The 271,651-nt window shown below is 42.2% G+C and overlaps 9 protein-coding genes, 1 long non-coding RNA gene and 2 pseudogenes across 26 annotated transcripts; 8 read left to right on the plus strand and 4 right to left on the minus strand.

The window, feature by feature from the left end:
* The first annotated feature begins 16,401 nt into the window (after nt 1-16,401).
* HVCN1 (hydrogen voltage gated channel 1) lies at nt 16,402-46,540 on the plus strand. 5 transcript variants are annotated; one of them, XM_032602539.1, is made up of 8 exons: nt 16,402-16,498; nt 17,052-17,133; nt 21,378-21,417; nt 35,257-35,529; nt 40,265-40,369; nt 41,926-42,157; nt 44,154-44,266; nt 44,630-44,955. In XM_032602539.1, exons 3-8 carry the CDS (start codon nt 21,397-21,399, stop codon nt 44,693-44,695), a joined length of 810 nt encoding a protein of 269 aa, XP_032458430.1. In that variant the 5' UTR covers nt 16,402-16,498; nt 17,052-17,133; nt 21,378-21,396; the 3' UTR covers nt 44,696-44,955. The 5 variants fall into 5 exon arrangements, with proteins under 5 accessions (XP_032458430.1, XP_032458425.1, XP_032458428.1 ...); XM_032602534.1 differs by having other exon boundaries at nt 16,407-16,424; nt 44,630-46,540; XM_032602537.1 differs by lacking the exon at nt 16,402-16,498 and adding an exon at nt 16,644-16,684 and having other exon boundaries at nt 44,630-45,012.
* Nucleotides 44,014-74,333, minus strand: TCTN1 (tectonic family member 1). 7 transcript variants are annotated; one of them, XM_032602528.1, is made up of 15 exons: nt 74,012-74,333; nt 71,078-71,198; nt 65,080-65,210; nt 63,560-63,711; nt 61,962-62,049; nt 59,714-59,823; nt 58,263-58,283; nt 53,372-53,515; nt 52,125-52,250; nt 51,425-51,510; nt 50,771-50,911; nt 49,015-49,177; nt 46,610-46,735; nt 46,009-46,153; nt 44,014-45,091 (listed from the first exon to the last, which is right to left on the minus strand). In XM_032602528.1, the coding sequence occupies exons 1-14, from the start codon at nt 74,307-74,309 to the stop codon at nt 46,010-46,012; spliced, it is 1,851 nt and encodes a 616-aa protein (XP_032458419.1). In that variant the 5' UTR covers nt 74,310-74,333; the 3' UTR covers nt 44,014-45,091; nt 46,009. The 7 variants fall into 7 exon arrangements, with proteins under 7 accessions (XP_032458419.1, XP_032458422.1, XP_032458418.1 ...); XM_032602531.1 differs by adding an exon at nt 66,313-66,743 and having other exon boundaries at nt 44,014-46,153; nt 74,012-74,322; XM_032602527.1 differs by having other exon boundaries at nt 44,014-46,153.
* Nucleotides 74,334-78,179: 3,846 nt separating this feature from the next.
* LOC116738793 lies at nt 78,180-78,521 on the minus strand (annotated as a pseudogene).
* A 9,317-nt stretch (nt 78,522-87,838) lies between these two features.
* LOC116738794 lies at nt 87,839-89,486 on the plus strand. Its single transcript, XR_004345356.1, has 2 exons — nt 87,839-87,987; nt 89,132-89,486. It is a non-coding gene; the product is annotated as an uncharacterized LOC116738794 (long non-coding RNA).
* Nucleotides 89,487-97,016: 7,530 nt separating this feature from the next.
* Nucleotides 97,017-137,143, plus strand: PPTC7 (protein phosphatase targeting COQ7). The gene is made up of 6 exons (XM_032602540.1): nt 97,017-98,895; nt 121,682-121,861; nt 126,908-127,106; nt 130,426-130,549; nt 132,086-132,215; nt 133,311-137,143. The coding sequence occupies exons 1-6, from the start codon at nt 98,673-98,675 to the stop codon at nt 133,367-133,369; spliced, it is 915 nt and encodes a 304-aa protein (XP_032458431.1). The 5' UTR covers nt 97,017-98,672; the 3' UTR covers nt 133,370-137,143.
* Nucleotides 137,144-138,333: 1,190 nt separating this feature from the next.
* RAD9B (RAD9 checkpoint clamp component B) lies at nt 138,334-170,768 on the minus strand. Of its 3 annotated transcripts, none has more exons than XM_032603657.1 (11): nt 170,729-170,765; nt 168,168-168,238; nt 167,131-167,280; nt 166,802-166,916; nt 155,872-155,971; nt 152,354-152,460; nt 148,902-149,008; nt 148,752-148,816; nt 148,078-148,200; nt 146,672-146,909; nt 138,334-138,354 (listed from the first exon to the last, which is right to left on the minus strand). In XM_032603657.1, exons 1-11 carry the CDS (start codon nt 170,763-170,765, stop codon nt 138,334-138,336), a joined length of 1,134 nt encoding a protein of 377 aa, XP_032459548.1. The 3 variants fall into 3 exon arrangements, with proteins under 3 accessions (XP_032459548.1, XP_032459549.1, XP_032459550.1); XM_032603659.1 differs by lacking the exon at nt 138,334-138,354 and adding an exon at nt 138,855-139,347 and having other exon boundaries at nt 170,729-170,768; XM_032603658.1 differs by lacking the exons at nt 152,354-152,460; nt 155,872-155,971.
* Nucleotides 170,769-170,970: 202 nt separating this feature from the next.
* On the plus strand, nt 170,971-178,285 carry VPS29 (VPS29 retromer complex component). 2 transcript variants are annotated; one of them, XM_032602589.1, is made up of 5 exons: nt 170,972-171,061; nt 173,059-173,070; nt 175,315-175,506; nt 177,295-177,530; nt 177,783-178,285. In XM_032602589.1, exons 1-5 carry the CDS (start codon nt 171,059-171,061, stop codon nt 177,898-177,900), a joined length of 561 nt encoding a protein of 186 aa, XP_032458480.1. In that variant the 5' UTR covers nt 170,972-171,058; the 3' UTR covers nt 177,901-178,285. The 2 variants fall into 2 exon arrangements, with proteins under 2 accessions (XP_032458481.1, XP_032458480.1); XM_032602590.1 differs by lacking the exon at nt 173,059-173,070 and having other exon boundaries at nt 170,971-171,061.
* GPN3 (GPN-loop GTPase 3) lies at nt 176,550-200,796 on the plus strand. Of its 3 annotated transcripts, XM_032602583.1 has the most exons (9): nt 176,550-176,788; nt 187,835-187,945; nt 191,032-191,140; nt 196,136-196,303; nt 197,999-198,123; nt 198,713-198,828; nt 198,978-199,074; nt 199,601-199,729; nt 200,178-200,796. In XM_032602583.1, exons 1-9 carry the CDS (start codon nt 176,783-176,785, stop codon nt 200,238-200,240), a joined length of 924 nt encoding a protein of 307 aa, XP_032458474.1. In that variant the 5' UTR covers nt 176,550-176,782; the 3' UTR covers nt 200,241-200,796. The 3 variants fall into 3 exon arrangements, with proteins under 3 accessions (XP_032458474.1, XP_032458475.1, XP_032458476.1); XM_032602584.1 differs by lacking the exon at nt 176,550-176,788 and having other exon boundaries at nt 186,886-187,945; XM_032602585.1 differs by lacking the exons at nt 176,550-176,788; nt 187,835-187,945 and adding an exon at nt 187,233-187,784 and having other exon boundaries at nt 200,178-200,473.
* Nucleotides 179,532-187,350, minus strand: FAM216A (family with sequence similarity 216 member A). Of its 2 annotated transcripts, none has more exons than XM_032602587.1 (7): nt 187,058-187,350; nt 185,647-185,687; nt 183,514-183,635; nt 182,157-182,286; nt 181,892-182,075; nt 181,253-181,335; nt 179,532-179,898 (listed from the first exon to the last, which is right to left on the minus strand). In XM_032602587.1, exons 1-7 carry the CDS (start codon nt 187,147-187,149, stop codon nt 179,780-179,782), a joined length of 771 nt encoding a protein of 256 aa, XP_032458478.1. In that variant the 5' UTR covers nt 187,150-187,350; the 3' UTR covers nt 179,532-179,779. The 2 variants fall into 2 exon arrangements, with proteins under 2 accessions (XP_032458478.1, XP_032458479.1); XM_032602588.1 differs by having other exon boundaries at nt 185,653-185,687; nt 187,058-187,242.
* Nucleotides 200,797-202,900: 2,104 nt separating the features above from the next.
* ARPC3 (actin related protein 2/3 complex subunit 3) lies at nt 202,901-213,320 on the plus strand. The gene is made up of 7 exons (XM_032603274.1): nt 202,901-203,052; nt 205,246-205,345; nt 208,634-208,710; nt 210,721-210,789; nt 211,944-212,070; nt 212,428-212,522; nt 213,004-213,320. Exons 1-7 carry the CDS (start codon nt 203,047-203,049, stop codon nt 213,064-213,066), a joined length of 537 nt encoding a protein of 178 aa, XP_032459165.1. The 5' UTR covers nt 202,901-203,046; the 3' UTR covers nt 213,067-213,320.
* A 14,783-nt stretch (nt 213,321-228,103) lies between these two features.
* Nucleotides 228,104-251,173, plus strand: ANAPC7 (anaphase promoting complex subunit 7). Its single transcript, XM_032602833.1, is given in 12 exon segments — nt 228,104-228,185; nt 228,188-228,311; nt 232,524-232,710; nt 235,856-235,975; nt 240,499-240,610; nt 240,919-241,072; nt 241,801-241,943; nt 244,022-244,139; nt 244,995-245,191; nt 247,623-247,847; nt 248,479-248,629; nt 250,315-251,173. Coding segments are annotated over 12 exon segments (1,788 nt in total). The 5' UTR covers nt 228,104-228,118; the 3' UTR covers nt 250,505-251,173.
* LOC116739013 lies at nt 237,714-240,490 on the plus strand (annotated as a pseudogene).
* Nucleotides 251,174-271,651: the final 20,478 nt, after the last annotated feature.

Raw genomic sequence — 271,651 nt, forward strand, 5'->3', positions numbered from 1 at the left:
TTTCAGTTTGTACCTCTAAAAGATGATTTTTTTAAAACATAACTATGATACCATTATCACACCTAATACCCAGTCAGCATTCAAATACACTGAAAGACATAATGATACTAAAACATTAGGGATTGGAAACTGTCCATACTCTGACATTCTTTCTTCATTTGTTACCAAGAATATGTCTCTACAGAGAAACTTTCCTTCCTCTGCTCTATGATTACCCTGAGTTATAACGTGTACAGGAAAGTCAGGATAAACGCTTGACTCTTTCCCTTTATTTACCAATTAAAAAAAATTTTTTTTGGCCATGCCACGTGGCATGTGGAATCTTAGTTCCCCAACTAGGGATGAAATCCACACCCCCTGCAGTGGAAGCATGGAGTCTTAACTAGTGGACTGCCAAGGAAGTCCCTTATTTACCAGTTTTCAAAATAAATGTGTCACCATCCTTTCAGAGGTGACCAGAGAGTCAGGATTTGTTTTGTTTTGCTCTGTTTTAGTATCATTATGAACTCGTGGGCTTCAATCTGTGCAATTCATATTCTCAAAGTTTACCTTTTACCATCTTTAGCCAGTCAGAGCCTCTTTGAGTTTCCCTACATGTTTTTTTTTTTTGGCTATGTCCTTTTGACGTGACTCTACTATGGATTTCCGTGCCTTCTGCTCTGACAGGGTGCTAAGTGCATTTTGAACTTTCCTCCATTTCTCCAGAGCCACAGTTCCCTTCAGTGGGAAATGGCTTTTGGTCATTTAGTGTTGGGGTTGGGGCTCGTTGCTACTGAGTTTGTTTCTAGGCCTTTTCAGTGAACAAAGCTAGGAAGTACGTATTTTTAAGAGAAACTAGATCATTAATTAATTCATGCTGATATTTCCAATCCACATTTAGGATTACATGGTTTTTACTTCTTTGATTTTACATTTGTGTCTTATTCTCTTATAATGGAAATATTAGTTCCCAGCAATGGTAACAATTATTTATTTGCTTCATCCTATATTACCTATAATAGTTGCAGAAAATATGAATATTATTAATAATATGAGTACTGAATTTTTTAATAGTTCTTTTTGTCCTTAGAGTCCTTTTAAATCCTACTGGATGCACAAATTACCATGTTTTACAGTCACCTGAGACAATTCCTCTCCGTGGGATTATGCCAGAATAAAACAAAATTGTTCATTTGTTTCATCTTGCTTCTCCTTTTTTTTTTGGCTGTACCACACAGCTTGTAGGTAGGATCTTAGTTCCCTGACCAGGGATCAGGGATCAAACCCAGGCCCTCAGCAGTGAAAGCACAGAGTCCTAACCACTGGACCGCCAGGGAGTTTTCTCATCTTGCTTCTTTAAATTTATTTTTATTTAAATTTTGCTTTTGTACCTAAGGATAAACTATTTACATGGTCCCAAAGTCAAATATACAAAGCAAGTTATATTCAGAGAAGTCTAACTTCTCTCCCTGCCCTCTCCACCCTGTCCTTACCTCACCCTGTTTGTTAATACTCCTAAGTGTGTGAGTTTAATATAAGTAAATACATCTGTATATTCCCAGACCCCCTCTTTCTTGGAGAATGGAAGTATATCAGGCACACTTGCTCATACCGTACATTTTTCTGTAACAGTTTCTCTTGGAGGCCATTTTATAGCAGTATTTGAGTTCCTCTTGCACTTTTCCAGCTTCATGGTCCTCCAGGGTGGGAATGGAACGGTTTCTTCAACCAGTTCTCTATCAGTGACGCTGGGGCGGTTCCCAGCCCGTGCTCTCTCAGTAGCACTGTGGTGAGTAACTTGCACATACATCTTTCCATGTCACTGGCCCAGTGCCTTTGGGATAAGTTCATAAGAAGAGTCAAGGGGTAAAGGTATATGCATTTTTTAAAATAATTTGATATATTAACTTGCCTTTCAAAGAGAGCACTGCCTGCCTTCCACCAACATCCTTTGAAATGCTTGTTTGCATGGCACTGACATCCAACTCAGTGTTCCTGTGTGTTACAGGTGTCCTTGCTTCACCCTTTGAGCCCTGATGAGTCACCATGTCACAGGAGGTAGACTCAGGGCCACATAGACCAGGCACAGACAAGGAAGGGTGGCTGTGCTGTGCTGTGTTAAAACCAAAAACCAGGGCCATTTAGATGCCAAATTTTCCATGGTCTTTCATTGCCCTTGTGTTCTTCTAGATCATTTATTTTTATTTATGAGCACATGTGTACTTGTGCGTGGGTGCATGTCTGCATGCGTCAGACACCAAGTTTCAATGATTTGACAGTAAGTGCCTTCTGATTACAGGTCAACACATCCTTAGTTCTTTCCTTTAAAAAATATACTAATTGAATGGCTGGCATGTCCTCAGCATACATTAGAGGTCCCAGAACAGATTCTTCATCCTTCCTGGGGTTCAGGGTTATTTCTGTGATGGTAAAATTGGACATGATTGGAAAACAACAGGGCCTTCCCCACGGTGTTCTGGATGGGAATTTCAGGCTGAGGTAGTAGTGTTTGATGCATCCCTGGGCTCAAGTATCCCTTCTCAGGTTTACTTTGGGAAACTCTGTTGCTCATCCTTAAAAATTTCCCCAACTTTTGGACAGTACAGTTGCCTCCCAACTTGCACCTCCCCCTCTCCTGTATATAGAGCCCAAAGTGGGACACAATCCCACTACCCATTGGCAGAAAAATTGGTCTAGTCATGGTCAGCCCAACCCAAGCCACCTAACACATGGTATTTCCCTGGCCAGAGTATGTTGTTCAGGAGTAGAAAGACAATCCAGATTGGTCTAATCAGAACAGAAGGAAGCCCAGGACCATTCTGTGATGGGGGTATGGGGCAAGAAGGCCTCTAAGTTGTGGTATGCCAGTGTGAAGTCTAGAACTGCTACATTTTGCAACAAGGAGGGAAGCTAGTCTGAGGACAAAAACCAACCCAAGGAGAATAGAAAGGCCAAGGAACAGCAGAGAAACAGAGCCAGAGCCTTGATCAGACCATACCTGAAGCCTGTACAACCACTGGACTAGTTCAGTTAAGTGACACATTTCCTGTTTGAATTGAGTTTTCTGTTATTTGCAGCCAAAATGGGCTTCTGGATTTTCCATCAACTTATTTCGTGCAATGATAGGAAACAAAGCAGCTTCTCAACAGAATGGTTTTAAAATGCTACCAGATATCAACAGCTGTATCATTCAAATACTTACGTATTTGGGTTTCCCAAAAGAAACCTTCATAAATTTTTGTGCTCCGACCCAGTCCATACATTCCAGTGGCAGACTGGATGGAATTGTATGAGAAGATTGTTTTAATGTGTTTGTTTCCCCCTCTACTTCCTTCTCCAACAGCTAGAATTAACAACCAGTGGAGTGAATTCCCCCACATTGATAGAAAGACAGCACCTTCCAGAGAAGTTGCTTTTGTAATCCTGCCAGATGAATAGCCAAGCCTAAAGTTGAGGAGCACAGAGAAGAAGTAGTGTTGCCAGCACAAACTGGTGCAGCTTAGGAAACTGAATATTCTATCCATGACCCAGGAAAAATCCAGCAAGTGTTGGGCGATCCCCATGTTTTGTTTGGTATAAAACCCAGTGCCAGGCTTCCCTGGTGGCGCAGTGGCTGAGAGTCTGCCTGCCGATGAGGGGACGCGGGTTCGTGCCCCAGTCCGGGAAGATCCCACAATGCCGCAGAGCGGCTGGGCCCGTGAGCCATGGCCGCTGAGCCTGCGTGTCTGGAGCCTGTGCTCCGCAATGGGAGAGGCCACAACAGTGAGAGGCCCGCATACAAAAAAAAAAAAACAGTGCCTGTCCCGATATTGGCCCTCATAGCCCCCGCTGCTGTGTGTGCCAGGCACCACGTTGAGCCCTGTCCCTGCATTAGCTCATTCTGTCTTTCCGTGCCCAAGGTAGGTATTCAGATCCCCATATTATTAATGAATAAGGAAACTGAAGCACAGATTGTTACTAAGGCAAATGATGTGGGGGCTTTTTTAATATTTATTTTATTTATTTATTTTCCCTTTTTTATTTTGGCTGCGTCAGGTCTTAGTTGAGACGTGCGGGATCTTTTCGTTACAGCGCGTGGTCTGCTTGGGTTTCTCTCTAGTTGTGGCGCGCGGGCTTCTCTCCAGTTGTGGCGTGTGGGTTTTCTCTCTCTAGTTGTAGCATGCGAGCTCCAGGGCTTGTGGGCTCTAGTTGTGACATGCGAGCTCAGTAGTTGTGGCGCACAGGCTTAGTTTCCCCACAGCACGTGGGATCTTAGTTCCCCGACCAGGGACCGAACCCGCGTACCCTGCATTGGAAGGCGGATTCTTTACCACTGGACCACCAGGGAAGTCCCTGTTTGTTTGTTTTTTAATGAAATAAAGATCAGCCAAATACATAGTAGGCCCTCAGTAAATGTTTGTCAGGTGAATACGTGTTACATATTTTACTGGGGTTGCAAAAGGCTGACACTTCATTAATACCTTTCTTCATCCAGGTACTATAGCAGTTACTCTGCAATAGGCCCTGGGAAGGCAGGAGTCCTGCCCTCATGGAACTCAGTCTGGTACAAGAGACAGGCATTAAGCCAAGAGCTAAATAGTATGGATCAGTGTGAGCGGGGGGATGACCAGGGACGGCCTGCTTTGGGGGGTTGGGGGTGCGTTCCTGAGGAAGTGCCATTGCAACAGACTTGAGCATGAGAAGGCACTGCCAGCTGCACCCACGTGGCAGGCCGGCGTTTCTACAGGAGGAATAACAGGCATGCCAGCTCTGAGTGAGGAGCCTGGTGCAGGAGAGGAAATCAAGGGAGGGCAGCAGGAGCAGAGTAGAGGGGTGCGGACGAAGCTCAGTGGAGCAGGGCCCAGGCCAGGCAGGGAAGGCCTCCTTGGCCACAGGATTTTAATCTCAAGAGCAAGGGAAAACCAGTGAAGGTTTCTGAGCTTTGTGACTCAAGAAAAATACTTTATTCCTTAACCTGGTGGTGAGGACATGGCTGTTTTTATAGTATTCTGTATAATTTTTGAATGTCCGTGATATTTTTTAAGAGATACGATTTTGTGAAAATCACTCTCAGTACTGGGTGGGGAGCGCAGGTCTGAGGAAGACAAGAGTGAAAGTAGAAAGACTGCTGGAAGCAGCAGGTGGTGGTGACATGGCCCAGGATGGATTACAGTGAGGACAGAAAGAAGACAGACACCAGCGGGGCGGAAATGGGCTTCAGGGGAGTTATCAGGTTGGGGCAGGGGGGTGGGGGTGTGGAGCAAGGAGGAATCAAGACCCCTTTTCTAACATGAGTAAAAAGGCCATGTGCCCAGCATGTAAAAAGTTCTATTTTCATTCTAAAGATAGAGCAGGTAGTATTGGCAAGGTGCTTACTAGTGGGGATTTTGGGACAGACAGAAACTGTTTTTTTTTACATCTTTACTGGAGTATAATTGCTTTACAATGGCGTGTTAGTTTCTGCTTTATAACAAAGTGAATCAGTTATACATATACATATGTTCCCATATCTCTTCCCACTTGCGTCTCCCTCCCTCCCACCCTCCCTATCCCACCCCTCTAGGTGGTCACAAAGCACCGAGCTGATCTCCCTGTGCTATGCGGCTGCTTCCCACTAGCTATCTATTTTACGTTTGGTAGTGTATATATGTCCATGCCACTCTCTCCCTTTGTCCCAGCTTACCCTTCTCCCTCCCCATATCCTCAAGTCCATTCTCTAGTAGGTCTGTGTCTTTATTCCTGTTTTACCCCTAGGTTCTTCATGACATTTTTTTTTCTTAAATTCCATATATATGTGTTAGCATACGGTATTTGTCTTTCTCTTTCTGACTTACTTCACTCTGTATGACAGACTCTAGGTCCATCCACCTTATTACAAATAGCTCAATTTCGTTCCTTGTTATGGCTGAGTAATATTCCATTGTATATATGGACGTTCCTTAAAAAACTACAAATAGAACTACCATATGACCCAGCAATCCCACTACTGGGCATATACCCTGAGAAAACCATAATTCAAAAAGAGTCATGTACCCCAATGTTCATTGCAGCTCTATTTACAATAGCCCGGAGATGGAAACAACCTAAGTGTCCATCATCGGATGAACGGATACAGAAACTAGTTTTAAATTCACCAACAGAGTGACATTAGGCAAGTCAATAAACCTCTCTGAACCTCCATTCCTTTCCTTAAAATAAATATTTTCAGTGGTTGTGAGGATTACATGGGGGGTGCACACATAAAGCATTTCCACAGCACTCTGCTGGGCACCCGGGAAACAACGAGTCAAGGGAAGGGCTCTGTTTGGCTGTTACTGGAAATCTAAAGAGATTTGTAACGTCTAAGTTGGTGGCAGGATCTTTGTTGGATCCCAGGTCACCTGTTTCAGCCGTTGCTTCTCAGATTGGGTGACACGAGAACCTCCTGGAGTGCTTGACAAAATGCAGAGTCCTGGGCCTCACCTCCAGAGATTCTGATTAGGAAATTGGGACCCAGGAAAGTGCATTCATCAAGTTCAGTATCAGAGTGATGCAGATACTGGGGGTTCATGGACCACACTTGCAGAAACTCTGCTGTAAGTCCTACTACTTTCATAAAATACACAGATACTCCCCACCTCCTACTAGGTGGTGATAAAAAGAGGGCTGACATTTCTACCTCTGTTAGTTGGCAGTGACAGGAATACCAGTCAGACTGGCTGTAGCAAAAAGGGAATTTGTTGACTTGTACAACTGACATGACCAGGGCTCTGAGCACAGCTGGATGCAGGGCCTCAAATGAGGTCAGCAGGATGCAGCCTCCATTTTTCCATCAGATACCTCTGCTCTCCTCTTTGTTGGCCTAACTCCCAGGCAGGCCTTCTCCGCATGATGGCCCACAGATCCAGGCTTACCCATCCTTGCAAATAGCAGTCCCATCAGAGGACTTCTCAGTGAAGAGTTCCAGCCAGAGTCCTCTATGGAACCCCACTGGCATGGTTGGGTCAGCCTCTCTCAAACCACCTGGATTGAAATTAGGGGATGGCTGACATTACCAGAAGGAGGGGGACAGTGCCGAGCAGGGAAACACTAAAGGTAGCCACCACGCTTTCTAAGGGAGAAGTCTGACTAGAAATACGCCCAAATACAATGAGCTGTCTCACAGGTAATGAGCTCCCCATTGCTGGAGATGGTCCACCTGTGACCAGGGTGCACTTTATAAGATGCTACCCCGAGAAATGATTTTCTTTCCTCTAGACCTCGGTTCTTAACAATGTCCTTCTTTCCCCTTTTCCCAACTGAGAAGACCCAGCTTAAATACCACTTCCCCTGAGAGGCCTCCTCCCTGCAGCTGCCCTGTGACTCTGCTTTCCTCTGACTAACCACAGCTCCCATGGACAGTGAGTTCACGTCCTGCCTTGCCACCCATGGCTGGGTGACCTTGGACAAGTGACTTCACATGTCTGAGCCTTGTTTTTCTCATCTGTAGAATTACTGGCCGTTTCCCAAAGATCTCTCTCCACTTCTTCAACAACCATAGACTTTTTAGCTGGGCACAAGGTGCCCTGAATAAAGACTGCAGTTCCCATGTTCCCTTGCAGCTGGGTGTCCTGGGACCAAGGGCTCCCCATGGGGTGGGAGCAGTGCTGTGAAGCCGCTCTGAAGAGATGGCTGGCATACACCCATCTAGTGTCCTTTTCTTGTTTATCCCCCGTCCTCCTGCCTGAAGCGCAGGTGCTGCCATCTTTGACCATGACGATGAAGGCCCTAGGAATGTGGAGCAGCGAGCTGGAAGGTGCTTTGTGGAGCGGAGGCACCTCCAGCCTTTGGCACAAGAAATAACTTCTGACTTGTTTAAGCCACTGATACTTCGGACTTTCTCTGACAGCAGGACCTAATCCTAACTCATCAGAGTTCCTGCCTCACAGGGTTGTTGCAAAGATTAAACGAGATGTGTTGAATGTGCCCACACAGTGCCTGACATGCAGTAGGCATGCACTCAATGCAGGTGGCTGTTATTTTCTCCCAGTTACCATGCTCCCTGCCCTTGTTCTGCCACACATTCCAGGGGGATGTTTACAGCTCCACCTCCCACACTGAGGACACTGTACCTTAACAGCAGGAACTTCTCCTATCTCTCTCTCCCTCAGCTCCTGGCCTGGGTTCCTTGGATGCAAATGAGAGAGACCAGCTCAGGCAGACAGAAACAAACAGGGAGTTTATCGGAAGGCAGTGAGACACCCACATGGAGGAAGGGAAGGCTGGAGACCCAGGCTTGGCACAGACAGGCACCAACAACCCCAGAACTTCTCCACTGCAGACCCCGCCCTGATGTGAGCTGTCTGTCTCTTTCCCATTGGCTCCATTTGGGTCACGTACCCACCTCTCAGTTACAAGAGGGGGACACCTTGAACAGTTCCATCAGACTGGACCCAACAGGTGAGTCAGTTCCCTTAACAGGAATGGGTGCTAAGCGGCAGCCAAAACCCAACAAGTGTCCAAGTGCAGACAAGCGCCGGATGTTCTTGGCAATAAGTAACAGAAATCCTCACCCAAACAATAGTGAAACGTGTCATCTCTCAAAAGCAGAATTATGCAGGTGGCTGTGGGCTGAGTAGATTGGTGACTCGGCAGCATCATCGGGGGCCTGGGTGCTTTCCACCCCTCACTCTGCCCTCCTCAAGTGGGGAGCAGGAGTGCAGTCCAGGCATTAGGTCCAGACCTGGACCAGAGGAAGGAGAAAGGCAGCAGGCTCCTGCGATGCTCCTGGAAAGAGCAAGCTTCCCCTCAGGTCTCACTGGCCAGAGCATTGGGTCATATGCCCTTTCCTGAAACAGATACTGGCAAGGAGGGATGGCATCACCCAGATTGGTCTAGACTGATCTCCTGGGTGGAGAGAAGTTGGGGAGTCAGTCTACCTTTGGACTAACGTGGGACCCATCCATCTGGTTGGACCTTCTCCAGCTGGCCAGGAGGGCCGAACCACATGGGCAAGAGTAGTTTCCATGAGTAACCAGCAGGTGGAACAAAGCGATGCTGCTAAATCTTTTAGTTTGAGGTTCTGCTCACCACAGTGAGAGTCAGAAAGTATTTATAGTGCCTTCTGTCCTCTTCTTCCCAGTGTAAAAGTCTCACCCACTTCGACAGGAAAGGTTCCAGAGAACTGGAGAACCTGACCCCTGAACACTGGCACCCACTGCTCCTGGCACAGGTCGGGGAGAAGTCCACTGAGAATCCTATGTTTGGGGCACTGTTCGTGCTCCACCTCTGCCTCTTACTAGCTGTGTGGCCTTGTAACTCACAGTCTTCTCTGTGAAGATGCTTAGCACATCTTCTCCTGACATACAGTAAGAGCTGAATAAACGCAGCTTCCTACATTCCAGGTTCCGTGCTAGGCCAGGGGGACTCCGGCGTGGGCTCTACCAGCCCTCCCACTTCTGCCCTGTTTCTCTGCTCCTTTTCATGAGCGCTCATTCTTCCTTGAGTGGTTTCTCAAGTGCCTTCCCTCCACTTCCCTCCCTCTCTGCACTCTTCAGCCCACTCCTATAAGCATCTGACACCATTCACTCCTCCATCCTCCACACACTCTCCTTTTGGTCCCCAGGATCCTACACGCTCTGGGTTTTTCCTTCTACCTCCCAGTTACTCTGTCTCCCTTGCAGCCTCTTCCTCACCTGATCCATCTCTAGCTCAGTCCTGGGCCACTTTGTCTCCACTCGGGAGGGGGAAATCTCAACCTCGTCCGTGGTTTTCAACACCAGCTGTGTGCCCATGACCCCCTAAAAGGAAAACTCCATGTTTTGCTCTCTACTCAGTACTTTCATTTCAACAAGTGTGTGGGGTTTGCACACCAAGCAATTCTGACACTAACTGCCTGGAGTTAGCACAGACCCCACAGGTTAAGGGCCCAGCCCCTGCCTGGAGTTAGCACAGACCCCACAGGTTAAGGGCCCAGCCCCATACACCTTCCCCTCTCTCGCCCTCCACCCTTCAGACAACAGTTGCAAGTCCAGGTTGTCACCTGTGCTTCTTACCACCTATAAATCAGAGGTTCCTCTGATCCCCTCCTCAATCAATAATTTGCTAGAATGGCTCATAGGACTCTAGAAAATGGTTTACTCCAAATTAGGGTTTACCATAAATGGATACAACTCAGGAACAGCCAGATGGAAGAGGTGCATAGGGCAAGGTATTGGATGATGGAACACACAGCTTCCATGCCCTCTCCAGGCACACCACTGTCCCAGCACCTCCACAGGTTCACCAACCTTAGAGCTCTTCGAACCCTTTCAGTTAGGATTTTTAATTGAGGCTTCATTATGTCGGGTGTAATTGACAATCATTGGTCTCCTTGCCAGTATGTAGACCAATCTGGATGATGCCATCCTTCCTTGCCAGTGATTAAGTCAGCCTCCAGCCCCTCTCCCCTCCCCAAGAGAGGTGGGGGACTAAAAGTTCCAACCATCTAACCCCTTAGCTGGTTCCCCTGGCAACCAGCCCCCCATCCTTGGGGGCTTTCCAAAGTCACTTCATTAATGTAAACTCAGGTGTGGTTCAAAAGGGCTCATTTTGAATAGCAAGAGATGCTCCTTTAACCTTAATTACTAGAGCATCTCAGGAGCTGGGGGCAAAACCAAATAAAAGACGCTCCTGGGACTTCCCTGGTGGTCCAGTGGTTGATTCCGCACTTCCACTGCAGGGGGCACAGGTTGGATCCCAGGTCGGGGAAGTTCCATGTGCCACGCGGTGTGGCCAAGAAGAAAAAAAAAATTTTTTTTTAAAGAAAGGAAAGATGCTCCTATTACTCTTATCACTTAGGAAATTACAAGAGTTTTAGGAGCTCTGGCCAGGAGCCCAGGGACAAAAACCGGAATGTATAGTTCTTCTATCACAAAATCACACCCTAAATCTCTGACTCAAATCCTACTGGCCTCATGACACTGCCACTTAAACAATTCAAACCAAACATTATCAAAACCAACTAGGACGTCCCTCTACCTGTTCCCCTCCCAGCCTTCTCCATCTCAGTGATGGCACCACTGTGCACTCAGGGGCTCCAGCCTCTTCCTCACCCTCCATGTCCAATCCCTCAGTTTCTCATCTGTTCAATATATCCCAAATGGATCCTGAACCCATGCCCTTTTTCCTTCCCTCTTCTCAACATTCTAGTTCAAGCCATCATTATCTCTCACCTCTACTTCCTTTTTTTGCCTTCTCTATAATCCAGTCCCCACCCAGCAAGCAGAGTTACCTTTGTAAAATCAAACTATGTCAGTGGATGAAAGGGTAAACAAAATGTGGTCTGTCCATACAGTGGAATAGTCAGCCATAAAAAGGAAGGAAGTAGTGACATGTGCTACAACATGGATGAACCTCAAAAACATGCTGAGTGAAATAAGCCAGACACAAAAGACCACATATTATATGATTCCGTTTATATGAAATGTCTGAAATAGGCAAATCCATGGAGACAGGAAGCAGATCAGTGGGTACTTTAGGGCTGGAGGTAGGCAGGAATGGGGAGTAACTGCTTAATGGGTACAGGGTTTCTTTTTGAGATGATGAAAAAGTTCTTAAATTGAATAGTGGTGAAGCTTGCACAACATTATAAATATACTAAATGCTACTGATTGTACACTTTCTAATGGTTAAAATATTACGTATATTTAACTACAATAAAAAAAATACATATATCAAACTGTGACTCTCCCCCTGCTTAGAACTGGCATGGCTTCTTGTACTTTGAACTGCAGCCTTCCCTTTGGCCCCTGCCTTCCTCTCTGACCTTACTTCTCACCACTGTCTTTCCCTCCTACCATGTTTCAGTAATTCTGGCCACCTTTGGTTTCTCAGGAGGCCAAGCTCATGCTCACCTCAGGCCCTTTGCACAAACTGTTCCCTCCACTTAGAAGGTTTTCCCCTCTCTTTATGGTCAGCTCTATATGAGCTTTCAGTATTAATTTAAACGTCACAGAGAGGACTTTCCCAACTGTCCTACCTTGGTGGGGCCTCATCTCTATCCCCACCACTATTATTCTTTGTGTCTTCCTCTAAGGAGTAAGTTTGATGAGAGGAGGTGGAACCTGTCTCATTCACCTCTGTATTCTGTGTCTAGCACATAGCTGACACTCAGAAATTATTTACTAAATTAATGAAAGATCACCCAGCTAGCAAGGGAAGGGATGGAGGCAGGATTTAAACCCAAGTCTCTTGGATGCTAACTCCTATATTCTTACTACCCTTTCATATGATTCTGAACTATGAAGCAGAAGTTCAAGCCAAGTATCAGAGAAGGGGGTCAAAGATAGTCATGACCTTTTAATGTAGCTACATTATCTTATGTAGGTACCCACACCTATCATACATAGGTATCCTTGTGTGGCTGTCACTGGTATAGATGAATCATACCTGCTGGAAAAGGAATCTCTTGACCCAGGCAGTAGATGTAACTCTGAGAAATCCAAATATCCCTTGCCCCCGGCCCTGGCTGAGATCGCATCGACTTCTCTCTCCTCCTTTCCATTTTCGTACATTCTCCTAGAGCCTGGCTTTTCCTCGAGGAAGGGAAGTGGTCAACTGTGAAGGAACCAAAACCAGCAGAGATAGCCCTCTCTCTTCCTCCTGGGTAAAACCAGAACTGTCACTGTTTTGGCTCTTCAGGGGCGCAAGCAGCCTAGACCCAAAGCTTAGAGCTTCCCAAAATGCTCCATGAACATCAAAAGGCAGGACACCCAGAAAGCTGCTGGGACAATGACTGACACATACTTGAGCAAGCTGGGCTTACTGCTTGATAAGAAATGTGAAGGATGGGGGGTGCGGCAGGGACTCCCTTGTGAAAGAGAACTGTGTCAGCATCGCCCAAACCAGAAAACACGACCTTCATTTAAAGCAGGAGTTTTGGGCTTCCCTGGTGGCGCAGTGGTTGAGAGTCCGCCTGCCGACGCAGGGGACACGGGTTCGTGCCCCGGTCCAGGAGGATCCCATTATGCTGCGGAGCGGCTAGGCCCGTGAGCCACGGCCGCTGAGCCTGCGCGTCCGGAGCCTGTGCTCCACAACGGGAGAGGCCACAACAGTGAGAGGCCCGGGTACAGCAAAAAAAAAAAAAAAAAAAAAAAGCAGGAGTTTCTAATCTCTTTTGTAACATGGGTCCTCCTCTCCAGTGCATAAAAGAAAACGCATCATTTTACAAAGGACCCCAGTTATCTTGAAATGCAGTTATTTTTCTAATTGTGATAAAGTAATATATGAAATTCTTTGTTAACACATTAAACTATAAGAACTAGTTTAATAACTACTGTAATTTTGAGTGAGTGTAAGTTATATTTTGAGATATCTATAAATACTATATTGTAACGTGGAAACATCTGTGATTTTGACTGACTACAAAATCATGGGTGCTGCTAAAACAACTGTGGTTTGTTACCTACATTCATAACTGAAGGAAGTACTAAATTTAAGTTAGAGGTTAATGCAAATTAAGATGTAATTTTTTTCCCATCCAAGTTTATGGACCTCTTGGATTCTTTCTGTGGACCGCAGGTGACTCTGCCATAAGGACTGTTCACCTCACCTCAACTACTTAAATAGGAGCTCTCTGAGAACAGAGGTGCTCCTTCATCTCATATTAAGTATCTAGAAAAGGCCTGCCACACAGTTGGTATCCAGTGCCAGTCTGTTGAGTCCATTGGATTTTCTAGGTAGACAATCACATTGATTGCAAATATTAGCTTTTCTCTCTTCAATCTTTGTACCTCATGTTTCTTGTCCTATTGCATTAGCTGGGATCTTCAGTACAATGCTGAAGAGAAACAGTGATGGTGGGCACCCTTACTGTATTTTGCTCAGTACTCATTTGTTAATTTATGCTGTTGCATAATTACATAATGGAATGTAAAGCACCTGCTGTGCCAGACTCTCTGCTAAAGATGTTAACACAACTGAGACGTTTTCCTGTCCACTGAGAAGACTAAGTAGTACAGGGGTTCCAGTGAAGACAGCAGTATTGAGAACATTACCAAATTCTCCAGACTTGCTGACCAGCTCCCTCAGGATCCTGATTCGTAAAATTGTATGGAAATAGGTCCCTGCTGGTGGCCCCAGCCTCCAGGGCATAAGTAAGGTTGGCAGCTGCAGGCTTTCCCGGGAACACTGCAGTGTAGGTCAGCGATGAAGCGCATGGGAAGAATAATGAGTGGTGCCTCCAGCAGGGGTCAGCCAGAAGGTCAGGCCAGGGGCAGTGTTTGAGCCTTTCCTTGGTAGGGCCTGTTGAGATCACCGGCTGTCTGTACTAAGCTTAAAACTACAGGCAGGACTAGTTGTTAAAACGAACAGAAAGGGCTTCCCTGGTGGCACAGTGGTTGAGAGTCCGCCTGCCGATACAGGGGACACGGGTTCGTGCCCCGGTCTGGGAAGATCCCACATGCCACGGAGTGGCTGGGCCCGTGAGCCATGGCCGCTGAGCCTGTGCGTCCGGAGCCTGTGCTCCACAACAGGAGAGGCCACAACAGTGAGAGGCCCGCGCACTGAAAAAAAAAAAAAAAAAACCAACAGAAAGAGGATTGCAGTGGGAGTTAGGTGAAGGAATACCTGAACCTGTTCCCTCACTCTCTTCCCTACCCCAGCCCTCAGGGAGTGAACGCAGGGGAGGGCTGGGAAGAACAGTCCACACTCCTCTACTCTGTTGAGCTGGCCCTGGGGGCGGGAAGGGAGTTTCTAATAAAATATAAAGTGGAAGTTTAGAATGGACCAGACTACGCCTTAGGGACCAGAATGGGACTGTTGTAATAACAAAATGTGACTGGGGAGTCAGACCAGACATGTTTTAAGAAAGCCCCCTACCCAGCAGGAGGCAGGAGGCAGGACTGGGAGGAGCGGACTCAATAGAAGCTAATGGAGACAGTATCTCTGTGACAGGCAGAATGCTGGGCCCCTGGAGATATTCAAGTCTGAATCCTCAGAACCTATGAATATGCTACCTTACATGGCAAAAGGACATTGTACTTGTGATTAGGTCAAGGATCTTGAGATGGGGAGATTAGCCTGGATTGTTCAGGTGGGCCCAATATAATCACAAGGGTCCTTTTAAAAGAGGGAGAGAGGGGCTTCCCTTGTGGTGCAGTGGTTAAGAATCCACCTGCCAATTCAGGGGACACGGGTTCAAGCCCTGGTCCAGGAAGTTCCCACGTGCCGCAGAGCAACTAAGCCCGTGCGCCACAACTACTGAGCCTGCACTCTAGAGTCCACGAGCTACAGCTGCTGAGCCCGTGTGCCACACTACTGAAGCCCATGCACCTAGAGCCCATGATCCACAAGAGAAGCCACCGCAATGAGAGGCCCACACATCACAATGCAGAGTGACCCCCGCTCACCGCAACTAGAGAAAGCCCACGCACACCAACAAAGACCCAGTGCAACCACATGTAAATAATAAATAAATTTTTTAAAAATCATATAAAAGAGGGAGGGAAAAGGGTCAGATCTAGAGAAGGAGACTTAACGATGAAAGCAGAGGTCAGAATGATTAGCCAGGAGCCAAGGGATGCAAACAACCTCTCGAAGCTGGAAAAGGCAAGGAATGGATTCCCCCCTCGGGTCTCCAGAAGGGACACAGCCAAGCCAACACCTTGATTTTAGCTCTTTGAGACCTCCCCCCTGGACTTCTGACCTCCAGTGCTTTGTTGTTTTAAGTGTTATTTTTGTGCTGTGTTAGGCGACTAGGTTTGTGGTAACTTGGTACAGCAGCCACAGAAAACTAGTATGGCTCCCCCTCCGCCCCGCCCACGCCCCCGCCCCCGCCCCCGCCCGCCAGCCTAACCAGAAGAAGCAGGGAGGTGTATAGAAGATGGATGGCTTCTGCCCTTGGAAGTTTGGGACAAGTGGTATTTTGGGGAAGATGGAAGCTAACGGAAGAACTGAGACCAGAGCGAACAGTAACAGAAATAAGGTATGGACAGAGCGCTGGAGAAGCCTGGGTGAGGGAGGGCCTGCAGGGGAGGGATGGTAAAGCTGGGGAAGGGGAGCCCTAGTCGGCCTGAGCAAGGGTGTGCTCTGCCTCGAGGCTGGAAGGCTCCTCCCTCGTGCCAATACCAGCCCAGCTGCAGGGCACCTCCTCTTCACCTCCAGCCTCACCTCCCCCCCCCCAACCCAGGGGCGTCCTGACAGCTTCGAGGTTGGCCACCCCCTTAGGGCATTCTGCCCACCCTCCAACCCCTGCCTGCAGATACTGTGCAGGGGACACTCAGGGCCCCCCTTAAGTAACCAGGAGTTGGCAGGGGGTAGGGGGGGCGAACAGGAGCCAGCCCTGCTTCCCTGAGTGTGTGTGGTGGGGAGGCTGGTGGACCCGCTGCCAATACATCCCGTTGGAGGAAGGAAGTGGTTCCCTCCTCCCACCCCTTCCCTTAGGGTCGCCTGGGCCAGGATTCTCATGATTCGTGATTGGCTCCCACGGGCGGGACCTTTGTCCATCTGCGGGATTGCAGGAGGCCCAGGTCAGGCTCGGGCCTGCGGAGCGAGGGGGCCTGGTGGGGGGAAGCCAGAGAACAACCGGGAGACCGACAGACAGGCAAGAACGAAGGCAACGGGACAGACGCGGGCCAGAGCCCGAGACCAGCAGCTGACTGAGTTTAGAGGGCGGGGGGGGGGGGGGGGCGGGGCGGGGGGGGAGGGGGGTCGGGGCGTGGGGGAGGGGCGGCTGGGCAGGCGCCGAGCTCGCAGTTGCTGCGGTGGCCGCCGGCGGGCCGGGCGCAGGGTAAGTGCTCCAGGGCCGGCCCGGGGCGCGCTGCCCTTCTCCGAGCTCTCCCAGCCCGAGTCTGCCAGGGACCCCCGCGGGATCCCAGGAGGCCCGGGTTTGCCGTGAGTTCTAGCGTTTCCCAGCTTGGGGGAACGCGGGCAGGCAGTGATAACTCAGGGATCCCTGCCTGGCCCACGGATTCTAGAATCCAGTGGAGAGGAGGACAGGAGACAGCACGCACATCTCCCCTTGAAAACGGAAGTGTTGAAGAACTACCCTTTTGTATGGAGTGCTTACATGGGCCAGGTGCCTTCACTTCATCTCGTGCCTCGTAGCAGCAGCAGCAACAGGTGAGGTAGGTACCATCCTTGTCTCCCTCTTCCAGGTGAAGACACCAAGACTCAAAGAGGCCAAGCCACTCGCCAGGGGTCACACAGCCAAAAGAGGCAGAGCCAGAACTCACCCAGGTCGGTGTGAACCCCTAAGTCCTCTTACTCATCATGCCTGCCCCACCCTGTCCTGCACCCCTAGGGAGACGGCAGGGAGAAACCAGTGCTGGGAACGGGAGGAGGCCGAGATGAGCCAGCCTGCTCATCCCTGCAGGAAGAACCTCCACAGCAACAAATCCTTCGCCTGGGTAGGGGATGCCAAGGAGTAAGAACAGTGGGTTGGGGCCAGGTTAAACTCCAGGACAAAGAGGAGAGGGCGGTGCAGCCCCTGTCCAGGAACTCCTGGGCCTGTACCAGCACTCCCGCTGGGCACAGGGGGGCTCTTGCAGGCTTAGCCATGGGACTTCAGTTCTCCGTGCCTCAATTTCCTTGTCTGTTTCCTTTGCTTATCCGTAACCTCGGGGTTAAGCATGCTTTGTGCCTCAGAGGATTGCCGAGAAGATTAAATGAGATGGTTGGTGTGAAGGCCTAGCCTAGTGCGTGACTCAAGCCGTGCCCCCTCCACCATCCCCACTCATCTGAAAGCACTTCTCTGTCCTTCACCCTCAAGTCAGAGCTATCTGAGATCTGCAGTATTTCCTACAGCCCCGCCAGCAGCTGGAAGTTTCTTGAGTAAGACCAAGGCTGGGGGCTGCAACTCCTCCCTCTCTGACTCCGAAGGAAAGGCTGGTAGGGGCGGGTTTTGAAAATCTTTGGGGTGAGGCTTGCACAATTCCAGGACTGCCCTCCCCTACCACCAGTTTTGCAAGAAGGAGGAAGCCTAGCATATTCTTGCTCCAAAACCTGCTCCTCTCTTTGTCCCCGACATCTAGGCCAGCAGCAAGTGCTACTTCTCAGCATATTCTGAATCTGGTCACTCCTCTGCATCCCCACCGTGACCCCCAGATCCTCAACACTGTCTACTGAACTCTCTGCACAGTCAGGCCCTGATTGATTCCTGACTCTTCTCATGCCCCCATCCTCACTCCACTGCCTGCTCACTGCAGCCATACTGGCCTCCTCCTCCTTTCTTGGACATACTAAATTCTCTGCTCTCTCAGGGTCTGTGCACATGCCCTTCCTTCTCCCAGGAATTCTCTTTCTTGCCGTCTTCTTGTGATGCACCTCCTTGCAATTCAGAGACGACCGTAAAAGTCACCTACTCAGAAGCCTTACCTCACCACCCCAAGCTGCAGGAGCCACTCTTGCCTGCCCTTTATTGCATTACCGTTTTTCTTTCCGGAGCTTAGCCCTGGGTGATGTTACCTTGCTTATGTGTTTCCTGGCTAAAATGTCAGCCTACCAGGGCCCAGACCTTTTTCTTGTCTCTTCACTTTGGATTCCCCAGAACCCAGTGCCATGCCCTTGCACAGAGTAAAAGTTCTGAAAACTGATAAAAGTTCTGCAGGCAGTGTGTGCAACCATCAGAGTTCTACTTCTCATTGCTTAATAGCCTTCTTTCTACATTTCTACATAGACCTCAGAATTGTCATTCCTCCCACTGCCTTCCTCAGCTTTTCCCTACAGTGGGGCTTATAGGCTGTTTCCAGGTTCTAACCCTAATATCCAACTTTGCTTTAAACACTGTGGTACAAATTGCACTTTTTTTTTTTTTTTGCTTTCAAATGATTTTTGAGTTACAGTTTCCAAACTGATGTGTTCAAGTCAAGGGTATGATCATCCTGAAGGCATATACCACTTATTACCAGGTGACTATTTAGAAAAATTATCCCCAGCAACGTGTGCAAGTTTTCCTACAGCCCCGCAAGCATTGGGTTTTTTCATTTTTTGTTTTGTCTAGTTTAATGGGGAGGTTAGGGCAGGTTTAAATTTTCCATTGCTTGGATTAGTGAATCTGGGTGTTTCTCTCTGCATGCGCTAGTTCCGTTTCCTGTCCTATGGAGGAAGGAAATCTCCAGGGCACCTTAATTTTTCCCTTCACCTTCACTTTTGGTGGTGGTTCCACTTGAGCCCACCTCGTGAGAGCAGGGTGAGGGCCCCCAGGGGCTGGAACAGGAACACAGCCAGGTGAACTCTGCTGGTTGCAGAAGCTGCTCTACCAGTCAACCAGCAAGAAACTGAGTCCCTTGTGCCCTAAGCATGGTACCGTGGGGAGAAAAAGAACTCTTTTTTTCTTTAGGTCTTCGTGATTTTTTTTCAAAATGGTAGTATTTTTTAAATTACAAAAATAACACATGATACATAAGGTCATTCACTGGAACTTTGGGAAGCTAACGTTGGTCACTAATGGGAACTACACACACCCCCTCAGGGGAATCCTGTGTGGTCATCCAAAGAGTGCACTTGCTCTAGAGCACACGGCGTAGAACGATCTCTGGGACACTGTGTTAGTCTCCTGTGGCCGCTGTAACAAATGACCACACATCTGATGGCTTAAAACAACATAAATTTATTATCTAACAGTTCTAGGGGTCACACGCCCCAATTCAGTCTTGGTACGCCAAGATCAAGGTGTTGGCAGGGCTGTATTGCTTCTGGAGGCTTTAGGGGAGAATCTGTTTTCTTGCCTTCACCAGCTTCTAGAGGCTTCCCTTATTTTTTGGATCATGACCCCATCCCTCCATCTTCAAGACAGCATAACATCTTCAGATCTCACTCTGACTCCAATCCCTGCTTCTGTAGTCATGTCTCCTATTCTTCTGATTCTCTTGCTGTACTTGTAAAGACCCTTCTGATTACACTGGGCCCACCTGGATAATCCCCGCATCTTGGAGTCCTTAATTTCATCACACCTGGGAAGTCCCTTTTGCCGTGTACATTGACCTATTCACAGGTTCTGGGGATTAGGAATTCACAGGTTCTGGGGATTAGGACTGATGGGGCTATCTTTCAGCCTCCCACACCCTAAAGGGAAATAAGCAAGGTTCAGAGCAGTGTGAAGGCTCACATTTGTTTAAGGGGAAAAAAAAGAATAAGTATGGCTGTGCTTGGAAAGACATAGAATACCTCCAAAGACTATGTGGGAAACTGGTAGGAGAGGCGTTCTGGGAAGAACAGGAGTAGAAAGAAGACTTATTTGTCGTAGTATCTTTTTGTATTTAAATTTTTTACTACATATGTCACCTATGTTAAAAATAAGTTTTAAGAAGTAACACATAATCATTGTAAAAGTTCAGACCTTCCAGAAGCCAAGAGAAAGAAAATACCCACCCCACCCTCAAATCACTCCCATTTTCTCCAGCAATAACCACTGTAAAGAGTCTGGCTGTATCCTTACAGACTTTTAAAAAAATGCATATATCATTTTTTTCACATAGATGGGATCATACTGTACACACTATGCTATAATGTGATGGGGGGGCACCTGTTATATTACATCTTTCCTCATCCACATATGGAAATGTAACAGCACTGGAGTCTCCCACTCCCAGATGTACTGTAACTGACTCAACCAGACCCTCCCTTGTTGGTGGACGTTTAGATTCTTTGCTGCTTTCCAGAGCAATCTCAACACTAACATATGTCTGTCTGGTTCTTAATTGGAGTGAAATTCACATAACATAAAATTAAATTTTTTTAAATTAACTTTTAAAGTGAGCAATTCATTATCATATAATACATTCCCGATGTGGTGCAACTACCACCTCTATCTAGTTCCAGAACACTTTCGTCACCTCAAAAGGCAACTCTGTCCCCATTAGGCAGTCACTCCTCATTCCCCTCTCCCCGTAGCTCCTGGCCACCACCAGTCTGCTTTCTGTCTGTACAGATTTGCATATTCTGGATATTACACATCAGTGGAACCAAGTACTATGTGACATTTTGTGTCTGGCTTCTTTCACTTAGCATAATGTTTTAGAGGTTCATTCATGTTGTAGCATGTGTCAGCACTTCATATCTCTTTTATTTTTTATTGAGGTATAATTGACCTACAATAGTTTCAGGTGTACAACATAGTGATCCGATATTTGTAGATATTGCAAAAGTACTTCATTTCTTTTTATGGCTGGATAACATTCCATTGTATGGATATAACATCTTTTATTTATCCATTCATATGTTAATGGACATGGATTGTTTCCATCTTTGGCTATGAATATTCGTGTACATGTATTTGTTTGAGTGCCTGTTTTCAGTTCTTTTGGGTATATACTCAGGATGTACATCCTTCTCCACATGCTTTGAGCTTTATTATTTACTATTTTCAGACACTGTTAACCTAAGCAAGTTAAAAATAATTTGTAAGAAAGTGTTGGAAAACACATACTATGGCGAATGATAGTAGGGTGATAGATCTAGACAAATGTTTTCTTATTTTCCAGATCTGGAGACGACAGGAAAATGGCCACCTGGGATGAAAAGGTAAATTAATTCTGGAAGACTAGCAGTTAAGGGACCTCCCAGCTTGAGAAGATAATTCTGTTTGGTGTTTCTAACAAGATAGAGGAAAAACACATGTTCAGGGTGCTTCCACCATACCAAAGTGTTAAAAGTCACCGAGGTGAAAGCTATAGAAGGAACCTCAAGATAGCCTGATAATCGGAAACATTCAAAACCCAGCTCTGCATTTTAATAGCCCTATATCATCTGGTCACGCCCTTCACCTCCCCGAGCCTCAGTTTCCTTATCTGGAAAATGGGGAAAAGTTACTTAACCACCCCCGTTCCTGAAGGCTCACAGGGAAGAGTTGAGGAGACAATGGTCTCAGAATGCTAGGCCAATACTCAGCCCATAAGGGCTTCTCCCAACTGCTTATTTTACAGGTAGAGACACTTGGGCACAGAGAAGTAAAGCTACTTGCTCAAGATCACACAGGTAGGAAGTGGCAGAAATGAGATTTCAACCTAGCCTGACTCCAAAGCAAATGCTGTGCCTCCTGTGCTGTGTGGCCAACCTGAGTAGGTCTAATAAATTCTGTCCTTGATATCTGGGGTGCAGGCTTGTTGGATCTGGGGAGACATTAGTTGTGAAGGGTGGGGCAAGGTGAAGAGGAAGTGTTGGCTTCCATTTCAGCTGTTCACTTGGAGCTTCTGGGGGCCTGGCCAGGTAGAGCTATCAGGGCAGTGCCAGAAGCTCAGGGTAGCAGCAGAGTGATGGGGCAGAGTTGGAGAAGCAAGTGTGAGGGCCAGAGGACCATGGGATGATGATGATGATGATGATGGTGGGGATCTTGCATTTCGTCAAACTGATGGCCCCTTTAACTGTAAGAGTATTTCTGATTTAAAGCTGTTTACAATGTGGGAGGAGGAAGTGACCAATGGCACTTACAACATGCCACCAATTCTGATTTCAGAAATGTGGGAAAATGTTCAACTTTGCATTAATGAAATATGGTGGCATTTCCAGCAGAGGGATGACAATCGCCCTCTGTAGAGTTGTGTCAATTCCTGATAAGATATGGGAAGCTTAGTGCCTGCCACCCAATAACAGGAGCTCCGTGAGTTCCAGTTATCATTAATACTCACAGAAAGGCAAATGGAACAGTTTCCTTCATTTATAGCACCCTACTAGGCAAACCAAAAAAACAAGCGGAAATGCACGCTCGATGGTGGTTATGCTGTGGTGTAACCGGCTCACTCCTGCATCTCATGAGTGGATCAACCCACACGACTGCTGGAAAATAACGTGACAGGGTGTATCAAGAGTCATGAAAATAGTCATAATCAAACCTGGTCATCTTACTTGCGGGAAAGGAAACAACCCATAAAAAGGAAAAAGTATAATTTACAGCACAATTTAGAAACACAAATTTGTGTGTTTCTTAGCATGTAAGATGCCATTGATTGTAGATGCAACATTATATTATGTGCTACGAAGAAGAAGAAGTGCCGCCATTTACTGTGATCTAATGTAACACAACACTGACACTGGTCAATTGTAAGACAGACTTCAGAAATGTTAATATGTGAGAAAATGTGGCCTTAGAATTGGTGATAGAGGTGCTAAAAATGAACAGAAAATGCAATAATGAGCACTGACTTCTTGGTAAATTTCTTGGCCATTAAAAAGGCATAAGTCTGATACATATAGGTAGTGGGGAGAAAATAAGATACAAAGTTGTCTGCAGTCTTCGATTATAATTGTAAAAGACATAGATTAGAGTGAGATGGGTGGATAAGTAGATGATAAATTTGGTGTGTTGGGGTTATTATTTCTTTTTGCTCATGTTTTGACAATAGTAATACTGAAAGAAATAGATCTGGAGTAAAGATCTGCTCATTGGGGTGAATGACAGCAGGTAAAGCTGGGGATTCCGGGTACGTCAGGGGGTCTGGCTGCAGGGACAAGTCGCAAGGGTGGGGGTGAGGACACAAAAACATCAGGGCAAGCAGAGTGTTGGAATGCAGAGCCAAGGACACACCTCGGGGGACTCCTGGGGGCGGGAGCCTGTCTGTCATCGAACAGAGGCCAAAAGAAGGGGTGGCCCCAGCGGCATTGCTGGGGAGCTGGGGAAATTGGACCAGGGCCACGTGTAGAAAATAAGCCTCTTACTGATTCAAAGAACAAGTTCCTTTTAATAATTTACCTTGTGAAGTTAATTATGTTTTTAAAAAACTATTTTAATAGGATTGCTTTTAGGAGATTTTTAATTGTCCAGCTCTAATTTTGGAGAGGAAAACAGCTCTGTCGTAGAAGAAACTGGTGGGGTTTTTAGCCATGGCTCAGACCTGATTTGCTGTAGCCAGCTCTGCCCAGAGGGGCCCCCAGCAGGGCCCTCCCTGCCCCTTCCCACCTCTCTGAGCCTCCGTTTTCCTCTTTTGTAAAATGAGAACAGTGAGGATTAAACAAGATAGTGACTGGAAAGCATTTAGCAGGGTGCCGGGCTATGACAAACGCTTGAAACACAGGAGCTATTGACGCCATCATGAGGATAAAGTGAAACGATTTTCAGCCCATCAGCTGACCTAGTCCTCAGCTCAGATGATTGCATGTCACCAGCCACATCTGGAGAACCTGGTTGCCAGGTGTGCTTAGAAATCCTTGTGGCCCTTTGGCACACTTCTCACAAGGTGTTTGGAGGCACCAGGTTCATTTACGATGCTGGTTCTTGACCTTGGCTGTACATTGGAGATCCCAACACCCAGGCCACCCCCAGACCAACTGAATCACAATCTTGGGGCCTGTGACCCAGGCACTGGGTTTTTTTTTAAAGCATCCAGGTGGTTCCAGTGTGCAGCCAGAGCTGAGAGCCATTGGTTAAACTGCAGCTGCACTGGCCTCCTTCCAAGGACCGAGCCACAGTGGGGCAGGAAGGAGGGGAGCCCTGAATTCTTGTTTATCCCATCTTTTCCATGGCTGAAGCATCACTAAGATGTTGGGGGATGGGGTGGCCCAGATGACTCAGTTGTACTGGTGATAGGTCCTAATTTCTAGCTGGGTAACTATATTTTTCTTTCTATGCTTTCATTTCTTTCTATGCTTTTGTTAACACAAATAGCAGCCTGACTTATGCTTCCCAGTTAACATGGCTGATATACAGACTTTGGGCAAGACTGCCACCTCTCTGACAATCATCCTCTCCCTCCCCCAGGGAAATAGAGTACATCCCACCATACCCGTGTTTTTCAAACTCAACCCATTAGTGATTCCTGAAATCCATTAATGGGCTGCCATCAGCCTTTTAAGAAATAGAATAAAGTGGAAAACATAAGTCTCTCACATGTTAACTTTAGTGTTGGTTATAGAACGTATATATGTCAATGTGTACTAAGTGGCAGGATATAAAATGTGTTTCTTACTGAGTAACACTGGGCTGAACTCCCCGCCCAGCATTGGCCTTCACCAGCTGTGAGCTGGGTCCAGGGCAGCATTCAGAGAGGTCATGCAGGAGGGAGAGGGCTCTGGGCCAGGCAGCCTGGGTCGGAGTCTGAGCTCTGCTTCTCACTGGCTGTGTGAGCTGGGGCAAGTTGCTTGGCCTCTCTGTTCTCAGTTTCCTCACCTGTAAATGAAGAGGATTCAGTCCCCACCTTGTCGAGTTGTTGCTGTATGTTACAAAGGGCTTTTTGCACAGAGCTCAGAAAATGGCAGGTGCTCTGGGGATAGTTACAGTCGCTACAGTTTCCACTACCTTAAATATTATTTCCCACATCGTCTCCACCCAGCCTCCTGATCAACTTGCCAGGTCAACAGACTCTTCCATCAAGTCAGGAGGGATTCTGACCCTACAGGAAATGGAGAGAAAAGTTGGAGAATACGTCTCTGGGGCACCTGGGCCACCAGTCAGGCTTCTCAGTCTACCAGCAGCACCACCCCCCGCCCAAACTAGTCAGCCGTCACGGTGGTTATTTTCGTGAAACCTCAAACTTCCTCCCCACCCTAGAGAAGGAAAAGCTGCTATGCTTATTTAAAGACTTCCCTGATTTTAAAAATAGGCATTCCTCAGAACATAAATCCCTGGGGACAGGGTAGGGGGAGGTGGCGGTAGAGTACGTGAGCCTCTGGGGTACATGAGTCCCCCAAGAGGAGATATTTGCTCGAGGGATTAATTCCACCCTCCAGGTATGTTTAGTGGGAGGGAACCTGTGGTCTTCCAGGCATGAAGAATACGGAAGATATGGCATGAGCAGAAACCCACCTACCCAGTCCCCTAATGGGGAGTGGGGGAGGAAACAGACTCTGTTACACAAACAGGTGGATCCATCTCCATTGGGGAGGCATGTGGGCCATGCATGAATGCAACAGGGGAGGTACATGGTCAGCTTCCTGGAGCTGGGATGCTTGAGGGAGACCTGAAGGAGGAAAAGAAAAATGACAAGGTGGAAGAGGAGTGGGCGTTCTAGGCAGAGGAAATCATGTGTGCAAAGGCCTTGTGGTCGAAGGAACCTATTGAGTACAAAGGACTGAATGGAGACCATCTGGCCAGAGCAGAGAGACTGGTGACAGGTGTGGTTAGATAGGCAGGCAGAGGTCACAGAGTGCAGAATGGCTATAGGTCTCTGGAAGGCACTTGGGTCTTTTTTTTTTTCCCAGCCGCACCACACCGCTTGTGAGATCTTAGTTCCTTGAACGGGGATTGAGCCCAGGCCCTTGGCAGTGAAAGCGTGGAGTCCTAACCACTAGACCACCAGGGAATTCCCTGGGTCTTTATTTTTAAGATCAGTGGGAAGCCAAAGAAGAGTTTCAAATAAGGGAGTGCATTAGGATCCCCAGGATCACCCCAAGTTCAGTGATTCGCTAGGAAGGCTCATAGGACTCAGCATACAGTTCCACTCATGGCTAAGATTTTTACAAAGAAGAATCAGCAAAGGGAAAAGATAAATGAAGTGAAATCCAGGGGAAACCAGACACAAGCTTCCAGATTCCTCTCCCAGGAAGTCACATGGGACTTGCTTAATTCCTCCAGCAGCAAATTGTGACAACACATGCTAGGAGAGCTTGTTAGAGACTCAGCACCCAAGGTTTTCATCTGGGGGCTGGTCACATGGGTGCCTTCCAAACTCCAAAAATTCCAGACTACCCAGAGGAAAGCAGATGTTCTACATAAACCACTTGTCTTTACAAAGAATCCGGTCACAGTGAGCTGTCCTTACCAGGTGGGAACCCTCCCAAAATCCAAGTTCCCAGATGTCAGCCAAGGGCCAAGCAGGCCTTTCTAAGGGCAGCAGCCCCAGGCCTTTTCTGCACAGGGAGTGACGTGATTATGTTTCAAGAAGTGCTCTCAGGCTGCTGACGAGAATCTAAGAGTGATGGGGAGAACAGTGAGGAGCTGGTACATCCTCCAAGTAAAAGGTGGAGGCTGGGGCAGGGAGGTGGGCAGAAAATGGGAGAAGTAGATGATGAATTCAAGGGTCATTTAGATGCTAAAATGCACAGGGCTTAGTGATAGGTGGGCTTTGGGGGAGGGAGATGGAAGGCAGGGGTTGGGGACAACTTCTCTGACCCTGGCTGGGTGTGTCTGAAGATTCCTGGACCCAGAAGACAAGGTGCAGGTGCAAGTTCATGGACTGTCCACTGGGTGGTGGCAATTGCCATGTTGCAAGTCTCAGTTTCCCCTGCTAAGGGAGAGAGGATTGCATCTCAGAACCTTGATTCAGCCTCTTTCAATATCATCGTTCTTGTTGCTTTAAAAAATATCAGCTTTTCTGGCATGTTTTCTGAGCGTCTCAGAAAGAACAAAGCTAGTAGACCTGAGTTCATATGCCAGCTTTACCACTTCTGTTTCTTTGTTTTTAAAAACTGTACACAAACAAGTTCTCAGTGTAAGAAATTAAAACAACAAACAGTATATATTAGGTTGAACCACATGAAATTGTCAGTTTCTACCAATTTTGACCTACAAAAATGGTCATCAAAAAAATAATTTTTTTTAATATTTATTTATTTTGGCTGCACCTGGTCTTAGTTACGGCATGCGGACTTCTCAGTTGCTTCACATGGGCTTCTTAGTTGCAGCATGCATGTGGGATCTAGTTTCTTGAACAGGGATCGAACCCAGGCCCCTGCATTGGGAGTGTGGAGTCGTACCCACTGAGCCACCAGGGAAGTCTCTGAAAATGGTCATTTTTTTTAAAGTCTTATTTCAGGAAAGTTTTCTTGAATTATATCTTGAACCATTCTGTTCCATTGTTTTGGTTTTCTTATTCAGGGATTCCAGTTGTATACATTAGATATGTGTGTGTGTCTGTATGTGTGTGTATATATATATTTTTTTTCATTCTCCTTCCCTCCTCACTGCCCCCAAATACTTCATTCTCTGCAGGTTAGATCTTATTACATAAATGACTATTTCTTATGGTTAAACCTAATAGGAAAAAAAAAGAAAGTTCCTCTTCACCCTCCAACCCAATCCCAATCCCTATCCCTTCATAGAGGTAACCCCTTGGTTTGGGTTGTTGATTTTGTTTTTAACAAAAATGGCATTATACATTTTGATCTGTAATATGCTGGTTTTTACTTGATCATAGATGAAAGACACCTTTCTATGTCAGTACGTACAGCCACACTGGTGTACTGCATTCTTAACAGCTGTGTGGTATTCCATAGTGTGATCTACCACAGTGTATTTAACCATGGACCTTGAGGTTGTAGCAGGTCTGCAGTGAGCATTATGCGTGAGTGTCTTTTTGCTCATGTGTGAGTCCCTTGTCAGGTCAAACAATGACATTTAAAATTTTGATAGAAACTGGTTTAAGGCTGATCCTCCTTTGCTCCCATGCCTGGCACATTGGAGAGACTCAAATATTTTTTCAAAAGATGAAGCTGCCTCATTGCCCTCCTAAGAAGGATGTACCCATTTCCTTGCCCACCAGGTGGTATAGGGGAGTGCCTTCCTCCCCCCATCTCTGTCACCCTGCCACACCAGGTGACTTTGGGCAGTAGGTCTCCCCTCCCCAAACTTCAGTTTCCCCTTCTGTAGAATGGAGAGACCACACCTCCCTGTCCTACCTACTTCTCAGGATTTTTGTCAGCATCAAGTGAGAGCAAGAGGGGATGGAGGTGGCCTATAAGCAGCAAACAAAAAGAAACAAGTGGTTTTGTGACCTCCAAAGGAGCCTACTTTCTCCCAGGAATGCAGGATGGATGTGTGGCCCACGAAGATGAGAGAGAGAATGAGAGAGCACATGGTCTGTAGTACCCTTGGGCTGACTCGGACACACACCCTCTGTATTAGCTTCCTGGGGTTGCCATAACAAATGACCACAAACCAGATGGCTTAAAACAACAGAAATTTATTCTCTCAGTTCTGAAGTCCAGAGTTCTAAAATCAGCGTATTGGCTGGGTTAGAGGGAGGCTCAGAGGGAGGATCTGTTCCATCCCTTTCTCCTAGCTTCTGGTGGTTGCTGGCAATCCTTGGCATTCCTTGGCTTGTAGATGCATCACTCCAGTCTCTGCCTCCATCTTCTCGTGGCCTTCTCCTCTGTGTGTCCTCTCCTTTTCTTGTAGGGACACCAGTCACTGGATTTAGGGTCCACCCTAAATCCAGAATGGTTTTGTTGCAAGATCTTTTTTTTTTGGCCTCACTGTGTGGCTTGCGGGATATTAGTTCCCTGACCAGGGATTGAACCCAGGCCCTTGGCAGCGAAAGCACAGAGTCCTAATCTCTGGACCACCAGGGAATTCCCAGCAAGATCTTTAACTAATTACATCTGCAAAGGCCTGTATTCCAAGCAAGGTCATATTCTGAGGTTTCAGATGGACATGAATTTGGGGGCAGCCACAATTCATCCCACTACACCCTCCTAACAGGCAGATCTCCAGTCACGGGCTGCCTGGCTTTTTCTCCGCCATGTCTTCTAACACAGGGGCTCCAGGTCATACAGCTCAAGGGCATATCCTGGCTCTGCCATTTTCTGAGTGTATGACTTTGGACAAGGCACTTTTTTCACCCAGACCCAAAATGATGGCTTCGACCTCAGAGGGGTGTTAGGAATTAAAATGAAATGGTGCATTTAAGGAATTTACCGGTGTGCTGATACAACAAATAATAAACAATCAACAATAATAGATGTTGCTGCTGTTGTGTCTTGTTTGGGGTACGAGTATTGATTAATAAGCAAATCAGGGGCTTCTCTGGTGGTGCAGTGGTTGGGAGTCCGCCTGCCCATGCGGGGGACGCGGGTTCGTGCCCCGGTCCGGGAGGATCCCACATGCCGCAGAGCGGCTGGGCCTGTGAGCCATGGCCGCTGGGCCTGCGCGTCCGGAGCCTGTGCTCTGCGGCGGGAGAGGCCACAACAGTGAGAGGCCCGCATACTGCAAAAAAAAAAAAAAAAAGCAAATCTGGTCTCTAAAAGTAGGCTGTGGGAGGGAACGGGTAAATGGGGACTTAGGGGATATTAGGCCCTGGCAATCAAGAGTCGGCTGACTTTCTTTAAAAGTACCTTTTTCAGTGATTGTTGGATGACCATGAAATAGGGACTTCCCCCTCCTACAGATGGCAGCTTCAGAGTCTGTAATAGACATTCACAAGAACATTTTCTTCTCCATCAATCGTGGGTCTGTTTTTCTTGTTTTCCCCCTCTTTCCCAGGGAGTAATTTTTCAGATATAATACCTGTCATGTGTAAACCAGAAGTAGGCGATTACCTTTGATGGGTAGCTCCTGCGGTTTTGCTGTTAATGCATTTATTAAATACTTATTGAGCCCCTCCCTGTGACTGGAGGAGGAAGAGCATCTGCCCTCCCAGAGTTCACAGACCAGTGCCGGAGACAGACAACCCTGAGATGTCAAAGTGTTTGTTAGTGAGGGGCTTGATGGGGAAGTAGAAGAAGGACCCTCACCCAGCAGGCGGCGGTTAAGGAAGACCTCCCAGGGGAGGTAAAATCGACGTCTGTAAGACTTGAAAGAGAACTAGGGTGAGACAGGCGAGGGTATTCCAGGCAGGGGGCAGGCCGTGTGAAGTCCTGGAAGCAAGAGAGAGCATGGTTTATTCTAGAACCACAATGCAGTTGGTGTAACTGGAGTGTGGCGGAGGCTGGGGAGGAGACCAAGAGAGCTTTGACCTTGTCCTGAAGGCAGCGGTTGGCAGTGGGTGAGGGTGGAGGGACTGAAGGTAATGGGAAGAGGGGAAGGATAGGCGAGGGCAGGGACACAGCCAGACCAGCCTTGGAGAAAGGTGACCCTGGCCACCACTGGGTGGAGAAAGGGTCAGAGGCAGGAGGCTGAGTGAGGAGGCTGGTGCTGGTGTCCCGGCAAGAGGTGAGAGCGGTAGGAGAGAGTTAGACGGAGAAGAGAAGGTACAGCATGAGTGGTGTTTAGGAGGTTAGACTGACGGAGAGAGAGGAGTCAGGAATGATCTTTAGTTCTTGGCTTGAGCAGCAGGGTGGATGTGACACCATGACCTAGGGGAAACATGTAAGGAAGAGTGGACTTGGGGGGAAAGATAAGAAATTAGTTCAGTTTGGGTCATAGCAACTAATGACCTGGCAGGATATCAGACAGCAGGCTGGAGGCTGATTTGCACCTGAGCAGCATTGAAAGCACAGGTGTGTAGAGACCACCGAAGGGAGAGAGTCGCCCTGTGCCAGGACAAGCTCAGGGTTGGGGACTTGAGGACTTCCGGTGGCATGGGGGCAGGGACATGGTACAGGAAGGGAGGCCAGAGATGGGAGAAAAATCAAGAGGCGCGGTTGTCAAATAGAACCAAGTCCACAGTGTGAGAGAATACAGTCCAGTCCAGCTGGAACCATAGTTGTGGGCTTTGATATGGAAAGGTGACCCCAGAGAGAGCAATGCCAGGATATATTGGGACAGCAACGGTTAAGGCAGGGGAGATGGAGATGGGGGTGTCCAGTGCCAGGGCCTCCACTGATCTAGATTCTCCGGGTTGCACGTGAAAGAAACAACTCAATCTATATAGCTTCAGCCAGAAAAGGAATCTTTCAGTTCATGTAACTAAATAGTCTGGGGTTTGCAGAGCAGGCAGCAGGGCTAGTAACCAGAGAAATGAGATATCCACAGGTGATGATGAAGTTGGAGGAGTGGAGGTGAGAGCTTTTGTTGTTGAGGAATAATAATACCAGCTGGTGCTTACAGAGGGGCTGCTCCAGGCTAGACACTGAGGCCAGTGGTCCCCGTAGCTCAGTGAGTCAGTCCTTCCGTCCCACCCAGGCAAGGTTGGGGGGGATCCCGAGAGCTGAGAGTCCAGAGTGGGTGGTGAAGTTACTGAGGCCCACAACGTTTTCATGATCTTTGCCCTTTTCTGGAACTTTTCTGCTTCCGGAATGACAGATTTTTGACTTAAAACTAGAGTTGTTTTGTGCTCTGCTGGGTGCCATAAATATTTTCATCCCAAATTACTGAAAGTTGCTTCTTTACTGGGTGCAAAGTTTCAAAAAAGATTTCCTTTCCTGTATGAAATATAAAATGTGGTTTTTGCAAAGCACCCTGAGGTTCCCACCATGCTGAGAACTAGTACGGGAGGTTTCCATCTGCTAAGTGAGGTGTTTTGAGGGGGGCGGATTATGGCCAGTAGCCACCCAGAGAGATTTGGGACATCTGTGGGCCTGGCCCTTAGCCAGCCCTGGGAACCCAGCAATTGGAGGGCTGGCATGGGAGACAGGGCACCAGTGCCCTCAGCCAACAGGCACTTGATGGGCTTCTGTTCTAGGTCAGGTGTCACATGATACTCTGGGGACATGGACTCTTGTATCTACGTGTTTATATTTTTCCATCAAATTTGGAAATTTTCTTCAGCCATTATTTCTCCAAATATTTTTCCTTTCATCTCCTTTTGGTACTCCAGGTACATGTATATTAGTCCACTTAATATTGTCCCTGAGGCTCTATTCTTCCCCCCACTCCCAGTCTTTTTTCTCTCCATGCTTCCACTGGATATTTTCAATTTTTTATCTTTTAGTTCACTGAACTTTTCTTCTGCAGCATCTAATCAGCTATTAAGCCCATCCAGTGATTTTTCATTTCATATATGTATTTTTCTGTTCTAGAGTATCCATTTGGATCTTTTTTGTAGTTTACATTTCTCTTTTGAGATTCTCCATTTGTTCCCTCATTAAGTTCATGTTTTCCTTGAAATCCTTGAACATATTTAGAATAGCTATTTTCAAATCTCCATTGGCCAATTCCATATCTCTGTCCCTCTTGAGCTATTAAGCTAATTTTTCTATTGGTTATGGCCACATTTTTTCTGCTTATTTATCTGCCTAGTAATTTTTTATTATATGTTGGACATTATGAATGTTATGTTGTTGAGGGTGTTTTGCTGTCTTCCTCAAAAGAGCACTTTTGAGTTTTGTTCCAACGGGCAGTTAATGTACTTAGGGATAAGTTTGATCTTTCGAAAAAACCTTATTTTTAAGCTTAGTTGGGAGAGGTCTAAGGTAGCCCTGACTGGAGGGCTAGATTAGGTCTACTTATAAGGCATGGCTTTTTTGGAATTTCTACTGCATGCTCAGAGTGTTCAACAAGATCTCTCTACTCTAGCTGTTTGGAACTCAGATCTCCTAACTCAGCCCTGTGTAATTGGTAGTAATTCAGCTCACAGTTCCCCAAGAGTTTTTTTTTTTTTCGCTGAAAGTTATATTTTGCCCTGCCTCATGGAGTCTTGCTCTGCACATGTGAATTTTAGGACTCAGCTAAAGTCCAATTTTTTTAGTTTCTTCTCTGCGCTGCTTCATTTTCTCTGGTACCTTGACACACAAATTCCTGAGGAAGGAAAGTTCAATAGCCCTGAACTATAATCTTTGTCTCCAGAGTCCAGAAAGTACTTCCAGGCAGGTGATTGTGGGGGCTCATCTCATTTGTTTCTCTTCTCTCAGGGATCACAGTAAATTTCATATATTTTATCCAGTTTTATAGTTTATCTAGTCTTATGGCAGTTGCTTTAACTGGTATAGTTAATTTTATGGCAGTTGCTCTAACTGGTATAGTTGTTTATACCAGTTACTGTATCATGGTCAGAATCAGAAATCCCATTCTTTTGTATGTTTATGCTCACATTTTTCACATTCCGAAAACAATGTATAGTAATATTTTGCGGCCATTGACGTAGGAAGAATACTAGGAGAGTGTGGAATCCCAGATGCCAATGAAGGAAGTTTTTGAAGAAAGGGAGTGATCTGCTGTGTTCAGTACTGCTGAGGGGGTACACGTGGATGTCATCAGTGATACACAGAGACATAGTTCATTCATTTTAACTGTGTATAAAATTCCATCACATGAATAGAGAAAATTCACTTCTCTATCTCCTACCATTTAGGTGAACATTTGCAGTGAACATTCTTGAACATGTTACTGATTTGAGTACATGTGGGTGAGTTTCTCTTTGAAGCCTATCTAGGGGTGGGATTACTAGATCATTAACTAGTACAGCTTCATCTTGACAAAACAATGCCAGATTACTTCCAAATATAGTGGTGCCAGTGTCTGTTCCTGTCTTCAGGGTTCAGGAGACCCCCTTTGCTTCACACATTCACCAACATTTGCTATTGTAGACTTAAATTCTTGACAGTGTGAGGAACAAAAAGCTGTGTGATTGTTACGTCAATTCACATTTTCCTGAATATTAGTGAAGTTGAGTGTCTTGGCCATCTGGGTTTCCTCTCATGTGACCTGCCTGTTAATATCCACTACCTAATTTTACATGGAGTTGTATTTTTTGGGTAAGATTTCTTTATATATTCTGAACACTAAAATCTTTGTCTATTAAATACATTGGAAATATTTACTCCCAGTCTGTGGTGTATCTGACTTTGTACAGATGTGTGTGTGAGAAAGAGCAAGAGATAAAAGTTTTTAGCTTTGATGAGTTAGGTCTATCCATTTCTTTTGTGGTTTGTGTCTTAGTTAAGCAATCCTTCCCAGACCTGAGGTCATAAAGATACTTGTCTATATTTTGTTCTAAGACTTTTAAAGTTTTTAAAAATACATTTATATAGGTTAACACAACTGAAACTTACTGTGTGTGTGGTGTGAGGTAGGGATTTCTTTTTTTTCCCTGTTGGGAAAGCCAGATATCCTAACCTCTCCAGTGTTTTCTCACTGACCTGTACTGCCATTGCCATCACATCCAGGTTCCCACAGGGACCTGGGTCTGTTTGGGGCTCTTTTTTCCTGTTATGCTGATCATATTGCCTATTCTTGTAAGTATACCTGAAAGTTTTCATTATTGAACTTTATAAAAAATGTGATGTCTGGTAGGGTAAGTTGGGCAAAGGAATGGGAGGATATTTGCTTTTTTGCTTTGAAGTCCGTCCGTCTTTAAACAGCTGTCCATAATGTATTTAAAACAGCACTGGCTGAACTTAGGAAAAATCCGCTTGCTGCTCAGACCTTTCCAGGACTGATCTGTGGCATGGAAGGCGGGGAGGGTGGCTTCACTTTTGTGTGAAACTTTGGGTACTTTTACTTTTGCCTCTGCCCTCTCCCCGCCCTGCCAACTCTCACCTCTGGGGTTTTAGGTTGTGATGTCTCTGAACCATGGGCTGCTCTTCCAGTATTTACATGAGGGCCCGTGGTGGGTGTTTTGCGACTGGGTGGCAGTACCTCTCCTGTTGGTTACTGCCAACCAGACCACAGTGGCAGGCCTGACGGAATCTGGGGTTTCCTGTTGCCTCACCGGCCCTGAGACCCTGGATTCCAAAAATAAATGCACGAGAAACCACTGTGACCTCATGGTCTGTGCTTGCACGGTGCTCTGAGCACGGGGACTGTCTTCACCCCGTGGCCCGGCCCAGCAGGGGCCCTGCTCCTCCAGAGTGACAGATGGGCCACCTGAGCGCTTCCTCTCTGTCCCCTCCCTTCAGGCAGTCACCCGCAGGGCCAGGGTGGCTCCCGCCGAGAGGATGAGCAAATTCTTGAAGCACTTCACCGTCGTTGGGGATGACTGCCACGCGTGGAACATCAACTACAAGAAGTGGGAGAATGAAGAGGAGGAGGAGGAGGAGCCACCGCCCACACTGGCCTCAGGCGCAGAGGGCAGAGATGCCGATCCTACTGCGGCCCCTGCCCCCGTGCCCAGGCCCCGCCTCGACTTCAGGACCACTTTGAGGAAGCTCTTCAGCGCCCACAGGTTTCAGGTAGGTGGGCAGAGGCCTGAGATGCCTGGGGTGGGGCAGAGCCGTCAGCAAAGAGTCACGAGGGCAGGGTAGGGGCCCTTCTCTGCCACCAGCTTCTTCACTCCACAGACATCTACGGAGCACTGACCATGTGCTGGGCAGGTCCCATGTGGTCTGGGGCAAAGTAAGTCTTAATCCAAAAGTCAAAGTTCATCACCTGATGAAAACGGATAAACAAAATGTGATCTATCTGTCCTCAGCCATATAAAGGACTGAAGCACTGACACATGCTACAATTCAGATGAACCTTGTCAACGTGATCCTAAGTGGAAGAAGCCAGACACAAAAGGCCACGTGTCTTATAATTCCATTTATATGAAATGTCAGAACACGTAAATCCACAGAGACAGCAGACTGGAGGGAACGGGAGGGGGGAGTGACTGCTTAATGGATACAGTTTCCATTTGCAGGAGTGAAAACATTCCGGAACTAGACAGCGGTGATGGTTGCACAGCCTTGTGAATGTGCTTCATGCCTCTGAACTTTATGCCAGCTTTAAAATAGTTAAAATGGTAAATTTTATGTTATGCAAAATTTACCACACACACACAAAGGAGACGGGGGCGGGGGGGCATCTCTTCTTTTGTGAAGTGATGCCAAAAATATCTGCCTTGCTTAACCCACCGCCAGCCTCCAGGTGTGGTTATGGGGAGACCCTGAGAGGGAGACGCAGACTTCAAAGAATGGCAAAGGGAATGGGACTTCTACAGGGTTCAATGTCTGTCCCAACATCTGCCGATTTTGAAGGACAAACGCGAGTGGAGTCTGGCCAGCCCTGTCTGAACCCCACCCCATGTCCCCGATGTGGGCAGGCAGGTGTCTGGAAGCATGTTCTGAGTCCCAGGAGAAAGCAGGAGGCTCCTTGTCAGCCCTGTCCCTGAACGGAGCCATTTTGGGGTCCCTGCTGCAGGGATAACTACGATAATCCAGCCCCTCCCTAGAGCTAATGTACCCCCTGGAAGGAGAGAGAAGCAGCCCTTGCCTCTCCCATCACTGACTTTGTTCCATGGTAAAATAGAAAAAAGGAATTATTTTAGTCTTTTTTTTCCACTCTCGTGTGACTTAGAGAAACAAAGCAGGCAACACAGCACTCCTGACAGCTTAGTGCTTTCCTCTGTGGCTCTGACAGAAGAGAAGACGTGGTGTTAAGTTGTTGGTGTTGAACTCCCAAACCCTCAATTTCAGGAGAGAAGGAAGGAGCCAGCTTCCTTCCAGCTGCAAGGGGAGCCCTTGGGAGGTCCCACCTCTCCTGACCGGGCCCCCCAGGGGCACGTGGCTCTGGGGGAAAGCAGAGTAGAGATGTTTATTCATTTACTCAGCAGTGCAGTCGCTTCTTAGCTTCTACTATGTGCCAGGGGTACAGCAGTGAGTGTGGTGGGCATGTCCCTGCCCTCAGTCTTGGAGGATTAATGGTCCGTGAAGAGGTGGGCATTCCAGTAATCAGACATGCTGGAATCAAGTGGAGAGAAGTCCTCTGTAGGGAAACTGAAGGGGGCTCTGAGAGATATTGGGGGTGGGGGAGACCCGACCTAGGATGTTAGCTGGAGGACGTGTGGCAGAGGAGGTGACATTTCACCTGACACCTCAAGGTTGGGCAGGAGTGAGCTCTGTGGATGGGAGGGGAGGAGCTTCCCAGGCAGAGGGGGCTGTGTTTGCAAAGGTCCGGGGGTCGGAAAGGGTCTTCAGTATTCGAGAATTTAAGAAAGGTCCACGCGGCTTATATGTATCCAGTAGAGGGAGAGGAGGCACTGGAAGGCCATCCGTGGGCAGTGGACAGCCATCGTTCTGAGTATGGGGGTGGGGAGGTGTTGACATGAGCAGTTTGTAGAGGGGCCCAGAGTAGAAGCAGGGAGGCCACCTTGGAGTAGGGGTGAGGGTTTAAGGGTTTGATCTCTGCAGATAGAATCAGCATACAGGAAGATTCTGGAATCCCTTTCTTGGGTGCAGTCTCCACCTATTCCCATGGTTTGAGGTGACCAAGGTGACACGATATATAGTTAACTGTTGTCACTTCTCCCACAGAATGGCACAACCAACCAAGGGAGAGAATTTGGGGTGAGTCAGGCCTCTGTGGAAACCGTGGACGGACAGGGTAGCTGGGCTAGGGGACGATGGCCAGGAGCCTCACTTTTAGTTCCTGCTCACCAGGGCCGGGCCCTCTGCTGAGCGCTCCTCACACATTATCTCACACGATGCTCCCCTTGTCACTCAGGGTAGAAAATGTGGCCAACCCGTTATCCCCTGAAGGAAGCTGAAGCTTAGAGTTAACGTTGAGGCTCAGCGGAGTTGAGAGCTGTGCCCAAGGTCCAGGCTAACGGGGGAGCCGGCCCAGGACTTGGTGCCCCACAGTCCACGCTCTGCACTGCTGCGTGCTGTGGCTAGGCACGGCCATTTTCCAGTGAGATTTGGAATTAACCAGCTTCCCTGAATTCTCAGCATTTTTCTTTGTGATGTGGCTCCCTTCAGAACTAGTACTGCCTTGTGAACTGGCAAATTCAGGGCCTTAGGGATTAGTTCATAGAGGCTGCGGTTGGGACCTGGGCATTATAGTTTGTGACCTTGGGTCTCTCTCTCACTTCTTAAAATTGAGGTGAGATTCACATAAAGTTAATCACTTTAAAGTGAATAATTCAGTGGCATTTATTTAGTACATTCATAATGTTGTCCAACTGTCAACCACTATCTAGTTCCAAAACATTTCCATCACCCCAAAAAGAGATCTAGTACCCATTAAACAATAATCCCCAATCCCTGATAAACACTAATCTACTTTCTGTCCCTATTGATTTGCCTATTCCGGACATTTCATATAAATGGAATCATAAAATATATGTGGTCTTTTGTGTTGGGCTTCTTTCACTTAGCATAATATTTTCTAGGTTCATCCACGTTGTAGCATGTGTCAGTACTTTCATTCTTTTTTTTTTTTTTTGTGGTACGCGGGCCTCTCACTCTTGTGGCCTTTCCCGTTGCGGAGCACAGGCTCTGGACGCGCAGGCTCAGCGGCCATGGCTCATGGGCCCAGCCGCTCCGTGGCATGTGGGATCTTCCCAGACTGGGAATATATATATATTATATTCAGTCTGTTTTTAATAACTCTGTGCCTTGGTTTTAGACCAGATGAGCTCTTAGATCCCTTTAGGTCTAAAAACCAAAGAGGGAGGGTGGAAGGAAAGAAGGAAAGAAAGACTTCACCTGAGGCTTGAGTATTTTTTTGGCTGCGTTGGGTCTTCGTTGCTGTGCGTGGGCTTTCTCTAGTTGTGGTGAGCAGGGGCTACTCTTCGTTGCAGTGCACGAGCTTCTCATTGCAGTGGCTTCTCTTGTTGCGGAGCACGGGCTCTAGGCGTGCAGGCTTCAGTAGTTGTGGCACATGGGCTTAGTAGTTGTGGCTCGCAGGCTCAGTAGTTGTGGTGCACAGGCTTAGTTGTTCCGTGGCATGTGGGATCTTCCCGGACCAGGGATCGAACCCACGTCCCCTGCATTGGCAGGCAGATTCTTAACCACTGAGCCACCAGGGAAGTCCCTTGAACCTTTACTAAGCTACTGAATTTGGATTTGTCTGAAAACTTCATTACAAAGCACTTTGCCATACAATTTTCACAATAAACCATGTCATCAAATACTTAATTACTGAAATAATTACTACAGGTTGAAATGGTCAAAAGGTTTAATAGTCCACTCTTTATAGGCCTGAACTTGTTTAATTTCACCCTGAAACTGTAGAAACTGCCAAGATAATGGCAGATTAATTTTCAGAGATCAAAATCTATCTACCTGAGAGTGTAAGAGGCAAGGCCCTGGGGGAAGTAAGTGATGGTCCAGTATTTCCAAGGGAAGAGAAGGGTCACACAGTGTCCTTTGGGGTTCCTCCCGTTGCTGCCATTTCCACCACCACCATGTCATCCCCAGGGTCTCCCCAAATGCCATCACCTCCACCCCACCTTTAATGTCCTCACCATCATCACCACCTCCGTCACCATGACTACCCCCACTGCCATTGATAAGACCACCCACTCACTTCACCCTGGTCCCCACCTTCCTCCCCCCTCCAGCAGGTCACAAAACCCACGGGATTCTTTCCTACAGCAGCTCTTCTCTGTTCTCCAGGAGACGCAGGACTCCCTCCCCCTTCCCTCCCAGCGAGCACATGGGAGTTGGGGTGGGTACCTCACGGCTCCAGCCAGAAGCTGTTTCATGGGCACAGTGGACGTCACTCTAACCCAGCTGCCTGGAGGAGGCCGTATCTCTGAGGCTGGATGTTTTAAATTTTAAATTGCTTATTGAGCATCTGTTCTGGGCATACCCTGGCAAGAGCAATCCCCAGAACTAGAAAAATAAATGCTTTTAGAAACTTTAGTATATTTTGCCATCTAGGAATTAGCAGTTTGGTTGGAGAGATGCTGGGAAGCAGTGAATTTACGAGTAAGAGAAAGACCAATGGTGACCGAGGGTCAGTCATTGGGCCACACGGAGGCTTTAGGAGGACAGGCACTGCCCAGGGCTGGAAGGAGGGGCTCCTGTCCAGAGGAGCTGGCCCCCAGCAGGCTCCCTGCAGGGCGCTCGGGCTGTGGGCAGTGGCCTACCATCCTTGGCGTCTTTCCCCAGTGGTTTCACTCAGATGTTTCCAGCCCTTAAAGATGAAAGGAGGGTCCCCATTTAGGTCTCATGGTTTCTTGCTTCTTCCCTTGGTCCACAGGTTATCATCATCTGCCTGGTCATTCTGGATGCCCTCCTGGTGCTCGCCGAGCTCGTACTGGACCTAAAGATCATCCAGCCTGACAAGAATAACTATGCTGCCAGGGTAGTGTGTCCCCAGCCCTTTAATGTGGTTCACTCTGTGGGTGGGCAGGGTGGGGCAGCACCTGCCTTGGAGTAACCAGGCCTATTTGAGGGTAGTTTGATTGGGTGCTTTCAGTCAAAGAGCAGAGAAAATGTCTTCCTTTCCCAATTATAGATATGAATTTACTACAAGCAGGAAACCTCCTCAAGTCACTTGATGGCTTGAACCTTGAGCTATCCTAGACCACTGAGCTGGAGTTTGTCACTGATTATCAAACCAGGAGCATGATTCCTTCCCATCCCCCAGAGGAAGACGAGCTGTTTTTCCTCCTGTCAACATTTTGACGTGGTCCCTGTGCTGGAGCCATTTGGGGGGGATGTGCCCACCATTTATTCCCTGATTCACAGTTCCTGCCTGAGCCCATCCCAGACATTCGCCCAAAGGGCAGTGGACACACTGAAAATGCATTGTGCGGCCCATCACCAGTAACTGGGGAGAAGGCCAGGGGCTTAAAAGCATCTCCCCACACCCTTTGAAAAAAATTCAGTGGACAATGCAAAAATGTCTTTTCAAATGGTAAAAGAGCAGGCAGAAAATATTAAACCTCCTTCCTACTCGTGGCCCCTTTCACCACGGCAGCCGTTAATGTTTTCTTCTGTGCCAACCCAAGTCCTCCCATAGATGATTATCTTTCCTCTCCCTGTTGTTTAATAGAGTCAGTAATATACCTCCTATACTGTCTTGTGCCTTTTTCTTTACTTTTTATTATGAAAAGTGGCAAATATACATTTTGCTGTATTTGCTTTCTTTATATATATACATATCCACAAACACACCCCACACCCATCTATTTTTGTCTGACCATTCAAAAGTAAGTTAGACATCACGGCACTTTACCCCTAAATACTAAATATCCAAGCTGTCCCAAATTTGGTCACTGTGAGCCTCTTCGAGCTGACTGCTCTGTCCTCTTGACGTGACTCCATAGCCTTTGAGCGTTTCCTTGTTTTCTGGCCCTGGATGATGTCCCAGCTCATTCGTACTTTCCCTGCCCCAGAATGGAAAAGGTTACTTTAGTGAAGGCTAGTATTTATAAATCAAGATCTGGGAACTCTCTTCACTTACCATCATTTCTAGTCGATACATACGGATCAGCCTTGGTCTTTTGAACAATTGCGTAATGCTCCATGTGGAGATACCATAATGCATTTAACTAGTGCCCTAGTCTAGTGGATGTTTCTGTTGTTCTCCAAACAATGTAGAAAATCTTTTGTTCTGCAAATGATGTTGCAGTAAATATCCTGTCTTTGTGCATGCGTGAGCTTTGCAGGGCCAAAGGGCACGGCGGATGTTTTCAACTGCCATTGCCCCATTGCCCTTCAGAGAGCAACGTGTGTGCTGTTCTCAGCCACAGTCCGGCCCGAGAACAGCGCCTGGTGCTGGCAGGAATTTGGGATTGGTCAAATGAATGGATTCTCTCTGTGACTGGGCAGGGGCATTCAAGGCCAGCTCGTCCGTGTGACCTGCCCCAGCCCATGACAGCCTGAGTCTACTCTGTATCTCCTTGTCCCCTTCAGGTGTTCCACTACATGAGCATTGCCATCTTGACCTTTTTTATGATGGAGATTTTCTTTAAAATATTTGTCTTCCGCTTGGAGTTCTTTCACCACAAGTTTGAAATCCTGGACGCCATCATCGTGGTGGTTTCCTTCGTCCTCGACGTTGTCCTCCTTTTCCGGGAGCATGAGTTTGAGGCTTTAGGGCTGCTGATTCTGCTCCGCCTGTGGCGGGTGGCCCGGATCATCAACGGTATGTCCCCTGCACTCCTGGGCTGGGGGGGTGGGGGATGGGACAGTGGGTGGAGCCTGGAAGGGGCGCAGAGGCCCTGGTCCTCCTCCTCCTGGCAACCAAGAGAAACATGGTCTGATTTGGTGTCCCACTGTCACCTTTGTGGCTACAAATTGACACCAGGACATGTGCTCTGAGAGGAAGTGGCTGTCTCCTTCAGACTCTCATTTCTATGATTACTGAAAGGTGGTTATGGCAAGGGTTAGACTAATCCCTGATCAATCCCTGCCGGCTTGGTTCCCAAAGCACCTTTGTTTTTCATTTGGTGTTTCCTGGAGAGTGTTCTACGAAACCCCATCCCACCTTGGGAGGGGCACCTTCGGAAGGGGAGCAAGGAAGCTGAGAAATGCTGTACACTAGACTCTGCCCCCTTTGAGAAAGTCACAACACGAGTTAGCATGATGAAGGCTCTGAGAACTGTAATTGTTTTCCAAGTTGACCAGTTCAACACTTTGGGAGGAAATAACACCTATGAGCGTGCTGTAGACTCTGGCTCTGTAGGACACACTTGGGGAAATACTGCTTTACCGTATTTCAGGTACAGATCCTCTTCCTCACACACTCTCCGTTGGTGCAGGGAGCCTCCATGTCAGAGAAGCCATTTGTGCTGTGGTTTTATGTGGACCTAGTGACTGGTTAGCGGTTCAGCCATCAGCGAACTAGTCAGAGTTGATCAAATGCCTGTCCTCAGAAGTGCCGCACCAGAATCACGCTCAACACTTTAAGTGGAGAGTCTGGTGCGGAGCCCAGAGGGAGGTGTCCGTCTGTGAAGCACTCCCAGGTGACTGGGTGTCCAGCAGGGTTGGGAATCCCTAGACTAGTGCCCAACACGACGGGCTGTGGGTCGCTGTCAGGAGACTGACTGAGCGACAGTGCAGCCTGTTGGAAGCAGGCCCATCCCCTGCTGCGGCCGCCTGCTGTGGTGCCACCTGGCCAGGGAAAGGGCTGTGCGAGCGGCTTTGTCAGGCATGTGGGCTTTGGGGGCGGCCAGTTCAGATCTAGTGATTAAAGTAAAGCCTATTAAGAACCTTTATTTGGGTTCTGTCAAAGGAAATAATGGAGGCTTTTCAGATAATATTTTAGATGCTTATGTCGATTTTTTCATCTAATCTAACAGAAAAATATTCTCTGCAAAGGTTATGTGAGGTAGATAGACCATGACTGATTATAAATGACTCATGAAGCAGTTACTACCCAGTACTCTCACATCACACTGTTGTGAGATTTGTCCATTTTGTCTAAATGGCAGCGAGGCATATGACTGGCTATTGCCCGTTATTACACTGCTATCAAATTTAGTAGCGTGACTGAAGCAACACAAGGCTAAACCGGATTCAGTGAGACAACCAGGAACACTGTGGACCAGGGACGGCTACTCCCAGGCCTTGTGGGCGCCACACGTGTGGGGGAAGGTCTGGACTCCGTCACTCACACTTGGAAAGGGGCGGAGCGGCCCTACTGCAGCCCAGTCTTTGAGGCCGTGTCTGCAGTGTGGTGTGGGCATTTGGGAGCGCCCCCCCCAAGCTCCCAAGCCAAGATGCAGGTCATTGCCTGACAACTGGCCATAGCTCTGGAGGCAGAAAGTTGGCAAAGTGACAGTCCCAACCCCAAGCCTGAGCATTTCCAGGCTTGCACTTAGTGCCTTTTGAACAACTGCTGCTAAGTAGCAAGACTGTTGTGAACTGCCCCCTACTAAGGAGCTTAACCTTCATCTGGTCAGTGATTATTTTTAAGGATTTCTCACACCAGAAAAGCCAAAGAAGTATTTCACAGCTGGGTACTGAGTAGCTCAGAAATGAAAACTCTGACCGTCCTAGTTCTGATGCCTTTAAGCCATGATGACTGTTTTACTTGTCACCACTCTTCCCAAGTTATACATTTGTAAGGAATACAGTTTTTTTCCCAAGGGGCTAAATTAGAGACCAGTATCATGGAGACCCTCGCAATTATTTTTCAGGGATAATTATCTCGGTTAAGACACGTTCTGAACGGCAACTACTAAGGTTAAAACAGATAAATATACAACTGGCCACCAAGATCCAACACCTTGAATTCAGCTGCTCTGAGAAGGTAAGAAGGTGTCTGGGAGAACGCCCTCTGTGAACACAGATTGTTCCCTCCCTCCAGCACTGAGCTTCTCCAGGCCAGGCCTCTGCTCACTCAGTGCCCTTAGCCCGGAGCCCACTTCCCTCGGTCAGGGCTTCCTTGTCCTTTCGGATTCAGTTTAGGTGTTGCCTCCTTCCCTGCAGCTTTGCCAGGTCTCTCTCCTCACTGCCATCGCTGCTGGGCCCCGGCTGACTGATTGCATGAGGAGTATGGCTTTCATTCAGCTCTGCTTCCCTGTGCATGTCTGCGGCTCACTGTGTGACTGCCACATCCCTGGTGAGGCTCAGAAGGTAAATTCAGTTATTTGTCTGCTTTTTGTAATAACAGGAACAAGAAATTGAAAGACTTAACAAGCTATTGAGACAGCATGGACTTCTTGGTGAGGTGAACTAGAGGCATACCTGCTCCACCCACCCCAAAGGGAAGACCTGCCTCACGGGCTTGTGACGAGGAAGACAGCCGCCCCTCCTGGGGCCACATTGGGGAGAGGTTTGCTTTGATGGCTTTGTCTCACTGCTGCCAGCTCGGATGCTGGGGGACACAGTCTTTCAGAGGCTCTATTTCTTCCTTGGTGTGACTGAGAATGTCCCATCCCATTCCCACCCCACACTGTTTAACAAATGTATCATAAACTATATTTTTCTCATGCTGAACACTTGACTCTTGCTTGAAAATGAACAACAAGCTGGACAATTACTAGCTGTATATAAAACTTAATCTCATCAAATGTACAGTTTTCACAGTTCACATGTATATTAAGGAACCAGTGCATCCTTTCATATGACCACTCTGAAAGACAAAAGAGAAAAAAGAGAGCTACCTTAGCTATCAGCACATTCTAGAAAAATATTTTCTATTTCCAAGCTATTCTAAACAGCTAATCACAATGTCCCCCAAGGGGCTTGTTCTCAAGTACCCAGCCCCTCCTCTGCGTCCTCCAACTTTTAGCTGGCTCCACCCAGTTCTGCACCCTGACAACATTTTTCTCAATTACTGTACAATTAATGTATAAAATAAACTCTCTCCTTCCCGCAGGCCCTCCTACTGTATTCTTTCTAGGTTCAACTGCTTGGAATCACTCTGTGGCATCCTATACCAGCCCACTAGCTGGAGAGCAAGCTAGCTCCAGTGCCTGGTACAGAAGTAGCAATTAGACCCAAGACTCCACTGTAATTAACATGACATTTGGGGGAAGATCCCCTCGTGAGGCCTTGTACTCTACTTGCATGATTTTATACAACTTGCTATTTTTGTACTCATTTTAACGGGACCTGAAAAGCCTGAACTAAAAATAATATTTTAGTATATGTGCTGCCGAAGCGAGCACTAAAAATAATATTTTAAAAAATAACTCACATTAAAGCAGGGGATGAATAAACTGGATAAACCCTCAACGCCTGCACTACTTCAAGGTCTGTTCTCTTTACGTTCTTCCCAAAGGTGCAACTTGGCTCCCACGTATGACCTATGTATTGAGAGTACTGGAAATGGCCAAGCCAGACCCCTTCTAAAGTCAAAGCAAGTAGAATGAAATTCCCAAAGGGAGAAAAGAGAGGAGGGAAGTGAGTGGAGAGGGGAAGTGTGTCCATCTGGGGTCAACCTCAAGGGTTATACGTATAATAAAGTGGGATGTCTCCAAGGAGCCCTGGGCCCCACACATGCTTGATTAAGCAGGTGTGGTGTAGTTTCCCTATTTAATGACTTACGTCAAACAAATGGGAAGAAGAAATTAAAGGGCAGCCTAGCATTGATGGTTGGCCGAGCTCTGAAGCCTGCCTCTGCAGGTGCAGACACATCCACAAAAGTAACCGCAGTGGAAATAAGAATTGTCCTTTTATTTCCTGAGTTGGTCTGTAATAAAAAAAAATCAGAGTGATGCAAGCCCTGCCCTCCAGTGTATTCACCAGGATAACAAAGATGGGACAGCTTTCATTTCCTTCCTCACCCAACCACTGTTGGTTCATGAACCTGGTAGGTACGTGGAGGGCTAATCAGCCATCAGCTCAGAGGAGAGAGACAATTTTCACTCAGGTTGTCCTAACACATCGATGTCATTCACAACTCAAGACAAGAGTTTTAAAAGATCAAGTCTAAACAAGAATGTTAATGTGAATAAAACCCCTGTGCTCAGGGGAGTTTTTTCTCCAGGTAAAAGATAATGACTGCTAAATTGTTTTAAGAATCCAGATTGTTTAAATTTTAATTATCTTTTTTACAAAATAAATTTCACCTATCACAGTTTTGTCTGGACTCGTGTCTTAACCTATACCTTTAAAATTAGGAAAAAAAAAAAAAAATTAGGCCTACCTCAGGAAACGAGGATGAAATCAGATTTGCAGTTACATTGACGATTTTAGCCTGTGGGTTCAATAAGGATCCGTATTTAGTCCACTTCACTTCTATAGCCAACGCCACTGGGAGCTGGCAAGAATCCTGCAAAACAAAATGCCATTAATCAATTTGAGTATTAAACAACCTCAAGTCAAACTTAATCTGCAGTTCAGAGCTTTAATTACAAAATGTTTCACATATTACAAAATGTTCTGAACAAGAGGATGAATAGACTCTAGAAGTTCAGATAAAAACAGCTTAGAAAAAGCACATATTTTAAAGTACTCAATGCTCCAAAAATATTTTAACACCTAAAGCATAATTTTTCCATCCCTTCCCATCTCTAAAGAGGCCAGCATTACCTGGCAGCTGTGGTAACCACAATACCCAACTGTGGAACCTCCAGGGCCTTAACAGCTCTAACTGCACCTGCCTGTTTACATCTACCTCAGAGATACTTCAGGAGCTAAGTTGGCACGGGGGGAGGGGGGAGAGGGAGAACGGTATTATTGACAGAAATTAAACCCGACTGCATATCATGTTAAAATGCACTTAGAGGGGGCTTCCCTGGTGGCGCAGTGGTTGAGAGTCTGCCTGCCGATGCAGGGGACACGGGTTCGTGCCCCAGTCCGGGAAGATCCCACATGCCACGGAGTGGCTGGGCCTGTGAACCATGGCCGCTGAGCCTGTGCTCCGCAACGGGAGAGGCTACAACAGTGAGAGGCCCGCGTACCACAAAAAAAAAAAAAAAAAAAAAAAAAATGCACTTAGAGGAAATTTAAGTGCTTCCTTGTCACTTATCTGATTTCATCAGTTGGCAATTAAGATGCTACATTGGGGTATACAGGCGGCATCTTAAGCTGTCACAGATGTTAACTCTCCCTCTGCACCGAGAGCACTGGTGCCACAATGAAGCTGCCCGAGTTCAGGCTAGACGCTGGGACCTGGGCCTGAGGCCTCTGCCCAGGACCCCTGTTTGCTCAGCCCCAAGGGGAAAATGGGCGAGGGGGCCTTCCAGACCTCTTTCCTGCCTTTACAGTCTCATCAATTGGCAAATGTAATAATGTTGAAGCTGCCCAACGGGGAGATGGAGTTCCACTGGAGTATTCTACTTTTGTGTGTGAAATTTTTCCACAATAAAAAGTTTAAAAAAATACATCTCTTTAGGGCATGAAAAGCTAGCAGGCCTGCTAAATTTGGTGCCTGCCAAAAAGGCACGGGTGGAATTCCTTGGCTTAAAACTGCCTTTTAAGAAATTTGCAAGCTGAAAAATCCTTGAGAATATCCTGTTATTAGGAAAAGATGCAACACGCAGCTGGTATCAACTGAGCTTAGCAGATGCTCTCGTGCTGGCTATGCCTAGAAGGCTGGTACAAAACCCGTTCCAGGCCCTCTGAGCTCCCTCACCAGCACAGACCCCAGCAGTGCTAGTGTCTGCACTGCTGCCCCTCTCCCCTCAACCTATGTCTTCCCTTCTGAGGGATAAGTAATAATTGGATGTCTTAACCATCTCTGAGAAACTAGAAGCAATTTGCCTGGTTCACTGAGGCAGCAGAGCTGAGCCAAGACTTAGGTGAACAGCAGGGACTGAGTAACCACGGGTCCCTGCTGGGGACTCGGTGGGGAGGGCGGGATCGGAGCTAGTCCTCACCCCCATTATCCCCACGCTATAAATGTGCTAAGCAGGTAACAAGAGGCCTGAAGAAACTGTGACAAGAAACTGTGACAATAAAAAGCCGGGCAATTAAAGGATAAGATGGGGAGCACGCCTGCGGTGACGGGGGCTAGCCCACACTCTGACTGCTGAGACAAAAGAAAAAGGTGGGCAGAAGAACCGCACGTGATCCAGAACCTATTTGGAGGACGTCAACTTCCATTAAACTCTTCTGGGAACTTTAGAGTTGAAAGCTCTGACATGTGGACTGCTTTTATAGACCAGGGAACAATGGGTGGGACAGCTGTGCAGATGGAAGTCTTGTTGAAACAGTTCTGACATTTACCTATCATATCACGATGCCTAGAGAAGACCTTACATAACACCAACAAGGAATAGGATGGTGACTGGTAGTGGTTTCCATTTATGGAGTGACCACTAGGCACCATGAATGTTACCTCATTTAACTCTCAACAAGTCCATGAGGTCAGTAATATAGCTATCAGATGAGGAAACAGAGGCTCAAACCTGTAAAACCACTGGCCAAAGGCGACAATGCTAACTAGGGGCAAAATCAGTGTTCAAGATCCAGGCTCATCTAACGACAAAGCCCAAGCTCCTACCCAGAGCCCCCCACCGCCAGCTCCCCCACTGCCTCTACCTCCCCACAGTGAGGGGCATGTTGGAGAGACCACTAGCATGTGGCCTTCAGCTTCTCCCCCTTTACCTTCATGTGGGACGTCTGGGTGATGAAGTGGACGGGTACCCAGTCCAGCACATCCTGCGCCTGAGAATTTCCAAAAGGGGCCACATAATCTGGGAAGCCCTGGCCCTTCAGCAGGCTCTCCACCTTCTGCGCTACCAGCCTACACGCAACAGCTGTGGTCAGTCTTTTGGGAAAGAAAACAAGGTCAACCAAATGAGGTGATTGTTCAGACCTGCAGTTTGTTTTTTTTTTTTAAATAAGTGTCAGGGTCGTATTTTATTTTGACATTTCTCTGGTACACAAAAAATGAGAGACAAGGTATTAGCCTTTATGTTACAACTGCGAAATGCATCACTTTAATACAGTGTTAGTACCCATAACATCTCTGATTATAGAATATCGTACCTGCAGTTTTTACAGCCCTCAACAACACGCATATTCTCTCTAGTTTCTTTTCTCACTCTCTAAAAGGGGATTTTTTGAAGTGAAAGTGTCTCTCACTTTGTGAAATCTTGGTTGGCCAGGGAGATGAATCCAAAACAATGTTTCCCAAACTGTATTCCATGGAGAGGCTCTGTACAAGAAGGGTTCCATGGCCAAAAATTTGGGAACTATTGCATATCCATGTCCCCCCTGAAGTACACTGGTGTACTGAAGACTCTGAGAAGTGCTTACTTAGTAAGGAATCATGTTTTTAACTTTAATTTGGTGTTTCCCAAACATACTGGACCACAGACTTACCCCTACTGACATGTTATGGAAATGTATCCCATGGAACCCTCTTTGAGAAATGCTAGTCTAAAGCAATCAGAATGATGTAAATGGTGAATATTGGTCTAACCAAAATAATGATGTAGATACCCTGGGGAGACATAAGGATGGGAAGTGAGCGGGTAGTGGGGTAAGGGATCAAAGGAGAAAGAGCCAAATCTTCATCCTCCACAGTGGAAGCTCAATAAATAAAAGAAGTCATAATAAAATAGATAAGCAACAAGGACCTATTGTATAGCAAAGGGAACTATGTTCAATTGCTGTAATAACCTATAACGGAAAAGAATCTGAATCTGAAAAGAATATAACTGAATCACTTTGCTGTACACCTGAAATTGTAAATCAACTATACTTGAATAAAAAAATTAAAATTAAAAATAAATAAGCCATAAAACCAAAAAAATCAAGAAGTAGCATTACGTGTGGGTTATTTAAATATTTGGGGGTAAATTTCCAAAAAATCAGCTCTAAGAGTTGCAAGTGATTGTCTCTGGGATGGGGGAAATGAAGGTAAGAACTGCTGTCTTTAGAACAAGCCATGAAGAGCTGTTTGACATTTTACATTATGTTTGATAATAAAAAGATAAATTAAAAACAGATCACATTCAGGCTGCCTCTCATTGGGTTTGTTGTGCTGAGTACATTAAAATTCAGAAATAAAGGAAGGACTTTCAGAGAACATATTTTTGCTATGAACTCAAGAGCTATGCCACCTTAGAAACAAAACATACGAAGCCTTGAGATGTTTACTCTGCCATATTTGATAAGTGCAAGGGTTGTAACACTTTCCTTTGAATCATGACAAATGGTTTACGGTTATGAGAATTAAAATTAGAAAACCAAAACTACATCATTGTAACTTATTGTTACTGTTGCTACTACCCACCAATAATAATGCTAATAAGCCTGTCAGCTGATGCAGAGTTCTGATTAAAATGCGAAGGGTAAGAATGCTGTTTTCTGATCAACACAAATGGGCTCCAACAGAAGCAAGTTACTCTCTTACCTGAGTTTACAGCCAGATTGCATGTTGTAACCAAATAATACTGGGGTCCGGATCCCCGCTATTGCTAAGCAGTCTTGCTCAGCTGTGCTACGAAGAAGAGTAAGTTGTCCGAATCTGTTCGTGGTCTGCATAATCCCAGACATTCACAGAAGGTTAAGGGAGTTGCCCAGTACTAAAGCAGCTGATTCTTAGGTGTCATATGAGTCACATGAGAGAGACCCAAATATCCCTTTCTCTAGGTCTCGGGAATTTCGACAGTTATTTCCCAGAAGAAGGCAAAAAATAGTTATAACTATTTTCCTTGATTAGGAGATCCTCAGGAGAAAACTTCTCAGAAACAGGCCCTTCAAAATTAACTCCAAATTTTCAAAATCACTCAATTTGTTTAAGAGTCTCTGTTTAAGTATAAAATTAAATACCTCTAAATGTCTGTCAAGCTTTTTGTCTTAAGATTTTCACTGTAAGACACTGACAGTCTCCTGCGCTGTACTGCTCCACACTGTCAGGCTCCACACAGCCCTACCTGCTGTGCAGGCAGAGCCACCCACAGGAAGCTCTGGCGAGAGTCCAGCCCTCAGGACTCTCAGCAATAAGAAGTGCAGCCCACACACATGGACAGGGAAATCAAGCTTCTCTATGGTGCCAAAAGGATATCCCTTCTGAGGCTGAAATCCAGCAGCTAACGGGAGTCCCACAACATAACCAGGGTTTCCACTGAGAGGAACTGGCTTTGTATTTTGCTGAAAGACAATGCAGAAATGCCCCAAGTAATTCTTTTTTTTTTTTTTTTTTTTTTGCGGTACGCGGGCCTCTCACTGTCGTGGCCTCTCCCGTTGCGGAGCACAGGCTCCGGACGCACAGGCTTAGCAGCCATGGCTCACGGGCCTAGCCGCTCCGCGGCATGCGGGATCTTCCCGGGCCGGGGCACGAACCCGTGTCCCCTGCATTGGCAGGCGGACTTTCAACCACTGCGCCACCAGGGAAGCCCAGTAATTCTCATTTTAATAAGGAAATGGCAGAGAGAAAATGAAATGGTTTTCATAATGTGGGATTACCAACCAATAAAAGAATCTCTTTCCCTACTCAGAACTATAAATATATCTGCTGAGTGTAGGAGTACATCATGCTGTAAAAGAACAAGCTCACATGGAAGAGCATCTTATTCCCAAACGGAAAAGATACAAGGACTCTGGCTTGATTTCATTACAAGCTCCACAGGATACATGCAAGCCCTTTGTTCCATACAAATGGTTAGAAGTGGTAATACTTCTAATTTGATTTTTTTTTTCCCCACTAAGTCATGATTTCTTTATACTTGGCAATTACACACTTATACAAAACTGATCAAACTTACCTGAATGAAATAAATTTCAAACTTTTGTTGGAATGGAACCATTGCACTGCTAACCGCTCCCAGAAGAACAAAGACATCAGCTTTTATTATCTCACCTGCATTTGTATACGTGAGGCTATACTTCACCTAAAAAACAAAATGATACTTCAAATACACCTGTTTCCAATAAATTTCTGTAGCTGTATTAATAACTCAGATAAAAAAACATGTATCTAGGAGGCAAATCCTTTCCCACTTCTCCACGTGTTAAAGCTTTTCTCTCCTGTCCAATTGGATTATGGGAAGTGTTACCTCAGCATCAGCCCCAGCTGACAGACAGGGGCATCTAAGCCTTTCTGTGCCCAATTACATAAGTTCCAAATCAGCTGGTCTGAGCAGAATGTAATCAGCCTATCTGTGCAGATAAATGTGCTAAAACAACAGCAGCGGGACTTCCCTGGTGGTCCAGTGATTAAGACTCTGCACTCCCAATGCAGGGGCCCAGGTTTGATCCCTGGTCAGGGAACTACATCCTGCATGCCGCAACTAAAGGAGCCCGCATGCTGCAACTAAAAGATCCTGCATGCCACAACTAAAAGATCCCACATGCCACAATGAAGATCCTGTGTGCCGCAACTAAGACCCAGCGCAACCAAATAAATAAATATTAAAAAAAAAAAAACCATGGGGCTTCCCTGGTGGCACAGTGGTTGAGAATCTGCCTACCAATGCAGGGGACACGGGTTCGAGCCCTAGTCTGGGAGGATCCCACATGCCATGGAGTAACTAGGCCCGTGAGCCACAACTACTAAGCCTGCACGTCTGGAGCCTGTGCTCTGCAACAAGAGAGGCCGCGATAGTGAGAGGCCCACGCACCGCGATGAAGAGTGGCCCCCGCCTCCCACAACTAGAGAAAGCCCTCGCACAGAAACGAAGACCCAACACAGCAAAAATAAATAAAATAAATTAATAAACTCCTACTCCCAATATCTAAAAAAACCCAAACAAACACAACAGCAGCAACAACAAATTTTGACGTATCCTTGTAAGTTACTAGGTTTGTGGAGAAAAATCACACGATTATTTCAGAGACAAAGAAGCGACCTCTGATGAGACAGGATAAAGGGAAGTAGGAGGCCAAGACAAGAAAAGTGATACCATCGGATGACCAGAGCCCCCTTTGGAGGGCGTCCAGTTACCCCTCAGCACCACGCAGCTTGAGTCACCCACAAACAGAGCAAACTTTCAAAGCCAAATTAGTCACCTACCTCAAGGATGATGTTAGTGCAGATTTTATCATGCCCAGCCTCAACAAGAACCAGCGGCCTCAATACATCAGTGTCAGTGTCTTCCAGTCGGGTTAGCGTTTTATTTAGAGATTGAATGATGATGGACTGAACAGTGATAGGGACCTGCAAAGTAAAGTCCTGGATTACTAAAGACACACCACAACAGAGGTGAATGGGTTAAAATAACGAAAAACTTGAAACACACCTCCACAGATTCACCGCCAAGAAGGGAAAAGCGTGCTATAGAACAATATGCATACTAGAATTCCACATTTGCAAAAACACAGATATTTATATGTAAACACATGAATACATTCACAAAGAAAATATCTGAGAAGGATATACTCAAAATGTTAAGTGATTGCCTCTGGAAACATATTCACACAAAAACGTGTACACAAATGTTCACAGCAGCATTCTTAATAGCCCCAAACTGAAAATAACCCAGTTGTCATTCATCAACTGATGAATGGATAAATAAAATGTGGTCTATCCATACAAAAGAATATCATAAATAAAAAGAATCATCTATAAAAAGGAAAGAAGCACTAACACATGCTACAACATAGACGAATCCTGAAAACACTGTGCCAAATGAAAGAAGCCAGACACAAAGGACCACGTACTACATGATCCCGTCTATAGGAAATGTCCAGAATAGGCAAATCCATAGAGACAGAAAGTAGATTAGCGGTTGCCAGGGGCTGGGGGAGAAGGTTGGGGTAGAATGAAGGGTGACTGCTAATGAGCACAGGGTTTCTTTTTGGGGTGGTGAGAATGTTCTGGAATCAGATGTTGGTGATGATTGCATAACCTTGTGCATATACCAAAAACCACTGAATTGTACACTTTAAAATGGTAAGTTTTATAGTACGTGAATTATATCCCAAACACACACACACACACACACAAACTCCCATCACACCATCAAATGCACACATACACTCTCACCTCCAAACCACAGCTCCTACTGATAAACACACTCACTGTATACACGCACGTGCACATTCTTCACACAATCCCAGGGTCCATCCTCCTAAAGCCCCACAACCTCTCTGAATATATGCTTGACCCAGTTTACACACAACTTCTACACACACCCTTACACACGCACACAATGGGTGGTGGGATCATGGGTAAGAGAAACAGAGACAAACAAATTTTTAAAGCAAAATCAGGAAGCCCTGGTTAGACCAATGCTATTTTTTTTTTTGCGGTACGCGGGCCTCTCACTGTTGTGGCCTCTCCCGTTGTGGAGCACAGGCTCCAGACGCGCAGGCTCAGTGGCCATGGCACACAGGCCTAGCCACTCCGCGGCATGTGGGATCTTCCCGGACCGGGGCACGAACCCGTGTCCCCTGCATCAGCAGGCGGACTCTCAACCACTGCGCCACCAGGGAAGCCCTAGACCAATGCTATTAAAGGACATTTTTCACTTATGGCCATTGCCAGCAGAGTGACAAAGCACCAAGCGATCCTTTAAATGGCTCAAACCTCTAGATATTTTGGCCTCTTTGTACCATGAGACAAGTCTGATGTTTGCTCTAAATGCCTGCTCTTAGAAACCACTGTTTAGGAAGGAACCTAATTTATATCTAGTTGTTCATATTGCTCTGAACTTTGCCCTCAACCATGTACTATGTTGTTTATAATTCAAAATTAGTAAGTATTTAAGCTGTAATTTTTTTTTAAGCTGTAATTTTATAGATAAACAAGTTCTTATGTACTGCTCCCATGACCATGAAGACCGGCAACTATCCTTGTAAGTCAAACCTCTAATATAAGAACATGACGTGGTTCAGAAGCAAAGACTAGATGTCATGTGATGGAGTCGCAGGAGGGCAACACCAGTCAACACAACGTCCTCTGCATAACAAGTCGCACCACTGGGTTTAAGAGTTATGCAGGGGGCTTCCCTGGTGGCGCAGTGGTTGAGAGTCCGCCTGCCGATGCAGGGGACACGGGTTTGTGCCCCGGTCCGGGAAGATTCCCACATGCCGTGGAGCGGCTGGGCCCGTGAGCCATGGCCGCTGAGCCTGCGTGTTCGGAGCCTGTGCTCCGCAACAGGAGAGGCCACAACAGTGAGAGGCCCGCATACCGCGCCAAAAAAAAAAAAAAAAAAAAAAAAAGCTTTATGCAGGGAGTCCCATGCTACCGGTTAATTAGCTCTTAAGCAAGTCATCAAAAGATAACCCTGGATTCCTTTATCTGAACATGCCCTGATTCAGCAATGATACTGTGTTCTAAGAAAGTGCACACCGTTCCATATCCTCTGATGGAGCCATTCCCATGGTGTGTGGGTGTGGCTGGCAGAAACCGAAGGGTTCAGTTGGCTTTGTAAAGACTGATGGATGAGTGTAAGTGGCAAGAGCCGCACTAGTATATCACCATCCACTGGACCAGACACAAGAATGAAAATGGTATGGCTCTTCTGGTTTCCTGAATGTCCCATTCAATCATATCCCATTCCCAAACTACCCACTGGCAAAGAAGTAAAGCATACTTAACAATGAAACTACAGGGCCATGACAATCTTTCATTGATGGTTCAATAGATATTGACAATAATTCCAAGCAATCACAATGGGCTTCCATTAATGGGGAGACTGGATCCGATTTTTATATTCCTCATCCTCTAACAGACCTTGGAAGCTGCATTTTAAAAGAATTTAAACACATCCCTGATATTAGTTGATACTCTTCGGAGCACAAGCTTTGGTGTCACACAGATCTGAGTCGGAAGTCGCAGTCTGCCACTTCCTGACTGTGTGGCCATAGGACGCACAGAGAGAACGTGTGGGAAACTTCCAAACTCAGGGCTTGGCACACAGTAGAACAAGTCCAATGTCATGGTTAAGAATAAGGTCTCTGGAGCCAGACAGCTTGGTTTCTTGTCCCAGCTCTGCCTCTTCCCCACTGTGTAGCCTTGGGCAAGCTAAGTCATCTCTTTGTGACTCACATGCCAGAGTGCCAACAACAGGACCTACCTCCTAGAACCACTGGGACAACTAAAGGACTGCAGACACACATACACTTGGAACAGTGCCCGGCACATAGTACGTGCCTTTGAGTAACGTCCTATTATCCCTCACAATAGGTCTTCCCTTCTTGATTGAATCAATCCTTAGTCATTCATTCAATTAACACATAACCCACTGAGTGCCCAGTACCTACTAGGCACCATCTTAGTACCAACACTATATGGCATACAGGGCAGTTGTCCCCACAGACAGTTCAAGCTTTGAATGCTATAATAAAAGCGCTTTTTAGTGGCTGGAAGTATTTGAGAGCTAGTCTATTATATGACTTTCAAACTGGGTCCCTGGGAGCTGTAGGGTTCCTCACAGGGACCAAAAAAGGAGAAAGATGGGGAGGTCAGGCAGGTAAAGGGCTTCGGACCCCACCCCTGCTCCAACTAGGCACTTTGTTTTTTGGGTTTTTAAAAAAATTAATCAATTTATTTTTATTTATTTGTTTTTGGCTGTACTGGGTCTTCGTTGCTGTGCGTGGGCTTTCTCTAGTTGCGGCGAACAGGGGCTACTCTTCGTTGCAGTGCACGGGCTTCTCACTGCAGTGGCTTCTCTTGTTATGCAGCACGGGCTCTAGGCACGTGGGCTTCCGCAGTTGCAGCATGCAGGCTCAGTAGTTGTGGCTCACGGGCTCTAGAGTGCAGGCTCAATAGTTGTGGTGCACAGGCTTAGTTGCTCCACGGCATGTGGGATCTTCCCGGACCAGGGCTCGAACCCGTGTCCCCTGCACTGGCAGGCGGATTCTTAACCACTGCACCACCAGGGAAGCCCCAACTAGGGGCTTTGGATTCAATCCATGTTACACACTAGGGAAGGCTCTCCCTTCTTTCACTTGAAGAAGCACTATAACTGAAATAAGTTTGAAAGCACCTTCACAGATGAGGAAATCCAGGCCCACGCACAGTATTGTGAAGTCCAAAGTCACACAACCATTCCTTTCCAAATGTCTACCTCAAACATGTTTGTGTCCAGAGACGTAATGAAATCAATCACAGTGGGTACTGCTGTCCGCAGCGCTTCCTGCGTGCTAGTTGCTGCACCAAGCACCGAGTCTTACATTATGTGCGTTCTCTCCCTCGAACCTTACATCAAGCCCCTGGAGCAGAGACCTACCATCCACTTGCAACTGGGGAGACTGAGGCATATGTCACACAAGAAAACAACAGCAAAGCTGACTTTTGAACCAAGGGCAACCAATTTCACAGGCTCTGGGAGACTACGACAAGGCCACTGCCTTGGCCTCCTTGGGGACTGTATTCACAGGCAGGCACAGGGTGCAGCCCCAAGAGTAAGAGGTAGATCCACCATACTTCTCTCTGACATATCTGCAAAGAGACCGTGGCCTCCTGACCACAGCTCTATAGGGCCCCTGAGCTGGGGCCATAAGGCTTGGACTAGAACCTACCTGCAACTCAACACTGGAAGCTACACTTGAGAGTGCTCACCTCCTACACAGGTGTGTACATTCACTGGGCAAAAGGTTTCTTTCTATCTTCTACACTGGACAGGCAGAATCCTGGAAGCTAGCCAGCTCTCCTGACAAGAGGCCAAGAAGATATCAAGGGATGCCCTGAAAGCACAGAAGCCAATCACACCCATTGTCAGTCAAGACAGCTACATCATTTAAACATGAACAAGTGTGGACTACAAAAACTAAGGAATTTGAAAATCTGACCCTTTTGTGATAGCAAAAGGATGGTCTACTAAGGAGTTTCCCTATTTCATTTCTGCTTGCTTTTTGGCAAATGTTTTTGTTATTGGCAGTAAGGTACCCTTCTGACCATAAGTGTATTCATTTCAAACACTCCAAAGTAAGACAATAATTCCATTAAGTACTCTTACCTTTGTTCCTGAACCAGGCACCTAGATAAAAAGAACAACAAATTTTGTTAAGTACAACAAAAAGAAGCATTTTTATTGCTTTTTCAGACCGTGGGTTAAAGGGCACATTCATCTTATTAAAGACTTCTCAAAGAGGAAAACAGAATTTCCTTAATCAAGACTTGCCACCTATATATTTTTGTATCTGTGTCATAATAACTTTACATTCCCCTTCTATATTCATTTCCTTCAGACTGGGAGCTCAGGAGACCAGCCCAACAGAGCTAGTCTCAGGAAGCCTCCACGCTTCAGTGTAATTGTGCAGTATTTTCCATATGGTCATCAGTGACATAACACTGTAGGGAAGACATGGCTCCCATCCTCCTGGTCACTTGCGCCGCACCTGTCCTCATCGGAAGGACACCACTGCCCACCCAGGCAATGTCCAGTCTCCTAAGTGGCCTTCCTGCCTGTAGCCCGAGCCCCCTTGGGGCCAGGCTCCTTGCCTCCCCAGCACAGCTGGAACTCTTTTCCTAAAGGGCTCCACCTCCCTTCATTCCTGTCCCCACGTGGCCAATCCCACTTCTCTAACCCCAAGATGCCCTATTAGGCTAATGGGAGCTTTGGGGAGGGGGATGAGTGGACGTGGGGCGGGGGGGCTAAGCTGAAAAAGAACTGTGCCTGCACGCCTGAGGGACTGCTTCCAGGACAACTGTGAGAAGTCACACGAATTGGAAGAATTCACAGGCATAGATGGCTGACTTTGAGGAGAGAGGGAGAGGGAAAGGGCAGGGAGAGGAAAGATTCAACTTGATTCTGAAAACTGAAGCCCAGATGAATACAGGTGCCATGGACGCCCCCGTCACCACACTCCGGAAATCAGAAGAGGAAGGGGGCTTTCACAATAATCATACGGTTTTAAATCACTGAAAAATGTCTTCTCCCCTTGCAACCCTTCACATCACCCACCAAGCAGGCCAGTGGCCTCTCATCTATTCAGTTCAGGCTTCAGTCACCGTAACCAGGAGGAAGGGGCCTCTTCACACAGGGGCCTCTTCTTCTCCAGCAAACATATTTCCTGTCCTTTCCTGGGCGCTTATTTCATCTGCCAACCAGAAAGATAACTTTGTGGTGCTAACACGGTCATTCCCGTGACAGACATTAAGATGTTTTTATAATTCTAAAGGTTTTGGTTATTAATAAAGGTCTTTTTAATTCAGGAGACAGACTATTGGTTACCATCAAAATGAATGAAATCAAAAAAAAAAGGAAGCAAAATATGAGCTAACTATATAAAAATTATTTTAAGTGATTATTTCAATATCTTTGGTATCAGTATACCAAAGAACTGGAGAAGAAAAATTCTGAGTGTCAATCATGTATTGAAATGATGCTCTACTTATATTTTAAAAGGGTACAAAGAACAGAAAATAAACCCAATGAATCAAGTTTCACTTCAAAATAATTCTTACCCTCAAAATTTTAGGGCTGCTGTAATAAGCCAGGCTCAGGGTTTCAATTTCTGTACACTGTTCCAAATTTATCCTTCTGGTGCACTTAACAGCTTGGTTAACCAGAAATGCTGGAAATCGTAGCATTCCCAAGGGAAAGGGAAAAAAATTTTTAAAACAAGAAAAATTTTAACTGTCCAACAGTAACTAAAAAATTGTAATCTAAGTAAAACTGCAAAGTTATGACACAGACATAATATGCTTAATATAGGGTTTAAAAAAATATTTTTCAAATGCATAATACATTCACATGATTCAAAATTCAAAAGGCACAAAAGATATTGAGAGAAGTCTCCCCCCAACCCTTGTCCCGCAGCAACCACCAGTTCCCTTCCCCAGAGACAGTCAGCATGAAGTTTCTTGTGTATCTTTCTGGAAATATCCTATGCAAATAAACGCATGTGTATATATATGTATGTATGTGTATATATGTATATGTATGTGTGTGTGTGTGTGTGTGTGTGTGTGTATAAATTTTTTTTTTTTTTAGTATTTCCTTCCCCTTTTGGAAACAAACTCACAATATATATTCTGCCTTTTGTTTTTTTCACTGAACAATGTATCTTGGAGTTCAGTCTATCTCAGTACATGAAGAGCTTCCTCCTACTCTTTTTAGGGAGAATTAGTATTCTATTATAGACATGCCATAATTTATTCAACCAGTTCCCCACTAATGGAAGCTGTCTCCAGCTTTGCTATAATAATGCTGCAATCTATTGTTTTGCATGTGGGCCAGAGTTTCTGTAGGACCAACTCCTAGAAGTAGAAAAGCTAGGTCAAAGGGCATATTCATTTGCAATATTGATACATAATACCAAAGTGCTCTTCACAGAGGCCTTACCAAGTTTTAGTCCCACCAGCAATATAGACAAGTGCCTACTTATCCACAGACTTAAATTTCTTTACGCTTTGCCAATCCATTAGGTGGAAACAGTATCTCAGTTTCGTTGCTTTTTTTTTTCTCATTAATTTTTTTGGCTGCACTGGGTCTTCGTTGCTGCCTGCAGGCTTTCTCTAGTTGCGGCGAGCAGGGGCTACTCTTCGTGAGGTGCACAGGTTTCTCATTGTGGTGGCTTCTCTTGTTGCAGAGCACAGGCTCTAGGCACGCGGGCCTCAGTAGTTGTGGCACACGGGCTCAGTAGTTGTGGCTCATGAGCTCTAGAGCACAGGCTCAGCAGTTGTGGTGCATGGGCTTAGTTGCTCCACAGCATGTGGGATCTTCCCGGACCAGGGCTCACACCCATGTTCCCTGCATTGGCAGGCAGATTCTTAAATACTGCGCCACCTGGGAAGTCCCTCAGTTTCGTTTTAATTTACACTGTTCCTTTGTGTGAGCAAAGTTAAGCATCTATTCAATAGAACACATTTTCCTTCGTGTAGCAAGTGTTGCTTCATTAGGCCACATACTATCATCCACAGCTTAGCAGGTTTCTGCATAGTGAGGCTGGCTAAGGACTGGAGAGGCAGGCCTATTGCCTTCCACTGCCAAGAGGGTTACTCCATGGAGTCTATGATGCCCCTGAAGGAGAAGCAGGACCCATGGGAGGCAGCTGCATGGGTTGTATCCCTGCTCCACTACCGCCTGAGTAAGAAACTGAATGTTTCTCAGTTTCCTCATCTAAAGAATGAAAACAACCCTCCCTTAGAGGATCATTGTAAGGATCACATGGAAAAACACATGCAAGCACTTAACACAATACCCGGCATACAGTTAATCAGTGTTAACTACTGACAAACTTTAGCTCCAGTGAGGAAAGAACTTTCCAACAGGGACTTCCTTGGTGGTCCTGTGGTTAAGACTTCACACTCCCAGTGCAGGGGGGCCCGGGTTCGATCCCTGGTCAGGGAACTAGATCCCATGTGCTGCAACTAAAAGATCCTGCATGCTGCAACTAAGACCTGCTGCAGCCAAATAAATAAATATTTTTTTAAAAAAAGAACTTTCCAACAACTGGAAGAGTTAAACAACTTAATGGGCTGGTTACAGGTAGTGAGTTCCCCATCATTGCAAGTGCTCAAACAGTGACTGCAGGTTGTAGAAAAGATTCCAGCACTGGGTGGGAAACTGAACTATTCAACCTTTGAGGCCTCTTTCAACTCTAAGACTCTCTGTTTCTAGTTACGAAGTCTGTTTAATTATGACTACTATACATATAAACTAAGAACAAACTCTGTTTGCAGAGAGGAAGAAAAGTGCCCACTCTCTTACCTGCAGGGTTATTATCGGTGCACAGAGATGATGTAAGGGGAGAAGGAAATCTCAGAAATGAATGTGAAGTCTGCAGATGAACCCCATACTGCAAACAGAACAACAAACAGCTGTCATGGTACAACTAAGGTGTTCCTTCAACACTTACTGCACACCTACTATGTAACAGGCAGCACTGCAGGCATCGGGAACACAGGGGTGATTAAAAAACAGATGTGGTCCTTGTCCGCAGGGAGCTTACCTCTAGCTAGCTGTCCCACCCTTTTCCTTTTAAGGATGTGTGTTTCTGTGTACGCATGTTACTGCATTTGCAGGCTTTTTTATTCTAGGCAATTTTATTTCTATTCCACTGGAAGGGTATGTAGGAAGCTGACACAGGTGCCAGCAAGGGGGAAACAAGCCCTGTCCTTCACCAGAGCTGGGAGTATAAATTCCTGCAATCTTTCTGGAGAGCAATCTGGTATCGGTATTTTAAATTCCCATTCATTTTGACCAAGTTAACCCGTTTATAGGAACATATCCTAAGGTTTAATCAGACAAAAATATATGTAATTAGGGACTTCCCTGGTGGCGCAGTGGTTAAGAATCCACCTGCCAATGCAGGGGACACAGGTTTGATCCATGGTCCAGGAAGATCCCACATGCCACGGAGCAACTAAGCCTGTGTGCTACAACTGCTGAACCTGCACTCTAGAGCCCAAGAGCCACAACTACTGAGCCCATGTGCCCCATCTACTGAAGCCCACACGCTCCAGTGCCGTGAGTCCCAACTACTGAGCTTGCGTGCCACAACTAAGCCCACGTGCCTAGAGCCCATGCTCTGCAACAAGAAAAGCTACCACAATGAGAAGCCTGCGCGCCGCGATGAAGAATAGCCCCCGCTCGCTGCAACTAGAGAAAGCCTGTGCACAGCAACTGACCCAACACAGCCAAAAAAAAATATATATATATATATATATATGTGTACCTATAGGAATGTTTATTGTGGATTATTTACAATAGCAAAAACTAGAAACGAATGTCTGTTAAATAGTGGAATGACTCAATAATAAATAACGACACATCCATGGAAGGAATACTTTGTACCAGTAAAATACAGCTCCAACACTAGCTCCTTCCTATACCTATGTTTTCCTCATCACTTAAATGGAGACAATGACATATCCTTCCCAGGGTTGTGTGCAATTATGTCTGAAAAGCTCTGCACAGTGCCTGGCACATGGGAAATTCTCAAGAAGTGGTAACTTTTATAGTGACACAGGAAGATGCATAAAATTCGCATCTTTGCAAATTTTTTTTTTTTTTTTTGCAAAGAAAAAAGCACTTTGCTGCATCTTTTGAGGTGGAAAGGAAAAAATTCTGCAAAGACAAATGCAAGCTTACCACAGAATAAATGCCTCAAAACCCTATGTTAGAATTCAACTACTCAAGTTTAATTTTCATGATCTTTGATCTATAGGCACGCATGTTAAGTTTTTTAGTTTATAATATGAATTCTATGTCTCAGGAAAGCCCGTTTACTGGGAACAAACTGAAAAGTTAACTTACAAAGACAAGATATTTGTGATGGGATGAGTGGACTTAAGTTCCTGGCTCACCTCATATTTTGCAGTATTTGGAGCATCTGGTTTGGTTGTCAAGGAAACATCTGATTCTGCATTCGTTGAAAAACCATCCGATGTTTTCATCAATTTATCAAAATTGCTTTCATCAGGCACTTCCGGATTAATAAAGGATAATGCAGGTTTATCTGTTTTTAGAAAAAACATTTTAGATCAGTATAAAACATAACATGTATAGTATATATAACACATGCAGTATTTTGGAAACAACTTTCAGTAGCATTAAGGTTGATGTGAAGACACTAAAGTGTCTCTTTTTATATTCATTTTCCCCAAGATTTCTTGAATCTTATTAAATAAATAGGGTCTTTCTCTATTGTGGAAGCAATGGTTTCTAAAGCCTACAGGTAAAGAGCACAACAGAAACCAATAATAATCAATCTCTTTCTCTGGCCCACTGACTGAGGCATCTGCTGCATAAACCTCTAAGGGGCAACTCTCTCCAGATGGCTATGGGAATGAAAGACCCTGTTTCTAACCCTCACACAGCTACCTCCAAAGCCCAGGAGGATAATGTGCCCTGTACATGAGAGGTGGGAGGAGGAGGGAACAGGCTGGTCTGTTCACTGGGCCTGTTATGTCAGAGAACATGACAATGACTGACCAGTCATTACCTCAGATTACAAATCACAGAGCAATCGCCTAAATGTTCAAGTGCAAAGGAACAAAATATAAAGACACTCTGAAAAGACGATAAAGTTAGATAAAACCATAAATGTGTCTCTGATCTTTGATATCTTGATAACATTTTACACTCACATGTACTTTGGAACTAGACACCTAACTGAGCTAAATGCTCAGATAAAAATAAAGATCCTGGGGCTTCCCTGGTGGCGCAGTGGTTGAGAGTCTGCCTGCTGATGCAGGGGACATGTGTTTGTGCCCCGGTCCGGGAAGATCCCACATGCCGCGGAGCGGCTAGGCCTGTGAGCCATGGCCGCTGAGCCTGCGCGTCCGGAGCCTGTGCTCCGCAACGGGAGAGGCCACAACAGTGAGAGGCCCGCGTACCGCAAAAAAAAAATAAAGAAATAAAAAAATAAAGATCCTGTTTTCATGCAAATATTCTTAGTAAAAATAAAAGAGAAAAAGAGAACCTGAAACCAAAGCTGAACCTGATTCTCAACTATTAAATCAGGAGGAAATAAAGTAAAACACACACACACACATACATACACATACACATACATACATACATACACACACACACACACCTAAATAAATCTAGATTCCTATGCATGTCTACATATTATAAACACCTTTGAAATAAGGTATGAGATTTCAAAAGATAACTACACAAGCACAATTAAAGAAAACGTGCATGGCCACAGGTTTATAAAGTTACTTGCAGTTGTCTGTGGAATGGCCTCAAGATAAACTCTAGCCAAACCACAGAATAACTGCTTTAAATCTAACAATGGGACATTTTTCCATAAAAGAATTTTTAAAAGAAAAAAATTTTCAGAGTTTCACAAAGTATATCACCATCAAATACTTACAGTTTGTAATATGAATGCAGAAAATAGATGGATTGATTTGGTCAACAAGTTTAAATACTCTCTGAGGTGGGTCTGCTGTAAAATTCAATGAATAGATGGCTGCTTTTTGACTACAAAACTGACTATCACCCCTGAAAATTAAAAAAATAATAAGACAAAGTTTTAAGGCAAATGCACACAATCTTAGCAAGATTATTTTAAAACTGTCAGATGCTTGCACTATACTATGTTAACAACTACATGGAGGATATTTATGAAAGTGCGATGTTAGAATTGAATCCACTTTTATTTAGTTTATTCAGTGTTAAATTGTTTGGCATTTTAAACTTCTTCCTCTAACAGTGAAAATATGAAGACAACTAGAATCACCTTTAAGAAAATCTTGTCAAGTATGGAATATAGATCAGAGTATAATTTTGATGTAAATGAACCTTGCAAACTCTGACAGAATCAATTACATAAAATTTTGCAGAACTTCAGATTGTTTATAAGTACTCAGAATGGATCCAAAATTCCTAATCTTTAGAATAAAGCTGTCTTCACAAAGGATTGTGAGAATGAGAAAATGTAACGTCATCTGGAAGTTTCGGGGCTTAGAAGTTACAGTATAGGTAAGTCTTCAACCAATCCCAGACTTAACAAACCCTAATCTATTTGATACTGATACAGATATGGCATAGAGATATAACAAAAATGAGATATTACATACTGCTTTAAGGCTTTTTTTCACTTAATATATAGTGTCCAATATTTCCCATATCAAATATGTTTTTGTACTATTATACTAAATAGCTTCATTTATACCAATTTATTAAGATACTCCCAATTTTTTTAACCAATCCTCTACTGTTGATCTAGGCTGTTTCTAATTTTCCCCGAGTATATATAATGCTATAATGACATCCTTGTACATACATTTTTATTAATATCGCCATTTATTTCCTTAGGCCATATCTCCTGAAGTGGAATTGCTGGGTCAAAAGGTAGATACGCGTAATTTAAGACTTCTGGGACATACTGCCAGATCGCCTTCCAGAAAGGCAAGATGCATCCTTACCAACACTGTAATAATAAGAGCGCGTATTTCCTGTACTCTTGCCAAGATTGGATATTATCATTCAGTTTTTACCCTTTGCCAATTTCATGGGCAAAAGCCTGTTATCTCATTGTTTAAATTTGAATTTTCTCTTTTACTAGTGAGGTTAAATATTTTTCCATATAGTTTCTGCTTACTGGTATTTATTCTTCAGTAAGTTGACCATTTTTTATTAGAACGCTTGTCTTCTCATTGACTTATAATAACCCATATATATATATATATATATTTTTTTTTTTTTTTTTTTGGCTGCGTTGGGTCTTTGTTGCTGCATGTGGGCTTTCTCTACTTGTGGCGAGCAGGGGCTACCCTTCGTTGCGGTGCATGGGCTTCTCATTGCAGTGGCTTCTCTTGTTGCCGAGCATGGGCTCTAGGTGCGTGGGCTTCAGTAGTTGCAGCACGCGGGCTCAGTAGTTGTGGCTCGCGGGCTCTAGAGTGCAGGCTCAGTAGTTGTGGCGCAAGGGCTTAGCTGTTCCGTGGCATGTGGGATCTTCCTGGACCAGGGATTGAACCTGTGTCCCCTGCATTGGCAGGCGGATTCTTATCCACTGTGCCACCAGGGAAGTACCTGATTTTTTTAAAAATAATGAAGTTGAAAAAAAAAAAAAAAAAATGAAGTTGTCAATCTTTTCTTTTATAGTTTGCCTTTGGGTTTATGCTTAAAAGACATTCCCTAACCCAAGATTAATAAATGTTCACCTATATTTTTCATTTGCTCATTAATTTTTTTTTTAACGTTTCTATCTCTTGGTAATTTACTTCGATGTAATGCTATGAAGCAGGAACCTAGTGTTTTTTGTTTTTAAATAATCATCCTACATCATTTACTGAATGATCCAACCTTTACTCCACAGAGATGAAATACCATATTTATATTAAATACATAAGTAGAAAAAAACATAATACTTTTTTAAAAAATGAGCTGGTGTAAAATCAGTACACACAACTGATTTTTGGCCTTTCTATTCTCTTCCAATGACCTACTAATCTGTCTTGAATTAATACACATTATTTTCATTATTATAGTGTTACAACTGTTTTAAACCTAGAAGTTTGCTCTTCTTATTCAATAACGTCTTGGCTGTTCTGTTTATTCTTCCAAATGAATTTTAGAATCATTTTGACACATTATCCCTCTCCCATCTGACTAGAATTACATTATAATAAATTGAAATGTATAAGTAATGATTCTTCCCATCCCACTACACAGACCGTATCTCTCCAGTTATTCAAATGTTTTATGTCTCACTATATTTTGAAGTTTTTCTTCACAAAAATTCTGAATAGTTAAGTTTAATTCTAACTATGTTAAATTTCTATTGGTGTTATGAATAGAATCCATTATATTTTTTGAATGTTTATTGATGGGGTATTGATTTATTTTGTAACTGGCCTCTTTTCCAAATGCTCTGTATAGTTCTAATGGTATATCAGTTGTTATTGTAGGCATAAAGAATATTTTTGAAAAACCGTGAGTAGTATTAATAAGAAAAGATCCAGCACTGAAAAATCTACGAGTCCTACTGGGCCTTAAAGGATGAGGAGGAATCAGACAGAAAGGGAATGGGACACTAATCTAAGTACAAGAATGACATTGGCCAAGGATGGGTAATGTACTGATGGTATTTGGAAAACAGAGTACCAAAAGTGGGCTGGATGGTGGATACCAGATGGGGTTAGTAGGAAATAAGATCTGAAAGAGGCTGGGATGGATATGAATCCAGGTTATGGATTCTGTAGGTAATGAGAGTTTTTGAAGGTTCTTTAGCAAGTGAGTGATAAGTTGAGGCGTGAGCTTATGAAGAGGAAGAAAGTAGGAATGGATAAATATGAGGGCAATCGTAAAAGACAACTCAGCAGAATGGGACTCTTCACCCCTCCCCTTCGAGTCAGGCAGCTCTCCAATCCTGTGCAGTGAATCAGTATCACATCTGTACACTTCTCTTTAGTCCCACTGTCACAACCTTCAGGGGTAAAAGAGAGGGCACCTATTAATCCTCATCTGCAATAGCTTCCTACTTGGTTCCCTGTTACCAGGCCTGGGCCCTGTGATCTACTGTCCATGCTGCTGCTAAATTTATTAAGTTGGGAATCTAATCACCTCACTTCCCGGCCCCCTGAAGAATTCAGGAAAAATCCAAACCCCTCAGCATACACACAAGGCCCCTCAGAATTTGACCCCTGCCATTCCCCACACTCCTCTGGCTCCACCCTTCCCTAGCCATGCTGAGTTACCTGCAGTTAAGGCAACAGGCTGTATTCCTTCACCCCTATGCAGCTCCCTCGGCCTGGAATGCCCTTCCTGATTCCGCGCTGGCCAACTTCTACTTGTTCTTCAGAACCCAGCTCAGTTATTTTCTAGAAAGACCTCCCTACTCCCACTCTCTGGGTTAGATGCCACTCCTCTGAGTTCTCCTAGTGTCTGGGGCAGAAACTGTCATCCACTCATCTGTCTCCCTTATTCATGAGCTCTTTGAAGGCAAGACCATGTCTAACTCATCTTTAAATCCCTGGTACTGGCACACAGGAGGGCTCAGGAAAGGCATGGTGAGATGTGAAAGACGGCTTGAGATGTGAGAAGGCAAGGAAGAGACAGGAGTCAGGGTAGCCTCCAGGTTTCTGGCCTGGATTTCTGCCTGGGTAGAGAAAGTCAAAAGGGGATGCTTGAGGGTCAGTTAGGGGTGGAGGGGAGAAATTCATTCATCCATTTAACTCATTTTTAATGAGGGCCAACTATGTGGCAGGTTGTGCTAGGCACTACTGGTAAACGGTATATAAAAGATAATTCTTACATTCAAGAAGCTTACATCTAATGAGGAAAACAGACATTAATCCAATAATCTTAACAATAAATTTACAAGTTATTGGACGATAGGACTAGCTGATAACAGTTCAGCAAATGTAAATAAACTTTTTATGAGTTGGAATCTACATAACAAGAACACACAACTAATTAGGACTATTAGTTTTGATTTCAGTATTTCTACACTCCATATTCAGGAGAAAGTCACAAGCAAAACTAACTCAAAAAATTCTGAGGTCCTCTCCTGAGGGCACTACGAATTCAGCTCTAACTTCTAAACCATGAGGTCCACAAACCACACCTAATTTTGTAAATGTTTTACTGAAACGTAGTCATGCCCATTCATTTACATATCGTCGATACTGCTTTTGCTCAACAATGGCAGAGTTGGGAAGTTGCAACAGAGACCATTATGGCCTGCAAAGCTTAAAGTACTTATTATGTGGCCTTTTACAGAAAAAAGCTGGCTGACCCCCATTCTAAATAGTCTATATCTAAAATTACAATACTGGCTAATTTTTTTAAAACAATTACATTCTAAATAATCTCAAATTGGAGCAGATACCTCACTCTCAGGCTCCTGGTACTTACTAAGACAGGAAAACAGAATGATTTTCAACAAAGACTGAACCACAATGTAGTCCAGCTAGCCACAAAAATAATCTGACTAGGGCTTCCCTGGTGGCGCAGTGGTTGAGAGTCCGCCTGCCGATGCAGGGGACATGGGTTCGTGCCCCGGTCCGGGAAGATTCCACATGCTGCGGAGTGGCTAGGCCTGTGTGCCATGGCCACTGAGCCTGCGCGTCCGGAGCCTGTGCTCCGCAACAGGAGAGGCCACAACAGTGAGAGGCCCACATACCACAAAAAAATAAAAATAAATAATCTGACTACAACACCCCATGCTCCAAGCATTTTTACAATATCAGAAGTAGATTCAGGGCTTCCCTGGTGGCGCAGTGGTTGAGAGTCTGCCTGCCAATGCAGGGGACAGGGGTTCGAGCCCTGGCTTGGGGGGATCCCACATGCCGCAGAGCAACTAAGCTCGTGCTCCACAACTACTGAGCCTGAGCTCTAGAGCCCGCAAGCCACAACTACTGAGTCCACATGCCACAGCTGCTGAGGCCCGTGCGCCTGGAGCCTGTGCTCCGCAACAAGAGAAGCCACGACAATGAGAGGCCCGTGCACTGCAGCGAGGGGTGGCCCCCGGTCACCGCAACTAGAGAAAGCCCACACCGCAGCAACAAAGACCCAACATGGCCAAAAATAAATTAATTAATTAAAAAAAAAAAGAAGTAGATTCAATTTCCCATTGGGCAATAAATTTCCCATTGGGCAATTTCCCACTGGGCAATAAAATTTCCCATGGGAAAAACACATCACACTTCCAAAAAGCATTCAACCTATCAAGTTTCAATCGCTAAAACTTGATACAAGACTAAATGTAAATTAGCTATCTCTGAATAATAAATTGGTCCCATCCTGAATAAATTAACCTCTCCTAAATGCTGCTATTTTATCTGAATTATGAGAAGCAGAAAAATCAGAAGAGATTATTTCTTTACCTTATAATCGACTGGTAATGTCATTTTCCATTATTCTCCTAGACAACGTGAACTGTGAGAATTCCTGGTAGATTCGTCCATCAGAAAAGTATACACAAAGCTTTCCTATCTATTTAATTTTTTGTTACAAGTCTACAACAAAAGCTGTAAAATTATGTCTACAACAAAAACTGTAAAATTAAACTGTACTTTTCACCCTAGGCTATACATGAGACTAATTCAGATACAAAAATGTGACACCTTATCTGTTTACAAATCACAGTGAAACGTAATTCAATATCTGAACACAGAGATTTCATTATACCCTTTGTAAAAAGTACACTCTCTCTTCTCTTTTGCCTGAGCTATCATCTGGCTGGATGTAAATAAGGGATAGACACTCTTGTACATATTGGTTTGGACAGCGTGACTTCTGAATGATGCAAAATTCAGAAAATCAGGTTTGCGTTTTTCAGCCTGGGGGATTTTTCACTTTCTGTCCCAAAATTTTATAATCTTGGTCCAATTTTATCAAACCTGCATGTGTCACAAACTTACATGACAACTGGGATTGAGCAGGCAGAAAAGACAGTGAAATCCACGGAGCTGCAATCAGGATCACAACAGCAGTTGACATCACACAGTGCTGGAGACAAGTCACAGACACACAGAGCAGCAACTACAGAAACAAGAGAGGTGGGGTGCAGAGCGTCACAATCAGCAGGTAGTGACTGCCCCCCTGCCACTGCAAGGTACCAAAAATCCATCTCATACACAAGGTCCATTTTACTTTTCCTATTGCACTTTGGGGGAAATTTGTGAAGTGAAAATAAGTCAGTTTGAGCACTCCTCCATCCAAGGTTTCCCCAAAGTGGCTAATCATTTGACTCACCTGGAAAGTTCTGTTTGTATTCTACCTAGAAAGACTCCGATTTGGTAAGCTAACTATGAAACCAGACACCTGTTTTTCAAAAACTTTCCAGGTGATGCTGATAATTAAAACAGGTTTAAGAACCAGCACAGTGAATCGATTGCCTGACCAAAAAAACCACCAGTTTAACACTGCAGACTCCTGAGCCCCTCCTCCAGAGATTCCAATTCAGAGGAAGGGCCCACTTAAGGCTGCCAAGAATCAGGGTTCTCTATCTTGTTCCTCTCCTCAGACATCAACTGCAGCTTTGAAGCTGAGCCCACATTCACAGGCTATTGGCCAAGAATCAAACTGGCTCAAGTTCTTTGTACTTGGGATCCCAGAAATATCTTTCATAATTCAGACAATAAAAGCATGGGAAGAGGTAGGAAGCTCCACTTAGCAAATTTTAATTTTTACTAATGATGACTACCTGGATTTTTAATTCCCTATTTTAGTCTGTCAAACAGGGGGGCAAAAAACTTTTAAAGAGATAGCAGAGCATGAGAATGATAAATACTGAACTCATGGTAGTTTAATTACTGCTGGAAGGGAGGGAATAAGATCAGTGCTTCAATCTTACCTGTAATGTTTTTTCTTTTTTTGAAAAAGGATTTCATGCACAAACAAATTTTAAAAAGGGATCTCAAGCAAATGTTGATAGACAATACATACAACATTCTTATTTGCATTTATGAATTATTTTACAATGTTTCCCTCTAGCCAAGGACTCCTCTGTGTGCTTAGAAGTGTTGAGGCACCCTGCCTTATGTGTTCAAAATTAATGTTGATTTGTTTTACAAAACTTAAAGCCTTTGTAGGTAGGTAGCTATAAGACTACTAGGGACAAAGCAATAGTGTTTAATAACTTTACTTAGGAAAAAAAAAGGTCTCTATCCATGTGAGTATACTTAATCAGCCAACAAGTATCTGTTGAGCACTCCCAGGGTCTAAGTAGCACTCAGCTGCTCTTCCAAGCCTCTTCACGTCTACAGGGTACTAATGAACAGAGCTCACATTCAAGATGAAAGTTATCATCCTTCTCTTCCACCTGTAACCCATTCTACAAACGGCTGCCCAGTTCTCCACTCCCAGTCAGTCTCCTGCTACAACACGTACCCAGGGTGTGACCTAAAATCAGGCAAGTAATTCACTAACATGAAAAATGGGAATAACCCAACATCCTAAGGTTGTTATAAGGATTAAATGAGATACATCAGAAATGAAATGCTTAGCACAGGGGCTACTACACAGTAAGCAGTTAATAAATGCCAGCTGTCATTTATTATCATTACTTGCACAGGTCTAAACAGAGGCCCTTTAAAAAGACGAAGGAAAGTGTAAATTCATCCTCCCATTTTGGAAAAACAGCCCTGAACACCTATTAATGATGGTTCATGAACAGCTTCATTTTGAGGAGAAAGTGCATTAACAGATGAAATATTTACATGGATAAAAGACAACTCAGTCCAAAAAAATCTTAGAGAATTTCAGATATTGAATACTCTGCTGTATTCTGTCCCAATTTATCACTTAACTTCCCTAATTCATCAAATAAATAGTTTTGATATAAAACAAAGCTTTTTTATATTGAAATAACAAATATATTTCTCTGTACTTTTTCTCAGGACTACTCATAATTTATAAAGGAGAAATAATGGTTCAGTAACTGAAGTCCTAGAGTTCAGAATGTCAGCCAATGATGACTTTTCTATCTACTAATACTGAACCTTACTCAATTTAAGAAAAGATCTTTTTCTCTTAAGAAGGGATAAAAAATACTGCGTACCTATTGGAGTTACAGTCAGAGGGCTTAAAAGGGATTTTTTTGAGATCACAAGCCCCTTTGACAAACTACTCACTGCTACGAACTCTCACCCCAGAAAAATGCATATTCACAAAAGTTTGCACTCTATCTTGGAGTCACAGCTATCCCCTGAAGTCATCCATGTCGAATCAGATTACTAAATAGTCACCAAATGTGTGACTCAAGGATTAGATCACTGAGAAATATGTCAATTATCCCTAAAGATGAATCTTAAGAAGTGGATATAACCCCTCACCCCATAACTTCCCACCTCCAACTCAACACAGGAGGAATCCTGGGTTCTTATAATTCAAGTCAACAGACAGGGGCCTTGACATAGTCACTTTCAGTAAACTAGACTTTTTGCGTCTCTTTTTGATAAGTGAAAAGTTCAACGTATCCTATGCACTTAATTCCCACAACTGTCTACAAACTTTCGATTTAATTTCGTGTTCAGCTGCAAAGCTGCAAGCAAGTATTCATTCATTATCACCTTTAGCGTTAATGTTGTCCAAGACCACTGCAAGTACTTTCAAAGCTTTTTATATTGTCCCACTTGGGCTCGCTGAGCCTCGGTTTTCTCATCTGACAGTGAACAATAACATCTACCTCTAACGGTTGTTGAGAGAATTAATGCCTATGAAACACTTAGCAATGCCTGCACACAAGTGGTCAATAAACGTTAACTATCATTATTATTACATCCTCGCCCGGGCTACCACCCCCCGCAGTCTGGATCACTGTAGATCCCCAGGAATTGGCCCTTGGTACCCACCGTCCGTGACCGGAGTGGGCCTGGGGTCGGAGGAGGGCCTGGGAGCCCTGGGGGTTTCATGGGGCCTAGGAGATACAGCAGGTCGGAAAGTCGTCGGGGCTGGCATCGTGGAGTTCAGGGCCTCCGTCGTCACCACCGGGGTGTCCCCGGCCTGGGCGCTCACGGAGGCCCAGCAGTCCACGAGCAAGAGCAGGAGCGGCGGGAGATCCCGCAGCCCCATCACCAGGCAGAAACCCGCGCAGCTAGCAGCCAAGGACCGCGCGCTACCTGGCAACCGCGGCGGCTGGGTGCGGGGCATCACGGGAAGGGTCGCGAGAGGACGCGAGAGACTGGGGGCGGAGGGCAGGGCCTGGGCGAGGCGGGCGGAGGGCGGAGGGCGGAGGGCGGGGCGGGGGCGGGGCCTGGGCGGGGCCGGCCACAAGAGGCGGGGATGGGGGCGGGACTGTGGAACGCGGGCCTGGGGCAGTGTGAAGCCAGTGGACACCTGGGGCTTGTGAATCCCGCCTGTGGTTTCCAAGCGGACTGCGGTACTTGTTTAAAAAATGCGGATTTCCAGGTTCCGCCTCGGGATTCTGAATCAATAAGCCTAGGGCAGGGTCCAGGGATCAATATTTTTTTTTTTTTTTTTTTCAGGGATCAATATTTTTAACAAATGTCCTAACGCAACCAGTGGGGGGGACAGAAATTTTGGGACCCACCCTCCTAAAGCTACTAAATAGGGCTTTTTGAAGGAGCAGAGATCACATCACTATCCTTGAATTTTCTCTGTCTCACACCTGTCGACACTTTCTTTGCCGTTTTTGTTTTAGCCCACTTAGGCTCTCTGAGCCTCGGTTTTCTTATCTGTATGACAGGGATAGTAACTACCTCTAGGGCTTGTATCCCAGGAAGTCGCCAGATAACTTCTGTTCACTGTGTTGTGATAAGGGGGACAGATGAAAACTTAATAACTTTTTCTACAGACAAAAAAAATTGACAGAAATTAAATAGAATGATTTATAGGTGTTAAAAGGAAAAAACAAAGCAAATCTACTGTAACTCTACAAAATGAATTGAAGACCACAAGACTCAGGGAAGCCCCTCAGTTCTAAGCTGCCATATTTATAGAAGTATTCCAGCCCAGGTGTGTTGGCTATATCTTTGATACTTAATCTCATTACAATTCAGAAATGAATGTGAAAATACTTAAACGTATCATGGTAATTATTCAGGAAACACATTTTTCCAATTTGGAAGAATGCCAAGGGAATTCCCTGTTGGTCCAGTGGTTAGGACTTGGCGCTTTCACTGCTGGGGGCCTGGGTTCCATCCCTGGTTGGGGAGCTAAGATCCCACAAGCCACGGCGCAGCCAAAACTAAATAAATAAATTAATTAAAATTAAAAAAAAAGAATGCCAAAACAGTATATATACCTAGTTTATTAAATTTATACAGCAAAGCTAAATCATCAAAATGACATCTTTAGCACCTTCCTATGGCATTCCAGAGAAAGTGTATAAAATATAATTGGATCAAATGTATAATACAGATATTTCCAATTCTTTTCTACAGAGGATTGTTTTAACATCCACCTGAAATTCTGGACCACTTTTGATAATGCTTGTATGTAACACTTTCCTTTAAAAAAAAAACTATTATTTTCCAAACCTTCATCTCACAACTTCTAAATCCAGGATGACTTGTTTTTCAATCTTCTCTTTACTTCCAGGCCTCTACTTTCTTTTCTATACCTTAGTATCTGTCAATCATGTTGTCCTATTTTCTGTTTTGAAATTTTAGGCTGTTGGATTAAATTTTGATAAAGTGACCGTCAGTTCTAACATTTTCGAGTTTGTGGTTTGGGAAATAATCTCACCACCCCTTTTAGTTCAATCTCAAACACTCCGTAGGTGGCCCAAAAGTAATTTTATGATATTTTATACAGTCAAGATGAGGGCTGCATCAGCTCAGATCCATTTTGCAAACCTTGGGAACATTGAAACTTTTCATTTCACAGCTGACTCCTTTCTGCTAGGTTTTTTTTCATCTTTCAACCCAAAGGATCCTTTCTCTCTTCCTCGTCCCCCCGCCTTGGCAGATTCCCTCATTAAGATGGAAGGACACAAAGAAGGGCCAAGATCCATTTCCATATTTTGTCCAAAACTGCAGCATTTGCATTGTGCGTAAATGTTTGTGATCTAAAATGTCCATCTGTTTCTGTAGGATTATTGGCATTCTCAATTCCTTATAGCCTGTGCCAGCGTTGGGAGGAATCAAGACAATTTCAGCTTTTTGGAATTCTGCACTTGGAAGCTGCCGCACGTGAGGAGCCTGAAAAACCAAAGACAGGAGTAGCTGGGTGGAAAAATAGCTGAGTCTGACTTCATATAACAGTGATAACCCCTCTGTCTTGGTCTTTGGTGTGGTTTGGGGTGAGTTGACTGTTATTGTTGTTATTATTATTGCTAAAGTCGTGGCTTCTAATCTGTCTAAAATTAAGTATGCAGTTTTGCCTATGATTAAGTATATACACCCATCTTTATTCATCTGAGCCAAATATTTTACAAAGAGGGAGGCAGAATCATTAGGCTTTATAAAGGGATTTCTTAGAACGACAGGAGATGAAGCCTGAGTAAGGAGAAAGGACTGACTCTATTGTTTTGACTGAAGTGAACTGTCGAGTAATTCATTTCTAAATCAACACCCAGAAGAAAATAATCCCCAGCTTCTCTCCTCCTTGCATTTCCCACATGCCTAGTCAACCACCAGATACTATTCTTGTTCTTCAAATGTTTTCTGAAACATTATGGGGGCAGAAGGGCTATTTGAGCAGACTTCACATTCTTGAAAGGTCTCAAATTTACAAGTTTGACCTTTTCTGAAAGTGAAGTAATAAATACAGTCACAGACATGCATTGACAAGAATGAAACAATTCTTTGTTTACCAGACAACTTTAAAGTTGCATCCTATTATTGGACCATACTGAAGTTTGAATAAACTAATCAGCTTTTTAAAAATTAATTAATTAATGTATTTATTTACTTTTATTTTTGGCTGCGTTAGGGTCTTCGTTGCTGCTGCGGGCTTTCTCTAGTTGTGGCGAGCGGGGGCTACTCTTCATTGCGGTGGTGCACCGGCTTCTCGTTGCGGTGGCTTCCCTTGTTGCGGAGCACTGGCTCTAAGCACGCGGGCTTCAGTAGTTGTGGCACGCAGGCTCTGTAGTTGTGGCTCGCAGGCTCTAGAGCACAGGCTCAGTAGTTGTGGCGCACGGGCTTGGTTGCTCCGCGGCATCTGGGATCCTCCCGGACCAGGGCTCAAACCCATGTCCCCTGCATCGGCAGGCAGATTCTTAACCACTGTGCCACCAGGGAAGTCCCAAATAATTGGCTTCTTAAGAACAACTTTAAGGGGCTTCCCTGGTGGCACAGTGGTTGAGAGTCCGCATGCCGATCAGGGGACACAGGTTCGTGCCCCAGTGCAGGAGGATCCCACATGCCGCGGAGCAGCTGGGCCCGCGAGCTATGGCCGCTGAGCCTACGTGTCCAGAGCCTGTGCTCTGCAACGGGAAAGGCCACAGCGGTGAGAGGCCCGCATACCGCAAAAAAAAAAAAAAATTATTTTCAGATTGAAACATTTCAATCACAATAAAAGGTACAAAAAAGACCACTGTACACTGCACTGAGATCATTCAGATTTCACATTTTTCCACATTTACTCCACATTTCTTTTTAGTCGGTTTTATTGAGGGATAATTTATATACAGTATAAATTTTTGCATACAGTTTTTTATATACAGGTTTTCTCATGCACCAATGTACAGTTTTTTTGGTATACAGTTTTATGATTTTAACTAACACATACAGTCATGTAACCACAACCATAATCAAGATACAGAACAATTTTGCCATGCAGAAAATTCCCCTCATGCTCCTTTATAGTCAGCCCCTCCTACCGTCCCAGCCCTGTAAGACATTGACCTGCTTATTTTCTGTCCCTGTGATTTTCCCTTTTCCAGAATGTCACATGGATGGAATCATACAGTATGTAGCCTTTTGAGCCTGGCTTCTTTCACTTAACCTAATGCCTTTGAGATTTATCCACATTGCATGTATCAACAGTCTGTTTCTTTTATTATTATTATTTATTTTTAAGAGCTCAGCTTTTTATTGACCGTGTTACTAAAGATGTTTAGTCAAAAAGACCAAAGCCCATGTCATCATCGGACTCTTCAGATTCTTCTTTCTTTGCTTCTACTTTCTTCTCCTCAGCTGCGGCAGCAGTGGTGGAGGGGGTAAGATCTCATGCTGGGGCAGCACCAGCTGCTGGGGCAGGTCCACTAGCCCCCACGCTGCAGATGAGGCTCCCAATGTGACATTGGCCAAAGCCTTTGCAAACAAGCCTGGCCAGAAAGGTTCAACATTTACACCAGTGCTTTAATGAAGGCATTGATCTTATCCTGGGTGACCATCACCTTATTGTCGTGCAGGATGAGGCCGAGTAGATGCACGTGAGCCCTGAGACGGAGGCCATGGTACGGGCCAGTGCTAGGCGGGGGCTCGTCACCGGATGAAGTGAGGGCCTCACCCCAAGGCGGCCTTAGCTTCCTTGGAAGGACCGAGCACCTTAGCGGCAGCTGAGGAAAGGGGTGTTTCTTTTATTACTTTTATTATTATTATCGTAAAAAACCCCACATACCGTTAAACACCATCGTAATCATTTTTAAGTGTACAGGTCAGCAGTGTTAAGTGTTTTCACGTTGTTGTGCAACAGATCTCTAGAACATACATCCAGAGGAGTGTGGGGTGATGTTTCATTGTGGTTTTGATTTGCATTTCTCTAATAATTAGTGATATCAAGTATCTTTTCCTGTGCCCATTGGCATTTGTATATCTTCATTGGAGAAATGTCTAGTCAGGTTTTTTGCCCAATTTTTAATTGGGTTTTTGTTATTGTTTTTGAGATGTAGAAGTTCCTTATATATTCTAGATATTAACCCCTCATCAAATATGTGATTTGCAATTATTTTTCTCCCATTCCATAGGTTGCCTTTTCACCCTGTTGATTGTTTCTTTTGACACACAGAAGTTTTTAAGTTTGATGTAGTCCCACTCTTGCCTGTGCTTTTGGTGTTATATCCAAGAAATCATTGCCAAATCCAATGTCCTGAAACTTTTCTCCTATGTTTTCTGCTAGGAATTTAATAGCTTCAATCTATTTTGAGTTAATATTTGTATTTGGCATAAGGTAAGGGTCTAATTTCATTCTTTTGCATGTGGATATCCAGTTTTCCCAACACCATTTGTTGAAGAGACGGTCCTTTCCCCCTTATATAGCCCTAGCACCACTGTTAAAAAATAATTTGGCCATATATGCAAGAGTTTCTTTCAATCCACTCCTTTCTGTTGCTGACAAGTATTCCATAAGGGATATACCACCATTTCTTCATTCATTCACAAGTTGAAGGAATTTAAGTTTTTCCAGTTTTTGGCAATTACAAATAAAGCCACTATAAACATTCACATACAGACTTTGTGTGATTTTCATTTCTCTTGGGTGAATACCTAGGAATGAGATTTCTGGGTTGTATAGTGAGTGGCTGTTTAATTTTATAAGAAAATTCCCAACCTTTTCCCAAAGCGACGTACCTTCTGCATGCCCACCAGCAGTGTATGAGACTGCAGTTGCTTCTCGTGCTCATGAAAACTTGGTATGTTCAGTTTTGTTTGCAATTTCATTTTTAGCTATTCTAATAATTGTGTGGTGGTATCTCACTGCAGTTTTATTAGTTGGCTTTTAATAAATCCAATCACCTTGTAATGGCACATTTACTTGGCATTTTAACCTTGGGGTTAAAATGAATTTGTTAAATATTAAATGAAGAACTTAACTCTTCATTTTTCTGTAAACAAAGAGCCTCAAAAAATGAAAGTGGGCTTCCCTGGTGGCGGAGTGGTTGAGAGTCCGCCTGCCAATGCAGGGGACACGGGTTCGTGCCCCGGTCCGGGAGGATCCCACGTACCGCAGAGCGGCTGGGCCCGTGAGCCATGGCCACTGAGCCTGCGCATCCGGAGCCTGTGCTCCTCAACGGGAGAGGCCACAACAGTGAGAGGCCCGCGTACCGCAAAAAAAAAAAAAAAAAAAGGAAGTGAGCTGACCTCTTGGTACCACTGAAGGGCACTGCTCACTCCTCCCCCACTTCAATTTCTGTTTCCATGTTGTAAACATGTTTTCATCGTTTTGTTCTCAGGATCTGCAGGTAGCCCCGTTTTCATCCACCCCTTACTGGCAGCCTGTGAGTGAGTACTTTTTGAGGCCTGAACCTGCTTCATTTTACCTGGTCATGGGGTCAGGCATTTCTGCTACAGCTTGTTTAAAGCCTTTACCTTTTGTTAACCCAAATTTGTTGGAAAGAACATGGAGACCAAAGAAAAGCAAATACAAGACTGCATAAGCCTATGTCAAAAGCACCAACCTCACACTGTCAAAGCATGTTCTCCATGCCCCAAATCAGAATCCATGGTCTGACAAGCGTGCAGGTAGTTAAGAAGACAATTTAAAAATTAGAATGTCCTGGAAACATCAGAATTATTATAGTCATAGTTATGAAAAATCTGGATGGAATTAACCCTAAATCCAAACCCCAGAATCCCCACCTCTACATTATTGTCCACTTATTAGGGGGGGAAAAAAAAGATGGCCTGATAAGAAAAGAAGAAGTTTAACTAGGTCTGTTTGGACAAAGACTTAAATTGGTACCTCTTTTTAATAGGGATCATTTGTGTATTCCTTAAGACGAATAATGAAAGTCCGTCCAATCTAAATCTAGCTGTAGTTTCTCCCTCAGAGGGCAACTGCTTACTATAGTGGGATAATAAAATATCAGTCATATTTTAACTTCTGTCATCTTCTGAGATGAATCAGCCTAAAAGTTTCCTCTTAAAATGTTCTCTGCAAGACATAAGAAGCTGGTAGTTGTAACAGTTTCTGGGGAGGAGGAAGGAAGGAGAATCGATCTTCAATCTATTTTGCATGTGTTACTTTTCACTTAATAACTAATTTTTTGTTTTGGCCATGCCTCCTCGCTTGCAGGATCTTAAGTCCCCGACAAGGGATTGAACCCAAGGCCACAGCAGTGAAAGCGCCGAGTCCTAACCACGGGACCACCAGGGAACTCCCAATAACTAATTATTAAATTAAATAACCCCAACAATAAAACAAATGAAAAAACATATGTTCCCTCTCATAATCACATCATCCCTATGTTCCATTAGGGGGAGCATTTGGAAACTAGGGCACAAATCCTTTCCTCCTGCCAGCCTTGCCCAACATCTACTGCTCAAACTAGACATGAAAGCAAATTTTAAATCTTGTGAACATTTTTCAAGTCTAAAAAAAATTAGACTCAAACAAATTGTGTAGTCTTCTATGGCTGTACTGTAAGAAGTGTTTACTTTGAGGAGTTAGTGAAAATACATCTCACTGTTCTTGAAATTTTTTAAAGAGATGGCACAGGGGGAGACCCAGGTAACTTCTGTTGGTCATCTGGTCACTATGACTTGGAGGCTGGCCTTGGGTTTTGACATTTCAGAAACAAACTCTTTCCAGGTCAGCCCAGGATTCCTGGGTCATGGTAAACACATCTTCCATAGATTGAGAGAAGTCTATTATTTATCCTACTTATCCTTCAAATTTCACCTCCTCCAGGAGGCCCTCACAAATTTTGGAGCAAGACCAGGCTGTTACTCTTGTTCCATCCCTTACCAGCTGGGTGACCTTGAGAAAGTTATTTAACCTCTCTGACAAAGTCCATCATACTGACGTTTCCAATTAAAATTAAGACTAGAGGGGTTTTACTTAACCATGTTGACCATACATATTTCCTTTCTTCCACACCATAAAGCTTGGTTCTCAAAAACTCCAACATAATTTATTATTTGTCCCAAAATACACTTAGCATAGTGCTAAGTCTCAGAATAGCAATACCAATACTACCACCAAACACATGATTATTAAAAAAAAGTTCCAATTTTTTTTTAGCTGCACACTTTCATTTAACCCCTCTGTTTTTAGCATGTTGCCTCAGCTCCATCCTTTTCTCTGACTGTGATCTCTGAACCTAGAGCTGTCACGTTGCAAGTTCTCCAAAGAATAATCTTTGCAGGGATTGGGGTGAGGAGTCACAGGAGGGAATCTGGGGTTAACAGCTCCTAGTATAGATGTACAGTTAATGATCTGTTTTCAGGGGAATTTCCTGGCTGTCCAGTGGTTAGAACACTGTGCTTTCACTGCCAAGGGCTCAGGCTTACTCCTCACTGGCATCCCCTTCCTAGGGTTTCTCCACTCAGTTAAATCATCCATCTACTTCCTACCTTCTGCAAAGGATTTGCATCTCTCATGAGCAGTCATCTTCTCTCCTGTTCTCTGTGAGTTTAGAACTTTTGGATCCCTTTTCTATCATTTTAGTAGTGTTCAGGAGAGAGCAGAGATATCTGCATGGGTTCCATTCGCCATGTTTCTATGTTTCCTATAAACATTTTCCATATCAGGCATAGTGAGGTAGTATAGTGAAATGGTTAAACGCACACATTCTGAAGCCACGATGTTTGGGTTCAAACTCCTAGTTTTGCCACCTTCTAGCTGTGTAACTTGGTCATGCTTTCTCTGCTCAGATTCCTCATTTATAAAATGGAGATGACTAGTGGTACCTACCGCAAAATTGTGTGTGCGTGGGATGGTGCTGGGCACTTATTAAGCACTCCAAAGGCTTTAAATGTTATTAAAGAAAGGGTGCAGGTTTCCTTAATTGTAAAGGACAAAATGATGTTGATTAATTCTGTCTTAAACTAAAGGAGAAAAAACTGATTCTCTGGTAATCTTGCCTTGCAGTTGACTGTATTTTCCTCAGGGCCTAGCAGTTCTGAATCTTGCAGTTTCAGTTTTCTTCCTGCAGGTGGCAGCCTTTGTCACCAAAACTTTGTTCCTCACATAGGGCTGACCGTGAGGAGAAAACAAACCCTCTGTCTTTAGTCTTTCATTGGATCTATCATTCAATCAACAAATATTTTACTGAGCACCTACTATGTGCCAGGAACCAGGGAAGCAGCAGTGGTCAAGCACACACTATTGCTGCCTTCTCAAAACTTGCAGTTTGCAACAGCTGTAGAACTTAATTCAAAGAAGCTCAGAGAACATCCCAAGAAACCCTTTCATGTGAATGTACTATTACTATGAGGCACAAGCCCTAACTGGAGTCCTACTTCCAAGACAGAATGCCCTGTTGAGCAAAATGACGTTGTAAAGGACATTACTTAACACCAATTATTTTTCAGGCCTCCTTGCCCTTAAAAGGAGGTACATTGAGACAGTCACCAATGCACAAAGCGGGTGTTGGGGTGTTGAAGTTGGTGGACAGGAGGATTTATGAATTATAGGCCAGAGATGACAACTCTCCAAATGTCCCTCAACTTTTAAGCCAAACGTCTCCTTTTTAAGAAAAATTAGCCAAATTTTGCAAATAAGACCAAGAGAGGGCAGTGTAGCTCTTGCCATGTCATCTAGGACGTTGATTAACAAGCCTACCCAAGGATTAATTCTCTAGCAGAGGTTGGCAAACTTTTTCTGTAAAGGTCCAAGATAGTATATATTTTAGGCTTTTGGGCTATCTGCTCTCTGTCAACTACTCAACTCTGTCATCATAATACTCTGTTGTTTAGAGCAAAAGCAGCCTTACACAATATGTAAACAAATGGATGTGTCTGTGGTCCAATAAAACCTTATTATAAATGCAAGCAGCAGAGCCAGATTTGGCCCACTGGCCTTATATGTAGGCCAAGGAAAGTATTTTGGTTTGCTTAGCTATTTACTATTTATTAAAGGCTCAGATTTTTGTCTGTTTTGAGTTCCAAAGTATTCCTTTCCAGTATAAAAAAGAATCCCAAAGCTTATCAATTTTTATTACCCTGCAGAGATTAACCAGTTTAGTATCTAAGAACCCCTCCTCAAATATCTACTTCCTCAAAATGCTCTCTGAACCAGCTTCACCATCTTACTGTTTCCTCTTTCACAAGGTGAAGAAATTTTTGACATGTGATTATTCTCTATTTGAATGAGTCATGTTTAGACATTGTTGTTTGTTATACTTTTGTTGTTCCCTGGTAATTAGCAGTAAAACCTATTAACTAAGAGCCCTGTGTTACCATGGAGGGTAGCAAAGAAAGAAGGAACTTAGGAACTGCATCTCATTCTGTTGTCAAACTCAGAGGACAGAGGAGGGAAACCCCCTGTGAAGGGGAACAGAGTTTTTGTGCCTTTGGCAAGGAATTAAAAGCCAATATAACTTCCCCCCAAATTCCCCTCCCCTCAGCCTGCATAAGCTTTACTTCTTTATACTTCTAAAAATGGACTGTGGGAGGAATCATTCTATCTTATCTAGTCTCGGAGTTGATCTGTAGGTTTTCACTTCCACATTCAGTACAGAAGTCCTGGCCTCCTCAAATTGAGGAGTTTTTTTTTTTCTTAGCCACGAGGCTTGTGGGATCTTAGTTCCCCGACCAGGGATCAAACCTGTGCCCGCTGCAATGGAAGCACGCAGTCCTAACAACTGGACCACCAGAGAATTCCCTCAAATTGACTTTTTAAAGCAAGCCCCACACTGAGGTATTATGGACTGAATGCTGTGTCCCTCAAAATTCATATGTTGAAGCCCTAACCCCCAGTGGGACTGAAATTAGTGATAAGGCTTTGGGGAAGTAACTGAAATTAAATGAAGTCATAAGGGTGGGGCTCTAATCCAATAGGACTGTGGCCTTATAAGAAGAGGAAGCCATGTGAAGGCACTATGAGAAGGTGGCCATCTGCAAGCCAGGAAGAGAACTCTCATCAGAACCCAAGTATGCTGGCACCCTGTTCTCAGACTTCCAGCTTCCAGAACTGTGAGAAAATAATTTCTGTTCTTTAAGCCATCAAGTCTGTGGTATTTTGTTATGGCAACCTGGGCTGACTGAGACATCGCCAAACTTATTCCAGCCCAGGACATTTGCATTTGCTCTTCCCTCTGCCTGGAATGCCCTTCCTCCAGAACTTTATTTATTTATTTATTTATTTGGCTGCACCAGGTTTTAGTTGCAGCACACGGCATCTTTGTTGCCGCGTGCAGGATCTTCCTTGCAGCATGTGGGATTCTTTAGTTGTGGCATGCAGGCTCTTAGTTGTGGCATGTGGGATCTAGTTCCCCAACCGGGGATCAAACCCGGGCCCCCTGCATTGTGAGTTCAGAGTCTTCACCGCTGGACAGCCAGGGAAGTCCCCCTCCAGAACTCTGTACGGATGGCTGTTTTGCTCAAATTTTCACTTAGATCTCAGTTCAAATGACACCTATTCAGAGAGGCTTTCTCTGCCCACTGTAATTTAGCCTCCCCATTCCAGTCATCTCCCTGATTACTAATGAAATTGGGTCTCTCTTCATATGTCTATTGGGTTTTCTCTTCTGAAATGCCTCTTGTTAAAAGATAAACTGAGGCAAATCAAAAATTTTAATAAAACTAACACAATATTGTAAATTAACTATACTTCAATTTTTAAAAAGAAAAAAATTTTAAGAGTTTACTTGAGCAAAACTCAATTTGAATAGGGCAATGCCAAACCAGAAGTGGTTGGGAGTGCTTCACTGACAGGAGCTAGGGGCAAGACTTTTATTGAGAAGATGCAGAAGCAAAGCAAGGAAATTATTTGATTGGCTGTACTTAAGCCGTTGCCTTATTTGGGAAAGACTATTTGGCTGTTTGTGATTGGTTGTCTTTAGGTTTCGATTTCTTAACCTTGAGGCATTTACTTTTCGGCTGGCTTATGCAGGCTGCTAAGGCCTTAGAACCACCTCAATCTAATGGCCTCCTTGTTTAATTAATTTAACATACTGTTGGGCATTTTTTATATTTTTCTACTTTTCTATTGAGTTATTTCTTTTTCTTTACTAATGTGAAGGAGTCTTGATGTACTTTGGATACTAATCCTTTTTTGGTTTTATGCATCACAAATACTTTCTCTCAGGCTGTGGCTTATCATTTTTCTTTAAGTATTTTTTTAATGGTGACTTTTGTTATGCAGAAGCTCTAACCCTTTAAAAAATGTTAACTATGGTAAAACATGCATGACATGAAATTTAAGACAGCATTTCTTTCTTAACATCTTTATTGGAGTATAATTGCTTTATAATGGTGTGTTAGTTTCTGCTTTATAACCAAGTGAATCAGCTATACATATACATACATCCCCATATCTCCTCCCTCTTGCGTCTTCCTCCCACCCTCCCTATCCCACCCTCCCTATCCCTCCCCTCTAGGTGGTCACAAAGCACGGCTGAGCTGATCTCCCTGTGCTATGAGGCTGCTTCCCACTAGCTATCGATTTTACATTTGGTAGTGTATATATGTCCATGCCATTCTCTCACTTTGTCTCAGCTTACCCTTCCCCCACTCCCCATGTCCTCAAGTCCATTCTCTACATCTGTATCTTTATTCCTATCCAGCCCCTAGGTTCTTCAAAACCTTTTTTTTTTTTTTTTTAGATTCCATATTATGTGTTAGCATATGGTATTTGTTTTTCTCTTTCTGACTTACTTCGCTCTGTATGACAGACTCTAGGTCCATCCACCTCACCACAAATAACTCGATTTCGTTTCTTTTTATGGCTGAGTAATATTCCATTGTATATATGTGCCACATCTTCTTTATCCATTCATCTGTCGATAGACACTTAGGTTGCTTCCATGTCCTGGCTATTGTAAATAGAGCTGCAATGAACATTGGGGTACATGACTCTTTTTGAATTATGGTTTTCTCAGGGTATATGCCCAGCAGTGGGATTGCTGGGTCACATGGCAGTTCTATTTTTAGTTTTTTAAGGAACTTCCATACTGTTCTCCACAGTGGCTGTATCAATTTACATTCCCACCAACAGTGCAAGAGGGTTCCCTATTCTCCACACCCTCTCCAGCACTTATTGTTTGTAGATTTTTTGATGATGGCCATTCTGACTGGTGTGAGGTGATACCTCATTGTCGTTTTGATTTGCATTTCTCTAATGATTAGTGACGTTGAGCATTCTTTCATGTGTTTGTTGGCAATCTGTATATCTTCTTTGGAGAAATAAGACAGCATTTTAAAATGTATGGTTCAGTGGCATTAAGTACATTCACATTGTTCTGCAATCATCACAACCATCCATCTCCAGAACTGTTTTCATCTTGCAAAACTGAAACTCTGTACACATTAAACAATAACTCCCTGTTCTCTCTGCCCTCCAGCTCCTGGCAATCACCATTCTACTTTCTGTCTCTATGAATTTGATTCCTCTAGCTACCTCATAAAAGCAGAAACATATAGTGTTTGTCTTTTTTGTGTCTGGCTCATTTCACTTACCATAATGCCCTCAAAATTCATCCATGTGGTAACATGTATCAGGATTTCCTTCCTTCTTAAGAAAGAATAATATTCCATCATATGTATATATCACATTTTGTTTATCAGGTCACCCGTCAATGGACACTTGGGTTGCTTCCACCTTTTGACTATTGTGAATTATGCTGTTAGGAACATGGGTATACAAATATCTGCTTGAGAGACTTCCCTGGTGGTGCAGTGGTTAAGAATCTGCCTGCCAAAAAAAAAAAAAAAAAAGAATCTGCCTGCCAACACAGGGGACACAGGTTCGAGCCCTGGCCCGGGAAGATCCCACATGCTGCGGAGCAGCTAAACCCATGCGCCACAACTACTGAGCCTGCGCTCTAGAGCCCACGAGCCACAACTATTGAAGCCCGTGCACCTAGAGCCTGTGCTCCGCAACAAGAGAAGCCACCGCAATGAGAAGCCCGCCCACCGCAACGAAGAGTAGCCCCCGCTCACCGCAACTAGAGAAAGCCAGGGTGCAGCAACGAAGACCCAATGCAGCCAAAAAAAAAAAAAAAAAAATCTGCTTGAGTCCCAGCTTTCAATTCTTTCAGGTATATACCCAAAAGTGGAATTGCTCTATCATATGGTAATTCTGTTTCAATTTTGAGGAACAGAGTCTGCACCATTTTACACACAAGAGCTCCACCAACAGTGCACAAGAGCTCCATTTTTCCTACAACCTTGATAACATTTCTTTATTATCTGGGTTTTGTGTTTTTTAAATAGTAACCATCTTAATGTGTGTGAGGGGGTATCTCTTTGTGATTTTGATTTGCATTTCCCTGGCAATTAGTGATGTTAAGCATCTTTTCCTATGCTTATTGGCCATTTGTTTACCTTCTTTGGAGAAATGTCTATTCAAGTCCTTTCTCTTTTTTTTTGGCTGTGTTGGGTCTTCGTTGCTGCATGCGGGCTTTCTCTACTTGCAGCGAGCGCGGGCTACTCTTCGTTGTGGTGGTGCGTGGGTCTCTCATTGCAGTGGATTCTCTTGTTGCGGAGCACGGGCTCTAGGCACGCGGGCTTCAGTAGTTGTGGCTCACGGGCTCTAGAGCGCAGGTTCAGCAGTTGTGGCACACAGGCTTAGTTGCCCCGTGGCATGTGGGATCTTCCCGGACCAGGGCTTGAGCCCATGTCCCCTGCATTGGCAGGCAGGTTCTTAACCACTGCGCCACCAGGGAAGCCCCCTGCTTTTGCTTTTGACCTCTGGAATTTACTCTTGTATATGTTGTGAGTTAGGGATCCAATTTAATTTCTTTTCCCCCCAGAGCGATTACCAATGTCCTCCCACCACTTTTAAAATAATATCTTCCCACAAATCTGTAATTTTACCTCTATTTCCTCTCATTTCCACATAGGTATGAGTCTATTCACCCTCTTAATATCTACCTAGCTGAGCCACAAATCTGTAATTTTACCTCTATTTCCTCTCGTTTCCACGTAGGTATGAGTCTATTCACCCTCTTAATATCTACCTAGCTGAGCCTTCAAAAACTCATTTCCTGGGAATTCCCTGGCAGTCCAATGGTTAGGACTCCACGCTTCCACTTCTGGGGCCGGGTTCGATACATGGTCGGGGAACTAAGATCCCACAAGCCTCGGGGCGTGGCCAAAGGGAAAGAAAAAAAATTTTTTTAAGTATAATTAAAAAAAACCAAACTCATTTCCTTTTCATATCTGTCTGGTCTGTCTACTAAGATCACAGTTTTAGCTTTAAAAAATCTCTGCCCTGCTGAGAGTAATCATTGTGAAGACGGGAGCAAGCTGGAAGCAAAGACTTTTGAGACCACAGAGGAAAAGCATCCCACAGGGCACAGAAAACCTGGGTGAAGTCAATTATACCCACATTGAAAGAAAATTCCAAGCAAGAAAGAGCAGTTTAAGGAGTGCAAACATCCCCCCATTCTCCTCACGGAACCAAGGATTCATGCCCCACAGGGGGCAACAGATGGGAGAAGACAGAAATCTGCTGTTACCTCTACCAGTCTCACTTCCAGATCTATGTGTCTGTTTCTCTTTAGCATGATTAAAAATATTGTAAAAAAAAAAAAAATCCCTGCCTTCCTCCAGTTTACTCAGTCAGTCTTCTTTTATTTGCCTTTCACTCTTCCACTGGTTCTGTTCTGGTAGCATGACAGAAGCTGTTTTTAAAAACTGTTATATTTGAGGTATATTTGACATATAACATTATACTAGTTTAAAAATAATTTGATATTTGTATATATTGCAAAATGATCACTACAGTAATTCTAGTTAACATCCATCACCATACATGGTTACAAAAAAAAATGTTTTTTCTTGTGATGAAGACTTTTTAGATCCACTCTCAGCAACTTTCAAATATGCATGACAGAATCTTTTTTTTTTTTTTTTTTGCGGTACGCGGGCCTCTCACTGTTGTGGCCTAGTCCGTTGCGGAGCACAGGCTCCGGACGCACAGGCTCAGCGGCCATAGCTCACGGGCCCAGCAGCTCCGCAGCATGTGGGATCTTCCCGGACCGGGGCACAAACCCACATCCCCTGCATCGGCAGGCAGACCCTCAACCACTGCGCCACCAGGGAAGCCCCAGAATCATATTTTTTAAAACAACCTAGTTCTTCCTTGATTGCCTGAATAAACCTGTTTCCCAGAGACAAAGTCTTTTAGGCATAAGCTTCATTAACTGCCTTCTTAGCTTTTGGATTTTCATTAGCTTTCTCTACCTCAACCCCAGAAGAAGCATATCTCCTATATAAGGGTCCTGTTCTATTCATTTGTTTTCACTAACAAAATATGCCCCCATTCTGCAGGTAAACTCAGGGTCTTGGCTCCCCAGATCCAAAGTCATAATCAAGGCTTATGCAATTAACAAATCAGAGCAAACCTCAATCCCAGTAGTGGGGTGAACCTTACCAGCATGTGACAAGCCAAATGGAGTCAAGAGATCAGCCCCTTCACAGGTTCTGCTCATGACCCTGAATGAAGCTCAGAACGACCTACAGAAGAACAGATTTGCCGCATCCACCTACTATTCCCTGTGCTCATGCTGTAAAAAGGCTACACTCTCACAGACAAGATCTCTGTTGACTCCAGAATTTAGTTGTCTTTGCTGTTTAAAATCCATCCTGAAGCTTTGCTGAAATACCTAATACAAGAAGCAAAAATCTTCTACCCATCAGAGCCTAAATGTTTGTAAGCTAAAGCTTTGCCCTCTTTAAGGTAAGCCTTCCCTGGGACAGAAAGGCTTTTTTCCCAATAACGTAATCCCTGTCCCAGCTGCCTGCTGAGGTCAAAGCTGTACTCTCATGGGTTAGGTCAAGGCCTGCCCCAGAGGCCCTCGTACTCAGGCCCTTGCCAGTTAAAATCTTACCGAACAACTGTAGCTGTCACAAACTGCTCAGGTCAAGAATCCACTTAACCCACAATTACCTTTCAGCCTAGAGCCCTGACTACACCAGAAACCTGATCCCATGTGTTATTTTAGCCCCCAAATGTCAGCCTTCGTGCCCATCTCTGAGGTTTTCTGAAGAGAAAATTAACATGTTTGGGGTTCATGGAGTGATAATTAATTACCCCTTCTTGACCCTTCCAAATTCTAAACCCACTGAGATGTAGATGCATGAATCAGGCAGCTGGGGCTCCAAGTATCAGCTTTATTGATGAGCCTGATTGGAGAACATGGCTTTGTTGTGCACACAATCTACATCTGGATTACACTGAGTTACCTGGTCACAGACTGCAGGCCTCCTCCAGAGGGACAGGCTCCTCATGGCAGAGGAGGAAACGAGTATCCAAAGGACAGACCACAGCAAGAAAGAATAAAGAGAAAGGACTGGGCAACATGCTCATTGAAACCCAGTCCCCCTAAAACTGAGTTCCCCTGCCACCTTTATGATTAACCTCTCTATCCTACACTTTATACCCTTTCTTGTCCCACCCCAGGATTGAGCAGTATCAAAGAAAAGGTGGGACTGAAACTGAGCAGGACCCTGCAGGGCCTTCCCAAGTACAAGCCCCTCCGTGTACCCCACTTCCTATTTGGCCTTCCCCAAGTTTCAAAAAGCAGACTAAAGCAGTTAATGACTAGAACAGTAGAGTCACAAGATTCCCAGTTCCTCCCAAAGGGATATAGACAACAATCTGACACATACCTTTGAACTGTTCTGCAGAAATTAAGACCCTCCCCCCCCAGGTGGAGGATGGTGACAACATGCTGACCACAAACACGAAGACCCCAGACTGGTTGGAACCAGAAGGCTGATGAATATTCCCGAAACATCACCCTGTTACCTCACAACCAACCAATCAGAAAAATGTTCACAAGCTGATCATGCACCCTGCAACCCTCACTCCCAATGTTGCCTTTAAAAACCCTTGCCTGGGGGCTTCCCTGGTGGTGCAGTGGTTAAGAATCCACCTGCCAATGCAGGGGACATGGGTACCAGCCCTGGTCCAGGAAGATCCCACATGCTGCAGAGCAACTAAGCCTGTGCGCCACAACTACTGAGCCTGCACTCTAGAGCCTGCAAGCCACAACTACTGAGCCTGCGTGCTATTACTTAAGCCCGCGTGCCTACAGCCCATGCTCCTCAACAAGAGAAGCCACTGCAATGAGAAGCCTGTGCACCGCAATGAAGAGTAGCCCCCGCTCTCCACAAATAGGGAAAGCCTGCATGCAGCGACAGAGACCCGACGCAGCCAAAAAAAAAAAAAAATTCTTTGGTTCATCAAAGGACACAATGTTAAGAGATGAAAAAAATAAGCCACAAATAGAGACAAAAAACAAAAAACAGAAAACACTTGCCTGAAAGCCATTGGGGAGTTTTGGTCTTTTGAGCACTAGCTGCCTGTTCTCCTTGCTTGGTGCCCTGCAAATAAATGCTGTACTTTTCTTTACCACAACCTGGCTTCAGTAGATTGGCTTTGCTGAGCATCAGGCAAGTGGACCCGAGTTCAGTTCAGTAACGTCAGCATCTTTTTCTGAATCCACCAATCAGACCCTATCCTCATCTCATGGAGGTAGTAAAGAAAGAGAGCAGAAGTTTTGCTTCAGCAGTTTTTCTACTGAGAAGTGGCAGTTCCCTCTCCTCTATGTAAACTGGCGGAGGATAAGTTTCCTTCTAAAAGCTGCCTTTGGTTTGGTGACTTATTCTTTTTTTTTAAATTAATTTATTTGTTATTTATTTTTGGTTGCATTGGGTCTTTGTTGCTGTGCACGGGCTTTCTCTAGTTGCGGCAAGCGGGGGCTGCTCTTCGTTGTGGTGCACAGTCTTCTCATTGTGGTGGCTTCTCTTGTTGCAGAGCATGGGCTCTAAGTACGTGGACTTCAGTAGTTGTAGCACGTGGGCTCAGTAGCTGTGGCTCATGGGCTCTAGAGCGCAGGCTCAGTAGTTGTGGCACACAGGCTTAGTTGCTCCACGGTACCTGGGATCTTCCTGGACCAGGGCTCGAACCCGTGTCCCCTGCACTGGCAGGTGGGTTCTTAACCACTGTGCCACCAGGGAAGCCCCTGGTGACTTTTTCTTGATTCAGTAATTATAGTCATGCTATGAGGATCATATGATGTGTTTGTCAGGATTCACTTCCTTGCAAGCCAAACTCAAAGTGGCTTAAGCAAATCAGAGAATTAATATGAGTAGAGGGATTGATCTTTCTTCAGGCAAAGTTGGATTCAGGGGTTTAATCGTTATCACGAAGCCTGTTTCCTACCATCTCTAGACTCTGCTTCTCTCTGAATTCTCTTCATTCTCAGGCTAGCTCTTCCCAAGCAGTGGCAAAAATGGCTATCAGCAGCTCCAAGCTTTCACTCTACCAGCTTAGAAACCCTGTGAGAATTTCTCCTTAATGCTTTCAGCAAAATCCCATAATGGAGTTTCACTCACCTAGCTTGAGTCATGTGCCCTCCTACTGGACCAATCGTGACCAAGAGAATGCAGTGCACTGATTGGTCAGACCTGGGTCATGTGTCTCTCTGCCATCTAGTTCCACACAAACCACATGCACCAACATGGATTATTCCTCCAAGAAATCAAAATACTATTTTCAGAGAATGGGGGGAATGGATACTAGGTGGGAGAAACATGACCATCACACACAATGCAAAGAAAGGTAAGTTCAATGGAGAGAACAGCTTGTGGCTAGTGCCTTCAAAGGGGCTTTGCAGGGCAGGCACCAAGAGTCTCCTGGATACCTCTCCAGTTGGCCCAGCTCCACCCATTAAATTCCTATGGGAGGAACATGTTATTTGCCCCCCTTTCCTCAGCTGTAAAACAAGTTGCTTGTTCTATGTGACCTCTAAGGTTCTCTTAATCAACAACATTCACTTCTTACGTATTTATTCAGTACTTATTGTATGCTAGTCAGTGTTCTGGACCCTTGAGATAAAGTAGTGAATAAAATACACAAAATCCCCTGCTCCTATGGAACGTACATTTTAATCAGGAAGGAAACAAACAGTAAACAAAAGTCCTGTGTGAAATGCAGATGGGACGGTTGGGTGTTTTCATGTGTAAATAGGTGGTCAGTGCAGACCATACAGGTAATGCACATAGGAATTGCTCAATCCATGGTATCTATTGCTCTCACTTTCATTACTATTCTTGTTTTATTATTTTATTATAATATTATTTATTATTTTATTATTATTACTAGCATATTAAAAGCATTTGGTGACTCCTTGGTGTCTCCAGCATTAAGTACCTTCAGCTTAACATATAAGGCCCTCTGCAGTAGGTCCTATTTTTTTTAATTGAGGTATTCACATATCATAACATTCACTCTTTTAAAGTGTACAGTTCATTGTTTTTTAGTATATATATAAGATTATGCAACCGTTACTACTAATTCCAGAACATTTTCATTACCCCAAAGAGGAACCCCAAACCCATTAGCAATCATTTCCCATTCTCCCTCCTCCCAGCCTCTGGCAATTATTAATCTGCTTTCTGTCTCTATGGGTTTGCCTATTCTGGACATTTCATATAAATAGCATCATACAATGTGTGGTCTAGATCCTGCATGCCACAACTGAGAGTTCACATGCTGCAACTAAAAGATCCTGTGTGCCACAACTAAGACCCGACGCAGCCAAATAAATAAGTAAATAAATATTAAAAATAAAAAAGTATAATGTTTTCAAGGTTCCTCTATGTTGAGGCATGTATCAGCACTTCATTCCTTTTTATGGCTAAATAGTTCCTAAACTATTTTCCTAGCTCCATTTCTCATTATTCCTCATTCAAACCCTAAGGCTGAGCTGCACTAGACTACTTGTTGTTCTCCAATCATTCTGCATTTGCTGAGTTTCCATTTCTTTCACTTGGATTGGTTATACCCCCTCCTCAGACCTCTGTCCATGTAGGCCTCTCACAAATGTCACCCTCTGTGAGGTGCCCTGAGTATTCTCCCACCCCAATGGGTCCTCTTTCTCCTCCTCACACTCCTTTATTTCAACCAGTGGTGTTTATTTTCTCTCTAAATTTACTTAATTTTAACCCTGTGTGTCAATACTGTGACTGCCATGAAGGCACCAACGTTTTTTATCCTTAGCCCAGAGCCTCAGGCTTAACAAGTGCTCCCCAAATATTTGTTCACTTGCAAGGCATCAGTATAACCCAGTGGTTCTAAATTGGGGGTGATTTTGCCTGCCCCCCACCCCCAGGGGCATTTGGCAATATCTGGAGACTCTGGAAACATTTTTGGTTGTCCCAAGTAGGGGGTGAGGTGTTCTATTGGCATCTAGTAGGTACAAGTCAGGGATGCTGCTAAACCCCCTTCAATGTGTAGGACAGCCCCCTACAATAAAGAATTATCTGGCCCCAAATGTCAATAGTACCAAGGATGAGAAACTAATTAATTCTCATTTTGAATAGGTTAGCCAGAAAGAAATCAGACAAGATCAGTGTACCAGTGTGGCAGAAAATCTCATTAGGGAATTCATGCCTTTTTTTTTTTCTTTTTTTAGGTGCTGGGGGTGAGTCCAGTGCAAAGCTCTTTCCTAATGCCATAGAGGTGCTCTGGGAACACAGATAGTATTTTCACCACTTGCTCGCTTCTGAGAGTGACAAGTGACCTCCCAGGAATCCTTGAAGTGCTAGGAATGTAACTCTGTTAAGGAAGAAAACTCTTAGGGCTTTTTAAGTCTAGCAAAATGTCACAAGTGAATTGTGCTCCTGGGGGAGGGCAGGGGAAGATGGTTTTCTTTTTCTTTTCAAAGTACCCTCTCCTGGCTTCCCCATATAGTGAAACTTTTTAGAACTGGCTCTGGAATAAATGATTCAAGGGAACATGAGGCCCTGTCTCCTCTCCTTTCCGAAAAGGTGCAAAGGATCTTTGAGAAAGGATTCTGTTCACGTTGTGCTCCGAAGAGCAACTCATTTGCAGAAAACTCATTTGCAGGAAACTCAAGGCACTCGTATCATTTAACTGTGAAAACAGTCACCCCAACAGAGCAGAGGTTACCAGCGTCAGAGTCACATCTTATGTTGCTGCTCATCTCATCCAACCGGTTCTTGTGAGTGACATGGAAATCAGGTAATATATGCCCTGAAAATGAAAGGTAGGAGCAGTCTAATTGAGGCAAGGAACAGGGGTTGACGTGCGATTTTAAAAAGTTTGTCCTTGGGGTAGAATTACCTGACATCCTGGCTGGGATTTGGTAGTGGTGTGTGCTTAAAAGAACAACCTTTAGCACAGCTGGCACAGACATAAATGCCAAGCAGAGGATCCACAAAGCTCCACCCCCTCATTCTGGGCGCTCTCCAGTTCTTGTGGGCCATAAAAAATAGCAAGGTGTAACTGCATTCCTAGGATCGCTATATCTTTTAACCAGTAAATGAACTTTTTTTTGTCTACACCTTTGACAAAATGCCACTCATTATGTGAAGTGGTGTGTTCAGTCCAATTTTGATGAAAACCCTTAAGGACAGAAACATATAGAGTACTTAGCACACTGTGAATCACAAAAGTGTTTAATGATGACAGTAACTGGGATAACGGAATGTGCTTTGAGTGGATGGTTTACAGGTCTTTAGATGAATTTAAAAAGGTATAAAAGAGATTCATTTATAGAATGAGATGGGACTTCCCAGAGGAACTACAGTTCTGTCAAAAGTGAACTAGAAAAGGACCAGTGCTTCTCGGTGATATACATTTATGTTTCAATAAAACCAAAAAGTATTCCAAATTAGATCACTTGCCTCAAATCTCAGTTTTCTTTTATTCCTGAATCCATTCATTCAGTCATTCCTTTATTCAACAAATACTATTTTTATATTATTTATGCTTCCTATTCAATTATCCCTTCTTTTATTCAACATTTACACATTGCCCGTTAGTTGTAATAATACAATGGCAAATGATCCTTGCCTTTTGGGTGCTTAGGATATAGTGAAATATTCATTCATTCTTTCATTTATTTATTTATTTATTTATTTATTTATTTTTGCGGTACGCGGGCCTCTCACTGCTGTGGCCTCTCCCGTTGCGGAGCACAGGCTCCGGATGCGCAAGCTCAGCGGCCATGGCTCACGGGCCCAGCCGCTCCGCGGCATGTGGGATCTTCCCGGAGCGGGGCACGAACCCGCGTCCCTTGTATCGGCAGGCGGACTCTCAACCACTGCGCCACCAGGGAAGCCCCATTCTTTCATTTATTTACTAAAGTATTTACTGTGTGCCCATATGTTCTGGGGATACAGTAAGAAAGAGGACAGGACCCTCATGTAATGGAATTACATTCTAGTGGGTGGAAGGAAGAGCAAAAGCAAAGGCCCTGAGGCAGCTGTAAGCATGACTAGAGCCCAGTTAATGAAGGCGGCACAGGACCAAATGCGGTGGAGAGGTATGCAGGGGCTAGATTATGTACAGTCCCACCAGCATGGTATGTAATTTGAATGTACATTCATACACACATACAAACATATTAAACACATTTGGTGAGCTAATCTTCACATTACATTACAAACTCCCATTAAATTTAGTTGTTTTTCAACTTAAATATTTTCAAAAGAAGGTTGCTTAGTCAAAATCTGGAGAAGGCTACTGTGATATCTTTGTTAAGGGTGGGCTGAGAGCTTAAAAAAAAAAAAGTAGGGGAGCTGCCTCTCTTTTTTTTTTTTTTTGCCTTTCTTGCTAAGAGTTGTCCTTCTGATGAGAAGAGATGGCAGCTGTGGGAGGAGAGAGGCAGGGCCCTCATCTTTGCAAGTCTTTGGCACTGCATGACCTCTCTGAGCACCCAAGTCAGAGGTGGGGAGAAGACCTGTTTAGCTAGGTGGACCTTCAGGAAAATTAAGATTTGAGGCAAAGAAATTTGGGGCCTAGAATTTTTTATTCCCCACTTGGCAGAACCGTCTGAAAGTCTGAAACACTTCTGTATGACATGGCTGCAGTGGCCGTGCCTGAATCTCCATCACTAACCCTCCATCCTCACCCAACCGTCTAATAGGAACATATAGTATTTTCTCAAATTTTCCTAAACATTATGCAAAACGGCTCTTCTTTCCAAACAGATTGCCTCCCCTAAACCCTTCCAATATATAAGTTCTGGAGGTGTCACTAGATTAGTGTACTTCAGTTTCTTAATATATATACGACAGAATAATGATAAGTGACCCGATACTTTCTTCCAGGTTTTTCTTTAAAGGAATAGTGGCGTTATTTAAAACAATAGCTTTTAACAGATATGGTTAAAGCAGGGGAGAAAACAGCCCACCTGTAATTCTCGGTATTTTAACTTAGGTCCCGCATCTGGGGAATCCTCCTAGGTCCTTGAAGCTAGGCAGTGAAGTAGAAAAGCGACTACAACTCTTGGACTACAACTCCCAAGAGACATGGTGTCCACATCCTCTGCGCACGCTCGACCTCTGTGGCTGCGTAGGGCACAGAGCCGAGGAGGCGGGGCTTGGGCCTAAGCAGCGGGCCGTGGGCGGGGCTAGAGGCGTGGCCACAAAGGGGGCGGTGCTGCCGGCGAGGCCCGGAACACGCTAGCGGAGTGGAAGATGGCGGCGGCAGCGGTGGCTGCAGCCGGGACCCCAGTCGGGCTGAGGCGGAGGAGCCGCCGGTTCTGACCTCGCTCTGGCTCCAGTGCGCGCGGCGGAGCGTGTGCGAGGCCCCGCGCGTCGGGAAGGGGCGGCGGCGACTGCGCGCCGCCTTGAGGAGCGTCCCGGCGGCGGCGCGGCTGCGGCTGAGGAGAGAGCCGGCTCCGGGCCTCCGCGTCCTTCTGCTCCCCGGGCCCCCCGCCTCCTCGGGGGGGCGGCGGCGGCGATGTTCTCGGTCCTCTCGTACGGGCGACTGGTGGCCCGCGCCGTGCTCGGCGGCCTTTCGCAGACCGACCCCAGGGCCGGCGGCAGCGGCGGCGGCGACTACGGGCTCGTGACGGCCGGCTGCGGCTTCGGCAAGGACTTCCGTAAGGGCCTCCTTAAGAAGGGCGCGTGCTACGGAGACGATGCGTGCTTCGTAGCCCGGCACCGCTCGGCAGACGTGCTCGGTGAGTGCCCGGCCAGGTCCCCCCTTCCCAGCCCGGGATCCGCCTCCTGGGGACTCCCCTGCTCGGGGCTTTCCTCGCTCCTCCGGGCGGTAAGAGGAGCCCGAGAGCCAGTAGTAGCTCATTTGTACGGAGCGCTTACTATGTGCCAGGCGCCTTGCCAAGCGATCCAAGGTGCGTTTTCCGCTTGAACAACCCCCATTTTAGAGATGAGGAAATTGAGGCGCAAAGCGGGCGAGCCACACGCTCAAGGTCACACAGCCTGAGAATGTGACCAGTTTGCCCGAGTCCGGAACCGCACTGTTAGTCACTTGGTAGTGCCAGCCCCGGACGATCTCGTCCCCTCCCCCGGCGACACCTGCAGTCTCCGAACCTCTCTCTGGCTCCCGCCCTCTCTCCTCTCTCCTCCCTCTGCGTGCCCCGGGGATCCCTGCTTCTTCACGCTCCTGACGCCACAGTCCGGCCGCGGGCAGCGGGATCCCGAGCCGACTGGCTGTCGTGAGCCCCACACAGCCCAGCCGCATTCTTTCGTCGTCTCGATCGAGACCAGATCTACATCCTTTTGGAAGTCTCGCAGCGGAGGCCGCTGGCCTGGTGAAAAATCACTCGCAGTGCATTCTTCCAAACTGATCTTGCCCACTTGAGGTCACTTGGGGTGTAAGAGAGTCTCCTTGACCCAAAATAGAATGGTCAAACCCTCTTCTAGACAGCGGCCAAGAAAGCCTTGAGAATTGGTTAAAGCCTTTAAAGGCCACAGGTGCTTCCAATGGCCCATTCCAGTTACACCTTAGGGTTTGGGAGTCTAGAGTTAGAGCTGGCAGAAATGGCTAAATATAATTCACAAGCGATCAGAAACTTTACCATATTGTATGTCTTTGGAGGCAGTGCGTATGCCATAGAATCCTATGCCGTTAAATCTCTTTTAATAAATAAAGCACTTCCTTTGTAATTGAAGGACATGTTGTCATTGAACTTAGGTTCAAATGTCGCTTTGGTTTCACTTCTCAGGTGAGATTATTTTGATTACTTTAAATTTCATATTCTGAGGCAAAGTTAGGCATTGGAACAAATGGACCTGTAACTTTATGACCATAATTATTTTTTAATTTGGTCTTAGAATAACTGCCTATTATCTTTGCTTCTACTCATGTACTGTTTGTGAACATAGAACTAGAAAAGTGGTTATCAGTTTAATTCATGAAAGTCTCCATTACCTGGGTTGAAAAAAATCAGTTACTGTTTAGGCAACACTTAAGACTCCTCAGAAAGGAACTTGCAAATTTTTTTTTTTAATTTTTATTGGAGTATAGTTGATTGACAGTGTTGCGTTAGTGTCTGCTCTACAGCAAAGTGAATCAGTTACACATATACCCATTCTTTTTTAGATTCTTTTCCCATATAGGTCATTACAGAGTATTGAGTAAAGTTCCCTGTGGGAACTTGCAAATTGAAGCACTCTAAAGTCAGCTTGACCCTGACTCGGTATCTTTTTAAAAGGTCTGTCAGTGGCTGTCGTTTTTCATTACAGTTGAGGCACTTCACAATTAGAGGCTTGTGACCTGTGCTGCTTTTTCAAGTCGCACTTATAGTGCAGCAGGATAGGGGATATTGAGCCACTAAGGTTCTGCCTTATAAATCTGCTATGTGCTGGCTTATTTGAAAGATTTGTGATTTGATTTATGATTTGGGGGATATTTTAATGTGTCAAATTTCTAGGTTGAAGCTTGATTTAAAATTTTTTGAAGGCTACCTGCTTAATGGAGTGGGGTATTCATAAGGAAAATTTTGGTCAAAACCATTCTGAAAAAAGTATAAACATACCATCCTGGCAGAAACCTGGCCTGGTTTGGTGCTCAGCTTTGCCACTCTGTGATCTGTGGTTTTGGATAAGAGCCTCTCAGCTCATTTTCCTCATCTAGACTAGAGGATGAAGGGAGTGGAATACCTGACCCTCAAGAACTTCCGACCATCATATCATATTTTCTTTTTGTTTTGAAAAGACAGCACCCTTTGTTATTTTGCATCTCAAATAATGGGCATTACTTCCTGTCTTATTTACATGGGCACCGTCAGGAGATTTGTTCTGTTTTACATCTGTCTCTAAACCACCAGTGGTTCTTAACTTTCCTTGGTTCACAGCCTCTTGGTTTACTGCCCAAGGGCTCTTTTGCCCCCAAAATGTGCAGAGAGACAAAAGTTTGCATAGGTCCTTGGGGACTTCACTGACCCCGTGAAGTCCATCCATGTGCCACCTAGAGGTCCATGAAGGGGTACTAGATTAAGAACTACAGCTCTGTACCCCTCTTGAAAGGAATGTTGCTAGGCATAACCAGACAGATGATTGCTTATGTGGTCTGTGGCCATATTTGACAAAGAGCCGTTTTAAGAGAGAGAGTTGCATGCAAATCAGGGAACACAGGTTCTCTAGCTAGGACTGTTTTGGAGGAGTTCTTCCAGAAAGCCTTCTTGGGAGCCACCTGATACAACTTCTGAGTTGGCCTCATTTGATCTTTGGTTTCCACAATCCAGTCCGTATGATGGTGACTTCTGTTTTATTGACACCATCCCATCCCAGGCAGGTCTGATTATCTCTTGCTGTGAAAGAGGTGATGAGTCTCAGTGAGTTTTTTTTTTTTTTTTTTTTTTTTTTTTTTTGCGGTATGCGGGCCTCTCACTGTTGTGGCCTCTCCCGTTCCGGAGCACAGGCTCCGGACGCGCAGGCTCAGCGGCCATGGCTCATGGGTCCAGTCGCTCCGCGGCATGTGGGATCTTCCCGGACCAGGACACGAACCCGTGTCGCCTGCATCGGCAGGCGGACTCTCAACCACTGTGCCACCAGGGAAGCCCTCAGTGAGTTTTTAATCCTGCTTTTTACTCTGGAAGTTGGAGTTGTAAAATGAATTTCATTAAAGGGCTATGTGGAGGGAGTTCCCTGGTGGCCTAGTGGTTAGGATTTGGTGCTGTCAGTGCCGTGACCTGTGTTCCATCACTGGTCGGGGAACTGCGATCCCACAAGCTGTGCGGAGGGGCCAAAAAAAAAAAGGCTATGTCGAATAATAATGTTATGTTGAACCTCAGTGCTTTGAACCTTCTAGTTCTGTAGATAATTCATTTTCTTTGGGTTGACACTGTGTTTATTGCTAAGTTATCTGTGCAACTCACTGTGGTCATCTAGGACTCTTTGGAATGAAAGCTGTTTATTTCTTTTGTATTAGAAAGAGAAAGCTGATTTATTTCTTTAATTTAGAATTGATCTGTTGTATTAGTCATGCAGTGACTAAAAGTACTTGGTGCTTCACAACATTTTTGTAGAGTCCCACTGGATTTCTTTTAGGAAAAACCAACTATGGTGGGTGTGGTGAGACATAAGAATTACTCCTATCCCCTGGAAAATTGGCAAAGGTGCTTTCTCTTTATTAGGTCCAACAGGAGTAAACCAGTACCAGCAGGAGCTATGCGCACTTTTCTTTTTCCTTCTTCCCTGTGACTAATACTGTGTTCTCTTATTACTCTATATGGCATGGTTGCCTAAGTACGTAAAAATATGAGAACTGCCTAGCGTGTAACTGCTGGGCCTCCCACAGCCCTAAGCCAATTAACAATAGAATCAAAGACTGTTGAGAGTTGTAAGACTTAGGAACCTTGCGATCCAATTCTTTCATTTTACTGAAGACACAACAGAGGGTCAAATCACTCTGCTAAGGTTACTCCACTAGTTAAGGGCAGAATTAGGACTAGCACCAAGATTCCCCATTCCAGTCCTCTTTCCGTTACACCACTGGTTAAGTTTTCTTGACAAGATAGGTGAATTCAAAACCCATCTGTCTTCTGGTACTGTTAAAGCGTTCTGGTACTGTTCTGGTACTGTTAATGCTTTTCTTGCTCAAGGGTATGGGGATGTGTGTGTGTGTACAACTTCTTTATTCACTCTATGACTCACTACAGTGCAAAAAAACTCCTCTGCATACTAAACAACAGTTTATTGGAAAAAAGACAGCATGGTGTATGCCATGTAAGTTCTGACTTCTGAATACTGACTTGTAAAGTAATTCTTTTAAAACTGCACAATGTTTATTTAAGCTTGATTAACTTGAAACCTTAAAAAGAAATGAAAAATTCTAGCCTTTAGATATAATTTTGATTGTGGCCGGGAATTTGAAGTGTATTTGTGAGTAATACAGTCTTAAAAGTAGTTGTCTTGGGAATTCCCTGGCGGTCTAGTGTTTAAGACTCCGTGCTTCCACTGCTAGGGGTACAGGTTCAATCCCTGGTCGGGGAACTAAGATCCTGCAAGCCACGAGGCATGGCCAAAAGAAAAGAAAAAAGTAGTTGTCTTAAGGTATGAGGATTATACAAACAATATAAAGATAAAAATTTTATTTAGGAAGTGAATTGATTAGGCAGAATTTGATGTTTTCCAACAGTCATGGTAATTTTAATGTATTTGGTAGAACCTCTATATCTGGAAGTGAGTTGTCCTTTTAACAAAGTACTAGTCACCTTGGGAGAGTGTGTGTGTGTGCTAATTTCAACCTTTCAGGAAGCCCTCTTTCGAATTTTCCTCATCTAGATTTCAAGCTGTGTCAGGAAACTAGTCTCATTATATAGTCATAATTTTCTGAAAGTCAAAATTCAGTCTGATCCACCTGTTGACAGCAGACATAACCCTGACTGAATTTTTTTCACCTGCCATAACATTTACCTTTTCAAGTGAAAAATTCAGTAACACAACATTCACAAGGTTGTGCAGCCACCACCACTAACTAGTTCCAGAATGTATTCATCACCCCAAAAGAAAACTCCTACCTATTAGCAGTCACTTCCCAACTCCCCTCCCTCAATCCCTGGCAACAGAAAGTAGATTCTGACTCTACAGATTGCCTATTCTGGACATTTCATATAAATGGAATCATATAATATGCTGTCTTTTGTGTCTGGCTTTTTTCACTTAGCATAACATTTTCAAGATTTACCCACATTGTACCATGTATCAGTACTTCATTCCTTTTTATGGCTGAATAATATTCCATTGTGTGGATATACCACGTTAAAAAAATTGATCTATTAATGGACATTGGGTTGTTTCCACTTTTTTGGCTGTTGTGAATAGTGCTGCTGTGACACATTTATGTATAGGCTTTTTTGTGAACATATGTATTCTCTTGGGTATATACCTAGAAATGGAATCGTTGGGTCATATTGTAACTTTGCAACTTTATGAGCAATATAGTTGTTTTTTATATATTTTATATCATTAATATATAATGTTTATATATCATTAATATAATTATTTAATAGAGGGGGAAATCTTTTTTAAATGTCAGTGATCAGATATGTAAGTTCTGAGATCAATCAGTACTTTAAATATGCTGGATTTCATAATAATCTGTGTGCTTTCAAGAGAAAATTGTGGAATGTTAAGCAAGTGTGAGAGTTGTGGGTTCAGTAAAAGAGCCTTCTAGGACTCAGGAACGTCAGGGTTTAAGAAGCTACTGACAGAAAAATAGCCACTGACTAGTCCTCTGACTCTTCTGAGTATTCTGTCATTCTGTAATAAATAGATTATAGGGTTGATGGATAGAGGAATTTTGCTGTTTGTTTCTTAAACTCCTGCTCCCCAATATTTTTCTCATTTTGCTATATATTGTACTTTTCATAAGGTTCTTATAAGGCACATTATTTTTAAAGTCATTTCCTCATTTGTTATACTGTCAGAACTACTTTTCCTTTGTTCAGTCTTTAATCTAGAAATTCTTGAGCTTAGTTTTAAATTTTCCTAACTTCCAGCTTCTCTCTCAATTTGTTAATAATCTCCTTAAAGGAATCTGGATAAATCTTTTTTTTATAGAGCAAGTAATTGCATTTTAAAAGCATGACTGTTTATACTTTTTTAGAAAATATACTTTTGTTAAAAGATTTTAAATTGTAGCAGAAGATAAGATGTAGATGTTAACTGGTTGTGCTGTGGGTTTTTTTTGGGGGGGGCAGGGTGTTGAGGGAGTTGGGGGAACCTGGATTGGAGGAGGCTGTTCCTGAACTTTAGCACTGCTTTCTGGAACTGGGCAATACATAATCTGAATGGTTGCAACAGTATCCAAATGGAGTTTGTACTTGTGTGTGACTCAAGAAGTACTACACCAGGTCAGAGTATTTGACCTACAACCATGTCCTTTGAATAAACGCCTATGTCAGGTTTGAATAAACGTTTATGTCAACTTCAAACTAAATGGCAAATTCATTTTATATAGGTCCCCGTGCCTTTTAGAGAGGCCTTACCTGGGGCTTTAGGTTCAGAATTTTTAGGGAAATGCTTTGGAAAGGTAAGTTGACAGTTTTTTTCTAAAGAAATTTTACTTTTCTAGTCAGTTGAAAAGTGGCGTGCCTTGTGGGTTTGCCTTTCAAAATTAGTGATAACTTTTGGTCTCATTTTAAGAACTGGTTACCTAGATGCTAATTTTTATCATTAGTAATAAAATTCAGTGATCTATCTTGTTTGAGAGTTGTCAAATATTTTAAAAATCTGATAGTTTTCTATCTCTCTGAGGTCTAAAATCATTTGTTTCCTGTTATTAAACAATTCACAGTTTACAGAATTGCATCATAAATCAAAACTTTTTTGCAAAAGCTGACCAACTGCAGGAGGCATTGGGCTGATAACACACACTTACTCATTTAAACTTGAGTTGACAAGTGGCACGGATCTTTCAGTTTAAAATTTTAAAGAAGATGCTAAATACTTTTGAATGGGATCCGAAACAGGATTTCGGTGGATGGGGTGGGGGTGAGGGAGCAGAACCTTTTCTTTAAAGAGTGGAAAATACTTCACTCTGTTTTCTCCTAAACATTTCAATATCTGACACAAAATATGGTTCAACTTACCAGTGTTTTATACATATACAGTGCTTTAGATTTTATTTTTTTTGGCTGCGTTGGGTCTTCGTTGCTGCGCGAGGGCTTTTCTCTAGTTGCAGAGAGCGGGGGCTACTCTTCGTTGCTGTGGGCGGGCTTCTCATTGCGGTGGCTTCTCTTGTTGCGGCTAGGCGTGCAGGCTTTAGTAGTTGTGGCTCTTGGGCTTAGTTGCTCTGCGGCATGTGGAATCTTCCGGGATCAGGGCTCGAACCTGTGTCCCCTGCGTTGGCAGGTGGATTCTTAACCACTGCACCACCAGTGAAGTCCCTAGATTTTACAGTGTATTTTTATATTTTACCTTATTTAATCTTTTAACTATGAAATAGTTGCTCTTATTTCTGCTTAATCTGCATCTATTTCCTCATCTATGAGGCTGACTCATCAGTAAGGTTAGTATCAAAGCTGGGACTTGAACCTAAGTTTTCTCTTGCGCATCGAGTGCTTTTAAATAAATGGTTTTGCGCTTATAAAAGTAATACGTGGGGCTTCCCTGGTGGCGCAGTGGTTAAGAATCCTCCTGCCAATGCAGGGGACACGGGTTCGAGACCTGGTCCGGGAAGATCCCACATGCCGCGGAGCAACTAAGCCTATGCGCCACTACTAATGAGCCTGTGCTCTAGAGCCCACGAGCCACAACTGCTGAGCCTGTGTGCCACAACTACTGAAGCCTGCGCGCCTAGAGCCCGTGCTCCGCAACAAGAGAAGCCACTGCAATGAGAAGCCCACGCACCAGAACAAAGAGCAACCCCCGCTCAACACAACTACAGAAAGCCCACGCGCAGCAACGAAGCCCCAACGGAGCCAAAAATAAATAAATAAATAAATAAAATTAAAAAAAAAAAGTAATACATGTTCACAAAAGCACGGTGTAAAATACCTGTAACTCATAACTCAATTATAGTCAGTATGGTTTCCTCTAGCCTTTGTGTATATACAATTGTATGTATACATATTAGTAAATAAGATTGGGTTAGTGTGTATTCTGCTCTGTAATGTTATTGTTATGTAATGTAGCTTGAGCATACTTCCATAATAAGCATAGCTATCATATTTTACTGTGTATATAGTCCATGAAGCCCTCTATTTTTAGTTATTTAGATTATTTCCAATTTTCTGTTACAAGTAACACTAGAGTGAATACCTCTACATGTAAGTATTTCCTTAGGATAAATTGCTTGAAGAGGAGTTCCTGAGTCAAAGGCTGTGAACTTTTGAAAGGTTTCTGATTTAAATATTAGTGTAGCTCCCTCCAGAAAGGTTATACTAATTTATATGTTTCCATTTGCTATGAAATTACTCTCATCAGTAAGCTTATTGTTGATCTTGAGTCTGTCACATTTAACAATTTATAAGTTTACTAGGTTCTTAAACAGTTGTTTTTGAGGTGAGTAAGTTTGTAGCTGGTGAATAGTTCTAGGACGGATTGAATTGTTGGTATGAATCCCAAGGGTTACAAAATGACTGCAAAAACTTTGCCAGAGACTGCAAAAGTGACTTACTACAAAGAGTGCTTTCTGTTGAGGGACCGAGTACTATTTTGACTCAAGCCAGTTCCAACACATTTTTGCACTGATTTTTCTTTTACTCATTTCTTTTTACTCATTCCCTCATGAAGAGGAAACTTCTTTCTTTTTGCACTACTGTGACTGTACATTTTGATCTTTCAAGGATGCCATCTCCAGTAGGTTTTTTGACTTATCAAAATTTGTCTGTGCTGTCATTTGAGGTAGATGCAAAAGGTTAGCTGTGCTGAATGAAGCCAACAAAAAATGCTTCTGTTTTCACATCAATGTTTGGATAGCAGTTTTGAATAAGAAAATAGATTTGAGCTATTTACATTAGAGCTGGAAAACTGTTCCTGGCCTCTAGTTTGAATAGTAATTGGTAATATGGTCATCATTGTTTCTATGAAATGAGAAAGTCTAAACAGAGGTGTCACTTATGCATGTATTGTTTTTAAAAATTCACTTCTCTTGGTTCTTGAGCTGCAATGTTGATCTTATTTTCTTGTTCATGTACCCTGAATTCACTGAACAGTCAATGGTCTTTGGTGTGTTTTGTGAATACATTCTATACATACATATTAAATAATTTACAGATCGTCTGAATTCAGTGAAGCTAATTAATCTATAACTATCTTTTATTCTTTCATCAGAATTTCAAATTGAGAAATGGTTGGCCTGCCTTTTTGTCAGTGGCCTAAAGGAGAAAAAAACTTTTCCAACATTCTAGTCTGGTGGTTAAAACTGAAGTAAAAGGGCATGGGGCAGTGTTTTTACCCTCTGGATCATTATCAAAACTTCTCTGAAAACATACATAAGGTGGTGTACTAAGGGGAAAGAATAAATTGAGAAGCCTGAAATGGAGCCTTTGTTTCAAAACTAGTTCATGCAGTAAATGCACTATTGTATATGAAAAGTAAAATGTAGCTGTATCTGTTAGCTTTTATTTTATAAAGAGTTTCTAAAACAGGCTCCCTTTTCTTGCAATGTGACTTAGAATCCCAGAATCTTATATCTTAGAAAAAGGAACTCTCGAGAGAATTTGTCCTCCTGCCCTTTCTTTCACAGATGAGAAAACTAAAGTTTAGAGAAGTTATTTGGCCAATGTCTTACAGCCAGTTAGTGGCAAAGAAAGCTGGGAGCTGTGTCATCTCCAAGACTCCTTTTCAAGGCTCCTTCCATCCAGCCTTATTTTAACAGTCTTTGAGAAGAGGGCACAACACCTTGTGCAACTCTAGGATGAGATAATGGTTCATTCTCTCTCTCTCTCTTTCTTTTTTCTTTTTTTTTAAATTTTTATTGGGGTATAGTTGATTTACAATGTTATGTTAGTTTCAGGTATACAGCAAAGTGAATGTTATACATATATCCACTCTTTGTTTAGATTCCTTTCCCACATAGGCCATTACAGAGTGTTGAGTAGAGTTCCCTGTGCTATGCAGTAGGTTCTTACTAGTTAATCTGTTTTATATATAGTAATGTATATATGTCAATCCCAATCTCCCAGTTTATCCCTGCCCCCCCACCCTTATCCCCAGTGGGTTCATTCTCTTTTTGTAGTTCGCAGATGAACGTTGCTTTATCAGAATGTTGGTATTCTAACTTATCAGTACAGTCAACTGAATTCATTGTTTACTGGTTGTTTCCTGTTAGTCCTTGACAGGTGCTGGGGAAAAGACCAGGAACAAAATAGACTTTAGCCTTGCAGTTTCACGGTCTGGGGGAGAAGGTACACATATGCACAGGAACAGAAACGTTAGATATTGTGGAAGCATGGAGTCAGGCCCCAAGAGATGGGTTTTTCAATAAACTGAGGCAAGTGAGGAGAAGATTGGCAAGGCTCTCCAGATTGAGGGATCAGCAAATGCACAGTAGAAGACTTCCCAAACTACAGCTGTTTTGTAGCTAGAGAGTAGTTTGGACTGGCGGGGTGGCATTGGGAAGATGGTTGAGAATTGATGTTAGAAAACAGGTTAAGACCAAATTGTCAAAGGTCACAGTTGCCATATTGGGTGTTGTTTCGTTTTTTGGTTTTGGTAGAAGCTATAGGAGTTGGTTTTGCTTTTATTGTTTTGGGTTTAGTTTGTTTTTTTCTGAAGAAGCAGCACATTTAGATGGTACAAAATTGAAAAGGTATTCAAAATTCAAAAGGGTGCATAAAGTCTCCCTCTCACCCATGTCTCCTAGCTGCAAAAGTTCCTCTCCCAAAAGAAACCAGTGTTATCAGTTTCTTGTATATTCTTCTAGAGAATGTTCTTAGAAATGCAAGTAAATAAGTGTATATACATGGAAGGTATTTGACTAGAAGTGTAATATGGACATAGCAATCTTGTTTAAAAAAAAAGATAAAGAGGGTGTAATGGGAGAACAGGAGGCAAAAGATCAATTAGGAAGCTACTGAAATAGTCTGAGCTAGAATGGGCTTTAACTTAGGGTACTGGAAAGTAATTGGGCTTCAGGCACATTGCAGACAAAGAATCAACAGGACTTAGTGATAACTGGACGAAGAGGGTGAAGGAGAAAGAGAAATTGGAGTTGATTTTGAGGTTTTGCTTCTGGAAGCTTAAGGTTTCTAGCCTGGAAGTGTGGGGTGGTTTGGGCTGCCATTAATCAGGTTAGGAAATGCAAGAGAAGAATCAAAACTTTGGGAATTGAATTGAAAACAGGGTAGCAGAGACATTTCATAGGTAGAATCATCTGGTTCGTGGCATGCTTGGATCCAGCTGGTCTTTATTGAGTCCTTAGTGCTCTGACAGTGAGTCTCATTAGAATCACCTGTATAGTTTGGATTTTTATGCTTTGTTACAAGGCCCAGGCCTACCCTGGGCACACTGGCTCAGGAGGTAGGGCTTGGGTTCCACAGGTAATCTCAATGTGCAGCAAGAATTGAGAACTGTTGTGCCAGGAACTGGGCTAACACTCCAGAATGAAAGACGTTACCAGTATGAAAAAGACTCAGCCCTGAAGGGGATCACATTACAGAGTGGGAGAAAGGAGACAGGAAAGTCATGATACAGGCGCTGCTGTTATTGTAGTGACCTAGGGAGAGGGTTAGGCCCACTAGCATTTATGTGTTGGTTGTCATTATAAGATTTCCCATTTAAAATGAGAAATTTCTAAGTCTGAACCCTGGCACACAGTAGGCAGCAGGCACTTAAGAGGTATTTGTTAAATAAGGTTACTTCAGAATCAGTTCTGGAAAATAATTTATTTTTTCAAGGTGCAGATGAATCTTTTTTTTCTTCGTTTATTTTTTTGGAGACAAATATAGATTTGTCCCTTAGTGCTTGAAAATGTTGCTGTTTAAATGTTTAATGGAATATTGAATGGTGGTGGATGTGTGACCAGAAAAGCTGAATGGACCACTCATCTTTTTTTTTTTTGCGGTACGCGGGCCTCTCACTGTTGCGGCCTCTCCCGTGCGGAGCGCAGGCTCTGGACGCGCAGGCTCAGCGGCCATGGCTCACATGCCCAGCTGCTCCGCGGCATGTGGGATCTTCCCGGACTGGGGCACGAACCCGTGTCCCCTGCATTGGCAGGCGGACTCTCAACCACTGCGCCACCAGGGGAGCCCTCATCTTTTAAACATTATATATGAGTGGGAATTGTCTTTTGATTGTGACCATAGACCAGTGTTTGTAGAGCTTGCAGCCAACACTGATCAAAGACTTTTTTTCTGATTGCTACAGGGCAGACCGGTCTATATACTGTTATTTGGCCTTTTTTTTTTTTTTTAATTTATCTTTGGCTGCATTGGGTCTTCGTTGCTGCGTGCAGGCTTTCTCTAGTTGCGGCAGGCGGGGTCTACTCTTCATTGCAGTGCAGGGGCTTATTGTGGTGGCTTCTCTCTTTGCAGAGCATGGGCTCTAGGCACACAGGCTTCAGTAATTGTGGCGTGTGGGCTCAGTAGTTGTGGCACACAGGCTTAGTTGCTCCATGGCATGTGGGATCTTCCCAGACCAGGGCTCTAACCAGTGTCCCTTGCATTGGCAGGTGGATTCTTAACCACTGTGCCACCAGGGAAGTCCTGGCCTTAAGAGAGACATAACTCTCATTTATTGCATGTTGGCCGTGAGCTGAGCACTGTGACGAGGCACTCTTTAACACCATTATCCGTGTTCCTCACACCAGCACTGTGATGTTCATGATTTTATTCCCATTTACAGGTGAACATAATGAGGCTCAGAGAGCTACCCAAGACACCCTTAGTACACCTCATCCTAATCCTGGAGCTGGAATTTGAACCCAGATCTGACTCCAAAGCCTTGCCCAGTGTGTGTACACTGCCTTTTAAGTCAGAAATGATTATTTAAAACTTTGTTTTACTGGGTCTGAGTACTATTTAGTTATAACTATTCCTAGGCTAATAATTGAGCAAAGCCCCTTAATTAAAGCAGATAAAGGCCTTAGCGAGCCTGTTGAACTAGTCAGTAGGCCACAGGAACTTTGGTGGCCTCAGGCCAGCCCTTTGCTTCTGGGGGACCTCCTAAATACCTTAACTCCTGCAGTGCATTGTTTCGGCTAATTGCTGGTGAGAGGTTCGTGGCAGGGGTGTGATAGGCATTTACCTAGAGGTGAGGTTTCTCTGCTCTTAGAGCTGTAACCTCCGCCTTTATTACTTGTACTTTATCCATATTAGTTGAAATCGCAGGGAACTGCCCAAAATGCCTCTCTCCTCAGCCTCCTCCTCCCCCACAACTCGGTATTTTCATCCTCCCAGGCTCAAATCAGAGACTTCTCCATGAATGCTTTTCTAATTCCTTTAGCTAGATGTAATCTGATCTTCCTTGCTTTTGGCTTTAGTGGTACATGTTTATTTTGTTTTATTATAGCCATTTATCTTAAGCTGCTCCAATTCCCCCGCACTACCACTTGATTTTAAGTTCCTCTGGGCGGGAAATCTTTTATTGTATGTAAATCCCTTTGGCTCCCTTTCACCACATGTCTTGCATATAGGAGATGTTCAATAAAATGTGTTGACTAATTTTAATATTGAATGTAAGTGTAAAATGCAATTCTTAACTGAATTCATATAGTTTATCATCTCTCCCATAAAGGCAACATGTACTCATTACTGGAAAAATGGGGAAGTATGGAAAATAAAAAGAAGAAAAGGACTTCCCTGGTGGTGCAGTGGTTAAGAACACGCCTGCCAATGCAGGGGACCCTGGTTCGAGACCTGGTCCGGGAAGATCCCACATGCCATGGAGCAACTAAGCCTGTGGGCCACAACTACTGAGCCTGCGTGCCACAACTGCTGAAGCCGGCGCGCCTAGAGCCCATGCTCCGCAACAAGAGAAGCCACCGCAATGAGAAGCCCACGCACCACAACTAAGAGTAGCCCCCACTTGCCGCATCTAGAGAAAGCCGGCGCACAGCAACGAAGACCCAACTCAGCCAAATAAATAAATAAATCTTAAAAAAAAAAAAAAAAGATTACTTGTTCTACCCCCTCAAAGGTCATTACTTAGTTGAACAATATATAGGGGAAATATAATTTTCAGAAATTAAGGGTCAGTTCTTGGCAAGCTTTTTTATTTTTAAAATTTATTTATTTTTGGCTGTGTTGGGTCTTCATTGCTGCATGCGGGCTTTCTCTAGTTGCGGTGTGAGTGGGGGCTACTCTTTTTTTTTTTTTTTTTTAAATATTTATTTATTTATTTGGTTGCACCGGGTCTTAGTTGCGGCACGCATGTGGGATCTAGTTCCCCGGCCAGGGATCAAACCCAGGCCCCCTGCGTTGGGAGCATGGAGTCTTAACCACTGTGCCACCAGGGAAGTCCCGGGGCTACTCTTCATTGCAGTGCGCGGGCTTCTCATTGCGGTGGCTTCTCGTTGCAGAGCACAGGCTCTAGGCGCGCGGGCTCAGTAGTGTGGCTCACAGGCTCTAGAGCACAGGATCAGTAGTTGTGGCGCACGGGCTTAGTTGCTCCGTGGCATGTGGGATCTTCCCGGACCAGGGCTCTAATCTGTGTCCCCTGCATTGGCAGGCGGATTCTCAACCACTGTGCCACCAGGGAAGACCTTAACTTGGCAGGCTTATTGAAAAGAATTATGTTCTCACTTTTTTTAAAAAAGCGTTTGTGCCAGGGTTGCATGTGACTTGACCTCTCCCAGAGGGTGGTGTTTTAGTAAAAAGCAGCTCTTATTTTTATAGAGGGGTGGAGAAAGCAGGGGGTGAAATAGTATCCTCTTTAGGGTTAGGTCAGGGTATATGGCTTAATTGTTGTAAATATTAGGTTAACCTTTAAGACCGAAATTCTAGATCTAATCTTATAAATAGAAGGAAAAATTTTCTCTTAGCCTACAGGGCCAGTACAAGTAGACACACATCAGATAGCTGGACTTTAATTGCTGTTACTTTCTTATTTAAACGTTAAATTATTAGGCATTGTGTAACATTTTCTAATATCTAAAAACTAACAGAAGCCTCAGCTTTAATAGAAGGCCTTAATTCTGTAACACACTAAGGTCCCTGTCTCTACTGTTCATATCTTAAAATAAGTGTGAGCCCCCCAGATGATTTGTCTGTTGCTTCCTCCTGTCTAGAAAGCATTGCTGACAGCATTTAGCATTTGAGGAAGATACTGTTGCAGCTCAGAAAGGAGTGAAGTGACCTTTATCTGTGACTTAACCTTCAACTTTATAAGATACTCAAGGTCCTCAGCCACAGTTAAGTCAAAACATATCATTCCACATTAAATATTTGGTATTTAAACAGAAGAGCTAGAGGAAGTTAGAGGAAGACCATTTTTCTTTTAAAAAGGTTGACTGAGTTTCTTTGCCTTCACACTATCATTTCCTAATCGTCTTCTACTACCCAGAGTAGTCTGGAGATTACCGTCTCTAATTAATGAAATATTCTGGACAATGGGTTTAAATGTATATATGTATGTGTGTGCATTTTAATTTGATTAATTATTAAGTAGTTTCAGGTTTACTAAGCTAGAAAGGAATAGTTATTTTGTTTAGAATTCTAAAACATAAAATAGAACATTTATTCCTGCTTTGAGTCCGTATTTGAGTTTTATTAACTGTCCTGGACAGTACTATTTCTTTTATTTATTTATTTTTGGATGCGTTGAGTCTTCGTTGCTGCATGCCGGCTTTCTGTAGTTGCGGTGAGCGGGGGCTGCTCTTCGTTGTGGCTCATGGGCTTCTCATTGCAGTGGCTTCTCTTGTTGCGGAGCACGGGCTCTAGGCACATGGGCTTTGGTAGTTGCTGCGCGTGGGCTCTAGAGCGCAGGCTCAGTAGTTGTGGCTCACGGGCTTAGTTGCTCTGCGGCATGTGGGATCTTCCCGGGCCAGGGCTTGAACCCGTGTCCCCTGTATTGGCAGGCTGATTCTTAACCACTGCACCACCAGGGAAGCCCTGGACAGTACTATTTCTTGAGCAGGATTTGAGTTTTGCTTATAAGTGTCCCTTTTTATACATTTTGTCATAGGGTTGAACCTTTCTTCCTTCCATCCTTTCAGCTTTATTGCCTCAGCTTTGAGTTAGCTGTTCTGCTTAGAGATCTTGAGTTCTTTTTTTAATGTTTACTTTATTTATTTATTTTTGGCTGCATTGTGTCTTTGTTGCTGTGCACGGGCTTTCTCTAGTTGCGGCGAGTGGGGACTACTCTTCATTGCGGTGGGTGGGCTTCTCATTGCGGTGGCTTCTCTTGTTGCAGAGCACAGGCTCTAGGCACGCAGGCTTCAGTAGTTGTGGCTCACAGGCTCTAGAGCGCAGGCTCAGCAGTTGTGGCGCATGGGCTTTGTTGCTCTGTGGCATGTGGGATCTTCCCGGACCAGGGCTCGAACCCATGTCCCCCGCATCGGCAGGTGGATTCCGAACCACTGCACCACCAGGGAAGCCCAAGATCTTGAGTTCTTGACGTAGACTTGGTATCTGGAGAATTAGAAGATGCAGGTTTCATTGGGACTGATGCGTAGTGGTTATTTTGGGGAAACTTCTTGCAAAGGGAATATATCACTTGTTAAAGCGGGAAGAACGTGATAATCTATATAATTTCACCTCTAGAGAACTGAAAGGAGTGTTAGTCAAAGCAAATTGTACTTTTCTGAATAAATCAACTTTTGAATACATTTTTCCAGTAATCCTTCTTTTTGTTCCCGTTGGGATAATTGTTTGCAGAAGCATCTCACAGTCCTGAATCACAGGGGAGTGTATTTAATGCCCAAATAGTTGAGGCTTCAGAATTGTTGATACAAGTGTGATCTGTTCCATTTGATAGAAATTGAGTTTATACTCTGATCTCATTTTTCTCTAGTTATAATGCTTCATGTTGTGATGCCCCTAGACAAATAAGGTTGGCTTTGAGACCACTAGACTATAGTATTTGAAGAAGAGCCTTGGCATCTGAAAAGAAGCCAGCTGTAGCACTGCAATAGATACTGCCTAACCAGTTCCCTGTCAGATGAGTGCTCGCTGCAGAAAGTGTAAAACCAGATATCCTTATCCCTTGAGTACAGAGGGTCTCCTGCTGCTTTTATCATTCAACTCTTGTGATCCAGCCAGATTCTTACTCAATTTCTCCTCTGGAGTTTCAGTTCACTATCAGGTACCCATCCTAGTAGATAGGAGATGTGTTTCACTGATGGAAAAACAATCCCTGTAGAACCGTCTTACTTCATTAGAGAGAGTATGAGGCTCAATGTAAAATGCCTCGAGATCATCAAAGATGCAAGGAATAAAGCTCTATATTACCTTTGGGTACTACTTAGTATTTGAAATTCTGCCAGAGCTATTGGATAAAATCAAATTACCTATTTTTCTTCACTGATGCTTATATTAAAATTGAAATTTAGTATTTATTTTTTGGGTATCACTTTCTTCTGGAAAATGTCTTGTAACTAATTCCATGTCAATCTGAAGATGAGTGTAGTAAGAAGAGTTTAAGAAGAACGGCAGCCTCATGCTGATGGCTGATAATGGATAATGATGGAGAGACTCAGGCTGATGATCGCTTAGTTCAAAATCTTTTTCAAGGTGAGCCTTTTGCCAGCTACACAGTTAGGTGGCCGAATGCAGTTGGAAGGAGGATTTTTAAGCTTCCACAATTTCAGCTTACTTACCAAATCTTTTTTCCTTGAATTTTCTTGTTAGAATAAAGCTATTAAGTAAAATTCTGCATTAATAGCAAGCTAAGTGATTTTTTTTCAAGTACATCAAAGTTTTGTTTTTATATGATTATAACTAAGGCAAAGACAAAAAAGTATTAATCAGAAAAATGAAAATTGTTACTTTAAGAATTTTCTTCCTATAAAAAAATATATTTAAATGATGGGAGATAACACCAGAATTACTCTTTCTCCTTCTCTCTTAACTCTTTACTTTAGAAAAGCAATCTACAGAAAACTTAGCAAAATATTTTATAAAAATCATAAATATAAATATTTTCTAGTTGGCTATTTCCCACTTCATAAAACTTGACATTTTCAGTTGTAAATGGTACAACTAAAGGAATTTTCTGTGCCCTATAGTCTCTTCTCAGCTTTTTGCTCAGCTATTTCAGATATGTAACCATTATCTTAATCTAATAATGGTTTTAATTGGATTTTAGGTCAAAGGAAACACTTAAGCTAGACGTGCGCTGACAGAATGTTATTAATGGAGACATAAGGTGATTACAGTGAGTTAAATGAAATAGCTTCTATATTGGTGCAAACTCTTTATCTTGGCATTCAAAGCCTTTCCAGTTCAGTCCACCTTTGTCAAAGAACTGGCCCTGATTGCCTTCCCCAGTGCCGACTCTTAGTTCCTGACTTCATACAGAACATTTCCACAAAAATGCCCTACCGGTGCCTGAAACTCAGCATACCTGAGACAGAAGTCAGTATCTTCTAAAGGCATTTTCACCCCCTCCTAACTGGGGAATCATCAATATTCATTCCTGAAATCCAGAAACCTATTGATATAAAATGTATTGATGGAGAGCCGTCTTGTCTTTATGTCCTTTGTATTTCCAGTGGTTGTCTATTCTACTTTTCTCATTACCTCTAACCTAAAATCTTGCAGCTGATGCCTGACCTCTTACCTCTCTGAACCCGTTCTGTCCACTGCTGTCAGGATTATTTTTCTAAAATATAGATTGGATTATATCACTTGTACCCAGAAACCTTGTGACTTTTTATTGTCTAGAGCAGTGCTCTTCAGTAAAATATACTGTAAACTATATATGTAATCTTAAATTTTCTAGTAGCCACATTTAAAAAAGTAAAATGAAACAGATGGTGTTAATTTCAATTAATATATTTATTTAACCCAGTATATCTAAAATGTATGTTCAACATGAAGCTAAGACATTTTACAATCTCGGGGGTACTACGTTTTTGGAATCCAGAGTGTATTTTACATTTAACAGCACATCTCAATCCATGCTAGCCACATTTCAAACTGAATAGCCACATGTGGGTAGTGGCTCCTGTATTGGACAACACAGGTCTATTAGCATAAAGCTTAAAGTTCTTGGACTGCAATTTTGGGCACCCCACAGCTTCAGCCCCTGCCCTGTGTATTTCAACTTCTCCCCACTCACCCAAGCCCCACCCACACCTAATTTGCCATTCTTTTCCTTTAATTACTCTTCCCTGCCTGAGGAAATCTGACTTACCTTCCAGGGCCAGATCTGAATGCCACTTCCTAGTGAAAGCTTGCTCCATTCTCGCAGTGCCCCATAAGCATTAACCACTTGCTCTTGACTCTTCTGTAGCAGCATTTGTGAGAGCCGTTTGTCTAGATCCCATGAGTGAGTAGTCTAGCTACCCACTAGAAGGTGAGCTTCCCGGAGGCAGGATATGTCTCCCTCAGCTTCTGTTTCCTAGTATTCACTGTAGCCTCCATTTGCTCTTAGGGATATTCTTATCCATTGTTGTTTGATATCTTCGAGATCTGAAGCAATCTCTCCTTTAACAGTTGTTTTCTTTACCTCTGAATGAAATTTCCCTTTATATCTGGATCAGTTCCACTGTTCCACTGTGGATTGAAGCTTTTGCTTATGCAAGAGAGGAAATATTCATTTTCTTATAGAAATAACTGCCTAATATGAATTAAACTAGGTTTCAAATGTAGGTTATTCTGGTTTTAGCCTGGTTCTAATCCCAAATATAACTCTTCCTGTTATATAACTTGTTCTTTGTAAGTAAATTATGTATGTATACTAAGATTTTTTCACACAGCTTTATTGAAAAGTTTATATGCTTTTTGAATCTCTTTTTCCCCCTAAAGAGTCTTGGCCAATGGAGTTTTGCCTGTGTTCTTTTTCCCGTATAAGAGCAAACAGGTGCCTGAAAGGTTACCTCTATTGTGGGAGAAAGCTGATTAATGTTGAAGGGCTGTGCCAGGTCAGATTCTATAACCTAATGACAGATTATTTAGTGAGTGCCGGGATCAACTCTCAGCATTATCTCAGGTTTTAATGGTTTTCTTATGAAGGATATTTGTAGATGAAACCAGTTTGTATTTAAAGTTAATTGTGGCTCTTAGATCAGAAACTGGCTAAGAAATTCATTCCTCAAGCAAACAGTAGTTTGAGAAGAATGAATGATTCATCAGATGGAGTTGCAAGGACTATAATTGCATTCTGTGTTTTAACACAAATTGTTGCATTTAAATCATGGTAAAATCTTATCCCTGGTGACGTAAGAATTCCTCAAAAGAAGTTCCTATTAAACTACCTTAAATTTTTGTAAGAATTTCTAGATATCCTTACAGCTGCTTGAAAAGCACCAAAAAATGATAGTCTTCCTGGGAGGGTAGACCTCAGTCATCCCTGATGCTTCTCTTTCCCCCACCCTCACTGTACCGCATTCAGTGTACCTGTGAGTCTTTTTGTTTCACTGGATCCCAAATCCCTGCACTCTAACCGCACTGCCACCATTTCACAACTGGGCTACTGAGACAGTCTCCTGATTTATTCCCTTTTCTGCTTTTGCTTTCCACACAGCAGGCAGAAGGATCTTTCTTCTTATCATTATTACTATTTAAATTTTATATAATGGAAAATTTCAAATATACATCAAGGTAGAGGGATGAATGTACCTCTCATTATTCAACTTCAGTTATCCATTCATGGCCAGTCTTGTTTCATCTACTCTTTTGTCACCACCCCCCCCCCCAATATTTTGAAACAAATCGCAGACATCATATCATCTAACCAACTAATTTGGAATTGCCCTAAAGTGAAATTTTGCCTTGGGACTTCCCTGGCAGTCCAGTGGTTAAGACTCTGAGCTTCCACTGCAGGGGGCATGGGTTCAGTCCCTGGTCTGGGAACTAAGATCCCACATGCCGCACGCGCGCAGCATGGCCAAAAAAAAAAAAGGGAAATTTTGCCCATTGGTTGGTCACAAAAGGTGAGGAAAGTTGCTTCTCCAATAGTGGTAAGTTATTTGTCAACCTCTTTGCTGTCTTCCAATTCTGTTTCTTATTATTTTTTCAGGATGTGTTCCATTTCTGCTTGATAAGTGCCATCACCAGAAAAATAGTTGAATGTGTTAATTTCATGTTAAGCCAGTTTTTCAGGGATACATGTAAGCACTTTCCTACTTTTGCACCAAATATGCTCTTTGAAGTGTGTGTGAAAGTTGAATGTACAAAAAATGTAAATATAGGTCAATTATACTTAAAAACAAACTCATTGGAAAAGAAATCAGGTTTGTGGTTACCAGAGGCAGGAATATGAGAAGGGAATTGGATGAAGGCAGTCAAAAGGAGCAAACTTCCAGTTATAAGATAAATAAGTACTAGGAATGTAATGTATAACATGATAAATGTAATTAACACTGCTGTGCGTTATATATGAAAGTTGTTAAGAGCAAATCCTAAGAGTTCTCATCACAAGGAAAAAAATATTTTTCTATTTAATTTTGTGTCTACATGAGATGATAGATGTTCACTAAACTTACTGTGGTATCACTTCATGGTGTATGTAAGTCAAATCATTATGCTGTACACCTTAAACTTTTACAGTGCTGTAGGTCAATTATATCTCAATAAAACTGGAAGAAAAAATGTAAATGTGTATGTGGGGAGGATGTTTCATGCTCAGATAGCCTTAAAAATTATAAATTCCCTAATTAATATTTTTATCATAAAATCAATACATGCTCATTATAAAAATAAAATTTTAATAATACAAAACAGTATGAAGTAAAAAGCTTAACTCTCCCATTTGTTCACGGATCTTTTATTTTGAAAACAACTATAGTTGTCATTCCAGAAAGCTTCATTTGTGGTCACTTAAAATTTTAATAATGTATATATCTGACATTTTAGTTTGAATTTTAGTTTAGTTTGAATTTCAAATAAACAACCTCACAGTTTTTGAATTTAGTAGACTGTTGAATTTAGAAATTGATTTTAATGTTGAACAACTAGCTTGGTGTTGCAAGGGATTGAATAGGAGATGGTATGGTGTTGACTTTGATGTCTAATTTTTCTTGAGCACTAGTTTCCTCTCGATAAAGGAGTCTTAGGCAGACTGTGAACTCATCAGCAGCTCTGTGGACCCGTGAAAAATCTCTATACCAGTGCTGTTTAATAGAAATATAATGTGAGCCACACATGTCATTTTAAATTTCCTAATATTCACATTAATTAAAAATAAAAAGAAACAGGTCACACTAATTTTAATAATGTATTCTCTTTAGCACATTATATCCAAAATATTAGTTCAACATGTAATTAGTATAAAAATTAATGAGCTATTTTACACTTTTTTTCATACTAACAAGTTTTCAAAAATCCAGTGTGTGTTTTATACTTAGAGCACTTCTCAGTTTGCATCAGCCTCATTTCTAGTGCCTGCTAGCCACGTGTGGTAGTGGCTGTTATACTGGGCAGTGCGGCCCTGTACAGGATAGAGGTTGTCTCAGAGGGAGGAGGAAAGGGGGTGGGATATATTCTTAATTTTGTTCTCTCTTTCACAGTTATTGACCAATATTTGAAGTTAAAAGTTTGCTGCTTTTGGTATTCTTAATGATGGACAGCTCTGGCTCAGTTGTATTCTCACTAGCATCAGCACTTTTTAAAAAAAATCCATTTTCATTCCTATAAAATACAACAAAGATTAATAACACAAATACTTCTGTACAAAGATGAAAATCCTGCTGAAATCGAACTCTTGGCTGGGAGGCAATGCCACCCTGTGGTAGCTCACGTGTTTATTCATCAATATATGAAAGATCAGATTCTAACTAGAGAATGTGGCTTAGGAGTATTAGTGTTTAATACATTAAACCTGAGCACTTTTTATTCTGAATTTCAGGGTAAATAGATGTACTAGTACGTAGTAAAATTAGTATTAGGAAAACGGGGGTAAGAATTCCTGAGACGTTGGTAAGAATATCCTTTGAATGTAAATTTCTTTTTTTAGGGGTCGCAGATGGTGTAGGAGGATGGAGAGACTATGGAGTTGATCCGTCTCAGTTCTCAGGGACTTTAATGCGGACATGTGAACGGTTAGTAAAAGAAGGACGGTTCGTCCCAAGTAATCCCATTGGAATCCTCACCACAAGCTACTGTGAGTTGCTGCAAAATAAAGTACCTTTGCTTGGTAAGTAGATATCCTATGCGTTTTCCTCTCTAAAGAAGCCCAGGAGATGGTTAACAACAAAACCAAGAAAGTCACTTACCAGCCCAGCTCTTTTTCTGAGGCTCTTCCTATTAAGCAATTTGATGGAGAAGCTGTGGACAACACCAGAATACATAATACTGCTTGAAATAGATACAACCACTTTGGAAAACAATTTAGAATTACAGAATAAAGTTCCACTTCTGGGTCTTTACCCTAGACTAGAGAAACTCTTGCACATCTGTGTATCAAAACATAGGTACAAGAATGTTCATAGTAACATTATTTATAATAGCAGAAAACTGGGAACAACCTAAAAGCCCATTTATAGTAGAAAAACGCATTTTGAAAAGGAATGAGTTAAGGTTGCATGCAGTACTCAGGAACATGTTGTTGAGGGAAAAGAGGACATTGCAGAATATCACCTAACAGTCTGATTCCATATATTTCAAATTCAGAAACATAAACAAGTAAAACTGTATTGTTTAGGGATTCTAAAATATGATAAAAGAAGAAAGAAAAGCATGTGGTTATATAATTGGGATAGTGATTCTCTCCCAGGGAGGAAAAAAGGGGATAGGTCCAGCATGTAAAACTCAGTTGATTACCTGTGAGGAGTTCAGGCTGCAGATTGGCTCCCCAGCTACTAGCAATTAACATTTAGTCTGTGTAGATCCCTGTTAATCTTGTATTAGAAGATTTACTAATACCCAGTGTTTGTTTTCTGTTATGCTAATGGAGCATCCTTTGGCTAAGCTTCTACATTTGTTTGTTAAATGGTTTCTTGGGAACTTACCCAAGCCTTCTAAGCAGGCTCTCAGAAAGGGTGTTATTAAGTTTCTGCTAACTGCCAGCATCTTTCTGGTTACTAGAAGGCCTCCCTCCCAATCACCATGCACATTTAAAATCAGCCCTCAATGTTCAATGTTAACAGAGATCTCCATGTTGTAGAATTTTGCCTTCAATTTAAAACCTTTGTAAGAAGGGGTACTTTTCATCATGCTACCATCTTCTGTCTTCTCTGTGCTGTGATTAACTAGCTTGTTCTCCTTCTAACTGAAGAGAAAGCTTGTCTAGAAGTTTCAATATACTGGTTTGTCTTAATTTGCTGTTTTGGGCATGCAGTCTTGAGCTTGCCTGATACCGTGAAACATCCTAGATTCTATTTCATCTCTGTAAACTTGCCGTATGACTTTGGGCAAACCACTTAACCTGTGACCCCTTATTTCATATGTTAACTGGATAAATCTTTTTTATGAAACACAATGACTTAAAGCTTCTTGCAATACTCAGAAACATGTTGAGGGAAAAGAGAACATTGCAGGGTGCCATCTAACAAAAGAATCTGTAGACAGGGATACCAGGGGCCTGAGTCTTCTGCCAACACCACCCCACCCTGCACCCCACAGTGCATTTACTAAATTACTGTGACTTGGAATAACCTGTTAAAACCTGTAACACCTATCCTGATTTTGTACTTTGAAAGCTTTGGTTTTTGCTGTATTTCTTCCTTGTTCCTACTTTTTCCCCCCTTCACCTTCATGTAACTGGGAGAGCTTAATAAAATAAATTTAAGGACATATAAGAGTTTTTCTTGCACTGAATATTATGACTACCTCTTTCTCCTAAAAAACACGGTGAAATAATCCTTCATTACCATGTTTGACACATATACACTTCTCTCTTACCTTATCTACACATCTCTAAGCTATTTGTAACTAAAACTCAAGCATATTTTGGCAGACAGGCTGCTGAGTTTTACTGAACCTCAGCTATACTCGCAAGTAATAATTTTATAAGATTAGGTGATCCTTTTTTAAAAAATTCTGCCATTGCTAAAAAGCCTATAACATAATTCCAATATAAAGGGCAAGCTGATAGCTGTAACCACTTATTTCTTGAGAATTTCTAGCTGCTTTTAGATCTGGGTTGGCATCACAGGCTAATTGTTGACATTATTTCTTCAGAAACCCTTAAGTGGATTTAGGTCTTATGAAGCCAACATATCTTAAGAATTTGAGGGGTTAATCCCAGTAAGGCTATCCCTTTCTTTCTTTGCTGCACAAAAGGCTTAGTGGTAGTTTACAGAATAAGGGCCAGGTGATAAAAATACTTCCATGTTAGCGTGAGGGATTTGCTCAGGGACCTGTCTGGATTGCTCAGTCGTCAGAACATTCACACTGTTGTTCTTAGCACTCTTTTCTTCTTTGCCAGTTTGTTCCTCTCCAAACACGTAAGAATGGTGAGCTCTTCTCCCAGTATTAGGCTACCAGGGCCCGAGCCGCTGTACGCATCAGTAATTTGAAGAGGCAGAGGAGTTTACACACTATGAGCCCAGATGATTCTGTAACGCTGAGCTTCCCTTCGTTGGTGCTGCTTTGTATATTAAAGCTCTGTCTATCACTCATGAAGACCATTTTGATTCTAACGCAGTGGGTTACTGCCACAAGGGTAGCAAAATGATAGCCTGGATTTGTCAGTGAGTAATAATGAGTCAATGTGAGTCCTTCCTGCAGCACAGTTTTCAAGGCTGTGCTATTCATCTGTCATTTTTTTGTTCTCAGTTAAATTAATTCCATCAGCTTTCAGAAGATCTTTTGTGTGGTGATTCTATTAATGACGTAAATGATTGGAGTTTCTGTGCATTGAGTTAGGAGGGAAGGGTAATTGGTGATTTTAGCTCTAATATAAGCTATGGAGTAGGTTCTCTGACAGCATGGCCAGTTAGTTACATTACCCATGTTTTTCTTTTCTTTGACAATTAATGGGTAGGGACTAGATAGCTTAGCATTAAAGTGTCAAGTTTATACACATGCATATACTGTAGATAACAAGGAAACAATTTCTGAACATTACAGTGACACAAATGATTATATTTAAGTGTTTTTAAATTAAGTTACACATTTTCACTAAGGAAAAATTAATAACAAAAATTAAATTACCTATAATCCACTAAGAAAGCTGTTAATTTTTTAGTGATTATACTCCCTGACTTTTTTTCTTTGCCCATAGAATAATAACAACAGGAATTGAATCTACTGTGTGCTCACAATAGCTCCAGTGAGGTAGATTTGTAGGCATTTTTGTTCCTCATTTTGTTAGGAAGAAACTGAGGCCTAGAGAGAATAAGTGGTTTGCCCACGGTCATGTCATGTGGCTAGAAAATCATAGAGCACTGGGATTTAACACAGCTGGTTCCACAACCTGTTTATTTTGTTTCTTTTTGCCTTTTTTTTTTTTTTTTTATGCGGTACACGGGCCTCTCACTGTTGTGGCCTCTCCCATTGCAGAGCACAGGCTCCGGACGTGCAGGCTCAGCGGCCATGGCTCATGGGCCTATGGCCGCTGAGCTGAGATTCCCACGGCACGTGGGAATCTTCCCAGACCGGGGCACGAACCCATGTCCCCTGCATCGGCAAGTGGACTCTCAACCACTGCGCCACCAGGGAAGCCCAATTTTATTATTTTAAATTTATTTATTTAATTAATTTATTTTTGGCTGCATTGGGTCTTCGTTGCTGCACACGGGCTTTCTCTAGTTGCAGCGAGCGGGGGCTACTCTTCATTGTGGTGTGCGGGCTTCTCTTGTTGTGGAGCATGGGCTCTAGGCACGTGGGTTTCAGTAGTTGTGGCAGGCAGGCTCAGTAATTGTGGCTCACGGGCTGTAGAGCGCAGGCTCAGTAGTTGTGGTGCACAGGCTTAGTTACTCCGCGGCATGTGGGATCTTCCCGGACCAGGGCTTTAACCCGTGTCCCCTGCATTGGCAGGCGGATTCTTAACCACTGTGCCACCAGGGAGGTCCCCAGTCCCTTAATTTTAGATGTTGAGGTTGTTACCAGTTCTTTGTGATCTTATGCAGTGTTTTTGTACTTAAGTCTTGTTTGCATCTCTAATTATTTTCTTATGATAAATCCTCACAGTAGAATTGCTAGATCAAAGGATATGCACATATTTCAGGGCAATATTGTCCTTTAGAAAGGTTATTTAGTTCTACTCTCTTACAACTGTGAAATGAGAGTGACCATGTTTCCTACACTAGTGCAGTGATCATTTTTTAGAAATATATTTACAGACCATTTACATTTATTTCTTGGTAAACTGCTCATTTTTCTATTTTGCCATTTTTCTGGCAAAATAGTCACTTGTTTCACTTAAATTATCTTTCATTTTCAGATATATTTCTCTCACACAATTTTAGTGGCTATCAAATAGCTAACACATTATTTTGTTATGATAAATCCTCACAGTAGAATTGCTAGATCAAAGGATATGCACATATTTCAGGGCATAGGTTGAAATTTTAGCACTTGAAAGCACTTTCACTAATTGTACTATCAGCCTCAATGTGGGGAAGGTCATGTGAGCTGTGTGCTGCAAAGGTACACAGAAGCTTCTGCTTGGAATGTGGTCTCTTCTCTCTGAACAGGTAGTCTCTGTAAAGTGAACAGGTTGATTCCACAAGCTACCTGGGAAAATTGGTCTTGTTACTTCATAGTGAGTCAGTCTTCAGTAAAAGTTCTTCATGACCTCAGCAGATGGAAATTCTGTTTAAAATTGTAATTATGTGCCTTGTCTTAAATGTTAGTGAATTTCACAGAGAAGGCTTTCTGCCTATGACTAATGAGAAATGTCATGGAAACGTAACATGCTCCTTCTGGCATTTTAAGTATTAAAACTAAATATCTCAACAACATCCTTTTGAGCATTTGAGATAGATTATAGCACTATTGAAATAATGTGGTTAAATACCAGCCATTTTTATTGTTTCCTGTCTCTGCAAGTGGAAGAATCCAAGTCATCACTGGCCCACGTAACTATGCATAGTATAAATCCTGTTTTCTTTCCCCGTCACGTTGATCCTCATCAGGTTACTACGGACATTGATATGGAGCCATAACTAAGAAAGGTCGCGTTTAGGCAAAGGAGATTCAAATTATGGCATGTTGCTCTTTGGGGTGATATGATAAAACTGTGTATGCAGAGACAGCCTAGAAAGAGAAAATAAATGGAGATCATTTTTGTTTCTAGGTAGCAGTACTGCCTGCATCGTGGTGCTGGACAGAACTAGCCACCGCTTGCACACAGCAAACCTGGGCGACTCAGGCTTTCTGGTTGTCAGAGGTGGTGAAGTTGTGCACCGATCAGATGAACAGCAGCATTACTTCAACACTCCGTTCCAGCTCTCAATCGCACCCCCTGAAGCCGAGGGAGTCGTCTTGAGTGACAGGTAATCTCCCCATTCTCACCAACAGGTTCCTTCCTATTCCCCTTAACTACAGTGTTGGAGATAGGCATTTTCCATTCTCATGTGAGAAAAGAAGGCACACTGAGGACCTTTTAGTCTGACATCGAAAGATACTGCGCTTGAACTTGATATTTCAGCCAAGTTGAATTCTGATAAACACCTGATAATTTGACAAGACTATGAAAATACTATTTCAGGCTTACAGAATATCAGTTTTTCATACCAAGACCACATGGTACATACAGTTGTATTTGTTAAATTGTGCTGGAGAAATGAGTCATTGTTTGTCTGTGCCATTGCCTATACAAGATTTTGCATACGTTATTAGGGAAAAATGCAAACAGACATCTGCTTTATTTATCAGAATAACTTCCTGATTCTCGGGGCCTCCTATAATATGCATCAAATAGAACTTGCAGTCCCTGCAAAACTTGTCAGGCAAAGTTAACTTTCAGGAAATGGACTCAGAGGTGGTCTGATGGTGCTCTTGATGTGTTCTGTTCTTTTTTTCTTCTGATACCTTCTCTCAGTTCATTTTTAAATTGTCAAGAACTTTCCAGGAAAATCAGGACTTTTTTGAATCAACTTTTACAGTTTATCTTTTCTAAGATCAGAGTACAGAGTAACACTAAAACAGTCTCAGATTTCACTGCCTTTAACAGCCTTACAGGGCTTGACACAAACATTGTTGGCCATTCATAAATGTGGTTAAATGGGTAATGAACCTTTTGTAAAAGTAGAAGCATTCTAGCAAGTGCCTATTGTCTCTACTTAATAGTTCTTATTGGGCCAAATCTTAAGTCCAAACTAAGATAAAATGATGATTACTGCCATCTTTTAAACTGGAATGAGCATACTGTATAATTAAGTACAGTATTACCCATCTGAAGTCTATTGCTGACTCCTAGAGAGAGGGAAGCAGTTTTTTACTTTCAGATTAAGGCAGATTACCATAATTGGAAGAAAATTTGATTATAGGCCCTTCTTCAGTTGGCTGTAATGCACATCAATATTAGCCCTGTTGGAGTGGGGAGAACTCAGAACCCCAAGGCGTTCGTAGATGTCAAGTTCAGCTAACAGTTTTTGGAGAACAGTGCTTTAATTTTCCTTTACTTGATCCTTGTTGTTTTGGCTTCTGAGTGCTAGAGCGGCCCTGCTGTACCTCACACGCTATCTTTGGGACAGTCTGGTCAGGACAGCACTTGGCCTGGCCTGCCAGTGAGGTGGAGGTTGCTTCCCCTGGAGCCCAGAGGCAGCATGCTAGCATGTGATTTCAGCTCGTGTTTCAGTGCAGTCAAAAGTTTCCAGCAGCACAGTATGTTCAATCAAAATGGGCAAAACTGCAGCTGGCGGAACACCAAGCTCATGGGTGGGAGTGTTGGGAGAAGAGGACGATCTGTCCAATGGCAGCGAGTCTCTCACAGACAGAATAGCAAAGGACACTCCTGGGGAAAGAAAAACCTCAGCATAAAATAGAACTTCCGTGCCAACCTGGTCATTAATCTAAACTTCTAGAATCTGATTAGTTTCCAAAGACTGAGCAAATGTGAAATGTCTTGTATTGTTTCTCTTTATTCCACGAAAGAAATCGACCTGGTTTCTACCAGTTTTACAGTCTTTTTAAATTTTTCTTATTTTTTGGTCTTTTTTGTTTCCCAGCTGCATGTTATCTCCTTAGTTATTAGTCCCTCTTATCTATAAAATATTATTTTAAGCTTAACTTATAGATTTCCTTTAGTAGCTGTTCTTACAAAATGTTTACTGTATAACTGTGTAAGCGAAAGCTAATTTGTTCCTTGCCAAAAGCCTGTCACAGAACTTCTAGATGTGCTGCTGCTTTCCTCAGTCAAGAGAAGACAAACTAGAAATTTCCTCAATGCGCTTTGCGTAAATCCCCAGCAGGCATGGGTGGGCTGTTTGTTTTTATGTTTTCTTTTTGCAAATTTTATAACATGTCACACAAGTTTTTTCTTCGTTTTTTTTTTTTTTTTACTCAAGCTTAGGGTGCTTTGATTCTGTCTTCATATTCTGGGTCAGTGTATGAATTTTTTCCTGGCTCTTGTTCCCTAATTACAAGTGAAGGTAGATTATCAGATACCTCACCTTTTCCTCACCTTGGAGGCTTGGAAGCAGTGGAGCTGGCCTTTGGAAATGGCTGAGAACCAGCCTCTGAGGGGACCATTAACTCTTTGAATATATTTTCTCTTCTCCCCACCTGTGGTTCCCCCCACCCCCCATTCTTATATCTGTTTTCTTATATCTTTTTAAAAGTTGTACACAAAAAGATGTAGTGAAAAATCAAGCTTCTGTCCCTACCCCATCCACACATTCTGTCCTCAGAGGCAGCCACTGCCAGATTTATTCTCTGCATATAGAAGCGTCTCTCTGTCTCTCTGTCTCTCTGTCTCTCTGTCTCTCTGTCTCTCTGTCTCTCCCTCCTCTCTCTCTCTCTCTCTCTCTCTCTCTCTCTCTCTCTCTCTCACACACACACACACACACACACACACACACACACACACACACAAAGTACCTTCTTCTCTTCATTAACAATATAGTAATGAGTTTTTCCCCAATTTGGAGGGTCAGTTACTTTGTTTCTTCTATTCATTAGATATTACTTGAAGACCTACTGTGTGCCAGGCACACTACTAAATAAGTAACCTGTACATGATGAGCACTTTGTAAACCCTGGGAGACACACAGTCCTTACTCTACCAGAGTAAGTATGACTTAGTAATACTAATTTGGTATTACTAGTAATATACTAGTAATTACTAGTATTATAGTAAGAAATACCATTGCAGGTATTTCATATGAATTAATTCTTATAGGATTTGCATGCTCTCCTCCATAGTGCTCAGTTATTCCACTATAACACAGCCTCCTGAGAGCCAAATTCAAGCCTGCAGGGAAACTGATGAGTGGAAAGTGAATAAGAGAGGATGGAATTTGGCTCTAAAGAATTAGGAAACAAAGACTCATTTCCACCAGGATTTTAGAGGCATTTTAGTGTCTGACTCAGAAAAGAACCCTTCCGCCTTTTAAACCACATGAGACTAATCATCAAACTCAGTTTTACTTGATAGTTTTAGTTAAGCTTTTGAAATATTTGTATCAGAGTTTTCAGTTAATTTTTTTCAAGGTTAGAAATTTCAGAATGGTGGTTTTTATTATTGACTGCTACTATATATTAGTTTTCCTTAAAGCCTCATTACATTGTAGCATCATTCCCATTGGAAACTTTTAACAGTTATCTCTAAAAGGCTCTGTTAACTTTGTCCCTACGCTGTCCTTGTCACAGCCCGGATGCCGCTGATAGCACATCTTTTGATGTCCAGTTAGGAGACATTATCCTGACGGCGACAGATGGACTCTTTGACAACATGCCTGATTATATGATCCTTCAGGAACTAAAAAAGTTAAAGGTAATTAAAGGTTGGCCTTTGGAAACAGTGACCCTCTCTGGGCAGCTGATTTTTATTAATTCAATTGCATTATCTCTTTTTGTAGTTTTGGAAAGGACTATTTTGTGAATTTAGGAAAATAAAAATGGTTCTAATCTTTGAAACAGTTGTAGATAGAAATATTCACAGTTGGAGAACTTGAGGGGAAAAGAGGCTTCTCATCCAAGCCTTTATTTAGTAGGGTGGTAAAGGTAGGAAAAGTCCAGATGGGCGATTTCTTGTTTGTGTTTTTAATGGTATTTTAATGGTATTTAATGGTGTTAGTTGCTGGTTGTCTTTTTCACTTTTTATTCTCCTAGCAAACTCAGCAGGTGTTCAGGCTGGGAAAGATAGGAAATCATCATACCAGAGCCAGCCAAGGCAGCAGCCAAGGGCAGCAGGCAGCCAGGGGCCTTGATGTGATCTGAGCTGTCATCAGTAAAGAAACTGTTCGGATTTGGCCCATACAGAGAGTGGAAGGAAGTGAAAACCAGTCTGCATATTCTCCTGGCTTTGTAAAGTACTGACTCTGGGGAAAATTAGTCTTTTCTCATGTTTTTACCACTAACCAGTATGACTTTGAGTAAGTTTCTAAACTTTTTAAGCAGTATTTTCCTCACCTGTAAAATGGTGGAGTGGTACAAAAGGCCTGTTTTGTAGGGTTTTGGTAAGGATAAACCAAGACCATGCATTAGAAACCCTTAGCACTATACCTTGTCTGTGGGGCCTAGTAAAGGTCAGGTGCTTACACGTGCTGGCACTGTGCTCTGTGTGGTAACAGAATGACAAGCAGAAATGACACATTCCCTGCCCTTATGGAGCTTACATTCTAGTGGAGGAAGACAGATAATACAGAGAAAGAAAGAATAGCTATAATGGTGGTGGTAAATAAGAAGAAGAAAAATAAAGCAAGGTGAAGGAATACAGAATAGGGAGGGATTTTCAGTAGGGCAACTGGCAGCCCTTACTTGGAGAGCACACTGTGCTTGGCCAGGGGGGCATTCCCAAGCAAGGAAGCTTTTGAGGTCATCCCGAAGTGCTATCAAAATCCGCCCTTTCAACCCCATCCCATTTTAGCAAGAATGCCTTAAGAATTTCAAGTGGGAAAAAAAAACAAATACGAAAATTCAAGGGACTTCCCTGGTGGTCCAGTGGTTAAGACTCCACGCTTCCACTGCACGGGGTGTGGGTTTGATCCCTAGTCAGGGAACCAAGATCCCACATGCCGCATGGCGCGGCCAAAAAAAAAAGAAAGAAAATTCAAACTTCAGGACCCAAGTCCATGCAAAGGACTTTCTAATTGACATCTTATGCAGGCAGCACTGGTGATCTCATTCATTTTAGTTGAGGTATAATGTTTCATTGTCTTCTCTAACTGGAATAAAACTTAAATGGTGGAAACTATGATTAGATAAATGTTACTGTCTTAAAAAGCGATGCTTGCAAGTGATGTTTACTGTGTGCAGAAATCATGTGAGGCATTATGGTAAAAATAACTCCCTCATGTTTTCATATTAGAATTCAAATTATGAGAGTATACAACAGACGGCAAGAAGCATTGCTGAGCAAGCTCATGAGCTGGCCTATGACCCAAATTATATGTCACCTTTTGCACAGTTTGCATGTGACAATGGATTGAATGTGAGAGGTAAGCATTCTTTAGGAAGGTCATAGGGACTAACTGGGGACATAGAGGATGGGAGCATTCTGGGCTGTGGGTGAGGCAAACTACAGCACTGGGGTGAGACTGCTGAGGTGCCCTCTCCCAGCTGTGAGCCCGTGGGAGCAAGGTCAGCAGGCTGTAACACTGAAGGACAGAGCAAGTGCATGTCATCATGTGTTCCCCACAGAGGTGCCCTTCAGAACTGAATTTAATTGGCTGCAGAGGCAGGTGGAACCTGAAGCCCTTTATTGCTGCCACTGCACTGCTTGGACCTGAGCCCCAAAAGCCTCCGAGCTCTGCCTGGACATTCCTAACAGCTTAAACATTCTGCCCTTCATGAGTCTGACATTTCACTTCTCCCTTCCTCTGGCTTTGTGGGACTCATTGACAGTATTTGCCTGCCAAATTGCCATGGCAGGTTTTGAAGATGGAAGTAATGTTAGACTGTCCTTGCCTAAAGAGTCCTCCTATCTACTGAGCGATATGTAGCTTTGGGAGCAGGCCAAGTAGCTCAGTCTTGGAGCTCAGATGACATGTTGGTACTAGCATATCAGAACTAGCAGAGTTGGTCAGTTTCTTGCTGGTAGAATCTTAGGATATGTAAAGCATTTCTTAGCTGTCCAGGAAATATTCAAATAGAAAAAAGCACATGCCATAGCTGATTGCCAGATTAGAATACAAGACTATTACTAGTTTCAAAACATTGGATATGTTTGTCGAAATTAGGATTGTGGGTATAACATGTAACTTTCTTGTCAGGCAGAATTAATCTTAGCCACATTTTGTCTTTATTATGATTGCTATAAACAGAGGATGTGGTGGTGGCCATTTTAACAGAGCTGTTGTAAAGGAGCAGGGAAGGTTTTTTTTTAAAAGTTTCAATGAAATTACATGTAATTTCTTGGTGCGTTTTAACTATTTATCAAATGGTTTGTTTCCTTTTTTCTGCCAGAGTATATTGACAAACCAAACCTGCCTGAAATACCAGTATTTGTTTCCTAGTACTTATTTATTTAGGCTTACATTTTGTATTGACTTTTCCTTTTAAAATATATAAATATGTTTTCATTTTCATTTTAGGTGGAAAGCCAGATGACATCACTGTCCTTCTCTCAATAGTGGCTGAGTATACAGACTGACTCACCTAGGTGTCAACTCCTGCCTCTCCTTTCATCATCCCAAATTCTCCCCTACCATGTGTGCTGATCCTGCTGGCAGGACCATGTTTCTTTGCTACTGATCTCAGTGGCCAGTGATGTAAGCCTTTTGCCTGTCTTTTTGAGACCCCATTGAGATCTTTGTTGAGAACCACTACTGTCATTCACTAGCTCATATCTGCCAGCAACATTTGAAGAGAATCAAGATTTGAAGATTGGTCTTCACTTCACATTGTCCTTTCCATGATGGGATGGAGGTTTTCAAAGCCAAAATGTCTATTACTTTTCAAAAACAGTTGAAGTATTGAAAATGAGTGATATTGGTAAAGTGAATTCAAAATTAGAATGTGTTAAAGGGATTTTAAAAGTCTAACACAAATTGTATGTTATGGTACATCTACTAGAAACATACGTTATATATTATCAAAAGATATGTTACACGTGTACTATACAGTCTGTTATGATTGGGTGTGGCTTTATGTTTTCATTATAAACTCCTATTTTTCAGGGGCTTATAATCTTGCTCTAAAACATTGTTCTGGATTACAAAATCTTGATCCGGGGAGCTTTTTTTTTGGTTACAAGTTGGAAGAAAAATTCAGTTTAGTTCTATGTATGCAAATGTTTCATGGTTTTTAAAAGATGATTAATTGTGCTCCTGTGATGAAAGTTTCAGCAGTTTATTGGTTACTGCATATCACAGGCTGGTGGCCTGATCTGCAGGGGGGTTTGGGGAGACTCCTTACCAAAAATTTTTAATGGAAATATTATTCAAGGTTATAAATTCCTCAAAGCCTACAAATTTAATGTTACAGCTGAAATTCCTCCCAGCTGTCTGATATGATGCCCCTGTGTGGGAGCTTTAGGCCCATAGGCCTGATGGGTTGAGAATGGAACAGCTCTAACTTTGAATTTTGTTGGCCTTTGATGGTCACGCTATACCCCTTTTCTCACTCTCAGACCTGTTGTTAATAGCCTTGCTTTCTATAGAGCATGTACCAAATTCAGGGAGTCCATGTGGAAAGAACACTGTGGGCAGTGGCACAAGAGTCCACGAGGAAAACTCCTAGTGATGATATGACATTTGCATTTGCCCTACACAGAAATTTAGGGGTTTCTGAATCAAGCTTAATGTTTACAGTTTCCGAATAGCCATCTTGCAGTGTATAGTTTCCTTATAAAATTACCCCACATTCAGTTTTTCCATTATCTGCAAATTCAAACTTATTTTTAAGGTTTGTGTACAAGTCGACTGCTGTAAAGATATATATTTTTGGGTCAGTTTTTTTCCTTCATTAACTTCGTGGTAGAAAAATATATATACTTAGAAATCCTTAAATTAAAGCCATGTTTTATATATGTCAGGTAACATTGGTGTATAGATGAGAATGCAATTAAACCTAATGAGAATCTACTTGAGAATATAGAAAGTCTCTTTCTCTAAAGGAGATACTTACTCCCTGGTTTATTGCATTAAAACTTATGTTTGAGGTTACCTCAACTTGTTTTAAAAGATTTTGTTTTGTGAATTTGTACTGTATATTTGAGTAACTGTCAAGCTTTTGTTTTATTTAAAAATGTTTAACATGTACCATGTACATGTCATTACTATATTTCAATGCATCATGCTTGTAACAGGCATTTCATTTATAATAAGAATGAGTTATTCATTTGTAAGCCGTTCAGTAATTTATCTACTATTCCTAAATTGGCATAATGTTAGATATCTATTTTGAATCACCTTTAATTACATGTCAGAATGCCTTAACTACCCTAACTTGACAAAACAATTCTTTGGTAGAGGAGATGGGGGGTGGGGTGGGGGGTGGAGAGAGACTCTGTTTAAATAATGAGAATCCATCGTGCTGTGATAAAACACAGAAGCGTGAGTGGCAAGTGGCGGGGTATTTATTTTGCACAAACTATTTGCAGTCTCTGTGTATTTAAAAAGTAAAGAAAGTTGCATCCAGAAGGGTTTTGTTGGAAGGAATACATTTACACTTGGGCTGACAACTTCAGTTCTTTTGTTGGGTTTTTAATCATTTCTGGTCAGAGGTATGGAGCCTTATGATCTGGATATATTTTGTATTAATTTTCCAGTGCATACATTTAATTCCAGGTAAGAGCAGTGCTGGTCACGTCACTGGCTTTCTCTGCACTCATCTAAACCCATCAAACACAGTCTTCATAAAGGTAGATTGATGGTGTTTTACACAACTCATTTAATCAACTTAGTCTTTTTTGAGAAATGAGCGTTAGGAATTGACAATGTGTTTGTTCCAGGGATGTTGAAAATGGTGGGACAAGAATTGTGTTTCACAGGGGAACTGACTTTGGACCTGGCCTGTAGATTTGGGACACAAAATATTTTCTCTTTTTTTCCCCTGCCCTTTTTGTGTTATGCACTTAATTTTATGACTGTGGGGGTCTGTTGGAGTGCTGCTTAACAAGTAACTTTCCTTCCACTGTCAGTGGTCAGAGGCTGTGTAGTACCCATACTGGAATTTTCCATGTCACAGGACCCAAGTCTTTGTGGGGTGTGCCTGAGATATACCACTTGGTGGGTCTAATTCTGAACTTGATGTGTTAATTGTATTTTAAATCAAGCATATAAACACACATATTGATACATTTGCCTCACGTAGTGGACTTTTATAACAAAAGAGAATTTGGATTTCTAATTTACAAATGGCAAATTATTTATCCCTCTCTGGATGCACCAAAGACCAGTAAAGTTTATAGCTTTTCCATCTATATTTATAAAGCAATACTGTATTATAAAAATCAATATTTTTATCACATGCTTGAAATTTTTATTTTGTTCTGTTTTAAAGTGTGCACTCTAAACATATCAGAACCTTATTTCTTCCTGTGAACTTAAGCTGCCTGCGCACAAAAAAGAATTCACCGAATGGATACACAGGAGAGTCCATAGGCTCCTAAAAACTGAAAGAAGAAATGAGGTGGGGAAAACAAGTTACTTGTCCTGAATTACTGTACTGGCTTGACATGGTTGATGGGTACTAAATCACAAAAGAATCCATTCCAGGTGTGCATGTCTGGGAGTTGGGCTGTAACTAGATTAGAAACTAGATTTCGAGCTTTGCATGATGGGCGAGTGTCTTATCACATCGGTTGCATTCGTTCTGGATAGAATAGTAGCCTTCAGTACCACCAACATACCACATCATGTAACAAGGCAGTAATTGTGGGAATTCACTGAGTCAGTTTTGAGCGTTTTGGAGATTGTAAACAAGATAGGCTAGAACTGTAAATGTTTGTACTTCTGATTAAGTTCATGGTTCCTTGTCAACTTATACCAGCTATCTTTGGTAGAAGCTACAGCATCCAATTTTCCTGGAAACTATCACATTTTTGCATTTAACAAATTTTACAACATCAAAAAACCAAAATCTGCTTATAAAACAAAATGTGAAACAGAAAACATTTGGATTCTATTGTTTAAAAAAATTAAATTATTTGCAAAATTGAACTTCAACTAAAAATCGACAGTGTCCATGTCAAAATTTTAACTGTAAGCAGGTAGTTTGTGGCAAAGATGGCTAAATAATGAAGCAAGTCTGAATTTGTGTATACTAATGAGCTGCTTTTTTCTGTTGAGACTATCATTATTTGTCTTACCCAAGAGGCAGTGACCTGAATTGGATGTCTGAAGTATAACTTATGCAGGAATAGTTCTGTAAATACATTTAAATAAACTGTAAAGATATTTAATAAATATAGTATTTATACTAATCTGTGTACTCCTTTTAATTTGAGTAGTAACAAAATAAGACACTAGCCCTTGACATTGATTTTGTTGGTCCCTATCAGGTCCTCATTTCCAAGCCTCTTAGTCAGTCTAGCAGTGACTCCATACTTTGTAGCTATCATTTCTGTCTTTTACTAGTTTATTCACTAAGGTTCTTTTTCACCAGCTCATTTACTACATCAGTTTAGCTTCCTCAAAAATTCGTCAAACTGGATTAATAATTGAATGTAACATATAGATGGTTTCCCAGCTGAGAAGCCTTTTGCATCTTCTAAATGATATGTGAAGTCAAACAAAAATCTGGTGTCATTTAAATTTAGCATTCTGTATCCAAATTCTAAAATCCAAACTATATACAATTTGACAGTGTAACTGTCTTTTACAGACCAGTGCTGCATCTAGGTGACTACTGATGATGATGATGCCTTCACAGCCGAAACTGCCCTGGCCCATTTCAGTGAGCGAACCAGAAACTTCATCCTCAGCAAGGAGACCTACAGTTACTCTCGGGTATAAATGTTCTCCGTGTAGTCATCTGCATTTATTAGGAATATGTGAAATTCAGTGTTAGTCATCAGTGTAAGCAAAAGATACATAAATCTTTAGCCTACAATGTGAAATTATGTGGGCATTGCCAGTTTCCAAAAAAAGCTTGATGAAAGCCCAGTTTCATTCACTGAGGAACATTTTGGGATGAACTTGAGTTTTTATTAGGTTATTGTGGGTAGCTATGGCTCATTACCAAGCTACAAGAGCCAGACTCATTCTGGTTTTAGTTTGAACTCTGTTCACAGTTCTAAAGTTTACTAATCACTCAGCCACCTTTGTCTTATTAATTCCTCACAAAATCTAAAGCACAATTGCTTGCCAATTAACATTTCCTTGTGATTTGATGGTTTCACAGGCTTAACAATTAAGGTGTTACAAAAGTCTAGTTTGTCAGGTTATAATTGACTCTAAACAGGTTTGGGAGAGGGAGAGGCACACATCATAAGATGTTATATAACAATATTTCTGTGCCAGATTTTTTATTCTGTGCAGGTAAGAAGCTAATTCTTAAAGAGGCAAAGAACAGAGACATTCATCTTCCATCTCATTCCCCTCCAAACCCAGGCTTTCTTGGCAGTGGAGGCTGCTGTTCTATATCAGATAATACAGAAATAATTTTTTGGCATCACTTCTTTTCTGCATCACACTGCAAAATTTTAAAGTCTCATATTTTTACTTAAAATCTTAAAAAAATATAGCAAGCAATAGACCAAAAATGTTGTGGCATTACATGCATAACTTTTTACTATGTCTGAAAGCACCAAAACTCAAATGTTTGCAATCAAACACAGAAGATACCTGAACTCTACAAGCCATATTGATGCACTCAAAATGGCTGCTAAAGAAAGTTTAAATACCTTTATAAAACTGGTAAAGAAAATGCTAAAAACTCTAGTGTGAATGTGTACTGAATTGAAGATTTATTTTTTTTAATTTTATTTATTTGGCTGTGTTGGGTTTTCATTGCTCCACGCATGCTTTCTCTAGTTGCGGTGAGCAGGGGCTACTCTTCGTTGTGGTGCACGGGCTTCCCATTGCGGTGGCTTCTCTTGTTGCGGAGCATGGCACGCAGGCTTCAGTAGTTGTGACTCATGGGCTCTAGAGTGTAGGCTCAGTAGTTGTGGCACACGGGCTTAGTTGCTCCACAGCATGTGGGATCTTCCCAGACCAGGGTTTGAACCCATGTCCCCTGCATTGGCAGGCGGACTCTCAACCACTGCACCACCAGGGAAGTCCCTGAATTGAAGAATTCTAATGAGCTTTTTCCCTGCACAGAAAACTCTTCTCCCTCCCAAGAAGCATAATGGATTTAAAGCAAATTACATTTACTTGACAAGCAGCTATTTCTATATATGGTTGTTGTATAAGAAGATGTTTAGAAAACTAGCAGCCCATTATCCATTTCAAGGAAGTCCAAGACAATATCTTCATAGGCTTAAGTGTGAAAATGTGTTTGAGGTGCAAGTGAGCCAGTAAATGGGTAGGGGGCCAGCTCAGCCATCATTAAGTGTTAGAATGTGGAAAAACTGCTATTATTCACGTCCTCTTCACTGTCACTTGCTGGTGCCAGACTGTGGAAAGGGTGGTTGAAGTGTTCTTGTTGGTCAGAAGAAACTGCTCCAAAGAACATGCAAGAAAACTGGAGGGGAAAAAAGTAACTGTACTGTTTATTCAAAGCAAGTTAGCGCTCATCAAATACCCCTTTTCAGAAGCTCAGCCAAGGTGGTCTCCCTAACTTTAATAGTGATGGTTCATGAAATACCCAAAACCTTCTTGAGTGGCCCAAAACATCCTAAAATAAAACCCTTCCCTGGACTCCAAAGGCACACAGTGTGGAATCAGTGGTCTGCTTCTGACTACCCTGCCCGAGCCATTGAAACTAACACCAGGGACTTCCCTGGTGGTCCAGTGGCTAGGACTCCACGCTCCCAGTGTAGGAGGCCCAGGTTCAATCCCTGGTCGGGGAACTTGGTCCTACATGCAGCAAATGCAACTAAAGATCTCGCATCCCGCAACTAAGACCCAGCACAGCCAAATTAATTAATTAATTTTAAAAAGAAAGAAAGAAACTAACACTAAGGCTGTGGGAGACAGAGATAAAGGGAGACACTGTAGGTCATCCTGCTCGACTCCATCCATCTTCTCCCCTTTCCCTCCTGCTGCGACAGAAGCAGCTACTCCTGACTAGAGCCAGTCCTCTCCCTGTCTCTGACTCCCAGCCCCTCCCATGCCTCTCCTCTACTGGATAAGAATGTCAGCATTTTAAAATAATCAAATGTCTCTCATTAAAATATATAAATAGCCTCATTCCCTTCCTCCCTCCATCCTTACCTCTGCTGTAGAGTTGTCTACACTTGCTTTCTCCATTTTCTCATTCTCGTATTCTTCTGTCCTATCTAAAAAAGCTCCTGACCCTCACACAGAAGCACTTCTCAAGATGGTCACCAAAAATTGCCAGATCCTTAAGCCAATGACCATTTTCAGTCTCCACCCCACTTGATAGTCACTCTGACACTTTCTTCTCAAACCTTCCTCATGCTGCATTCTCCTGGTTGCTCTTAGACTTTTCAGCTGGCTTGCCCTCGTCTACCCAGCCTTTGAATCAGGGTTTCTCAGCCTTAACACTACTGACATTTGAGGCCTGGTGCTTCTTTGTTGTGAGGGCTGTCCTGCTCATGGGAGGGTGTTGAGCAGCATCCCTTGCCTCTGCCCACTAGATGCCAGTAGCACCCTCCTTCCTGAATTGTGACATCCAGAATTGTCTCCAGACATTGCCCAACGTCCCCTGGCCCTGGTTAAGAACCACTGCTTTAAATGATGGCAGTACTCTCCCCTGCACCCTCTCCCTAGGAACTTTCTTTCAGACTGCTGGCAGAAATTACTACGTATGTATATGCCAGGGAGTCTCACAGAATTTGAACTTCGTATATCCTACTACCTATTTGATTTCTGCCACTTAACATGTCCAAAATAGAATTCATGATCTTAGTGAGCATTGAACCTGTTGCTCCAGACCTTGATACCTCCTTTTCCCTTAAGCCCCATAACCAATCCATCACAGAGTCCTGCTACTTCTACCTCCTCAATTAGCTGTCTACTTTGGCCACTTCTCTCCATTGCTACTGAATCACCATCTCTCAGATGCCACAACTGAACTTCCATTCTTGCCTCACTGCATCCCATTCTGCACATAATAGCTGCAACTAAAGTTATCTTTCAAAAATTCAACTCTGGCAGCCCTCCCTGTTAAAATCCTTCAAATACTTTAAATGCCACAGTACTTTATATGGCTGTTTACATGGCTGTTTACATTTGGCATGAATCGGCACTCAGCAATTACTCTAGTTTCATTCACCCTGTGCCATTGTTTCACCCTGGCTATCTGCCTGCTAACCACACTGGTCATCCTCCAGTTCCTTAAAACCAGCACCCTCCCTCCATCACAGGGGCTTTTGCACATGCCACACATCCACTCAACTCCCCCCTACTACCTTATCCTTTCCAGTTCAGCTCAAACACCAATTTCAAAGAAGACGTTCTGACCTCCTAGATTAGGTCAGTTCATACCTTAAATCCTCTCAAAGCACCTTAAACTTTTCCTTTATTGAACTTACCACAGGTTTTTAAAAATTATCAAATATTTAGTATGTGACTATTTGTTTAATGTCTGTCTCCCTCCTAGTCTATACGCAAGTTTAGGAACGTTTCTTGTTTATTTTGCATACCATTGTATACCCCACATCTACAACACAAGACCTTCAACAAATACCTGTGGGAGTTGCATGGTAGGTAACAAGAATGAATAAGTGAATGATCCCTGTTCTTGGCTCATCCTCACACATCAGAAGGTGAAGATGCCCTCTGCATGGGGCAGTTCTGACAGCAGCTGTTGAACCCTTGCTCCAGATGAAACACCCCAAATTAGCTGTGATATAGCCTGTGGTAGGCAGAATGATGGCCTGCCCGCACCCCCAAAGATGTCCACGTCTTAATCCCAGGAGCCTGTGAATATGTTATATTACATGGCAAAAGGGAATTAAGGTAGCAAATGGAATAAAGTTGCTAATCAGTGACCTGGACTATCCAGGTGGGCCCAGTGGACTCACAAGGATGCTTAAATGTGAAAAGCAGGGCTTCCCTGGTTGGCACAGTGGTTGAGAGTCTGCCTGCCGATGCAGGGGACACGGGTTCATGCCCCGGACCGGGAGGATCCCACGTGCCGCGGAGCGGCTGGGCCTGTGAGCCATGGCCGTTGAGCCTGCGCGTCCGGAGCCTGTGCTCCGCAATGGGAGAGGCCACAACAGTGAGAGGCCCACATACCGAAAAAAAAAAAAATGTGAAAAGCAGAGAAGAGTCAGCATCAGAGTGAAAAGGACTTGATTGGCCGTTGCTGGTTTTAAAGCTGGAAGGAAACCACAGTCAAAGAATACAGGTGATCTCAAGAAGATAGGAAAGGCAAGAAAGCAGATTCTTCCCTAGAGTCTCCGCAAAGGAACGCAGCCTTGCCAACACCTTGATTTTAGCTCTAAGATAATTTGTGTTGTCTTAAGCCACTGAATTTGTGGTAACTTTTTATAGCAGCAATAGGAAACTAATACACTGGCTTTGATTTTAATTGGAGGCATAGTCTCAGTTGCTTCTGAAGAGTCTAGTGTTAACCAAGGTCAAGATCCAAAGGCTGGAATTGACCTAATGATAGCATCTGTGTCTGTTCAATGTATAATATCATGTGCAAATAGCTCTTCATGATGCTTACTGTGCTATATTAAACTAAAAACCTACTAGTTTACTTTGGACTTTGAGAGCTGCCCTGAATTTGCCACTGACTTAAGGTAAATGTCATTTGTTACCCCCTCTTTTCCCTACCTACTCTTTGGCCTTTAAATCTTTCATGGCTGGATGATCAAGCCTTTCCCTGGTATATAACAGTCTTCTAATGGAGAAAGTTTATGAATGGCCATACAACTTGGAATTAGTCCAAATCCTATACGAATTGGGTAAGAAGATAAATTATTATAAAAATTTTTAAACAATACTCATATTCTCTTAAAAATAGAACTACCATACAATCCAGCAATTCCTCTCCTGGCTATTTTTCAGAAAAAAAACAAAAATGCTAATTCAAAAAGATATCTGCACCCCTATGTTCATTGCAGCTTTATAATAGCCAAGATACAGAAGCAACCTAAGTGTCCACCGACAGAGGAATGGATAAAGAAGATGTGGTGTGTGTACACAGTGGAATATCACTCAGCCACAAAAAAGAATAAAATCTTGCCATTTGCAACAACGTCAATGGACCTAGAAGGTATTATGTTCAGTGAAATAAGTCAGAGAAAGACAAATACAGTGTGATTTCACTTATATACGGAATCTAAAAAGCAAAACAAATGAACGAACGTAACAAAACAGAAACAGACTCATAGATACAAAAAACAAACAGGTGGTTGCCAGAGGGGAGGGGTGTGGGGGGATGAGTGAAATAGGTGAGGGAGATTAAGAGGTACAAGCTTCCAGTTACAAAATAAATGAGTGATGGGGATGAAATGTACAGCATGGGGAATACAGTCAACAATATTATAATAACTTTGTATGGTGACTTTGGTCTTTGAAAACTGCCCTAAATTTGCTATTGACTTATTGTGATCATTTTGTAATGTATAGAAATATCAAATCATTATGTTCTGTATCTAGAACTAACATAGTGTTGTAGGTCAATAATACTTCAATTAAAAATATAATAATATAGATATTTCCCCCATTTTGGTGCCCCTGAGAGCTGTGTATAACTTACTGAAAATCAACAATGGAAAAATATATTGGTCATTTGAATATTAGAATATAGTAATACTCCTCTACAACAGTTTAATTTTGAAAATCCCCTTTCCCAAAGTAGAATACTACCATATTATTTATCTTTTTAAATAAGGTGAATTAAAATTGATTTCATTTTGGAATTTTGTGATACTACTTGAGGGATTTTAAAAACTTTCTTAGGCTATCCCAAACCAGGGCTGAAGGTTTGCCAACCACTGGCTATGCACTAGGAATACAGAGATGAGTAAGACTCAGGCCTGCCCTTGATGAGCTCACAATCTACCTAGTGGAGTAACAAGCATATTTATTAAATTATTACATGACATTAAAAATGAATAAAACAAACAAAATGATTTGATTAGAATGAGAAGACTTCAAAAAGAGACATATCACTTGAGCTGGGCTTTGAAGGGTGGGTAGGGGTTTGAACGGTGAAAAAAGGAATACTATCACCCCAGACTGTAGGAGCAATAGTATGAACAAAAGTAGGACACAAAAGCATTTGCTGAATGTTTCCACTAAGATCAGGAACTAAGCAAGCATGCCCACTCTCTCCACTGTTAATGTTGTACTAGAGATTACGTGCTAATACAACTGAACAAAAGAGTCAGTTGGAGAGATTAAAGAAGAAATGAAACTATCTCTATATAAAAATGACGTATAGCATGTCTGGAAACCCTGAGAGAATCAATGATAAAACTAATGGAAACAATAAAATAATTCAGCAGGGTAGTAGGATATAAAATTAACACACAAAAAAACAGTAGCCTTCATATACGCAAACAATAGGCAGTCAGAAAACATAATGGTAGAGAAAACTATTTACAATAGCAATATAAACGGTTAAATTACTTAGGAATAAACTTAAATGTGTAAATGTATATGAGAAACATTTTAAGACACAAATGGTCTTAAATTCTAAAAAGAAAGTTCTATTTTTAAAGGGAATTATTTGCCTTAACTCCTGCAAAAATGATATTACATTATGGGTAAATAATTTAGACCATTATCACCTTCTATATGAACTATGGTGGGCCTTCTGATTGACCTCCATGCCTCCATTCTCCTTCACTCTGGTTTCCTTCACAGTGTACCAGAAGATTCTTTTGAGACCTTATATTTACAATGAGGTATAGGACTCCAGAGCACTGGCTCTAGAGTTGTCTCCTGAGAGACACAAAAGTAGACCTAACAAGTGGAAATATATTGCCTGTGTTTGGATAGAATGACTCAGCATCATAAAGGTGTCTCTTAACATCCCCAAGTTAACAGAAATTTAAGGAAATCCCAATTAAAAAAATACCAACAGACTTTTTCTGGAGCTAGATAAGTTGATATTAAAGTTCAAGTAAAAAATACACATTCAGAATAGCCAGGAAAAACTGACTAAATCTACAAAGGGATACTAACTCTACCAGACATTAAAACATACTCTGAAGGGGTGGAACTGGACCTCAGGGGAGGAAATGAGAAGATTTTATTAAATACCCTAGGGAAAGTCCCTGAATGCCATTCCAAGGGTTTTAGGTGAAATCCTATGGGCGAAGCAGAATGATCCAAGAGACAATAAAAGCAGGAGAGTGATGTATAACAATAACTAACATTTAATGAGCACTGACCATGTGCCAGCTCCATGTATTAGCCCAATTAATTTTCATAACAATTCAATTGGGTAGCAGCATTATTATTCCTATTTTACTAACAGAAAGAAAACTGAAGCAAAGATAAGTAACTTATCCAAGTTACACAGCTAATAAGTGGCAAGACAGAGATTCCAACCCAGAAACTCTAGAGCCAGTGCTCTGGAGTCCTATACCTCATTGTAAATATAAGGTCTCAAAAGAATCTTCTGGTACACTGTGAAGGAAACCAGAGTGAAGGAGAATGGAGGCATGGAGGTCAATCAGAAGGCCCACCATAGTTCATATAGAAGGTGATAATGGTCTAAATTATTTACCCATAATGTAATATCATTTTTGCAGGAGTTAAGGCAAATAATTCCCTTTAAAAATAGAACTTTCTTTTTAGAATTTAAGTGACATGATAGGAAATTTGAAGAAAAGAGTGCTGTAATGGTACTCATGGAGCTTACAGCTCTAAATGTCACTTTCCCTAGTGAGGAAATTGGCAATCTTAGTGAATTTCAGGGAAGTGAAGCAGCAGGAAAATGTATTCCTGTTGCTGCCTGCGAAAAAGTAAGCACAATATGTGTGACCAAAAAACAGGATGAGGAAAATGTTTCTGTATAATGAAAAGACAGATTTCAGTTTTCACTTTATGGCCAAGCTAGTAATTCACGAGAAGAGAAAATTGCCATAAGTGCCAGGCATATCAGGTATTCAATAAACACTGTGGCATCAAACTGAATAATAAGTGGAGTTTACTATCCAATTTTACTACCCTAAAAGTCTTCATACAGTGTAAGTAGTGACTTTTAGTAATATTATTTCTCCTTAGAGTTATTTCTAGCTCTAAGAAACTCATATTTCCAAACCAATAATAACAACAGCAAAACAAGCTTGAATAAAACATCAATATAAACATGTAAAACAGGGACTATCATTATTTGATACTTCTAATAAATTATGTTTATCTTCAGTTCAGTGGATTTCTTAAGGTTTAACACTATAGCATTTTGTGAAGTTTATCATCCATCTAGTAAAATGTTGGTAACATAATAATGTTCTTAACTGGGACACCACTATGAAGGAATTTGTGATGTTTGTTGTGATGAAGTTTACATTTAGACTACCATGAATAAAGGATTTCCCAACCAAACTTGAAAAATAAAATTAGAAGGACATGTATTTTAGAAAGCAAAGTATATGACTTTAGCATATTATTAGTATTCAAAGATAAGTATGCTATAAGAAATCATAATTTATTCTTTAAAACAAGTGACTCAAATTTCTATTTGAATATACTTTGTTAGAATTACTCAATGAGCAATTTAACTATTTTGTATTGACATTCTGTAAATCAGCCTTTTCTCCATGTCAGACTGGTTTCACCTCTCCCCTAGCAAAAAATAATAAAATTAATTTCCCGGATATTGGGGGTGGGCTGAGGCAGGGAGATTGCAAAGGGAGACGGATGACGAGAGTTCTTGACTGAGATGCAGTTGTGTCTCAGTGTTTTTCTTTTACCTTCCTGAGATGTGAAGATCCTGGCACTTCCTCCGTGTCACTGACACTGCTTTCTGGTACTTCACTAATGTCTCTGTTCGCTCTTTCCTTTAATGGGCTGCCACGGTTTTCCAATGAAGAGACTTTCGTGCGAGTCTCAGAATAAAGCCTTTTGGGTACTGCTTTTCTCGAGATATACTCTGCGTCCTTGCTGGTTACATTTTTACCAGCCTCTGAATTTGAATGTATCAGCTCTGACCTGAGGTATTAATAGAGATTAAATGAATGAACTGTTTACTTTGAAAGATATATTTTTATATAACTAATGGATCAATATGGGATGACAATAACACTGGTTTAGGGAATATACTGAAATAACATTGAACTAATTGTTGAAAGTTAAGATTTACATACATGATTATCTAGAAAGTCTCTTGACAGATTCAGATTTTTCAGTAAAACAACCCAATGTATATGAGACAATCTTGTGACACGGTAATAGGGCGAAGTTAGAAAAAAAGTCAAATAAATTACAGTATGATAAAATTGTATAGAGTCATTAAAAATCATGTTTCCAAGTTATTATCAACAATACTGGAAAATGTTCACAATATAATATTTTGTGGGAAAAAACAGAATACAAAACTACATATGCTATATGACCCAATCTTGTTTTAAAATGCAACTGTATGCAAAATTAAAAGTCTGAAAGAAAACACAGTGTGCCAAATATTAACAGTGGCTATCACTAGATGGTAAAATTGTCAGTTAACAACTTATTCTTTGTACTTTCCTACATTTTCCAAATTTCCCATAGTAAGTTTATGTTACTTTTACAATGAAGCACCTTCCACCAAAAAAAAAGTTATTAAGAGACAAAAGGGGGAACTCCCTGGTGGTCCAGCAGTTAGGATCCGGTGCTTTCACTGCCGTGGCCCAGGTTCAGTCCCTGGTCGGGGAACTGAGATCCCTCAAGCCGCGCAGTGCAGCCAAAATTAAAAAAGAAAAAAAAAAAAAAAAGAGAGAGACAAAAGGGAAGAAAAAGAAGAGAAAGCAATGGCTGTTTTTCCCTCTAAGAAAGAGAGTTCTGGGTAGTGAATACAAACTTTCCTGTGAACCTTAACACTATATCACTCCTAAAAAACAACTACTGAAAATGGAAATGAGTTTTAGGTAACGACAAAGATAAACCAGGCAGTCCTGTTAAACTGTGATCATAAGAGAAAAAGCAAATATCTAGTGAAAGATGGGTGATATTTCTCTGTTACAGTTAGGTCTTCCTGGAGCTTTCCTGATTCAGTTAAAATTTCTGATCTTCTAATGTTTTCATCCTCAATTGTTTCCTAAATGAATGCCATTTAATTATTTCAGAATAAGACTGCAATGGCTTTATCCCAACCAATAAAGACATTAAAACATGGCCTTACCTTTTTCGTTTTTGTGAAAGACACAGTGATTGTGGAGAAGATGCTCTACTTGGCTCATCAGCTAATGTAGCCAAAATAAAGTTGGCTTCCAATAACATATCGTCAATACTTAAAGCCATGGGTCTAAAAAAGGCAAAGTCAGAGCAAACATCACACTAATCACACACTCATCTTCTGATGGACATTGGGAAAACATTAAAAAATGATAATTTTGGAGTAAAAAGAAACAGTAAAAGTCTTGTCTTTTCACAAATCGAGACAGTCCTAAGAACTAAAAGGGTCCTTAGAAATCATCACATCCAATTTCATAAAACACATTCATCCTAGCCCAATCTCTCTGACATTTTAGTTCTGAAATATCATATAAAGTACCATAGTTTCATAGAGATTTAACTTGTTTAAGCCATGTATAATTTTCTAATTTGGCAATTTATTCAGTATGTCAAGTTTATAAATGTTTTTACTCTTCAGAATAATATATCTTTCTAAATCAAGTTACCAATAAAAAGAACTCTAGGTTATGACATCTTTCAAAATTTTAGTTTGATAAGTGTTGCTAGTAAAGTTAAGGAATTCCTGAGGTGTGAATTAATTTCAAAGTGAACCAAAGGGTTTTATTATTAATGTATGACAAAAGAAAAAGAAACAAACTCAGAAATTTCCCAAGGACCTACTTCCCAGGAAAATCAAAATGAATGGCTATAGGAGCATGTGTAGCTTCTGAAAATGTCAGCATTCCCTGAAAGGAAAAAGAGGGGGAAAATGTGAAATCTTTATTAAAAATTGCCATTGATAATTCTAATTGGACACAAATTTTGGTTTACCTTCAGTTCTTTGAAGCAAAATGTTATTTCAGTGTTGACTCCAATTTGATAGAAGTCAAACTCATCTGGCCCAACAAACATCTCACTGTATACAGAATTGGTCAAATCTGCTCAATGTTATAGGAAAGTAAAGAATAAAATTAGTTCCAGTGGTATTTGTTAAATTTTGATAAGAAAATAAAGCATAAGTGATAAGTTAAAAATAGCCACAAATTCTCTGACATTCCTTCATTGAGAGGTGGGGTCTATGTCTATGTCCCCTCCCCTTGAATCGGGTGAGTGGGCTCTTCGTCTGCTCTCACCAATAGGATATGGTGGAGTGACCTGGTGCTAGTTTCTGGTCTGGGCCCAGGCCTTAAGAGACTGGCAACCTCCACTTCTTCAATCCCACAAGCCACACAGGGCAGCCAAAAAAAAAAAGGTAAAAATCAACTTAGAATGGGAGAAAATATTTGAAATCATATATATGAAAAGGGGAGAAAAATAAAAAGACAAATAACTCAAGTGAAAAATAAGGGATGTGAACAGACATTTCTCCAAAGAAGATATACAAATAAGCAATAAGAACACAAAAAAAGATACTCAACATCATTAGTTGCTAGAGAAATGAAAATCAAAACCACAATAAGACAACACTTCACACCCACTAGGATGGCTATTGTCCAAAAGACAGACAATAACAGAGGTGTTGAATTTTTTTTCCCCCAGAGGTGTTGAATTTTGTTCTCTAATATTTTATTAAACTTTTATGTGCATTTTTTAAAATGAAAATATGATGATACTACGCATACCATTTTATAATCTATTCAATAATGTATCCTGACTATTTTTCCATGTCAATAAGTACATTTTCCTAATTATTTATGTGTGTTGGTGTTTTGTGTTTTCCACTACAAAATTAACTTCAATAAACATCTTTGACATACACACCCAGAGAGAAAGAAATGTATATATACACACACAGAAGACTTCTTTTTTTTTTTTTGGCCATGCCACATGGCTTGCAGGATCTCAGTTTCCCGACCAGGGCTTGGACCCAGGCGACAGCAGCGAAAGCACTGGACCCTAACCATTAGGCCACCGGGGAACTCCCAAGACTACTTTTAATAGCTTCATAGTATTTCACTAGACCAATCTCCTGTTGTCAGATCTAAGGTATATAGAAAGAGATGAACCAAACTATTGAGTACTTGTCTCTAGACAGTGGGATTTCAGGTGACTTTATTAGTGCTTTTTATGTGTTTTTAATTTTCTTCAATGAACATGAATTATGTAAGTGTAAGAACAAAGGAGAAATGGTATATATATTTTAAAAGGACCAAACAATACCTTACAAATACCTTCATCTCAATCAAGAAGGCTCATGTCATGACTTGTGTTTGCTGGGGGCGGCGGGGTTGGGGGGGTGTCACTGGATTGGGAGGTTGGGACTAGAAGATGGAAACTATTATATAGAGAATGGATAAACAACAAGGTCCTACTGTATAGCACAGGGAACTATGTTCAGTAACCTGTAATAAACCATAATGGAAAAGAATATGAAACAGAATATTAAAAAAATTAATTAAAAAAAAGAAAACTCATGTCACTCCCAGTGTGCTGGCGTACAGTAAGTTCAATAATAAAGTTAAACAATTGGGTCCCCAGTCAACCATAACTATAACTACTCATTAGAAAGCTTCTTACAAGGGACAGTGTCTGAATAAATGGCCATTTATTCAGAGATGGCATTATGAATATAAAACAGACCCTTTCACTAGCCAAGCATATATTTTCCAGATCATGCACCCCTGAGTGCCAAAACAGAATGCTAGATGGGACTTTGAGAGAAGCAATAAGAGCACAGTGGTAATGAGACTAAGCCCTGGAGCCTGACAGTCTATATTCAGATCATAATCCACCACTTATTAACTGTGTGACAGCAGGCAAGTCACCTAGTTTCTCTGTGCTTCATATTCTTCATATAGAAAATGTATACTAATAGTACCTACATCACAGACTTGTTACAAAGATCAAATGGATTCAGAAATGTAAACCATTTAGAACAGAACCTGGCACAAACTAGACCCTGCAAAGTCGTCTGACCCAACTTAAGCCCTGGTTATACTGGTTTTTCACTTCAAAATAATGTTTCTTCCTTTGTATTCTTTCTTTACTGCTATCACCAAAAAAAAAAAAAAAAAATCCAAGGTCAAAGAGTCTCAGACAAGTGGTGCCCATAATACCCTAGTAAATTTCCTTAATAGCAAAACTCCTGACTTAATCATGCTTTAGTTTCTCCATTCCATCTGTATAACTCTTAGAAGAGCTGACTTAATATTCACGTTGGGGCTTCCCTGGTGGTGCAGTGGTTAAGAATCCACCTGCCAATGCAGAGGACACGGGTTTGAGCTCTGGTCCAGGAAGGTCCCACATGCTGTGGATCAACTAAGCCCGTGCACCACAACTACTGAGCCTGTGCTCTAGAGCCCGCCAGCCACAACTACTGAGCCCATGTGCCGCAACTACTGAAGCCCACGCACCTAGAGCCCACGCTCTGCAACGAGAAGCCACAGCAATGAGAAGCCCATGCATTGGGAGAAGAGCAGCCCCCGCTCACCGCAACTAGAGAAAGCCCGCGCACAGCAACAAAGACCCAATGCAGCCAAAAATAAAATAAATAAATTTATAAAAAATAATATTTCATTCATTAAGAAATATTCATATTTTCTGTCCTATATATTTGCCATCTGGAATATCTTACATTTCTAACTTAAAGTTACTTTTCCTTTTTATGTGGTCAAAGATCATCTCAACTGGATTGCTGGCCTCTTAATTTTTCTTTATGCTAAATACAAAGGATGAGAAATACACCTTAAAATTTTAACTGAAAAAATATTTTTCTCAGTAACCATTCTAATTTTATTTTTTTTATACATTTATTTATTTATTTATTTTTGGCTGTGTTGGGTCTTCATTGCTGCGTGCAGGCTTTCTCTAGTTGCGGAGAGCAGGGGCTACTCTTCCTCACGGTGCACAGGTTTCTCATTGCGGTGGCTTCTCTTTGTTGCAGACCACAGGCTCTAGGCATGCAGGCTTCAGTAGTTGTGGCATTCGGGTTCAGTAGTTGTGGCTCATGGGTTAGTTGCTCTGCGGCATGTGGGATCTTCCCGGACCAGGGCTCGAACCTGTGTCCCCTGCATTGGCCCAGTGGGTTCTTAACCACTGTGCAACCAGAGAAGTCCCATTCTCCTAATTATAAAACAATCTGAATTTCAAAGCCAAGTATTTTAATTACTGATTGTGACAAATTTCTCAGGTCTCTTAAAAATTTTAATGATCTTTCTACATTTTACTGCCTTTTAGACAAGAAAAAGTATTATGTCACTAATATTTACTGTATAACCGTACAGTAATCAGGAAAGCCAGGAAGTAATATTCCATCAAAGCACAGTGACAGATATAATCCTTACCCATTGATTCCTCATTAGAACTCTTAATGCAAACGTTCAGTGGAGTAACAGCAAGAGTAACTTCCTCTTGACTCGATGTAAAAAGAACAGTTGCCTCAGCAAGCACTCTATAAAATGTAAGGAACAATAGTACATTATTTGAAGAACAAACAGAAAGAAATTATCATATTAAATGGGACTCATCTTTAACCTGGAAATAAATAGGTTAACTGTCCTGGATTTAGAAAAATCTACCCAAAAGACCTATCTTCATTCTTCTATATGAGCTGGTATATTTTTAGTATATCTTAAAATTACATTAGGAATCCCCTGGCGGTCCAGTGGTTAGGACCCGGTGCTTTCACTGATGGGGGCTGGGATCAATCCTTGGTCAGGGAACTAAGATTCTGAAAGCCCCTCGGCTGCAGCCAAAAAAAGAGAAAGAATTACAACATCATTTGAAGGCCAAGAGAATAGCAAAATATATTCTAAGTAAAACATGTGAAAACTGCAGAATAAACCAAACACTAGAATAAAATATCTTTAATTCTATGCTTTCACATCCCCAATACATTTTTTAACAAAAACGACCTGGGACCATACTCCTAAGGGAGATAGTAGAAAATGGAGATGTTCAAACAGAACTGGGGTGAACTATGCTGGAGATGCAGTAGAGGGGTAGAGGTTTACAAGCAGTCTGCTGCCTGTGTTCTCTTTCCCTTTGTCACTTGTCCTAGATTATTAACTATTTCTTTCAAGGTTGTCCTGACATCCCAAATGTCCTTTCATCCTGGGCTCCCTTTTTTTTTTTTTTTTTTCAGTACGTGGGCCTCTCACTGTTGTGGCCTCTCCCGTTGTGGAGCACAGGCTGCGGACACGCTGGCTCAGCGGCCATGGCTCACGGGCCAGCCGCTCTGCGGCATGTGGGATCTTCCCGCACCGGGGCACAAACCTGTGTCCCCTGCATCGGCAGACGGACTCTCAACCACTGCGCCACCAGGGAAGCCCTGGGCTCGCTTTTAAAAAACACCTTTATTGAGATATAACTCACGTTCTACACAATTCACAGATTTAAAATTGTTTGATTTGCATTTGCCTAACAACAAATGGTGTTGATCATCCTTTCCATGTGCTTGTTGGCCATTTGCATACGTTCTTTGGAAAAATGTCCATTCAAATCCTTTGCCCATTTTTTAGTTAGGTTACTTATTATCTTTTTATTATTGCATTAAAAGTTCTGGCCTATTTTTTGTTTGTTTTGTTTTGTTCTTCATTGCTGCGCACAGGCTTTCTCTAGTTGCGGCGAGCCAGGGCTACTCTTCGTTGTGGTGCGCGGGCTTCTCATTGTGGTGGCTTATCTTGTTGCGAAGCACGGGCTCTAGGCACGTGGGCTTCAGTAGTTGTGGCACGTGGGCTCAGTAGTTGTGGCTCACGGGCTCTAGAACACAGGCTCAGTGTTACAGGGGCTTAGCTGCTCCACAGCATGTGGGATCTTCCCGGACCAGGGCTCAAACCTGTGTTCCCTGCACTGGCAGGCGGATTCTTAACCATTGCGCCACCAGGGAAGCCCTGGCCTATTTTTTAAATTGAGGTGAGGTCAGATAAAAGTGAGATTCTTAGAATTTCTGTAATGTTAGTGTTAACCTGCTAATAGACATTAGATTAGCAGAGTTTCTTGATGCCAAAATGTCAGGAACACCTACCAAATTAATCTGGAAACTTTTCAAGTGTTAAGGGAAAGGTGTTGTACAAGATACTAAACAACCTGATACCAGAAATGACAATATGAATGTGCAATTCAAAAAGGAAGAAAAACACAAATTGCTAATAAATATATGAAAAGATGCTCAAACTCCCTAGTAATAAAATAAACACCAAAAAATGATTTTTTTTATATTAAAAAAAAAAAAAGACTATGTCTTCCATAATAGGAGTTTCCTTCTCTCTTTCCCTCTCTCTCTCTGGTTACCAGGTGCCATGTTGTGAGGACAATCAGCCAGCCTACAAAGAGGCCTGCATGGTGAGGAACTGAGGCCTACCAGCAACCACATGGGTGAGCTTAGAAGCTGACTTTCTGAGGCCTCCCACAGCCATGTCAGTGAGCTTGGGAGTGAAATTCTCCAAGTTCAGCCTTCAGATGAGACCACAGCCCTGGCTGATGGCTTGACTTCAACCTCATGAGAAACCTTGAGCCAAAAGCACCCAGCTAAGTCACACTTATTATTTTGAAGTAATAAACGTCTGGGTTTTTTTAAAGCTTTAAGTTATGGGGAAATTTGCTTCACAGAAATAGGTAACTAATACACTATCTTATGCACTACTAGCAGCATTGTTTGTGAGGGCAAAAAGTCGGAAACAACCAACTTTTTCACTAATAGGGTAATGGGTAACTAAATTATGGTTCACTCATACAAGTAAAAATTATGCAATCATTAAAAAGAATAAAATTGATTTAACTAGGGCTTCCCTGGTGGCACAGTGGTTGAGAGTCCACCTGCCGATGCAGGGGACATGGGTTCGTGCCCTGGTCCGGGAAGATCCCACATGCCGCGGAGCGGCTGGGCCCCTGAGCCATGGCCGCTGAGCCTGCGCGTCCGGAGCCTGTGCTCCGCAACGGGAGGGGCCACAGCAGTGAGAGGCCCGTGTACCGCAAAAAAAAAAAAAAAAATTGATTTAAACTGACATAGACACTAAAAAAGGAAGTTGCCAAACAATAAGGATGGTAGGACATTTTCTTTTAAAAAACTATGTATGTGTCTAGTAGGTGATATAAATTTGAGAGAGAAGGAGAAAAAGAGAGAAAGAAAGATATTCATAGCTATAGGGGAAAAGAAAGTTATAGAAAGACTGGCTATAAATAGAAGATGATATAGAAGGATTACACCAAATTGTTAATAGATGTTAAACCCCTGCCAAGTGGGATATATGTGGCAAGTAGAGGAGAAAGACTTCCATTTTTCATCTCTGCACTCTTCTATAAATTTTAGATGTATTGCAAGGAGCATGTATTTCTTTTGTAATTTAAAAAACAATAAGGATAAAATATCTTTTGGCTTACAAAGTAATTAATGTTTAAGCTACAGCTTAACTGAAAAATTAAGTACCTTTCACTGACAAATATGTCCCACTCATTCTCTAGAAAAAACAAACAAACAAACACTTAGGGATAAAATCAGTTCATGTAAAAGTGTTAAAATTTCCTCATGCTGTGTGTGTTAAGACTCAGATAGAAGGAACCATATAAATGCAAAGTATTATTAGATAATATATTTTTCTCTTAATACCACTTGATGTAGAAAGCCACTGATGGGATACTTCTAGAACATTTTGGCCACTAAATTATTATTTCTACCATTAGGCAGTTATTATCTACTTTTACCTTTCTCAAGGTTTCCTCTTGATCCTTTAAGGTGATTTCTACAAGTACAGTGTTAGCTTAAAAAAATGTAACTGATTTAAAAGCTCTAGGCTATTAATTCTTTACTCTGTGACCATAATATATTCAGAAAAATAAAAATAAACAACAGAGAACTCATTACCTTGGTTGAATCACTAGTGTATTAGAACACATATTCTTTTCAAAAATAACTTGCAAAGGCTGACTTTCTTGAAAACACAAATTATGAATCCTTTTAATACCTTAAAAATAATAAAGCAACCCGTTAATAATTTTAAGTGCAAAATTAACAGATTTTTAAAAGTCTTTAAGTTTCAGAGCCAGATTAAAATAATAAAATTAAAGTAATATTTAATATCTGACAGGTGCACAAAGCTTACAAGAAGCACTATCCCTTAATGAATGTGTTTATCGCTCCCTAGTGGACACCATGTAACATGTCACACCCTCCAACCAATTAGGCAGTAGAGTTCCCACATTCTTTTGAAATACAGGTAATTTCTTAAATTGTGTGTAAAATAGTAATTGCCCACTACAGATCATATGTCTATGATTCTTTTTCAGTATTTTTCATCCAAACTGATATTTTTGGATGGGAACTTTAAAAGTAAAACCTGAGCATCCGGTCTGTGAATTCTTTCCCTCTGAGAGGAGGAGAGGAGTGTGGAGCAATAATGGCTACGGCCCAATGTACCGGCAACTGCAGGATATGTTGTACGTACATTACCTCTGATCCTCACAATATGCCTATGGGATAGTTACTTGATCTCAGAAGAGGAAAGTATAGCTCTAGCTCTGTTAAATGACTTCAAGGCTATGCTGTTTTAACAAGTATAGCTAGAATTTGAATCTAAGTTTGTTTTATCTCTCTTTTTTTTTTCTGAATCTGAGTTTGAATATGGAGCCCGTGTAATAAAATCCAGGTGGGCTATAACTTTCTACAGCATAATAATATTATAATAAGAATCAAAAGGATTCACTATAAACATTTCTCAACTTATTTTTTAACTGAATTAATAACAACAGCAATATTTATTATTTTCATAAATATTTACTGAGCACTTACTGTGTACAAGGCTGATCAGTTGTTCTTTCCTTTTGTTTTGTTGTTTTTTGTTTTTTTTTTGACCGCGCAGTGAGGCATGTGTGACCTTCGTGACCAGGGATTGAACCTGTGCCCCCTGCATTGGGAGTGCGGAGTCTTAACCACTGGACGGCCAGGGAAGTCCCTGACCACTTAGTTGTTTTTTTTTTTTTTTAATTAATTAACTATTTTTTTGGCTGTGTTGGGTCTTTGTTGCTGCATGCAGTCTTTCTCTAGTTGCGGCGAGTGGGGGCTACTCTTCATTGTGGTGCGCGGGCTTCTCGTTGCAGTGGCTTCTCTTGTTGCAGAGCATGGGCTCTAGGCGTGCAGGCTTCAGTAGTTGTGGCACAGGGCTCAGTAGTTGTGGCTCACGGGCTTAGTTGCTCTGCGGCATGTGGGATCTCCCCGGACCAGGGCTCTAATCTGTGTCCCCTGCATTGGCAGGCGGATTCTTACCCACTACACCATCAAGGAATTCCTGATCAGTTGGTTTTTAATGGATAACAAACCACAAAATTTAATCAGAAATTTAGTGGCTCAAAATAACAAACATTTGTTATTTCTAACAATTCAGCTGAGTGGCTCCTCTGGTTTGGGTTGGCTTAGCTGTGGCTGGATCATTTTGAATGGCCTCATATTCATATCTGGGGCCTCACAGTTGGGACAACAGGGACAGCCGGGATGGCTGGGGCCTCTCACCACATGGTCTCCTATCTTCCAGGAGTCTTCGCTGGGCTGTGCTTATTCTCATGCTGATGAAAATGTTCTTAGTTTAACAATGGAAGCTGACAGGCCTCTTGAGGCCTAGGCTCGGAACTCACACAACATCACTTCTAGTGCATTCTATTGATATAAAAGCAACTCCAAGGCCAGCTGAGATTCAAAGTAGGGAAACACACAGGGATGAATTTGGGAGCTGTGGACTAGCAAAGAACAACTCAGACAAAAATTTCTGACCTCACAGAGCTTACATTCTAGCGAAGGGAGGCAAACAATAAGAAAATCAAAAGCAGTACTTCCCTGGTGGTCCAGTTGTTAAGACTGCGCTTCCACTACAGGGGGCACAGGTTTGCTCCCTGGTCGGGGAACTAAGATCCTGCATGCCACGTGGCGTGGCCAAAAAAGGGAAGAAAAATGTACTTTTTGTACTTTTTGAATAAGGAGGTCAAGGAAGACCTCATGGAAAAGATGCCATTTGAGCAAGACTGAAGGAGGTCTTTGAAAGAGCAAGCCATATGCTATCTGGAGAAGGAGCTTGCTAGGCAGAGGGAACAGGGACCCAGCCTGGGACTCCCAGATCATGTGGTATCTTACCGGCCATTGTAAGATCTTCGGCTTTTACCTTGGGTAAAATGGTGAGCTTTTTGAGAGTTTTAAGCACTGGAGTAACATAATCTGACCTATTTTAAAGGGATTACTGTGGCTGCTATTTTGGGAAGACACAAAGCTCAAAAGTTGGCATATCTTACCTATTTTAAAAAATATTTTCAAGTTACTTTTAGATGGATAGGTAATAGAAGGTAATAGATGTACATGGTATAAAATTCAAAAGATACCAAAGAATAGACAGTGAAAATAAGTCACCCTCCACCTCTGACTCCTGCCACCCCAGTACCCTACTCAGAGGTAACTACAGTTACCAGTTTCTTAGGTATTCTTCAGAAATAGCCCATGCATATACAAGCACAATCATACCTCTATAACAAATAACTGACTTGGGTGAATGTTCTATTGGCATTGCCGAGGATGTCCAAGCTGAGAAATGCCTTATTTCTTTGCCATTCCTGATGCTTTTTTTCTTGCTACTTGCTTCCTTCCCCTTTTTCCTTAACACACGCTAAACACTTGCAGTCTATACCTTTGACCACACTGCTCCCTCATCATAGAATGCCTTCCCATTTCTGACTATTAGAAATTTAGCCCAGGACCAGATGCCTTCACAGGCAAATTCTATCAAACATTTAGAGAAGAGCTAACACCTATCCTTCTCAAACTCTTCCAAAATATAGCAGAGGGAGGAACACTCCCAAACTCATTCTACGAGGCCACCATCACCCTGATACCAAAACCAGACAAAGGTGTCACTAGGAAAGAAAACTACAGGCCAATATCACTGATGAACATAGATGCAAAAATCCTCAACAAAATACTAGCAAACAGAATCCAACAGCACATTAAAAGGATCATACACCATGATTGAGTGGGGTTTATCCCAGGAATGCAAGGATTCTTTAATATATGCAAATAAATCAATGTGATACACCATATTAGCAAATTGAAGGAGAAAAACCATATGGTCATCTCAATAGATGCAGAGAAAGCTTTCGACAAAATTCAACACATTTATGATAAAAACCCTCCAGAAAGTACGCATAGAAGGAACTCACCTCAACATAATAAAGGCCATACGTGACAAACCCACAGCCAACATTGTTCTCAATGGTGAAAAACTGAAACCATTTCCACTAAGATCAGGAACAAGACAAGGTTGCCCACTCTCACCACTATTATTCAACATAGTTTTGCAAGTTTTAGCCACAGCAATCAGAGAAGAAAAAGAAATAAAAGGAATCCAAATCAGAAAAGAAGAAGTAAAGCTGTCACTGTTTGCAGATAACATGATGTTATATAGAGAGAATCCTAAAGATGCTACCAGAAAACTACTAGAGCTAATCAATGAATTTGGTAAAGCAGCAGGATACAAAATTAATGCACAGAAATCTCTTACATTCCTATACACTAATGATGAAAACCCTGAAAGAGAAATTAAGGAAACACTCCCATTTACCATTGCAACAAAAAGGATAAAATACCTAGGAATAAACCTACCTAAGGAGACAAAAGACCTGTATGCAGAAAACTATAAGACACTGATGAAAGAAATTAAAGATGATACAAACAGATGGAGAGATATACCATGTTCTTGGATTGGAAGAATCAACATTGTGAAAATGACTCTACTACCCAAAGCAATCTACAGATTCAATGCAATCCCTATCAAACTACCAATGGCATTTTTCACAGAACTAGAACAAAAAATTTCACAATTTGTATGGAAACGCAAAAGACCCCGAATAGCCAAGCAATCTTTTTTTTTTTTTTTTTTTTGCGGTATGTGGGCCTCTCACTGTTGTTGCCTCTCCCGTTGCAGAGCACAGACTCCAGACGCGCAGGCTCAGCAGCCATAGCTCACGGGCCCAGCCGCTCTGTGGCATGTGGGATCTTCCCGGACCAGGGCACAAACCCGTGTCCCCTGCATCGGCAGGTGGACTCTCAACCACTGCGCCACCAGGGAAGCCCTAGCCAAGCAATCTTAAGAAAGAAAAACTGAGCTGGAGGAATCAGGCTCCTTGACTTCAGACTATACTACAAAGCTGCAGTAATCAAGACAGTATGGTACTGACACAAAAACAGAAATATAGATCAGTGGAACAGGATAGAAAGCCCAGAGATAAACCCACGCATATATGGTCACCTTATTTTTTTTTTTTTTTTTTTTTTTTTTCTTTCAGTATGCGGGCCTCTCACTGTTGCGGCCTCTCCCGCTGCGGAGCACAGGCTCAGCGGCCATGGCTCATGGGCCCAGCCGCTCCGCGGCACATGGGATCTTCCCAGACCAGGGCACGAACCCGTGTCCCCTGTCTCGGCAGGCAGACTCTTAACCACTGCGCCACCAGGGAAGCCCGGTCACCTTATTTTTGATTTGAAGGCAAAAATATACAATGAAGAAAAGACAGCCTCTTCAATGAGTGGTGCTGGGAAAACTGGACAGCTACATGTAAAAGAATGAAATTAGAATGCTCCCTAACACCATATACAAAAATAAACTCAAAATGGATTAAAGACCTAAATGTAAGGCCAGACACTATAAAACTCTTAGAGGAAAACATAGGCAGAACACTCTATGACATAAATCACAGCAAGATCCTTTTTGACCCACCTCCTAGAGAAATGGAAATAAAAACAAAAATAAACAAATGGGACCTAATGAAACTTAAAACCTTTTGCACAGCAAAGGAAACCATAAACAAGACGAAAAGACAATCCTCAGAATGGGAGAAAATATTTGCAAATGAAGAAAACATTTGCAAACAACAAAGGATTAATCTCCAAAATTTACAAGCAGCTCATGCAGCTCAATATCAAAAAAACAAACAACCCAATCCAAAAATAGACAGAAGACCTGAATAGACATTTCTCCAAAGAAGATATACAGATAGCCAACAAACATGTGAAAGAATGCTCAACATCACTAATCATTAGAAAAATGCAAATCAAAACTACAATGAGGTATCACCTCACACCAGTCAGAATGGCCATCATCAAAAAATCTACAAACAATAAATGCTGGAGAGGGTGTGGAGAAAAGGAAACCCTCTTGCACTGTCGGTGGGAATGTAAATAGATACACCCACTATGGAGAACAGTATGGAGGTTCCTTAAAAAACTAAAAACAGAACAGCCATACGACCCAGCAATCCCACTACTGGGCATAAACCCTGAGAAAACCGTAATTCAAAAAGAGTCATGTACCACAGTGTTCATTGCAGCTCTATTTACAATAGCCAGGACATGGAACCAACCTAAATGTCCATCGACAGATGAATGGATAAAGAAGATGTGGCACATATATACAATGGCATATTACTCAGTCATAAAAAGAAACGAAATTGAGTTATTTGTAGTGAGGTGGATGGACCTAGAGTCTGTCATACAGAGTGAAGTAAGTTAGAAAGAGAAAAACAAATACCGTATGCTAACACATATATATGGTATCTAAAAAAAAAAATGGTTATGAAGAACCTAGGGGCAGGGCAGGAATAAAGACACAGATGTAGAGAATGGACTTGAGGACACGGGAGGGGGAAGGCTAAGCTGGGACGAAGTGAGAGAATGGCATGGACTTATATATACTACTAATTATAAAATAGATAGCTAGTGGGAAGCAGCTGCATAGCACAGGGAGATCAACTGGGTGCTTTGTAACCACCTAGAGGGTGGGATAGGGAGGGGGGAGGGAGACGCAAGAGGGAGGAGATATGGGGATATATGTATACGTATAGCTGATTCACTTTGTTATAAAAGCAGAAACTAACACACCATTGTAAAGCAGTTATACTCCAATAAAGACGTTTAAAAAAAAAAAGAAATTTACCCACATGTGATGCTACCACCCAGATAGCCCTTCCTCTTCACCTTTCTCTCCTATGAATCTGTTGCCCCAAGTACATCCATTGTGCTCTTTTTTGTTTGTTTTTTGTTTTTGTTTTTGTTTTTTGCGGCACGCGGGCCTCTCACTGCTGTGGCCCCTCCCGTTGCGGAGCACAGGCTCCGGACGCGCAGGCCCAGCGGCCATGGCTCACGGGCCCAGCCGCTCGGCGGCACGCGGTATCCTCCCGGACGGGGGCACGAGCCCATTGTGCTCTTTTTAAAGCAACTTGGCTTGGTGTACCTCTTCATTGTGGTTTTTCTAGTCTTCCAGCTTAATAATAATTTTCCTTGATAGAATGCAAACAGGATAAAAATTTAGAAGTCCTGTTTCCTCTGTGTCATTATTGATTTTATCTAATGCTGCACAAAGTACTGGACTATAAGAGACAAGGAATTTTCACCAGAATCTCTTCCTTCATTGAGAAATCTCACTATTGAAACAAAACAAAACAGCTGAACTTAAGAGAATGCCTAGTAATGTGGTTGACTTAAATTCTGACATAAGCTCCTTATCTTCTCACAGACCAGTAACAGACAATTTGAGGTCCAGCAGCCAGTCCATGGACAGCTTGAGGAGCACTGCCTTATGCCATCAGCTGCCAGCCATGGCATATCTGATGCTATGATAGAATTCTGCTTGCCGTTTCATAGCTCAATTTGCAACTTCCCTCAGTGGCTCCAGAGAACTCTTTCAAACTTAAAGAGGTACAGCTAAGGAACAAGCATTATTTTGGAGATGTTCCATTTGTGGGGTTTGGAATTTCAGAGGTTAGTGATACTTATAAGTTGGCAAATGTTTCCCAGTCCCTTTAAGTTCACTGTTATGCAAGTTTAAAGTCATTAGCATATCTGTAGAATGCCCTTTTATTAATTAATTTATTTTTGCTGGGTTGGGTCTTCGTTTCTGTGCGAGGGCTTTCTTTAGTCGTGGCAAGCGGGGGGCCACTCTTCATCACGGTGCGCAGGCCTCTCACTATCGCGGCCTTTCTTGTTGCGGAGCACAGGCTCCAGACGCGCAGGCTCAGTAGGTGTGGCTCACGGGCCCAGCCGCTCCGCGGCATGTGGGATCTTCCCGGACCGGGGCACGAACCCGTGTCCCCTGCATCGGCAGGCGGACTCTCAACCACTGCGCCACCAGGGAAGCCCTAGAATGCCCTTTTACAAAACCTTTTAAGGTTTTCATTTTCCGTGAAGTGGAAATTCTGCCCTCTTGACACCATGTCATTAATATACATGTATGAATCAGGGTTTTATTTTCACTCAATAGCCAGTGCACCGCTCGTATGGAAGCCCCTCTCTGTCGGAGATCTGTCTTCTTGAGCAGGACAGAACTTATTAGCAGGTGCTTTAGATCAGAGCATGTTCTTCAGGGACAATTCACTGACTCATTTTTAGCCACTCTGGGGCCAGTGCCAATGACAATACAGAGAATTGATAGAATTATTATTAGGCAGGTAAATATTTCATATGAACCTTCATTCTTGATGACATAAATCACCTTTTTTTTTTCCTATTATCAGATGCTAAATAACCTAAGAAATCACCGTTCTGGAAACCATTTAAGGTTAGATTCAGAGAAGTTAGTCTTTTTTAGTGGCTCATGCCTTTGCAATTGTTTTCTATCAATAAGAGAGCCAAATTTACTTCACTGTCTTTAATTTCTTCCCAGTTCCAAATATGTATTTCTAGCAGTTTATTGGATATCTCTGCCCAGGTGATTTTTCTCAACTAAATTTGAACAATGTTTCTCCACCAGATTATAAAAATAAAATTGCAAACATAATTTCCTGGGTACATACAGTTTTGGAAAGTATAACTATTTACCCCAATTACTGGGTATCAGCATCTATCCCCTACTTCCCCCTTCCTTCCTGAGCCATCCTTCCCTGTTATGTAGCAGCCATGAGGTTTGGGTGGGACTGACTTCACTTCCAGTATCACTTGTGGGTCCTCATTTGTATAAATCAATTGATGTAATCTTATCCCCCTTGCAATTGAATTTGGTCCACATATGGCAATAAGCCAAGGCAATTAGAGAATGGAATTCCCCTGGCTCCCCAGGATTAGTTTAGGTTGGTCCAATCAGAGCAAAGTCAAGCACTTTTGTTCAGTGCATGTATGAAGTATGGCTCTCACTCCCCCAGATGTGAAAGAGCAAGCATGTGGCCCCAGCTGCTGCTGCTGCTAGAAGTCACCTCATTATTAAAAGTTTATAAGAGGAGGGAGACGCCAAGAGGGAGGAGATATGGGGATATATGTATATGCATAGCTGATTCACTTTGTCATGCAGCAGAAACTAACACACCACTGTAAAGCAATTATACTCCAATAAAGATGTTAAAAAAAAAAGTTTATAAGAGAAGCTGGCCTTACTATAAATCACATAGAGGAATTCAGACCTGAGAGAATTTTAAAAAGAAGAAGCAGCAGCTGCTGCAGCCTGGATCAAAACACGCCTATGACCTAATTTTGAACTTTTAGTTTACATGAGCCAAAATTCCTCCTTATTGTTTAAGTCAGTTTGAGTTGGATTTTCTGGGTGGTTTTTTTTTTCCCTGTTATTTGTAACTTAAAGCAGGGGTCCCCATCCCCCCCACCCCCACCTCCTGGGCCGCACAGCAGGAGGTGAGTGGCAGCTGAGCCCCATTGCTACCCATCGCTGGCTTTACTGCCTGAACCATCCCAATCCCCCCAACCCCGTCTGTGGAAAAATTGTCTTCCACAAAACCGGTCCCTGGTGCCAAAAGTGTTGGGGACCACTGACATAGCATCCTAACTTATACAACTTCCCTACAAAAGCTATTAAAAATCAACCAGTCACAAATATGTATTGGACATTAATCAAGCCACTTGAGACATACTTAAGAAGCTGAAAAGTTGGTTGTTTAAAATCTAGCTGGGGAATTCCCTGGTGGTCCAGTGGTTAGGACTCCATGCTGTCACTGCCAAGGACCCAGGTTCAATCCCTGGTCAGGGAACTAAGATCCTGAAAGCTGTGCGGTGCAGCAAAAAAAAAATTTTTTTTAATAAAAAATAAAATCTAGCTGGAAATAAGGGATGAGTATAATTGCAATAACATCAGTCACTGACTATTCAGTACTGCCTCTGTGTCAGGCACCACACTAAGTGCTTTACACATGTGATCTCACTTCATCCTCACAACAACCCCAGAATCTGAGGGTAGGTAAGATTATCCCCATTCTAGAGAAAAGAAAATGAAGGTTCAGAGAGCTTATGTACTGTCACAAAGCTAATAAGAATTATAGAAGAATCCACATCCAAATCTGTGAGATGTCAGAGCTTGTGGTGCTTTTTGTGTGTGTGTGTGTGCTTTTTTTTTTAATTTTTACTGAAAAATAGTTGATTTACAATGTGTTAGTTTCAGGTGTACAGCAAAGTGATTCAGTTATACATATATATATATAAAATTCTTTTTTAGATTCTTTTCTATTATAGCTTATTACAAGATATTGAGTATAGTTCCCTGTGCTATACAGTAGGTCCTTGTTGGTTATCTATTTTATATATAGTAGTGTGTATATTTTAATCCCAAACTCCTAATTTATCCCTCCCCCCACCCTTGCTGGGCTTTTAATCATGCTCTTTACATGATTCTGCTATAACATGAACTGAAGCTCAAAGAAGGAAAAATTAATGTTAAAAATTGATATTTTGCAGGGGAAAAATTAAGGAATATAATATAAATAAGATCTGAAATAAAAATATTAAGATAAATGTAAGATAAAATTAAGAAATATAAGATAAATCGTAACACTAATATAACCTTCCAGAAGACCATTCCACTATAAAAAGATTTGGACCAATACCACAAGTACAAGATTTTTTAAAACATACACTCCTAACTGGTAACTTCAAATAAAATAGCAGCCATCATTATAAATATTACTAGCGCTAACTCTTAGAAAATATGCCAGGTATTTCTTTAAACACTTTAGAACTATAACTTCCTATAAGTCATTGAATCTTCACAAAAACCCTAGAAGGCTGGTACTACCATTGTCCCCATTTTACATATAGGGAAACTGAGGCACAAAGATGTAAAATAATTCGCCCAATGTCTCAGCAAGGAAGAGGCAGAGCAGGATTCCACCCCAGACCTTGTTGACCTCCAGAGTCCATGCACTTTATCACCATGCTATACATATTTAACCATGTAAAATCCTATATGACCACAGCATTTGAATATCTACCATGCAAGGCTGGGAGGCAGGAAATCTCTTGGTGTAGCAGTGAGAATGAATGAAGGTTTTGGCTCCTACTATTGTGGGGCTGGACTCAAATCCAGGCTCTGTGACTTACTAGTTCTGTGACCTTGGGCCAGTTACCATGCTTCTTTCAGCCCCAGATAAAATACTATTTACCTCCTGGAGCATTTTTAATACAGGTAGGCATTATTCTTTTCTGTTCATTCCAAGGAACACTGTTACAAAGGCAGTCTTACAGAATATCATCAAGCAGCTAGTTAATTTTAGAATAATCAATTGTTAGAATTCAGATGGACATTTAAAAAATTGGTCTGTGTGCAGGCAAAGCTTGTGCCACTGACAAGCCAAAAAAGGAAATAATTAATACCAATCAACTCACAGTACTTCTACAGAGACAAGTGAGATAATATTTATAACCGCCCTACCACAAAACTATACAAATTCTAAGCAATAGTGCAATGGGAAGTCTTGATATGCAGTTTGAATATTCTAAACATGAAAAATATTAACAAAACACACACATACTTTAAACTGGATTTAATTATACCTACCATGTCTGCAGAAGAATTGAATAACTACTTTGCACTTATCAGATCTGATAAATATTTTGCATTTCTCTACATTTCTTTCGAGGGAATTCAGACATCTAAAGATAGGCAGAATTGACTGTAATACAAACACATTATAGAAGAGCACATACTTAATATGGTTGCTTCATTAGTTTAAAAACAACCTAACAAAAGAAGAGTAAGTATATTCGTAAATGAACAGACTGTTCTGCATGCCATTTAAACCAAGTATTAAGTACAGAATAGGTGTTATGCCCTATATAATGAATATTTCTACAATACAAGAGAAAACCATGCCCACTTACTCTTACCTTCATTCCCAATTTGCAATTTAAATTAGATATTGTGTCACCATCATTCATTTTCACCAAGGTTGACCATTGATAATGTTGAAAAAACACAGGCGAGAAGAGGACACATCCATATGCTGACCGACAAGAATTCACAGATCTTAAAGCAAGCTAGAAAAATAAAATAATAGCTATACAGGAAAAAAATCAACTTTAATGATTAATTTTAAAAATTTTAAATTTTTAAATTTTAATTTAATTTTAATTTAATTTTAATTTAAAAAATTCTATTATGTTTAACATCGCATTGAAGTGTGTCCGAGTAAGGCTATGGAATGTGAACTGCATGATATGGACTACATTATACACATAAGTTATAGTACTGATGCAATATGGACTGCATTATACAGTGTGCATTTAATTTTCATATGTACACACATCTAAACGGAATATATTATATATAGGTATTAAGTCTAAAATCCTGCATGCTGAAATTGTATTTTTCTTTGTTTGTTTTTGGTAACAAGAACATATTTATAATTGTAAAAATGTAAATGCCCACAGGGGCCTTAACTTTAAAGCACAAAGTGGCAGAAGGCAATATAAAAGGGAGTAAAAAGATTGCAGCAAAATTTTCCCTCGCCTAAGGGGAGAAACTGTTAGTCAGCCAACTACTTCCGCTTGGGAATGCAGGCCCCAAACTATCAGATCTTCTGAGTTTTCAACAGAATCAGGAAATTCAGATTTTTATGTGGACTCTCCCAATTACTGTTAGAAAATTATTTCATTTTTTAAAAAAAACATAGTGCAGGCCCCACAAAACATTTCTGCAAGCCATATCTAGCCTCTTGACCACCAGTTTGTTTCTTCTGGCTTAAATCAACTGTGTATGATTTTTAAGTTTACCACGCTCTAAATGTATTTAGATATGTAAAATAAAGATGAACAGTGAAAGGGCTGATTAGAATTTCTGGATTTCCTAGTTAACATTCAATCTGGACTGGGATTTATAAACATCTTCTTTTTTCCTTAATCTATTAGTTAAATTTCTTACTTACACCTTTTTCAGAAGGGTCTAGCCACAGCTCATCACTAATTCGTGAGAGTGCTTGGATCGCTTTCCCAAATACTACGGAGAAAAAGAAAGGTGCCTTTTACATTCTTTTTCTCAAACAATAAAATCATAGGACTACTTCAGCATTCACAGGACTCAAGATAAATTCATAAAGAACAGTGTTTTATAGACTAATGCTACAAATTGTTTTAAGAAATACAGTATAATACCCTGGCAAAATGCCAGACACATAGTAAGTGCTCAATAAATTAACAGAATGAGGGATTTCCCTGGTGGTCTAGTGCTTAAGACTCTGCCCTCCCAATGCAGGGGGCCTGGGTTAGATCCCCAGTCAGGGAACTAGATCCCGGGAACTAGATCTAGATCCTGCATGTTGCAACTAAGACCCAGCGCAGCCAAATATATAAATAAATATATTTTTAAAATAATAAATTCACAGAGTGAGTGTGTGAAATAATAAAATGCAACAAAATTCTTCCTTTCTATATGTTCACAGTGTTGCATGGAACTATTGTGGCAAGCCAGTTTCCATACTAATGTATTTTTAAACTTGGTTTAAATAAATGTATACCCCCACCCCCCAAAAGTATGAAAACAGAGCATGTAGGAGATGGTTTGAAGGGTTTTAATAACTTCAGAGGCAGCAAAGTCAAAACAAGTCATGAGAGAGAAATTAGAGGAATTCACGATGTATCTCTGATGTTTGAGCACAGAACATGCCAGATCTTCCCAGAAAACACAGTTAGATGCCCTGTCAGAAAGAGAGGCCAGGGCTGGATGAAATATTGGTCTTATCTGGTATGATACCATTTATGTTCTTATAAATTATAAGTAAAAAATATGGCAAACAGATATGGGATACTATGATGCAATAAAAATGGATGGCCATATCAATCCATGGAAAAGTAGAAAAAAGGAAAAATAATTCCAGAACATAAAATCAGATTATCATGCTTAAGAATCAGAGTTGGCTGGCTTCCCTGGTGGCGCAGTGATTAAGAATCCGCCTGCCAACGCAGGGGACACAGGTTCGAGCCCTGGTTCGGGAAGATGCTACATGCCGTGGAGCAACTAAGCCCGTGCGCCACAACTACTGAGCCTGCGCTCTACAGCCCGTGAGCCACAACTACTGAGCCCACGTGCCACAACTACTGAAGCCCACGCACCTAGAACCCATGCTCCACAACAAGAGAAGCCGCCGCAACGAGAAGCCTGCGCACCGCAACGAAGAATAGCCCCCGCTCGCTGCAACTAGAGAAAGCCCGCGCGCAGCAACGAAGACCCAACGCAGCCAAAAATAAATAGATAAATAAATTAAAAAAAGAATCAGAGTTGGGGGAATTCCCTGGTGGTCTGGTGGTTAGGACGCTGCAATTCCACTGCCAAGGGCCCACGTTCAATCCCTGGTGGGGGAACTAAGATCCCGCAAGCTGCACGGCACAGCCGGAAGTGGGGGTGTAGGCCTCAAACTGAGAGAGGATGACTAGGGGGAGAAAAAGAGGCGTTTGTCCCTTTTTACCACTTCACATTCACCACTTCTTCCTGGAGCTAGCTAATGAAGACCTTTCATTCATTCAATGAATATTTATTGAGCACCTAGTATGTTCCAAGGACGGTACAAGCCAAGGCAATGCGGGTATAACAATGAACAAGACGGGTTTACAGCTCCTGCCTTCACAGGGCTTAGAGTTACGGAGTAAAAACAAATTTAAACAATCATACAAATTATCACTTATTGAGAACTAAGGTACACATTGCAAGAGAGAACTTTCTAGAACTCTGAGAACATGCAACAGTGGGGGGGTCTTGTGCTTCCCTTTTCTGTTCATTAATACTGTTCCATAGAGGTCGTCAACACAGCGGAAGCCGGCTGCAACACAAGATGCCTTTCAATAATCACTTTCAGGTTATGATCTGTATGACCATTACTTTTCTAAATAGAGACTTTCTGGAGTAACATACATGTTTAAAGTACCATTTACAATAAACAATAGTTCTTATACATTCCCATTCATTACTGAGCTCTTTACCTGCATTTTATTCCTACAATAAACCCTATAATGAAGATGCCGTTAATATTTTCATTTTACAGATAAGAAAACTGAGCCCGGAAGTGATTCCATGGTTTGTCCCAGGTCATACATTAAAAATGTTAGAATTTGGAAAAAAAAAACAGGTTTATGCTTTTTTCTCATGGCACTAAAATACTTTTACTGTCCAAGCATTGTTTTTCCCAACTTCCCACACAGTCCTATCGTCCCGAGTTTGAAACTGCCGTTCCAATATTTGTCCAGATAGTGCAACTTCATTTTATGGACACCTATGAATATAAATATTATGCATAAATAAAAGCAGATGGGCCGTCATTCGCCCCTCAGACGCTAACAGGACCCTGGGTGGGTGGGTGCCGGCTGTGGCCAGGCCTTGTGTCCTCAGCCCCTAGGCAGAAAGGCAAAGATCAAGAAACTAGACGATGGTGGAAACTTCCCCATGAACCCTAGGCTTTCCCTTTTCTACACAGAAAGGCAAAAAAGGCCTCTGCACCTTTCACCTGACTGCCGCTCATCCCGCACTTCAGCATGACTGCAATCCCTAAAAATGTCAGTCACTCTGCGCGCCTCAGCTCGAGGGCCCCAGGCGCCCGGATGTTGCCCGCGCTTTTGGAAACTTCGCGATCTTGGCCACCGCCCCACCACAATTTCCCAAAGAACAACTTCGCTTTACAGCGGCGAAGAGCCTAAACGGGCCTCCGTAGAGCTGTCTCTCGCCGACTTCTCTTTTCATTGGTTGTGAGCGAGGTGGGCGGGTCGTCGAGGCGTCTGAGGAAGAGAGGGCGGCGGCGGTTGTGGTGACTGAGCGGAGCCCAGTGACAGGATGGTGAGGGCGGCAGCTGCGGCGACAGAGGCCTGCCTCTCGGTTGGGGTGCTGCGTCGTTGGGAGACGCTGGGAGTCTCTGGGCGAGGGCTTAAACGATCCCGGAGGCCGTGGCGGGCGCGGCCGGGGCCCGGGCCTGGGGAAAGACAAGGGAGGAAAGAGCGGCCACCTCTGGGTGCGGCCAGACCTGGCCTCGCAGCCCAGCCCCAGGAGCCACAGGACGTCCGAGGGGGGAAAGGGTCCCTTTCAGCTGCTGCTTCTGTCACGAGCCCCTCACGCCCGAGCCGGGGAAGGCCTTTGGGCCTGTGCCTCGAGCGTCCCAGAGAAAGGAGCACGGGAACTCCGCCGTTTCCAGACGTTTCCTTGCTCCTTTCGCGCATAAAGCACCTCCCGCTAGTAGGTAACCCACCGGTTACCACCCCCATGTGGCGAAAGCTGGCTTCTCGGAGGCAAAACGGGGAGAAGCAAGCTACCATTTAGTTTGCTGTCTAGAGAAAGTGGATAAGAGCTGTCCCCTTCGCCCCTGAAATACCGTGCAGCTGCCATTGAAATGTGGCAGTGGGCCCTGAAAAGGACTGGATTTAGCATTTAGGATTGCTGGAACTACTTCCTCAGGCTGCTGCGACCCTTTAGAGCAGGATTCCTTAATGGTTTTCGAACTCCTTGAAATGGTTTGGAATACATTTTGGAACGTTTTTCAGGTGAAAGGGTCATTGTTGGCAGCAAGGAGTAGTTTGGGAAGCTTTACCTCATTCGTCCATCAGATTGCCCCAGATCATCCCCTCACCCCCAGGAGGTCGGTACCCCAAGGCCTGCCTATGTGAAAACTCGGGAACTGCTGCCAGAGAGGGCTAATAGCGGTAATCAGATTTTCAAAGTGCCCTTGACCCCCTACAAAGTGAAGAACGGTTTTAAAAGGGTTTCTGATGATCTTGGTATTTGTGTTGCTGAAAAGAGACTTCTCTCTCTGATGAACATCTATTGCATTTTTAAGATGATCGTGATTCTGTGACCAGCAGCCTTTAAGGTGCCTTATAGACGTGACAGCCAAAGATTCATGGTCTCTGGTTCTTTAGCTTCTTTATGTATGTTAGAGACTTTAATCCCACTTTTGATTTTTGCTTCTAAACAGACTCCAGATTAGAGTAGTCCAGTTTACAGTAATTTTGAGACAGTTATCCCTGGGAGAAGATGAAATTACCTGACATGATTTCTATATTAATGTTTCTGAAGTTTTTTTGAGAGGTGAACACTTTTTCAGGGTAGTTGTACTGAAATATCACTTTTCATGTGAAATAGAACTGGGCAAAATTTAGAGTTAGTCGGTTCTTTTACAATTAAAAGCATTTTATTTGGCAAAAGAGACCAGAAATGTTCAATATACAGTAGTATCCAGAGTCTATGGGCAGCAAATTCAAGTGTGGGGAAAGTCCAGATTTAACTGGAGGAAGGTGTCTGCTTTTATCATCCAATACTTGATAATGTATTCATAGTGCTGTGTTAGATCTTCTGTACAAAATGACCTAGCTGCAGCATAATTTTCCAACTACTAGAATTTTAAACATAGGAGGATTAAAATCAATATACTTGAAGAATAATTAGTCCTAAAGGATCCAGAAAATGTTAGCTTTCATTTAAGCTATTGCTGATGAATTTTCCAAATAAAATTCTAAACAGAACAGGAAACAAAACGGATGGGAGTCAAAGTGGCGAATGAGATTAGGAAAAGTTGAAAAAATTTTAAGTGTGTGTGTGTGAGAGAGAGAGATATCTAATAGTACAGCATATGGTTCTTTTGGTAATGTTTTGAGCAAAGCTGATTTTTAACATTTTCTTTCATAACACTCAGAAATCATTAACAGTTGTTTGCATATTCATTCGATGAGTTTTTTGTTCTTTTTTTGGTTTGTTTCTTTTCGTTGCTTTCTTTTAACATTGGTCATGTTTCACCCTTTTTTTTTCATTCCCCTGTCTGCAATCAACTTCTTCATTCCACTAAGGCTGGGCACAGAGTAAGTTTCTTCTCTTAGCTCCTACTAACAATGGTGGTTGGGTGCTGTTACTGGGATTTCACCCTTTTATGTCTATCAAATAGGAAGTAACCAAATTCCTATGCTTTGATTAGGTTGGTTCTTTATTTGAATTTAACAAGACTGCCATTTCCAGGACCTTTTGCTGTCTTAAAAGACTCTGTAATCTGTGTCTAACCTGAACTGTCCAAAGTGTGGAATTTGGGCAAAGACACTGCTCAAAGTATGGTATTTGTTATGTGACACTCTTCCCCCTATAACTTAAAAAGCTGCAGGAAATCAAAGTCCTAGTAAGGATCCTTACTAATTTGAAATAGTTTCTGTGTGGCCATTCATACTTATATCTTTATACTGCTAATAGTCTAGGTACACTTGGGCATAATCCTCAGTACATTATAGAATTTAGCTCATAGATCATTATAAAGTATCATGTCTTACTAATGTTCGTTCTACCACATTCAGATTGAACAGCTCATTCATTATTAGGCCCAAACATTTTCAACCTGTTATAGACATATACCCTTAATTTATGAGTTTGAGGTTCTTTTTTTTTTAATATAGAAATCTATTTTTTTACCTTTTTCTCAAATGCCAGCTTCCCACATTAACTATGTACTTCAATTCATATCTGAAGGGATCCCCCTCTAAAGATGAAGATTGTTCTATCTCCAGGTACTTTTGTATTGATTATCACTGAGGGTGGAAACTATGTGGTGGTTTTTAGTTTTATAGATGTTTTTTCCACTAAGATTTGGATTGAAACAATATGTCATTGAGCAAATACCAGCTGAAACTACTCTTTGTAAAGAAGCTTATTTAATAATTTCTTTTAAAGTGAGCTAGTTTTGTAACCTCAGTTACCTCAGTTACTTTATATCCTGATAACATTTCCTTTCCTTTGTAATCATTTTGATATTTGTTGCAAGATGAATCAAGCTTATTGTGATAATAATTTTAATTTTACACATTTTGGTTTTGATTAATTTCAACTTACAAAGTCTGTAGTGGCCAAACTTTGTTGTTTATCCAGTTTTAGATATTTAATGTTTTCTTTGGTAATATTAAAGAATAGTAATGCATTCTTTAGAACCAGTTAAAGGGCATGTACATTTATGGATGGGATATCTGTGTGGGAAAGCATCCTGTCATAGAATGAAGGTGCTTATACTGTCTGCAGCCATACCACCCTGAACGCGCCAGATCTCGTCTGAAGGTGCTTATACCAATGGACATGGAGAAATTGACTCTTGTCCTTTGGAGGGCGAATACTATTTTTAAATGATCTTTTTGACATTATTGTGTTAAGTGGTGTATATATGTCAAATCTTGAAATTTTAAAATTAAAAATCTGCAGGATTGAGGTTTTTTAATTATTTTATATTTATATGCAGAATTTGTTTTTGTCATCTGAGATTGTTCCAACTCTAAACCACCTCCTGCTGAATTCATCACTTATTTAGCTGATCTCTCTTTTTTTAATGCTCTAATGCACATGAAAGATTGATATGTTATTTTAAGTTTGGGAACTAAACTGAGGATACATAGACAATTTGATCTAAACAAAAATATGACAGTCAGGATTTCTAATGATGAAGGAAAGAGAAGATAACAGAATTATAGTTCAGAAGCACATGTTTGCCCTATTGAAACTCTTTGCAACATAGGCTGTTTTTATTCCTCTGCAATGTATAGTTAATATTTTAAGTAACAAATATTGTAAATTTTGGCTACTGTTCCTCCAAATAGTTGTCAGTCTAGTAAATTATAGAATTAACTTTTTTTTCCTCTATCATTATAATTTTAACCATTCTTTTTATTAACATCCCTGGAATCAATATATGATGTTTTACATTAAAACTGCAGAAATATGAATTACCATATCAAATTCCATAGGGCCTGGTAGTATATTTTTCATTTTTCAATTTTTTTGAGTGTAATTTATAGGTCTCTGAATGAATCGCTTTAGAAAGCTTGATTTTATTCTTGATAAATAGAATGATTACCTGTATTGTGTGCACACCTATTTATGACCCAAATAAACTAAGATTGATTTAGAATCATATGTGTGTTTAAGTGGTCATGATAGGAACTATGTGAGTAACTTCTGCTCTTTTGGGTTTTGGAATCTCTGATTAGTTTAATTTAAAAGAGGACTTATGGGAGGAGAATATCTTGTTTTGAAATCATGTTTAACATTACACCTTTTCTCACCTTGACACTTTAAAGTTGGTGTTGGTATTAGGAGACCTGCACATCCCACACCGGTGCAACAGTTTGCCAGCTAAATTCAAAAAACTGCTGGTGCCAGGAAAGATTCAGCACATTCTCTGCACTGGAAACCTTTGTACCAAAGAGAGTTATGACTATCTCAAGACTCTGGCTGGTGATGTTCATATTGTGAGAGGAGACTTCGATGAGGTGATGTACTTCCCTTTCCCTTCCCAAATATTCCCTTTCCTTTTTTTTTCCTGTTGTGTTGATTATATATTAATTAAATATTTCCTTTTCTTGATTTGTATATATATAAGGTTTATTTTTGAGACCAGAGTTTCTCAACTGTTAAGGTTTGTTTTGCTTTTTTTTTTTTTTAGTTTTCCAATGTAAAATTATTACACATACCCCTCCCTTACAGTTCGAAAATCACTGATTTTAGACTACTTAATAAACATATTACATACTTGTTCTAATTAAATTGATATGGTTTTGTCAATATTTTTTGTAGTACTATCATTTAGTTTAAAAAGTTTTTGTCAGGAACTTACCCCGCCACCACCTCTGCTACCCTGTTCCAAGCTACTTATCACTTTACTGTGTTCCAGCTTCCTGACTCTATCCTTGCTCCCTCCACAGTTTATTCTCCACGTAGCAACCAGAGTGATCTTTTTTAGGTGAAGTAAGATTACATCACTTCTCTGCTGAAAACCCTGCCATGGCTCCCTAACTCAAAGGTTAACTATAAACAGGCATGAGGGAGTTTTGAGGAGGGGAATAGACTTTTCTATATCTTACTGTGACAGTGCTTACACAACTGTATGCATTTGTCAAAACTCCTTGAATTGTATACCAAAAAGGGTACGTAAATTTTACCTCAATAAACCTAACTTTAAAGGAAAAATAAGGAGTTTTGGAGTTCCAACTTTGCCCATTAATTAATAATGAGATTTAAAAAAAAAAAAAAATAATGAGATTTTAGGCCAGTTACATCCTCTTTCTTAGTTCCCTACTATGTAAATATGATTGGAATAGATGATTTTTAAGACTCATGACAGTGCTAACATTGTATGACCTAGCTTAATAAACCTGATTCTAGTATGAAAATTTTATTTTTTATTCCTAGGAATATAAGCTTTTTCATAAACTATTTAAATTCATTGGTGCTTTTTTTTTTTTTTTTTTGGTGTTAAGTTTGAATAAACTAGAGGTGGCATGAAAGTGAAAAGTGGGGTGGGGGGATGAGAAGGGAAGGGGCAAACATCTTGTCAATAATTCGAGTATATGTTTGCCATTTGTTAAAAATATATTAGGGATTCTGTTTATGATATGCTAAAGATAGTTTCAGTAGCAAGAATTAAATTTTTTGCTTGACCCTGGAGCCATACTACCAGGGTTTGGATCTTGGCTCAAACACTTAATAACGTTTGCTCCTAGGCAAGTTATTTTAACCTCTCTGTGCCTCAGTTTCCTCATCCATAAAATGGGAGTCATAATAGAATCTACCTCTTAGGATTGTTTGTAATTTTTACATAGGTTGATATTTATAAACTTCTTAGAATAGTGCCTGGTTCATACTAAGTGCTACATAAGTTTAACTATCATTATTATTTTAAGCCATCTATGTAACAATTAAAGCCTGGGATATAATTTGAACATATCCTAGCTTACAGGTCATATTCCTTGGATTCTTAAATAAAGGAAACATAAATTTGGGGGAATTATCCTTTACAGAAAGCCGAAAAGAACTCATTCTATAAAAATAAACTCAACAAAGGGATTGCATGATAAGTTCCAGTTTACCTAAAGTAAGTTATGTTTTGAGCACCGTTTGCAGCCTTAGAGATTGAGAAGAAATCAAATATTTAACAAATATGTTGGTTGTGGAGCACTGTAGTAAAACACCCATATGAGATTGAATATTTAAGAAGGTTAATTTTTAAACCTCTGTGTCTCTAAAATATTTGTTTTTCTTATGTCTATTTCATATTTTAGAATCTGAATTATCCAGAACAGAAAGTTGTAACTGTTGGGCAGTTCAAAATTGGTTTGATCCATGGACATCAAGTTATTCCATGGGGAGATATGGCCAGCTTAGCCCTGTTGCAGAGGCAGTTTGATGTGGATATTCTTATTTCAGGACACACACATAAATTTGAAGCATTTGAGCATGAAAATAAATTCTACATTAATCCAGGTTCTGCCACTGGAGCATATAATGCCTTGGAAACGTGAGTAGTATGCAATTTGGGAATTTGGGGGTTTCATAAAGTTAATTATTGTACAAGTGACATTTCATAAAAGAGAAATGTGATTATTTAAATAATTATAGCCTTTTTGGCAATCTTCTATTGGTGATTATTCTTTTTAATATGTCTAACAACCAGATTTCTCCTTGAATCCAAATTGTCATCCTAAATTGAAATTTATAGTGCTACTGCTTTTTAGTACAAAACACTGACATTATTTATATTTTCTTCCAGAAACATTATTCCTTCATTTGTGTTGATGGATATCCAGGCTTCTACAGTTGTCACTTATGTGTATCAGCTAATTGGAGATGACGTGAAAGTAGAACGAATTGAATACAAAAAATCTTAAAGCGAGGCGTGTCCTGATGATATTTCTGTTGGGCTTTTTTTTTTTTTCCATTCCCCTGTTCAACTCAAGTAATTAAATGTTTAAGAGCCACAAAATTGTATCACTTTTATAATATTTTGCAGTAAAATGTAATCTCGTCTTCTGTTAATACAATATTCTAAGCTTCTTGTAAACTATAAGATTATATTTAGTTTAAGTATATGGTTTCTATGAAAAAACATCCACCACACAGTAAATGGTCACATGTTAAGAAAAATTTATCCTTGTAAATATCTTCATAGTTGATATTTGGAACTTTACTACCAAAGTAGTGCATGAGGAGAAAGAATCTAGATTTTCTTGTAGACATTCTTCTCCAGTAATAAACAGTTACCTTTCATTTATACTTTCTTGATAAACTGTGTTTTAATTTTTAAAACTTATGAAAATAAGAGGCCAAATGAAACTGCAGACAAGTGTTACAGTGATAAGGTAGATGAGATGACCTTTCAGAGCTTTCTTAAAACGTTCTAGGTCATAATGTTGGACTCAGATTTTATTAACTAAATAGGATACCATATCGACATAGTAAATCATCAGTGATTCTTCAGACTGTTGCTTTTAAGTGCCCTATTCTTTACGTTTTAACAACAAAAAAATTTTTTTAAACACTACTGTGTAATTTGAAAAGATACGTGCACTCCAGTGTTCATAGCAACATTATTTACAATTGCCAAGATATGAAAACAACCTAAGGGTCCATCAACAGAAGAGTGGATAAAGACGATGTGGTGTGTATGTGTGTGTGTGTATGTACACACGTACATGCATACGTACATACACAGTGTAATATTAGTCATAAAAATGAAATTTTGCCATTTGCAACAATATGGATGGACTTGGAGGGTATTATGCTAAGTGAAATAAGTCAGATAGAGCAAGACAAATTACTGTATGATATCACTTATATGTGGAATCTAAAAAATAAACTAGTGAATATAACGAAAAGGAAACACAGATGTAGAGAACAAACTAGTGGTTACCAGTGGGGAGAGGGAACTGGGGAGAGGCAAGGTAGGGTAGAGGATCAAGAGGTACAAACTATTATGTATAAGCTACAAGGATATATTATACATCACAAAGAATATAGCCAATATTTTACAATAACTATAAATGGAGTATAACCTTTAAAAATTGTCAATCACTATGTTGTACATCTGCAACTTACATAATATTGTATATCAACTATACCTCAAAGAGTTAAAATTACAAAAAATAAAAATTTAAAACACTAATGTTCTAAAACATTTAGAAGGCAAGTACACTAGAGCAAAAATGTAATGTGAACAATCCTTTCATTAATACAACTATTCCCAACTTAAATCTAGTTTGAGAGTCCAGGTGTTTGGCAATTTTCATAAAATAGGGCAAATTGATATTTCCATTTTTAACTTGTGTTCAAGCAGACAATATTTATTGAGGAAGCCAGGATGTTACCTCTATCAAATGCTATTCTATATCAGGATATTCAGAGTTTTCCTCAGCCTGATTTGGAAAATATTTCCAGGATATTCTAATGTTGCTATTTTAGGACTTACTGTAAACAGAGAATTATACAATGTATTTTTCAGATTTAAAGAAGAATAATTCAGTTTTAGGTGACAAGAAGAATTTTAATTGTACCTAGCTAGGACTACACGCATATATTTCACACAAATTTTATTACACAAAATATTTGTACATGGAACTACATCAAACCATTTACATAGTAGTAAAAGTTTCTGAACAAACTAAAATTACTTAATGACTTAGTGGTGAATAACAATACTGAATGTAGAGAGAGGACACAATTCACAATCCCTTCCCCCCACCTTTGGCACATCACCAATACTCAAGATTGTCAAGTTAGCATCAGATGTTCTCCGTGTTCTTCAATTGACATTGATTGCATACACTTATTTAGCAAATCATCTTCCTTTTTTTCTTCATTCATGTATGATTCAGAATCATTTGTAGAAACTGAAGGAAAAAATAAGAGTTTATAATGTCTTTTGGAAATAAAGTATTTCATCCTGAAAATTGAGATTTGTATACAAGAACAACCTTCAAAATGACCTACTTTTTTAATAAGCCTTTGGCAAAAACAAATTGCAATTTTCAAAATTTGATTATCTCCCCCTCCCCCTAAATCTCTTATTTTTTAAAATAAGATGCCCAGTACTGTATTCTAGCCAAGTTATTGTATAGCAAATTCTCTGTTACTAAGTCCTATTTTCCCATTGCTTTTCAAAATCTTTTGACTGGGGAAAGTTATAGCTTCAGTATTCTCTGTTTTCCTTAAGTTCCTTCTCATTTCTTTTCTCTTGGGGGACCATGGGGACTTTTCCTCTATCTGTGGTTTCCTCCAGCTGTTCTTTTTGGAACCAGACTTACCTTCTCCCCTGCCATTTCCCTCATTTCTTGGATAGGCATGGTATGGTACTTACAGCAGAGCTGAGTGGTGCTGTCATACAGCAGTGGGATATGGGTTCAGAAGGCCTAAGTTCCCTGTTTCCTACCAACTTCCCTACTCACTGTGGTAGTAACTAGGAAATTATTTAACTTCCACTTAATCCTTTCCACTTTATCAATTCTGAGGAATATTTCTGAGCATTCAGTCTTTCTCTTGCCTTTTTCATTTTGTGATATTCTGTACTTGTGGTAGAAGGATCCTTTATGCTGATCCTTCCCAAATGTGGATTTGTCTGAGTTGCTCTGTAAAATTTTGATAATAATAATTGGTTTGTTTCCACTGGTTTGAACATTAAACAAAATGGTATAGGTGATATAGCCCTTTGTTAACTATTTGATTCTATACAAAATATTGCTGTCTGGGGACTTCCCTGGTGATCCATAGGTTACGATTCTGTGCTTCCACTGCAGGGGGAATGAGTTCGATCACTGATCGGGGAAATAAGATCCTGCATGCAGGAGTCCCTGAGCAGTGTGTTCTTTTAAATGAAAGCAGAAATCGATTTCATGTTTAGTTTTTGTTTGTTTTTTTTTTTGCGGTACGCGGGCCTTTCACTGTTGTGGCCTCTCTCGTTGTGGAGCACAGGCTCCGGACGTGCATGGCTCACGGGCTTAGCCGCTCCGCGGCATGTGGGATCTTCCCGGACTGGGCATGAACACATGTCCCCTGCATCGGCAGGCGGACTCTCAACCACTGCGCCACCAGGGAAGCCCTCATGTTTAATTTTGTTTGGAGCAATATAAGCAAGTCACATTCTAAATTTTTTTAATGTCTTCTCTAATAGAAATGGAACTATATTGGGTTTAATATTTTTTAGCATGACATCTTTAAAAATGCGTATATTAAGAATTCCACATTTACCTGATTGCATGAACAGTCTGCCTGGTTTTCTAAAAATCTTCAGTGACTTACATCTTGTTTTAGATGCATATCCAGTTTTTAAACTGTAAGAAAGAGAAGCATCTTAATTGGAACCAGCACAGTGAACAGCTGCCAAATGCATGTGGAAGACCATATACATTCTTTTTATTAAGCTGCCGGCATCACCAAAGAGACCCTTTCAGACTCTGAATTCTCCCGTGACATACTAACCCTGAGATGCAAAGCTAACGATTATAGCGCAGGTTGAATAATCAGGCATCTTAATCTCTTTTTTCCTTTTTCCTTTTTTGTTTATAGTATTCCCCTGTGATAAGCCACCATATGCTTCTCCTTTTGAAAGTGTTTGTATTATTTTAAATTTGAGTGGGAATCATTTAAAAGGGCAGTCTTCCATATCTTTAGCTGATCGAAATTTTTACAATTCCACAAAGTTCTAAAAACAGTAACATATCCCAGTCAGCTCAGTAAAGAGACTATAAGATAGCATTCTTTTGTGCTTTTTGCCCAACCTATTCTGAATTTAATAAAGTGAACATATTAGGGAACACAAGATTTAATGTCATTTAGCTCAAATAAAGTTGAGGGGTACATTTTTCTCTTAAAGAGTAGGAAACAAACCCTTCTTTGTTTCTCACTGGTCGCCAAAGGGAATGCTGTACGATCATCTCAGGTGCAGATGCAGCTGCAATGTTAGAAGGCCCCGAGTCCTCTCTCTCCAGCTGGTGTCGCCATGTAGTGCAGGGGTAATGCTGCTTCTGTGAGTAACGAGAACTGAGGTGGCTCCTGTGATGAGTGAGGACACCTGTCACACAAATCACCTCTGTTAGAATACCCTCTTGTTTCTTGTGAGAACTAGTGAGAAACTACCTGGAGGTGCACCTGCCTGGTTTTTGTGAGCTGTGCTGGGTCACATGCATGTACGGCCTCTTCATTAACGTCCTCAGATAGTTTGCATTATAGATCTTAGCAATGCTGCACAGGTAACGCTTCTGGCCTAAGGTGAGGTCTGGATGCTAGAAGACAAAACAAGATTTATAGGCTGCATTGTAGAACAGAGGTTGGCAATATTCCATATCTGAAAGGATAGAATGTTCATTTGGCCAAAAAATTAAGAGAGAAAGAAATGGCCATTTAAATAGTACAAGTGACTCTGTTTGCCATTTCCACTCAAGTGATTCAGATGCCCACTGGGTTTGAGAAACACTGCCCTAGAAGAATAAGGAAAGTGTGAATCTGCTGTCTGTCAATGAGTCTTAGTTCCCATGTGCCTCTCAGTGAGTGTAGGCATCTTGCCTTCTGAATATGATGTTTGAGGTGGTACCTCAAAAGTGGTACCTAAAAGAAACACAATTACTCTAGTCTTAGAAACAGTCTTTTCTAGCACCAGAAGAGTAACTCGGTGTTGGACAGACTGAGGGTAGTCTGTTGGTCTCTCATATGGGTAATTTTTTTTTTTTGGCTGTGCCTAGCGGCATGTGGGATCTCAGTTCCTGACCTGGGATCAAACCTGTGCCCCCTGCAGTGGAAGTATGGCGTCTTAATCACTGGACCACCAGGGAAGTCCCAGTCATATAAGTAATTTTGACTAAGATTTTCACTGTACTTGCTGATTTTAGAAGTTAACGCTCACCTAAAATGCAAGACTCCACTATATATGCATGTGTATATACATACAAACACAAGATTTACTGAACTGAATAGATAATAAATGCAGAGAAAATATTAAATGTTGGTCAGAAATAACTTATCAGTTTGCACAGATCTTTAGTAACCCTAATTTATATTGCTCTAGAGAGGGTACTTCTGCCAGCCATGATCTTTAATGGGTAATACAGGTCAACAGTTATGAAGTGTTTATTGCCATTTTCTTTACTTACTTGCTTTTAATTTTGTGGTCCTTGAGCAAAATCTTTATGAGGTTGGGTTTCTGTCTCTAGAGTGGAACTTTCCTCAAGCATCTTTGTGCTTGGCACTGAGCTTCCTGAGTAAAGGTACATTAGATCCAAAGTATCATAAAACCCTGAAAGAACTCTTATGATAGGGAATCTATAATGATAAAATCCTTGCATTCACTCATGAGTTTACCCAGCAGATATTTATGGACTCCTAGACAATGTGCTCGGTGTACTTGTCTTCTACAGTGCCTTACCCTCTAACTAGCTTATCTTCAATAAAAAGTTCAGCTCTGAATACAAAGACTATCGGTATTTAAATAAAATATTGGTATTTGGTTAGCATACCTTTAGAAAGGATGTCTCTGTCATTGACTTAGGGATGTGAATTGTTTGAACTTGAGGCGTTTTCCATAACTCTTGCAGCATGGCTATGTGTGAGTTCATTTTGTGTCCATCTTTGAATCTATCTGTAGGCAAGGACATTATTATGTGAATTTCATAAGCAAAGATAAGTTTAACAAATTAATTATTAAGATCCATCTATTTACATGTGTCATTGATTATCCTGGAATACCAGTATGAGTCAGACTGTTAAATCTGAAGAGACATTATGATATGCCATTTGGTTTTAGAGCACACAAAAATCTAAGATATTTATAAATATTTACTATATATAATGATATATAATCATTACATATGGACAAAATTATTTTGAACTCAGCTGAGATGCAAAATGTTGACAGTAACTTATTTCTTTATTGTATGTCAGACCATACTAAACAGGAATATACATGCAGGATTTGTGCTTTAAAGATTTTCAAAAATATTTTATCATTCATTTGCCTTCAGTATATAGTTTCGAAATTCTATTCTGCATTAGACTCAAGATAGAATAACACACATTTTACCCCTTTAATGAGGCAGTGTTAAAATGAAGAGCTTTAGGGACTTCCCTGTTGGCGCAGTGGTTGAGAATCCACCTGCCAATGCAGGGGACACGGGTTCAATCCCTGGTCCGGGAAGATTCCACATGCCGTGAAGCAGCTAAGCCCATGCGCCATAACTACTGAGCCTGCGGGCCTAGAGCCTGTGCTCAGCAACAAGAGAAGCCATCGCAGTGAGAAGCCCACGCATGGCAGGAAAGAGTAACCCCCACTCGCCGCAACTAGAGAAAGCCCGCGCGCAGCATCAAAGACCCAACACACCCATAAATAAATTAATTAATAATAATTTAGGGCTTCCCTGGTGGCGCAGTGGTTGAGAGTCCGCCTGCCGATGCAGGGGACACGGGTTCGTGCCCTGGTCCGGGATCCCACATGCCGCGGAGCGGCTGGGCCTGTGAGCCATGGCCGTTGAGCCTGCGTGTCCGGAGCCTGATGCTCCGCAACGGGAGAGGCCACAACAGTGAGAGGCCCGCGTACCGCAAAAAAAAAAAAATAATAATAATAATAATAATAATAATTTTTTTAAAAAAGAGAAACTGCCATCAAGGTGGTTTCATCTTCTAAAAAAAATAAAAAATAAAATAATAATAATAATAGTTAAACGCAACAAACAACCCAATTGAAAATTGGCAAAGGGCTTGAATAGACTTTGGATGTCTCCAAAGAAGATATACAAATGGCTAATAAACACATGAAAAGATGCTCACTACCACTAATGATTAGGGAAATGCAAATAAAAATCACAGTGAGATATCACTTAATACCCATAAGGATGACTATCATCAAAAAAACAGAAAACAAGTGTTAGCTGGGATATGGAGAAATCAGAGCCCTGCGCACTGCTGGTGGGAATATATTGAATAAAATGATGCAGCTGCTGTGGAAACAGTATGGCGGTTCCTCAAAAAAAGCGAACAGAATTGCCATATGATTCAGCAATTCCATTTTAAAACAACCACATGTATATAAAATAAATAGTGATATATATGTATATACACGCAGATATGTGTGTGTTTTTCCTAGGTAACTGTTAGGACTATAAATTTTCCAAGGAAAAGCAAAGTGAATTCAGGTTTATATATCATTGAATTGAAATTGCTCCCCTCAAAAAATTAGTGAGAGGTCTTGGGGGCCTGTCTTAACCTCTTACCTCCAGCAGCTCTATCCTTTACTTCAAGTGAGAGGAAAATAGCAGCATTGAGAAATATTTTATGTTCTTTGAAGTTGAACAATTTAGAATTTTTTCCTTCAACCTGTGTATAAACCCCAGGTTGTGTTCTGTCCTTTTCAACCAACATCAGTTATAAACACAGTTCTTTTCAGATTCATTGCAATTTTGAAGTAGTCTTTTGATGTGAGATATCTTAACAGGAGACAAAGAACCTGCTGGATTGTTGTTTGAAAATCTTAAAGAGTTTACCAAGGATGCTAATGAAGACTTTTTAAAATTCCATTGTGTGAGTAGTTATAGCAAAACTGGCTTCTCTGAGCCATATTACTGATACATATTATCTGCTTTATATGCTCTACTCACCAATACCTTTGGAATTCTGGTAATAAGAATATCCAGCTGATCTGTTTAAAAAAAAAAAGGGGTGTAAATAATATGTAATAATTGACAGCTTTATAAGCATTAAAGAAAGTATTTTAAATGAAAAAAGGACAGTATTGCAGATGCTTTTTACTTTTCATGTTTCCATCAGATAATAATGTCTTGCAAATCTTCTCCTGTAATTCTGGTTATATTCTAATGACTCCAGGCTTCTTCAAAGTGGGTTATCTGAGATTTTTACCATTCTGTAAAGGATTTACTGTAAGCCAGATTTGGCTTTACTTTTATAGCCACCTAATCTAATTCCTACACCGAGCTCAATAAAGTTGTTTGGGCTTCTGTGCTATTCATGATATTTTCTTCCTTTATTTTTAATAAAGTAATTTATTGTATGTAATTTAAGGTGAACTGGAACTGATAAGTTGGTCTGGAATGTTGCTAATTTTGTACAAGTTCATTTTTTCTTTTCTCAAATTGACAAACACTCCCCTTTTTCTCTTCCTGCAATTTATTCAATGACCAAGAATTCATTGATCCCCTGAGATACTGGGATCCAGAACTTTGCCAAGCGCTGTGACAAACAGAAAAGAAACACACAACCCCATCCTATCTTTAGAAATCCTAAATCCACAAATACATTTATTTTTTTTAAAAAACAGGGCCATGGGTGCAGCAGGAGCTATGACGGTGGGCTTCAGAGGAACACCGGGTAATTCTCTCTTTTAGGGAATAACTCATGCAAGGGATGAGGAGGTACTGCCCACAGCAGTAACTTCAGCAACTAATTGTCTTCACCATCCAGGAAATAATAGTAAAAACCTGCTCAAAATGAAATGGATTTATGAAAAAGGAACTACTGAGTGAAGAAAATGTTAAAATCAAGGTGTCTCTAAGATTCAGAGTCATCTGTCTCATTACAGATTATGAATCCCAATTTGACATAAAGGTGGCTAATGTCACACACACAGGGAAATGATTTGACCCGGAAGCGCTTCTTTGAACCTCTGTTCCCTTGGTGCCCCCCAACCCCCCAACCCCACCCCGCCAACCCCTTTTTTGTAGAAGTACGTTGACCAGACCGCAAAATTGCCAGCAGATTTCGTAGCGCCCCCTGGGGCAAAAGAGGCACCCAGGCGACTGTCGCAGTCACCGCGTTTAGTCAGTCATTGCACCAACCCTCTTCCTAAGCTTCCCTCTGAAGCCCTTCCCCTAAACTGAGTCGGCTTCCATATTTCCCATCGCGGCCACAACAAAGGTTCTCTCTTCCTCTCACTTCAGTACATTGGGGACCAGTCTACTGGAGCAGCCTGCTCCTACCCACTCCTCTACCCGGGGATCACGACCCGGGGCTGATCGCCATCTTCCCAAACCCCTCAGGGCCCCGCAGCCTCACCCGCCGCCGCCACCCTCGGCCCTGGCCCCCGTGGGCGGCTCTGTGGAAGAACTGCACTCCGTCCACTCGGACACTGGACCCTGGCCGGGCATCTCCTCCCGTGTGCCCTGAAGGCGAGCTATGTGCGGGAGAAGCTTTCCCCTTTCCCCTCCCCTGTCAGCACGCGTGCGTCAGGCAGGGCAATACTGGGGGTGAAGAGGCAGACGCCGGATTCCAGCCCCCTCCGATGAAGTCCGGATACTGCCCGAACAGCTTCGGGAGAGCGGGGATGGCAGATCCACGATCCCGGAGTTAAGTTGGGGGAGGGGCGGGAGTCCTTTAGTTGATTGAGCGTTTGTACGTTTGCATCTTTTTGTGGAAGGGATGCGTCACGGAAAGGAAGTATACCTTCCCTCTAAAACCGAAGGTGCCTTCCACCTCAGTATCCAGATCCTCTGCAAATTTGTAAATCTCGAAGGTCACCATATAGGTCAAACATCAGTACGCAAATAAAGGACCAAGGCACGCGGCTGAGGGATTCAGAGTGTTACGGTTGTCCGTTATCACCAGGGCAAGCAGACCTCGCCAGAATCCCAACCTTCTTTTTCAGCCAACTACTTCTGCGCACGCGCAAACCCTCCTCGGGCTTTTCGCAAAACGCGTTTCACATGGGATTTGGCCTTCCGGACACCCCGTAGTCAGAGGCGCGGCAGAACTGAAGACGCAAAAGGAATTTGGACTGCGATTGGTTTGTAGTCGTGTTCCGGGAACTCAGTGGGCGTCGCGCGAAGGCTGAAGGGAGCGTCGTGGTGGCGCTCTGGGTCTCGGCGGCGGGAGGTGTCAGGAACCGCGGGAACAAGCATGCCTCGGTATGCGCAGCTGGTCATGGGCCCCGCAGGCAGCGGGAAGGTGAGGCTTTGGCGGGAGAAGGAGAGAAATGTCGCAGTTTGTGGGAGGCTGGGAGGTTCAGGTCCTGAGGGAGAAGCTGGCGGTTGTGTGTATTGGGGACCTTGAGACCCTGGGCAGCTCGCTTCTGCAGTCTGGGCTTCAGTGTTCCTTTTGTTGTTGTTTTGAAAGGAGATTGATGATAGTTGCTAATATTTATTGCGTACTTAAGCCCTAGATACTGCCCCAGGTATTGCGTACTTAAGCCCCAGATCCTTTCCTGTTAATGAAAAAAAACTTACTTCCTTAAAAATCCTGTGAGTTAAGTCCTGTTACTCCCATTTTGCCGGTAAGGAAAATGAGACACAGAAAGGTTAAGTTTTTGCTCAGGGTGACACACCTAGTAAATGATGGCTGGAATTTGAACCCAGTTTTGTCTAACTCCAGAATTTGTCCCCAGTCTTTAACCCAGGAGGTTAAAGTGGGGTCTCGTTAATCACTGCTTCTCAGAGATTGAGACGTGGACTTCTGGAATTTGAGGAGACTTTAGGAGGTACATGGGCCTGACATTAATGAACATTGAATCGTGTATTGTGAAAGTTGCTCCCTTTTCAGTTTTCTTTCAGTTTGCATTGAGGTGAAATCATCAGTTTGGTGCTAGCGTATCTTCAACACTTCTTTAATACTCAAGTCTTTTTGGAGAGCAGATTTTAGACTCATAGGTTTTGACAGGCAACTATATTCAGCTAGAACTGAAATAATTTTGTTAAAGTTGCATATAATTTTATGCTTACCTTCACGTTATGGAAAGTATAACTGGTTTTCTGGTTAGAGATACAGTTTTTTTGTAAACAACTATTAAGGGAATCCTACTAGGGGCACTCAAATATGGTAGAAATTGTGACGATATTGATCAAATAACAGGAGTGTGGGAAACACTGGAGTCTGTGGAGGTGTTGTGTGGCTTCAGTTTTTTGGGTTTTTTTATAAATTTATTTTATTTATTTATTTTTATCTGTGTTGGGTCTTCGCTGCTGTGCGTAGGCTTTCTCTAGTTGTGGCAAGCAGGGGCTACTCTTTGTTGTGGTGCGCGGGCTTCTCATTGCGGTGGCTTCTCTTGTTGTGGAGCACGGGCTCTAGGCACATGGGCTTCAGTAGTTGTGGCTCGCGGGCTCTAGAGCGCAGGCTTAGTAGTTGTGGCACACGGGCTTAGTTGCTCTGCGGCATGTGGGATCTTCCCGGACCAGGGCTCGAACCTGTGCCCCCTGCATTGGCAGGCGGATTCTTAACCACTGCGCCACCGGGGAAGCCCTGGCTTCAGTTTTTAAATTGACAAACACGTTGCTCTGATGCTTGGCCTATTCTGGGTGCAGGAGATACACATGCGACTATGATATGGCCCTTGCTTACCTGAAGCCAGTAGTCTATTTGGGAATACTTAGACTAGTTACTTAAAATACAGTGTGGTGTATAGAGAGGACCTCCTAGGCAGAGAGAACAGTGTGTGTAAAGTCACTGAGGAGAAAGATAAAAGCGTGATAGAGGTTATTTCTATATTCTAGATTAATTTTCAGACTGATTGTGTTAGATAAGTATCTTTCTATAAACTTTTGATGCCTGCTACCAGAAATACTCACTGGGCATGTTCTTTGTGCCAAGCATTGTTCTGGGCCCTGGGGATTGTGTAGTGACTAAAACACACACACAAAATCCTGTGCACTTGTGGAGTTTATTCAAACATATGAGTCAATTAGAAATAATTATCAAGCATTTATTATGTACCAGGTATTGTTATAGTCCCTGGGCGTATACAACTGAATAAGACACATCCCTGCCTTTATTTATTTACTTACTTTATGGCCTTGCTGTGTGATTTGCTGGATCTTAGTTCCCTGACCAGGGATCAAACCTGGGCCTTGGCAGTGAAGGTGCCAAATCCTAACCACTGGACCGCCAGGGAATTCCCAACACATTCCCGCCTTTATTTCTTTATCTTTTATTTTTTTAAAAAGTATTTATTTGTTTATTTGGCTGTGCCGGGTCTTAGTTGCAGCACGTGGGATCTTTGTTGAGGCGAGTGGGATCTTTAGTTGCAGCATGCAGGCTCTTAGTTGCTACATGTGGGATCTAGTTCCCTCAACAGGAATCAACCTGGACCCCCTGCATTGGGAGTATGGAGTCTTAGCCACTGGACCACCAGGAAAGTTCCCACATTCCTGCCTTTAAATAGAGGGTGGGAGAGACAGACAAGTAGCCTAGAGATTTTAACATAGTACATGAGGGATAAAAAATTTTCTAAACCCAAAGTTGTAAACTGATAGTGCACTTCCAGGCTATTTACTGACCTGATATTCTCTCATCTTGGAATGTTGCTCCCCTGGCTTGGCAAGCACACTGCTGTCTCTCAGCTCAGATATTCCCTTCTCAGAGACATCGTCCCCGAGCACCCCACCTAAAGCTTTGTTTGGACTGTACCAATCCTAGTGGAGAGGGGCTTCCCTGGTGGCGCAGTGGTTGAGAGTCCGCCTGCCAATGCAGGGGACGCGGGTTCGTGCCCCGGTCCGGGAAGATTCCCACATGCCGTGGAGTGGCTAGGCCCATGAGCCATGGCCGCTGAGCCTGCGCGTCCGGAGCCTGTGCTCCGCAACGGGAGAGGCCACAACAGTGAGAGGCCCACGTACTGCAAAAAAAAAAAAAAAAAAAAAAAAGTCTACAATCCTAGTGGAGACACCTTGTGTCAGGTGCTGCAATGTGTAATCAGAAATCTTCCCTTTAAATTCCATTTGTTACATGTTAGAGCAGTAAGGAGCCTTGGTGATCATGGAGGCCATTCCAGTTAGAGACAAGAAAATTGAGGGACAGATTGGAAAAGCACCCTCCCCAGAGTTACCCATGAGTCCGAGCCAGGTCTGGATCTGCAGCCCAGTCAGGTGTCCTGACTGCCAGCCCAGTGCCTTTTCCCTCTTTTCAGTCAGCTTCTTAGTCAATGAAGGAATAGTTTTGGCCTTAGTAGACACGGCTCAAGGGGTGTGGAGAGTCCTTCTGGAGGTGTAGAGGGTAAGCACTGCACTGCTTGTTGCTCTAACCCCTCATGCTTTGTGACATTACAGAGCACCTATTGTGCCACCATTGTCCAGCACTGTGAAGCCCTCAATCGGTCTGTCCAAGTTGTGAACCTAGATCCTGCAGCAGAACATTTCAACTACTCCGTGATGGCTGGTAAGTCCTGAGCAGAGCCTTCCCCCTCCTTCGGGAAAAATAGGGGAGTAGGGAGGCAGTGAGCACTGGCTGCTCAACACAGAAGCTGAAAATTAATACAGTCTGGTCCCCTGGTTTTGTGGTGAACAACATGAGGCTGAATGTCATTTGGTGACATCAGCTCATGTTGATGTATGTGACAGTATCCTTTCTTAGTCTCTGATGTAAATTAAAAGTGAGTAGACTCCTCCCTCACCACCCTTCCCTTTTGTTTCTTTCATGTTTGATCATGTTTGGTAAACCTGTTTTACTGCTGATCATACTATAAGTGAACAACCTAAATGTTTTGTTTTGTCTTTTAAGTCTTTGAATTTATTCATTCAATTGTCTGTTGAACACCTACTTTACGCCAGGCACCAGGGTTATAGCAGAGGACAAGACAGATACTATCCCTACCTTTGTGGACCTTTTAGCAAGGGAGATAAGCAAAATGATAAACATGTTACAGATTGTGGTAAGGACTGCTTTAGGCTGATGAGAAGGAATAACTGGGAGAGGTTGCTTTAGGGATGACGTCTCTGAGAAGGAGCTCTTTGGGCCTAGACCTGAAGATGGTAATGTGCTCACCAAGTTGGAAGAATATCAAGGTTACTATATAAGGGAGAGATGGGAAAGGGCTTGGTGTGTTCCAGAAAAAGCGAAGATGCTGATAAGCTGGGGCATAAGGAGTGAAGGAAAGAGATGGGTAGGAGCTAGTAGGACATGAGAAGTATGGGTTTTTTCCTGTTTTTTACCCTGTTTAGTCTGTTTGGGCCGCTGTAACAAAGTAGCAGACTGGGTGGCTTATAAACAATAGAAATGGATTTCTCACAGTTCAGGAGGCCGGAAGTCCAATATTAGGGTGCTGCCAGCATGGTCAGATTCTGGCGAAGGCCCTCTTCCCAGCTGTAGACTGCTGACTTCTCACTGTGTCCTCACATGATGGAAGGGGGAGAGGGAGCTCTATGGGATCTCTTTTATAAAAGCACTAATCCCATTCACCTCCCCAAAGCCCCACCTACTAATATCATCATCCTGGGCGTTAGGTTTTCAACATACGAGTTTTAGAGGGACACAAATACTCAATTTATAAGGGACTTCGCTGGCAGTCCAGTAGTTAGGACTCCACGCTTCCATTGCAGGGGGCATGGGTTCAATCCCTGGTCGAGGAACTCAGATCCCGCAAGCTGTGTGTGGCACAGCCAACACCCCCCCCCCCCACAAAAATCCTCAATTTACAGCACCTTTCAACAGTGGAATGTCATTAGAGGGTTTCCAGCAGGGGGAGAGGATTGACATCTGATTTATGGTTTTCTTTTGGGTTTTTTTTGGTGAGGGGTTATTTGTTTGTTTAATATTTATTTATTTATTTGGTTGTGGCGAGTCTTAGTTGCGGCAGGTGGGCTCCTTAGTTACGGCAAGAGGGCTCCTTAGTTGCGGCTGTGAGCTCCTTAGTTGCGGCTCGCTGGCTTCTTGGTTGTGGCACATGGGTTCCTTATTTGTGGCTTGAGGGCTCCTTAGTTGTGGCATGCAAACTCTCACTTGCAGCATGCATGTGGGATCTAGTTCCCAGACCAGGGATCAAATCTGGGTCCCCTGCATTGGGAGCATGAAGTCTTAACCACTGTGCCAACAGGGAAGTCCGTGATTTATGTTTTTAATCTTTTTTTTTTTTTTTTTTTTTTTTTTTGCGGTATGCGGGTCTCTCACTGTTGTGAGCTCTCCCGCCGCGGAGCACAGGCTCCAGACGCGCAGGCCCAGCGGCCATGGCTCACGGGCCCAGCCGGCTCCGCGGCATGTGGGATACCCCGGACCGGGGCACGAACCCGCGTCCCCTGCATCGGCAGGCGGACTCCCAACAACCGCGCCACCAGGGAAGCCCCCTGATTTATGTTTTTAAAAATAACTGGCTCTCAGATGAAAAACGGACTCTAGAGGGTCAAGAATCGAAGCAGGGACCAGCAGTGAGGCTATTACAGTTGTCTAGGTGGCTTGGACTAGGGTGATCATGGTGGAGATACAAAGGAGCAGGCAGATATGGTATATATTTTGCAAGTAGAATTAGCAGCATTTGTGAGAGATTGAACTAGAAGGGTGTAGGAAAGGGAGAGATCATGGGTCACTCTTAGGTTTCTGACTTGAGTTGTTGAGTGCATGATATTGTTTACTGAGGAGGAAGACAAATCGGTTTAAGTTTGAGGCAGTTCTCTTTGCACTTGCTAAGTTTGAGATGTCTGATAGCTATCTAAGAGGTTATACCAAGAAGGCATTCGGGGACTTCCCTGGTGGCGCAGTGGTTGGGAATCTGCCTGCCAACGCAGGGGACACGGGTTCAAGCCCTGGTCCGGGAAGATCCCACATACCGTGGAACAACTAAGCCCCTGCGCCACAACTACTGAGCCTGCGCTCTAGAGCCCGTGAGCCACAACTACTGAGCCCACTTGCTGCAACTGCTGAAGCCCACAAGCCTTGAAGGTGTCTCATCTTCAGGGGTCTGGTAGAGGAGGTGGGGTCAGTGAGGTAGGAAAAAAGTCAGGAAAATGTAGCGTCAAAGAAGCCAGGAGGGGACTTCCCTGGTGGTACAGTGGTTAAGAATCCACCTGCCAGTGCAGGGGACACGGGTTCGAACCCTGGTCCAGGAAGATCCCACATGCTGCGGAGCAATTGAGCTTGTGCACCACAACTACTGAGCCTGCACTCTAGAGCCCGTGCTCCGCAACAAGAGAAGCCACTGCAATGAGAAGCCTGCGCACCGCAATGAAGAGTAGCCCCCGCTCACCACAAGTAGAGGAAGCCTGCACGCAGCAACGAAGACCCAACACAGCCAAAAATAAATAAGTAAATTTAAAAATCTATTTTAAAAAAGCCAGGAGAAGAGACTGTTTCACTAAAGAGCTGGTGCCTGGTTATGTCAGATGCAGCTGGGAAGTTGTACAAGAAGACAGAGGAGTGGCTGTGAGATTTGGGAATGTGGAAGTGTTGGCGACTTTGGTGATTTCAGTGGGATGGTAGGGATGGAGGCCAGGTTGCAGTGGTTTGAAGAGTGAACTGAGGTGATGCCGTGTAGATGCTGAGCGGAGATGACTTGCTGAGGAAGTTTTGCTGTGAAAGAAGCAGAGAAGTGGGACTATAACTGGTGGGGTATGTGAGGGTCAGGGGAAGTTTTAAGGTTGAAGATGGTAACTGGAACAGAGTTGTATGCTGAAGAGAATGATCCAGTAAAAAGAAAGAAACTGAAGATACCAGAGAGGGGCAATGACTGTAAGGTTGACTGCGAGAGTGAGAAAGGGGAGGGGCTCCCAAACAGGTGGAGGGTTTTGCCTTTGCCAAGAATTGGGGGGTTCTTCCATTGTAGCCGGAAGGAAGCCAAGGTGGAAGGCACCATGTAATATTGGTGGTGGGAATGTGGGAAATTCTCTTTTGTTGACTTCTGGTTTCTGTGAATGTCATGTGTGGTCATCAGCTGAGGGTGGCTAGAAGTGGGTGTGGGTAGGATGAGGGAGGCAGGTTGAAAAGAGAGGAAGAGGTATGAAACAGTCATCTTCCTTGAGAAAAAGCATTTCATTGCTTTGGGATCATTTGGTTGCTTCCAACAGAGAGCACTCAAGCTAGCCTATGTAAAAGGAGAATTTTTTAGAAGGAATTGGGGGACTTCTCACAAAACCCAAGAGCAAGCAAGGCTTTATGAGAGACTAGAACCTAAAACATAAAAACTAACAGGAATCTAGGCTGGCTTTCTGTCTCTTTTTGTCTGTCTTACAGACCAGCTTCTCTGCTTCGGGATGCACATGGCAGCCAACAAAAATCCCCCCACCTCTAGTTCACATGACTTTCTGGTACAAGTGCCTTACTGACTAATGTCCTTGAGTCATCCTTTTAGAAGGCCCTAACTTTGAGCAGATGTTTATCCCTGGGAAAGTGCATAGGAAGACATTATCCATATAAATGTGGCTGTGAGTGAACTGAGATTGTAGGTTTGAACACAAGAGTACTGATTTCCAAAACTTTGTAATAGAAGAGAACCATGTGTATACCAGAATGTTTAAGCTCCTGCTATAGGTGATTTAGCTACATTATCTCATATAGTCCTCATCCTTCTACCCTAGGATATATGATTTGTCCCCACTCTTATACATAAGGAAAGTGAGGCACAGGGAGGTTAAGTAGCTTCCCTAGGGTGATGATATTAAGAAACGGTAATTGGTTTTCTTGGTATGGTTTTGTTTTACTTGCTTAAGAACAGGTGGTGTATATTCACATTGTTCAAATTGCAAAAGGTACAGAAGAGTAAGTATGCAGGAAACTGTCTTCCTCCCAGCTCTGTGTCCTGGCAGGTGGCTACCCTCCCTTGAGGCAGCCAGTGTTGCTAGTTTCTGGGGTATCTTTCCAAAGTCTATGCATGTAAAATAAAATATGTATATTTGTATATATAGTAAATTTTTGTCTTTTTTTTTTTTTAACACAAATGACGGCATTCTAACACAGAGTTCTGCACCTTGCAATTTTCAATGAATAGTATACCTGGAAGATTATATCACCTCAGTTCTTAAAGAGCTTCTCCTTTATTTTTTTATTTTATTTTTTTTGCGGTATGCGGGCCTCTCACCGCTGTGGCCTCTCCCGTTGCAGAGCACAGGCTCCAGACGCGCAGGCTCAGCAGCCATGGCTCACGGGCCTAGCCGCTCTGCAGCATGTGGGATCCTCCCGCACCGGGGCACGAACCCGTGTCCCCTGCATCGGCAGGCGGACTCTCAACCACTGCGCTACCAGAGAAGCCCAAGAGCTTCTCCTTTTTATGGTTGGATAGGATTTCATTGTCTGGCTGTACAAAAATGTATTTAATTTGTTACCATGGACACTGCTACAATGAATAACCATGTACAGAAGTAATTTCATGCATGTGAGTTTTTATATAATTGTTAATTATCACCAGTGAAGATAATGCTCTTGTATTGTGGGCCCTCTCTGTGGTTTCAGACATCCGGGAATTGATTGAGGTGGATGACGTGATGGAGGACAATACTCTGCAGTTCGGTCCCAATGGAGGATTGGTATTTTGCATGGAATACTTTGCCAATAATTTCGATTGGCTAGAGGACTGTCTCGGCCATGTAGAGGATGACTACATCCTTTTTGACTGTCCAGGTAAGTCAGCTATCTGAATGTATCATTTTCCCTGAAGTCATGCTCGTGCTATCCTCAGTGGAGAAAGTGGAGTGAGCATTCGTAGCTCTAAACCCTGCTGCGGTAAGGTACAACTCGCTTACTCATTGGCTTATATTAATTCATTGAGTTTACTGAGTGCTTATTTTGTACTCTGGAAATACCTAGAAAGCAAGGTAGCCATGGTCTCTGCCCTCATGGAGCCCACAGGCAAGTGGTAGTGCTAGGCAGTATAAACAAAAGTCACCCAAATGGACTTCCCTGGTGGTGCAGTGGTTAAGAATCTGCCTGCCAATGCAGGGTACATGGGTTCAATCCCTGGTCCGGGAAGATCCCTCCCACATGCTGCAGAGCAACTAAGCCCATGTGCCACAACTACTAAGCCTGTGCTCTAGAACTTGCAAGCCACAACTACTGAGCCCACGTGCCACAACTACTGAGCCCACATGCCTATAGCCCGTGCTCTGCAACAAGAGAAGCCACTGCAATGAGAAGTCCACACACCACAACAAAGAGTAGCCCCCGCTTGCCGCAACTAGAGAAAGCCCGCGCACAGCAGCGATGACCCAGTGCAGCCATAAATAAATAAATAAACAAACAAATAAATAAATAATCACCCAAATGATTATTTAATATATTTCTGACAGGCACTCCACAGGAGTAGCACAGACCATCACACAGCAGGGAGGTTGGGGAGGCTTCTCATCAAGTAGCATGTAAGCCAGACCATAGGGTGAGGTGAGGGAGACTGTGCTGCAGGCAGAGGGCACAGCATGCTGAAGGCCTTGAGGCAGGAAGGAATGAGCTGTGTTTGAGGCACCAAAAAGGCCCTTGTGGCTGGAGCACAGTAAACAAAGGGAAGTGTCCTGAGGTGAGACTGGTAGGGGACAGATGATCACACGACTTCTCAAGCCAAATTATGAATTTAAGACTTAAGCCTAACCTAGTTTTGATCGTTTGTGGCTCTCACATTTTTTCCCCTATTTTTAAAAATAAATTTACTTATTTATTTATTATTAGCTGCGTTGGGTCTTCGTTGCTGCGCGCAGGCTTTCTCTAGTTGCGGCGAGCGGAGGCTACTCTTCCTTGTCATGTGCAGGCTTCTCATTGTGGTGGCTTCTCGTTGCGGAGCACAGGCTCTAGGCGTGCGGGCTTCAGTAGTTGTGGCACGTGGGCTCTAGAGCGCAGGCTCAGTTGTTGTGGTGCACGGGCTTAGTTGCTCCGCGGCACGTGGGATCTTCCCGGTCTAGGGCTCGAACCTGTGTCCCCTCCACTGGCAGGCAGAGTCTTAACCACTGCGCCACCAGGGAAGTCCCTCCCCTTTGTTTTTAACTGAACATACACACACCCACAGAAAAGTGCAGAGGTCATAAGTGTACAGCTTGATGAAGATTCCCAAACCTAACACACCTTTGTAGGCTTCACTTTTGATCAGCAAAAACGGAAGTGTGAAGAACCTCACTTTCTACGTAAAACTGCATAGTTTCCTTGGGATTCTCGTGGTATTGTGATTGCTTCAAGAGCCTGTAAGACCCCTTGAAAATTGAATATGTTACCACCAGAGGTTGACTTCGTTTTTTTTTTTTCCTCAGCTGTCTTATAGGAAATTGTTTTCCTGTAATTTGGTAATTTAACATATATCCTGATTGTAATAGTCTCATAATGTTCTTCATGTAGGTCAGATTGAATTGTACACTCACCTGCCCGTGATGAAACAGCTGGTCCAGCAACTAGAACAGTGGGAGTTTCGAGTCTGTGGAGTTTTTCTTGTTGATTCTCAATTCATGGTGGAGTCGTTCAAGGTTCGAGGATAAATCTGTTGTCGATTTTTCAGTCATGGGTACAAGCAGATGGCAGTCTCCTTTAATTGTTGCATGATTTCTGGATGTTTCACAAACTATACTCCAGAATTATTTAATATCCCGTAATATTAAATTATTATAATAATGTATTCTTAACTCAAAGGATAAATTGTGATACTGTATAGATTTGGGGGAACTACTTACCAAGAAAAATTAGGCAGTTGTGTATCTTCATATAAGTCTGTTTTTCTGATGATGTTTTATCTAGTTTATGAACTATCTAAAACAAACATTATTTCCCATTAGTAGCCCCTAAGGAATATTTGATGGAAAAGATTAAAGGTGTCATCCAAATTGAGATTTGTGATCACCATGGATTAAATCTACATTTTCCCTCCTTATCCTCACCCTTGGAAACCAGGGGTCGAGAATCTGATTAGTGGACTGTCTTCTTTCACTTTACTTTAGCCTTTCTTTTACTTAGGCCAATTTTGTTCAGAGAGAAGCAGGAGCCTCTCTTTTATGTGGAGACCAGGGAACTTTTTTGGCACCAGTTGATTCATCTTCCCTTTTCTGTTTCCTCCTTCAGTTTATTTCTGGCATCTTATCAGCCCTGAGTGCTATGATCTCTCTAGAAATTCCTCAAGTTAACGTCATGACGAAAATGGATCTGCTGAGTAAGAAAGCTAAAAAGGAAATTGAGAAGTGAGTTTGCTTCTTCCATATCATCATATGTCAGCTGCAGAGATGAACCTTCTAAGCTTTATTTCGATGTGAGGTTCTGTCAGTCTATAAATCTAGTTTCCTGATTTATTCTTCCTTTTATTCATCAGTCTTCTTTCTCACTTTTAAAGGTTTCTAGATCCAGACATGTATTCTTTATTAGATGACCCTACAAGCGACTTAAGAAGCAAAAAATTCAAAAAATTGACTAACGCTATATGTGGACTGGTAAGCTTTCGAAATTGTTGGATTTTATTTTTAATGACCTGGTCAGGTGTGTATTGGCATCCATTCAGTGGCCACCATTTTGGAAAACATGGTCCAACCCTATTGCCTTGCCAAAGGAGGAGGGTGGGAGTCTGTGGGCTGGCTGGTCAGCAGTTTAATTTAGAAGCAATTATTGGCAGTAGCCAGTAAGTTAACTGACGTGTCTATTATTCCAAGCTGTTTTGGGAGCTCAGACTGTCTTTGCCTTTTGGAATTTCCAGTGGTGGTTGAGTTCAGGTAAATGCCTATGAAACAGTGTCTGGTTCAGTAACAAGTTAGCAAGTATTCTAGTTGGTCATAAGCCAGAAAAATCAGTATTGATTTGCTGTTGTTCTGTGTCTGTCTGTCCTTCCTCCCCACAACACACACACATACACACACAAATGGTTTTAACCAGAAGTGTAAATGGTTATAAAACTCAAATATAATTTGAAAATTAAGTATTTTGTACTTCAGAATGACCCCTTCTGAAATCCCCAACTTGTAGATTGACGACTACAGCATGGTTCGATTTTTGCCTTACGATCAGTCAGATGAAGAAAGCATGAACATCGTATTACAGCATATTGATTTTGCCATTCAGTATGGAGAAGACTTGGAATTTAAAGAACCAAAGGTACTTTCTGGTTTGGGGTGTTTATTGCCTTTTGGTAAAAACGTTTACCAGCACTCACTGGCCTCCTGCATAATCCCATGGAGTTAAGCTCTTTGTCCTCAGAGTTTAGGCATACATGGAAAGAGGAGGTGAAATGCAACTGGGCTCGGGCTGCCCTCACGTATGTCAGTGAGGCCCTGTCACAGCACATTAGCTGAGAATTGACATGAGTATAAACTCGAGGAAGAGTTTACTTCTAAATGAGATATAAGCCCTTTAATTTACCACATGTCTGGAAGCATTCTGTCAGTCATTCCTTTTGTTATTAACAATCACTGTGAGCAACACCTGGAGCTGATGCTGGGCGTTAGCTCCTTATAGAGCATAACCTGAAAAACATGTAAGCATATACTAGGTCTGACTGAGGGGAAGTGGGTGTATTTTCTATCTTGTGTTTGCTTTGTGTCAGGAACATGAAGATGAGTCATCTTCCGTGTTTGACGAATATTTTCAAGAACAACAGAATGAATGAAGAGTTTGTTAAAAAGTAACCAAATGTGTGAGGAGCTTGTGGCTGAACTGGCAGAACCTTCTTCTCTTCGAAAGATGGAATACTAGAAAGCTACTTATTTTAATGAAAAAAAATAATACTTTATCAGCAATCAGGAACATGCCTGAATCAAGTTCTTAGTTATTCTGAAACTGCTGCTGTTTAAAGTGGCATCTTTTAGTATTATTGGAACAGCATAATTTAGATTTTAAAAGTCGAAATTGAAATGAATGTAGATAGATTTGTGTATATAATATAAATTAGCACCTGTGATACAGTTAAGACCAGTCTACTTTTAGTTTTACTGTTTGATTTTTGTTATTTTTGAAGTTTTTTTGGAGGGACAGGAATTATTGTAACAAAATATGCATATATGTGTCCAAAGGGAAAAAAATCTGGAAGAATATAGATAAGACCATTGCTTACCTGTATCTCCCAGTTTTCCTACATTGAAAATGTATTATTTGTGTAATTTAAAAATGAAAAGTAACTGTGTTTTAAGATATATATGTATATAAATAAAAGAAACAGGAAAATAGTACTAACTTTTTATTACACTCTTGTTTTCCAGTCAGAATTTGAAATATTCAGCCAGGGCAATTTATTTTTTGTTTTTTTTTTCAAAGTTTTGAATGAGTAAATTTCCCCAAGTGTCCAAATGTAGGCAGTGACTTTTTTTTTTTAAGTGTGATTTGTAGTCTCTGAGCACTTAAAAATGTGTACGTTACTTGAATAACAAATGCACACAGAAATGCAAAAGATAATTTTTTCTTTTTAACTTCTTGACACATTGAATTATTTTCAGTATTTGTGATAGGCCCTGGGGAATGGCTAGTCAGTCAACAGATACTTCTCTGGCACCCACTAAAGGAAAGCAGAATCTCTTTTATTGAGTTCTGCCAGGCATTGTGCTAAGAAGAAGCATTTTGCATAATCTCTTTCATTTAATCCTCACAGCAGGTCTGGTCTCCATTGGTGCTGGATCTTCCTGCAGTTGCAGATTAAGTCCTTGTAGAAAACCTGTAACTTGGGTTAAATTTTTAATCATTCTTGGGCCTAGATAGCAGAAGTACACCTGCAGTGTCAAATTTGATCCATTTTCATTAAAGATGCAAAGTGTGAGGGGCCATAGCTATCAGTGGTAACTTGTGCCTAGCGGCCCAGGCTGGGGGCAGGAGTTGGGTATTTGTACCATGGTCCCCTGGTGTGAGCTATTCTCACAGGGCACTCAGAAGAACATGATGAGTGGACAACATGAGAACGTGCTGGGCTGCTCGGGGACTTTTTCTGTGGCCCTTGAGGATGCAAAGGTCAAAAACACCCTGATCTCCCAGTGTTGCTAAATTTTAGAAATGTTATTGTCATGTGAGAGGGGAAGAAAGAAAAGACAGCTTTTCATTCGCCCTCTTCATTACTCCTTGAGCTATACCTCCCTACTTTAGCTTCTGGAGAGTCTGGTGTGTGCCTGTGGGGAAGAGGTGAAGGGTCAGATTCCATTTCCTTCCCCTCTTGACACTGGATGAATATGACAGTTCCAGTCCTGAAGGATTTCACTGTCTTGTAGGAGAGCCTGATGTGATTCTTCAGACAAATTTACTAGTGGGTGCCAGGCACTGGGACTAAGATGGGACTGCCTAGGTCAAACACGACCTTACTGTCATGCGATGATATGCTGGGCCCTTAAGACTAACCATAAACAAGGAAACCTCTGATAAGGAATGTGAAGAAAAGAAGACAGTAATGAAATGGAGAGTGACTGTGAGGCTACTTTGCATGCCTGTCAAATAAGTCTCCCCCTAAAAGGTGCAATTTGGCCAGAGATGTAAATAACAAATCAGTTGTGGGAACACGGGACAAAGTAATCTAGTTTGAGGCACTGGCAGAAGAAATGGCCAGAAGCAGCAATGACCTTGGCTTTTAACCGGAGGCATAATAGGTTAAGAATTCCCGAGCTTTTAGTATGTTCTGGGCGTGTAATTTCAAAGCACTTTACATGCAATTCGTTTCATCTTCAGAAAACTGAGGTAAGTACTGTTATCTCCATTTTCAGACAAAGAACTGAGGCACAGAGAAGTTAACTTGCCCGGAGTTACACAGCCAATAAATCTTGGAGCTGCATTCAAACCCAGGGTCCATTTTCTCAAACATTACACAAAGAATTGCAGCACATAATCACACGAGTAATACACAAATCCCTTCTCACTGTGATCCTTTCTCCGTTTTTAAAATCAGTGGACTGAGTTCATTCTTTCACTCAAGTATTATGGATGCTTACCATGTACCATCACTGTTATCGGTGTAGTGATATAGCAGTGAACAAAACAATCCTTGTCGATGTTCACATGGAGAGAGGGAGACAAACACAGAAGTAAACTAAAAAGAATCAGAACTAAGGAAGAAAAGAGAAAGGGGAGTGAAGTGGGACTGAATTTAAAATAGTGTGCCCCAAGGAATGCTTCACTGAAAAGGTGATCTTTAAGGAAAAACAAAGGAAGTGGTGATTTATCACTGGGATTCAGTACCCCCAGATCCATCTCCACTTTTGCCCACACCTCACGCATGCCCGACACTCAGAGCCCATGCCTAAGGCTCGGGCGCCCCCTGAGGCCCCTGCGTATCCGCGCAGCCGCAACAGCTAGCCGCGAACAGCAAGGCCGGAAGCGCGGCGTCCTGCACTCGCCCTCCCCTTCCGGCTCACTTCCGCCTACCCCGCCAGGGCTGCCACACCGGAAGCGCCGCGCTCTAACCCGATCCTCTTCATCGGGGTTGAAACCCGGGCGCCTCCAAGATGCCGGTAAAGGGGCCGAGCTGGGGGTGTTGGGAGAAGGCGGAGATTTGGGAAAGTGGCGAGAAGTCGTGGGTGCGCTGAGAAAAGCGGGCCGAGGGGGGCAGAGAGAAAGCAGGGGCCTGAAAAGGGGAGAGGCGAGAGGAGCGGGCCGGCCCCTGTAGGATTCGGGCGGCCCGGGGCTGTAGACCGGGCTTGGAGGACCGGGGCGCGGCAGAGTGGGCCGGAGATCCCGGGCGTGCTGAGGAGACTGCCTCAGTTCTTCTGCCCTCTCCTCTCCAATCCCGACCCCTTTTCTCACCCTTTCTGCCTTCCCCCGACTCCAGCAGGGTTCCCAAAGCCTCACTAGAGCCGCGAAGGCCAGGGCTGCCCTTTTAATTTTTCGTATCTGAAGTCTAGAGTCAGCTTCTCCTTTTTTTCCTGCAGGCCCACTTCCTCCTCTGCCTCTGGGGGCGGGTCTCTTAAGCTGCTTGTCGTTTGTGAGACCCCACTTCCCGGACTCCTCCCCTGTCACCCGGGTAGTGGCGGCCACCCCTGCGCCGCTGGGTTTAGGGCTCTCAGAGCAGACGCAAGGTCCGCGCCCGGTTTCCAGATGTTTCTGTTTTCGCGTGTATCAGAGTGGGAGTAAAAATTGATGGTGGTTTGGTTGCTCTTAAGTTCTGACAGCCAGTCTCTGGGTTAGATTTATCACCATCATGGACTCCATTTTGCAGATGAGGAAAAAAGAGGTTCAATAACAAGTGATTATTCATAGGACAAACATTGCTGAGCACCTGCTGCATGCCAAGCACTGTGACAGCAGTGAATAAGGCCAACAAATCACTGTTCTTAAGGAGTTTACATTCTAATGGGGACACCGACAATAAACATGTAAATACAAATAAAATAAAGGAGATTGTTTCAGATAATGACAAATGCCATGAAGAAAATAGATGGGTAACAAGACAGTATAGCTGGTGAAGGGGAGGGTAGAGGCTTGTTTAGATGAAGCATATCTGTAATAAAAAGGAGCAAACCATAATTATCGGTACGTATTTTTACGGATCTCATAGCTACCATTTGACTCCTGATGTATGCCAGGCAGGCCCTGAGCTACACACTTTATATAAATTATCCCATTTAATCCTCACAGTGACTCTATCAAGTAGATATGTTATTGTTTTCTCATTTTGCAGAGGAGGAAACTGAGGCTCAGAGAAGTTAAGTAACTTGCCCAAGGCTGCACTCTATTAAATCTTGATAAATCCAGATTTTACCAGAACACTAAAGCCTTGTACTCATCATTCCAGTTGCACCTAGAGCACCTGGACTTCCCCTGTCCGGGTGCTCTTAAGAAGACAGACTTAATGTCTGTCTTCTCCATTCACCTGAAAATTCTTCAAGGACAGAGCCCATACTAGCCTTGCATGCCATTGGATCCGCATGCCTTGCACACAGAAGGTGCTTAGGAATCTTTTGATGAATGAATGAATGAATAAATGAATGGGGCCCATGTCTTACAAAAAGCCAGACATCTTGTAAAAAGCAGAACTAGAAATCAGCCTATAAATTGCTCTCATAAATATGATTTTTCCCCCTCCTCCTTTAACTCCCATCCACCCACTGAAAGCAAGTATGTATCTCTTCATTTTACAAATTTTGAAATAAGCTAAGAGAAGAAAAGTGATGTCTTGGTCAAAAGGCATAAAGCCAGGAAGTGGCAGAGCTGAAGAGCCAGTGCTTGGGTTGTGGTTTAACAACAGCTGGGGCCTGGGTACCCCTGATTTATATGGTGTTTGCCTATTTCTATAGTGTAAATACTCCTCCAGTTACCATTGTGGTGTCACTAAATGTGGAACTGGAAGAGATGCACATTAGCACCTCATTATATAGTATTTACACCATAAAGATACAAAAGACATAAATAAGCTTAAGATCATATTAAAAATAAATTTTTTAAATAGGAAGTAATAAATTTAAAGTATTTATTACCTTTGCTTTTAATATAATTTACATAATTGTAAATTTATATAATTTCATTTTTAATAATGGCTGTGTTCAGCAACCAGCTTGCCTCAAATTTTCTCAAAATTTAATAGTTTTCTTGAGCCAGTTAATCTTGGATGAGTTAGTCTTTTTTTCCTTTAGGGAAATGTACTTGTTTGCCCTGCTGACATTTGCTCTCTTTCTGCTTTTGTGTTCTTACCTGGCTTGCCACTACAGGCTTACCACTCTTCCCTCATGGACCCTGACACGAAACTCATTGGAAACATGGCACTGTTGCCTATCAGAAGTCAGTTCAAAGGACCCGCCCCTAGAGAGAGTAAGTCGAAACTCCATTATTTTCAGATTTTGGTATGAAACCCTCTGACGTCAAATCAAGGAAATTCTGTCTCAGGTTGCTCTTGTATTTTCTGTTTGCTTGGAGGATATTGTGCTCTAGACCTTTTCAGACCATGGGTATATGTTGCATTTAACAAGAAACTGTATTATTGCTGCCAATTTCTCCAGGATATTTTGTTGAGAGGGAAGAGGAAATGTGCTTAATTCTCAACACTCTTCTATCATCACTATCATTTCTTAAAAACTAATGCTGCTACTTCTGTAGAACGCCATGTCTCCCTCCTTTCTCTGTCATCAAGCTGGAAAAAACAAAATGTATTTTAACCTCTTCTTTATGTAAATCTACTTTCTTTGTCCATTCTTCAGGATCTCAGTTTTCAGCAATACCTCAATCTTAAGTATCCTGTATAATATTACTAATTTCTTCTCTGGCTTCTTGAACGTTATATCTTTACTTTCTTTCTTGGTACTCATTTTTTTTTTTTTTTTTTTTGCGAGGGTGAGCCATTTTCTTTACTGTTCAGAAAGCTTCATTCATTTCAGATGCTATCTGAGACACTTCTGACACATTCTGAGATGTTCTGCCAACAGTGTAATTTGTATTATATTAGACAACTTTTCCGCCTGCACTGAGTTCCATTCATGGTTTCCAAGACCATAGTTTGGATTACCAATTTTGTACTGACCCTGTCTCCATTCTTCTGCCAGATTATTTGACTTGAATTCCTCTTAATTTTGTTTTCAACACCATTTGAAAGCTCAGTAAACTTAATAAATTTGGTGAGTCACCACACTGTTTACTTGTTCTGAGATGAAAAAAAAGGAACAGTGGGAAAAAGCAGACCAAAAAGAGAAAAAATAATGTAAAAGAATTACAGTGCAAAAGAAGAATAAGAGTCAGTGTTGGCCCAGATCTCTTCTCAGATCGTGACAAAATACCATATTATATATCAGAAGATGCAGTTGACCAAGGATGGAGTAAATCTAATTACCACCTTTGCAATTCTTGGGCCCTTGAGGGAGAATGGGACCCCAAGAAACCGGAACTCTGATTTCTGTAGATAAGGAGTGACTTCTTAACTCTTCCCTGGGGGCTGGATTAGGACTGAATTGGAATTATGGAGAAGTATAAGCCTGTGCTGTAGACTAAGTAACTGTTAACATTAATCTAATTACTTACATACAACAAATATCTTTTTTGTGTGTGCGTGTGTGTGTGTGTGTGTGTGTGTGTGTGTGTGTGCGCGGTATGCGGGCCTCTCTCCCCTTGCGGGCTGTGGCCTCTCCTGTTGTGGAGCACAGGCTCCGGACGTGTAGGCCCAGCGGCCATGGCTCACGGGCCCAGCCGCTCCGCGGCACGTGGGATCCTCCCGGACCAGGGCACGAACTCGTGTCCCCTGCATCGGCAGGCGGATTCTGAATCACTGCACCACCAGGGAAGCCCTCAACAAATATCTTTTGAACACCTTTTATATGCCAAACACTCTTCTAGGTTCTAAATCCTATAGTCTAGCCTCCTCCCCCTCCCTGCAATGTGACATTTAAAACTAGCTGGCTGTTGTAAGCGCTGTTTGGATCATCTGAGGAAGTTTCCTGTTTGCAGATAAGAAAATAGATTGCAGGGAACACAAGTCTAGAGTTAGAATTCTGTTGCAGACTTCCCTGGTGGTCCAGTGGTTAAGATTCTGTGCTTCCACTAGAGGGGGAATGGGTTTGATCCCTGGTTGGGGAACTAAGATCCCATAGGCTGTGCAGCGAAGCCAAAAAATTTTTTTAAAAAAGGAAGGAAAAAAAAAAAAGAATTCTGTTGAAATTCTTCAGAGTACCAAAACTTCAGAATTGTTTTGCATTTCTGCTGTGTGAGAGGGATAGAAGTCAGGGACGAGAAATATAAGTAACCATTTCTGCATTGCTGAAACCAGCTGTTGGATATCAAGATCCTGGGATTTTGACCTTTTTAAAATTAAAAAAAAAAAAAAGGAAAACCCAAAAAAAAGGCAAAGAAATTTTGTAATGAGATCTTTGTTACAACAGTACTTCTGGCTTTTCTCAGTCTCTAGCCATCTGAACAGCTTGTACAAATATATTTGAAGTCAGTTTTCATAAAAAGATGTACGTGTGAATCCCAGTGTGTTCCTAAATGACAGTTAAGAGTTTTTTACCTAAAGCTATAGTATGTAAGGTCAAATAAAATTATATTGAGTACTTTGTATTTTTTAAAAAGCATTTTATTAAAGTTAGTCTATGTTTCAGTCTTTTTTTAAAAAATTTATTTATTTGGCTGCTCCAGGTCTTAGTTGCGGCACGCAGGATCTTTAGTTGTGGCATGCATGTGAGATCTAGTTCCCTGACCAGGGATCAAGTCCAGGCCCCCTGCATTGGGAGCATGGAGTCTTAGCCACTGGACCACCAGGGAAGTCCCTGTCTCAGTCTTTTTTTTTTTTTTTAATGTATTTATTTATACAGCAGGTTCTTATTACTTATCTATTTTATACATATTAGTGTATATATGTCAATCCCAATCGCCTGTCTCAGTCTATTTTTATAAATGTATTGAGAAGTGTCTGGAATGTTGAGAGCAGTTATTTCTGGGTAGTGAGATTAGGGTGACAGTTAAGTTTTTTTTCTGTGTTGATTAATTAGTTTCTCTAATGGGCATGTATAATTTTTGTAAAACAATAAAGCTATAAGAATAAATCATGTGCTTATTTTTCTAGAAATTGTTTCTAAAGACTTTATATTTCAGTACCCTCATCTTATTTTATAAAACTCCAAAACCCTTGACCGTTGAGCTTGGATATTTTTTTCTTGATAGCTTTTAAATTTTTATTTATTTATTTATACATTTATTTTATTTATTTATTTTTTGGCTGTGTTGGGTCTTCGTTGCTGTGCGCAGGCTTTCTCTAGTTGCGGCGAGCAGGGGCTACTCTTCGTTGAGGTGCGAGGGCTTCTCATTGTGATGGCTTCTCTTGTTGCGGAGCACAGGCTCTCGGCGTGCAGGCTTCAGTAGTTGTGACACGCGGGCTTTAGTAGTTGTGGCTCGCAGGCCCTAGAGCGCAGGCTCAGTAGTTGTGGCACACGTGCTTAGTAGCCCCGCAAGAAGTGGGGTCTTCCTGGACCAGGGCTCGAACCCATGTCCCCTGTGTTGGCAGGTGGATTCTTAACCACTGCACCACTGGGGAAGCCCCTCTTTTTACCTTTTTTAGATGTTATGTTTTACATTTGGCTAATGTTTTCTGCCTTACTCCCCTCGTGTCCTGCTTAGCAAAAGATACAGATATTGTGGATGAAGCTATCTATTACTTCAAGGCCAATGTCTTCTTCAAAAACTATGAAATTAAGGTAAAGTACAGAGCTTTTACTCTTTTTTTTTTTTTAATTTTTCTTGTAGTATAGGTGATTTACAATGTTGTATAGAGCTTTTACTCTTTAATTTAGTTTTCTTATGGGGATAGTATCAACCTGGCAGTCAGGGTTGATGTAAGGAATAAATTAAATGAAATGAGATTGTGTGATTTTAAAAATCCAGAACAGTGCCTAATTCTGTAACAATGTTAGTTCCTCATTTTTCCTCCAAGGGCTACACCATGGGTTGGCAAACTACAGCCTGAGGGCCAAATCTGGCCCACCACTTCTTTTTGTAAACAAACTTTTATTGGAACATAGCCACATGCATTTGTTTATATATCATCTGTGACTGCTTACATGCCACAATAGTTGAGTTGAGTAGTTGTGACAGAGACTCTGGCCCACAAAGCTTACAATACTTGCTATCTGGTCCTGTACAGAGGAAATTTACCAGCCCATGGTCTAGACACTTATTTATATTTATTCAACAATATTAAGCGCCTACTGTATGACAGTCCAAAACCAAAAAATTCTGCGTGCTATGTTACTTTTTTAATATACTTCTATGTCCTGGACCTAAGATGGAGAGATAAAGAAAATTCAATGACCTGGACCCTTCCCTCAACCTCCATTTCTTCCCTTCTGCTCTTAGTTCTTGTGAGCTCAGGAGGAACGCAGAAGTTGGGTGGGGGCAGAAAAGGAGGGGGGGAGATGGAAAAGGAAGTTCTCTGAGACGCTGCTATGAGCAAGTTACAAGGAATGTCAATAAATCTTCTTGATAATGTTCTAGAATATGGAACTTCAACTCCCTGCCAAACTTTAATCTCTCGGAATCAAGCAGGGTGTGAAATCTTTATTTGTAGACTCTTGGTCTATAAACTGTGGTCTAAACATTCTAAATAGAAACATGTTATAGATGTTTCTATATCTAATGCATAGTCTTAAGTGTGGTGTTTGTAATTAAAGTTCTGCCACATTTCATTCTCTCTCGAATATCATATAATCTTAAAAATAGGGAAAAGTGTAGTTTGTTTCTTTAAAATTATAAATCTGTGTAAAATTTGACATGAAGTATGTGCCACATTTGATTAGCATCCATTTGTCTTCTCCACATTTTTCCTTTGGGTTAGGTCAAGAGTTGGGCTAATGAAGCTCTTCAAAAACAAGTCACTTGTGAAATAATTGCTTCCTCCTTTAGAGTCATAAATGTTTCTGTTCTTGGCAGAGATCCTGAAGTGAAAGAGTTTTTAAAGGTTAGCCAGCCGTATGGTTCATCTCAGGTTTTCCAGGAGGCTTTGTTAACTCTCCTTCCTACACAGAATGAGGAGCTATTGGCACAACTCTTCAGGAACCCAAGGGCGAAGGGAGCTGAGGAAAACAGGGGCAGCTACACAAGCTCAGGGTGAAAACAGGGGCAGCCACACAAGCTCAGGGTGGAAGCTGGTGGCTCCCTTCCCAGGGGCAGACAGAAAGGGGGCTTGAGAAGATTGCATGCAGAGAATGGGAATTTTTAAAAAAATATTTTATGTATTTTTAATTAATTAATTTTATTTTTATTATTTTTGGTTGTGTTGGGTCTTCATTGCTGTGCACGGGCTTTCTCTAGTTGCGGCGAGCGGGGGCTACTGTTCGTTGCAGTGCGTGGGCCTCACTGTGGTGGCTTCTCTTGTTGTGGAGCATGGGCTCTAGGTACGCGGGCTTCAGTAGTTGTGGCTCGCGGGCTCTAGAACACAGGCTCAGTAGTTGTGGCACACAGGCTTAGCTGCTCCGCAGGATGTGGGATCTTGCCAGACCAGGGCTTGAACCCGTGTCCCCTGCATTGGCAGGCGGATTCTTAACCACTGCATCACCAGAGAAGCCCGAGAATGGGAATTTTTGATGCTGTAGTAACTGCTTTCACAGTTTTCAGTTGATAAATCAAAAGACAAAGATTGAATTCATTTATTGCACATAATTATTAGGTTTTGATCAGAATTGTTTTTAAGTTTTGTTTTCTTCCCATAGAATGAAGCCGATAGGACCTTGATATATATAACTCTCTACATTTCTGAGTGTCTAAAGAAACTCCAAAAGGTAATTAAACTTGGATGATCATTTGTCAGGAACACAAATTAATAGGTATTTAGACTTGTTGAGACTTTAAGGACAAGTAGAAAATATTTCCTCTGACTTAGAGCAGGGACTTGAGAGGAAAATCTGGAAAATCTGAATGTAGATCTCTGAACTTATACTGTAGTTGACTAATGAGAAGATAAGGGCAGTGGTGTTTTAAGGCTTTGCATATATTTTCCCAAGATAGAAATCTTGACCAAAAAATTCCCTTTTAAGCCCTTGGCTCAAAGGTTCTTAACCTGGGGTCCAAGGATAGAATTCAAGGTTCCATGAACTTGAGTGGAGAAAAGATTACATCTTTCTTTTCACTAATCTCTAACTGAAATTTAGCATTTACTTTAATGATTAATGTAGGCAGCATCCACAGTAGTATTAGCAATACCTGTGACTTTCTGTAGCATTTTCTTTTTAAATAAATAAATTTATTTATTTATTTATTTTTGACTGCATTGGGTCTTCCTTGCTGTGTGTGGGCTTTCTCTAGTTGCAGCGAGCGAGGGCTACTCTTCGTTGTAGTGCACGGGCTTCTCACTGCGGTGGCTTCTCTTGTTGCAGAGCACGGGCTCTAGGTGCGCGGGCTCAGTAGTTGTGGCTCGCAGACTCTGGAGCGCAGGCTCAGTAGTTGTGGCACACGGGCTTAGTTGCTCCACAGCATGTGAGATCTTCCTGGACCAGGGATCAAACCCGTGTCCCCTGCATTGGCAGGCAGATTCTTAACCACTGCGCCACCAGGGAAGTCCCCAGCGTTTTCATATTACATTTAGAGTTGAAGTTTTGTTTACATTCATTATTACTTCAAAATTTAGTTGTTAGGCCCACTGCTGGGTCTTGTTATTTAGCGCATTAATAAAGAAGCACATATATGACTGTGTGATAAATTTGATGTTTTAATATGGTAATTATTGTATATCACTATAATTGGTTTCTTTTGTAGTTCTGTTTTATCTTATTCATTTAAAACATTAGTCTGAGAAGGGGCCTACAGGCTTCACCAGATTGCAAAAGGGCACCAAAAACATAACCCCAGACATGGCTACTTAGATAAAAAACTGAAAATTGGATATTACTATCCTTTTTCCCTATGTTTGTGTATATAATTTTTTTTTTTTTTTAAGTGCAATTCTAAAAGCCAAGGCGAGAAAGAAATGTATACACTGGGAATCACTAATTTTCCCATTCCTGGAGAGCCTGGTTTTCCACTTAATGCAATTTACGCCAAACCTGCAAACAAACAGGAAGATGGTAAGAACAACATCTCTACCTTCCTATATGGCACAAGATTTTCTCCACTGGACTTCTTAACACCCCTCCTTTTCTTGCCTTGACTGGTGTACAGATTGAGAGTGGAATCTTTAGCCCGTACATTATCTTACTACTCACTCTCACAAAAGATCCTTGGCAACAAGCATGACATGTGGAGAATCTTTTGGACCAAAATGAGTATAGTTATAAAACCATTTGAACTGTCGTTTCTATTTCTTATCTTGTTCGAAGGTATTGAAATGTATCGCCAAGGTCAATGTCGAGATCAGTAGCCAGCCCATTTGGGATGCTTTCTCAAATACATTTTTTTATTGTTCTACCTGCTCTTGATTTTAGAAGTGATGAGGGCCTACTTACAACAGCTGAGGCAAGAGACTGGACTGAGACTTTGTGAGAAAGTTTTTGACCCTCAGAATGATAAACCCAGCAAGGTAAAACTCTTTTTCTTATTTAGTTGATAAATCACCTTTTACCCTGTAGCCACTGTTAAACACATTGAGGTCTTTAGTTTTTGCATTGCAATGTTGCTTAACTTTGGTGCCTTATACATAGTAGGGGTTCACTGAATCACACTGAATAATGAATTGCATGTAATAAAAAATTTTGGTTGTATATTCTTATGTTGGGGCATTGTAAACCCATAGAACAGCTTTTTTGTGTGAGATAGCTTTAATATATTACATTTATTTTGTTGTTGTTATTTTGAGTAACCTGTGAGTCACTCCAAAAGAAAGGGAGGAAGGGAGGGAGGGAGGAAAATTTTTTATGTATCTTCAAAGAGTTTATATAATATAAGGGCTGCCAGACCAATATTAAGTTTTGTTATTAAGTAAATTCATATTCTGACCTTACCTTGAACTTGCATTGTGATTTGACCACCACTGTTCATTCTGTTTTGTCCCCTCTTGTTAGTGGTGGACTTGCTTTGTGAAGAGACAATTCATGAACAAGAGTCTTTCAGGACCTGGACAGTAAAGGGAGCCTTGGGCAGACACTGTCTCCACAGCTGTGGGCAGCATTTACAGCAAGATGTACACAGTTCTTTGCCTTTATTTCATAAAGTTTTATACAGAGGAGAGAAGAGAGTGTGTCTTTACTTGAAGATCTCTTTATCAAGAATTTGGGGCTGAGGGGTGGGGAAGAATGAGTTGTTGATGGGTGATTTGAAATTTCTGCAGTATTAAGCTGGTGCTTAATGAGTAATAATAAAGAAATTTTCTTACATTTCATGTCAGAAAAACTTCATTGCTTATCTTTGACATTCACTTAAAGATTTTTTGAGATAATATTCACCCTTTTAAAGTGTATAATTCAGGGGACTTCCCTGGTGGTGCAGTGGTTAAGAATCCGCCTGCCAGTGCAGGGGACACAGGTTTGAGCCCTGGTCCGGGAAGAGCCCACATGCCGCAGAGCAACTAAGCCCATGTGCCACAACTACTGAGCCTGTGCTCTAGAGTTCGTGAACCACAACTACTGAGCCCGTGTGCCTAGAACCCACACTCTGCAACAAGAGAAGCCACTGCAATGAGAAGCCCGCGCACTGCAATGAAGAGTAGCCCCTGCTTGCCGCAACTAGAGAATCACCTGCGTGCAGCAACGAAGACCCAATGCAGCCAAAAATAAAAAAAAAATAATAAAAAAAAATGTTTTAAAAAATAAAGTGTACAATTCAGTGGTGGTTAATATAGACACAAAGTTTTGCAGTCGTCACCACTAATTCCAGAATATTTTTGCCACCCAAAAAAGATGTACCTGTAGTCTTCAGCAGTCATTCCCCCGCAATTCCTATCCAACCCTTTCCTCCCACTGATCTACTTTCTGTCTCTATGGATTTGCCTATTCTGGACATTTCACATAAATGGGATCATAAAACAAGGGGTCTTTCCTGTCTTGTTTCTTTCACTCAGCATAATGTTTTCAAGGTTCATCCATGTTAGGGACTTCCCTGGTGGTCCAGTAGCTAAGACTCCACGCTCCCAATACAGGGGGGCCTGGGTTCCATCGCTGGTCAGGGAACATCCCACATGCCACGACTAAGAGTTTGCATGCTGCAACTAAGGAACCTGCCTGCTGCAACTAGGAACTGGTGCAGCCAAATAAATAAATAATTTTTTTTTAAAAAAAAGGATCATCTGGGCTTCCCTGGTGACGCAGTGGTTGAGAGTCCGCTTGCCGATGCAGGGGACACGGGTTCGTGCCCCAGTCTGGGAAGATCCCACATGCCGTGGAGTGGCTGGGCCCGTGAGCCATGGCCGCTGAGCCTGCGTGTCCAGAGCCTGTGTTCCGCAACGGGAGAGGCCACAACAGTGAGAGGCCCACGTACCGCAAAAAAAAAAAAAAAAAAAAAGGTTCATCAATGTTAAATCAGTACCTCATTCCTTTTTCTTTTTTTTTTATTGTGGTAAAATATAACATTTACTATGTTTTAACCACTTTTAAGTATATAATTCACTGGTATTAGTTACATACCCAATGTTGCACCACCATCACCACTATCTACTTCCAAAACTTCTTTGTTACCCCAAGCAGAAACACTAACCATTAAACCCCTGGTACCTGTAACCGCCAATTCCTGGTGACCTCTAATCTGCTTTCAGTGTCTGAATTTACCTTTTCCCAGTACCTCATATAACTGCAATCAAACAATATTTGTCTTATTGTGTCTGCCTTCTTTTACTCAGCATAATCTTCAAGGTTCATCTATATTGTAGCCTGTATCAGTACTTCATTCCCTTTTATGGCTCAGTAATATTCTATTGTGTGAATAGACCCCATTTTGTTTATCCATTCATCAGTGTATGAATATCAGAGTGGCTTCCATTTTTTTGGCTGTTATGAACAGTGCTGCCAAGAACATTCATGTACAAGTTTTTGTGTGGACATAACGTTTCCATTTCTTTTGGTTATAAACCTAGAAATGGAATTGCTGAGTCACATGATAGCTATATTTAACTTTCTAAAGAACTGCCAGACTCTTTTCCACAGAGGCTGCACCAGCTGCTCCATTTAACGTTCCCACCAGCAGTGTATGAAGCTTCTGATTTCCCCACATCTTCACCAGCACTTGTTATTGGTGTGTAGCCATCCTAGTGGGTGTCAAGTATCTCATTGTGGTTTTCATTTGTATTTCTCCAATGCTAGTGGTGTTCAACATCTTTCCATGTGGATACTGACTGTATAACTTTTTTTTTGTATAACTTTTTAAAAGAAATGTTTATTCAAATCCTATGCTCATTTTTTATTTGATTTGTCTTTTTGTTGTTGTAGGTTTTTTATATATATTCTGAATACTAGACCCATAGCAGATATATGAGTTGCAGAAATTTTGTCCCATTCCATAGGTTTTTTTTTTTGGCCATGAATGAAGTGTTTATTTCCCATGAAGATCTTCTTTTTTTAATTGAAGTGTAGTTAATTTACAATGTTTTGTTAGTTTCACGTGTACAGGAAAGTACACTTTTTCAGATTCTTTTCCACTATAGGTTATTACAAGACATTGAGTATAGTTCCCTGTGCTATACAGTAGGTCCCTGTTGTTTTTTTTTTAACTTTCTTGATTGTGTCTTTTGAAGCACAGAGATATATTTAATTTTAGTTAAATGTCATTTGTCTATTTTTTCTTTGGTTGCTTATGCTTTTGGTGTCATATCTAAAAGACCATTACCTATACCAAAGTGTCAATTTACAGCTAAGTTTCCTAAGCATTTTATACTTTTAGCTCTTGCATTTAGGTTTTTTTTTTTCATGTAACAAGAAATTTAATGTAACAAGAAATTTTAGGTCTTTGATCCATTTTTTTTAACATCTTTATTGGAGTATAATTGCTTTACAATGGTGTGTTAGTTCCTGCCGTATAACAAAATGAATGAGCTATACATATACATGTATACCCATATCCCCTCCCCCTTGTGTCTGCCTCCCACCCTCCCTATCCCACCCCTCTAGGTGGACACAAAGCACGGAGCTGATCTCCCTGTGCTATGTAGCTGCTTCCCACTAGCTATCTATTTTACATTTGGTAGTGTATATATGTCCATGCCACTCTCTCACTTCGTCCCAGCTTACCCTTCTCCCTCCCCGTGTCCTCAGGTCCATTCTATATGACCCCTGAAAGTATAGTCTTCTTTGATCCATTTTGAATTAACTTTTGTATGTGAAGTGAGATAGGGGTCTAGCTTTATTTCTTTTGCATGTGACTATCCATTGGTACCAATACCTTCTGTTGAAAAGACTATTCTTTACTCTTTGAATTGTATTGGCTCCATTGTCAAAACTCAGCTGACCATAAATGTATGGGTTTATTTTTATTTATTTACTTATTTATTTTTTAAACTAAACTTTTTTTAATTTATTTTTTAAAATTTATTTATTTTTGGCTGCATTGGTCTTTGTTGCTGCGCATGGGCTTTCTCTAGTTGCAGTTGAGTGGGGGCTACTCTTCGTTGCGGTGCACGGGCTTCTCATTGTGGTGGCTTCTCGTTGTGGAGCACGGGCTCTAGGTGCATGGGCTCAGTAGTTGTAGCACGCGGGCTCAGTAGTTGTGGCTCACGAGCTCTAGAGCGCAGGCTCAGTAGTTGTGGCTCATGGGCTTAGTTGCTCCGAGGCATGTGGGATCTTCCCGGACCAGCGCTCAAACCCGTGTCCCCTGCATTGGCAGGCAGATTCTTAACCACTGCGCCACCAGGGAAGCCCTGGGTTTATTTTTAGATGCTACTTTCTATCCTTATGTGGCATTCATTTTTATATTTGGCCAGTTTTTAGCATTTAAGAGGTTTTTATTGTTAGGCTGACAGAAAGTGTGAGTTCTTCCAAAAACTTATGGGACCATGTATTTCTAGGTATGTTAAGGTTATAGATTAGATATTTCAGGAGGTGCCTCGAGTCCTTTGGACATAGTTACTGCACTGCCACCGTTATCATACCTTTACGTGGTTGACTTTTACTTTATGAAGCAGTTGTTTTGGGGCTTCCCTGGTGGCACACTGGTTAAGAATCCGTCTGCCAATGCAGGGGACACGGATTCAAGCCCTGGTCGGGGAAGATCCCACGTGCCGCGGAGCAACTAAACCTGTGCGCCACAACTACTGAGCCTGTGCTCTAGAGCCCTCGAGCCTAGAGCCCATGCTCCACAACAAGAGAAGCCATCGCAATGAGAAGCCCGCGCACCGCAACGAAGAGTAGCCCCCACTCACTGCAACTAGAGAAAGCCCACGCACAGCAACGAAGACCCAACACAGCCAAAAAGAAAGAAAGAAAGATGCAGTTGTTTTGGTATGTACGCTGGGATAGTATTTGGCCACAAGTACAGAAAACCCAATTTACAGTGTCTTGGGGGTTTTTTTGCTTGTTTTTAATTAATTAATTAATGTCTTTATGCCTGTGTTGGGTCTTCGTTGCTGCGTGCCGGCTTTCTCTAGTTGCAGTTGAGTGGGGGCTACTCTTCGTTGCCGTGTGCGGGCTTCTCATTGCAGTGGCTTCTCTTGTTGCGGAGCACAGGCTCTAGGTGCACGGGCTTCAGTAGTTGTGCCACGTGGGCTCAGGAGTTGTGGTTCACAGGCTCTAGAGCACAGGCTCAGTAGTTGTGGCGCACGGGCTTAGTTGCTCTACAGCATGTGGAATCTTCTCAGACCAGGGCTCGAACCCGTCTCCCCTGCCTTGGCAGGAGGATTCTTAACCACTGTGCCACCAGGGAAGTCCTTGTTCGTTTGTTTTTAATCTGGAAGCAGTCCCACATGGGGCAGCCATTTAAGGATGTCATGGGGGTGCCCAGTCTCCTCCTGTCTTCCTGATCTACTCTCCTTTGCATGTGGCTCTCATCCTCATAGTCTCTAGATGCTCCTGCATCTCTGGGCTTGGCGGAAGGAAGAGGGGAGAGCATGATGGCCAAAGGAGTATACTAACTGAGTGCCACCTTACCTACCCTTCCCAGAAATCCTGCCCAGACCTACACTTTTGTCTTCTTGGCCTCTAGCTACAAGGGAGCCTGGAAAGAGGAAAGTTTTGAGTGTGTTGTTAGTCAGATTGTTTGTAATGTGCTACTAAGGACAAAGGGAACGCTATATAGGAACAGAACTAAGTTTCAAATTGTATTAAAACTGGAGCTTTGCAGTGATACTTGATTGACTAGAGAATTTCCATTTTGGCTTTATGGGTTAATATGTAATTTAAATGTATGAGTTAAATACTGTTGGGCATCTGTTCACAGAAGATCTGAATTATGGACTAAGTAAGTACCACATTTCACATACCCAAGAATGTGGGTATGTTAAAACATACTCCATAGATAGGTAAAAGGATAGTCTTGAAGCCAAAAGAGTGCTATTGTTGGGTTGTTTGTGTTTTTGTTTTATAAATAAAATTCTTATCTAAAATCAGATTCTGGGTGTTTGGGTTGGAACTTCTGTTATAGACTCAGAGACATGTCAAAAAGAAAGAAAGCTACAGTGATTCATATCAAGATTAAAGATTTGTTTCTAACAGATGTGTTGTGTTTTTTTTAATTGTGGAATCTTTGTGATAAAAACCAACTCCTGTGGTGCCTGTTCCATTAGTACCAGCAGGGAGAGCACAGACAATAAACGCTAAAAACCTGGCTTCTAAATCATTTCCCATTAGTGCTATATGATGATAAGTGTTTTGTTTTTTAATGTACCAGAGAGAACGGTTTCCAAAGGATTTAGAATAAATTATACATGAAGTATAGCATAATGGGTTCAAAAATACATCTTTAAGCAATGTAATGTCAACATTAAAAGAATATTATTACAAGGTACAACCTTTTTTTTTTTTTTTTTTTTTCCGGTATGCGGGCCTCTCACTGTTGTGGCCTCTCCCGTTGCGGAGCACAGGCTCAGCGGCCATGGCTCACGGGCCCAGCCGCTCCGCGGCATGTGGGATCTTCCCAGACTGGGGCACAAACCCGTGTCCCCTGCATCGGCAGGCGGACTCTCAATCACTGCGCCACCAGGGAGGCCCACAAGATACAACTTTTTAGGGAAGGCAGTTTAGTAATAATTATCAGATTTTGTTTGTTTGTCTTTTTAAAATTGTATCAGATTTTTTGTTTTTTTTGCTGTACACGGGCCTCTCACTGTTGTGGCCTCTCCCGTTGCGGAGCACAGGCTTGGGACGCGCAGGCTCAGCGGCCATGGCTCACGGGCCTAGCCGCTCCACGGCATATGGTATCTTCCCGGACCGGGGCACGAACCCGCGTCCCCTGCATTGGCAGGCGGACTCTCAACCACTGCGCCACCAGGGAAGCCCTGTATCAGATTTTTGAATGTTCATTCTTTTTGGTTCAGCAACTCATCTTATCCAATTTTTTTTTGTTTTTTGTTTTTTTATTTGTTTGTGTTAGGTCTTCATTTCTGTGCGTGGGCTTTCTCTAGTTGCGGCGAGCGGGGGCCACTCTTCATCGCCGTGCGCGGGCCTCTCACTGTCGCGGCCTCTCTTGTTGTGGAGTACAAGCTCCAGACGCGCAGCTCAGTAGTTGTGGCTCACAGGCCTAGTTGCTCTGCGGCATGTGGGATCTTCCCAGACCAACCAGGGCTCGAACCCGTGTCCCCTGCATTGGCAGGCAGACTCTCAACCACAGCGCCACCAGGGAAGCCCCCAGCAACTCATCTTGAAGTATTGTTGAATGCTGAAACACACACACACACACACACACACACACACATACACGCACACCTGGAAATAATTCAGACATCTTTTAATAGAGAATTGGATAAGTGAATAATCATGGTGCATCCATAAAATGAAATATGCAGCCCTTAAAAATAATAAGGGGCTCTATCTGTTCCCTCATGGAAAGATGCCTTAGGGTATACATCGAGTTTAAAAAAAAAAGGTTGAGGGTAGTATTATAGTATGATTCCATCCTTGTTTATTTAATTGTATGTACTCCAAAAAAAGTAGGGGAATACATACACCGAACTGTTAAGAGTGATTATTTTGCACCAGGGGCAATTACAAAGACTTGTACATCCTAAGTCATATATACTACAATTCAGTAAGAAATGTGTTACCTTAATAACCAGGAGGGAAAATCTAGTTTTTAAAAAGAACATTGAGGACTTTCCTGGTGGCGCAGTGGTTGAGAGTCTGCCTGCCGATGCAGGGGACACGGGTTCGTGCCCCGGTCCTGGAAGATCCTACATGCTGTTGAGCGGCTGGGCACATGAGCCATGGCTGCTGAGCCTGCGTGTCCGGAGCCTGTGCTCCTCAACGGGAGAGGCCACAACAGTGAGAGGCCCGCGTACCAAAAAAAAAAAACAACAAAAAAAAACATTGATAGGAAGTCAAATATTAGAAAAAATATATTAGCCAAAAACCATGCTGAGGACAACAGTCACCTGGTTCTTTTCTTAAGCATCCTGTTTACATTTATTAATTTTTAAAATATGCCACCAGTTATTGTCATATGCATAGAAAAATTACAGTACATGGAAATGCTTGAACAAGATATATGAGAATTGTTTTATTCTACATTTTCCTTTCCTCCAAAATTATTAGTACTGAAGAACTTAATAAAAAGTTTGGAGTTGTGTCCAGAAAGGGATGTAATACTATTATACTAAAAGCCATTTGGTTTGTTTTTCCCTTCATTTTGTTTATAGAAGTTTGGAAGACCATTCCATTAGGAGAGTGTAATTTTAGGGCCACATCTGTTCTGTGTTGATTTTGAGATAAATCACCAATCACAATTTTCCACTTCAACACTGCAGCTCCAGTTTACAGGTGATCTGACAGCTTGCTAAATGCTTTGCCTTTTTAAATCCTGTTTAACCCTTTCAAGAATCTTTGTGGCAGATACAGGTACTATCCCCCTTTTTAGATGAAGACACTGACGCCTACAGGAATTAAATAACTTGCCCAAACTCAAGCACCTGGAAGTTGGCAGAAATGGAAACCTAAGTCTTTCCAAACCCAGGGCTGGCCCTCTCAGCCATTATAAGATGGTCACTTGGCTACACTGCAACTTTTAGTAGAACATTCAGGCAACAAAAGCAGGAGATTGAGGATATACAAGAAATGTAAAGGGCAACTATGCTCTCCAGGACCTTAGCCATCTGATGAGAAATGTGTATATCAAGATAGGAGAGACGAAAAAAAAAAAAAAAAAGATAGGAGAGACGAAACACTGAAAGATTGACATGACTGCTCAGTTCTGCCCAGAGAAAGAGCAGGCTGTTATTGCTGAGGTCGCTTGGGGAAGACTTAATGAAGATGGCACTCAAATTAACTGAGCTCAGAACAGGTGAACCAAATTGGGTAGGCTAAATGAGAAAGAAGTATATTGGGCAGCTTTGTGACATGATCAGGCCTGGCATGAAGGAAACGTTAGGGCAAAGAATGTGATGGGGACAAAGCTGCCCTAGCAGGTAATAATGAAGGACCCACGTTTTTGAGAGCCAGGGTCAGGGTTAGACCTTTTTTTTTTGGCTGTGTTGGGTCTTGGTTGCTGTGCACAGGCTTTCTCTAATTGCAGAGAGTGGGGGCTACTCTTCATTGTGGCACGCAGGCATCTCATCATGGTGGCTTCTCTTATTGCAGAGCACAGGCTCTAGGCACGCGGGCTTCAATAGTTGTGGCACGTGGGCTCAGTAGTTGTGGCTCACGGGCTCTAGAGCGCAGGCTCAGTAGTTGTGGCGCATGGGCTTAGTTGCTCCACAGCATGTGGGATCTTCCCGGACCAGGGCTCGAACCCGTGTCCCCTGCATTGGCAGGCAGATTCTTAACCACTGTGCCATCAGGGAAGTCCCCAGGGTTAGAACTTTAAACTGTATTCTATTAGTGGGACAAAGGACATGACAGATTCTCCACACAAGGGCACCATTCTGCTTTTACCTACCATTATGAGAATGATTTGCCTGAACATCACTTTTCCTGCCCCAGTTTTCCCCAAGCCATTCCAGAGTTTCTGTGCTTAACTCTCAAGAACTTTTTTTTAAACAGTCTTCTTGAGATGTAATTCATGTATCATATAATTCACCCATTTATAGTATACAATTCAATGGTTTGTAGCATATTACATTGTCATTTTTCCATTTTAACCATTTTAAGTGTACAATTCAGTGGCATTAAATTCATAATGTTATGCAACCACCACCACTATTTCCAAACCTTTTTTATAATCCCAAATAGAAACTCTGTACCCATTAAACAGTAACTCCTCATTCCTCTTCCCCCAGCCCCTTGTAACCTCTAATCTACTCTCTGTCTCTGGATTTGCTTATTTATGTGTCTCATATAAGGGGAAATCATACAATATTTGTCCTTTTATGACTGGCATCTTTTACTTAGCATCATGTTTTGGGGGTTCATCCATGTTGTAACATTCCTTTTTGTGGCTGAATAATATTCCATTGTATAGATATACTCTATTTTGTTTATCCGTTCATCTGCTGATGGGTTGTTTCTACGTTTTGGCCCTTGTGAATAATGCTTTAATGAACATCAGTGTACAAGTATCTGTTTGAGTTCTTGTTTCTTACAGTGCTTTAAAAAAAAATCAGTCATCTGCCACTTCATCACAAGTTCTCTGAAGACTTCCCCCGAACCAGTCATTATCTTGTGTGTTCTTATATTACTATTTAACTTTTTCTTAACATGGTCATGGGCCATGCCTATCATTATTGTAGCCCCAATGCCTGAAACGAGGTGAGGAGGCATTCAAATATGAAGATTACATTTACATTTTCAAGCGGATGGTGAAAGGATAAAGTCAGGACTTTTATGAAATGTAGTTAATTACAGTGCACCAGATGGATTGGAGGGTAGAGAGATGGGAGGGAGAGACACCAGGAAGCAAGAAGCTTTATTAGTGGTTCCCATGTAAGGGCTTAGTGGGTGTTACTGGGAATGTAAAAATAAGGGGAGATTTGCGGGAGATTCTACTGCATTCGAATTAGCAGCTGAAGGTTAGGTTGAGGTTTTTTGTTGTTTTGTTTTGTTTTTATTAAATTCACCTGTTTCTTCTACTGCCAGGGAATTCCCCAAGGTTGAGGTTTTTTTTTGTTGTTGTTGTTGTTGTTGTTTGTTTGTTTTTTTGGATTTTTTTGTTGTTTGTTTTAGTTTTGAGTCTAGTTGGCTTGGACAATAGCAGTTCCTTTGATGAAAATAGGTTGGGTGATGACATAATTTGTCATCCAAACTCTTGAGCATAAAAGAGCGTGCTATAATTAATTCTGGAACAGCAGACATAAACTGGAATTGTCCCGAGCAAACTTCTAGAAATCAATAATTGGAAGTCCTTTGGAAGGGGTGTGGGAGATGAGTTTAATTCTGAGCACTTTGAGTGTGAGGGGGCAGCTGATGGCCGGGGTGATATCCAGCAGCAAACAAAAGTATACGTGAAAGCAATAGAAATAAAGACTTGAGAGACAGGAGGTCTTTAGCGGAATTAGGAGCTAGAATTTGATCCCTGAGACAAGTCAGCAGTTAGGAATCAGGAAGAAGGAAGGACTCAGCAAAGAATCAGTCTAAGAGGTTAATCGGAATAAAGGGTGGATCAATAAAACATGCGAGTCCTAGAGAGGAATTTCTTGGAGGGAGTTGTTAATAGTATTAAAATCTCCAGAAAACTTTATTTTATGGCAGTTGAACTCTAACTCAGCAAGCCTTGTTGGTTTTGCATTTGTGTGTGAATTAGTTGCTCTGTCCTTACTTGTCTGACCATCTCATAAACAAAGTGCCAATCTGGACACCTTAGAACCCTAGAATATATTGCTTTGCCAGCCACTTTTACTGAAAAGAGGGAAAATCATTTGGAAAGATGGCTATATTTATTCCCTCCAGTTGTCCAGGCAAATTCTTTGTCCTAAAGTTACTTTTCCACTGAAAGGAAGGCTATCACTGCCAGGAGACACTTAAGGGATATTAAGTAATGTTTCCCTTAGAGCAATTTACAAGTGTTATGTTTTTCCCCTTGTACAAAAGACAGATCTAAGAAAAATGTCTAATGGAGCTGGGAGAGATTTTCATTCTTAGGAGGCTGTTGGAGATTTAGAAATGAACTTAAGTGGAGCAAAACATTTACATTTATAAATTGTTCCTCTAAATGTATCTGATTCAACACTCCATGGAATTCACATCATTCTGCATCTAAGTGGCTTGTCTAAATGTTCATGGCCAGCTGTGTGTCTGAAAGGACCCCTCCAGTTACAAAATTATCATTTTAGAAGATGATGATTCCATGAGAAAGAGGAGGCTTTGTCCCCTTGGATTTATCTCTTGTGTGTCCCATGTTAGTTTAATATTACATGTGTCCTTTGTATAATATGAAAATCAGTATGATCTGACTTACATGAGGTTAATGGAACTTAACCATGGAATCCATCCTATTTTGGAGTAATTTGTTTTAAAGAGGATTTTTAAAAAATTTCCAGAGGAGGTGGTCTCTCCTTTGCTTCTTTTTCTCTATAAATATTTTGCTTCATGCATTCTTTGTATGGTTTATCAACTCCACAGATGTCTTTTAGCACTATTTCTTTATAGAAATTATCAATGTTTCTCCTGCCATTTAGCTAGTGATATATTCTCCTTCATTCCCATCAGGATATAAACATGTTATTTCTTCCATCTTAAAAAAAAAATCTTTATTCTGTTTCCCCCACCTGCTGTCACTCATTTCCTCCTTCCCTTTATAACAGGCCTTCTCAACCTTGGCACTTGGACATTTTGGACTTGATTGCCTCCTCCAATCTGCTCTTAACGCATCAGACAGAACAATCCTCTTAAAAAGCAAGTCAGATCATGTTACTTTTCTGCTCAAGACTCTCCATTGGCATCCATGAACTTGTTTCCTACTCCTCTCCCCGCTTGCTCAGCTCCAGCCCACTTACCTCCTTACTCTTCCTGTAACATGCCAAGCTCACTCCTGCTTCAGACCTCTAAGCTTGCTCTTTCCTTTGCTTGGGATCCTCTCCCTGTAGATTTCTACATGGCTCCCACTTTCCTTCCCTCAGGTCTTTACTCATATGTCACCTAATCAGTGCAGCCTTCTCTGATTTTGATTAAAAATGGCAGCCCCTGCACCAACACTCCCTTTCTTTCTTCTTTACCTTTTAAGCACCTTTAAAAAACACTTATGGAAAATTTAAATGTACATACAAGTTGAAAGAATAGCATAATGAACTCCCATGTACCTGCCACTTAATTTCAGTTGATATCAACATTTTGCTAATTTTGTTTCATCTATCTCCCTCCACTCCCAGGAATATTTTAAAGTAAACCCTATACATTTTTTCTTCCATAAATACTTTAGTATGTTTTATTACCTTCTCATAATACTATTTGTATTACTTAGTTACTGTTTATCTTTCCTCATTATAATGTCAGCTCCATAAGAACATGGGCTTTTAAAAAAAAAAATACATTTATTTACTTATTATTTGGCTGCGTTGGGTCTTCGTTGCTGCGCGAGGACCCCCTCCAGTTGCGGCGAGCGGGGGCCACTCCTCGTTGCGGTGCGCGGGCCTCTCCTTGGGGTGGCTCCTCTTGCTGCGGAGCACAGGCTCCAGGCGCATGGGCTTCAGTAGTTGTGGCGCACGGGCTCTAGAGCGCAGGCCCAGCAGCTGTGGCACACGGACTTAGTTGCTCCGCAGCACGTGGGATCTTCCCAGACCAGGGCTCGAACCCGTGTCCCAGCGGACTCCCAACCACTGCGACACCAGGGAAGTCCCAGAACATGGGCTTTTGTTTTTGTTCCCACCCTCACCACCAAGCAATCACAAATCTTTCTGTTGCTTTCAGTTTATTTTTTCTGGATATTTCATATACATGGAGTCAGGGATTATGTGATTTTTTTTTTCTTCTGGTCTGATTTCTTTCACCTACGATGACTTTATATTTAGCATAATATTTTTGAGATTCATGTTGTTCTCAGTAGTTTGTTCTTTTCGTTTTTAATTTTTTGCTGAATAGGATTACATTGTATGAATATACCATATTTGGTGATATAGTCATCAGCTGGTGAACATTTCACTTGTTTCCACTTTTTGCTATTATTAGATGTGGTTTTAATTATGAAATATTTCAAATGTAGAAAAAAGTATAATAGCAAGCATTTATATAATGTTTACTGTGTGTCAGCCATTGTTGCAAGTGTGTTAGATACAATGGTGTATCTAGTGTGTTTGACACCCAGAGAAGGTCAATTTTGACACCCCCCCTTCTTTCTTCTTTTTTATTAAGTTTAATTTTTTCAAGCAGTTTTAGGTTCAGAGCAAAACTGAGGGCAACTAACAGAGAGTTCCTATATACCCCTGCCCTCACACGTGCACAGCCTGCCCCACTATCAGCATCTCACATTCAGGGTGCATTTGTTACAACTGATGAACCTACCATTGTCACCCAAAGTCCATAGTTTACCTTAGATTTCTCTCGGTGATGTACATTTTATGAGTTTTGACAAGTGTATGACATGTATCTACCATCATAGTGTCGTATAGAATAGTTTCACTGTCCTAAAAATGCCCTTTGCTCCACCTCTTCTTTCCTCCCCTCTATCCCTGGCAACCACTGATGTTTCTACTGTCCCCAGTTTTATCTTTTCCAGAATGTCATATAGTTGGAATCATACAGAATGTAACCTTTTCAGATTGGCTACTTTCACTTAGTAATATGCATTTAAGTTTCCTCCCTGTCTTTTCATGGCTGTGCTCCAATAATTGACAAATCTGTTTACACTGTGTATGGAACATGAATACGCAAAGATGATCAGCTTGGCAGTCACTGACAAGTTTTCAGAATTTAAAGGTCAAGACCAGAAACTGTATATTATTCATTTCTTTGCTAATCCAACATGTAGGGTAACAGTTTTTAAAAATACATTAATATAATTAAAAAGTATTAATCCGTTAACTTTTTGTCCTGTAATATTGGTTTTATTTTTTCATTAAAAATTTTACTGACATCATTATTTAGATGAAGTTTAATAAAATAATATTTTCACTGTTTCTTTTCGGGCCATTATTATTAGTCATTCATTTCAGGACTCTTACTGAAAGTTAAAGCGAGGGAGTGGTCAAGAGAATGAGACAAGCCACAGACTTGGAGCAAATATTTTCAAAATATTCTCTGATAAAATTTGATAAAGGACTGCTATCCGAAATACACAAAGAACCCTTAAAATTGAACAATAAGAACACGAACACCCTGGGAATTTCCTGGCCATCCAATGGTTAGGACTCCGCGCTCTCATTGCGGAGTGCCCAGGTTCGATCACTGGTCGGGGAACTAAAATCCCACAAGTCGTGCCCTGCGGCCAAAAAGAAAGAAAGAAAGAAAAAAAAAAAGAACACGAACACCCGGACTAAAAAATGGACAAAAGAACTGCACAGATAACTCACCAAAGAAGATACCCAGATGGCAAATAGGCGTATGAGAAGATGCTCAATTTCATACGTCATTAGGGAATGGCAAATAAAAATCACAAGATAACACTACACTCATATTAGGACGGCTAAAACTCAACCTAGTCTTTATTTCTGAGCTAGTGAGTAATTTCCCATGGTAAAAATACGTCCTTTTGCACCCAAAGAGGGAAGCCGTACTCCCAAAGGTACACGCAACACCTGAGGGGAGGGGGCGTGGCGCTTTCAGCCTTCGCGCTCGTGCGAGACTAAAAGCAGTTAGGACTACCCCTGGCTCCTGATTAAAATAGCTAATTCCAGCTGTTGGGGATTTTTTTTTCCCCTGCATCCTACTAGTATATTAACTTTTATTTATGATAAATATCAATACATTTTTATTAATTTCTGAGAGTCCTCTCAGACTCATTTCAATTGGGCATGCATTCGTCCTGAGTTGCCTTTTGTCCCCAGCGCATTGTAAGCCCTCCATAAAGTTTGCAGCTTAGAATGATGATGTAACTTTTGCTAAAAACAACCCCCACCCCCACCCCAAACCAAATCGTACCACCTCACAGGGGGCTTGGCGGGGAAGGTTTTGTTTTCGTTTTCGTTTTTCTCAGGCATTTCGGTAGCTGCCTATTATCCTGGGGGCGGTGCCGCGTGTAGACCCGATGGACCCTGGCGAGGCGGCCATCTTGGAGTCTTCCCGAAGGAGCTTCAACCTTCTCTTCGCCGTGGTGACGCGGCGGCCTTGCTGGGCAGAATGAATGTGATAGACCACTTGCGAGACATGGCGGCAGCGGGGCTGCACTCCAACGTGCGGCTCCTCAGCAGCTTGTTACTTACAATGAGTAATAACAACCCGTGAGTTGAGGCGGGGAGCGGCCTGGGGCTGAGGAGAAAGCGGCGCCGGTTTGGGAACGGGGGCTGAGGGGACCTGGGGATTGGCGGGAAGGAGCGGCTGCGGGCCCCAGCTGAGGTTCCGAGGTCAGCGAGGGCCTCGTCGGGCGGAGCCGACTTAGGAACGAAGTTGAGTTCTCTGGGTCCCCGCGTTGTGCCGGGCGCTGGGATGCGCTCCCTGCGGGGGATGCGGCGAGCGGCTGCTTCGAGAAACGGAAGGCGGGGGCTCTTAGGACCACCCTGGCTAGGGTTTCCCGAAAGTTGGGAGCAGAGGTTTTCCTAAGGAACTTGTCGCCCGGCATAGCGACTGTCACATCGCTGGGCTGACTCATCCTTTCCCAGCTCCTTCCCGAAGAACGTTTTCTCGCTCGCCGAGGCTCAAAGAAGCCCAATCGCCTGGTTTTAGACCCTTGTCCTGCATTTGAGATTGATTTTTTCCCTGGGTGTGTCAGTAGGGTTTATTTACTTTCTCGTCCCTGCAAACACCTGAAAACGGGAGACTTCCTTGATGGATGAGAGTGGCACCTTTTGAAGGACTCGCATTGCCCTTTTCACGTTTCCAAAGCTGCCGCTTATGGAGTCTTATTGCGGATGAAGCACAGGGCTATTTCCAGCCTTGAGTGCATGTCGCCCCTGTGCTTAAATTTCTCCCTTTTGGTTAAATTAAAATTCCTTCCCATGGCCTACAAGGCCAAACATCTCTCTCTCACTCTGTCTGTGCTCCAGCTTCCCTGGCTATTCTTTCTGTTACTTGAACACACCAAGCGCGTTCTCAACTCAGGGGTTTTGCATTTGCGGGTCTGCTTAGAGTCCTCGCCTCAGAGCTGCCTCCTCATTTAGGTTTCAGCTCAGATATCCCTCCTAAAGAACTCTTTTTTAAAAAAAATTTAATTTTTTTTTATACAGCAGATTCTTATTAGTTATCTATATTATACATATTGGTGTATATATGTCAATCCCAATCTCCCAATTCATCCTACACCCCGTCACTTTCCCCCCTTGGCGTCCATACGTTTGTTCTCTACTTCTGTGTCTCACTTTCTGCCCTGCAAACCGGTTCATCTGTACCATTTTTCTAGGTTCCACATATATTCGTTAATATACGATATTTATCTCTTTCTGACTTACTTCACTCTGTATGACAGTCTCTCTCGTAGAGAACTCTTGTCTGGCCACCAGAATTGTCCCTTACCCTCACCATTCTATCCCTTTGCCCTGTTTTATATTCTACATCACTTTTTTTTTTTAAACCAAGATATAATTGACATACTAGTCTCAGGTGTACAACATAATGATTCGATATTTGTCTGTATTGTGAAATGATCATCATAGTAAGTTTGGCTAACATCTGTCACCTCACATAGTTACAGAAAAATGTTTTTCCTGTGATGGGAACTTTTAAGATCTATGTTCTTCATCACTTAACACCTAATGAAATCAGCACAGTGCCTGTGTGCAGTACGCACTCAAACGTTTATTGAAGGTACTAAGGAAATACGTGCAACCTCAGGAAGGTGAAATACCGTGTCAAGTTCACACATCTAGTAAGTGGAAGAGCCGCAATGTCTGGATTTTGGTCCTTCTGACTCTAAAGTCTCCATTCTGACCCACCACAGTCTACTGCGTCTAAATGGCATTGTGATCTTCTACTGAGGGTGGACCCATTTGCATTTGGCCTGCTCTGGAAGCTGTCTGGGCCACTTAAGGGCGTTGCAGCTGTTGCTACCTATTTCATTTCCATTAGTGCTTTTGGACCTCACTACGGGAGACCCATCATTTTACCACCATCCACTTAGTGTTGACAGTGAGGATCCCTGGTCTCTGTCGGCCTTCTTTGTTTATTCTGGAGCCTTTCACCTGGTTCTGAGTGATTTGTCAAAGCATACAGTGTCTACCATTGGGAATTTATGCACCAGTTAGTCATTATTCTTGGTTCTTGAAGATGTTACAGGATAGCTTGAAGGGGTTTGGTCCTTTGATTAGACTTGGCCCGTTCTTTATTTTAGGCTAAACTGGCAGTTTCCTTCCTAGCTTCAGGAGGTGTTTAAATTCTGACCTTTATCATTTATATTTTAATATTTCTTAATTGCCAATACACACCATAAAAAAAAATCAAACAGTACTGAAGGGGTATGCAGATAAGTGTCTGATCCTGAGTCTTGAACCTCACTCCACTATTTCCCTTCTCCAGAGGCAACAACTTAACAGTTTTTCATGTATCATTTCAGAGATAACTTACGCATGCATAAGTAGGCATGTATGTTACAATATATAAACATCTGAATCCTTTCTCTGAGTGTAGTATTTCTATCAAATCAACTATTTTCTTTCACATCTTATTTCTCACTAAATATATAGAATCTCAGAGTTGGAAGAGATCTCAACTATCTGGACTGTACCTTTCAGTCTTTGACTTTCCTTTGTAACTTTATATCCAGTGTTTAGCCTACCTATCCTTATTTTAAAATTATTTTTTTACTAAGATAAAATTTACATACCATCAGATTCACCCTTTTAAAGAATACATTTCTGTGTTTTTTGTTTTGTTTTGTTTTTGCGGTACGTGGGCCTCTCACTGTTGTGGCCTCTCCCGTTCAGGCTCAGCGGCCATGGCTCACGGGCCTAGCCACTCCGCGGCATGTGGGATCTTCCCAGACCGGGGCATGAACCCGTGTCTCCTGCATCGGCAGGCAGACTCTCAACCACTGCACCACCAGGGAAGCCCCCATTTCTGTGGTTTTAAGTACATTCACAGAGTTGTACAACTGTCACCACTGTCTGTTCTAAAGCATTTGCGTTACCCCCAAAAGAAACCCCAAATGTATTAGTAGTCACTCACCAATTCCACTTGCCCCAGCCCCTGGCACCTACTAATCTATGGTACCTATTCTTGAGTATCCTTCATTTGCTGAGCAGTTAACCGTCTCCAGAGTTCTTTGACTCTGACTGTTCTTTCATTTTAAGTGGCTGTAGGTTTTCCCTGTCAATGAAAAAATGTAAACTCTAACTGGGGGAAGGATGAGATTGGAGATTAAAAATACGAGTTTCCCATTAAGATTGGTGGCCAGTCCTAGGCACTTATAACACTTGTGAGCAATATTCAAGGTTAAAGAAAAGGTTCTGAAATGTATTGGTTCCGTTACGCTGTCCTTAAACCCCTGAGACTCAAGGAAGTAAAAATTCTTGTTAGTGAAGTTTACTTCTGTATGTAAAAAAAAAAAAAACCTTTGTCAAATAAGGCTAATCCTCTCTCATTCTGTTCCACTCTGTCCCACTGGCTTATCCTAGTCTATTCCCATACTTCGGTATTTTAGTATTCCCATTTTCTTCAGTATTTGAAGAGTTTTAAGTACCCTCCGAACCTCTTTTTGTTCAGCACTTAGCTAAAAATGATTCAGAGTGGTGAGTTTCTCTTTTCCAGGTTCTTTAACCCTTCTTTGGTAGGGTTAAAGTAATATTAACCCTATAAAGTAATATTAACCCTTATTTGGTAGGGTTAAACTAATATTACTTTAGTAATATTAGTTAAGTCATGATTGCTCTCTTTTGTCTGTATTACCCTAAAAATTGATGTTAATATGAGAGTTATGGATATATATCAGACTCTTCAATTAAGAGGGCTTGGGTTAAAGAAGGGGAGGAAAAGATACACAGTTGACCCTTGAACAACTTTCAGGGGAGGGGAGGGGGTGCCAACCCTCCCCACAGTCAAAAATCCACGTATAAGTTATAGTTGGCCCTTTATATATGCATTTCCTCCATATCTGCAGTTCTGCACACATGGATTCAACCAAGAGTGGTGTAGTACTGTAGTGTGTGCTATTGAAAAAAATCTATACATATAGGTGGACCCTTGTAATTCAAACCTGGTTTGTTCAAGGGTCAACTGTATTACATTTCTCTTTGTATATCTCTGTATTACTGAATTTGATTTAGATGTATCAATTGTTTTTATAGTAAAGAGAACAATTTAAGGCAATTTTCTACATGTGTTGACCATATTGGCATGAAGTATGACTCTTGCCTCTTTTTTGGGGGAGTAGCACTTAAGGTAAATTTACTTTTTTGTAAACTGTCAACACAAGGTGTATTAGGCTTATGTAGACACTAAGGAGAGCGTTCTTTCTTAGATTTCAAAACAACCCATGTAGGGGGTATACTTTCTTTGTTTTCTAGTGAGTTATTCTCCCCATCTCAGAAGTACCAGCTTTTGGTGTATCATGCAGATTCTCTCTTTCACGATAAGGAATATCGGAATGCTGTGAGTAAGTATACTATGGCTTTACAGCAGAAGAAAGCCTTAAGTAAAACTTCAAAAGTGAGACCTTCAACTGGAAATTCTGCATCCACTCCACAAAGTCAGGTAATTGGAAATAGATGTGTGATGTGGTTTTGGTTGGTTGGGTTGTTTTGAGAGTAAGAGACGCTGAAGGAATTTGAAAGACTGCTGATTAGATGTAGAAGAAGTAAAATAAAAAGTAATTTTAAAGGGGACCTGACTGGAGAAACAAAGATGAAAAACCACTTAGATGCAAGAATGCATCCAACCAAGCACTAAGGGCTAGAAGCAAAGTTCACTCTATGGATGAATCTAAAAATAGAATTAAATTTTAAATTAATTAGTTTAAAAATTAAATGGAATTATCTAGGCTCTAACCAAAGCCTTTCATTGTTCCTTCCTTTTATTTTATTATTTATTTATTTATTGGCTTAGTTTCCCAACCAGGGATTGAACCTGCGCCCCCTGTGTTAGAAGCGCAGAGTCTTAACCACTGGACTGCCAGGGAAGTCCCTGTTCCTCCCTTTTATACAAACAGAACTCAAAATCTAAAGTGTTTTTAATAATTTTAATGAAAGTACACTCTTAAACTGTAACTCAGTTTTTAGGATAGTGAGCACCTGGGGAAATTTATATAAAATAATCTTATGAATTCCTACTAGTTTTGGTTGCTTGATAATTAAATAAATGAAGGGTAAAAAATTATAATTTCACCATTGGACAGTCATCCCATTGCTAGAAATTAATCCTAATAGTAGATTCACAAAAGGTTTACAAGGGTATATAACTAAGGGCTGCTTATTGTAGTATTGTTTATAATGGTAAGAAACTGGAAGCAAAAGTGTTTATCAGTAGGATCTAGTTAAATTATAATATAGCCCTAGGATGGAATATGATGGAAATATTGAAGAAATGAAATATAGGGGTGTATGTGCTGATGTGGAAAACACTGTGTATATTAGTAAAGAAAATAAGGTTTGAAGCAGTGTGTTCACTACTCTTTTTGTTTAAAGGGGATAGTTTATTTATTTTAATTTTTTGGCCACACCGCACGGCTTGCGGGACCAGGGATTGAACCTGGGCCCTCCCTGGCCCTGGGCAGTGAAAACACGTTGTTCTAACCACTGAACCTCCAGGGAATTCCCTAAAGGGGATAGTTTATAGTTATATAAGTATATCTTGGTGTATGCCTAAAATATATATGGTTAATATACATGAAAAATTTTCTGTGTGCGTGAAGGAAATACATTTAATGGGAAGCTTTAGGGAGAGGGGAACTTTGACTTTTCAGTTTGAATCTGTCTTTAAATTTAAATTATACACGCAACTTATTTAAGAGGAATGTCAGTAGAATGAACTGGAAGTGAAATTATGAGTTGTGTTCTGTATTTTTCCACATTAAAAAAAGATACAAAGTAACATCATTGCTTTTTTTTTAAAACCTGTACATCTTACTCTTGTTTCCTTTCTTTTTATGTAGAACCTTTGTTTTTGTTTTAAAACGAAGCTTTTTTTAAAAAATTTATTTAATTTTTATTTATTTTTGGCAGCGTTGGGTCTCCGTTGCTGCGCACGGGCTTTCTCTAGTTGCAGTGAGCAGGGGCTACTCTTCGTTGTGGTGCGCGGGCTTCTCCTCGGGCTCCAGGTGCACAGGCTTCAGAAGTTGTGGCTCGCGGGCTCCAGAGCAAAGGCTCAGTAGTTGTGGCACATGGGCTTAGTTGCTCCACGGCATGTGGGATCTTCCCGGATCAAGGTTCGAATCCGTGTCCCCTGCATTGGCAGGCGGATTCTTAACCACTGGGGCACCAGGGAAGCCCAGATCCTTTGTTTTTGTTATTAAAGAGCTGATTGCCAGGAATTCTGTTTTCTGACACTGAATGGAAGTCATGTGTATTATCCACACAGAATCATTCATAGAAGTAGTTAACTCCTTTTTTAAAATTTATTTATTTATGGCTTTGTTGGGTCTTAGTTGCTGTGCGCAGGCTTTCTCTAGTTGCGGTGAGTGGGGGCTACTCTTTGTTACGGTGAGCAGGCTTCTCATTGTGGTGGCTTCTCTTGTTGCAGAGCACGGGCTCTAGGCACGCGGGCTTCAGTAGTTGTGGCTCGCAGGCTCAGTAGTTGTGGCTCGCGGGCTTAGTTGCTCTGCAGCATGTGGAATTTTCCTGGTCCAGGGCTCGAACCCGTGTCCCCTGCATTGGCAGGCAGATTTTTAACCACCGCGCCACCAGGGAAGGCCAGTAGTTAACTGTTTTTGAGTGCTCTGTATGCTTAGCACCATGCTGAACCTTCCATGTGAATCAAATACATTTAATCTTTAAAGAGTCTTTTAAAAAATTGACATACAATTCACAACATAAAATTCATAATTCAGTGGGTTTTAGTGTATTCACAGAATTGTACAACCATCAGTACTGTCTTAATTCCAGAATATTTTCATCACCCTAGAGAAACCTGCCCTTTATCTCCCCAGCCCCTGGGAATCACTAACCTTTCTGCCTCTGTGGGTTTACCTATTCTGGACATTTTATATGAATGGAATTGTGCAATATGTGGCCTTTTGTGGCTGGCTTCCTTTACTTAGCATAATGGTTTCAAGGGTGATCCATGTTACAGCATGGAATAAAGAATCAGTTCTTTATTCCTTTTTATTGCAGAATAATATTCCATTGTATGGATATGCCATATTTTAACTATTCATTAGTTGATGGGCATTTGGGTTGCTTCCACTTTTTTAAATAATTAATTTTTATTTGGCTGCCTTGGGTCTTCGTTGCCGCACGTGGGCTTTCTCTAGTTGCAGTGAGCAGGGGCTACTCTTCGTTGTGGTGTGTGGGCTTCTTCTTGTGGTGGCTTCTCTTGCAGAGCCTGGGCTCTAGGCGCATGGGCTCAGTACTTGTGGCTCGTGGACTCTAGAGTGCAGGCTCAGTAGTTGTGGCGTACAGGCTTAGTTGCTCTGCAGCATGTGGAATCTTCCTGGTCCAGGGCTCGAACCCGTGTCCCCAGCATTGACAGGTGGATTCTTAACCACTGCGCCACCAGGGAAGCCTTGTTTCCACTTTTTATCTATTATTTGTATACAGGTTTTGTGTGGACATGTTTTCAGTTCTTTTGGCTGTATACATAAAAGCAGAATTGCTAGGTCATATGGTACTTATGTTTAACAATTTGAAGAACTGCTATACTGTTGAAGTAATATTTTGAAGAGATGTTTTCATTTCCTCTTAAGTGTCTTCCATCTGAAATTGAAGTAAAGTACAAAATGGCTGAATGTTATACAATGCTAAAACAAGATAAAGATGCCATTGCTATTCTTGATGGGATCCCTTCAAGACAAAGAACTCCCAAAGTAAGTTGAATTAACAACTTGTTACATATTTTTCTCTTCCCCAGTCCTTCCAACCCTCTTCTGCCATGTTTTCAGGGATTCCATCTGAACATTTTATCCTTGTCTCTAATTCCCACTTTGTTCACCTGTTCTCCCTGTTTAGAGAGATGGAGGAGTGACTTTCTTATGAGACCTTGAAAATTCAGCTAATGAAAGTGGTAGCTGGAGAATAATATTACATATGTTTATTTTTTGGTGTTTCTTATTGTAGGAAATATGATTTGCAGTATACTTCCAGGTAGCAATAATACTTTTTAGAACCTCATTTTTTGCGTTCTATAGGTATACGCATTTGATAGTGTGTATTCCTTTCATTTTCAGAATTAAGACTACAAGATCCTTTTGTACGTTTGATTTGTCAACATATTATAATGTATAGAACACCTTCAACTGAAATCAAAAGTTCTGGTATCTTGTCTGAGTTTAGGGCATTCAAGCTGTGTGCAGTATGAACTTGGCACAAGTTAAAAATCTGGCTTTACTTTTTTTTTCCTTACTGAGGATAATGGTACTTTCTCTGGTATGAGTTGAGTTCATGTATGTGAGAATACTTTTTAAAAGTACTATTCTATAAGGAGTATTATATTGGGCATCTCTGATTACAGGTTTTTTTGAAGTCCAGTTTAGAAAAACAATGAAAATCTTAGCTCTTAGGAGTAAATTCACATCAGTATTTAATATTCTTCATACTCTCATGTCACCTACCATCCTCATTTCATTGAAAAACTGTTCTGTGCAGTGTGTGCTTAACAATAAGGAATTTTATAGGTATGATGTCTTCCTGCCCTTAAAAGAAAAGGAATCATAACCAGTAGGGACCTGGTGTATTTAGGTAGTGTTTTTTCACCCAGGTGTTACTGAGTTTTAAAAGTAAATAATCAAACTTTATGAGAACATGTTGAAGCATCTCCTCATGTTGAGGATTTATTTAATATTTTCTGAATTTTCAAAAGTAAGCTATTTCCTCAGTATATTTTATGGTGATAGCTGTTATTAAAAACATTTGTAAGTATATTATAGATTAACTTGTCTCATAATAAGCTGGGCGCTGTATACTAAATTATGTTCTGGTACGCTATGAAAGTGTTACTCCAAGAATAATTTTTTTGTATATGTAAAGAGTGTCTTATTTTGGAAAATGCTGTTTTGATTATAAACTTTGCATGGTACCTATTCCTTATCTTATTGGAAATGTACTGTAATTTCTTCCTTGATGACTTGAGGGAGTTCAGGGACATATTTTAAAATGAGTAATGGCAAAGAAGCTGAGCTTTGTATCCAGCACTTTGGTGTTTACAGCCATCATTTCAGGAGAGACCAGAGGAGTCCACATATGTTAGGAGTACATATCTTTCATTCTTCATTCTGTAGAGCTGTTGTAGCCAGGAGCAAGCAAAGATGTGTGCCTCACACATAAACCTAGAATATTTACAGTTTTTCTTTCTTGTCCGTTAGGGAGTTAACTGGCTTCTCAGTCTGTGTAAAGAACAAGGAAGTGAGTCAAAATAAATGTTTGTTAATGTATGGTAAACACCGCCACACATTGTTTCACAATTTTAAAGGAAATTCCAGTGTGAAATTATTATATCTTGGAAAATCTTCAACTTTTAAGAGAAACATACCAACAAACAATTTCTCACTCAGTTTTTAGAACACGATGACTGCTTGTGTTTGTAACTGGTAGAATGTGGCTTTAATGATGCCCCCAAGTAAGGATCTGTTTTAAAAAGAATTGACTTTCCTACTAGGTAGTACTCAAAACTCACTCTTTCAAAGTGTCAGGTAGTTTAAAGGGAATTTTAATATTTGTTGAGACAGATGGTCCGTCCGTTGTAGTTTGCTAATAATAAGCAGTCAAGAAAGGATATTAAATTTAATTCTTTTATTTTTTTCAAGTATTGACACCAGTACTGGAGTTTTCCTTTAAGTACCTTTTTTTGCATTTCAACATAGCCTAAAATGGAAAATCTGAGGCCAAATAAAAAATAGTTTTGAGTCACTTTGCACGTTAGGAGCTCGGGCCGTTGTGCCGTGCCATCTTCCCACCTGTGCCAGGGACCTGCCCAACTCATTGGCCGCCGTGGCATCACATGAAGGCAAGCTTTTCGTCGGAGGGCTGAGTTTTGACACCAACGAGCAGTCACTGGAGCAGGTCTTCTCAAAATATGGACAGATCTCAGAAGTGGTGGTCGTGAAAGACAGGGAGACCCAGCGATTGAGGGGCTTTGGGTTTGTCACCTTTGAGAACATCAGCGATGCCAAGGACGCCATGATGGCTATGAACGGGAAGTCTGTGGATGGGCGGCAGATCTGGGTCGGCCAGGCTGGCAAGTCGTCTGGTAACCAATCCCGCAGGTACCGAGTTGGCTCTGCTGGGGGCCAGGGCTTCTTCCGCGGGGGCCGAGGCCGGGGCCATGGGTTCTCCAGAGGAGGAGGGGACCGTGGCTACAGGGGGAGCTAGTTCGAGTCCAGGAGTGGGGGCTGTGGAGGCTCCAGAGACTACAGCAGCCGGAGTCAGGGTGGCAGCTGCGGTGACCGGAGCTCGGGCGGATCCTACAGAGACAGCTGCAACAGTTATGCTACACATGAGTAAAAATCCTTCCTGCTTGAGATCGTCCTTCCAGTGGCCGTATGTTTAAAGATTTTGGGAGCTCCGCTGAATCGTTAATGTGTAGTGATCACACGTCCTTGTACCCACTTTTGTAGTCTTACTGGTTCTGATCTTGTCAAACACAGCCTGACTGCTTCTGGCCCCCAGATGGCCTTGTTACTACACTTTGCTTTTTAAGGAAGCACTTTCCATTTTTAAGAGTCTTAAAAACGTTTTGAAGAGCACTTCCAGTTTTACTTTTACCATTTAACCGTGAGCCAAGAGGCTTTTTTCAGAAAATCACCAGGGGTTGTGAGAGTTTTGTTTTTTGTTTTTGGTTGTGTTGCTTTTTTTCTTTTTCTTTTCATTGGGGTCGGCCCCGTGAAGTTGGGTGCCCTGAGTCACTTCTCTTTGAGATTGAACAGACTCTGAATCTGCTCTTTGTCCGAAGCTGAGCAAGTTGTAGCTTTTTTCCAACTCAGTGTCATGTTTCTGAGTGTAGCGTGGTAGAACCGTGCAGGTGGCAGCAGAGCACCCGGGCTGCCCTGGCCTGGGCGTCCACCTGTCCTGTGGGACCCACAGTAGATTTGCAGACATCCCCGAGAGGTTCTTGAAAATGTGTATTTATATTGTCCTTTTTTGCCAGAAGACGTACACATGTCCCGTCAATGTTGTATCTGAAGGGGTGAAGGAATTCTTATAAGCAGTTTTCTTTGGCTTCATGAAGCCGATTAAAAGACCATCTGAATGAAAAAAAAAGTTTTATTTCTAGTATCCATTATTTCATTGTTTGATTCAGTATGGATTAATGGCATACTAGATTTTTATATACTATGAGTTCATAATTGGAACAGATGTTGATGTTCTTTATCTTCATAGTAATTTTTAGTAAGTGTCTGGCATACCAAGCTACAGATAATTGAGGAGATTGGGGATTGGCTTTTTTTTTTCTTTTGTTCCCTCATGTTGACTGCTTCCTTAGGGTAATGATCTGGCAAACAATGTGTTCTATTTAGTACCTATTAATTTTAAATTGGAAAATTGTGTTTTTGTCTTTGTGCTATTAAGAATATTTATCCCTTCTCTGTAACTTCTATATTCTTTGGAACTTTTAGGTATTCTCAGATTTTCCCTGTTGCATTTTTAGGAAGGGTTTTTCTTTTTTTTTTTTAACTAGAGCTTTTCTGAGTTACATATTTGAATTGTGCTAAAAATATATTCACTAGATTTAAATAGTGTAGCTGATCTCAGGATCATCATCACCTCTAGAGGTCAGTTAGAGTTTGATTTTTGTAGCATTACTTTGATCAATCAGACAGTACCTGTGGGTCAAAGCTTCAAGCATTAGAAAGGCTAGAGTCTAGCTGCTAGACCAATTGTCAGAGAGAAGCGAAGTGTTTTATTCTGTATCTGTCATTTCCTTTTTGGGGAAAATTCATCTGATCTTTTTTAATTAGCTGTGTTAAGAATTCCTCACTTTCTCATGCTGTGATATTAATTGCATTTAGAATATATAAACTTAAAAAATATGTAAGCAAGCATTTTTAGGGTAGTTCATCTTCTGTCTTAAAAATCAAGGTAATTAGAATTCTGTAACATTTCTCAAATGAAGGTTACTTCCATTTCCAGAGGCAGCATCTTTGGTCCAGATATTTTTGGACCTTTTGGCTGGGTAAGTGAGAAGAATTTGGGGGGAAATGGGAGGACATAGGAAAAGCAAAGTAGTAATTTCCTCTTTGGTTTGAAGAATGGGGTTGGGCTTTATTTCCACACAGCTTTGGGTAGATTTTCCAGTAAAAAGTAGAATAACTGATAATAAAAATCAGGACTTATTGATGGTGAGATTTTGTTTTTAAATATATACTTACCTTATTGTCCTTTCTTTTCATTACAGATAAACATGATGCTGGCAAACCTGTACAAGAAGGCTGGTCAGGAACGACCTTCAGTCACCAGCTATAAGGAAGTGCTGAGGCAGTGCCCATTAGCCCTTGATGCCATTCTAGGTACAGGTCATTCTCCCTATTTTCATGGAGTGTTTACTCTCTAAGATAATCTTGGCTGTACATTAGAATAAGTTTATTTTTTTTAAAGTTGCCCATGCTTCACCTCCAGAGAGTGAGTCAATAGGTTACTATTGCCGTGTATTCTTTCACTGATCAAGAAATACTGTAGTTGTTCTGTCATGTCCATCTTGCTTAGAATAGGGAAAGGGTTGCGTTATAACCTAGAGAAAGGGTAGCCTATTGCTTTTTGCATTGTAGAAGAAGGATGCTATGCCTCACCTTCTTTCTCCTACTTTCTGTTGGATTAGGTTTGCTGTCCCTTTCTGTAAAAGGTGCAGAGGTGGCATCAATGACGATGAACGTGATCCAGACCTTGCCTAACTTAGATTGGCTTTCTGTGTGGATCAAAGCGTATGCTTTTGTGCACGTTGGTGACAACTCGAGAGCAATCAATACCATCTGGTGAGAGCCACAAAGTTGATTCAGTATTCTTGGGGCCCTTATATGGGGGTTTTATGTATATAAATTAGCAAAACAGAAAAATGGATGCTTATCTGTTGGTATTACAGCCAGTTGTCCCTAGGCTTTGTTAGTCTGTTAATGTACTGAATGGTCCCAGATGTAATAGTCTCTGTTAATGTAAACTTGGACCAAATTTAGCTCTGTACTTGCAAAAGTAGTAACCCTTGCAAAACAGTCGGCCTTAGTGTGTCATACTTGAACCTGGAAGAACATCTTTTTGGATGCCCCAGAAGCATAGATTATTGCAGCATCTGACCTGGGTTGCCTCAGGACTGGGATTTTTCTTTCTAGTCAGGTAAAGTCCAAGGACAAGAGTGGGGTTTGTGTTAGGCAAAGTCATATGGTTGAATAATAAGTAGCTGTCACTTTGAATGACATTACATTTAACACCGTATAGTATATGTTATCCTCTGAAAAACTGCAACCAGAAAGTTTCTAGGTAATGAGAGAGATTTCTGCTTTATTCTGTGTATTTACTATCCAGTCTTATATAACTTTAAGTTAAAAGCTCAGAATAAGAAAATCTAGTTACACTTTTTTTTAGTCTTTCCTTGTGAAAAATCTTGTACATACATAAAAGAAAATAGTGCCCATATACCCATCACCCAGATTCAACAACTAAGAGGATTTACAATAGATTTTAAGGTTCAATGTTTAATATCTTAAAGTTCACTAGAGAAAAAGTCCTTATTGAGAGATAACGTGGACCTACTGGGAAGCTTAGCAGATCTGTACTTCAGAGCTGGAGACAATAAAAACTCTGTCCTCAAGTTTGAACAGGCACAGATGTTGGATCCTTATCTGATAAAAGGTAAGTAATTCTTGGGGCAGTATGGAGGTGGCTGTAGAGGGGCAAATCAGAAGATAGGGAGAAGATGTAACATGATCTTCTGATACAGTTTTTTGTAAAAAAATATTTTATAAAATTGATTAAAGTAGCCTTTTACCTTTTTTTTTTTTAAGGCCTTGACAGTGTCTCTGACACTTGGGTAATTCCATTTTGGGCAGTTGTTTTTGCTTGAATTTAAGTGTCATCTCCCCACAGATCATTATTTAGCTTTCTTTGTTTGGGGAGGGATCATAGCCCTTCCTTATGATTTACAGATTTATGATGTGCCTGACTGAGAATTTGGATGGCATCCCCAGGACCTTATATCCTTTTAGGGAATTCAGCTTTACTGTGTCCTTAAATATAGTTAAAAAGGAGTAAGTGAACAGATACTAAGAAAGTGATCAGGTGGTTAAAGGAAGTAATTAGAAGTGAACAACAAAAAAATCATTGATTTAAAAGAACATTGCTGCTGAAGGAGGTAAGCCACAGGGACTTCCAAAGGATGGCTGTTGGGTGAGTGGCAGTGAGTGAAGGGTAATGTGCGCAGGAATAGTAGGAAATAAGGTTGGATAGATAGGCTGAAGTCTGCTTGTAAAGGCCCCAAAAAGGTCATCAGAAAAACATGACCTTGTGACAATAAACAGTTTTGTAGACTTTTTTTTTTCTTTTAATAAATTTATTTATTGATTTATTTTTGGTCGCATTGGGTCTTCGTTGCTGTTCACAGGCTTTCTCTAGTTGTGGCGAGCAGGGGCTACTCTTCGTTGTGGTGCACGGGCTTCTCATTGTGGTGGCTTCTCTTTGTGGAGCACGGGCTCTAGGCACGCAGGCTTCAGTAGTTGTGGCACACAGCCTCAGTAGTTGTGGCACACAGGCTCAGTAATTGTGGCACATGGGCTTAGTTGCTCCATGGCATGTGGGATCTTCCCGGACCAGGGCTCGAACCTGTGTCCCCTGCATTGGCAGGCGGATTCTTAACCACTGTGCCACCAGGGAAATCCCAGTTTTGTAGAGTTGACAGAGCAGGAGGGGAACTTCACAAGCATGTAGATGGGAAAACAGATCCAGAAAGATGAATTTGTTTGCCCAAGGTCCCCTCCTGCCCATTGTTATTCCTCTTCTTCAAATTGCCTGTGCCCATGATGAAAATGATGTTTTAGAAGTAGTAGCCTGGCAGTAGAGTCAGCATCTTGGAGTTAGAAGCTCAGACCCGAGTCCAGGGGCCAGCAGGGAGAGCTGCAGTAATCTTGGTTTGAGAGGCATTTTCTTTGGAATCTGAAGGAATATTAAGGAATGGAGGGGAATGGTGGTAAGAGATGGGTGACAGCGAGCTTGGGGCTTTTTTTTAATAGAACATGAGTGAAAATAAGGGGGGGGGGGTAGGGCTGGGGGATGATCTTAAATGAACTAGACTCCAGAAGGAACTAGATGCTTTTTCTAGAATAGGCTAACTTTTTCTGAGACCATCATATTAAGTGTGTACTCCTGACTGTGTCTAGACCTGTTGGAAGAGAGAACTTAATTTGATGCCTTTTTTGGGCCTTTTCTGGTTATGTGTTAGGATAGCTGTATTATCACACCACAGGATATAGGGACAAATAGTTCCTGAAAATAACAGGCTTTCAAATTGTGAGGTAGGTCCTTCTACTCTTTGTTTTGTTTTTGTTTTTGTTTTTACTTTTGGATGTGTTCTGTCTTTTTTTTTTTTTTGCGGTACGTGGGCCTCTCACTGTTGTGGCCTCTCCCGTTGCGGAGCACAGGCTCCAGACGCACGGGCTCAGCCGCTCCTCGGCATGTGGGATCTTCTTGGACCAGGGCACGAACCCGTGTCCCCTGCATCGGCAGGCGGACTCTCAACCACTGTGCCACCAGGGAAGCCCTGTATTGTCTTTTTAATAGTCATTCTGTAGGAAACTGGGAATGCTGGTGGGAGGAGCTCATGATGGTGGAGAGGGCTCAGACCCTGCTGGAGCTGGGGCCTCAGTGTGGACTCCGATGAAGGTTACAGCTCCTTCAGAAAAGACGCCTGCTGCTTTAATGAGCCTCTTCCTCTGTAGGAATGGATGTATATGGCTACCTCCTGGCACGAGAAGGGCGGCTGGAGGATGTGGAGAACCTTGGCTGCCGCCTTTTCAATATTTCTGATCAACATGCGGAACCCTGGGTGGTCTCTGGGTATGTTTATGCATTCCCTTTTCTCCCCAGTTTTAGTAGATTCTTTAGGAAATTGTGGTTCCTCCTCAATAGAATATAGATTTGAGAGCTTTGGTTTAAGGGATAATCAAGACTTGGATTCAAATCATGGTCTGCCTGTGACTTTGGATACATCATTTACTTCTCTGAGTCTGTTTTCGCATTTGGAAAATGAGGATAATACCCCTGCTTTATGGGGTAGGTGTTTACTGAGATAGTGAATGTATCATGCTCAGCACTGCACCTGCACACAGGCAGCCATCAGTGAGCAGGCCAGGAACTGTGCTGCTGTTACTAACCTGGCTTTACAAATTCTCTGAATGTCTCTGACCTGATAACATACCCAGATTGTCAGGTTCTTTTTTTTTTTTTAATTTTATTATTATTTGGCTGTGTCGGGTCTTAGTTGCAGCTCATGGGCTCTTCGTTGCAGTGTGTGAGCTTCTCTAGTTGCGGCCTGTGGGCTCAGTAGTTGAGGTGCACGGGCTCTAGAGCGTGCGGGCTTAGTTGTCCCGTGGCATGTGGGATCTTAGTTCCCCAACCAGGGATTGAACCCACGTCCCCTGTGTTGGAAGGCTGATTCTTAACCACTGGACCCCCAGGGAAGTCCCCATCAGGTTCTTTTTTGTAATTTTTCCCTTCCGTATCAAGATTTCTCCCTTAAAAATAAATATTCAGTAGATTCTTGTTGTTCTGTTTTTTCACTAATATCTTAGGCTAAAGTTGTAAGGGGTTTGTAGTAAGGATCACGTAGAGGGCCTTTTCTCTGATTTTCCTTTTTGAAGAAGTTTCTTTATGGTCTTATCTCAGATAACTTTTGGTTGTTTTTTCCTCCAGGTGTCATAGCTTCTATAGCAAACGCTACTCCCGAGCCCTCTATTTAGGAGCCAAGGCCATTCAGCTGAACAGTAATAGTGTTCAAGCTTTGCTACTTAAGGGAGCAGCACTTAGAAACATGGGCAGAGTCCAAGAAGCAATAATCCACTTTCGGGAGGCTATACGTCTTGCACCTTGTCGCTTAGATTGTTATGAAGGTAAGATAAAAAATATAGATGAATGGTGTGGATCTGTAGATGTGGCGACAGCACTCAGATGGAAGGTTTTGTTGGGCCAGCAGTTTCCAAAGTTTTTTGTACATTGGAGTCCTCTGGGGGAACTTAGAAAAATCCTGATGCTAGGTCACTCCAGTACTGTTTAAGTCAGAATATTTGCTGTTGGGATATAGGCATCAGTACTTTTTTAAGATCACAGGTAATGCCATTGTGCAGACATATTTGGGAACCACTGCATTAGGCATTATAAATTCATTTATGGCCGGACTTTTCACTCCATACTTTAAATCCATTTTTTTTCATTTTTTGTTTCTGATTTTTGGCTAGGGTATAGTTGGGTTGGTTTTTTTGGTCATGTTTTGTTTCTCAAATGTGGCCCACTCATTAATGTGAGTTTCTCTGTGCTGGCACTGTGCTGGATTGCTTGGTACGTCTTTATTGTTTTTTTTCTTTTTTTTAATATTTATTTATGTATTTGGCTGTGCCAGGTCTTAGTTGCCGGGTGTGGGATCTTTATTTAGTTGCAGCATCCCTGCAGGGATCCCTGGTTCCCTGACCAGGGATCGAACCCGGGCCTGCATTGGGAGCGCAGAGTCTTAACCACTAGATCACCAGGGAAGTCCCTGTCTTTATTCTTTTTTACAGTTGTCTTACCTTGGGCCAGAAATATTACTCATAGGGTAACTCAGTATCCATATGACAGTGTTGGTTGTGGGAACTGGTCAGTTCATTGTGACCTCTAGAGTAGGCATGATCAGGGTCAAACTTTGTTATGTACTATTTTAAGTTCGTGTGAACTGCCCCTAGGAGTTCAAAGCTATGCCAGCTTCAGCAGCATTTGGTGACTCAGTCAGAGACGTTAAAATAGATCTTACAAGATGCAGTTCCTCCAAAGCATATTTTTATAAGAATTTAAAAATAAACCCAGGAGTCTAGGAGTGATTTGCTCTTAACAGGAAGATGAGTTCAAATTTGAGAAATAAAATTTGGAAGTTGGTGTAAAGAACAAATCTGCTTAGATAGCCAGAGAACTATGCCTGTTGTGGATTTGTTCTTAAGAAACTGCAACAAACCAAGCTTTTGGTTTCAGATTAAATTCTTGATCCTGAAACTGTAGCTTCCCTAGCCTCCCAGCTGCTTTTATCACGCTAACTCCCGTCTGCTGTGTGCCTATTTCACAAGAGCCTAGGAATGCAGCTAACTGCATTACCACAGTGAGTGATTGGACACAGGATAGTTAGAGTTGTTCCCCAGTTGGCCAGTGAGGCTTTATGGGATGCCTTCACTCAAGCCACAATTTGGAAATTTGGATCGGGGTGACTTGGTTATGCCTTCTGGTGGTTCTTGCAGCCGCCAACCAAGCTTTCTTTACTGGTGGGGGCCCTGGATCAGTGAAGTGCATTCTTCACATTTCCCTCTGAATTTCCAGTGGGGCTTTAGCAGGAAAGTAAAACTATTCAGTAGGTAGTTACAACCAACCACCATATTCTGAATCTACCACGTTGCCCTTAAGAGTTAGGTAATTGCTGGTTAAGTAACCATAGTGTGTGGTAGAATGTGCACATATATTATAAATGCCACTAGGGTGGAGGAGTATACAGAGAAAATCTGCCAGAGAGTGTGTGGGTTTGGGGTTTAAGCTGTTTTTCTGTTTTGATGAGTGCTTTGGGCTAAAAAGTACCTCCTCTGTTCTCTTTGATTTCTTGGCATGAACAGTTGAGAGTTGACTGTACTTGAAATGACCCTGTGGAGCATCTTGCTGTGGGTATGGAAAGAGGCAGGAGCTGCCGATCTCAGTATATTTGATCCATCTGATTAAGCCCTTTCCATCCAGTTTAGGGAAACCCTCAGCAAATGCTTCTTGAGATAATGTTTATGTTTCAAATGAAAAGGTCTTCCTTTCTCCTGAGGTTACTCCCTAGGTCCTTTAGTTTTTAGAGCTGGACATTCGCTGTGGACTGTAGGAGCCCTCCCCCTTAAATGTAGGACTAAAGGTGACTGAGCACAGCTGGAAATTAACAGTTTGTTAAGAGGCAGCAAAACCTTGGGTTTTGTTGGAAACCCCGTCTTTCACAGTATGTTAATGTCACATTAGTTAGTGTCACATTCGTTCCTCTGACTTGCAGCTGGGCTGCCTACATGCTTTGGTTTACTTGTGCATGTTTGTTTCCTTCACTAACTGAAGGTGCCTTTGCGCTACAGGCTTTTTCCACGTCCGTCAAGTGCTCTGGGGAAGAAAGAGCACCTCTTAGCTGTTCCATCAACATACCCTTCAGTCTGATCTCACCATCAGACTTTTCCCTTGGCCTGCCCTTTGTTTTAAACTTTGAAGGTTTGTAATTTGGAAGGCTGTCAGAATGGAAGCATGGCTTGGAATGGTAATGTGGTTGAACTTTGTGTTATATTTTTTCAGGTCTCATCGAATGTTACTTAGCCTCCAACAGTATTCGTGAAGCAATGGTAATGGCTAACAATGTTTACAAAACTCTAGGAGCAAATGCACAGACCCTTACCCTTTTAGCCACCGTTTGTCTTGAAGACCCAGTGACACAGGAGAAAGCCAAAACTTTATTAGATAAAGCCTTGACTCAAAGGCCGGACTACATTAAGGCTGTGGTGAAAAAAGCGGAACTGCTTAGTAAGTGTATCTTGTTTACTTCCCTGTTCGTAGTTAATTGTGTAAAACCTGATCTCAGTTGGATTCCTTAGTCCCAGTTGGTTACAGATGACCAAACAGGTGTGTGCTTTTGCACTAGGTCTGAGCCCATGTGAATTGGTTTATATTTAGCACAACCAAATGTAATTGGCTTAGAATGACTCTTGTGGAGTGGCTCAAACCAGGTGTACTTGGTTAGTACCTATTCAGCTCACTTTGTCCTGAACTAATTTGGGCCGAATATAACTGGTTTTAACCAATTTGAACTGTTTTGACCCATCTTATGACTTCCCTTTTAGACTTGGTTTTTTAAGTCCTGATTTATGATGAACTGAGTTTAGGGTATTTTAGCAAATAAAATCCATTTTGGCTTTTTATATGAACTTTGGTCGTGAGTAAGTTTTTAAAAATCAGAACTCAAACTGCAGAGTTCCTAATGGAATAAGAATTCAAACGACCTTGTTCTCACTTCCTGCCACACCACTGTTCTCTTGACATCTATAAATAGATGTTGGATTGTGATCATTGTTGTGGTTTTGTGTATATGACTTGCGATGGGAATATATTTCGAAATGTTGTGTAAGTAGGAAAATGAGAGTCTTTTTCTTTTCAGGCAGAGAACAGAAATATGAAGATGGAATTGCTTTGCTGCGGAACGCACTAGCTAATCAGAGTGACTGTGTCCTGCATCGGATCCTAGGAGATTTCCTTGTAGCTGTCAATGAGTATCAGGAAGCAATGGACCAGTATAGTATAGCACTAAGGTAGGCACTTAGCCTCCCATGGGGGGAAGGTCATTGAGGGGTAGAGGAAGCAGGGAACAATGTAACAGGAGTTCTGGAAACACACACACTTTGTGCCCATGGTTGAAAACAGTAATAATAGTAATGGTAGAGTTGTTTGTAAATTTATGACTTCTAAAGTCTTTTCCTTAAGTGATATTAACATTAAAGAACTGTTTCACTCATAACCAGCCACACCACTATAACATCTGTTTTCATTTGTGTAGATCATCTTCCTGGCCTTGCCAACACATATACGTATTTTTATAGGGTTATACGTAGTATATATTTTATATTCTGCTTTTTCAATCAACGTATTGTAAGTACTTTCCCATGTTTCTACCTACTGTAGTAGTTAAGAACTTAAGCTCTGAAGAATACTACCTTTACCACCTGTTATCTTGGGCAAGTTACTAACAGATTTCCTTGTCTATATCTACCTTATTAGGTATTAAATGATTAAACGAGGATTAAATGATTATTCCGTGTAAAGCTCTTAGCACTGTGCCTGGTATATAGTAAATACTAAATAAATAGTGGTATTCTTACTGCTTAATACAGAAGTGATTTCTTTGAGGGTTGTCTGTGTGTCTATAAAGTTATGGTGGAGGCCTGTCTTTAATTGAGTCTGATCACATCCATTTACTTGTTCAGCAGTTAAGCACCACTCATGTGCCTGGCATCTCAGTAAACACTGGGGATGCTGTGATTCCGGGATCTCTCAGTCTCAGACGTGCAGACTGATAGATACCATGTGCTAAGTGCTTTCAAAGCAGTCTCTAGAAGGCAGGGTGGGAGTGCAGAGGGTGGGGAGCGCTGTGTGTGGGTGAGAGCTGTATGGAAGGTTTCAGAGAATAGGAGATGTTACAGTCAATCTACAGTTACATAAGTAGGAACAGGATTCCAACATGGGTTTCATTTGCTTTTTGGAAACCCAGAAGCAAATGTGAAAATAAAATATAGAGGCGGGATTTGCTAGAAATTGGACACGGGCTGGCCTCAGTGATGGTCACAAAAGCAAGAGGAGAGATTGCTTAGGAACCAAGTAAATAAATGTTCTGGACCCTCTGAACTTTGAGGGTTTTGGCATGCACAATACTCTTAGCTGCTACAGTCAAATGCCCAGGTTGGGTAGCTTTGGGTCCTGGGGTCTAACCTAGGAGTTGACAAATCTGTTCCATGGTAAGCATGATGATTTTGGTTGACTACTGAAATGCTATATGTTTAATTATATCATAAGAACATGGAACAGTTTTACTCACAGAAAAATAAGTATTTTTTGTAAACTTGTAACTTAAAAACCTAATACTGTTAAATTATATTTGAATTTTTCTGTTAATGGTTTTTTGCTACTTTTTCATTTGTGTTATCTAGTATCTTCCTCTAGCAGAATGCTAGGGGTATTAAGTGTGAAAAGGTTTAAGAAATAAATGGAGAAAACTCAAATTGAGAATTCTAAAACTTAGGACAAGATGCCTTTTTTCACTTCTAGTGGTGGACTCACTCGATCTTCCCTATGGAACTGGAGTTGTTTGGAGAGGCCAGGCATTAGCAGTTTCTCTGTGACTGGGTGGTCATTTCACTGCTGTGCCAGGGAGAGATGACGCATCAGCCAGCAAGAAACAAGGCAGAGATTCAGGCCTCTCCTTTGTTTTGTTGTCCCCTAGTTTGGACCCCAATGACCAGAAGTCTCTAGAGGGGATGCAGAAGATGGAGAAGGAGGAGAGTCCCACGGATGCCACTCAGGAGGAGGATGTGGACGACATGGAAGGGAGTGGGGAAGAAGGGGACCTGGAGGGCAGCGACAGTGAGGCGGCCCAGTGGGCTGACCAGGAGCAGTGGTTCGGCATGCAGTGAGGCAGGCACAGCTCCGTGGCCACACTGGCCTGCCCCGCTCTGAGCACTTCCATGGACTGAAGGAACCTGTAGGAGCCCGCTCTCTGGGAGGACAATGATTCAGCATGTGATTGCAGCAGGGGTCTCTGCCCCTTGCTCCGTATTTCTAGTAGTGACTTCATTTTTAAAAACTGAGCCTGACCAACCTTCCATATATCTCCATCCTCCTCTGCTCCAGTCAGGGAGGACCAAGTGAGCACTCAGAGGCCCGTGGACGTGTTGGGGCTTCTGGGACAGAGTGCTTTTTATAGAACTAACTTCTAAATCTGAAAGCTCGAGGAATAGAACGTGTTTTGTCTGTGATGTTGTGGATGGGTTTAAAGGAGTGACCTGTTCCCCAGAGCAAGAGTGTCATCTCCTAGCAGCAGCATGGACTGGCCCTTTCAGAGAGGGTTTCCTGTCCCAGAAATCATTATCCTGGGTTGTCCAAACTTCCTTAGTAACCTTGCTTCTTTCTGCAATGGTAGTAATGCCTTAAGCTGACAATTGCTGTTTTGCAGAACAGTTTTCCTATTTGCTAATCTGGTAACTTGCCTATGAGCCTGGGCCGAATCTGAGAAACAAGTGTGACCTAGAGCATGAACAGAGGCACAGTTGGGGTAATTAATAAAACTGTTTTTTGTACAGTAATGATGTTGGGTTGGTCAGAATGGAAGCCCTTTATAGACTCTTTTTTTTTGGTCTCTTATTTACAGTGCATTGATTCAGCTCTAGAATTATTTGCCATAAATAGACTCCCTTTTTCCCAGAGTGCTGGGAGCTGGGAGGATTGGGAACCTCAGGTAATACTGAGCTGGTTCATCCATTCGCATTTTTGATTGGTAAATTCCTGGGGAGAGTCTTTGGCCAGATTTTAGACTGAGTCTGCCTGTCTCTTGTCAGGGGCGCTGAGGTCGGTGTCTGGTTTCAGCATTCTATTGTGGGGTCAGCAGGGGGCTCATTCCCTGGGCTCGGGTGCTGGGAGACTACCCACCCTCTCCCCCTTGTTTAATATGTGATGCTTTTGGAGGTGAAGGTAGTGGGGGGTGTCGCAGCTAACCCCAAATTCTCATCAAAATAAAATTAGCCAAAGGTGGTACAAAATGGGAATTTGACATAAATGGAAAGTTCTGTCTTAATGTGTAAAAACATAGAGTGTACAATAGTTTAGGAGCTTAGAACATCTGGTAACTGCAATTTAAAGTGGGCAAAAGGTTACTGTTAAAGTATCTTTCAGTATGAGAACCAAAGCTTGAGCAGCATAATTTGATGGAGCAGTTTTTAAAGAGCGCAGCAGGCAATTGGAGTCACGCCAGGTGAATGTGTGGCCCAGAGAAGACACTGCTCATTTGTGCTCGCTGCGGGATGCAGGCTCGTGTCCTTCCTCAGCTCGCCTCTGAGCATCCATGATCAGTTAGTGCTTTGGGAGAAAAGGTGAAATCTCTCCTCTGGGGAGGAAGCCCAGCCACACCCTCCTGACCTTGTTTCTGCATGTCAGGCTCATCACCATGAGCCCTGAGATTCTCTCAGGATCGGTCTGTGCCTTGGAACCCACACCTGTGCACCGCCTTCCATCAGCAGCCTCACGTTCCTCCCCTTTCATCTCTGCTGGGAGCCCCTGGATCAGTCTGGCCTGTCCATCCCAGCAACACCCTGCACTGGATTCCTCAGGCCCCTCACACCTGCGGCTCCAGTATTTCCATCTCGGCAGTGCTGGGGTGACAACTGGGTTGAAGTGACAACTGAAACTGTATTTTTAGAGCACCTGACATAGGATTGAAAACACTCTCAGTTTACGTCAAAGAATCAGAGGAGTTTGAGTTGGAGGGTGCTGAAGCGCTTCCCTGCCAGTCACTTGCTCTCATAAACAGAAAACCTTATGAGGGTGAGGAGCCCCAGGAAGCACGGGCACAATCAGGCTGACCAGCTCTGTCGCTGTCCCACTGATCCACTTGCAGGAGACCAAGCAAACTTATAAGGGATGCCCTTCCACATGCCTGCAGTCACCACAGGTACCTTTTGCTGTCTGGATTTTCGCACAGCCAATGTGGAGATGTTTTAATTGATGCTTGTCATTCCTCCTGGCTCCTTCCAGATTGTTTGAAGCATAGGTTTGGAATCAGACTGGGTTGGGTTCTAAAAGTCTCAGCTCACCTGTTAAGTGTTGTGGGTCAGGGGCCAGGTGGTTAGCCTCCACGTTCTGGGCTCCCTCATCCTCCTCTGGACTGAAGACTGAATGATCCTGTGAGGAGTTCAGCATGGTCCCCATTGGGAACATTATCGCCATCACAAGGGTAATGGAGATCCCAGTTCTTTCCTGGGGAACTGGGGACTGGTGGTATCACTCTGAAGACTTCTTGCTCTTCTCTCCTGGAGGTCCCTCTGCTGAGCAGGGAGGCAGGGTCCTAAGGAAGGTGTTCCAGGCCCTCCACCTTGGCCCTTCACCCTTCACTGCTGAACCCATGCTGTGTGCCAGGGACCTGGCAGATGTGACCCCTACAGAGCTTATGTCAGGAGTGCTCCTTGCCAGCCTTAGTTTGGAGGCCACACTCCTGCCTCTGAATTCTTTCCCAGAGAATGAGGCCAGCTTTTGCCTGAATCTGTAATTCTGAAACTTGATTATGCTTCTCAGTGTTACAGATCTCTAGGCTGGACACCAAACTTTAATCCAAGTCTGGGCCCTGGGCCCAAGAGCCTGCATCTTTAATCCCATCCCAATTTACTATTCTGATGCAGGTGTTCCCTGGTCCAAATATTGAGAAACCTGGGAGAAGGGTTTGAGGGCCCCAGAAGCTGCAGGCCTGACCTTAGAGGGCCCCTGGGGGCCTCACTCTGTAGTTGCCTGTGGGTGGGGCAACTCCCATGACCAGGCCTCTTGAGCCAATGCCCAGGCCTGCTTGCTGACCCCGAAGCCATGGGCACTGACTGCTGCATTCTCTCTGCTGACAACAGGCAGTGAGGCCTGACTCAAGAACCTCACTTCAGCGTCCAGGGACAGCAGCCATGACCAGGCCTGCCAGGAATCCCTGGCACTGGGAGGGCCTGTTGAGGTAAGTACCTTACTAAGGTTTTCCACTTCCCCCAGGAGCTTCCCTTCCCTGGGGCAGTGGAAGGGGGTACCAGTCATGGGCCACAGAGGGCAGGCTTTTATTGTCTAGATGCTCTGACCTGCCCTGGCTACACCTGGGCCAGGGTGTGTGCAAGATGTCAGTTGTTGCCATCACAGAACATGTTACTTATTTCACAAACTACATGGTACCAGCAACACCAGGAAAAGCCGGAAGATCACGTAAGTCTCCTTAGCAGCCGTTAGCAGAAAACAGTTTAAAAATAACCAAGTACCCTCATGCATTGCTGGTGGGAAGATAAAATAATATAGCTGCTGTGGAAAACAGTCTGGCAGTTCTTCAAAAATTTAAACATTTACCATATGGACCAGCAATTCCACTTCTGGGTATATACCCAAAAGAATTGAAGCAGGGTCTCAGATGCTTGCACACCTGTGTTCATAGCAACACTATTCACAATGGAAATAACCCAAATGTCCATTGTTGGATGAATGGACAAACAAAATTCCATACAAAGGAATATTATTCAACCTTAAAAAGGAAGGAAATCCTGTCACATGTTAACAATATGGATAAACCTTAAGGACATTACGTGAAGTGAAATAAGCCAGTCACTAAAGGACAGTAGAATGATTCTGCTTATATGAGACCCCTAGAGGAGTCCGATTCAGAGAGACAAAGTAGAATGGTGGTTACCAGGGCCTGGAAGGAGGGGGAATGGGGAGTTTAATGAGTACAAGTTTGGAATGTTGAAAAAACTGGAGATGGATGGTGGTGATGGTTGCATAACAGACTACTTAAAAATGGTTAAGATGGTTAAAAATGGTTAAGCTGGTAAAAAAAATATATCAAAAAAAATTAAATGGCCTGTAATTCTGCCATTCAGATAACCCTGTCAGCCCATGTGTTTGTAATATATAGGTGTTATATAAACGTACACATGGTTAAAATTAAGAGAGAAAGGTGTAAAATTAAAAATATATCTACTTCCCAATCTCTACTGAATCCTAGTGTCTCCACAAAATAAATTTTCTGGACTACATTTAGAAAACTAGTCTTGAGCTTGTACCTAACGGTAATGTATGTGAAAGTTACACTAAGTTGGTCATGCTGTACACACAGAGATTCCTGCCAGCGGTGTCACTGCTCTTGCCTCAACAGTCCCACAGAAGCCCATTCTGTGGATGGAACCATTTCTATAACCCTTCTGCTCTTGGTAGACCCCCGTTTCCAGCTTTGTATATAATTACTACAGTGTGAACTACCATGAATATGTTTTGGCATAGCACTCCAAAGATAGGTCAAGCTCCTTGTAGTGAAACTTCTGATCTCAGAGTATGTGCATTTAAAGGCTTTGATGGATGCTGTCAGATTGCTCTCCAACAATAGATGGGAGTGCTTGTTTCCTGAACCTTCAGGAAACACTGGTGTCATCAAGCGTTTTTGTTTTTTACCAGTCTTCAGTGTGATAAAAGCTCTATCATTTTGATTTGCTATTTCTTGAGCACTCGTCTGGCCTGAGCTATAAGGTAAGCCCTGTGCCTGTGTTATCACATTTTAGCCTCACACTCCTGAGGCATCACTGAAATTAGCCGCATTTCATAGATGAGCTAATAGTCAGTCTTCATCTGTCCAAGATTTCTCATCCTAGAGTTTGTGTGTGTTCTTAACTGTGATCTCTGCACAATTTTATAGTCTGTTAAGGAAAAAATGGGCTCTAAGCACCCCTTGCTGTCCATCTTAATCCTCAGTCTTGCTGGATTTAAGGGCTGCCAAACCGTCTGGCAAGGGCAGCACCAGAGCTGGCCACTTAAATCTTCCAGTGTCTGTCTCTTTATAAACAACCCTGTGGTGACCTCCGTTGTGCTCACAGCTTTTTCCTTCTTTGGGTAAATTCCCAGGAGGGGAATTTCAGAGTGAAAGGATATAGTGATCTGTTTTGGAACTTTCAAGGGGGCTGACTAGCTGGTCCTGTTTCTGTGAAGCGAATCTGTAAGCTCAGGCCAGCCCTGTGGCCTCCCTGTTTCTGGTTGGTGTGCCCCAGCTGCCCCAGTCTACCTAGGGAGTCCATCCATTGGCTTCAGGTTAGGGGTGAACCAGGAGATTCCCAGTCTCTGGAACTCCCATCTCACTTCCTCTTGCTGGAGTGGGAGCTTATGGTGGACTTTGGTGAGGTCTGCTGAGGCCTCTACCTTTGCTTTCTCAGGCCTTTGGGATTTGGGGACCTCTTCCCCCATGGGACAGCCCTTGCTGGCTGTGTGTGTGTGTGTGTGTGTGTGTGTGTGTGTGTGTGTGTCAGTGGTGATTGCGGGCTACTTGTGTCCTCTCTGAGCCTCCATCCTCCTTTCAGTCCCTCCTTGGAGGAATTCCACCCTCCCCGCTACGAGGGCTGAGCCTCTCAAAGGGAGGGCCTGTCCCTACCACCAGGTAGAAGGCTCAGGTCAATGGCCTGTCACTGGCTACGTGGCCCTTAACCTCTCTGTGCCTCCATCTTCTTTTGGAAGAGAACTTGGGGAGTCGGGACCCCTCTCTGGGTCGTCCAATGTGTGGGGCTTTGTGGCAGGGCTGTCAGCATTGGAGCCTTTGGGTGGGTCGTGTGGGAGGGCAATGGCCTTCCAAGGCTAAACCTTGGTCCTTTTGGGGTCAGCATCCTTGTGGACGTGAGCCTTGCCCTCTGGCCCCCTTTGGTGCTGGATGAACAGATTTGCCCTGAGCCCCTCTCAGTGCCAGGTTTAGTCCTACATGGGTCTGTGGCCCAGAGAAATTATTTTTAATTTTTGGATCATTTTCCACTTATGACTTCAGTCCACTCTACCCACCGGCCCATCTCCCTTGTCAGGCCCCTGGGGCAGTGGGGATTTTGTCCAGGAATTGAGAGGGAATGGTAGCAAGCAGGAATCTTTTTTGAGAGAGGCCTCTGCCCTCCCGCCTGGGTGGTGCCCAGACTGAAGCCCCATCCTTGATGGGCTGAAACAAGCTGATCTCCAAAGCCCCACAGGCCCCTACGGCTCCCCAGTCCCATGCTGCTGCTTTGCTGAGCTTGATGGTGTTTGACGGGAAGGGACAGAGATGACCCCTATGCACAGTCCCCATCTGGAGCTACTCTAACCAGCCGTGTTGACCAGAAAGACAGCTTCTGTCAGCTTAGGGGAGGCCAGAGGGAGCCACCTCAGAGGACAAGGCCATGTGAAGACCCCTAACCAAATATAGGAGAACCGCCTCCCCTGAAGAATAATTGTGCCAGGGCACTAGGGCCAGAGCCTGCCTAGGGGACAGATAAGTTTTTCCTTTTTAAATAAAAATGTAAAATTTGTAAAATATAGCATATATATAGAAGTATATGAAAATATGTAGAAACACACATGTACACTTTATCCAGGACAAGAAATAGAACATTTTCACAATCCCAGAAGACCCGTTGTGCTCAAAACTGATAACATCCCATTCCCTCCCTCCTTCTGCCTGCCTTTCCCCACTACCCCAGCCAGAGGTAACCACTATTTTGAATCTTGTTTTTATATACTTCCTTTACTTTCTGACCCTGGAAGTTCAAGTGAACCTTCAACAGATAGCTCATTTTTCTCACCTGTAATATTGTTTTTCCATTTTATTTTCAGTTTTACCATGTTTTTATCCTAAATAACACATTTATTTGCTGTTCTTGAACTTAATGTAAATAGAATCATGTCTATATTTTTCCATGATACCCTTACTTAACATTATTTTAAATATTGATTCATATTAATACTCATATAGCTTCATTTTTAATTGATAGACATTATTTTTAGAACAGTTTTAGATTTATAGAAAAATTGAGTAGATAGTACAGAGAATACCCATATACCTTGCACACAGTTTTCCCTGCTAACATCTTACATTAGTATGGCATGTTTATTACAGTGAATGAAGACTGACACATTATTATTAACAAAAGTCCATAGTTTATTCAAGTTTCCTTTAGTTTTTACCTTATGTCCTTTTTTGGTTCCAGGGTTCCATCCAGGGTAGCACATTACATTTAGACATCATCATGTCTCCTTAGGTTCCTCTTGGCTGTGAAAGTTTTTCAGACTATCCTTTTTTTTTTTGATAACTTTCCTTGAAAATTTGGTGAGGAGTGGTCAGGCATTCGTAGGATACTACATTCATTTTTCATTGCTATATAATATTCCACTGGGTGTATCCAACACCCCATCTTATTAATTCTGCCAGTGACAGACATTTTAGTTGTTTCTAGTTTTTTCAAACAGTGCTGCTATGTATGTTTTCATATGTGACTTCTGTGTGTAAGCACAGGCTTGTGTAGGGTTACACTCAGAGGTGGAACTGATGGGTGTAAGGTATGCACGTGTTCAGTTTTACCAGATATTGTCAAACTGTTTTCCAAAGAAGTTGTACAAATATACATGCACACCTGCAGTCCTTTGTCCCATTTCCTCACTGCCATTTGGTATTGTCAAACCTTAATTTTCTCCTGGATGTGGGATGACATAGTGATTTTAATTTACAAGTTTCTGTTTTTGTAACAAGATTGAACATCATTTCATATATCTAGGAATTGTGCTTCCTCTTCTGTGAAAAAATTTTTTGCCCATTTTTCTATTGTGTTCTTTATTTTTCTTGTTAATTCACAGAAGTTCTTTATATATTCTGGATGTAATTCAGAATACGAGTTGCAGATACCTTCTTCCAGTTTGTGACTTGCCTTTTCATTCTCTTTTTTAACATTCACCTTTTTGTTTTTTCATCTTTGGAAGTCAGAGCTATGCTATCTCCAGCCTTCTTTATTTTTTGGAAATATTTATTTATTTTTGGCTGTGTTGGGTCTTAGTTGAGGCACACGGGATCTTTTGTTGTGGCGTGCGGGCTTCTGTCTAGTTGCAGCGTGCATGCTCTCTTGTGGTGCGTGGTGCGTGGGCTCTGTAGTTGTGGTACGTGGGCTTAGTTGCCCTGCAGCATGGGGGATCTTAGTTCCCTGACCAGGGATCAAACCTGCGTCCCCTGCATTGGAAGGCGGATTCTTAACCACTGGACCACCAGGGAAGTCCCCTTTACTCTCTTTAATAGTATCTTTTTTTTTTTAAGACTTATTTTTTGGCTGCGTTGGGTCTTCATTGCTGTGCACGGGCTTTCTCTAGTTGTGGCGAGTGGGGGCTACTCTTCGTTGCAGTGTGAGGCTTTCTCATTGCAGTGGCTTCTCGTTGCGGATCACAGGCTGTAGGCGCACAGGCTTCAGTAGTTGTGGCACATAGGCTTCAGTAGTTGTGGCTTGCAGGCTCTAGAGCACAGGCTCAGTAGTTGTGGCACACGGGCTTAGTTGCTCCGCGGCATGTTGGATCTTCCCAGACCAGGGCTCAAACCTGTGTCCCCTGCATTGGCAGGCAGATTCTTAACCACTGCGCCACCAGGGAAGCCCCAATAGTATCTTTTGATTAACAGAGGGTCTTAATTTTAATGTACTTGAATTTACCAGTCTTTTTCTTTATGGTTGTATTTCCTTCATTCTTTCCCTCCTCCCTTCCTCCTTCTTTCCTGTTGTTTTTTGGCCACACCGTGTAGCTTGTGGGATCTCAGTTCCCCAACCAGGGATTGAACCTGGGCCACGGCAGTGAAAGCCCAGAATCCTAACCACTGGGCCACCAGGGAATTCCCTATGGTTGTATTTTTTAATTCTTATGAAATCTTTCCTTATCTCAGAGTCAAAAATTTATTCTCTTATATGTACGGTGCGAGGTAGGGATCCAATTTTATTGATTCTTAAAAATTTAGGTTTAAACATGCATAACCACCAGGTATTAAAAAATTACCTGCTTTTTCCACTGATTAATGCCAGCTGGGTTACAAATCAGGTGTTCGAAATGAGCAACTCTGTTTCTAAGCTCTCTTTTCCATACCGTTGGTCAGTTTTTCTATCCCAGCACCTATGCCTCATTGTCTTAATTTTACTGTAGCTTTATAAAATTTATTGATATTTGGAAGGGCAAGACCCCTTGATCTTATTCTTAGACGTGTTCTGGCTATTCTTAGCTCTTTGCACTTCCATTAAATTGTTAGTATCAGATGGTCTAATATATTTTCTAAAGTTAGATTCACAATTTTCAAAAGGGCATAAGGTGAAACTTCCTCGTCTTCTTTCTTCTCCTAATTTCCTCCTCAGAAGCAATCATAATTACTAGTTTTGTGTGTAGTTTTTCAGAAATAATTTGAAATTGCATGTTTGTATATATACTATACCACCCCCTGTTTTGTACCTGCACTGTTCGTCGGCAGAGTTTATTTAAAAAGTAAACTTTTTGTATTCAGTGAAATCTTTCTTAATAGGTCATGATGTATAAATATCAAAGACATAAAAATGTTAAACTTTGTACACTTTTAGTCCTGAATTAAAACCATTTTGATTTTAAGTAAGTTTAACTTACAAAATGTATTTTATAATTTCTACAAATTTTGACGAAAAAGCAGCCAATTTCAGCTCCTCCAGCACTTCCTAGCTGACTGCTGGACATGTTTGTATCTCTTCCTGCTGCTGGAATCAAGTTAGAAGCACGGATTGCTTTTCAAAATAGAAATATCTGGGTCATGCAGAAATCACTCTCTCAAAAACAGCAACAGGAATAACATATTTAGTATGTTCTTATAATGTTACTATTGATTATATTTGGGGTTGGTTCTATCGTCTTCTGTTATCCTTTTTATTTTTTTAATCTTTTTAGATTTCTTTCATTTTTGTCCTTCTGTTGATTTGTTAGTCTTGCCTCTATTTCTGTCATTTAGTGTTTACCCTAGGAAGTAGCAACATACTTACCAGTGTATCTATGTCTGGAGCTAGCCAGTGACTTTACCATGCTCCTGGGTGACAGAGGCCTGCATATCACTTAGATTGCTTACCCCTACCCCCCATCTAGAGTTTCCCTTAGTGTGAGTCTGCTGGTGAAGAATTCTGTTTTTGTTTGTCTGAAAATATTTGACTTTGATTCTTTAATTACTGTATATTTTCTCCAGGTTTAGAATTCTAGGTTGCCAGTAATTTCAGCACATGAAGCTGTCATCTCACTGTTTTCTGGCCTCCACTAACTGTTGTGAAGTCAGCAGTAGGCTGTCACTCTTTAAAGGTAGTGCCTTTTTTTTTTTTTTTGCCCTCTGTTGCTTTTAAGATTTTCTCTGTCTTGGCTTCTCTGCAGGTCACTATACTGTTTCTAGGGCCGGATTTCTTGTTATTTACACTTTCTGTGATTTGTTGGGATTCTTGCATCTGGATTATCACTTCTAGAAAATTCTCAGCCATTTCCTCTTCAAATAATACTTCTCTCATACTCTTGTCTTCTGAAACTATGATAAAATGTATATTTGACTTTGTCACCTTTCTCAGTCTATCTTCCAGGTATTTTTACCTTTCTTCTGTATTTTCGAGCTTTTTTTTCCTTTCTCTGCTGCATTCTGCTGTATTTTCTTTTCATCTGTCTTCCACTTCATTGGTTATTTTGCAGTGTCTACTTTGATACCACGTCCATCCATCCATTAAGTTTTTAGTTTTGGTTCTTGTACTTTTCATTTCTAGGGTTCCATTTAACTTCCCTCTCTGATATGTTCCCTTTTTTTTTTTTGGCTGCACTGCAGCATGTGGGATCTTAGTTCCCAGACCAGGGATCGAACCTGTGCCCCCTGCAGTGGAAGCATGGAGTCTTAACCACTGGACCGCCAGGAAAGTCCCTATGTTAACTTCTTTTTTCTTTAAAGATTTTTTTTGATATGGACCATTTTTTAAAGTCTTTATTGAATTTGTTAACAATGTTGCTTCTGTGTTATGTTTTGTTTTTTGGCCGTGAGGCATGTGGGATCTTAGCTCCCCAACCAGGGATCAAACCTGCACCCCCTGCATTGGAAGGTGAAATCTCAACCACTGGACTGCCAGGGAAGTCCCCCTATGTTCACTTTTAATAATTCCTGTGTCCTGCAGATTTTCATCTATTTTTCTTTAAGCAAAGTAAGCATGAATGTGTTCTTTTATTTATTTTTAAAAAAGATTTTATTTATTTATTTATTTTTGGCTGCATCGGGTCTTAGCTGTGGCACACGGGATCTTTCGTTGCAGTGCACGAGCTTCTCTCTAATTGTGATGTGCAGGTTTTCTCTTCTCTAGTTGTGGCGCACAGGCTCAAGGGCATGTGGGCTCTGTAGTTGTGGTGCTCGGGTTCCAGAGCCCATGGGCTCTGTAGTTTGCAGTATGCAGGCTCTGTAGTTTGCAGTATGCAGGCTCTCTAGTTGAGGTGCAGAAGCTTAGTAGTTGTGGCGTGCAGGCTTAGTTGCCCCGCGGCATGTGGGACCTTAGTTCCCTGACCAGGGATCCAACCCGCGTCCACTGCATTGGAAGGTGGATTCTTTACCACTGGACCACCAAGGAAGTCCCAGTATGAATGTTTTATATCTAATACTTCCCATATGTGAAGTCTGTATGAATCTGTAATGTGTGTTTCTGTAGGCTCTCACTCAATGGCACCTTGTTTTCTTATGTACTTGGTTGTCTTCTACTGTGTGCTGCTTTGAAAAATAATTGTGTGGTTCTCCTATGACGTAAAATGAAGGTGCCTTCCCCCCAGACAGGATTTACATTTATTTCTGCTTGGCGCTTAGGAGTACTATCAGTGACTTTAAATTCATGCCTTGAGGGGCTTCCCTGGTGGCGCAGTGGTTGAGAGTCCGCCTGCCAATGTAGGGGACACGGGTTCGTGCCCCGGTCCGGGAAGATCCCACATGCTGCGGAGCGGCTGTGCCCGTGGGCCATGGCTGCTGGGCCTGCGCGTCCGGAGCCTGTGCTCCGCAGGGGGAAAGGCCACAGCAGTGAAAGGCCCGTGTACCGCAAAAAAAAAAAAAAAAAAAATTCATGCCTTGAGGTTTCATAGCTCACCACTAGGATAGAGTTTGGGCTGCAGATTTCCTGGTTCTGCTCACCACCAAGGCAATGCTGCCTAGAGTTCTTTGAGTTTTGGGGAAGGTTTGCTTGTACCCTGAGGTGTTAGCCCTTCAGGGGTCACAGCTTAATGTCCTTTGAGACTTCCCACTTTTGGTGGGCCCTGGATTTGACTTTGCCTTTTTTACTCTGTGAGCCCTCAAAACCCCTGCTTGCTTTCACAGCTTAGTTTATTTGGATAGGTAGATGCCACTAGGAGAGAAGTTGACCTCTCCTAGTGGGTATTCTGATGATCTCTCTTGCTTTCTCTTAGATTTTTGCCTGGAAATTCTGGACCACCTTATAGTTCTTTGATGCTTCTATGAGGATTTTTAAAAAATTTTGGTGAGTGGCCGAGATGGTGGAATAAGAAGACCCTGAGCTCATCTCCTTCCATGAGCACACCAAAACTACAACTGTTTATACACAGCAACTATTGATGAGAATGACATGAAGACTAGCAGAAAAGATCTTCTGCAACTAAAGATAAAATGAAGGAACCATGAGACAAGTAGGAAGGGTGGAGACGCAGTATAGTCAAGACCTATACCCCCAGGTAGGCAAACCACAAATGGGAGGATAATTACAATTAGAGAGGTTCTCCCCAAGGAGTAAAGGGGTCTGAGCCCCACATTGGGCTCCCTAGCCCAGGGACATCACACTAGGAAAATGAGTCCCCAAAACATTTGGCTTCAAAGGTCAGTGGGTGCTTTTAAAGGGCACACACAAAATCATGAAACCAGCTTTACAGTGGAAGAATGGATAAAGGAGATGTGGTATGTATCCATCCATGTTATTGCAAATGACAAGATTTCATTCTTTTTTATGGCTCTGAGTCATATATATATATATATAGAGAGAGAGAGAGAGAGAGAGAGAGAGAGAGAGAGAGTGCTTTTAGACTTATGGAAAAATTAAGCAGATAGTACAGAGGGTTCTCATATACCCCAGACCCAGATTCCCCTGTTATTAACATTTTTTAACAATATGGTACATTTTTAATGATACTTATACATTATTATTAACTAAAGTCCATAATTTATTCAGATTTTGTTAGTTTTTTCCTATTTCTATTCCAGGATCCCATTCAGGATACCATATTGCATTTAGTCATTATGTGTTCTTAGGCTTCTCTTGGCTGTGAAAGTTTCTCAGACTTTCCTTCTTTTTGATGACCTCAACAGTTTTAAGGACCATTGGTCAGGGATTTTGCAGAATGTCTTTTGGGATTTGTCAGATGTTTTTCCTTTGATTAGACTGAGGTTATGTGTTTTGAGAGGAAGACCACAGGTAAAATGTCATCTTCACTTCATATCAAAGGTACATGCTCTCAGGATGACATCACTTAGCTGAGGGTAGGGTCTGTCAGGTTTCTCTACTCTGAGTCACTTTTCCCCCTGTCTACATTATATGTACTCTTTTTTGGGGGGGGTGGGGGGCTGCATTGGGCCTTTGTTGCTGCACACAGGCTTTCTCTAGTTGTGGTGAGTGGGGGGCTGCTCTCCATTGCGATGTGCGGGCTTCTCATTGTGGTGGCTTCTCTTGTTGCGGAGCATGGGTTCTAGATGCTTGGGCTTCAGTAGCTGCAACATGTGGGCTCAGTAGTTGTGGCGCACGGGCTTAGTTGCACCACGGCATGTGGCATCTTCCTGGACCAGGGATCGAACGTGCATCCCCTGCATTTGGCAGGCGGATTTTTAACCACTGCACCACCAGGGACGTCCCCATATGTACTCTTTGGAAGTCACTATGTGATTTAAGCTTAGGCTTAAAGAACTTCACCTCCGTAATGGCAGAGTGCCTATAGAAATTACTTGGATTTCTTCTACAAGGGAGATTTCTGTTTTCTCCCATTTATTTATATCAATATGAACTCATGGGTATTTATTTTATACTTTGGATTATAATTCAATACTACTTTATTTCATTGCTCTAATTGTTCCAGCTTTGGCCATTCAAAGCTTCTTCACTTGGCTCCTGTGTCCCTTTGACATAACTTCGTCTCCTTGATCATTGTTTTTGTGTTTGAGCACTTCCTTACTTTCTGGCACTAGTGTTCTCCAGGCATTTGTACATTTTCTGCCTCAGTCCTAGAATCAGCCATTTCTCTAAGGAGACTTGATTCCTTTAATTGGAGAATGGCATCAGAAACCTAAACTGGGAGCTAAGTGTGCTCATCGCCACTGGAGTGTCTGTCCTTGCTTCTTGGCCCACTCAGTTGACAGTGTAATACATGTATTATACACATAACTAGAAATATTTCTATATGGAATTTTCTGTATCGGTATTAAGCTAAACATAATTTATCCTGGTGTTTCCAACTGTAATTCACTACCACATGGATCATTCTAGCTGTCTTCCCTTGCTTTTCTGTAACCTCCTACTCCAACAGTGAGAAAACTGGCTACCACCATCTGCCATCTATATCACAGCATTTTCACTTATTCTCAGCAACCATCATTACTGAAAACTTCCTCTTGTTTTTTAAAAGAAATGGTAGAATATTATTTGGCCTCTACATGTTTGCGTGTTTGCAGGGTTTTTTTGTTTTCTGTTTTTTTTCTTATACTTGATTTCTAGTATCATAGCATTGTGGTCAGAAAAGATGCTTGCTATGATTTCAATTTTCTTAAATTTACCAACCCCGGTTTATGACTCTATCCTGGAGAATGTTCCATAGGTACTTGAAAAGAATGTGTATTCTGCTGCTTTTGGATGGGATGTTTTATATATATATTCCATTTGTTCTAATGTGTCATTCAAGGCCAGTGTTTTCTGTCTGGATGGTATGTCCATCGATCCAAGTGGTGTGTTAAAGTCCCGTACTAATATTGTGTTACTGTCAGTTTCTCCCTTTATGTCTGTTAATATTTGCTTTATGTATTTAGGTGCTCCTATGTTGGGTGAATATATATATACAGTTGTTACGTCTTTGGATTGATCCCTTGATCACTATGTAATGTCCTTTGCCTCCTGTTAAAGTCTTTGTTTCAAAATCTACTTTGTCTGACACAAGTATTGCTACTCTAGCTTTCTTTTCATTTCCCTTTGCATAGAATGCCTTTTTCCATCCTCTCACTTTCAGTATGCCTTTTGATCTGAAATGAGTCTTTTGAAGGCAGCATATATATGAGTCTTCTTTTTGTATCCATTCAGTCACTCTATGTCTTGGAGCATTTAGTCCATTTACATTTAAAGTAATTATTGATAGGTATGTACTTATTGCCATTAAAAAAATAAATTTATTTATTTATGCAGCTTGATGCAGCCATCAGGTCTTTGTTGCTGTGTGCGGGCTTTCTCTAGTTGTGGTGAGTGGGGGCTACTCTTCATTGTGGCGCGCGGGCTTCTCATTGCGGTGGCTTCTCTTGTTGCGGAACACAGGCTCTAGGTGCGCGGGCTTCAGTAGTTGTGGCTCGCGGGCTCTAGAGCACAGGCTCAGTAGTTGTGGCGCACTAGCTTAGTTGCTCTGCGGCACGTGGGATCTTCCCGAATCAGGGCTCGAACCTGGGTCCCCTGCATTGGCAGGCGGATTCTTAATCACTGTGCCACCCACTTATTGCCATTTTGTTAATTGTTTTGGGGGTTGTTTTTGTAGTTACTTTTTCTCCCTTTCTTCTTTTGTTCTCTTTCCTTGTGGGGAATATGCTACTAAATAAGCAGTGGATCACTGAAGAAATCAAAGAAGAAATTTTAAAAATACTTGAAGACAAATAAAAGCAAAAACAGAACGATTCAAAATCTGTGGGATGCAGCAAAAGCAGTCCTAAGAGGGAAATTTATAGTGATCCAAGCCTAGCTCAGGAAACATGCAAAATCTCAAACAACTTAACTTTACATCTAAAAGAACTAGAAAAAGAAGAACAAACAAAACCCAAAGTTAGTAGAAAGAAAGAAATCATAAAGATTAGAGCAGAAATAAAGACTAAGAAAACAATAGGAAGGATCAAAAAAACTAAGAGCTGATTCTTTGAAAAAATAAACAAAATTGATAAACCTTTAGCCAGACTCATCAAGAAAAAGAGAGAGGGCCCAAATCAATAAAATCAGAAATGAAGGGCTTCCCTGGCGGCGCAAGGGTTAAGAATCCACCTACTAATGCAGAGGACTTGGGTTCGAGCCCTGGTCTGGGAAGATCCCACATGCTGTGGAGCAACTAAGCCTGTGCGCCACAACTGCTGAGCCTGTGATCTAAATCCCACAAACCACAACTACTGAGCCTTCGTGCCACAACTACTGAAGCCTGTGCGCCTAGAGCCCGTGCTCCGCAACAAGAGAAGCCACCACAATGAGAAGCACACGCACTGCAACAAAGAGTAGCCCCTGCTCGCCACAACTAGAGAAAGCCTGCCTGCAGCAACGAAGACCCAATGCAGCCCAAAATAAATAAATTAAAAAAAAAAAAAAAGAAAAAGGAGAAGTCACAACCCACACCCCAGAAATACAAAAGATCATAAGAGACTACTACAAATCACTACATGCCAATAAAATGGACAACCTAGAAGAAATGAACAAAGTCCTAGAAATGTACACTTTCCCAAGACTGAACCAGGAGGAAATAGAAAATATATAAACAGACCAGTTACCATTAATGAAGTTCAATCAGCAATAAAACAACTTCCCCCAAACAAAAGTGTAGGACCAGATGGCTTCACAGATGAATTCTGTACATTCAGAAAAGAATTAACACCTTTCTCAACTATTTCAAGAAATTGCAGAGGAAGGAATGTTTTCAAACTCATTCTACAATGCCAGAATCACTCTGATACCAAAACCAGACAGAGATATCACAGAAGAAGAAAATTAGAGGCTAGTATCACTGCTGAACACAGATGCAAATCCTCAAGAAAATATTAGCAAACCAAATTCAACAAGACATAAAAAGGATCATATGCCATGATCAAGTGGGATTTATCTCGGATGCAAGGGTAGTTCAATATCTGCAAATGAGTGTTATATACCACATTAACAAACTGAAGAATAAAAGCCAGATGATCATATAAATAGATGGAGAAAAAGCTTTTGACAAGATTCAACATCCATTTATGACAAAAACTCAACAAAGTACATACAGAGGAACATACTTCAACATAGTACAGGCCATATGCTTGCTGCAACCAGAGAAAGCCCGCGCACAGCAACAAAAACCCAACGCAGCCAAAAATAAAAAAAATAATAAATTTATTGTTTGCAGGTGACATACTATACATAGAAAATCCACAGAATGCCACCAAAAAATTATTAGAGCTCATCAATGAATTTGGTAATGTTGCAGGATACAAAATTAATATACAGAAACCTGTTGAATTTCTATACACTAACAATGAAGTATCAGAAAAAGAAATTAAGAAAACAACCCCATTTATAATCAGGTCAAAAAGAGTAGGGCTTCCCTGGTGGCGCAGTGGTTGAGAGTCCGCCTGCCAATGCTAGGGGACACAGGTTCGTGCCCTGGTCTGCGAGGATCCTGTGCGCTGCGGAGCGGCTGGGCCCGTGAGCCATGGCCGCTGGGCTTGTGTGTCCGGAGCCTGTGCTCCGCAACGGGAGAGGCCACACCAGTGAGAGGCCTGTGTACAGCAAAAAAAAAAAAAAAAAAAAAAAAAACCTAGGAATGAATCTAAGGAGGTAAAAGGCCTGTACTCTGAAAACTATAAGACATTCACGAAAGAAGCTGAAGAAGACAGAAACAGAAGAAAGATATATCATACTAATGTATTGTAAGAATATTGTTAAAATGACCATACTATCCCAGGCAGATTCAGTGCAATCCCTATCAAAATGCCAGTAGCATTTTTCACACATCTAGAGCAAATAACTAAAATTTGTATGGAAACACAAAAGACCCTAAATAGCCAAAACAATTTTGAGAAAGAAGAACAAAGCTGAAGTATGTTCCCTGACTTCAAACTATACTACAAAGCTACAGTCATCAAAATAGCATGGTACTAGCACAAAAAAACCAGACGTATAGATCAATGGAAAAAAATAGCCCAAATGAGCCCACGATTATATGTGCAATTAATTATGACAAAGGAGGCAAGAATACACAATGGGGAAAAGACAGTCTCTTCAGTAAATAGTTTTGGGAAAACTGGACAGCTACATGCAAAAGAATCAAACTGGACTACTCTCACACCATGCACAAAAATAAAGTCAAAATGGATTAAAGACTTAAATGTAAGACCTGAAACCATAAAACTTCTAGGAGAAAACATAGGCAGTATGCTCTTTGACATCGGTCTTAGTAATATTTTTTTGGATCTGTCTCCTCAAGCAAGGGAAACAAAGCAAAAACAAACAAATGTGACTACATCAAACTAAAAAGCTTTTGCACAGCAAACTATCAACAAAATGAAAAGGCCACCTACTAAATGGGAGAAGATATTTGCAAATGATACATATGACTAGGGGTTAATATCCAAAATATACAACTCAGCATCAAAAAACCTGATGAAAAAATGGGCATACGATCTGAATACAGTTTTCCAAAGACATACAGGTGGCCAACAGGTACGTAAAAGGACGCTCAACATCATAGTCGGGGAAATGCAAACCAGAACCACAGTTAGCTGTATTACCTCCCACCTGTCAGAATGACTTATCAAAATGACAACAAATCACAAGGGTTGGGGAGGGTGTGGAGAAAAGGGAGCCCTCCTGCACTGCTGGTGGGAAAGTAAATTGGCATGGCCACTAAACAGTATGGAGGTTCTTCAAAAAAAAAAGAGCTACCATGTGATCTAGTAATTCCACTCCTGCGTATTTTAGAAAAGATACATGCACCCCTATGTTCATTGCAGCATTATTTACAATAGCCAAGACATGGAAGCAACCCAAGTGCCCATCAGTAGATGAATGGATAAAGATGTGGAACATAGCAATGGAATATTACTCAGCCATGATGAAATTTTGCCCTTTATGACAACATGGATGGACCTGCACTTGAATATTTCACTGGGCAGTAAATGTGTATTGGACGTCATTGCTTGCTGGCTCATAGATCTAACCTTGGGTTTTCTGAAGGCTGCATTAATACTCCATGGTAAGAATGTTCTTAGCTTATTTAGCAGCTAGCTTGTTTATTGATGGGCATACAGGTTATTTCCAATCTTTTGCTAACAGCAGTGCAGCAGCATTATGTTTGGCTTTGTAAACATGTGGGGGGATTTCACCAAAGTTAAGTGCTTGATCAAAGGGGATGGATATTTAAAAATGTCATAGATATTGTCAGATTGCCCTCTAGAGATTGGGCCAATTTATATTTTCACCATCAGCATGAGCTGTTTCCTCATGCCAGCTGCAAACGAGAGATCATTAAACTTTTATCTTTGCTAGTATGTTTAAAGAATATGCTCTTTGTTATATGCGTAGCACATCTAATTTACTAACTCCAGAGAGGTATATGGTATTCCAAAAATTTTACATTTTTATGTAATCAGCTTATCACTCTCCTGGGATTTTGTGTCATGCTTAGAAAGTCTTCTCAGCTTATGGTTTAAAAAAAAAAAATCTCAGATTTGCAAAGGGCATAATGAACCCCTACATACATGGCACCCAAGCATTACTTACAGAAGCGAAACTCTGCTCTCCCTCCCTCTTGGAACTAACCACTATCCACCTACTCACTTACTATCCCTGTGGCTGGTGTCTGTGAACTCGTTATTTATGTCTGCTCCTAGTCCACAGAGGTGAGGAGCTTGTACTGTGAATCCACCACATGGCTGTTTAGTTTAGCTGACTTTCTGTGAGCTGGACTTTCTCATCAAGGAAGCCAGTCCACATGCCTTAGCACAGACAGGCACTGGCCCTAGGGCCAGGTTAAAGAGTATGATATGGTCATGGAGTTTCCTGGCCGTCCAGTGGTTAAGACTCTGCACTTCCACTGCAGGGGGCACACCACAGGTTGGACCCCTGGTCGGGGAACTAGATCCTGCATGCTGTGCAGTGCAGCCAATAAAAAAAAAAAGGCTATGATATGGTCTTATTTTGTGTATTTTAAACTTGGTATACATCACACTTGGTGGCACAGTGCAGGGAGGTTTATCTGCTGATGCCTGGTTTGTTTATTCATTTTCACTGATGCAGAGTGACTTCAACATGCCTTAAATATACTTACCCATTTTCCTGTTGTTGGTCATTTAGGTTGGTGCTTTTCTTTTGCAAACATCCTGGTATGGCTCTTCCAGCACTTGTGAGGAATTCCCTAAGAAGGTAAGGATCTGCCAGGTTGTATGTTAAGAGCATCTGTAAATGTACCAGATGATGATACTCAATTGCTCTACAATGTAAGGATGGCCCATTGTCCACATCCTTGGTATTAGAAGACCCGTTTTTTTGTTAATTGATGGGCATGAAATGGTATCTCATTGTGAATTTAATTTGCTAGTGAGATTGAACATCTTACATTTACAAATTTTGTTTATATCATTTAGCCATTTTTCTTTTGGGGTATAACTTCATTTTTCAAACCTTCTGATCCATTTGCAGTTGATTGGGTGTGAGGGATACAGCCATATTTTTTTTCAGAATAACCAGTGACATAATGGATAACCCAACTTTTACCTACTAAGCTAAAATGCCACCTTTCTTAGATAATACATTTAATGACTATAGGTTTTATACCTGAGGTTTATACCCTTCCTTGCTACTCTTGCATTTTCATTTTTATTAGAATCAGTCTGATTAAAACACTTGGTATTTTCGTATATTATTATTATTATTGTTTTTTGCAGTACATGGGCCTCTCACTGCTGTGGCCTCTCCCGTTGCAGAGCACAGGCTCCGGACACGCAGGCTCAGCGGCCATGGCTCACGGGCCCAGCCGCTCTGCGGCACGTGGGATCTTCCCGGACCGGGGCACGAACCCGCGTCCCCTGCATCGGCAGGTGGACTCCCAACCACTGCGCCACCAGGGAAGCCCCTTCATATATTATTAATAATGTATGACGTGTATCATTCATACTAAGATGTTAATCTCCCCTGAATTATTAAACGTTCATAAAAATAAGGTGTTCTTATTGATCCAGTATGACCATTGCTCCTTTCTGTTCACTCCTAGGCATTTTCCCTTCTCTTGTCTGACTACAGTGACTCTCCAGAACAGTGCTAAGTTGT

The sequence above is a fragment of the Phocoena sinus genome, chromosome 14 (genome assembly GCF_008692025.1).
Source record: "Phocoena sinus isolate mPhoSin1 chromosome 14, mPhoSin1.pri, whole genome shotgun sequence".
Classification (NCBI taxonomy): domain Eukaryota; kingdom Metazoa; phylum Chordata; class Mammalia; order Artiodactyla; family Phocoenidae; genus Phocoena; species Phocoena sinus.

What these genes read in the sequence shown, in the direction of transcription:
- HVCN1 (XM_032602535.1), top strand. Translation starts at nt 16,964, where the DNA reads ATGGGCCAGGTGCCTTCACTTCATCTCGTGCCTCGTAGCAGCAGCAGC. An exon ending in TGGCCACCTGGGATGAAAAG is followed by an intron (nt 21,418 to 35,256) that starts GTAAATTAATTC and finishes CCCTCCCTTCAG; the next exon opens with GCAGTCACCCGCAGGGCCAG. An exon ending in AGAATAACTATGCTGCCAGG is followed by an intron (nt 40,370 to 41,925) that starts GTAGTGTGTCCC and finishes TGTCCCCTTCAG; the next exon opens with GTGTTCCACTACATGAGCAT.
- TCTN1 (XM_032602528.1), bottom strand. Translation starts at nt 74,309, where the DNA reads ATGCCCCGCACCCAGCCGCCGCGGTTGCCAGGTAGCGCGCGGTCCTTG. An exon ending in TGCCTGGTTCAGGAACAAAG is followed by an intron (nt 53,516 to 58,262) that starts GTAAGAGTACTT and finishes TTTACTTTGCAG; the next exon opens with GTCCCTATCACTGTTCAGTC. An exon ending in CCCAGACGTCCCACATGAAG is followed by an intron (nt 46,736 to 49,014) that starts GTAAAGGGGGAG and finishes TTTGTTTTGCAG; the next exon opens with GATTCTTGCCAGCTCCCAGT.
- PPTC7 (XM_032602540.1), top strand. Translation starts at nt 98,673, where the DNA reads ATGTTCTCGGTCCTCTCGTACGGGCGACTGGTGGCCCGCGCCGTGCTC. An exon ending in CCGCTCGGCAGACGTGCTCG is followed by an intron (nt 98,896 to 121,681) that starts GTGAGTGCCCGG and finishes TTCTTTTTTTAG; the next exon opens with GGGTCGCAGATGGTGTAGGA. An exon ending in AGGAACTAAAAAAGTTAAAG is followed by an intron (nt 130,550 to 132,085) that starts GTAATTAAAGGT and finishes TTTTCATATTAG; the next exon opens with AATTCAAATTATGAGAGTAT.
- RAD9B (XM_032603659.1), bottom strand. Translation starts at nt 170,765, where the DNA reads ATGCTGAAGTGCGGGATGAGCGGCAGTCAGGTGAAAG. An exon ending in ATTGCAAATTGGGAATGAAG is followed by an intron (nt 166,917 to 167,130) that starts GTAAGAGTAAGT and finishes TTTGTATTACAG; the next exon opens with TCAATTCTGCCTATCTTTAG. An exon ending in TCAATTCTTCTGCAGACATG is followed by an intron (nt 155,972 to 166,801) that starts GTAGGTATAATT and finishes ATTATTTTTAAG; the next exon opens with GTATTAAAAGGATTCATAAT.
- VPS29 (XM_032602589.1), top strand. An exon ending in TGAGAGGAGACTTCGATGAG is followed by an intron (nt 175,507 to 177,294) that starts GTGATGTACTTC and finishes TTCATATTTTAG; the next exon opens with AATCTGAATTATCCAGAACA. An exon ending in GCATATAATGCCTTGGAAAC is followed by an intron (nt 177,531 to 177,782) that starts GTGAGTAGTATG and finishes ATTTTCTTCCAG; the next exon opens with AAACATTATTCCTTCATTTG.
- GPN3 (XM_032602583.1), top strand. An exon ending in GCTAAAAAGGAAATTGAGAA is followed by an intron (nt 198,829 to 198,977) that starts GTGAGTTTGCTT and finishes TCACTTTTAAAG; the next exon opens with GTTTCTAGATCCAGACATGT. An exon ending in CTAACGCTATATGTGGACTG is followed by an intron (nt 199,075 to 199,600) that starts GTAAGCTTTCGA and finishes CCCAACTTGTAG; the next exon opens with ATTGACGACTACAGCATGGT.
- FAM216A (XM_032602587.1), bottom strand. Translation starts at nt 187,149, where the DNA reads ATGCCCGGCCAGGGTCCAGTGTCCGAGTGGACGGAGTGCAGTTCTTCC. An exon ending in CCAGTGAGAAACAAAGAAGG is followed by an intron (nt 181,336 to 181,891) that starts GTTTGTTTCCTA and finishes TCTTTCTTACAG; the next exon opens with TTTAAAAACTGGATATGCAT. An exon ending in CAGACTGTTCATGCAATCAG is followed by an intron (nt 179,899 to 181,252) that starts GTAAATGTGGAA and finishes TTTTTCCTTCAG; the next exon opens with TTTCTACAAATGATTCTGAA.
- ARPC3 (XM_032603274.1), top strand. An exon ending in TGCAAACAAACAGGAAGATG is followed by an intron (nt 212,071 to 212,427) that starts GTAAGAACAACA and finishes TCTTGATTTTAG; the next exon opens with AAGTGATGAGGGCCTACTTA. An exon ending in AGAATGATAAACCCAGCAAG is followed by an intron (nt 212,523 to 213,003) that starts GTAAAACTCTTT and finishes CCCTCTTGTTAG; the next exon opens with TGGTGGACTTGCTTTGTGAA.